Source organism: Cupressus sempervirens, chromosome 11 (assembly GCF_028749045.1).
Source record: "Cupressus sempervirens isolate cs-2001-9-10 chromosome 11, ASM2874904v1, whole genome shotgun sequence".
In the NCBI taxonomy this organism is placed as follows: domain Eukaryota; kingdom Viridiplantae; phylum Streptophyta; class Pinopsida; order Cupressales; family Cupressaceae; genus Cupressus; species Cupressus sempervirens.
In genome coordinates this window covers 763149960-763438317 of record NC_143128.1, presented here as the reverse complement: position 1 = coordinate 763438317, position 288358 = coordinate 763149960, and the positions used below count along the sequence as shown (strand labels likewise).

Sequence of the window (288358 nt, the reverse complement as noted above, 5' to 3'; positions counted from 1 at the left end):
ATAGAGAAACACATGTTGAGGATGAGTATGAGGTTCGAGCACCTCTACTACCTCAAAACCCTAACTATGATAGTATGATGCTCTCCAAAATTTGATTGGGATAGTGCAACAGAGGTTACCACTCATAGTCCAATAGCTAGAGCAAATGATATCTGAGGTTCATAGAACAACTTCTAGAACGAGGAGTATGAGTCCTCCACTAAGACATGTTGAGGGATAGGGTGATCATGAGGTTGAGTCAATTCATCAATTAGAGGCACTAGTGGAGCTTGAGATATCTATCAAAGGGATATGTCCTAGAGATGTTGGAGATGGGACAAGGGAGTTATTATGACTCTTTCCACCCTTATTTTTGGGAGCTAGAAATGGTTTAGTAGAAGAGGCCTAGTTACAGAGTTCAAATCAATGCTTTGGATTGCGCCCTTATAGGAGTGATCTAAAGGTGAGAATTGTAGTTCATCTTCTATAAGATAATGCCTCTAATTGGTGGCAATAGGAGGAGTCCATAGGTGGAGTGATTCTTGACACACTCACTTGAGAGTGATTTGTGACTAGATATTGAGAGATACATCTTAGAGCATTTTAGATAGATGTAGATAGAGGAGTTCCATGACCTTTAGTAGAGAGGTCTCACTGTGACCCACTACAAGAGGCAAATTCTTGAGCTCCTTCCATATGTTGATTACATGAAGAACAAGAAACTTGAGATCCATAATTTCATTAAGGGTTTCAATCTATCTCTTTAGGGTATAGTTCATTTATCATTTCCTCCTACCATTAGACAGGCAGTTAAGATGACACTAGTTGCCAAGGATATCCGTACTAGATATGAGTCTTAGGATTGGTCTCAACACCAAAACCCCTCTACTCAGAAGTTATGACAATAGAGAACCCCTTGGAAATGTAATTAGAGTCATTCAGTAGGGTCATTTAAGAGCTAAGAGCCCCAATAGTAGAGATCTCAACAAGATTCTAGAAAGAGGCCATCACAGGGTTATCGAGCCTCCAGTAGGGGTGGTTATAGTGGATCCAATATGTTTAAAGGTATACAATAGTTCAGATTATAGGGAGGGTAGATTCAAACCGTTGGGCCATGTTACACTTGCGGTGCCATGGGTTACATAGCGAGGGAGTGTCCACAGGAATAATTAGCTAGTGGTCAAAGAGGGGCTACTTAAAAGCCTATTGTTGGAGATATGGGTAGGTCCCATAGATTTTTTTGTAGCAGTTGATAACTACTAGGCTACAATCATTAAGGCCACATGTATCGTATGAAGTAGTATGGTTATCATTTTGTTTTATTCTTGAGCTAGTGACTCCTTTATATCTCCATTTTTAGTGGAGTGTTGTGGGCCAGTGGTAGTTAGATAGGATGTCAATTGGGAGGTACAGCTAGCCTTAGGAGCCATGTGTCAGTTCCATGGTCTAGAGTTTTCATATTAGTTTGGGGATATATCCATGATGTATGATATACGCATTATGCATCTAGATTGGCTTTATTCCCATAATGCCAAGATGAATTTTTGACAAAAGAAATTTGAGTGTGTGGATGAGTATGTTGATATCAGGGGTAGAGAGACTCGTATCTCTTTATATAATTTTTACTATGCAACTTAGGTGGTGCATGCGTAATGGATGTCATCTTTTTGATATCACCATTAGTGAGAGAGAGAAGGATATAGAGAGATAGCCATCCCTCAATGATTTTCCTATCTTGTAGGAGTTTGCATATGTATTTCCCTTAGAGCTTCTTGGTATGTTCCCACCTAGAGCAATAGACTTTCACATTGATCTTGTGCCAAGTGTTGAGCCAATAAAAAGAACACCATTTAGGATGACTACACATGAGTTCAATGATCTTAAGATTCAGTTGGAGGAGATGTTGGAGAAAGGGCATATTTGACCTAGTGTGTCATTAGCTTAGGGCCCACCAGTGATCTTCATAAAGAAGGATGGATCACGTAAGTTGTATATTGATTATCAGTAGTTAAATAAAATAACCTTTAAGAACTTATACCCACTTCCTAGGATCGATGATATCTTTGATTAGTTATAAGGTTCCCATGTATTCTCGAAGATAGATTTGAAGTTGAGTTATTATCAGTTGAGATTGTGGAAAGTGATATCCATAGCATTTCATATAAGGTATGGTCACTATGAGTTTACTATGGTACCATTCAGCCTCACTAATGCTCCACTTGTATTCATGAGTCATAATAGAGTAATCCTTACATTATTAGATAAGTTTTTGGTAGTGTTCCTTGATGATATTTTGATATATTCTCATGATGAAAAGGAGCATGAGGAGCACTTGAGACGAGTTTTTCATAGGTTGAGAGAGAATTAGCTATTTGGTAGCTTGTCAAAGTGTGTTTTTTTAGACTTGAGGTACATTATTTGGGTCATGTAATATCAAGTGTGGGATCTCAGTAAACCCATCAAAGATTAGAGCCATTGTGGATTGGTTGGAACCCACCAGTGTTACTGAGGTAAGGAGTTTTATGGGGTTAGTAGGATATTATAGATGCTTTATTTCATAATATTCTAGATTGGTACACCCTATCGTATCCCTCTAGAGAAAAGGAAAGAAGTATGAGTGGATGGAGAAGTGTGAGAGAGCTTTTCAGGAGCTCATGAGAGCCCCATGAGTACACCAATCCTTGCAGTGCTAGGTCCTTCAGTGGATTTTGTGGTGTGTAAAGATGCATCATTATATGGTATAGTAACAGTCCTTATGCAAGAGGGATGACCTATTTCCTACAATTCTAGGAAGTTAAAGACTCATGCGCTTGACTATCCTACCACTACAACACTTGGGGTCAAATTACAATGATAATTTGCGATGATAATGTAATTTGTGGTCATTTTCATGTTTTTATTGCAATTGTACTCGATGCCATCACAATACCAATGCCAGATTCATAATTGTGCCATCCTCATGAGCATAAAACAAAAAAGAAAATACAACAATCATTTTCCATTTTATTTTATTTTGGAGAGTTGCACGAGAGAGAGGTGGAGAGCTCCAAATGGGGGGGAGAGCTATGAACGTTTTCATGGCCCTTGTGATCGGTGTTTTTGGTTGATGTGCCCTTGTGAGCTTTGCATTTTGTTTTAGTGCCCTTGCTTTGCAATTTCATTGTCATGTAGTGTCCTTGCTCTTCCATTTCATTGTCGTGTTGTGCCCTTGCTCTACGATTTCATTGTTGTGCTATGCCCTTGTTATCTACGTGGCCTAGCTCTATGATTTTCTTCAATGGCGAGAAAAGGTACATATGTAAATTTTTTTTCTTTTTCTTATAAACATGTATGTCTTTATCTTTCCTTCTAAACATGTATCTATTTATATATTTAGAGAGATATTTTTCAAGGTTCCTATTACATATATGATCCAACTACATACATATTCTAGAATCTAAATAATAAAACAATAAAACTCACTCAACCCGTGCTAAGTGACTTACCTCAAGATCCTTTATAAAAGCAATGCAGACCACAAAAAATGAGCCGAGTTCGCAAGAAATTTTACAAAAACATATTGTAGTAGATATTTTTAGAAAGAAACAAGCCACAACTAGTTAAATCAACCTAGTTGTTGATTAGCTAGGTTGATATATATGTATATTTAACTGGGTTATGGCTTCTACAAGGGAACGAGCCTTGTGATTATGCATATGTGCATGGTGCATTTCGTTCTTGTGATATATCTCTACATTTTTTTGACATGCCCTTGCTCTATGATTTTGTTGCTACATTGTGCCCTTGCTCTATGATTTCATTTCCATGTGCTAGCTCTGTGATTTTCTTCAAGGGTATGTAAATGTTTTTCCTTTTCCTTCTAAACATGTATATCTTTATATCTCCTTTTGAACAAGTATATTTAGAGATATTTTTAAAAGGTGCTTATTACATCTTAGCTACGTAACAGAAAAATTGATCTAGCTCCATACATATTCTAGAATCCAAATAATAAAAATTAAAACTCAACCCGTGCTAAGTGACTTACCTCAAGATCCTCCACAAAAATAATGCAGACTAGGAAAAATGGCCATAGTTCAGAAGAAATTTTACAAAAACAGATCATAGCAAATATTTTTAGAAAGAAACTAACCATAACTAGTTAAATGGAACTAGTTGTTGATTAGCTAGGTTGAATACAAATTTCTTTAAAACTATCATCAAGTTAGGTACAATAAAATGAACAATTAGTTGTTCCTAGCTAGCAGGATCAAATTCAGTTTTCCAAGGTGATAAAATTGCATATGCAAAGAATTGAAGAATAACTTCAGTGAAGAGTTGAGTGTAAGGAGTTGAAGAAGCAAGTTTTGCTTCTATGTAAATGCCTTAATCACGAGGCTCATTCCCTTGCAGAAGCCTCTGTGACAATGAAATTACCTCTAAACCATGCAAAGGATGTTGAAGTGGTTTCCAACCTTGAAACACTCTTATAAGCATTTGATATTTGAGATCATCGCGAGAAGGCTTTTCCAATTCTTTAAACACTCTTATAAGCATTTGATATTTAGACTGTAAATTCTCAAAGATACTTGCAAGTGATTCCAATGTCATAGTACCTACAAAAACACTTACCTGGATTTTATCCCATGGCTCCCATAATATCCTCTATGTTGTCTGGTTGTTATTTTTGTCGTGCAGTCTCTTTCTAAAGCTGCTCCTTCTCATTCTCTTTCTAAAGCCACTCTTTTTCTCTTGTGCCTTAACTTTTGACTATCAAACTTCTAGATATCTGCCTCTACCTTATCTAAAATCAACTTCACAGTTTTTTGTAACTCTAGTATAGGCATTTGATCATCGATAGTTTTCATTTCAACACTCAAGTTTTCAAGATTGGTCAACACCCTCACTTATGGACCTCCTATGTCAAGAAATTTTTGTACTATTTCAACACCATGTTCTTGCTTCTAAGCTAATAGTTCTTCAGATGAATTTTTTTGCAAAACATTAATTTTGTTGAACAATTGTAAACTCATAGAAAGTGCATTGTTGTTTTTATATATGTATATATGTATATGAAGAGATCTTGTGGATTTTAGATTATGGATTATAAACAAAAAAGAAAATAAAATACGACATTAATCATTCTCCATTTGTTTCGATTGATTGTAGAGAGCTACATGCAAAAGAGGGTGGAAAGATCCAAAAAAGGGTGGAGAGCTCTAAAAGTTGGTGGAGATCAGTGGAGATCTAGGGTTTTTTTGTTATTCCCTTGTGATCTTCGTGCCCTTGCTTTGCGATTTTCTTCAAGGGGAGAAGAGGTACCTATGAAAATATTCTTTTCTTTTCTTTCTAAACATATATCTCTTGTTCATATATAATAACTTTGGTCAGATTCATGGATAATTGATTATGATGATTGTATGCATATGTGCATTTACACATGTAAATCAATTCACTATGTGAATTAATTTACATGCATGCATACACACTTACATAGTACTTGTGTTAAATTAAATTAATCTTTAATGTCTTAAATTCACACAAGAAATTATCCTTGCATTCAATCGAATTTATTGATACCAAGTATGCAGAAATGTATACTTACAAATTATATTTTCTCTTGGTGATTGAGTAAAGATCTCATGTATAATATTGTCTAGGTAATGATCAGATGCATTCACATTAATTAATAATAGGATTGAGAAGATGATCCATTTATGTTGCTTCATACTTGTTTTATTGAATATTTTGTTTAACATAATCAATAATACTATAATTATACAACTACAACTAGTACTCTTGTTTATTTTATTTAATCATATCCATTTAAGACTATTACTTTTCTTAAAATTAAGCTGTATATTTGTTATCATTAAAATACAAATATATTTCTTTGATAGTTATTTTTTAAAATTTCAAGATCTTCATATTTAACATGAAGAGTTTTTACTACTAGACAATGGAATAGCCACATAGCTCATGAATTTTTCCACCAAATTATATTTTTATTATATTTTTGTCCTTTAAAAATATTATAGGTGAACGCTCTTCTAATTTTCCATAAATTTAATAATTTGTCACTTGTCATTTGAGGCAATTTTATATTACGAGATAGAGACATCTATCATAAGGATGGACATGCCAATTTTGATCATCCCACTTTAAAAGTTGATTCCCTTATCTAATTAATGAAAGTACTTGCAACTGACACTCTGGTTTTTTGCAACTTGCCCGATCAACCATTCACACAAACAAATCACCCCAATCCATAAACAACATCTAATTTTCTATATGTCTCTCTCCTCTAATGAACCAATCATGGAGCCATTATCATCATGAGTAGAATCACTCTCCTTAGATGAAGTCAATCAAAACTATTCATAGATAAGTATGCAGAAATCTATACTTACAAACTATGTTATCTCTTGGTGATTGAGTGAAGATCAAATACAATTTTCCAAGGTGATAAAATTGCATATGCATATGCAAATAGATGTATGTATGTATATATGTATGTATGTATTTATATACATATACATATACATATATATACATATGTATATATATATGTGTATATATACATACATACATAAAGAGAATATTGTCCAGTCACCTGTTGGGAGAAATATTAAGAGACACATATTTAGAAGGAACATGAAAGAACATTTACATAGGTACCTTGTCCCCCCTTGAAGAAAATCGTAGAGCAAGCACTACTACATTTGTGTCCGAACACCACAAGTTACACTACCGTTGCAAATTTTTGTCGCAATTTGATCCAAAATTTTGTAGTGTTGCAAAGGGCACATAGATCACGAGGGCAGAAAATGACAAAAAAATCATAAAGAAAGGGTACAAAGATCACAAGGGAATGACAAAGAAATGAAGGGATCACAATGGAATAACAATGAAATCCTAGATCTCCACTGATCTCCACCAAGTGCATGGCAAAAAAATACAAAGATCATAAGGGCATGACAACAAAATGCAGCAATCGCAAGGACACAACAATGATGTCTCCACCAATGTTCAGAGCTTTCCAACCTCTTTTGCACACAACTCTCCACAATCAAAACAAATGGGGAATGATTTATGTCATTTTTTTTTTAAATATCTAAAATCACCTTCACATTGTGTTGTAACTCTGCCATAGGTGTTTGATCCTCGATAGCTTTCATTTCAACATTTCAACATTGAAGTTTTCAAATTTCCTCTTCATTATATAGTCATTTGCACCCTAAAAATGACTTTGCTACTTCATTAAAATTAGGACATGAATAGAGGTAATGATAAAAAAAAGCCCATATTCCAGAATTCAAATAATAAAACAATAAAACTCATTCAACTCATGCTAATTGGCTTAGCTCAATATCCTGCAAAAATAAATGCAAAGCAGGAAAAATAGGCAAGAAATTTTAGAAAAACATATCATAGCAGATATTTTTAAGAAGAAACAAGCCATAACCTAGTTAAATTGGTCTAGTTGCTGATTAGTTGGGTGGATTAAAAATTCCTATAGAACTTTCATTAGATTAGGTACAATAAAATGAAAAATCAGTTGTTCCCAACTAGCATGACCAAATACAATTTTTCAGGGTAATAAAATTGCATATATAAATGTATATATGTATGTATGTATATGTAGGTATGTATGTATGTATGTATATGTATATATGTATATATAGAGAGAGATCTTGTGGATTTTGGAGATCAATGGAGATCTAGGATTTTGTTGTTGTGCCCTTGTGGTCATTGTGTTTCATTTCCGTGCCCTTGTGATCTCTACATCTCTTTGTCACGACCCTGTGATCTTTCTATATGTATGTATGTACACACACACACACACACACACACATATACATGTGTATATGTATGTATGTAAAAAGAGAGATCTTGGCACAATATAAAACAATAAAACTCACTCAACAAGTAGCATGGCCATGGGTACTGTCAAAAGCTTTTAAACATAAATATATAAGGAGTGAATTAGGAGGTATATAGGTTAACCTTACATTAACTGTAAACTACAACACAAAGGTTGCACCAGGGTATTACAATATTTTAATTATACAAAACTGCCTAATTTCCCTAAGTGGGTGTATGATGACGAAGAGTTGTATTAGGTGAGGAAAGCTCACCGTTGGTTATAGGAATACAACTATATCAATACAATTACAAACCAAAATTATATATTTATTAGAGTGAGTAGTTTAAGGGTCTTGATCCCATGGATACGTGTATGTAGGAAGCCTGGTAGGCAGAGTATGTCTCCAGTGTGTAGATGCCTTGGACATAGTTAAGTAGCACTAAACCATGTATGTATGTCTCTACTTAACAGTGCCATCCACATTGCAGGGGGGGGGGGGGGGACCAGTTGAGCTTGCACGTTCTGCAATACTTCATTTCCATTATTTGTGCTCTTTGAATAAAATGTATATAACTTTATCACTTGTAACTATAATTTTACCCTCTTAATATGTATATTAAGAGACCCTCTAAACAGTTTACCCTCTTCAGTGAAGATATCCCAAGAGGGTCCGTTGTTTGGAATGGTTTTTCAAAAGCCAGGGATTTGGCTAATTCTAGAGTATCTTGGAAACTGGGAAATGGGGAGGACATCCAGTTCTGGTCTGATAGTTGGCTCATTCAAGGCTCCCTTATGAACAACCCCAGCTATGAGGTCTAGATGAATGACTGCATCAACCTTTTTGGGAAGAAAGTTAGTAATTATAGGAACGACCAGGGATGGATAGACCTTTCCGTCATCTCTGTAGATCTTATCCCTATTATGATTATGCTTAATTTTATGGCCCTAAATAACAACAAGGATGAGTTGGTCTGGGGAGATAATGCCAATGGGAAATATACTACTACCTCTGGGTACTTGGCCCTTTGGAGATTAAAAGAGATTCCTCCTTGGTCGAGGGCTTGGATTCCTGGCCTCATTCCAAAAATTAATATGTTTTACTGGCTGGCTCTTTAGGACAAAATCCTTACCCAAGATAACCTCATTAAAAGAGGTCATATTATGCCTAGCAGATGTGTGTTATGTAAAGATCAAACGGAGACTGGCAATCATTTGTTCATTCAATGTTCTTTCTCCAGGGACGTTTGGGTCTTCCTCACCCAGGACCTGGGCTTCAGCTGGTGTGTGCCTTCCAACCTCCTCGACCTCTTCTGTCAATGGAAATGTATGTTCAACAGGTGTCATCTTCAGGAATTAAGTAACTGGATTCTGCCTCATTTCTGTTGGAGCATTTGGAAGGAGAGAAATAACAGAATCTTCAAAGATAAAGAGGAGCTAGCTAAAGTGATAAGAAAGAAAACATTGGCTAACATTAAGGAAAACTATTCAGTAAGGAAAGATGGAGATATTGAATTAGGTGGCAGAAATAAGAAGGAAAAAGACAGAAAGATGAAAAGACAGGAAGCCGAATGGCTTCTCCCACCGGAAGGTTGGCATAAAGCCAACTTCGATGGAGCATCCAAAGGTAATCCTGGCTCCTCGGGAAGTGGACGCATAATAAGGAATGAAAGTGGAGATGGTATTGCGGCTTTTTCCCTCCCGCTGGGTTATCAAACCAACCACTTTGCGGAAGCGAATGCTGTGTGCAATGTTGTCAAACTGGCTTTTGAAACTGGAGTTACTAATCTTTGGCTGGAAGGGTATTCGAACAACATTATTAAATGTATTAATGGCAACTCTCAGCCATCATGGTCGATTGCGAATCTAATTGATGAGAATCATGAGACACTTGCCAAATTTAGTAGAGTCCATGTCACTCATATTTTTCGGGAAGCTAACCTGGTTGCTGACAGGTTTGCAAATATAGGGGTTGAGGCAAGCCAAATTATGACATGGCGTCCTAGAAATACTTTGTCGGTGGATGTTAAAAGCTTGATCAATCTGGACAAGATCCAAGGATGTATGGAGAGGATCAATACACAATTATGAGTATGAATGGATAAAGGGAAAGGGTACTTCCCAAAAAGTTAGCATGAGAAATTGTAATTGCAACAATTTATTACAGACTAGTCGACACACTTTATGGGTCATTTATTACATTTTCAGTAGCAGCGACAAAAGGGCTAATTCTTTCTGCATTCTGCTTACTCACAGAGATTCCAATCTGTTGCAGTGCAAGGTGCATATGAGAATTGAGGGTGTGCAGAGTGCAAACACGGTTGGCGAAAGGTGTAGAAAAGAACCAGTGGGTGAAACTGAGAAGTGGAAGAGTAGGGATAAAGTTTGGGAGTAGCTGGATCTAGGTGGGATTACTAGATACATAATGAAATTGCATGACTTTGATCAGGAGGTGACCAATAGTATGATTGGTTCATGGAAGGATGGCAGAGTGAAAGTGAATGGGGTTTCTTTCATGATCACTGAGGAGGTTATTTCGACTATTATTGAAATCTCGATTGAGGGTTTTAAGTTTTTTAGGGACAAGAAGCTCTCGGCTAAAACTGTGCAGGATTTTGTAAAGGACGAGAAGGAATTGAAAGCCCTGAAGAAGATTGACACGTATTATGTTCCTGATACCATGAAGAAACTGTGGAGGTATGTTCTAAGAGCTATTATAGAGTAAATTACTTCGAACCCTAGGTTTGATAGGGCTCGTACCCACCACTTTGTTCTTTTAAATCATTTTTGGCACAGCCGTAAAATTTCTTTTCCTTTTTACTTGTTAACTTCTTTGAGCAAGGCGATGGTTAGCTTCAAAAAGAAGCCTACTGATAACCCTGCATTGCAGAGGGGCTCCTGTTGCTTATTTATGAGCATTTTAAGGCCTAGTCTATTAGCAAGGCTCCCCCTTAGACTGAGAATGTGACCTTTGGAAGCTCCAACTTCTCTTCAAACTCGGATGACATTCAGAGCTTTAGCTCTAAGGATGACGTGATTTCTTCCATTGATAAGAAAGCCACCCAACAGGTCAAAAACTCGCCTTCCTCCATCACCCCTAGCAGAAAAAGTCCTAGGGATCATGGGCAAAAGCATCCTGTGAAGGATGTGAAGGACGACAGTGATGAGGAGGAGGATGTGGAGACTAAAGAGGAGGAAATGGAGATGCAGGAGGAAAATAAGGATGATCGTGAAGAGAAGAAATGCAAGAGGGAGGGTCTGGAGGATGAGATAAAGCAGCAAGAACGTGATATGTCTTTGATGCCTCTTTCACCTATCCATATTCATGCACAAACTAAGGAAAAAAATTTGGATTCTGAGACAGAGGGTCAGGAGGTGCAGGTAAATAACAGGAGGAAAGCTTGGAAAAACTTCAGAGTCAGGACCTCAAAAATGGGCATTTTTAGAGAGGCCATGATCCCGCAGGTCCTCATGGAGAACCAAGAAGAGATGAGGCTTGAAGAACTCAGACCCGACGATTGTGGCAATTTCAGAAAAAGCAAGGGAAACTGGGTTGAATCTCCTGAATAATGCCTGCAATAACATGATTGATAACTTCAGATCAATTAAGTGGCTTTTCCATGAGTTGGAGGAGGTGAAAGAGTAGGTGGGTCATATGTAGTATAACAGGAATGGAGCAGACTCTGATAAAAAAGAAGGCAACGACGAGAGGCCTAGTCTAGTCAAGAGAAGGATTAACAAACTCGAAATCTACAATCATAAGCTCTCGAATCAGATGATTTCGATGCTTAGCTCCATTAATAGCAACATCATATCCTTAACGGGCTGGATCAAGGACAGAGCTATGAAGGATGATGAGGATGGAAAAGACAAAGATGAAGCTAGAATGGGGTCAACACTACTATGGACAACATCAACAATGATTAGGACCATGACGATCAAAGGGAGCACCTGCATGAGGCTGAGGAGAACAAGATGGCCTATGAGGCTGCTCAGGTCATGTAAGACCTGGAGAGAAAGAACGAGGACTAATCCTTTGCCTGTTCTTTTGTTTCTTCCTATGTCTTTTTTTGGCTTTTTGTAAGGGCTTTTGCCCTAGTCATTTCTTGTGGTTTCTGTTCTTGGTCTTTTCTATGGTTTTAGTTTAATGGCTGGGCCTTGTGCTTATTATCAGCCTTGTTTATGTTTTAACTCTTGGGTTTCAGGGTCCCTGTAAAACCTGTTTATCTTATCAAAAACTATAATTTTCAAATAATACAAACCAAAATAGTTTCTTATACTTCTATGGTTCTCTTTGTAAGCTTATAAAATTGAAGTTTAAAGGTTAATTTCATTTATGTACATTTTTTTCAAGTTTGATATTTCTCTTTTTCCTGACTCATAGTCCAACAATAATTTTTCAAAACACACACTGACTAGTTGGAGATTGAGCCAAAAAAAGTGTAAGAGGGATTGTGCCAAAATAGCTAAAAAACATGATTGGTGCACGATAATCATCTTTTTAAGCTCTTTTTGACACAATTGTTCTTAAATTTTATGATTCTTGGTGAGAAAAAAATTCCAAACTAATTTGGTAGGTGATCCAAAATTAAATCATAATTGGTTGAGGCATGTTTAAATACCCTATTTCACATGTTATTGATTTTTATGTGTTTATGTGCTACTGTTAAAGAATTTTAAGGGATGAACTAATGTTAGATGTTAGCTTTGGACATTATGACATTATTTTATGGATGCTCATACTTGTTTCATACTTTATGTGATAATGAATGAATGTGAGATCCATCTCTTTTTAGGTGCTCTTTCTAAGCTGTTGTACTAGTTCTTAAGCCCAAAATAGATTAATCATGATTTGAAATGTAAACTTGGGTCCTTAACTTAATGAATTAGCACACCAAGTAAATGACATTGTGTGATGAAGGATTATATGATTTTCTACATATTTCACCAATTAACAGACAATTGCAAGTTTCTGTACATCCTTAAGTAGATATTTGTGAGCACTAGGTGTGTGAAAGCTCCATGCAAAAACATTTAGAAGAAAAAAAGGTCATGATGAACATTTTCGATGACATGTTTGCCAAGAGCATACAAAAGTTCTTGAAGGTGACTTCACGTTATTAAATTTTCATGTTTGCCAACACCACTACTCTTCCTCCATATCCTACACAAACAAAAAATATTGCCTCCAATGTTGTAACCATATAATAAATGGTATTAACTCATGCCCAAGCCATAACCTAGTTAAATTGGTCTAGTTATTCATTAGTTGGGTTGATTACAAATTCTTGTAGAACTATCATCAGAGTAGATACAATAAAATGAACAATCTAGTGTTCCTAGCTAGTAGGATTAACTATAGTTTTCCAAGCTGATAAAATTGAATATGTGGATATATCATTTGAATGCCAAGCATGAAGCATACTCCCCAATTTATAACAAATGTTTGGATATAAAAGTCTCCATGGCCCAACAATGGAAGCCAAGGATGTAACCATGCATGTATTGGCACACTTTCCATGTGAGGATTTCAAGTATCTATTGCTACTATTAATTTGGTCTAGGTGTTGATTAAATGGGTTGATTACAAATTCTCATAGAACTATCATCAGATTAGGCACAATGAAATGTACGATCAGTTGTTCCCAGCTAGCAGGATCAAATATAATTTTCCAAGGTGATAAAATTGCATATGCAGATGCATCACTTGAATGCTAAGCATGAAGCACATTCCCCAATTTATAAAGAATAATTGGATATAAAGGATCCATAGACTAGGCCAAAAATGGAAGCCAAGGATGTAACCATGCATGTATTGGCATGCTCTCCCTCCAAGGATCCCAAGTATCTAATGTTGCTATTGATTTGGTCTAGTTGTTGATTAGAATGGTTGATTACAAATTCCTGTAGAACTGTCATCAAATTAGGTACAATAAAAATAAATAATCAGCTATTACCAACAATGGAAGCCAAGGATGTAACCATGCATGTATTAGCACGCTCTGCCTACGAGGATCCCAAGTATATAATGCCATTGTTAATTTGGGCATCACTATATGATCTAGAATGTAATGAAGTATTAATTCGGTAGTAATTTTTCCCATGTCTCCAAAAAATGTAGCATAGGTTCAGGGTCCCTTGGCTCCTAGGAATTTATAGCAGCTATTTTCACTGCTAGAAGAATAACTTTAGTTAAGAGTTGAGTGTAGGGAGTTGAAGAAGCAAGTTTTGCTTCAGTGAAAATGCCATAATCACGAGGCTCATTCCTTGGTAGAAGCCATAACATATATATATATATATATATATATATATATATATATATATATATATATATATATATATATATATATATATATATATATATATATATATATATATATATATATATATCGACACACACACACATGCCATAACCCAATTAAACAGGTCTAGTAACTAGGATGATTACAAATTCTTATAGAATTTTCATTAGATTAGGTACAATAAAAGGAAGAATCAACATTAATTTTTTGCAAGATCTCGAACTAAGTTGCTTAGCACGGGTTGAGTGAGTTTTATTATTTAATTATTTGGTTATGGAATATGTATGTAGCTGGATCAATTTTTCTGTTGTGCTAAGATGTAATGAACACCTTAAAAAACATCTCTTTGTATACATACATACATACATACATACATACATACATGTATATGTATGCATGTATTTATATATGTATGCATGTATATATATATCATGTTGAGATCTAGAATTTCATTTTCATTCCCTTGTGATCGATGCATTTCGTTGTTGTGCCCTTGTGGTCTTTGCATCTCGTTGTCGTGCCCTTCGGATCTCTGCATCTCTTCATTTTGTTGTACCTAATATGATGATAGTGCTCTAGGAATTTGTTGTCATGCCCTTGTGATCTATGCATCCCAAGTATCTACTACTATTGTTAATTGGGACATCACTATATAATCCAGAATATTATGAAGTACTAAAGCCGGTAGTAAATTCTCCCATGTCTCCAAAAAATATAGCATAGGTTTAGGGTCCCTTGGGTCCTAGGAATTTGTAGCAGCTATTCTCACTACTAGAAGAATAGCTTTAGTAAAGAGTTGAGTGTAAGGAGTTGAAGAAGTAAGTTCTACTTCTACATAAATGCCATAATCATAAGGCTCATTCCATTGCAGAAGCCATAATCTATTTAAATATATGTATATATCAACCAAGCTAATCAACAACTAGACCGATTTAACTGGGTTATGGCTTGTTTCTTTCTTAAAATATTTGCTATGATATGTTTTTGTAAAATTTCTTGCAAACTATACCTATTTTTCCTGGTCTACATTATGTTTGTGGAGGATTTGAGGTAAGTCAGTTAGCACCTTAAAAAGATCTCTCTATACATATATACATATATAAATACATACATGTATGTATGTATGTATATATGTATGTTTGTGCCCTTGTGATCTCTGTATATGCATGCATGCATGTATATAACTAGAGAGATCTTGGGACAATAGAAAAACAATAAAACTCACTCAATAGGTAGCATGGCCACAAATGCGATGGCAACACCTATTGGTAGGTAGATTCCACTTTTTGTCTCTCATTTTTCATGTGTTTATTTCCCTTGAAGTATTATTTCTTATGGGGAATTTTCCAACATTGGATTCATTTTATGCAGGAGGTGATGAGGACATACCTAGATGTTCCCATGTAATGAATTTCTCACGAGCAATGAGGATGGGCTTCCCTTGAGAGGAGTAGGAGGCAATGAGGACATTCCAAGTACTTTAAAGATTGATCCTTCTTTAAAGATTTTATCTATGTTAACCGGGAATTTAGATGTGTGTGGGGGTGTTGAAATGAGCTTGCACCTTCACATGGCTGGCTGTATTTAGTGAAGAATATTAAAGTATTTTTGAAACCAAGTGAATCTCAACAATAATCTATGATTGTAAGAAAACTAATTGTGTGAATCTCTTGGTTCCAAAAATTGTAGAAGGATGCCAAAGTTCAATATGCAATGTCAATTCATATGTATATGACATCGAGCGGAGCTAAAAAATGCAACATGTTTGCATTTTTGTTAGAGGTCTTTAATTAGGTATTTAAAGTTATAATCCATCATGAATGTTGTTCATGATGATGGTCTATAATTTTAAAAACTTAATAGACCTATTAAATAAACATAATTGTGTTGTGTTTTATCATCTTTGCCTGTTGTCCATGCATTTAAATACAACTGCATGTGCATTCTTGATTTAGAGTGGCATAATCTTATTTTGGATGTGATGGAAAAATGACATGCACCAGAAGATGGTAAAATGATGTCACTTTTGCAATTCTAGAACCTTTTTTTGTACTTTAAACATTGATCATTTCCTAAAGATTTTAAATGTTCATGAGGAATTTAGATGTTGGGGGGGAGGGGTCGGCCCTGGGGGGGCAAATGAGCTTCCACCTTCATCTGGTTGGCCTTGATTTGTAGAGAATATTAAACTATTATTGAAACCAAATGAAGCTCAATATTAACCTATGATTGCATCATAGCTATTCAACATTTTCTGCTGATTTTTTAAATTAATGTAGCACGCTATCGCAATTACAATGGGTGGCTATTGATCCCACAAAATTCCTTCTACATGCCCATCCCAATTGTGATAGGGTTTTTTGACAGCTTGTCACAGGACCCATAGCATTTCTGTCACACAGATGCCACAATTATGATGTTTTCTTTGATAGATTTCTCTCACAATTCTTATGGTGAAAATGAACATTTTGCTAGACTGATAACCCAACTTACGACACCTGTAGTCATCTCAATTGTGACGGTAACCTTTGCTATCACAACTTGTGATAGAAAAAGTCTAATGCCAATATGATGGGAGCCAATTCTGACTGATGTCAGTTGGGCGATAGGTTAATGTCATAATTGTTAAGGACTTCCATTGCAATTTAGGCCCAAATGTAGTAGTGTACTCATGACATAGATCTTGTAGCAGTGGAATGTGCTTTAGTAAGGGGGTGACAATTCCTTCTATTAATATCTAAGCCTTGTTTCCTATTAGTGTCCAATACTTAGTCCTTTTTAAAAAAGCGTTGGTTGGTCATCACTATGACTGAGCCATCCAAAGAAGACCAAGTTACATCCACTTGTTTATATTTCACTATATGTTGAGCAAGTCAAAGCTTTCCGAGCACCCCAGTAGAGATTGAGCTACTATACATGCCAAGTGAAACTTATGGAGGCCGAACAATGTACAATTAACTTATGTCGAGTGAGTTAGTATGTGCCAAGTCTATAGAAGCTGAGAAACAAAATGAATGTTAGTTATGACTAAGTGTCAGAACATTCAATTGTTGAGTAATAGTTTTGACATATGTATTTGTAATGGTACAAACACTTATGTAAATTATTTTACCTACTTCTATATGACATTTATGGATTTTAGAGATAGATAAGGAGAAAATTACATGTTTTGTTAGAAGGCATTAATCTCAAGAAACATAGATTAACCAATAAAAAAACCTAAAGGGTTAAATGATAAAAGTATGCATTCTAGATCGTTGATTATGATCTACAACTTTCCATGATTATCTATTTTAGAATGTATCTAACCCTAAATTATTATGGGAGTGCAATAAGAGCATAAAGGAATGTGATGAATATGGAGAAGAGTGCGAATATGCAAATAAACTAAGGACATAGGAAGAAAGGCCAAGTTTGATAAAGAGACCAGACATAACAACCTAGAAGTGAAGGGTAGAGTAGAGAAAATTAGATAAGGAGATCATATTTAGATATTAAAGAGAGAAGATCCATAAGCAAATTTTTGAGAGAAAACCAAACAATCAAGTATTGAGACATTCTAACTAGTGAATCAGGGTAAATATCATAATAGAGTGGTTTTAACAGGCATTGTCAAATCTCCTAACAGAGTGCTTACTTCATTGTAAGTTTAAATCCTTTATTTAAGGTAGAATTAACTGTCTTGTAATACTTTTAACTGAGTAGACCCCTCACATCATAGATTATCAGAAGTGATAAAATTATAGCCCTAACAGGAAAAATTCATTTTTGTAGCAGTAAAGATTCGTGGCTGTCATCCCCAACCAAATTTTACCTTCACCTTGGAGGGTTTTTGGGTTACCAAAATCTTTGTGATATGAGTTTACATTTTCATGTTGATAGATGTTATGCTTAGATAGATTTCATTTCAATTTTACAGCTTATGAGTATATGATATCTAATATGAGATATGCGATGGATTAGAAGTGAATACAGTTACTTTTTTATATTATTCAAGAAGTAAACATTTTATAGATCTTGATTCAACCCCCTCTTTGTATCTTGTTTCCAAATAAGACATCCAATTTGAGCTTCATTCAGACCATCAGAGCTTACAACACATATTCACACAACTAGACCTTAATGCTAGGAAGAGAAGGTGGATGAAGTTATTTTGAGAGTATGATTTTGATGTTCATTACATCAAGGGGAAGAAGAAGATAGTTGCAGATGCCTTGAGTATGAGGCATCATGAATTTTAATCTATGACCACTTGTATTGGTTTGAGAGAGTGTATCCTATGCCATTTTATATATGATGTGCTATATGTAGAGGTTTACTAGTTAGTGAATTCTTAGAGACCCTTAGAGGGGAAGTACTCCAAGTATTTTTTGGAGTCCAATGGACTACTGTGTTATTAAAAATGTATGTATGTATCTTCCATAGGGGATTTGTGTGAGTTTATTGTACTTGAGGCTCATAGAACACCTTATGCAATACACCCTAATGTTAAGAAGTTTCATGTAGATTTAAGATATCTGTAACATTGGTCAAGCATGAGATTATAGATTGCTAGCATTGTTACAAGATGTCTAGAGTGCTAGAGGGTGAAGGCAGAGAACTGTTATCTTAGAGGGCTCCTACAACCACATGAGATTCCTAAGTGGATGTGGGATACTGTTTCTATGGATTTTATTGTTGGGATTCCCATCTCTTCTTTCCACCATGATGCCATCTTGGTAATGGTCAATACATTGACCAATGTTTCCCATTTCTCACCCATGTGTACTTATTTCACCACACTAGTTGTTACACAAGTGTTCTTATAGGATAAAGATTTCAAATATGACTATCCAATATCTCTTCAATCTCCTTTGTAGCCAAACTAGTTATTGGAATACTCCATTGTGCTTCTCCAACTTCATCTCCATCACCTCCTTCATAATACTCTGTCAAATCTGAAATATTAAATACTAGTGAAATATTTAATTCAACAAGCAACTCCATTTCATAAGCTTTTCCAGAATCGTGCCTTTTTACTATCTTGCATGGTCCAAACTTCATTATCTTCAACTTAGTATATGTCCCCACTAGAAATTGTTTTTTTCTCAAATGAACCATGACTTCATCTCTAATCTAAAATTCCTTATACCTCCTTTTCACATCTACCTTAGCTTTATACCGTGTATTCATCTTTATGATGTGTTTCCTCACCTCCTCATGGATGTCTTCAAATGTTCAACAAATTCTTCTGCTTCAGCACTACTTATCTCTCATTTATCCAACTACCATAATTTAGAAGCATTTTTGTGACTACTCCCATATACAATCTGAAATGGTGATTTTCCAGTACTCTTATTCAAAGAATTATTATATGCAAATTCTACTCATGGTAAAATTGAATTTCATCCTTTTGGCTTGTCTCCAACCAAAAATCTCAACATGTTTCCCAAACTATGATTCATAACTTATGTCTGTCCATTAGTCTGTGGATGATGTGATGAATTGAAATCCAAATCTGTCCTCAACTTCTTCCACAATGTCCGCCAAAAATATCGAACAAATTTGGTACCTCGATCTGAAACTATACTCTTTGGCAGACCATGCATTCACACCACTTATCTGAAAAAAATTCTGCCACATGAACATTGTCATTAGTCTTCTTTCAAGGAATAAAATTTGCCATCTTTGAAAAAATTTCAACCACCACAGAAATAGAATCATGTCCACACTGTGTCCTTAGTAATCCAAGAAAAAAATCCATGCTAAAATCCTCCCACAACTTCTTTGGTACAGGTAATGGTTTATACAACCCTATATTTTGCTTTACTCCTTTTGTCGTCTGACATACTTTGCAACTTTATGCAAAATTCTTCACATCTTTCTATAGCTGTGGCTATTAATAATTCTCAGCAACCAAAGCTATGTTCTTATCTCTGCCAAAATGTCCAACCAATCCTCCATTATGCTTGTCCTTGATGAGATTCTGTCTCATTGAACTTCTTGAAATGCACAACTGACTTCCATTGAACAACATACTATCTTAGATCATGAAATCCAACCACTTTTTCCTGTCAAGTGTAATAGGTTTTGTACAAGTCTTCCATGCTTCACCAAAATTATAATCATCTAGATACAAAGTATTGAGTTCTTTGAACCCAACCACCTCTATTTGTATTTCTGTGAGCAAAGGTTGTCTTCTACTAAGAGCATCTACCACTCTATTAGACTTCCCACTCTGTGTTTCAAAAAATATCTGCAAAAACTCAAGCCACTTCAAATGCCTTTGGTTTAATTTTCCTTGACTATTCAAATATTGCAAAGCTTGATGATCAATATACAAAACAAACTCCTTAGTAAGAAGATAGTTTCTCCACTTCTTCAATGCTTGAACTATAACATAAAATTCTTGATCATAAACATAATATTTCTTTTTCGAGTCATTCAACTTCTCACTAAAATAAACAACAGGTCTACCATCTTGGCTCATAACAACTCCTATTATAGTACTACTAGCATTACAGTATACCTGGGAATACCTTGTTAAAATCAGGAATTGCTTAAATAGGCTGCTCAGATTAAAACTCTTATCTTCTCCTATAGTCCTCTTAAATTCTTTCCTATCCCCTCTCATTGTTTCAGTCAAGGGTCCATAAATATAGCTAAAACCTCTTATGAACTTTTTGTAAAAACTCGCTAGTCCATGAAAAGATCTTATCTCTATCACACTTCTTGGAGTACGCCATTCAAGGATAACCTTCACTTTTTTTGGGTCCATTTTTAGACCTTCTTCTGAGACTACAAATCCTAGGTACACCAACTCCTTTACAAAAATACACATCCTCAAGTTTATCAACAATTTTTCTTCCCTCAACTTATCAAACACCTATTGAATAAGGATAAAATGCTCCTCCAATGTTTTACTAAAGATCAAAATATCATCTAGGTAAATAATGACAAACTTATCCAGAAACTCCTTCACTACCTCATTCATGAGCCTCATGAAAGTGCTCGGTGCATTGCTTAGCCCAAAATGCATGACTAACCATTCATACAGTCCTTTTGTCTTGAAAGAAGTTTTCCACTCATTACCTTCTCTGATGCAAATCTGATGGTATCCACTCTTCAGATCTATCTTTCTGAAATACTCAACTCCACTCAAATAGTCCATAATATCATCCATCCTTGGTAATAGAAATCTATACTTGATTGTGATCTTGTTGATAGCACGGGAATCTGTACACATCCTCCATTCATCATTCTTCTTTGATGTTAATATGACTGGTACATCACATGGACTCAGACTCCCTCGAATCAACCCCTTCTACAACAACTCATAAACTTGTCTGTTCAACTCTTTACTTTCTGTTGTTGTCATTTTGTTCACTACCTTGTTTGGAAAACTGGCTCCCAAAACCAAATCCATCTGGTGAGTGATCTTCCTCATTTGGGGCAATCCATCAGGTACATTATCTGATACAATATCAGAACTCTCCCAACATATCTGTAACTTCTATAGGTACCTCCTTTGCTTCTTCTTTACTATCTTTTGGAAACTCTTTACCATCAACAAAACATATTTTAGTAGTACTACATACCTTTTCTTCTTTCTCCTTCAACAACTTCAACTTATGTTTCACTCCACCTTGGTTAAAGTGTAGGCATTTTCTTTCCCATCATGTACAACATGCCTATCAAATTTCCATGGCCTACCCAATAACACATGACATATGTCCGTAGGTATGATATCACATAGTACCTCATCCTAGTAGCTTCCGATCTTGAACTTTACAGAGCACTGCTCATTGACTATAACTCTATGGTCATCTTGCACCCAAGTAATACGATATGGACATGGGTGTTTCTATCTCTTTAATTTCAACATGGTGACCATCATTCCTAACACCGGATTATCAGTACTTCCACCATCAATAATTACATCACAACACTATCTTTACATCTACACCTTGTACGAAACAAGCTCCTTATTTGATCAGGTTCATTCTCACCACTCAGCAGGATTCTTATGTTAACTAGGACTTCTCCTCTTTCAACATCTTCAGAATGTGTGGATCTAGCATCTTCATCAACATGTGTAACTCTGGCCTAGCCTTCTGTTATTTGATCTATCCTTCCTTGGCACTAAGTGCATTCAAATGCTCTATTCCCGTCTTCTCCACAATGAAAATATTTCCCATGGAAGCCTCGTCTTCCAGATCCTTGTCCTTTACCTCTTCCTCTCTAATCTCTATTATTCTAATCATGAGAATGATTGGAATTGTTTCCCCTCTGGTTCTAACTACTACTTCTAGCCTCATCCTTGTTGTTCTGATCATCATTATGGCCTCCATGAGATCGTCTACCAGATCTTCCACGATGACCTCTTCCGATATTCTTGTTGTTAAACTTCTTGCTCAGTTTCTCCTCAACTTTAAGGGAAAACTGGTATGCCTCCTCAATAGTATTAATTCAGACTAGACTCAGCTCATCCTGAATGCTTGGCCTTAACCCATAAAGATAATGAGCCACTTTCTCCTTATCAATTTCTACATGACCAATTCTAATAAGAACTCGATAGAACTCTTCGGTATACTATTGAACAAATTTTCTTGCTTGCTTCAACCCTTGCATTTTCTTCAATAGATTAACCAGGAATGAATTTTCACTTTAGTTTAGCTACTATCTATTCCCATCTAGTGATTTTGTCCTTTCCCTTCCTATTTCACTTCAACTGAACCTCCTACCACCAAATCTTTGCACGTCCCTTCAATTTTTCCTGTGCAAACTTGGCCCTATCAAGATCTTGAATATCTTCATACTCAAAGTACTCCTCTAGTTCATTGATCCAATTGATCAACTCCTTTGAGTGAAGATTTCTTGAAAATGTGAGAACCTCAAACTTAGGTCTTTTTCCAATCTTGGAGATGGCCCTAAAAAGCCTCTCTTCCTATGAGTTTAGAATTGCCCTACTTTGGCATTTTCTTCTACTTCATCCTCATCCTTGCTTTCATCTCTTACATGAAGATTTATTCCTCTGCACATTTTTTCTTCCAATGCTTTCATTTTTCTTTGGAGGGCTAGGAAACCCTCAGGTGTAACACCTATGACTCTTCTGCCTCACTCTCTTCGTGGAGGCATTTTCGTGCTTTCACTAAAACCCTAGTGCAAATTGCCTCACAATCGGTGATCTATCTATATGCTCAGCTCAAACCATAGTCTTGGTGCGAACTACCTCACAATCAACAATCTATCCACACACTCAAGAACTCTAGCTCTGATACCACTTGATGAAGGGTGTTCCCCTTAAAACCATAAACTCATAAAAAAATAAAGAAACAATAGGAAATGTGAGAATAAAATATGGACTTTTATTTGTGCCAAAAATGTGGAATTACAGAATTCATAAGGACAATATGCTAACCCACATGGGTGACTTTATTATATTAATCTACAAGACTAAGTTGTGAACTACCACCCAGAGTTGTTCTAGATAATGTTTGGCTCTTTCTTAAATAGGAAATTTTATGCTACCTAGGAAGGTTCTAGATGCTCAAACTTAATACCTAGGGTTGATAGATGCTAACAATACATATAGAGTCGACCAAATACATTTTTGACATTTATTTTAAGAATTTTGGGTAGCCCAACTTTGAAAGGCCATAACTCTCAATCTGTTACTTTGATTAGCTATTATAACCCCTTTCAAGAAATGCTAGCTCTTGATCTACATGCTGAGAATGGTGGTAGCATCCTTCCATCAAGTTTTTCGACTTCATCCAAGCACTCTAAGGCCTCCAACTACGAGCCTAAAGATTTTTCTACAATTTTTCCACTAAAAATCCATAATAACTTCTTTGATACTTGAGCTGGAGAAATCACAATTTTATGGGAGGCTTATAACTCTAGAATAATGAGAATATTCCTAGCTCATATGACAAACTTACTAAAAATACCAAGTTCCCATAAATAGTAATCACCATATCTATTGGTCCTTATTAAAATAGAAAAGACTAAAAATAATTTTTTTTTGAGAGATGCAAGATTGTCCTTATACCTAGGATGCTCCTACATCATGATGGTAGTCAAAAGGATACTATGATATCTGAAACAAAGAGAAGACAATGACTTGTATTATAAGAAGAATGACAATTTTGAACTTAAATTGTACACATATATTGATTGGCTAGGAAATATTGATGACAAAAAGAGTACAAGTGGATGAACTTTCTTTCTAGGCAAGAGAGCAGTTCCATAAACAAGCAAGAAGAAATTTTGTGTTTCTCAATCAAAAGCTAAAGCTGAATGTGTGGTAGTATTACTTAATTATTCAAACAAATTTTTGAAAAATATGAAGGAAGAGATCATTAATCCAGTTGTTATCTATTGTGATAAAACTATGTTGGAATTCTTTGGAATTATTGAGGGGGGAGTGAATCAGTTATCCAAGGTCTAGATGTATAGTTAAAAATTTTCACAACTTAGTGAATCCATATCCATTAAACATTTTTTATAATGCATGCATTTATTAGATTATGCAATCACTTAATCTTGTACGTTATTGTCAAATCAACTTTGCAGAAATGTAAACATGAAACATAATAGATTCAATAAAATATTTGACTCAATGAGAAACCCAATTTTAGAAAAACGACCAATAACATGCTACTCATTCTCACTCTTTTGAAGTGATGCTCTATAAAAGGCCAACCCTATTAAAGGTTTCAATGAACATTGCAAAATGTGACCTAGTTAAAGGATTTTAATCACCCTATTAGGAGTGAGTCTTGTAAAAGGACTTTAGATCATTCACTTGGAATATCACTCGGTTAAAATATTTACAAATGACTGTTAAGTCAACCTTAATCTAACAGATTTACCCTAGACTAGTACAATGATTAGAAAGTAATAGTAAGGCTTGATCTGATAACAACATATAACACACTTGCAGATTATAGATCTATGTTCTAGTCCTCCATTCTTCTTGGCTTTCACACACTTCAGTTCTAATAGCTTGTTCACCCTTCAAGCATCCATATCCTTAAGCCTTCTTGCTTTTCTTTCTAATATAGTCTCTTCTCTTAGCTCATTGAATGAAGCAATACCCTAGAATCTTTGTCTTCCTTAGGTTCTCGAACATGACAACCTTTGCTTCTGACCAACCATCTCTATAAATAGAAAATTAAGATCTTTTGTCTTTCATTCTCCTTCGTCCATTTTAAGGTTAGGTTAGATTAGGTAGGATTAAATGAATCTACCCCTTATTTCATTTTATTCCCTTCTAGAAACTTCTCCTTTGATCCTCTTTAAATTTTCCTCAAAATGGTTCATCTTGAATTCTGTAATACCAGATCATCAACCTTATCTTTCAAACAATTTACACAATCCAAGAAATCAAACTTGTTAGCTCAGATTCATTGAATTCTCAATCTTTCTCATAATTTTGTCACTTGACATTAACTGGCTTCTAGTGCTCAACACATAATACATTGCTTGGCATCAACTAACAAATCATTTAGCATGAACTAAAGTTTATCGATGCTCAACATCAATTAAAATTTACTTAGCTTATACTGTTTTACTCAGCTTACACTGAAAATTGACTTTTCTTGACTCTAGCGGATTTTTCGCTTGGCTTACACTAACTTTTATCGACACCTTCTGTGCAAATTATTAAGCTTGGTAGACATACTTTGTTTAACTTGTTCTTTGAAACTTAATCAATATAACCATTCTTTACAACCTTAAGTAGATTATCAATGCACTATAATATCACTATCTTAACTAATCCTTTTACTTCTTTTCCATATCATAACATAACCTTTCATCTAGGTGCTATTGTTACCTTATTTGATCAAATCCTCTTCATTAATCAAATAAATGATAGTACTTAAATCATATAAGCAATTGTCTTACTAGCAAGTAGAAGGTTTGACATAAATGACAAAATAATGATTGAAACACATTTACCACACTTGTATTGATCTATTTTAAAAAACTAGTTTTATAAACATATCAAAAAATCATGTGATGCACACAAAGGCAAAGCATATTTCTATCAAGTATCATTACTTGAGAGAGTTAGTTCAAGACAAAGAAGTGACATTGGAGTATGTGAACACTAAGGAGTAGATAGATGATATCTTCACTAAGTCATTACCTAAGGATGCTCATGAGTATCCAAGAGGAAAATTAGGGTGATTCCCCTAGACAAGGCTACTTAAGTTGAGATGGAGCTTTGCCTCAAATGCATTGATCATAACATCTTACAAGTTGAGGTAGAGAGTCCCACTTTAGGATTTTCCTTAAGTAGTGAAGGAAATTGACAATTGATGAATTCGGTTTAACATAAGCATATCTACATAATCAAGATGTATGAGATAGATAAAGTGTCTTTGGAATTATTGTCAAAGAGGGAGATATTGAGTTACCATATAAAGGGAGTGTATATTAAGTGAACAATGAAGAAAAGTCATACATGAAAGAGGGAGAAGATATATTCAACAAGAGATGTTGTAAAGAAGAACTTATGTGAAAAAAAGGAAGATGTATATCAAAGAGGGAGTTCACATTTCATGCTCTAATATGATCTTATGTGATTTGCATTGATGAGAATCAAAATGTAACTGAAAGAGAGATTGTTGGAAAAATTTATGCTTGAAAGAGTACATGTTTTGGATTACATGGTAACTAGAGGTGTTGCCATCAATGCTAAAGAGGGAGATTGTTGGAAACTACAATTGGAATAATTTTTAGGTTGACATTGATGTCAAACCTTATTGGTAAGATAATTTTCTAATTGATTTGAGTGTTATATCTAGATGATTGATTAAGATGATTTCAGAGAGGACATAAAAAAACACTTAGAGGAAAGGTTGAGTTATGAGGATATTACAATGGGCACTTGATTAGTTAGACATTGACAAGATAAAGTGATTGTTTAATCATGTTATAATTAAAGAAGATGGTTGTAGTGAAGCCTTGAAGAAGTGATCAAAGAATAACTAAAATACATAGGGTTAACCAATAAAAAGAGTATAAGATTAAGGAACTTGAAGTATATATCGAGAAATGCTAGTTTCAATTGAGTGCTAATATATGTTTAGCAGAAGTAGTGTCAACTGAACAACAGTGTTGACCAAGCATTAGTATATGTGCTGAACATAAATGTTAGTAGTGACTGAGTATCTAAATAATGACTAAGCATCAGAGAATAGTGTTGGCCAAGGGACAACATTTAATAGTTACAAGGAAATTGTGATTTCCACCTAACATAGTTGATTTCTTGGAATATGTAAAGTGTGTTGATGATAAGAAATGATGTGTTGGATCATTTAAATCAAGGGAAACTATATGTGTGCATTTCTATGTAAGGATTCAAGGAGAAGTTAATAGAGGAAAAAAGAGGAGACAATGATGGAAGGATTCAATTAATTTGACCTAACCCTAAGAATTATGGTGTTGTTTAAGTGACAAAATATCAGAATTTCTTATTAAAGGAGATACAAGGGCTAACCTAATGTGGTTGGAGAAGTTGTTGATGCTATTGATTGGAAACCTTAAGTAGGAGGCTGAGAAGTATTGTGAAGTAATTAAGAGTGATTAATTGAAGGGTTGTCAAGCAAATCAGAGATAGCAATGAGAATGGAGGCCAGTCAGTGGATTAACATGTGAGCCAAATTGTGATCTATATTTGCAAAGTGAGTTGCATTAGTTAGATCAAAACCTATTGTTACTTTCAAACCATTGTATCATTATTAAAATCCTTTAAGCAAGGTTGACCTAACACTAATATATTCTTTTAGTCAAGGTGGTATTCTAATGGAATGTTCTAAAGTCCTCTAACAAGGTCACTTTTAATAGGTTGATTAAATCTTTTAACAATGTGTTTTGTAACCTTTAATAGGGTTGACTCCTAATAAAGTGCACTTTAAAAGAGTGAAAAATTGGTGACATGTTACTAATGGTTTTTCCCAAATTGGGTTCTCACATTAACTCCTAGTGTCAACTTATGTGGATGTTATTTGTAATGATTTGTTGTTAATGTTTTACATTTTACAAGTTTTTTTATTATTAGGATAGTGGGCTGCTAGTTTATGTTGTTGATAATATTCTATATTGCTCAAGCTAATGGATGCTTATATTTGAAGTAGTCAAAGAGTTTGATTATTGAATAGGTACATCTAGACATTGGATAACTGGTTCACACCCATCCCTCCCCCCCTTCAATTATTCTAAACATTCTAACATCTACTACTAATTTACAAGGCTATGTTGACTTAGATTTGGTAGGGGATCTTGATACTAGGTGGAGTACTACAAGTTATGTATTTACTATTAGTAGGGGAGGAGTGAGCTAGGTTTCTCAATTACATAAGGCGAATGCTTTATCCATTACAAAGGAAGAGTATGATGCTACTATAGAGCTGACTAAGGAGATGATATAGCTTCAATTATTTTTGGAAGAATTGGGACACCCATAGAAGGATAATTATCTACATATAGAGTTAGAGTGTCATGCATCTCGCTAAGAATTATGCTATGCATTTTAAGGCAAAACACATATAGTTATGGACCATTTCATTCGGTCAAATTTGGATGATGAATAGTTAAAGTTAGACAAGATACATATAGATGATAATCAAGAACATATGTTTATAAAGGTAGTAATGTGGGAGAATATGAACTCTTCAACTTTAGTTAGTCTTCTAGACTGAACTAAATAAAGGAATGACTGAGTTCAGGGTGGTTTGATTTAGTGGGAGCTTCATGAAGTAGCGATATTGCTAGAGGACCAGTCTCCAAGTGGGAGATTATTGTCTAGGGTAGAGCTTGATCAGTCCTCAAGTGGGAGATTTCTAGTTTGTGGTGATTGATCAAGGAAGTATCATACACTCTCCACAAATCCCCAACAAGGTTCAGGGTTTGTGATAAAAAAAATTTGCGGGGCTATTTTATCGATACCTTTTGAGCTAACATGTTGTAACTAATCATAGCCCTAAAGTGGTAAAATTCTTGTATAAAATAACTTAAGATTAGGGATTTCATAAGGTATGATGCGATAATAACTTTTTATGGAAGTATTGAGCTATAAGGGATTATAGATTGTATTCATTGAAAAAAAAAATATTGGACTCACTATTTGGTGGACATAGACTAGGGATTGGGTGAACCACGTTCAAATATTTGTGTCTTGTGTTCTCTTCTATGTGCATTATTATTTTCAATTATTGAAAATATTTGCATGTAATTATTATTTCTATCTCTTTAAATACTAAAAGGATAGAATCCACTCATCCTTTGTCCATGTAATACAAATAAAGATTTTGTGTATAACATAATACTTCAACATTTAGTGCATGGTATAATTACTAAGGTATACCCAAATATATGCATTTTTATTCCATGTTTAACCTCATCTCTCAATTTTTCATTTAGTTTCCAATAACTATTCTTGGGGGCTTGGTCTCTTTTTGGATATCTCTCTAAAATATTTACAGATTGGGAGGCTTGACCCTCACTTTTGACCCTTATTTTGACTACTAACATTTGGGAAGCTCGGTCTTGTTCTAATACCTTAACGACACACATCCTTATGCCCGAGTCACTTTTTTATTCTTCTTTTTGGGATATAGAGTTTCCTTGAAGTTGAATCCTTTGATGGACTCACTAGCATGCTACATACACTTTCTAGACCATTTGGCTCATCTTCGATGGGTTGACTATCATGCCACGCATTATTTCTAGACTATTCAATGTCATCCTCTTTTCTTTTGGGAAAACTTTTCCCCCTTTTTCTTTTTCTTGTGTGGTTCACAATAAGGTACACAAACCTTATTGGAAAAGTAACTACACCCCTTTTCTATAGTGCTTATCTCTCTTATTAATAAAGACTCAATTCTTTTGGGGGTTTGATGATTTTGTTTCCTACTAAATCATGATAAAATTTCCTCTTTTTCTCTTGATCTACTTTACCATGAGTCTGAGGAAACTTATACTCCCGTTGAAGTGGGGATTGAATATATTATCTTAAGATGGATACACTTTATTTTTAAGATATTTTAACTCCATCTTCATAATACCCTCTTTGGACCATGGATATGCTTGTGCTTGATCTTCTTTTCCATCCTCTTCTTCGATCTTTCCTCCTTATCTCTATGTTATATGCCCCTTCTCTTTGTGGCTTCCCAAACCTAATCTCTAGGACCACATACACTTAGGTCAACTTGTTCTAGACTAGGTCAACCTAGGTCAACTTAGTCTAGGATTAGGTTGACCTAGTCCTTGGAGGTTTTAGATCTCAAGGCTCTAAGACCATGGGATTTTAATTAGATTTTACCATCATCCAATTGGCCTGTATTGTTTTCCCACCCAAAAAATCATATATAAGGAGACTTGGAGACTTCATTTTCATATCTCAGGCATCTCATTGATTTAAGCACTTAATCTCTTTCCCTCAAGTGAATATTTTTGTCTTTTTTAATTCAAGGAGTTCATATATTCAAGTATTTCAACCATTTAAGCAAGGAAATTTCTATCTAGCATTGAATGATCCTTTGTGAGCATTTCCTCTTCAAGATCTAGCTTAATGTTGGTCATTAAGGAAGGAGATCTACATTGAAGCATTCATCATCTTCTTTATTGATGCACTTTTATATCCATAACACCATGATGGAATTATGGTAGATCTATTGCAAAGAGTGGATATACTCTACATTCCTAATTCAAGATCTACAATACATTTACATACAAAATCCTTACAAACAATGGTTTCAAGGAAGGTGAATCTTAAAATTTATCTTAGTTTTTAGTCATTTGCATTTATATTTCTCAATTATGGTTAATTCCTTAACCTAGGGCTTGACCAAGGCAAGCCCTCATCAAACCCCAACCCCAATACCTTTGTTTTTTGTGTTGATTTATAGGTTATCAGCAAAAGGATTGTGGATCTAGAGCCTACTTTTCAAGGGATTTCTAGAGAATTCAGTTTTAGATCACTAGACTACATCAACCTAGTTGCAGCATGTCTTCTGAAGTTGACTTGGTCCTTCAGTATCCATTTTTGGGAGATTTAAATTTTTGTTCCTTTCATTATTTTGTTCCTAGATTTTCTAATGGATAATCATATATAGTTGAGATCTACAAGCTTTGAAAATAAAATACATCTTCCTCTATGAATTTCAAGGTGATTCTTTCATATTTTATTTTCTTTCATATCTTTACCATAGATCTATGTTTTAATTGGGTTAATTATGATCACATAGTATCTATATTCACTTTATTTAAACAATAAGTTTAATTTCATATTCATATTATCCAATCAAGGGCCAAAGAGAGTATATTTCCTTGCATTGCATTCCTCTTTAGAATTCAAATTTAGTATTGGCACCCTTCTTCATTTGCTTCCTAGCTAATCTAATTTTGATCATAAGTGGAATCATACTTGGTGTTAGAGTAAATGATTAATTTAATTTAATTTAATTTATTAAGTTACCTTTACTGCCAATTTAAGATTTCTATTTATGCACATGCATTCTCATTTAGTAATTAAATATTAATTATTAAACATTGTTTACCTCTTAAGGTTTCCCTTTTAGGCTTTATGATCTCCTTCTATAAGTATTTATTAATTAAATGATGCCATTCATTTTTTTTGTTTGATAATATAATATTGCATATTTTCAGAGCCAAACCATTGCTTTCTCTTGTCTTTGCTTATCTGTAATAGGTTATTACATGTAGGTGTTCTATTGGATCTATGGATTTGTATTGCTCAAGTCCTTCATGGTTTTAGAGAAGGATCTATTGCAACTTGTTTGGGTTTTTTGGAGTTGTTAGAACAATGAGGGCTTTGAGTGAATCAAATCTATGGTTTTAAGGTTTTTTTATTGAAATAGGGGGGTCACTAATTTTTGGTGCATTCTAAGAAAAAATGGACCTCATCGTTGAGCTCATTACACTTAGAAACCCCTATTTTCATATAAGGCACATCCAATTTGGACACAGTTGAAATCTGAGATTAAAAAATTACTCCCAGATTGGGTACACTTCCTAAGGCGGTGATTTTATTATTTAGTACAAAAAAAATTACAAAAGTATTTTTTAAAAAGGGTTTTTAAAAATTCTTTAAAAGAGAACAATTTTTTTTTAAAGGCATGGTTTAAAAAGTTTCAAAAAGAACTTTAAAAGAAAAGTGCATGCACTTTGAAAAGTGCCTACATCAACATACCATTGCTGACATTGGTGGTACATTATCATACATAAGTAGAACAAAGCATAGGTATGACATCAACACATTTGAGCTAAAACTTGATGGCCTTCAAACTGTCATCAATATAATTAGTTTTGTCATAAAAAGTAGTTGACAGTGTTATGGCCATATCTTGAGCATAAAAAGCATTTTTGGGAAAACATAATATTGTCAGAAAGCTGATTCCAAGACAGATGCATTGGTGTATGTTTTATTGGTAATTTTTTCTAGAAAGGTACCTTTTTTATTATTGAGGTCTGATTATTAGTTTTACATTCTGGGGGCATAACTTGTTCAATTTCACTCTATTTTTTGATCTAAAAGAAGTGCAAGAAATATCTTCTCAAGAACTTTCTATATTCTTTATCTTTTTTCATTAGAATTATTCAAAGTGATAAATGATGATCCCCTTAATACCTTAAATCCATAATAGAAACAAAGAAATAATAATAATTTGTGAGAAAAAATATGGGCTTCTTATTATCGTCACAAATGTGGAATTAGAGAATTCACAATTACAATATACAAACCCACATGGACACCTTCATTATAATAATTTGCAAGACAAAGCTATGAACTATCACCTAGAGTTGTTTTAGAAAATGTATGAGCATTTGTTAAATAAAAAATTCTATGCTGCTTAGGAAGGTTCTGTTGAAGTTGATGAAAGATCAACCTCATAGCTCCTAAGAATCACTTACATGCAAACACCTATCACAGAAGAGAGAAACAAAAAGCTATGGAGGTTGAAATTCTCAGATCCATAGATGAGACATTCTTGATGAGAGAAAAGAAAGATTGCTATTATCAAAAGTGAATGAATGTAAATTACAAATAGATAAATCCTTATAAAAGGAGATCAAAACCCTAATAGGTAAAACCTAGGTTGCATGATAATAATTAATAAAACAATTAATTATTATATGCCCAAATTTTAGCTTAAGTAAACTAGAGATAATAAGTGACTTAATGATTTAATCAATATGATTTAATTAATAAGAAAATACTTTACTCTAACAACCCCCTTAAGATTAACTTAGAGAGTAGCTAAAAACCTAGAAACTACTACTGAAAGTAAAATTGGGTCCCAACAACAAGGCTTGATGAGGTATCAAAGCAAAACCAAATCTCTGAAAAGATGAGAAATAGAAAAAACCACATCATAAAAACTCTACTCCAAAAAGAGATGGAAAGAATGTTCCAGAAGATAGGAGCAAAATGTTGATCGTGAAGAACACTCAAGCATGAAGTTGCAAACACTACCAAACTACTGATCTAAAGAACCTTCACTATATAGAACATGACCAGGTAGAGAAGACTAAGTCTAAAGATGTAATCAATTGAAGATGGAAGGTATCTTTATGACATCCAAAAATAGGAATGAAAGAATGTCTATATGGTAAATGATCCATCTTACCAAAATGCATAGGTATCTAGCCACTACAATTGCCTAGTACATAAGATCAAATACTAAATACATAGCTCACTCCATCAAACCAAGAAAGCAATAGAACCAAACATAATTCCCCCTATAATGCTAAGAGCTAACATGAACACTAAAACTGAATGCAATATCTCCTACAAAAATAAGAATCAAGAACATCAAGAGTGTAAAAGAAGTACAGACACCTATAATGTCACGTGTCATTAACTCATCATGAGGCTAATGTCATGGAAGGAACACTCACTTGACAAAGGAGGATGATGAATATAGCCAGCATGAAACCCCCAAAGAACTTTTTAATGTAGTGTGAGTATCGCAACACACAAAGATGTGCAAGATCCCAAAATGCAATAGTGTGACACTTTATCTCAGTGTATTTACAAAAATACTACAAAAGGATATAAAAAAAGATCAAATGAGACATAAGAATGATAAAAGAGATAGTACAACCTATGAAAAATCATCTAAAGAAACAAAATTGACCTCTAGACTTAGAACAACCATGATATCCACGAGAATGCAGAACAACAAAAAACTGAATGGGATGTTGCTGGAGCAAAATCTTAAAAATAGAATGTCTCAAAATATGTCTCATAGAATGAAAAATAGAACCTCTAAGTTTGACGACATAAACAAGAAACCAAATAGTGCCAAAAGTCAAAATATACTACATCATCATAATGGGCTTGAAACTAGCTTTTCGATGATATCTTATTTGTGAAAAATGGAGTGTTCGAATGAGAAAGTTATGGCCAAAAAACCACATGCAAGTCAAAAAAGCGCTAGAAGGGGAAAGTAAAAAATTTAGCACCTCAGGATCTGTGCCAAAATACCTCAGAAAGCGTGTACATGAGTAATAGAAATTGCCTTAGGAAGCATGCCAGGCTTGTACTAAAATAGTATCAATTTGTGTGCCAAAAATCTCAATTTGAATACAAAAAATCTCGATTTGCATGCCAAAAAATCTCAATTGCATGTCCAATAATCTTGATTTGCACACAAAAATTAGAAAAATTATTGCCTTTGAAAGTGCCAAAATTTTAATTTTTGGAAAAAAATTCTTGATTTATGTGCCCAAAAATTAGAAAACCACTACCTCAAAAGATGCACCAAAAATAAAAAAATCAATGCCTAGGGAAACATGTCAAAAATCAAAAAATTGTCGCCTCAAGAAACATGCCCAATCTAAAAGCAATATCAAATTTTCCTTGGATTTGAAATGTGTCTGAATTGGACAAACTTTATATGAAAATAGGTTTGGGCACTTTGAGCTCAATGGTGATGGTCTGTTTGGGTTCAACATGACCCAAAAATTAGTGACCCCCAGTTTCAATACAAAATAACTCTAAAAAAGGAAACCCTCTGAAAGAAAAAAACATAGATCTTAAAGCCAAGCCAAACTTCTTAGAAACACAGTAGGGGTATGAAGATCTAGAGCTTTGATACCTTGTTAAAGTTGGGAAAGGTCAATAGATCAACCCTACAATTTCTGAGAATCACCTGCATGCAAACACCTGTCACATAAGAGAGAAGCAAAAAGCTATGGAGGCTAGAATTCCCAGATCCATAGATGAGACATTCTTGATGAGCAAAAAAAGATATTGCTATTATAAAAAAATGAATGAATATAAATTACAAAGAGATAAATCCTTATAAAAGAAGATCAAACCCCTAACAGGTAAAACCTAGGTTGCATGATAATAATTAATAAAATAATTAATTATTATATGCCCAAAATTTAGCTTAAGTAAACTAGAGATAATAAGTGACTTAATAATTAAATCAATATGATTTAATTAATAAGCAAATACTTTATTACTCTAACAGGTTCTAGACACTCAAACTTAATAACTAGGGCCAACAAACCCTAACAATACATATAGAGTTGGCCAAATACATTTTTGACATTTATTTTGGATGTTTTGGTTGGCCCAACTTCAGAAGGTCATAACTTTCGAACCATTGTTTTGATTCACTATTATAACCACTTTTCATAATTTGCAGCTTCTGATCTACAGTCTTAAGTTCATGCAAGCACCTATTTGTCAAGTTTTTGAGCCTCATTCAGGCACGTTTAAGCCTTCAACAATGAGCGTGAAATTTTTACACCAAATTTTCATAATAAATCCATGAATACTCATGCTATGACACCGAGCCTCAACTAGTAGGCTAATATATCCAAGATGAACATCCACCTCTAAAATTTGGATATTCTAAGCTCGTATGAATCACTTACTAAGTAGAAAGTGTTAGGATTAACCACAAACAAAAATAACAATTGCATGCAAATATAACCAATATTAGAAAATAATAAAGTGCAAAAATGATAGCACAAGACACAAGGATTTTAATGTCGTTCACTCAATCCTTGGGCTACCTCCACCAACATCAAGTCCAATATTATTATTATCTAATGATTATAATCTACAATCCTTTAGAGCTCATTACCATCACAAGAAGCTAAAATATCATTATACATTATGAAAAACCCTAACTCTAAGCTAATTTATACAAGCTTTTGTCACTTATAAAAATAGGGCTATAATAAGTAGTCCACTAGAAAAATATAAGTCGATGCCTTTTACAATATAAGGTCATTTTTGGCTTTGAGGGCACTGCCCCCCCCCCGCACCCAAAACCTTGCAGGGGCATTGCCCCTTAACCCCACCCTATACTGCGATAGGGAGTGTACACCTGGAGCACTACCCCTTGATCCCATTTTGGGGGCACTATCCCCAAACACCCATAGAAATAATCTAGGGGGAAATCATGATGAATAAACTTCTAAGTCTAATTAGGCCACATCACAATTATCTCTCACTTGGAGACTGATCAGACTCCACAATAATTATCTCCCACTTCGAAATTGATTATAGCACTGCTAAACCTATATCTCCCACTAGAATATCAAACCACCCCTAACTTTGTTGTTCTTTTATGTTGTTCAGTCTAAAAGACCAACCAAAGATGAAGATGAGTTCAACTTCTCCCGTATTACTGCCTTGGTAAACATATCTGCTAGATTATCATCTGTATGTAACTTCTTCAGCTTTAACTATCCATCATCCAAAACTAACCGAATGAAATTGTACCATAATTGTATGTGTTTTGTCTTTAAATGTAGAGAAAAATTCTTTGCAAGATGAATGACACTCTAGCTATCTATAAACAAATAATTATCCATTTGTGGATGTCCCAATTCTTCCATGAAGAACTAGAGTCATATCATCTCTTTGGTTACCTCTGTAGAAGCAACTTACTCTGTCTCTGTAGTAAATGAAGCATTAAATTTCTACAACTGAGAAACTCATCTCACTGTTTTCCCACCAATAGTAAATACATAACCTGTAGCACTTCGCCTAGTATCAATATCCCTTATCAAATCTGAGTAAACATAGTCCTGTAAATCAGTAGTAGATCCCCCAAAACTTGAACACTTACTGGATGTTCCTCTCAACTATATGAGAATCTATTTAGCTGCATTCCAATGCTCAAGCCCTAGATGACTCATATACCTGCTAACAACTCCCATTATATGTGTAATATCTAGTCTAGTACATACCACAACATACATCAAGCTTCCTATAGCTGAAGCATAGGGTACCTTGGACATATTATCCTCCTCTTCTTATTTCTTTTGACACATCTCCTTAGTCAACTTCAAATGACCAGGTAAATTTATGTTGACAACATTACCATTCTCCATAGAGAAACATTGCAACAGTTTCTCAATATCATCAGCCTAAGATAATGTCAATTTCCTATTCTTCCTATTTCTGCAAATCTTCATACAAAGTATTTGTTTTGCTACCCCCAAATCCTTCATAGGAAATGAATGTGCTAACTACTCTTTTAACCCCTTAATGTGATCTATGTTAGACCTAGCTACAAGCATATCATAAACATATAAACATAAAATAATGTAGCTGTCATCATCCAACCTCTTAAAATAAACACAATGATCTGAATGACACCTACTATATTCATGCTGATACATAAAACTATCAAATTTCAAATACCATTTCTAAGGTGCTTGCTTCAGGCTATATAGACTTTTCTTCAATCTGCACACTAAGTTCTTCTTATCTTTGACCTCAAATCCCTATGGTTATACCATATATATCTTTTCATCCAAATCACCATGAAGGAAGACTATTTTAACATCAAGTTGCTCATCATTGAGTTTCCCTACTGAAATTAAATTCCTACTTAACCTTGGAATATGTCTAACCTCATGTAGTAGTCAATGATTCCTATTTTGCAACTTAATCTTAACTTTTCCTTTTCCAAAAATTTGACAGGGTTTATTATCCCTCAAACAAACAAGCCCAAAATCCCTTTGGACATAATCAATAAAATAACCTCTATGGGGTATAACATGAAATGAAGCACCAAAATCTAAAACCTATGAATCATCGATAGTTTCTAAAGAAAGAAGCAAAATATCCTCTTTATATTTGTTACTTACCACATTTGTCTTTGTGTTTCCCTTCTGGTTTATATCTTTTATTGTTCTTTTGAGAGCAACAATATTTCTTGTTATGCCCTATTTTTCCATAATACCAATAATCTCTTAGTCCTCTGGATTGAGACCTCTTTCCCTTTGACTTCCCTCTCTTGTTTTCTCGTGATTTCAAAAATTGTTTCCTTTATCAATCATTCTACCTCTTCTTTGTGCATTCAAATCACTTCCTAATGTAGATCCACTTGAAGTTTTCCTATGACATCCTTACTAAGAATAACACCAATCACATCGTCAAAGTTTTGGGTATTAGATTCAGAAACAAAATTACTCAGAGTCATTACCAAGCCATTCTAGCTTTCAGGAATAGAACACAAAATCAAGAGAGCCGTAATTTCTTCATCAAAATTGACTTTCATAAAAGATAACTAACTTGTAATAGTATTAAACTCATTTAAATAATCTGCAATAGATCCACCTTCTACCATCTTCATATTAAATAAATGTTTCATGAGAAATACCTTATTTGAAATGAAGGGTTTTCCATACAGTTTCGCTAGGGTTTGCATCAAATCTTTCGTCATCTTTGCTTTTGTAATGTAAAATATCACTAATGCTGCCAAGCATAATCAAATGCTTTCAAGTGCCTTTCAACATTTTCCATAAATCCTTTTGATAAAGATAGTCCTCCATTTGCATTTTCCATAACTGAAAGTCCTACCCATTAGACTTCTCAACCTTCAGCTTACCCTTGTCTTCCATCATTTTCACTCAACCGTGAGATCTTCCTGTACAGGATCGCTAAAAAAACAAAGGCAACAGTCTGGCTAAAAAAATGATGATCATCTAGCTCTAATACCTCTTGTTAGGATCAACCACGGATAGAAATAACAGTTACATGAAAATATAACCAATATTAGAAAATAATAAAGTGCACAAATGAGAATACAAGACACAAGGATTTAATGTGGTTCACCCAATCTTTGGGCTACGTCCACCAACATCGAGTCCAATATTATTATTATCTAGTGATTAAAATATACAATCCCTTATAACTCAATACCACTACAAGAAGCAATAATATCATCATATATTATGAAATCCCTAACCTTAAGCCATTTTATATAAGCTTTTTCCACTTATAAAATCAGGGATAGAATAAGTTGTGCAATATAAAATTAGTAACTAATGCCTTTTATAATATAAAGTCATTTTTGGCTTTGGAGGCCTTGCCTCGAAAAAACCTTGCAGGGGCATTCTCAAACCCATCCTGTACTATGATAGGGAACACACCTGGGGTGCTACCCCTTGACCCCATATTGGGGATACTACCCCCAAAACCTTAGTAGAAATAGTTAGGGGGAAATCATGTTGAATAAACCTCTGAGTCTGATTAGGCTCCACATCACAAGAGAAAGCCTCCAAAAACATAAACTCTGCACTGAGACAACCGGTATTCAAGAAACAAAAAGGAAATATTTTTGAGTGATGCAAGATTTCTCTTACACCTAGGATGCTCCTGCATTAGACACATAGTAATTTGAGAAATTTCCCCATGACGTCTTAGGTATTAAGAGAAAAACCAAAATGGTTAACCTCCTTTCCTTGCTAGCCATGATAAATCTTCTATTAGCCTCTGTTTCTATTTGACTAGGCATTCTTCATAAGTTTTGTTCCTTGTACTTCTGCCAACATGACTATCTAATATCTCCTCAATTTTCTTTGTAGCCAAACTAGCTACTAGAATACTCCATTGAGTTTCTACAAATTCATCTCCATTACCTCCTTCCTAATACTCTATCAAATTTGAAATGTTGAATACTAGTGAAATATTCAAGTCAACAAAAAACTCCACTTCATAGGCATTTCCAGAATCATGCCTTTTCACTATCTTTCATAGTTCAAACTTCTTCAATTTTAGCTTATTATATGTACCTACTGAGAAATGCTCATTTCTCAAATGAACCATGACTTCATCTCCATTCTAGAATTTCCTTATACCTCTTTCTCACATATTTCTTATCTTTATACTATATATTCATCTTAATAATGTTCTTCCTCCCCTCCTCATAGATATTCTTCAAATGTTAAGCTATTCTTCTACTCCAACACTACTTCTCCATTATCTAATTGCCTTAATTCTGAAGCATGTCTAGGACTACTCCCATACACAATCTGGAATGGTGATTTACTAGTACTCATGTTGATAAAATTATTATATGAAATTTTGTTGGTGGTAAAATCAAATCTCATTCTTTTGGTTTATCTCCAACCAAACATCTCAACAAGTTTCCCAAAGTACGATTCACAACTTCTATCTGTCCATCAGTCTGTGGATGATGTGATGAGATGAACTTCAAATCTGTCTTCAATTTCTTTCATAATTTACACCAGAAACACCCAACATATTTGGTATCTCGATTTAAAACTATACTCTTTGGCAGACCATGTAGTCTAACCACTTTTTTGAAAAACAACTTTGTCGTATGAATAACATCACTAGTCTTCTTATAGTGAATGAAATATGTCATCTACAAAAACCTTTCAACCACCACAAAAATAGATTCATGCCCTCACTAAGTCCTTGGTAATTCAAGAAAGAAATCCATGTCAACATCCTCACATAGCTTCTCTAATACATGTAATGGATGATAGAACCTTGTATTCTTCTTCACTCCTTTTTCCATCTGACATGCTCTACAGCTTTGTAAAAAATTCTTGACATCTTATTACAACTATGCCAATAATAGTTCTCAGCAACCAAACCAATATTTTTATCTCTACCAAAGTTTATAGCCAATCCTCCACTATGCTTCTCCTTCATGAGATTCTCTCTCATTGAACTTCTTGGAATGCACAACTAGATTCCTTTGAACAACATACTGGCTTGGATTATTAAATCCAACCACTTCATCCTATCAAGTGTAACAGGTTTTGTACAAGACTTCCACACTTCACCAAAATTAGGATCCTCTATATACAAATTACTGAGTTCCTTGAACCCAACCACCTCAATTTGCATTTTTGTTAGCAAAATTTGGCTTCTACTAAGAGCATTTGCAACTCTGCTACACTTTCCACTCCTGTGTTTCAAAGAAATGTATAACTCTACAAAAACTCAAACCACTTCAAATGATTTTGGTTTAATTTTCCTCGAATATTCAAGTATTGCAAAGCTTGATGATCAGTATACAAAACAAAATCCTTAGGAAGAAGATAGTGTCACCACTTTTTCAATATTTGAACTATAGCATATAATTCTTGATCATAAACATAATACTTTCTTCATTCATTCATTTAAAATTAATTTCAAACAAACGTAACTACTGAAAAGTGCATAAAATCTACAGACCCCCTCTCACTATAAGATCACAGTCTAATACAAATCAAAGAACTGATCCTTCCTAAAATAGTCTATGTTCCCCCAAATTGTAGCACTAAGTCTACTCAAAAGTGGAATCAAAGAACTGATCCTTCCTAAAATAGTCTATGTTCCCCCAAATTGTAGCACTAAGTCTACTCAAAAGTGGAATCTTCATGACTATCCCCTCCCCAAAAAAAAAAAAAAATACTCTTAACCCTCTTCGAAAAACAAGAACCCCTTTACATGCTTGCTGTGGCATATTTAATATCTCTCATTCTCGTAACATTTTAGTTATTAGCATAATCATTTCTTGAAATTAAATCATTCATATCCTTATATTATTTTGTGGCATTCCTTCCCGTTCTACCAATGATCATTGTGTTGTATTAAAAAAAAAACCTCAAAACTTATGGTATCCTATGATGGTTATCAACTTATAACCAGTGACCCACTTAGAAGATACAATTGTTTGGAGCAATGAGGCATACGTCTTTAATGATCCATATTTGTGTTAAGGTGAAGGCTCCACCTATCATTCTTTTTTATGTTGATTATTTTTGATACATGTGTCTATAGAGAACCTCAAATCCTTTAACATATGTAATCATTCATCTGAGCTTGATTGGCTCTTCTGATTTTCAATCCTTTGAAAATAGATCAGTCACCTTTTCATGATTCGGGCACTTTGTTAAGCAATGTTTCCTACACAAGGACCTTCATCAACACCTAGGGCATTTAGTCAAGTGGTCACACACATGTGGTATGAAATTTTACCATGGTAGTGTCTTCTCGATGGAAATACACGTGGCTTTCATACTGCAAAGACTAGCGCACCTTGATTTGTTTACGAAGTCTTTGATGTCTTTAAAGTAACGAACTTAATAAACTCGAGACTTTTTGTTTACTATTTATACACCGTCGAGAAACCATCATTATAATAGTATAGATGTCTCATCAAATGCTTCATGGAAAACTTCCTCACTACCTGAACAACCTCTGCCATTGTATTTCAACAACTTCTTCCATGTACATACTGGAACACGATTGTTTACCGTATGGATTAATTAAGCAACGCACACTGAAAACCGATACGAACACTGAACAACAAATAGCAGAACTTCTATTATTATTCGCATATGCCAACAGTACATTATGCTTTTCTCATATGATATGATAATGATAAGATGCTTACAATGCTTCCCGAAGGGGTTATAAATACTTTCCGACGAACCTTCCCGAAGGTACCCGAAGGTATCCGTCGACTAAGTACATTATACCCATTACAAACTATTCACCGTCGGCTACATAACAAGAACTTTCCCGAAGGAACCCGTCGGCCGATACAAAGAACTTTCCCGAAGGAACCCGTCGGCCGATACAAAGAACTTTCCCGAAGGAACCCGTCGGCCGATACACAATTTCTACCGACGACATCATCCCCCCCAAAAAGAAAAGTCGTCTCCTGACGACTAGCAAAATTACGAGACAATCCATACTAAAGAAGAGAAGAAATACTAGAGAGAAGGAGGAGTCCCAGAAGAGTGTAGTTGACGACGCAACTCATACACCTGGTCAGTCCGGAGGCGCAGATCTGTCTGAATCTGTGAATTAACTTCTACGGCCTCCTTCAGGAGAAGCGCAGCATCCATAGCTTGTCTCTTGGCCAACTGTAAGGCATGCTCTGCTGCCTCTTTATCCCGGATAGCTGCGTCCTTCTCCTGTACCACTGCAGCCATATCCTTCAAGAATTTTGCCCGCTCTGCTACCCAGGCTGCCTGCTGGTCGGCAAAATCAGTGGCTAACTTTTCTCTGGCCTCTTTTTCAACTGCGAGGGATCTCTGAGCTGCAACACTGTCTGCGGCCCTATCCGCCTCCGCACGCTGCCGTGCATAGTAAACTTCTTTGTACAGTCCCACGATCTCATGTGCCAGCTTCATCATTGGAGTGTCACTCGGTCCCAGCTCTGGTTCAGTGGCCCAGTCTGCCAACATCTCGGGTGTCTCAATGGTCGGCCACCCTCTATCTCCAAAACAAGTTTGAAATCGTTCAGGACAAATCCTACGAATATACGTTCGAATTAAATGCCACTCCCTTCGCCGAGTGAGAGCCTGAATGGCCACATCATGCCCCTTCTTCAATGCAGACTTCATGGTCCTGAGGTAGTCCCTGCACCTGTCCTCATCCGACCCATAATCCTCCTTGGCGAAGTCCTCGAATGACCACTCGGAGTCACTATTGTCTCCCTTATCGGCGGGAGTCACGCCCACATCTGGTGCCACCTCTGCTGCTGTTGGTGCAATCCCGGCATGTGGCGTTTCCTCCTCCTGAGACTGGGGCTGTGAAAGAGGTGTTACTTCAGAATAGCTGGGAGACTGAATGGATGGGCCACGCTTGTTAGGGACGAGTTGGAACTGCTGCCTCAGAAAAATACTGGCTCTATCCATAACCTCTGGCTGTGCTGGATCCGTACAGTTCTGTGCTCCTCCATCTGATACGTTCTCTACTGGGGGTATCTGGGTTTCTGCTGACGGTGCTACTGTAACAACTGCTGCTGGCTGACTTAGGGCAGACGCCCCGGGTGGTGCTACCGGGAGAGCTTCAGGAGCTGATGAAGTCTCACGGTCTACAGGTGCGGCCAGGTGGGCGAAGCCGACCGCAAATCCTGCCCCTGGTCGGACAGGAGAAGGCCGTACCCCATGTTGCCATGGTACGGCTAGTGTAGCTGCCTGGTGGGATCCTGCAGTCATCAATATCGGTTGCCGAGTTTGTCCAAATGCTGGAATGTGAGCGATGTGCAGACCCCGAGGTGTCAATGCGGGAGTCATAGGGACTGTAGTACGCGGAAAAAGCAAGGGAGTAGCCGTGACGATCTGAACCTCTTCATCATCCTCGCCCTCCCCCTCGTCTTCTTCCATACTGTCTTGCTCAGAAGATGTCTCCTGTCGGCCACTATCACTATCTCCTGCCCTGTCTACCCGTGGCCTCTTTTGACCTGCTGAACCCTTCTGCCCAGGGATTGTGTCCAAGTGCTTCCATTGCATGATAGGAGGTTCTCCTGGAACCAATGGTCCAGACTTCGCCTCTAACTCTTCTGATGGAATCACCCGTGCTATAGCATCCAAAAATAGACCAATGGCGTAATGAGGCATATAGAATGTCTTGTGCTGGAGAGTCATGAATTCATGCATTCGCTCAGCTAGTACAGACGCCCAATTATACACTTGTCCAGTCATTATGCCGTTCATCATAGATACTTGCGGAAATGTAATATCCGATGCCCTAGAGGATCCCGTAAGCCTGCTTTTAACCAAGTCCATTAAACATCGCCATGGCCCTTCTTGAATGTCAGTTTTCTTTAAACCCCTTCCCTTGGATGTCTCGGCTAATGCCGCCTGTTCTGCTTCAGTCAAATCCCCACAAACTAACCTGATTAAAAATAGCTTCCCATCCTTTGGAATTTTTTTCGGCTGAATCTTTCTGCCCTGCTGCCCTGGAATGCCAAAAACCCGTGTGAAATCTGTTGCTTTGAATGATACTACTAAGTGCCGTCCCAGATACTGAAATGTGCTTCTGCAAGAGGTTCTGTCATATGTTTCAATCATGGTACGCAGATACCCTTCATAATCTCGAATGCAAAAAACAGGCATCTGAATGGCCCATTCCACCTGCGCTTTTCTGATGCTTGCTTTAACCGGATGGTCCTCAGGGGTTTCTTGCCACCATTTCCGGCAATCTGTGCCATTTAATCCCTCAAATTGTATAGTCTGTGGTGTGACTTCTGCTGCTGGAGGTGCTACCGGCTTACGCTTCTCCTTGTTGCTACTCGAACCCATATTCAATTTGCCTGTACCTGCCATGCTCCTCCTGGCTTCCTCAAGTCTGGCCTGCGCTAATTGTTTTTTCCACTGCCGTTTACCTGCAGACTCCATTATCTCTTTGTAATGGTCTCCCCAAATCCGTACAGTGAGAAATGAGGCCGTACGGTGAAGAGGTCCTTCAAAAATATGTATGGCAAATCCCCATCCGTACACGCAGGAAAAAATCTGCTCAAGGTAGAAGTTGGAAGAAAAATAAATAAAATAAGAAGCCGTACCTCCCAAATCCGTACCAAAGTTTCCCTCCTCAAGTCCGTACGGTGGTTGGTTTCATTACCTGCCTGTGAAAAATGCAGAATCCCTTCAGTTCCTCTCTTCCTGAAAGCCGTACACCACAGACTGTATTTCTAATGAAATCCGCACTGCCTGAAAATTGTTCAAACTGTGGAAATGCCCGTGCATACAAAAGTTATAAACCGTACAGTGCAAGAGAAGTCCGTACGGTGAGAATTAAGGCGTTTTGTGAACCGTACTTCACTTTAGGAAATCCGTACGGTTTCTTAAAAACCGTACCATTCCCCAGCTTTTAGAAACCGTACGTCTTTCACACGTGTGTTCCTCTGGAAAATCCGCATGATGCCAAAAACCGTACGGTCTCTTTTAATCCACCAGAAATCCGTACGGTAAGAAATCCGTACGGTACCTTTTAAAATCCGTACTCCCTTCAAGCAATCCGTACGGTACCTTTTAAAACCCGTACTCCCTTCAAGAAATCCGTACGGTACCTTTTAAAACCCGTACTCCCTTCAAGAAATCCGTACGGTGTAAAAACCGTACGGTCCTCTCTCTTTCTTTTTTTTTTTTTTTTTTTTTTTTTTTTTTTCAAAAAACGGTGATCTCATAAGGTTTTTTCTTCTGGCAGTAAAAACCAGAAGCAATAATTATCATTAAAACTTTATTTTATCCAGCTGGTTTATGCCAGAAGCTGATATCAGTTCCGTAAGGTGTGGTCCTTTATTGAGTGTCCCATAATCTGGCAGATCTCGCAAAATTGCTCTTTTGGGCAAGATCCCTTCGTATGGCCTTCTTTCTTACATTCCGTACACCATAAGTCATTACCCTTAGGTTCCTTGTTCATGTTCTTGAATTCCTTCATCATCCGAAGCATGTCTTTCTGAAGGGCACGAACCTTCTTGTTGCTTCCTTCGTCATCGCTGCTATCATTTCCGGAGGATGCATCGTCATCTGAATCGGACGAGCTGGTCTTCTTCTGCTTCTTTGTCTTCTGATCACTTTCGAGGTTCAGTGCTCGGGTGTAAGCTTCATTGTATGTAGATGGCGGCACGATCTTCATCTTTTTCTGCAGCTTCGGGTGAAGGCCTTCAATGAACCATCGTTTCTGTAACCCGTCAGCTGGTTTATTCTCCATCTTACTGATTAAGTCCTTCAACCTCCTGGCAAAGACCCGTACAGTTTCATTCTTCTTTTGCTTGGTATTGAATATCTCTGCGACAATTTCATTGTCATCCCGCAAAAGTTGAAATTCTGCGATGAACTCCTTCTTAATGTTATCCCAACTAGTCAATTTCTGGGGATCGGCATCAGTAAACCAATCAATGGCAACACCTCGTAGGGTTGCGGGAAATTGTCGGATCCATTCGTTTGTATCTGTTATACCATTCGCCCTCCAGATCGTTTCACATGTTTTACAATGTCGAATGGGATCAGCTGCTTCATCACCATCAAATTTAGGCAATTTTTCCTTCGGACCTGCCATTATTACTGTATGTCCAGGGTTTTGTTGTGTACCTGCGTTGTTTTGCACTCCCGCGCTGTTTTGAGCACCCGCGCTGTTGTGAACACCCGCGCTGTTCTGGACACCCGCGCTGTTTTGCACACCCGCGCTGTTTTCTGCGTCCGCGCTGTTTTCTGCTTCCGCGCTGTTTTCAACACCCGCGCTGTTTTCTGCTTCCGCGCTATTTTCAACACCCGCGCTGTTTTCTGCTTCCGCGCTGTTTGGTGAAGAAGAGGGTTTGTCAACCGTAGCTGTCCGTTCCGGAAGTATATCTCGGACGAAGAGGTCACTCCACGCTCGTGCTCCTTCTGCACTCCGAGCCGTGCGAGTCGATCTGCTTCCGTCAGGATTCTCTTCCCGTGGCGTATGCAGGTTCAAAAACTCCTCCCTCGCTTCTTCCACCAAATCAAGCCGTTGTCGAGTCTCTTTCAACAATCCTTCCGCACTTTTGCTTCTGTCGGAAATCTTCTGAAACCTCCTTCGACGCTCTATCTGCTGAGCCAAAATTAAATTTTCTTGCGCAACGCGTATGTCATCTTTTTCCTTGAGCCTACTCTTGTCTTTGTTCAACTGATTCGGCATTTAATTCATCTCCGCCTGCCTGCGTGCCAGATCCATCGGGCAACGGCGCCAAATGTTTACCGTATGGATTAATTAAGCAACGCACACTGAAAACCGATACGAACACTGAACAACAAATAGCAGAACTTCTATTATTATTCGCATATGCCAACAGTACATTATGCTTTTCTCATATGATATGATAATGATAAGATGCTTACAATGCTTCCCGAAGGGGTTATAAATACTTTCCGACGAACCTTCCCGAAGGTACCCGAAGGTATCCGTCGACTAAGTACATTATACCCGTTACAAACTATTCACCGTCGGCTACATAACAAGAACTTTCCCGAAGGAACCCGTCGGCCGATACAAAGAACTTTCCCGAAGGAACCCGTCGGCCGATACACAATTTCTACCGACGACAACGATATTTGATCTATAGAATATATGTCCTCAACCATTAGAATGCAAGGTTTTTGATTTGATGCGCGACTGGTTCTGGTTGAGCCCACTTATCATATGGTCGGGTTGCTTGAAGTCTTCCCTCTTTATCACCCCATCTCATGTCTATGTTCTACTCATGCCTAATGGTGAGTGCAAATTCTTTCAATATTGACGGTATATCTTAGGCCTCAAATTAGAGTCTCATGGCTTCCAAAAAACCATGGCCTTCATTATTTCCCTTTGGACGTTCTTGTCAGGTTTGGCAACAGAGGTGTTTCTCAAGTTTTTTACCTCTTCAAAATGTTTGGAGTCTCACATTCAATCGTGTGTCCATGCCTTCATTGATCTTTACTACGCTTGAGCACTCAAAATTCACAGACCATGCTCTTTGCGAGCTTGAATCCTTGAGCATAGATACCGTCCATGAACATTTATCCAGAAGTATAAGTTTTCCCCTGCAAGTCTCTATGCTCAATCTGGGTGTGACCATTATATTTGGCAAATCTATCTGCGCATATGGGCGCCTCATTTCTCCTTTATAGTTGACCATAATAAATTTCCAAGAACTCTATAAACTTGGGAATCAAGATTCTATGCCCACTGTTACCTATGGAGATTTTGTTTATGGGATACGAGCCTCAGGTTCCTTCAATGGAATATGTGGGTATCTGCTATCTATTGCTATACATCTTTTGACTGGACATTATTCTTAGACATGCTGAATGCCTCCATATGAACCTCTCGATGATTGCTATGAGGATTCTAACTTGAGATTTTACTCTGAGCATATCTCCTTCGAAGAATATACATACTCGGGTTGTTGTATGGTGAAGATGAGGCGGCACCATTCATACCACCCGTATCTTAATAAACATCTGATATTTTTGGGCTATCTGTCAAATGGTTGACATGAGTCTTCCATTAACCGAATGCACTAGCTTGAGCATTTCATGGTACAATCTGCTACCATTTCTCCATTCCAAAGCCAACACAAAATGTGCTCGGGTTTAATGCACTGCATAAGAAAATTGATTCAAGTTGATGGTCTAGGTCACCCAATGGTCTTGCTTTAGGTAGTGCACATGCTAAAACTTTGTGTCTCTGCATATTGGCAATACCTTTAAGCCTTTCACATTCTTTTTGTTCGATGGTTTTGAAATGATCAAGGTTTGATTGCTCATTTTGGTCCCCTTCAAGCTAATACTAGGCACCCTCTTCCATGGATTTTTTGGTTTTTGTATGAAATTCATGGTGAATCCCACCCGTATGTGGGGCTCTTCCGTGATGATGGATAGATAGTGTTAGCACTCATCATCAACAATATCTTCTCTCACTCAATATAGAGCTATGTAGATAGGAATCCGATTGCAGATTGAATAGGTAATAAGCCATCATGCCAAATCATCTTTCCACGTTGATTCCATGTGTTAATCTACATAACTTCAATTTGTCTACACATCATCATCTATTGATTGATGCTCATCTAACTTTGCATTGAGTTCATAGTAGTTTATTTCAAAGTTCCAACTTAAACACGGTAGCTTGATCTATGGTGATGGGATTTCCCAGTTAACAAGTACCTTATCACAAACTGTCACATTGAACAATGCTTGACCATCTAAGGCAATACTCTATAATCATTTGTAACACCAATTTGATTTGTATCCCATTGTTTGTTAATAATGAATTGAGAAGGGAGAAATAGAAACTTCTCATATTTTGAAAGAGATTCGCAATGGAAGATCTCTAACTAGATTTGGCATGGTGAATCATGAACTTAAGAATTTGCACCTCAAAATCTGCATTTGGACCATGGTTATGAATTTGAAAGTTGAATCTGCACTTCAAAGTCTGATTCTGATCTGCATCTAAACTTCAAACTGATGAGCTATATCGAATCAAAGAATCCATTAGAAAAGCATATGGAACCTTCATACACTTCGCACCCTTTGTACTTTTTTTACCCTTTGTACCTTTCATACCCTTTGAACTATTTGAACCTTGTTCAATTAGTTCCAAATTTATAATGGAAAACCTTGAATGTATGTATTTTGAGCATTTTGATCTGCTATCATGAAACTTCATTTGGAACTTGCTTTACACAACATTCCTTCACACAACATTTTCAACATAAATCATAGGACAAAATTGAGATTCTGAGGGAGGATCATATTTGGAAGGTGGATTTCCAAGCTTAAAAATTGGGCGACTAACATTGGCTTTGACTGGGGAGCATGTGCTGAAAAGTGCATAAATAATTCAACATCTTCATTCAAAAGACCAGTGCCTAGTCTATTGGGTAATAGAGTCAAAGCACATGACAAAAAGAGAATTTTTAACAAGGATATCAGGGCAACAACAAAACAGGACAGAAAGCAAAACAACTTATTCTAAGCACCTAAACTAGCAATAGGGCTACAGTAACCAAATCAAGGAAAGCTTATATACAAATATGTACAAGTAAGGAGACCTCACCAAAAAGAATGCAAATGAAAGAATGACTTACACAAAGCCATTCACTGGCTGGCAGAAGTAGGGGCCTCTTTTGAATAGTGAAGAAGCATGAAAAAAATTGGCACCATTTCTTCCGAATAGACTCTTTGTTGTTGCAAGTAAAGCTGGTGTTGTGCAAAGATTTGGATGAGTATACAATTTTCTCAAAGAGCCATGATTCATCATAAAATTCAAACTTCCCCAAGTTTTCTAACATAAAATCTTCATTATTAGTTATTTCAAACTGAAAGGATTCATGCTTTAACATCAAGAAAGAGAATACCGCATCATCTTCGACCTATTTGTGAAGAACAACAACATTATTAAAACCATATGAACTAACATGCATGACTCCTAAGCTCAGATCAAATATGACAAAACATTCGTATAGTGGGCCCCAAAACATACACCTAAAATCATCCATCTTGCTGACCCAAATGCTCAACTTTCTTTCACTTGACCATCTATGGGCTTGATCTCTTCCCCATTCATATGTTTCATGATAGCAGTAGGGTAAATCTTGCTGAAGGCATAACCTTCCCATAGATACATTGGCAGTTTTCCTCACAAGAGAATGGTCATTATACCAAAGTGAATCACATGAAAATACCATATCTAAGGGATCATGCTGATTTACCAGCCCAAGGCAAACATTCTTAATGACATCAAAATCAGCAACAAAGTGAAATGAGTGTGGTATACAAATCTTACCTCCCCTATTTGAGACAACTATCATCATTTGTGCTAAATATTCTTCTTTTCCTTCCATTTTCCTATTTTTCAAATAGGGCACAACCATGTCACCTTGAGGTTGAAAAAAATTGGCATTCTTCTCATCAGGTACACACACCATTAGTTTATCATAAAACAGGGAAAGCGCTACACCTTGATCATTACATCTTTTTGAATAATGAGAATCTATGGCAAAAGGCATAAAGCTTTGAATTTCATTTTGAACACATGATTGAAAAGGGTATTGCACATCCTTTAAAATGATCACTTGTTTGTCCTTCTCAAACATATCACTTCTAGTACAGGCATTTTCAGATTCCTTATCCATTAGATCAACACTCTCAAGCACTTATCATTATTTTCTATGGAAATCATGTTTGAAAAAGCTTCATCTTTACTCACAACCAAAAGAGAGTTTATGTTGGAATCTTCTTGGTTGAGTGAGAGCAAAAACTTATTCATAATTTCCTCTTCCGTGCATGATGTGTTGTGAAGATTCTCTAACATCACCAAGGGCTACAACTTATCACCGTTGTCACCTTTAAAACTATCTTTCTTGGCTTCAATCAAATTAGAAGATTTTTGATCCATGACTAAAACTTTTTCAAAACACCTTTCAATATCTATTTCAATATCAGCAATATCAAGAAGATTTACTAATGCATTTACCTCAAAATGAATAGATTCTAGAATAGGGCCTTAACCATCATACACACATAAAGAGTCACCATTTTCATTATCTTTGATCACCTTAAAAGATTCATATTCTTTCATCACCTTAACAGATTTATCTTTCATCACCTTAAAAGATCTTTAAGGAAAGGATGCTTATCATAGGTATCAAATGTGACACTTTCTATATGGGGAGAAAAAGAAATTTCAGACATTATTTCATCACTCTTGATTACCAATTCTCTTGTGTTGGCAAAGATATTTTCATCCTTTAAAATTGGATCAGTAGGAGGCTGAAGTGAATCTGATTGGATTTCTTGTTCATTCATGACAAGGTGTTTGAAGTAAAAAGATGGAACTAAGATAATTGGAGCTTCTTCTCCATCATCTTTCAATTCTTCATTTAATTGTGAGACCCTTTTCTAGTATGCTTGCAACACTTCATTCTTTTCTTCTAGCTCTTTCAACTTGTGGACTTTGACACAAAGGCTTCTCCACAATAGCCAAGATGTGGAATCCTCTTCCAAGTTTATGTCGTTCTTGACAACATAGGAAATGCTTTCTTTAAAATTGTCCATGAACTCGCGCAACACTTTATCCTCCATCAAAAAAAGTTCCATGACAAAAGGATCTAGCCTTGGCCTTCTCATAACTCTCACATTTGACATGGTCTTTATATAGAGTCGCCAATCTCCTACACATGTGGATGATTAATTTTACCAAGGAAACAATTAAAGATACTAATCTTCGTTTCTGATTTCTCTAGTAGAGTCGCCAAAAATCTATTGGTGAACAAATTTGTCTTTGGACAAAAATGATTACAAAAATTACTCAAGAATGCCTAAAATGAAGATACAATAATCTACCATCAGTTGGGTCACTTTGCCATTGGATTGAGCAATCTCACTCTAAATTTTATAGGGTACAACTCCCCAATTAAATATGCAAAGAATGAGATTTACAATGCTTTTAACTTAAAAGTGAAAGCAACCCTCACTATTCTTGGATAGTGGGCAAATAACTAAATAAATGCAAAAGTGAGAATGTAATATTAATACTACATGTAATGAAAAGGAATAATCAAATACTATAATAATATAGGAATGAGCAAAGATCACATAAAGATTTTGGATAACTAGGAAACCCACGTGAAGTATGAATTTAATAACAGTAGTTAAACCCACAATCTGGTCTAGATTCAAATATGGATCATATACATGATTCATAAAATGCAATCTTTGAGCACAATATGAAGTCTTTCATTCATTTAAAAGTAATTTCAAACAAACATAACTACTAAAAAGCTCATAAAATCTGTAGATCCCCTCTTACTAAAAGATCACAGTCTGATATAAATCAAAGAACCGCTCCCTCCTAAAATAGTCTATGTTCCCCCAAAATGTAGCACTAAGTCTGCTCAAAAGTGGAATCTTCATGACTCTCCCCTCCCAAAAAAGAAAAAGAATACTCTTAGCCCCCTTCAGAAAAGAAGACCCCTTTACATGCTTGTTAAGGTATATTAAATATCTCTCATTCTCGTAACATTTCAGTTATCAGCATGACCCTTTTTTGACATTAAATCATTGATATCCTTCTATTATTTCATGCCATCGCTTCCTATTCTATGAATGATCATCATATTGTATCAAAAACACAACCTAAAAAGTTCTGGTATCCTATGATGGTTATCAACTTATAACCAATGACCCACTTAGAAGATATAATTGTTTGGAGCAATGAGGCATATGTATTTAATGATCCATATTTGTGTTAAGGTGAAGGCTCCACTTGTCATTCTAGTTTATGTTGATTATGTTTGATACGTGTCTATAAAGAAACTCAAATCCTTTAACATGTGCAATGATTCATCTGAGCTTGATTGGCTCTTCTGATTTTCATCCTTTGAAAATAGATCATTCACCTTTTCATGATTCAGGCACTTTGTCAAGCAATGTGACCTACATGAGGACCTTCATCAACACCCAGGGCATTCAGTCAAGTGGTCACACACATGTGGCACAATATTTTACCATGGTAGTGTCTTCTCAATGGAAATGCATATGGTTTTCATACTGCAGAGACTGGCGCACCTTGATTTGTTTAGAAAGTATTCGATGCCTTAAAAGGAACAAGCTTAATAAACTTGAGACTTTTTGTTTACTATTTATACAGCATCGGGAAACCATCATTATAATAGCATGGATGTCCCATAAAATGGTTTGTCTAAAACTTCCTCACTACCTAAACAACCTCTGTCATTGTATTTCAACAACTTCTTCCATACAGATATTGGAACACAACATTTGATTTGTAGAATATATGTTCTGAGCCATCAAAATACAAGGTTTTTTATTCGATGCACGACTAGTTCTGGTTGAGCCCACTTATCATATGGTTGGGTTGCTTGAAGTTTTCCTTCTTTATCACCCGATCTCGTGGCTATGTTCTACTCATGGTTGATGCTGAGCGTGAGTTCTTTCAATACTGACAGTATATCTTAGGCCTTAAATTAGAGTCTCATGGCTTCTAATAAACATGGCCTTCATTATTTCCCTTTGGATGTTCATGTCAGGTGTGGCAACAGAGGTGTTTCTCAGTATTTCTACTTCTTCGAAATGTTTGGAGTCTCACATTCAATCGGGCATCCATGCCTTCATTTATCTTTACTACGTTTGAGTGCTAAAAAATCATAGACCATGATCTTTGTGAGCTTGAATCCTTGAGCATAGATACCATCCATGAACATTTATCAGGAAGTATCAAGTTTCCTCTACAGGTCTTTGTGCTCAATCTGGGTGTGACCATTATATTTGGCAAAGCTATCAGCGCATATAGGCTCCTCGTGTCTCCTTTATAGTCAATCATAATAAATTGCCAAAGACTATAAACTTGGGAATCAAGCTTCTATGCCCATTGTTACCTATGGACATTTTGTTTATGGGACACGAACCTTGGGTTCCTTCAATGGAATATGCGGGTATCTTCTATCTACTGCTATACATCTTTTGACTAGACATTATTCTTAGATATGCTGAATGCCTCCATATGAACCTCTTGATGATTGCTATGAGGATTCTAACTTGAGATTTTACTGTGAGCATATCTCCTTCAAAGAAGATACATACTCGGGTTGCTATATGGTGAAGATGAGGTGACACCATTCATACTACCCGTGTTCTACTAAACATCTTAGACTTTTGGGCTTTTTGTCAAATGGTTGACATTAGTCTTCCATTAACTGAATACACTAGCTTGAGTATTTCATTGCACAACCTACTACCATTTCTCTGTTTCAAACCCAACACAAAACATGCTTGGGTTTGACACACTGCATAAGAATATTGATTCAAGTAGATAGTCTAGGTCACTCGATGGTCTTTCTTCAGGTAGTTTGTGTGCTAAAACTTTGCGTCTCAGCATATTGGCAATACCTTTAAGCATTCCATATTCTTTATGTTCAATGGTTTTGAAATGATCAAGGTTTGATTGCTCATTTTGGGTCCTTTTCAAGCTGATACTTGGCACCCTCTTCCATGGGTTTTGTACGAAATTCATGGTGAATCTTGCCCACATGTGAGGCTCTTGAATGATGATGGATACATGGTGTTAGCACTCATCACTAACAATATCTTCTCTCACTCAATATAGAGCTATGTAGATAGGAGCCTGATTGCAGATTGAATAGGTAACAAGCCATCATGCTAACTCATCTTTCCAAGTTGATTCCTTGTGTTAATCTGCACACATCAATCTATCTACATAGCATCATCTATTGATTGATGTTCATCTAACTCTACAATGAGTTCAAAATAGTTTATTTCAAAGTTCCAACTTAAACATGACAACTTGATCTATGGTGACAGGATTTCCTAGTTAACAAGTACCTTATCACAAATTGCCACATTGAACAATGCTTGACCATCTAAGGTAATACTTTATAATCATTTATAACACCAATTTCATTTATATCCCATTCTTTGTTAATAATGAATAGAGAAGGGAGAAAGAGAAACTTCTCATATTTTGAAAGAGATTCGCAATGGAAGATCTCTAACCAGATTTGGCATGGTGAATAATGAACTTAAGAATTTTCACCTCAAAATCTGCATTTGGACCATGGGTGTGAATTTGAAAGCTGAATATGCACTTCAAAGTCTGATTTGGAGCTACATCTGAACTTCGAACTAATGAGCCATATCGAATCAAAGAATCCATTAGAAAATCATATTGAACCTTCGCACCCTTTGTACCTTTCATACCTCTTGAACTATTTGAATCTTGTTCAATTAGTTCCAAATTTATAACGGAAAACCTTGAACGTGAGTATTTTGAGCTTTTCAATCCACTATCATGAAACTTCATATGGAACCTACTTAACACAACATTCCTTCACACAACATTTTAAACATAAATCATAGGACAAAACCGAGATTCTGAGGGAGGATCATATTTGGAAAGAGTATTTCCAAGTTTAAAAATTGGGAAACTAACACGAGCCTGATTTTGAAGGAGACTAGAAACAAAATAATCCAAAATATTTCTTACAAACACGACATTTAGAGTCCTGGGAAAGGGATGAACATGTTAAACCTTTGTTCATTTAATCAATTCAGTAAATTTTGGTTTTCAATGTACTACTATAAATTTAGAGTCAAAATTGTTCAAAGATGTTTCTTCTCTTTGAAGTGTTTGATGATTTGCAAGTCCCATAAGTTGAAAGTTCAGTTTAGATTTGTCATGTTGTAAATCATGTTTTAAATTCTTTCTCACAATTGTGAGTGGTGACTCTCTAAAAGATCTCTATACCAATGTAGATTGGTTCTATATAAATATTTTCAGGAGCTTTCAACTGAATTGTGTAGATCTGAAAGTTATGATAAGATTTAGGCAAGAAGATAAAATATATAAGTTCTTGACTGATAAAGTTTTGAAGTGTTGTATGTGATATGTTTTCATAAGAAATTTGAATGTTAAAAATGAATCACAACAGTGATTTTATTTTTTTCTCCTCAAGGAGATGGCGACTCTACAATGATTTGATCAATTGTGTGAAGAATTAAAGTTTGCAACTGTGCCAAATCAATAGATTAAGATTTCATGCATCAATACTCAAGGTATTTTCCCACTTTTATGAGATTTCTTTTCCATGAAAGTAAGTTTTACAAAGGATTCTCCATCAAGTGGTATTTTCAGCACTAAGTAGGAGAATGGTTTGATACATGACAACATACTTTGTTAAAGATTGACTTAGCAAGTGTTTTTATATTTCAAAGTAGCTTCAGAGTTTGAATTGGTAGAAAATTTTCAGATCTACCGCAAGTAGTAAATTCTGAAAGTAATTATGGTGAATAAGTTTGAAGTTTGTAAGAAATGGCAAATTTCTTTTCACCTAGTATGGAGTCCATGGATAAGTATTGTAGATCTATTTCTGCCAAAAGGTACATGCCATTAAATTTTGATAGCATTCATGGTTTCCCAAACCTTATGCCATATAATCTTAAAAATTATTTGCCTAAGTTCAGTGGGTACCATGAAAATTCGGCCAGTCATCATGTTCAGATGTTCTGTGATTTGATTAGTGATTTTGAAATTTCTCATGAAGACGTGCATACAAAGTTGTTTGTTCAAACTTTGGAAGGTGATGTTAGAGATTGATTTTTCCTTTCAGCTGATATGTTCTATTTCATCTTGGGATGAATTATGTTTAGCCTTCGTGAAGTAGTTTGGGGAAAGAGTAAGCATCTCTGATTATTTTGATAAGTTCTTGAAGATCCAAATTAGGAGTGATTAATTAGTTCCTAAGTTCAATATCAGATTTGCAAAGGTTGTAAATGAGATTCCTGAAAATGGTAAGCTGGATGATCTAATGTGTTTAGTGGTTTATCTTGACGCATTTGATAAGAAGATGAGTTTTCTTTTAAGAGATAAAGAACCTAAGACTTTGCATCAGGAGTTCATAACAGTAATAGAGATTGAAAATAACATAAAGTATGGATTAACTAAGAGTCATTTCTCTAGAAGTGTTTTCTAGCAAGATGAGGTTCAAAGGAGAAATCAATGTCATGTTTAGTGTTCAAATTTAGATCAACAAGTAGGTGCCCCTGCTTTGGTAAATAATTTTGTTGAAAATTGAGAATTAAAGACATGTGCAGATGAAGTTTCTTGGTTTCAAAGAAGAGATGATTCTATTCTTGATGAACATAGTGAACATGTTTGTAGTATTTCAGCAGTGGATGATAAGGTGGATTCACTTGATTAGTTAGATATGCAAGAAATGATTTCTCTAATTGATAGATTGCATTGTGTTGAGAATTTTATAAACTTTGAAGTTAAAAGATGTTCATCTCAGTATGAGGATGAAGAAGCTGAAAATCATGCTTCAAGTGATGAAGATAAAGTTGCTGATCCAATATATTATGAAGAAGCATCATGTGAAGAAAATGATTAGAGTTGTTGCTCAAGTCAAGAGGAGGAGATTGATAATACATGTTCGTCTTCGTATGAGTCTAATGTGAATTAGGAAGAAGAAAAAAATGGTGGGAGTGAGTACTCTTATGTTAGTGAAGGTAGGAGTTCTTTTGCTAATTTGAAGGTGAAGTTCCATTTCAGAACTATGCAAATCAGCTTGAGGTTGAAAGTTGTGAAGAGAAGTTGTATACACAATATGAAGACAAAGAGATTATTTATAAGGACAGATTACCTAATTTTGTAGATGAATATCTTAAAGTTACATGCAGTAGTAATCAACAATTTGCAAATGATCCTAAGATTAATGATTCATCACCTATTGGTAAGATGAAAGATGATTGGTTTGCAAGATATTTGAATTATCTTGATGAAGATAATAAAAATAATGTTGGTCTATATTCTACATGCTTCGTTGCTAGAGTGGATGGTATGTCTTCTTGTGATGATTTTGATTCTTCTTCATATGTTGAAAGTGTTCATGATAGTGGTGTTAGAAATGGTTTCAACATTTTCATGAATCCATTGTATGGTGAAGAGTTTGAAAATGATTAGCAAATCACTTATAATGTATACAAAGGAGCTCGCCATGGAGTTATCGACCCACTTTTTGAAGAGTACACAAAATGTTCAGATTTAGTTGAGGATGAGTTTAATGATGATACATTATCCTACCATTGTAAGAGGTCACATTGTTCTTCTTCAAGGTGTAGCAGAGATTATGATGATGATGTTGCATCTTATGAGATTGATGACAAGGTGCTTGATGAAGTTGTTATTGAAAATCAGCATGCCCCTTGTAATGAGTTTTATGATGAATACTCTAATATGATGGTTAGTCAATTTGTTGATTACAAAGAATTATTTGAAGACTCTAGATTAGTTTCAGATTCTAACATTGATGACATTTGTGAGTATAAGTCTGATTGCTCATGCGAATACTCTTCGGTTATACACAAGGATACACAATTTCAAGGTATGCGTGACCTTTTTCCCAAAGTTGAGTATGAAGCTTTCATATTCAAGAATGATATCATGCATGATTCATTAAATGAGAGAGAGTTTCAGTTTAAGTTAGATATTATTGAGCATGTTGATCAATACTTTCATAGTGAGCAAGTGGTTGAGAATGAATATAGCTTTTATATGTGTTATGAAAGTGAAAGTGTAGATTCAATTTTGCCAAGTAAGTTGATTCATAATGTTAATCTGATTGGTGAAATTGATAGAAGAAATATTTCCAGCTTACCTCATGAAATTTCAGATGAAAATCTATTTATGATAGAGGTAAAAGATTTTGTTGAAGTTTGGTGGCTCGGGGCCATTGTTTGTAAATAGGAGTAGATTTCTTGCTTTCAATAAGTTGTGCGAGAGAAGTTTTTGATGTCAGGTGTGTGATCTGCTTCTTCCAAAGAACTGAATCCTTGCCATTCCTACAAGGGACATGTATCCCCAAATAGAGCCATTGTTGAGACTCAAAAATGAAGCCCTGATTTTGAGTACCATTGAAAAAATAAAGTCCTATAAGCACTTTTTGATGCATGCATACCCGGTTGTCCGTTTGAGGCCTAAGAGGTGTTTAATGTTTCTACCACCTTGCATTCAGTATGTCTATGTGTTTCATGATGATAAATTGGCATTCTGAGTCATTCTATGAAGTTCTATTCTGAGCAATGTCCAAATCTGCATTTTTGCCTGTGTTAAACATCGACAGAAGGCCATGTTTGCATTTGAATATCTTGTACCTAGTAATGTTTCATGACTTTCTGTTTTGGTAGTGTTTAGTGTCCATACTAGACAACCTATATTTCATATTTTGAGTCGTTCTGATATGTTTTGACTAGGTTTTGAATCCCTCAAAGTTGGTCATTTATTGTTGTCATGCTAATGCAATTTGTTCTGAATTCTGGGAGGCCCTATTTGACTTGTTATAACTTTGACTTAGTTGACCAAAATGAGAAAGTTCCTTTTGTATTGCATTTTAGAGGTTAGAGAATTGCTATGTTTCAATTTTGAGCCTATGATGAATTCGTTTGATAAGTTTGCAAATGTGATTCTGAATCCAATTTATAACTTTTACTGGTGTCAAGAAAGGTAGATTTGTGGGTACCCTTATTTGTGATGTCGTATCTTTGAAACTATAACAGATGAGATCGAATGGATTGCACCACTGTGTTCTACTTTAAAAAATACTTTAAGTGTGCCCATTTTCAAATCCTGACAAATCCATCTGCACACTTTCCTAAGTCCATTCCATTTGCAAAAACTGCTTTTCTACCAGTGTTTCCAGCTTTGTAATTCTGAGTAGCCCACTTTGACCGCTTGCCAAATGTACCTAGTTATTCTTCATGGGCCCTAATAACAGATCCATATTCTCCTCGTGACAGTGAACTAATGTCCTGGTTCCCACTCCCCAAAGCATTAGTCTGACCTATTTTCAAAGCCAAATTTGAACGTGTTTTATGATTTTCTGACATGTTTTCTTGCAGGCAATTCAAAGAGGGAAACTTTGACAGTCAATATATTTTGACTGAGAATTCATCATGAGATAAGATTTGACAGGGTAAGAGTATGTGGAATAGAGAATCAGCTTTGTTGATTTCAGAGCCTAATTATCTATTTGGGTCAATTTTTAAAGCTAGCTAGCTAACAGGCCATGTTAGCAGAGAATCATTGTTTGCAGATAGGATGTGAAATGAGTTCTAATGATCAATTAGTGCTTGAAATTAATTCTAGTCAGTATTAGATGATAGATAGATCAATTTGAGATCTTAGTTGTTTGAAAACAATTTTTTTTTAGCCAAACCCACTTTGGGGCCTGACTGTTTTTGCCAAACTGATAAAATGTTTTTGTCAAAATTTATTTTTGTCAAACAACATAAGTTGAAAAAATTGTTCAGAATGCTCATCAAGTCTTTACAATACCATTCAAGTCAATGATGCAAGTATATCGATTGATAGGCCTATCATATAGAGTGGAGTTGACTGAGTAGGAATTATTGACCATTGGCTCCTGAGCAAAGATAAGATGGAGTTTTACTTTTAGGAGATTTCGTTATGAGGGAGTGAAAGGAGAAACATTTCTAAAGGAAATAAAAGATTATATGCAAATCAATGACATCTCCAAAACCTTAGATTGACTTATTCTTTGAGAAGTTGTCTGCTATGTTCCTTAACGTAAATAGAAGATGAACCTTTGTTTTTAGAAGTAGAGTTGGTTCACAAGTAAAAGAAATAAAATGTCCATTTGAATAGGGACACTGGGAAAATGTATCCTATATATTGAGAGAAGCAACTTTTCTTTTAAGAGCTCCAAGCGAAAGCAATGTTGTCATCCTGAAAGCAATGCTACAAACATATTTCCTCCTCAAAGAAAAATCGGCAGTAGGTCTCTGCTCATGAATTGTGCATGAACAGAAATAGATTAAGATAGAGATTGGGTCCAAAAAGAAAATCCAAGTGCAAGGTGTGAAAGTAAAGAAAACATAAATAGTTGTGAGCATAGAAGCAAAAAGTGGGACCAAGGCATGGAGCCTACAGAACCTCATCCAACAAAATAACATGGAAGGAGGATATTATGACGCGGTAGATGATGTGAAATTTGGGTTTCCAATGGCGTTTAGCACCACCCTGTTATCATGGAGCATTTTGAAGTTTGGACAAAAGTGGGAGGTGAGCTTGAGAATGTGAAGGAAGCCATTTGTTGGACTACTGATGTCTTGCTTGAAAGTCGTCATTTATCTAGGCGAATTATACGTCCAGACTTCACTCTATGCTCTGCTTGTTCTATGGAGAGTGAAAATCGAGCACCCTAGATCAAGGTCATGCATCTCCACTTTGATCTTGAAGAGTTTTGTGGATGTAAGGGTGTGGTATTGAAAAGAACATGCACATACCTGAAGGTTGCAATGATGCAAATGAAAAAGAGGATTCTGAAAAGGACGATCCTAATTTTGAAGGAGACCAGAAATAGGATAATCCAGAATATTTCTTGCAAACACAACATTTAGAGTCCTGGGAAAGGGATAAACATGTTAAACCTTGGTATTGGAAAAATGAAGATCTACATAATCTCAGAGAAGAAAGGATGAAGAAGACTCACATGAGAGAGAGAGAGAGAAAGAGAGAGAGAGAGAGAGAGAGAGAGAGAGAGAGAGAGAGAGAGAGAGAGAGAGAGTTTATAAGGTTGGGGGCGTCTAAATTTTTGAATAGTAAAGAGGAATGCTTTTAAACTTTTAATCCCACATTGGGTGGCTAAAGAAACTTTTGGATCTTTATATACTAAGGAATGCAACATGTTAGTTGTCTTTAAGATAGCATCTTTTGAAAGGCAACAACTGCATGGTGGGCCCAAGACTAGCTGGATTTGACCAGGAGTTAATTTTGACCTACGAAGCTACAAACAAGGCTCATCAAAAAAGATGTCAGATTCTAGTGGTCACTATGTCGCCACTGAAAATGGCCAGTAGTGGCATGATGACCAGTGACCTAGTGGACATGTGGCAGCTGCGTGGCAGATGTCAGATAATTGTGCAAGATCCAACAAATTAGAGCATGACACATGTCACAAGTCAATCAACCAAGTTTAACCTGAATGGACATTGGAGGGAAATTCAAAATTACATGAAAAATTAATTTTTAAATATTTCTCTAGAAAATCATGTGTACTTGAGCTTTTAAATAAATTTTGATATAATTCAATAGTTCAGACTATAGGAAAAATCAATTTTTTGCAAATAATGCAGTTCGTAAAGCCTAGAAGGAGCTTGTTTTTCATTTTTAGATCCTAGGAGTTTCTGATAAGTCTATATAGGTGTATTATTTATTGTCAGAACTGGGAGAAGATGAACTTTCCGATTCTAGAGTTTATTTTTATACAGGAGCTCACTAGTTCAAGTTATTTGAGGTTTTGTCCCAGGTATCTGATTTCCAATTTCATTCAATTAAGGCAATTCAGATCTAATTCCCAATGAAATGATGAACTGAATGAACATAAAAGGCAACATGAAGGCAGTTGTATGCGAGTTTTGCCATCTCTAAATTAGTTGAATCAAGGCATTATCAGTTTCATGATGAATTTTAGATATTTTGGCAAATGGAATTGGTTTTCATCATTGAACAAGAGACATTTCAAGTTTGTTACAAAATAATGATGAAAACCAAATTAGATCTCATGGGTAGAAAGATGAGGGAGGTTTTACAATAGCAAGGAATGGAGATTCAAGTGGACACATGTCACCTTTAGATCAGGATCCAGGATTCCATTCTTCTTCTATATCTTTCTTTCTCTCATCTAGTGAGGTTGTTGGTAGTTTTCTCTGTGAAACTAGGTTGTTGTTGGTTTTACTTCGTATCTAATTGAGCAGAGCTCTAGTTGTGAAGGCTACACATCCTTTCTTGTGCAAGTTTCTTTTCATTTCATGTATTGTTTCTCTGAGATAATGAAAATTGATGATAGATCATGTGACATATATGGAGTTTCATTTAGTGTTACCAGCTAATGTATTTAGTCTTTCCAAGCATAAATACAGAAGAGGATTTACAATGAATTATCTATATTCTCCTATTCTATCTCCTAGTTCTTCATTTGTTATTAACTTTGTGATTGAATTAATAAGTTTCATTCAATTTAAGAGAACTTGGATGAGTTGTGTGTCAGATTTGTTGTTTCTTTTAATTCAAGGAGTTAAGGAAATGCTTCAATGAATTGATAGGGTTTCTAGGTGTATGGAGGAGATGCTAGTAAGAAATGAATTTGGGGATTTCAATTGATAAACTTAATTTTAAGGAAATCAAGTTAGGTCATCCTGCTTGTAGTGACTCTACGTTGCAATGGATAAGGCACTGATCACTAAATCAAATGCAAGATGATATGAAGGTCATTTGCACAAATCATTTTAATCAAATTAATTCAATTTTTCATGTTTTGTAGTGGGTTGAAAGGAATTAACCCTCACTAAGCTTATGGGTTCATAGGTTATTATTTGTAGCTATTGCATTCATATGTTATTGCATGAGTATCAGAAGATAAAAGGGTTTCATCTCCTGTTAATAGGTTCATATTTTATGTTTTAGCATTGGTACCATATATCAAAACCTCAAGATTAACTTGCCTAGGTTCGCAAAGCCTGAAGTGAAGGAGGAGTTATGCCTTATAGTTGGCCCAATATTGGCAATCAAGTGGATCCATCATAGGAATTTGCTAGCCTTAGATGTATTGGTTTGATTTCTTGGTTATTTTTAAATCTGTTAAATCACGAGCCAACAGGTCCAACTTTGGAAGACCATAAATTTCAAATTGTTGCTCTAATTGGCTATTAAAACCACTTTCAGGAATCTTCAACTTTTGATCTATAGGCTTGGACCAATGCGAGCGCCCACTCGTTGAGTTTTCAGGGCTCATCTGGGAATGTTTAGGCCTTTGACAGTGAGCCTTAAGTTTTTATACCAAAATTACAGGTCAAAATTCTGCAATAAATCCATGAATTCTCATGATATGGCACTAAGCCGTAACCAATAAGCTGATATATCCAAGATGAATATCCACCTCTGAAATTAGGACATTCTGAACTTGTATGACCGACTTACTAAGTAGCAAGCCTCCTAAAACAATAGATCTACACTGAGACAACCCTTATTCAAGAAATAAAAAGAAAATGTTTTTGGCTGATGAAAGACTTCTCTTACACCCAGGATGCTCCTACATCACAAAGTTACATTTGATTTTCATTTTAAGATTTGTTTCCTCTTTTATTGTAAGCAATCTTTTCAAGCTTGTGGGGTTCAGTTTATTGAATTGTGGGTTGTGTTTTATTTTTTTTTTTCTCTAATTTACTTTAATAAACTCAAAATTATATCAAAATAAAACTCCTAAAAATATTTACGAGACCTCTTCTTGTCTAGAACTTCTAACCCTCATAACTATCACACATGGAACTCCTTAATGACATGAATTCTTTTGTCAAAAGGGTTGTAGTCTTGTTTAGACATAGTGAAACTAGTTTACAGAGGTCTTTTGAGGTCATGCAACATAGGAACAAGATGGATGAAGCAATGGGGTTGATTTCTTTAAAGGTCTCAGATAATCTACAATTTCATCTTGATGGGTGCAATACCCCTCTAGCTATGTCGACCAAGCTTAACAAATTGTTTGGTACAATGAATGAGTTCAGGGCACTTTAGATTGAGGCATAGCTTACCTCTCTTATACCATATTATTTTCCCTCCACTGAGGACTTCTTGATGAATTTTGAACAATAGAGATCATTATTGCAGAGTTGTGGGAAGATCAATATGACACTAAGTGCATTGCCCTAATTCTTTCTAAACTGGGAAATTTTAGATTTTTCTTCTACCTTCCATTCCACCGTGGATGCTTTGGGTTCTAGATTTACCGTGCCATCCTTTGAGGTTTTTTGTGAGCATTTGACTCGAGAGAAAGCTAAGCTCTCTAAGTTGGATTATCTCATAGGTACATAGACTCATGCATTGGTAGCTCAGACATCCTTTGGAAAAAAGAAGAAGTAGAAGTCACATTCTATAGAGTCTCAAATTGATTCTAGTCCTCACCTCTCATCAAGCCCACCTCCTCATAAGGGAGATAACTCAAAGCTAGATAGACTAAATAATTCTTACTATAATAAGCACAATCATGATGAGTCACATTTCTATGATAAGAAGTTAGATGGCTATGCCAAACAAGTTTTAGATTTGACAACTCTCCTTTAGAAGACCAACATTGATATTCCTTCTACGTCTCATAGATCTACTTCTTCATCATTTCATTCAAATGGCAACACATAGGAAAGGGTCATGCATTATGTGCAACTACTACTCCACATTCTTCTAGATGGTTACTGGATTCAGGTGTTTCACACCATATGGCATCTAATGCAAGAAAGGATAGAATAACTAGGGCCAAAGGCTCACCCAGCTATCCAAACCACCCTGCAATAGTTAACACAACGGAAGCAATCACAACACCAAGGAGAGAGAACAAGATCTCTTATATTAACTCATCAAATATTCACCATACATGCCCAGCTATAAGGCCTTCTGGGTTATGACCAATTACAAAATACATTCACATTCAAAGATCCAACTGCAAATTCATGCTTTTAGTTCTTCTCTGTCTAGTCTTCTTCCTAATCTACTTAACTCTAAGCCTAAACACTCTATTTATACTTGTCAAAACAACTTACAGAACATTCTAGAACATTACATAATAGAAAGGCCGACACAAGATCCTATCATTAAATTAACGATCAAAATTAAATATGCAGGTCGGCTCCCGCTAAGAACCAAAAACAGACAACTCAGCACCCACTGGATAACTCAGCACCCCCTAGGAAACTAGCACTCGGCATCACTCGACATCCACTAGAAACTGGCAACTCAGCACATGAAGGAATGCTCGGCACATGAAGAAACACTCGGCACATGAAGGAAGTAACTTGGCACCAACTAAGTAACTCGGCACCAACTGTAGGATGAACAAAATGAGCAAGATAACAAGGCAACCTAGGATGCTCCTGCATTAGACAACTGGGGTTGAAAGAAATGATTTTCCTGAATCATTGAGATGTTCCAACTTGAGCTGAATCCAACTCAAACTGAGAAATCCATAAAGCATCTTCAATAGGTCTGTTCTTCCACTTCACCAAATATTCATAGAAATCTTTTCCTCTTGTACTCTTGCCAACTCTCTGATCCAATATCTATTCAACTTCCTCAATCTGTTTCTTAGGATAATCATCTGGTATAACAATTTCATCCTCTGACTCATGATACTCATACAAATTAGCAATATTAAATACAGGAGATATATCCATGTCATCAGGTAACTCAACTTCATAAGCATTACCACTGTCAAACTTCTTGAGGATCTTACAAGGTCCAAATTTCTTCATCTTTAGCTTGCTATATGTTCCAACTGGGAATTTTCCTTTCTTCAGATGAACCATCACCTCATCACCAACTTGAAAATCATGGTGTCTTCTAGACTGATCAACATTCTCCTTATACTTCTGATTGCTTTGTTCCAACCTCAATTTCACTTCTTTATGCAAAGACTCCATAAAATCTGCAAATTCTTCTCTTGTAGTGCTTTTCTTTTCTTCACCAACAACATCTCTCAAATCTGATATACCTCTAGGATGCATTCTGGTAACAATCTCAAAAGGTGTCTTCCCTGTACTCCTATTCATAGAATTGTTATATGCAAATTCAACTTGTGCCAATATCATCTCCCAATTACTTGGCTTATTCTCAACTAAACATCTCAGCAAATTACCCAAGCTTCTATTCACAACCTCTGTCTATCCATCTGTTTGTGGATGGAATGTAGAACTAAACTTTAATTCAGTATCCATCTTCTTCCACAAAGTCTTCCAAAAATAACCAACAAACTTACTGTCTCTATCTGAAATAATGCTTCTTCATAATCCATGCAATCTCACAATCTTTTTAAAGAAAAGTTTAGCAACATGCTCAACATCTGATGTCTTCTTACATGATATAAAATGAGCCATCTTAGAAAATCTATCCACTATAACAAATATAGAATCATACCCCTTCACTGTTTTAGGCAATCCAAGAACAAAATCCATACTAATGTCAGTCCAAGGTTTCTCAGGAACAGTAATAGGTGTATACAAACCAATATTTTGACTCACTCCTTTTGCAACTTGACAAACTCCACAACTCTTTACAAATTTCTGAATATTCTTATACATCTGTGGCCAATAATACTTCTCTTTCAGCAAACTCAATGTCTTATCAATTCCAAAATGTCTAGCTAATCCATCACTATGCTTTTTCTTAATCAAATTCAACCTCTTAGGACTTCTAGGAATACACAACTGAATACCTTTGAACAACATACCTTCTTGAATGAAATACTCATCATACTTATGTGATCTATCAGATTTGGTGCTCTGCACTCTCTCCATGCCTCAGAAAAATTAGGATTAGAATCATATAACTCTTTCATCTCATCAAAATTAAGAACTTCAATCTTCATTTCAGTCAACAAAGAACGTCTTCTACTCAATGCATCAACAAATTTGTTAGTAACTCCACTCTTGTGCTTGATCACAAATGTAAAACTCTGCAAATACTCAACCCACTTCATATGTCTTTGATTCAATTTATGTTGACTTCCCAAGTATCATAAAGCTTTATGATCAGTATACAACACAAACTCCTTAGGCATCAAATAATGTCTCCACTTCTTCAATGCTTGAACAATGGCATAAAACTCTTGATCATACACAAAATATTTCCTTTTAGCATCATTCAACTTTTCACTACAGAAAGCAATAGGCTTACCTTCTTGACTTAATACAGCTCCTATTGCATTACCACTTGCATCACATTCAACTTGAAATACTTTGTTGAAATTAGGTAAAGCCAATATAGGTAATTCAACAACCTTTTGTTTCAAAGTCTCAAAACTCTTATCAACTCCATGTGTCCACTTGAATTCCTTTTTATCTCCTCTCATTGTTTCAGTCATAGCATTACAAACAACACTAAAATTCTTTATAAACTTTCTATAAAAACTAGCCAAACCATGAAATGATCTTACCTCACTCACATTCTTAGGTGTAGGCCATTCCAAAATTGCTTTAACCTTCTTAGGATCCATCTTCAAACCATCAATTGAAATCACAAATCCCAAATACACAATCTCCTCTTGCATAAAAGAACACTTATTTAGATTAATCAACAACTTTTCCTCTTTCAACCTCTGCAATACTTGTCTAATATGCTTAAGATGTTCTTCCTTAGTCTTGCTGAATATTAGAATATCATCCAAATAAACAATCACAAATTTACCCAAGAATTTTTTTAGAACTTCATTCATCAACCTCATGAAAGTACTAGGTGCATTAGTCAAACCAAGAGGCATAACCAACCATTCATACAAACCATCTTTTGTTTTGAAAGCAATCTTCCATTCATCACCTTCTCTGATTCTGATATGATGATAGCCACTCTTCAAATCAATCTTGGTAAAATACTTTGCACCACTCAAATAATCCATTATGTCATCCATCCTTGGCATAGGAAACTTATATTTCACTGTTATCTTGTTAATGGCTCTGAAATCAATACACATTCTCTATTCTCCATTCTTTTTAGGTGCTAATACAATAGGTACATCACATGGACTCAAGCTTTATCTGATCGAACCTTTCTGCAACAATTCATGCACTTGTTTGTTAAGTTCTTCATTCTCTACAGGTGTCAATCTATATGGTGCTTTGTTTGGAAAACTAGCTCTAGGAATCAGATCCATACAATGACTTTATACTTCTTACTGGAGGTAAACCATCAGGAATATCATCAGCAATAATTTCTTTATACTCATTCAACAACTCTGCAATTTCTCCTAGCACTTGGTCAATACTACCATCTGTCACTCGGTCACCATTGACTGGCACTCGGTTAACATTGTTTTCTGGCACTCGGTCTCCATTGACAAAACTCGATTTTCTTGGAATTATAGCAAAACAAACATGATTCTTCTTCACTTCCTTTTCAAATTGTTTCCCATTAACCATGCAAATTTTTATAGTAGTACAATTAACCTCATCTGGAACTTCAATCAAAGGCAACAATATTTGTTTCTTCCCATTTATCCAAAGAGTATATTGATTCAATCTTCCATCATGTACAACATATCTATCATATTGCCAAGGTCTACCCAACAAAATATGACAACAATCCATGGGCATTGTCAAAGTAATGTCCAATTTTGAACTTCACAAGGCATTGCTCACTTACCAATATGTTATGCTCATCTTTGATCCATGAAACATGATAAGGTTTGGGATGTTTCAGCCTCTACAACTGCAACTTTGTAACTAGCTTTTCTGATGCTAGATTTGCAGAACTTCCGCTATCAATGATTACTTTACAACATTTTCCAGCCATCTTACATCTTGTCTTGAAAAGACTTCTCCTTTAAACAGGTTCCTCATCACCTCCCTTATTACATAAGATTCTTCTCACCATCAAATTTTCTCCAGCCTCAAGTCCACTTGGTGAACTCTCAATGTCTTCTTGAATCATAGCATTTCTATTATTCTGTCAACCTTCAGAAGATCTACATTCAAAGGATCTTTGCCACATCTAAAACAATTACCATGAAATCCACCTCTAGAATAAGAATTACCTCTTCCTCGGTAAAAGAATTAGTGCCTCCTCGGTAAGAATTACCACTTTTCCATTTTGTCTTGTCTTTGTCATCATTCTTCCATTCAGATTTTCCTTTATCATGCATAGAACTGTCAGATCTGCCACTTTCTCCATAAGATTTACCTCTGCCTCTCTGGAATCTACCACCTCTACCTCTCTATCTTTGTTCATGCTTCTTTGTCAAGATCTCCTCAGCTCTCAAGGCATATTGATATGCTTCTTCTACACTCTCGCTTCACAAAACTTATTTCATCTTGTATTCCAGATCTCAATCCATTAATGTACCTTGCAATTTTCTCAAAATCATCATCCACATGTCCAGATCTGATGTCTAATCTATAGAATTCCTCGGTATATTCTTTTAAAGTCATGTCCTTTTGTTTCAAATTTTGCATCTTTCTCAATAAGATAACTTGGTAATCAGCAGGAAGGAATTTGTTCTTTACCTTGTTCACCATTTTTGGTCAAGTTCTGATCTTCTCCTTTCCTCTCCTTTGTCTATCAATTTGCAAGTGTTCCCACTATAGTGATGCATGACCTTTCAGCCTAGTGACTGCAATCTTCACCTTTCTATTATCAGGAGTGTTTTCATACTTGAAGAACTTCTCCATATCAAAGATCCAATCCAACACAGCATTGGTGTCCAATTTTCCCTCATAAGGAACAACTTCTACAACAGGTTTTGAATTTGCCCTAGACAATACTCACAACAATCTTTCCTCATCTTGATCTTCTTCAAGTTCTAGATTATGGTTTGGTGTTGCTGCTTCATCATCAAGATGTGCTCCTCTCCTCCGAGTTGTCTCCACAGCATCTAATCTAGCTGCAATTTGTCTCAACTAATCCAATATAGTATTATCAACATTATTTCTTCTACCACGAACCATCTTTACAAATGAGGTTCTTACAAGATCATAACCCTCTACAAGTTATAGGTCAAATCCACAGATCTGCCACCCTATAACCAAATCCAAATCAAGGTTCTACACGATCTAATCTCCACAAGGACGAACCTATCTCTGATACCAACTGACGTAAGAAAGGATAGAATAACTAGGGCCAAAGGCTCACTCATCTATCCAAACCACCCTGCAATAGTTAACACAACGGAAGCAAACACAACACCAAGGAGAGAGAACAAGATATCTTGTATTAACTCATCAAATATTCACCATACATGCCCAGCTGTAAGGCCTTCTGGGTTACGACCAATTACAAAATACATTCACATTCAAAGATCCAACTATAAATTTGCACTTTCAGTTATGCTCTCTCTAATCTTCTTCCTAATCTACTTAACTCTAAGCCTAAACACTCTATTTATACTTGCCAAAACAGCTTACAGAACATTCTAGAACATTACATAATAGAAAGGCCAACACAAGATCCTATCATTAAATTCACAATCAAAATTAAATATGCAAGTCGGCTCCCACTAAGAACCAAAAATAGACAACTCGACACCCACTAGATAACTCGGCACCCACTAGGAAACTGGCACTCGACATCAATTGGAAACTAGCACTCGACATCACTCAACATCCACTAGAAACTGGCAACTCGGTACATGAAGGAATGCTTGGCACATGAAAAAACACTCGGCACATGAAGAAACACTCAGCACATGAAGGAATGCTTGGCACATGAAGAAACACTCAACACATGAAGAAACACTTGGCACATGAAGGAAGTAACTCGACACCAACTGTAGGATGAAAAAAATGAGTAGGATAACAAGGCAACCCAGGATGCTCTTGCATCAGCATCTTCTTAGGATTTTTTCTCTTCCTTTGAGGCTTCTCCTACTCCAAACATTTTGATGGGGAATAATATTGTGATGAATGTATGTAGGAAAGGTTCTATTGACATTGATGATGGTACATTTCATCTTGTAGTATGTGTTCCATCTTTTTCATCTAACCTTCTCTCTATTTATCATATTACACATAGTAGGACAGTGAAGACATTGAGTTTGCATGAGATTCAATGCACCTCAAAGATAGTGAGATAGGGAAAATTGTTTCTACAGGCATTATTGATCATTATTCCCGCTTGTACTCTTTCTCTCATTTTGGTCCATCATCTCTACTATCAGAGAATCACTCTCCTTCTTCATGAGAGACTACTGAGGTGAAGTCAGGTCACTTGAACTTATGTGTTGTTCTTGAGACTAGTGTTGACTTCTACACTTCCACCTATTCAGATTCCATTTGTTGCACATGATTACTCTTCATCATTTCCTAACATTACATCTCCATTCATCGAGTTGCCTAGTGCAATTGCTGAGGATAGATTAGAGGACATCCATCTTCTCTCAGATGATAAATTCAACACACCTATTATCCCACCTCCATTGGAGATTCCATTTCAAGATTCTCATGCACTCTCCTTTGAGCATCATCTAGGACTTACAACTTCACCTTACTTTTAGGGGTTTCATTTTCCTTGTCAATTTCCTTTGTTTCTTCCAGATTGGAGCCACATTGGCCTGTTCATCAACAAGAGTTATACCATTCTAGGGGCTATGGAGTCTCAAGCCTTTATCATGGGATTTTTCATTGTACTTACAGTTTTTAGAGAGTCTCTTGAGATATATCATTTGTACTTTATTTTCATCTCTTTTTGGAGTAGAGTTATTCCCATGTGATTTTTTTTAATTTCTTTATTTTATAAAGATATCATTGTGATTGGGTGCCTCATCAAGCCATGTTGTCGAGACCCAAGTTTGCATTCAACATTTTAGTTCCCTTTCTTTTTATTGGATTGTTGCTTATCTTAAGGGGGGAGGGGGGGGCGTGGGGGGTTAGAGTAAAGGATTAACTTAATTTCATTTATTTACATTTACTCCCTACTTAAGATTTCACTTTCTACACATGCATTCTTATTTAAGAATTAAAATATTAATTATTAAATGTTATTTACCTCTTAGAGTTTGCCTTTTAGGTTTTATGATTTCCTTCTATAAGGATTAATAAATTGTATATTTAATTTATTCCTTTTTGTCTGATAATATAATCTTGCATATTTTCAAAGCCAAAGCCAAAGCCAAACCCTTGCCTTCTCATGTGTTTGCTTCTCTATGATAGGTTATTGCATGCACGTGTTCTATTAGATCTATGGATTCATATTTCTCAAATCCTTCACTTGGAAATTCCCCTCTTTTGCTCACACATATTTGAATGGCTTTGCGGACCTTAGAATTGGAAGATCTATAATTCTATTAAAGTGTCTCCCATTTCCCCCTAAACACTTCATACTCGTAGTATTCTACTAGATCATTGATCCATTTGATTAGTTTCTTGAAAATATGGGGACTTTAATCATGGGTCTCTTTTCAATCTTGGAAATGGCCCTCATTATCCTATATTCATCTCAATTTACTTTTGGCACTTCTTATTATATATTGCCTTCTTCTTGAAATTTCTCATCACTCTCATCTCTTGTTACAATATTCATTCCTCTATGAATTTCATCTTGCAATGCCTCAACTTTGTTGAGAGGGATCTAAAAATCTCTTATGTCACACCTCTAGCTCTTTCATCACAGTTCCTTCATGGAGACATTTTTGTGTTTATCACACAAACACATTGTCATGGTCTTGGTGCAAAATATCTCACATTCAATGATCTATTTGCACACTCAAGAACTCCTTCTCTAATACCACTTGATGAAGGGTACTCTCCTTATTAACACAAACTTGCACAATAGAATAGAGGAATAAAAACAATTTGCATGATCATAATTTGAGCTTCTTATTATCTCTAGTATAGCCCTATGAGAATTTTCCTTATAATTTTCTATAGGCCAAAGCCATCTTATATATGTCCAAAATTGTTCAATACAACCCTATAGACCTTCATTATAAAGGCAATTTTGACTGCCCAAGAAGGTTCTAGAAGTTTTAACCCTAAACTTTGAGGTCAACCAACCTTAAGATATTATTATTTATATCTTATTACTTAGAGTATGCCCCAAAAACTTTCAAAACTCAAAAGAAATTATAAACAAATTCAATTTCTTTGATTTCATGTAGCACAACTTCTAGAGACCATAACTCATCACTAGTTTCTCTAATTGGCTATTATGACCCTATTTTAGAGATGTTACAAATTCTTATACATCACTGGACTTGCTTAAGATACAGTCAATTGAGGTTTGATCTCCTTTATCGATCCTTTAGAGCCTTCAAACCTGAGTTAAATATTTTAATACTATGTTGCCAATACCAAAAAAAATCAATAACTCCACAAATAGATTTGTTCTTACAATGAAAAATTACTATTAGGATGATATATCTAAAATAAACCTCTAGGGAATAAATATGAATAATCTGAGCTTGAATGACCAACTTATAACATTGTAAGCTTTGAGAAATAACAACTTTGCACTAAGATATATTTAAAAGACAAAACAAAATAACTTTGGGTGATGCAAGATTGGCCTTATACTTGCCATTCTCCTGCATCATTTACTCGCCCTCGTCATACTTGTATATATTCATTACTTAAACTTATACAAAAAGCTTACAAGATATGACAATAAAGAGAGATGGATGGAGCTAATGCAAGAGCATCCTGGGTGTAAGGGAAATCTTGTATCACCCAAAAAATTATCTAAGTTGACTTTTTAATAAGGGTTATCTTAGTGTAGAGTCGCTATTTTTAGTGGGTTGGTCACTGGATCTCAAAATGTCCCATTTTCTTCCATGAAGGTTCACTTTGGATATATCAATACACTAGTACATTTTAAATGCAAGATCAAATCATTCTTCAAAGATATTGAAAACAATGGTATTTGTAGTAGGGTATGAAAATATTGAACTCCATTTTGAAGCTTTTAGAGGCTCCAAAATGGGCCAAACCTCAATTGAATAGAGCTTGTGTGATACAGAATAGTATATCACTTTATGTAAGTTTTGAAATGGAGTCATAATATCCAATTGGAGTAATTGGCAATGAGTTATGGTGTCCAGAAGTTTCGCTACTTGAAATTGAAGAAAATAAAATTCCTTCAAAATTTCTTTTGAGTTATGAAGTTTTTTGGGGCCTACTCCAATGTAAATATAATATAAATAATATAATCTTAGGGTTGGTTGGCCTCAAATTCTAGAAAAATTTCTACAACCTTCTTAGGTGGTTGAAAATTTGCCTATATAAAAAAGGCTCATAGGGTTGTCTAAGAGAGCTTTGGGGTGTATATGGTGGCTCTAACTTGCACAATAGTGTAAGGAAAATTCCCATAAAGCTTTGCATGTCTTTTTTTTAAATATTGTAATTCTATTTTATTGGAGATAATAAGAAACCAATTCTCAAATCTAGAAAATTATTGTTATTTCTCTATTCTATTGTATATGTTTGTGTTAATAAGGGGAGTTCCCTTCATCATTTCATATCAAAGAAGTTAACGAGTGTGTAGATAGATCATCGAATATGAGGCAATTGCATGAGGAGTTTATTTTTTAGTTTGAGTGATAAGTGTGAAAATATCTCCACCAAGGAACTATGCAAAAGAGTCAAATGTGTAATAGAAGAGGGTTTTAAAGCTCTCTAGACACAAGTACACACACTGCAAAAAGAGTTGCATACAGGAATAAATATTATGGAAAGAAATGAAAGTGAGGAGGAATTTGAAGAAGTTCATATAGATTAAGAAGAAACAAAAGAAAATCCTAACTAGGACAAGATTTTGAGGACCATTTCCAAGATTGGAAGGAGACCCAAGATTGAAGTCCCCAGAGATTTCAGAAATCTTAACCCAAAGGAACTAATTGATTGGGTCAATTATATGGAGAAATATTTGAGTATGAAAATATTGAAGATCCTTAGAGGGTCAAATTTGTGAAAGACAAACTGAAGCGTCATGTAAACATTTGGTGGTAGGAGATTTAGTTAGAGGGAAATGCAAGAGAGAAGGAGAAAATCACAAGATGGGAGTGGATGGTGAAGACATTGAAGAAATAATTCTTTCTTGTTGATTATAAGCTTTATTTGCTAAAACATGTACGGGTTAAGTAAGCAGGAAGATATGTTCAAGAGTAAACAAAATATTTTTATCAAGTCCATATTATAACAAGCAATACAAAATCTAACAAGGAAAAAGTTGTATGTTACCTTAATGGGTTAAGGCCAAGTATTTAGGAGTTAAGTCTAGCTAGAATGACCAGTATTGAATATGCATACCAATTTTCCTTAAGGGTGGAAGAAAAATTGAATGAGAAGTTTGAAAAAAAGAAAAGTGAAAGAGGTTATGGTGAAAGATCCAACAGATGGTTTTATGGGGGTTGCAATGAACATCAAAAAAATAATGATGAGGCAAGAATAGTTAGAATAGGAGAGAAATAAATTTCAATCTTTGTTGTGATCAAAATAATAGGGATTAGAGAGGAAGAGGAAGAGGGAAACGGAAAGGACTAGGAAGAGAAGGTTTTAGTGGGATATTTTTCCATTGTCGAAAAGAAGGACATAGATCTTATGAGTGTCATCAACAAAAATGGAGAACCAATAGAAGACTCGAGGAAAATATACAAATTACACATGTAGATGAAGATGCCAAATCCTCACACTCTATAGATACTAAAAGAGGAGAAGTCCTAGTTACCAAAAGCGTCTTTCTGAATAGTGAGAATGAACTTGAACTAAGAAAGAGATTGTTCTACACTAAGCTTAAGTGTAATGGTCAAGAATGCAATGTCATTATTGATAATGATAACATAGATAATCTTGTTTTTAGAAAATGGTTAATAAGTTGAAGTTAGAGAGAGAGAGAAGCATCAAAATCACTACCAAGCAAAATGGTGACACTAAAATGGTTTCAGATTGAGACACCAAGTTTGTTGGATACATTTGGTGAACATTGTGGAAGAAGGTACAAGAATATTTGAAATATGGCTCAAAACATCATTCATAGACTAATGGACAAACAAAAGTGGTGAATACAAGTTTGGGGAATTTGTTACAATTCTTGGCTGGAGATGAACCAAATGGATGGGATTTGATTTTACCATATGTAGAATTTGAATACAATAATTTTGTCAATAGGTACTAGTAAATCACCATTCCAGATAGTGTATGGAAGTAATCAATGAAATGCTTCTGTATTAAGAAAATTGGACAAATGGCAGACAAATAATCTTGGAGCTAAAGACTTTGTAGAACACTTGAAGAACTTGTATAAGGAGGTGATGAAGAACATTCATAAAATGAATACACAATACAAGGCTAGGGCAGATGAGAAAATAAGACATAAGGAATTTTAGATATGAGATGAAGTCATAGTTCATTTAAGAAAGGAGAGATTTCCAGTGAGAACATATAATAAGTTGAAGATGAAAAAGTTTGCACCTTACAATATACTGAAGAAGCATGATATAATAAATTGTTATGAAATAGAATTACCTGCTGATTTGAATATTTCACTAGAGTTCAACATTTTATGCCTAACAAAATATCATGAAGGAGCTATTAAAGATGAGGTCACAACAACGCAATGGAGATTTCTAATAACTACTTCAACTATATAGAAGATTGAAGATATTTTGGATAGTCATGTTGGAAGAAGCACACAAAATATGATATATGAAGAATATCTAGTCGAATGGAAAGAAATACCTAATGAAGATTCATCATGATTGACAAGGGAGAAGGTTAATCGTCTTCGTTTTCCCTTTGTATTGTTTCTAGTCCCTTAGACCCTCGTTGGTCTCCTATTGGACATTAATAAATTTATCATATCTTATCTTATCTTATCTAAATATAGAGGATGGGACAAGGTCACTTGTCAAATTACCTTGGTGTCTAATGCAGGAGCATCCTTGGTGGAAAGACAATATTGCATCATCGAAAAATATTATTTGGTGTATCTTTTCAATAAGGGATATCTTAGTGCGAAGTTGTTATTTTTGGAAACTTACTATTTTTAGTAAGTTGGTTGTTGGAGCTCAAAATGTTCTAATTTCTTCAATGGAGGTTTACTTTGGATATATTAGCTTACTAACAGAATTTTAGTGCAAGATCAAGTATATTCTTGAAGATATTGAAAATTTCCAATATTCACAGCAAGTTATATAAACTTTGAACATAAATTTGAAGGCTTTAGAGGATCTAAAAAGGGGTCAAACTGATAGAAGTTTGCACAAATTAAACATTGTAGTTGTTGCTGACATTTTTGAAAAAGGGTCATAATGGCCAATTGGAGCAATTGCTAATGTGTTGTGATCTCCAGAAGTTGTGCTAAATGGAATTGAAGAAAATGAGTTCCAGATTGCTGGGGGTCTATTGTAATGTAATAAAATATAAATAATAATATTCTATTGTTGGTCGACTTCAAAGTTTAGGTTTAAAATTATAAAACATTCTTGGGTAGTTAAAAAATTGTTTGTATAAAGAAGGTTTGTATGATTGTCTAAAATAGTTATCGGGATGTATATGGCGACATGGACTTGTAGAATAATACAAGGAAAATGCCCATTTGGCTTTGCATATCTTATTTTTGAATATTGTTATTCTTTTTTATTGGAGATAATAAGAAGCCAATATCTCATTTCTTGTAAATTATTGTTATTTATATATTTTGTTGCATGCGTTAATAAGGGGGGTACCCTTCATCAAGAGCTTAACTGAGGACTGGGAGAGAAAGATGATAAAGAAATTGGGGGACGGATGAGATAGGGGATGCTGTTTATATCTGATTTTTCCCTTTAATTTGTATCTTTTTGCCATATTTTCTACGATGATGGATCTTCAGGTTTATTCTTAATGGCAATTTCTGATAATGTGTATTCTGAACCTACAGGTTAAATTGATTTTAGGACTACAGTTTATGTTTGTACTTGATATGTTCAAAGTGGTATTTATTGCTGACTATAATTTGTATTGCTGCTTATGACCTGCTAATGTGCAATGACTGGTATTGCTTTGGATCAAAAATTGCCTGCAATTTTTGTCTCCTTCGTCCTTTATGCCGTGTCCTCTCGTTCTTCCTTTTACCCATAATATATGTCATGAGAGGATTTCTTAATCGAGTTTAGGGTTTGATGTGAACAATATCAAATATTATAAGCTTCTAATTGATGATCTTTCCCATCACTGTAATCTCCTGATTCAATGCTTCTTTGTATTATAAAATGATTTATGTCCTATCCTGTACCACAGTCTATGAGAATCCTCAACAATATCTTCATGTGATCATCATTTTATGATTTTCTATTGTTTATCGATATTCTAGTTTGTGTGCTGATTGTATGACTGCTTCTTCCCCCCCCAACCCCAACCCCCGCCCCCCACAAACTTGAATGAGGTGGAGTGTCTTCTTATATCTCATTGTTGGATTGAGAAGTCACATTGCCAAAAGCCATGTCTCATGTTCATATATTTTCCTTCTATTACTAATCGCACCACTACATTACCTGAGTTTGTGTGCTAATGGACATTGGTAATCATATATATTAATCCCTAATAAATATAATACTTATCAATTGTTCATTATAATTGCTGACCCTCATATATTAACCTTTATCTTTATCAATTCAATATATATTAGTTCAATGGTATTGTGTGATGCACTTAGCATGGAAGATTAAGCTATTGATATCAAAATATTTAATTGTTATTTAATTTATTTTACTCATTAATATTATAATTATAATATAATATTTTACATTACAATTATGTTATAATCTTATATATTATTTTATTTTTATATAATAGATTATGATATGACCATTCTTAATTATTATGATTGTATAATATGTATTTGAATATTCATATATCCTTTTAATTTGGGCTCATGACAAGTCCGCCCTTCCTCAAATTGCTTGCCCTCAAGCAATTCCTAATTTCCACTGAACTTATAATCTTTAAATCAATGGCCTATTCCTTGATCATTTTACTTTGGATTATTAAAATAATGATTATGCTAACAAAATTATGAAATATAAATATATACAATGTATAAACATTAATGCATGAAGACACAAAGTAGACATGAAGTATACACATTAATGCAAGAAGACACGAAGCAAGCATGAAGCAGACACATGAATGTATGAAAAACACAAAGCATACATGATGAAGACAGATGATGGACAAAGGCACAAAGGCACAAAGCATACACGATGCAGACACATCATAAATTCTTTTTTGATTCTCTATAATTTAATTTTCACAATGAAGTAAAGGGAATGATTTATAAAATATACTTCCCCAATATGCCTTTTGATCATGGATCCTATAAACACAAATAATTATTAGCATATAATAGCCCAAAGAAAGATGAGTCTTGTGATGATCCCTTTTCTCATTTACATAATCATTTGGAAGGAATCTTTCTCTTTCCTCATTAGGTTCATCATAAGATGGTAGATTTATGGTGCAAAGGGTGCGTGAAACAGGCTACAAGTGGTTCCCTGGAGGATATCTTATCATGTGCCCGAAATTACTCTGCCTCTCCCTCCACCAACTCCCTACCTTAGGATATCATACTGTAGATGAGAAGATTAATCCAATGAATGTAATTATTTGGAAGATTTCTTTATATAGTACACCGACAACTTTCTCTCTCCTTATTACGATCATCTTGAGATGGTAGATTTACGGTGCAGAGGGCACTTGAAACAAGCTACAAGCGATTCCCTTGAGGATATTCGTTATGTGCCCAAAATTACTCCGCCTCTCCTTCCACCAACTCCCTACCTTAGGATATCATAATGTGGATGAGAAGATTAATCCAATGAATGTAATTCTTTGAAAGATTTCTTTATATAGTACACAGACAACTTTCTCTCTCCTTATTATGATCATCTTGAGATGGTAGATTTACGATGCAGAGGGCGCGTGAAACAAGCTACAAGCAATTCCCTGGAGGATATCCGTCATGTGCCCAAAATTACTCCGCCTCTCCCTCCACCAACTCCCTACCTTAGGATATCATAATGTGGATGAGAAGATTAATCCAATGAATGTAATTTTTTGAAAGATTTCTTTATATAGTACACAGACAACTTTCTCTCTCCTTATTACGATCATCTAGAGATGGTAGATTTACGGTGTAGAGGGCGCGTGAAATAGGCTACAAGCGATTCCCTGGAGGATATCCGTCACGTGCTTCAAATTACTCCGCCTCTCCCTCGACCAACTCCCTATCTTAAGATTTTGTAATGTGGATGAGAAATAGACCCCTACGTATTATAACATGTTCCTAATGTCATCATGATTTCTTAGGAATGTATCTTAACATATATGTCAATTTATGGGATAAAACCCATTTGTTATATATATTTTTCCCTAAAAATTCTAATCTTATAATCCTTAAAATTTGGAAGTTGTGATAAATAATAGAGATCTTTATGTCTTATAAATTATCAACAAATAATAATGATACTCAATTACTAATAATTAAGTACCAATTAATAAATAAGAAAAATACCAATACTTACCTTGATTATGTCACAAAATGCACTTTGTATGTACGGCACAAACGATTTCCTTTGGGTGGGATCCATGTGACAAGCCAATGTGAAAGATTTAAACTTCTTATTTATTGGATGATTGTTGACCTAATTATGATTGAGAATCGGGGCCAAACTTGGTAGAAGACCACTATTCCTAAGTGCATACATTATATTGTCTATTTATTTCATTTCCTTTTTATACTATGCATTGTCCATTTTCGGTTATATCCTTTCTTGTTTTATTTACTTATATCTCCCTCACAATTTAGCAATTGTTCACGTTAGTGGCACCATTCAGTTCTAGGGCAGTTTTGACAAAAAGGACTCTTCTGCTATATTTAGGTAAATCCTCGATCACTTTCTATGCCATCGTTTATTTGGCCATTAGGTTTTTTTATTAGTTAGCTTTCATCCTTACTAAAGCTTAAGTTGGGCATGTATTATTGGCATCTATTTTATTTGAAGCTCAAACCAACCCCTTTCACACTCGAATGAATTGTAGACCTTCATAAACATATGTTTGAACTTTTAGACCCCAACATTGTTTCCAATATTTTAATTCGAAAAGACAGATCTCATTGCCCCAAGCTATTCGCTCTGAGAGCAATTTTCTAATATTTTCCATAGATATATTTCAGAGAATTTTTTTTTTTGCCTTTTCAACATCTGTTTCTACTCATACTGTTAGAGCCTCCCGAGAGACTAAAATGATGCATTACTTGAGACAATGTAACTCACCAAAATCAGTTCAGAAATCTGCTGATCTCGTTGATAACTTTTCTTACACTGAGGCAAATCCATATATATTTGAGTTGGTAATCGTCCTCATTATTGGGAGTGTCATTAGATTCTCCTTCACATCATCGTAAATATATGATGTATACAACTAGGATACTGACAGGACTTCCTATTACTGATTCCTCAATTCCTTGAGCACTTCTATGTTCAATTGACTTATCCCAACATGGTCTTGGACTTATTGCTTAGAATCAAATATCGCCTGTACTCGACGGAAATCACCCTTAAATCTTGCTCAGTACTATGGAGCTCATTTATTTAGTCCCAGATCAGCTGATGAATTGTTAGGTCAATTGGTGAAAACTTCGCAAAATGGAAGGTGTTATCTATAAATGTATTCGCTATTTTCCAATCACTTTGATAATGCACTTCCAGAGTTGTGCAGATGATATTGAAGAATAAAATATTTCCAGTTTTTGTCTCAATTGTTTTTGTTAGACTTGTCTAGATTTCTTGGGCCCAACCTTCGAACATAGATTCACTCTCATCTTGATCTTCAGTGTCACTACTACTGCTTTCAAATTCTAAATAACCTGAAAATCCCATCACCATGCCTACCGGGTCCTAGTGTTCAGAATTTTGAATGTTTTCTCAAACAAGTCTACAGCAAGTAATATCCTTTTAGCACTAAGAGTCAAATTGTTTTTGTCTTCATTTTCCTAGATGATACTACACAACTGGAGTCTTATGTGCACTGATAGAGTGTGGTGATATTATTCACAACAAAGTTAATAACTCTTGTCTCTCTTAAACAACTTTGGTCTAGATCTGCTTCGTCGCAAAGATATACTTCTGTTCAAATCTTTAAACTTCACAGTATGTTGGTCATAGTATAGTGAATTTGATGCATTTCCATTCTTGGCGACTGCAGAGAACAAAATTTCAATTTCCTTCTGAAACTTCTTGATGATCACAATTATTTGTTTTGTGGGAAATGCAACAAATAAATCCCAAACTATGGGCTTGTGCAAACAAGTTCTCCAACTTTGTCAGAACATAATTCCCGTGAGATAAAATATTAGCTCTGCAATAAATATTCTCCCTCGGCAACTTTATATCGTCCCTTTCCTTAGGCTATTTTACCAATGGCTAGTTTAAAATTCAAAGAGACGAGTCTGCAAATAACCCTTAGACCACTATGAAAGGGTCAATAATATTTCTATATTTACTAGTTGAGAATATCATTCATGATAACCATACTTTCCATGCTATTTTTCAATGTTCAAATGAACTTGCAGAGTAATACCTTGCCCATATTCTCCAAAGTTTTTCCAATATTTTGATTTAAAAAATTCAGAACTGTATATACTTATTATTCATCTATATGTCTGCTAATATGTTGTCATAAACTTTTGATTATTTCCAATAGGATGGCAAGTTCGAAGCTCTGATACCACTTGTAATGAACCCATTTTGGGGGTCATTGTTTATATCCGATTTTTCCCTTTAATTTGTATCCTTTTGCCATATTTTCTATGATGATGGATCTTTAGGTTTATTCTTAATGGCAATTGCTGATAATGTGTATTCCGAACCTGCAGGTTAAATTGATTTCGAGACTACAATATATGTTTGTACTTGATATGTTCAAAGTGGTATTTATTGCTAACTATAATCTGTATTGCTGCTTATGACCTGGTAATGTGTAATGACTAGTATTGCTTTGGATCAAAAATTGCCTGCGATTTTTGTGTCTCCTTCGTCCTTTATGCCGTGTCCTCTCGTTCTTCCTTTTACCCATAATATATGCCGTGAGAGGATTTCTTAATTGAGTTTAGGGTTTGAGTGAACAATATCAAATATTATAAGCTTCTAATTGGTGATCTTTCCCATCACTGTAATCTCCTGATTCAATGCTTCTTTGTATTATAAAATGATTTATGTCCTATCCTGTACCACAGTCTATGAGAATCCTCAACAATATCTTCATGTGATCATCATTTTCTGATTTTCTATTGTTTATCAATATTTTGGTTTGTGTGCTGACTGTATGACTGCTTCTTCTTCCCCTCCCCCCCCACCCCCCAAACTTGAATGAGGTGGAGTGTCTTCTTATATCTTATTGCTGGATTGAGAAGTCACATTGCCAAAAGGCATGTCTTATGTTCATATATTTTCCTTCTATTACTAATCGCACCACTACATTACCTGAGTTTGTGTGCTAATGGACATTGGTAATCATATATATTAATCTCTAATACAAATAATACTTATCAATTGTTCATTATAATTGCTGACCCTAATATATTAACCTTTATCTTTATCAATTCAATATATATTAGTTCGATGGTATTGTGTGATGCACTTAGCATGGAAGATTAAGCTATCGATATCAAAATATTTATTTGTTATTTAATTTATTTAACTCATTAACATTAACATTATAATATAATATTTTACATTACAATTATGTTTTAGATTAAGGTTAAAACAGGTTTTGAAGGGGCCCCGAAACCCTTTACATCAAAAAGAAAGATATACCATGAAGCACTACCAGGTTTTAAAAGGACCTAAAACTAGCTAAACATCTAAACCAGGTTTTACAGGGACCTGAAACCAATAGATGTATCCAGAAAAAGCAACCAAGAAATACACTGGAACCTGGAAAGTAAATAGACTGGAAGGCAAGGCAACCAGTAAAACCTCCCAGACCAGTAACTAGCAAGCCAGAGCCACAACCCGCTTACCATCACAAAAAAATTAGTCAAAACAGGGGAGCTTAAGATTTTCCTTTTGATTTGAAGTTTCCCTTACGCGACCGAAGGTTCATATCTAAAGGGGGAGCTACATTACAATTATGTTATAATCTTATATATTATTTTATTTTTATATAATAGATTATGATGACCATTCTTGATTATTATGATTGTATAATATTTTATTTGAATATTCATATATCCTTTTAATTTGGGCTCATGACAGGGTACCCTTCATCAGGAGCTTAACTAAGGACTGGGAGAGAAAGATGATAAAGAAATTAGGGGAGGAATGAGATAGGGGATGTTGTTTGTTGTGGTGGAGGAAGCACGAGTAGAGGCTATGGGGTGTCGATGGTAAAAATAGTGGAAGAAATGAATCCTCAGGATCCTTGAGCATAAGGAGATAGAGATAGATGTGCTTGTGATGAGATCACTAAGATATGTATATGTGTAATCCTTATGAATACCTCCAAAAAAAGGCCAAGGATGAGAGAGATGGTGGGGATGACATGTCAAGGAGAGTTGCATATATATTGACCAAGCTTGATGTCATTTAGGTGTAGATTGACACATTGATTATGGAAAGGAATACCATTTGAATTGACTAAGACTAGGTCACATAAAAGAGAGATCAAATAACATTAGGTTAGGATAGTCTATGTCTTTCTTGTTGGAGAGGGGTGTCCTAACAATATATGGTAGTGAGTTGAGGCGGGATAGGGGCAGCACCCTAAGTAGTGGTGGAAGGAGAACAATGATGGTTGATCTAGCATATGATTGAGCCAAGACAAAAAGAGGGGCCACCTAATGTTGGGGATCATGAGTGGGAAATTCAATCAAAGAAGAGAACAATGGCATACACCACTAGGAGTGAAGCAATTAGATCAAGGCCTGAAATTAGTAAGGTTGAGAGAATGAAAACAAGTCTGGTTCATGCATGTACCAATCGTTATCACTAAGCTAGATGTAGCACCACCTAAAGGATAAAAATTGCTAGGAGTAAGGGCAAGAGAAGCATGAGGCTTAGGAATTGTAGCTCCCATGCATTTGGAAGGAACTAGCAAGAACTAGTGTGGATAAGGTTGGCTCTTAGTTTTAACAATTTTGAACAATAATTAGTATCCATGATGTACACATTGTGAAAATGCATTAATGCAACATAATTTATTATAATGGAGGTGTTGGTAGTGTGTCAACATCCGCTGCATTGATTTCTAACATAGTTTAACAACCTCTTGTGTCTTTGTAGGTATGTGTAATGTTCCAAAGGTGATCCATAGTCAGAGGTGATATCTATCCGGAGGTGTTTCTGGCTGGAGGTGATTATGTCCTGAGGTGTTTTCTATTCGGAGGTGATCTCTGTTTGGAGGTGATTCATCTCTAGATGTAATTTATGTCCGGAGGTGACTTTTGTTTGAAGATGTTTTGTGTTCGGAGGTGACTTCTATCTGAAGGTGTCTTTTGTTTGGAGGTGATCTCTGTCTAGAGGTGATTATGTCATGCGATGTGTGGTGTGGTGTTCATGTTGTATCGTTGCCAAGTGTACATTATGTGGTCTTCATGCAACATGAGGTGTGTAGTGTGCGGTGAGGGTGGAGTATGAAGGGAGGTAGTATGACAGATGGAGGGAGGTGTTGCCCAAAGATTGGAAAGAGAATACAAACTTAAATGCAAATAATATTAGAACATCAAATTCATCAAATAAATGCCAAACATGAATAGATATTGAATATAGGTAACCTCCAATTAATACTCGTATACAAAGATGGTGCTACGATTTGCCAATTCTAAGAAAATTATTATACGCATAGGGTGAGGGTTGAATCCCACTGAAATTGGAAAGCTAGATAGGGAAGATCTTCGACTTTTGAAATGGAAAATGAATCAAGAGCTCCAACATGAATTTGTAAATACAAAGAAATAATCCAGATCACATACCAACAACTACCTACATGCCCACATGAATAGCCCTTTAGAGAAAAGTCTTGAGGGTTTACAAAAGAGTGGCAACAAGACAAACGCCTATGGATAATTAATAAATTTTGGGTCCCTTTATTAATTAAATCAACTAATTAACGAAGTCATTGTAATATTATTTAATTTTTAGTACCTTTTAATTGATTAATTTAATTAAAATATTTTATTAAAAATTGGGGACATTACAAATCCTCACTGCCCAAAGATTGCTTGTCCTCAAGCAATCCACAAACTCCAAGATCCCAAACCATGCACTGACACAGACTGCTATATCGGCTAAAAACTTCATGTTTATTTAGGATCACATGTACACAATTGAATTCAATTGAGATGAGTAGACCGCCACCTGGCTTCCGTTGTGCCACTCTTATATAAACATTGCTATATCCAAAACCACTAGGATCCCATGGAAGCCAATCATAAAACACATTGGAGCTCTGATCCAAAACCTTTATGGGATAATGTGCACCAATCTTAGGAACCTCACAACTCATGTAGATCCTATTGTTTGTATGAGGAAGTCCTTCACATGGAAAAATTGTGGTCATGCACACCTTATGCACAACTAAAAGAAAAAATCCATATTCAACCAACTGTGGTTGTTCCATCAAGGAATCATTGGTAGCACCTCCATGAAGTTGAACAACAATTGGTAGAGCTTGCTTTTTCAGAGCGCCACTAATAGAACCCACATTTTCATCAAGGTGATCATCGGGTGTTGGTTTGACGATAATTGAGCATGTATCTTCCTCTAGAATCCATTCCTTCATCTTTGACTCGGGTACCAAATAGATTATGTCTTTGTAGTAGATGATTCATTGACTACCTTGTATTGGTCGTCGTGAATGTCACCATCCATCAGTTTGCATGCAAAAGTGTTCTTGGACTATTTGACCAACATATGTGCCTTCATATCAGCTGGAAATTGAGATAGAGACCATATGGCACCACTGGGTGTCATAGTGTATCCAAGTCCAAACTTTCAATTCTCCCAACAGGTTGGCATAATCACTAGCTCTGATACCACTGTAATGTTCCAAAGGTGATCTCTATCCAGAGGTGATCTCTTTGTCCAAAGGTATTTCTTTCCGGAGGTGTTTTCTATCCAGAGGTGATTTTTGTCTGGAGGTGATTCTGTCCGGAGGTGTTTTCTATCCAAAGGTGATTTATGTCTGGAGGTGATCTCTATTGGAGGTAATTTATATTCAGAGGTGTCTTTTGTCATGCAATGTGGTATAATTAGTGCTCCAATTTGCCAAATCTGAGCAAAGTATTACAGACGAGAAAATAGAGTGAGGGTTGAATCCCACTGAAATCGAAAAGCCAAGTAGGGATGATAATGGTGAACAAATTCAGAACTCCAATAGGAATTCGCAAATACAAAGGAATAATCCAAATCACATAACAACAACTACCTACATGCCCACATAAATATCCCTTCAAAGAAAAATTCCAAGCATTTACACAAGAGTGTCGACACGAAAAACACCTATGGATAATTAATAAATTTAGGGTCTCTTTATTAATTAAATTAGTCCTTGTGATATTATTTATTTTTTAGGACATTTTAATTAATTCATCTAATTAAAATATTTTATTAAAAGTTGGGGACATTACATTATAGTGGTTGTTGAGCATTGAAAGGTTTGTTCTTTTGGTGCCACAACCACCACTACTTCTAACAAGTGATTTCAAAGCTTGGTCGTAGGTTCAAATCTACGCATGCCACAACAGTAACATTGGGAGGTGGGTTATTAATAGTGTGCCAACATTGCTTGCAAAAATTTGTGACATGGACTCACAACCTTTCATGTTATCTATAAGTATAGTGGTTGTATCAAGCATTGAAAAGTCAATCTTTTAGTACAATGACAACCACTACTTCAACAATAGGATTATGGAAATCAAACAATATTATTCTTAGAAGACATACATATGGATGATATAGCATTTGTTTATTGTATAGGTACAATACATGACCAATGGATATTATGTTTATGATATATGTATGTTGTAGGATGATGTTTATGTATGCTTATGACATGATTATCATTTTTATATTGACCTAATAGAAATAACATAATTCGTTAAATTAAATACATTATTAATTTTTATAGTTTGCTAGGTTTATTTTTCAAGGCTTGTTAGATTCATGCTCATATTCCATAGATTAGAAATTCAACATTATTCTTTAACGACGATTTGATCAATTTAATGTCTTATATTTTATACGTTTTAAGAAAAATACCAATTGTCAATATTCTTTAATTTATAAATAATTTATATTATAAAATTAAGTATTAAAACATTCATATTTTACCATTTTAAATATTCAAAATATTCATATTTTATAATAAATATTATATTTCAACATATATTTATATTATAAAGTGTCATTTTGTCTTTATTACACTTTTATGGTTTATTAATAATTTAAAATGTCATAATACACATTTATTAAAAAAAAATACGGCATGCCAATCCATACTGTTCAATAAATTTTCAAACGAGGTCATAAGAGAAAAAACGACTATTACAGCCATCATATTTCAGGCCTAGTTGAAACTAAACAGACTAATTGAAGAGCTCTATAATCAACTCCATGTTGTTGAAAAACTAAAATTTAATATTAAGTTACAGAAAAATCTAATGAGTAATTCGAAAACTAGCAAACTGCATTAGCCAAAAATCCCAGATTTGGTTGCCGTGCCAAGTGACAATGCTCATTATAAGGGGTTCAGTTTGCAATTAGTAAGGCTTTTAGTAATTTATCATACTATATAAACATCAACAATCTTGTGATGCAAACACTTGCAATGAAATATGGTAAATTTGTAGATCAATGGTCACCTCTATTTACTTACTGCATAATCAACTTCTTTCTATTTGTATGAAGATTCTGTTACAATCACACACTTTTATATGTAAGAATTACCTTATAAAATAATAATAATTTCCAGCCCCTTGAATATTATTTAAAAAGGTTAACTTAATCAAAACTAATAGCTAATCAAACCCCTCTTGTATAGAACAAACTTTTTGAGTTAGTTGAAGACAAGATTTATCATTTGATAACATAAGAGTTCCTTTAATACGCCACAATCCAACAGATGAAGCATCTCACACACGTTCATAGTTGAGCTTGTCTGACTATTAACATAAACATCAGAGATCATGTCAAAATAACAATATCAACATTAGGAATTGAACAGTTACTGTCTAAGTAATAAATTATTCCATAGCATCAAGCTATAATGCCATCGTGTAATACCTTTATTAGCATGTATGTTGGAAGCCATGCAGGTGCAGTTGGAATTCCCACCCAAGCTAACTGCTCAAACCAGGTCACATGAAATTAAAACAATCCCAAACACAACAAATAAGAGTAGCTGAATCAAACAATTCTTTGATTTAAACAAATATCTAGGCAAATCCAATATAACTTGTAACTTATTCACAATTTGAAATGCATCTTCCAAGTCTTATGAATGGATAAAGCTTTGTAAAAATGTTTTCTTTTTTCAACTTCTGAAATAGTGATTGCTTGCTTAGATATTTTTTTAGGATTTTCACTAAGAGGGTATGTTTTTAATACTTAAATCATCTATGATTGTAACTCTTAAATTAGAAAAATATCATAAGGTGAGAGGATCTGCAAAGCACGCAAGCCCTCTAACCTCTATCTTAGTTGGCAAGTTCTTGTGTATGCCTCATAAGCCTTCTTTTTCTCACAATCATCAACATTGTAGAATAAATACATGCCCAAAACTGTGTAAGAAAATATCCTCATTGCTATGACAAATATTACTTTTAGTTATTAGATTTTACGTAGCAAGAATGGCTGAGACTGAATGTTTCAGGTGTGACATGCATGCCAGATTCTGTCTAATTTAGCTACTGAAGAAGGAACTTTGCACCATTTTTAGACTCGAACAATTACATAGGCGTGACCTACATATAAAAACCATCATTCTGATAATTTTTGCACATGCCTAGATTACAAAAAAAAAATTTAAAAAGCATCCAATTATTATTGGAACCAAAAATCATATATCCATCTTCAAAACAAAATCCACCTATATGTAGAAACTACAAACTCTGAAGGGATAAAATATAAAGTAGAAATACAGCTTAAAAATGCCAGGACAAAAACAAATGCCCTGTATTCGTTTCTACATCGTAAATACAAACTCTATATCTCATACAATCTTAAGACGTCATAAAATGTGAACTAGCACAGCAGTGAATGGAATATATATTTTGAAACAATTATCTCAATATACATATGATTCAAAATGTATACAAGTTAGATGAGTGACTCATGGTGAATAAGAACTTAAGTCATTGTATGTTGAAGACAATTTATCCATTTAAAAACTCAACAGTGAAGCCGTACTACTAACAAATCAATGCTTATTATTATGAAATCGAAGAAGCCAACAAAATTCCAAGTTAACCGAGTTGATAAGCTTGAGGAGTAATGTACATGGAATTTTCACAGTCCATTAAAATTAATGAAAAAGCTTCTTGGAAAAAATACCATTTTCCAAGAGCTTATACATAGTTTTTAAAAAAAGTTATTTAATTTTGATAAAACCAAAACTCACTAAGACACAAAAACTGATGGATAAAGGATATGACGAACCATCATTGCATCAGGAGAAACAGAAAAACGCTATGTTTTCCAAAAGCCTAAGCACAACTGTTTGGCAAGTAAAAGAATAACACTATAATATATAATTTAACTATGTTTAAATTTGATGGCAGTATTGGGGGTTCAGAGGAGAAATGTAACCATTCCCAAAATTTTAAAAAAACAAAAAAGTAAATAGCAAAAACTTGAAGGCTAAAAAAGATGATAATGTAAAGTGTGTGATTTTTTCAATTCACTATATACAGATCAAGTAATGTTGTAAATGTAAGTCTACACTAGAACATCAACCAGAAAGAATTTGACCTTGCATTGCATAAAACACAGCCCTATGGGATTTGAAAATGGGTAAATTCTCTTGTGAATGTAAACCCACACAGAAACACCAAACTCGGGTGTCAAGTAAGATAAAATTTATTATAGCCTCTCAAGCAATGAAGTCAACTTGGCACAAAATATGTGAAAGTGAGATTTGAACAATTGAATTAAATGTTCTAAATATAAAATTTAATACTCAACGGGCTATTAATAATCCATAGACAATAGATTTAAGCATGAATCATTGAAATATAAATAACAAGTAGCCACCAGTAAAAATTTATTGCTTACAGCATAGTTCACAGACTTGGACTTGGAGAGTGCACAAATTCGGTGAATTAGAGAGTACCAAAAACTAAATTTTCTTAAAAGACATATTTTTTGCCAAATTCAATTACAAAATGTGTTAAATTTAAAATTGACATCTCAAATGAGAAAATGCATGATTTTATGACCAAAAGAATGTGTCTTAACAAGTGTTTTACTTGCATTGGCAATTTTATCCAAAGGAGCCAACACAGATTGACGAGGATGCCGTGACTTTTGGCCTGGGGCTGGTTGTTGATAGTTTGGTGTAGCTTGACCATGAGGAGGCTAGTAGTTACAGTGATGAGGAGTTTGCCTTTGGGGAGGACTAGAGGCCTCCCTTCACTACATTTTGACATTTTGTACTTATTCTTATATCATGTTAATCACTATAATCATATTTAATGATATTTTTGATGTAATAGAAATCTCCAATTCAAATTTTTCTTTTGTCAAATTTAATTTAATGTTCAAGTATTTATAATTCTAGTGTTTGGTATTTGCAATTTTTCTATTTTACTAATTTGTGAATGTTGAAATGCAATTCTTATACATCTTTTTTCAACTAGTTTTGATATCATGTTTTGTCACCCCAACCCTCCCCTTGTCATCCCAAAACTTATGCCCTTGATCCCCCCCCTCCCCGAAACCCATCTCAAAGTTCTATGGAACACTGATAAATGGTAATCTGGATCAAAACACTTCTCTCAACCACAGAGAGTTGAATGTAACATTCTTAGTCTTAAATGTTTGTCATATGGGGAAATTCTTCTTAAAATTATCCACATCCCAAAATTAAATCAGAAATATTCCAACAAATAGGCATAAATAAAGTTACTCAAATTTTCATTTTGTGGACAATACTTTCCTACTTTCCTCATCAACCATTTGAGAAATAAAAAATTTCAAGGAATTTCTACAAACATATTTGTTCAGATTTGTCTACTTTGAAGTTCACAACAAATCATCCCATCACCTAACACCTATTAACTAATAAAAAACCAAGAAAAAGAATTAAAATATTATATTCAATATGATGAGCCAATTTACAAAGACTAATATACAAATATTTAGACCCCCTGAATCCATGAATCAAGGAGATGCTATGGCCGAGAGGCAAGAGTTTTAACTCCCACTCACTCTTAATCAGATGAGAAGTAAACTAACTCTAACTAGCATAATAGGGAGTTTAATTCATCATAGACTAGGTAAATGTCAAATTGTCAATCAAATTTAAAAATCAAAGCACACGACTGATTGAGACAACTACCTAAGAGTGTTTAGATAGTAATTATTCTAGTCCAGTGAGCTAACATGAACCTAGCTTAGTGACAGTATTTTACGACTGTTAACATGAAAAGATTCTAGACAATAGGACAACAAGAAAAAATAATGCATCGTAGTTTGTCATATTTCAACCAAGGAAAAGAAAGATATTCTAAAGGCTCGTGACTTTCTAAAAGAAAAACTCCTGGCTAGATATCTAGGCTTTCCTCTGCATAACAAATACAATTCTACACTTTGGGAAGAAGTCATCTATCATCTCAAGGAAAAAGCCATCTGCATTGACTAAAATATGGCTCACAATTTGTGAGAAAATTTAATTACTTAGAATCAATCTAACAAGCAATCCTTATCTTTTTGCTGACCTCCCTCTTCCCTTGGCCAAATCAAAGCAGCAGTAACAAAAACCAGTGTACTTTGCTTTTCATGGAATGAAATGCAAATTCAAATATCCACAGGCTTCCTAGAACCAATCTGGAACTCCAAGAGATGAAGTGGATTAAAAATTCAGATATATGACACTCATCAATCAAGCATTGGCCATGTGCTGCATGGAGATAGCAGAAAAATACAAGCTCTAACATATGTTAACATTCTGAATCTTTCGCTTTCCAGAAGTCCATTACTTTCTTGAAATCAGTGCACTTGGAAAACAAGAAATGGTCCATTGTCAAACAATTCTCTTCTGGGAACAATTCAAAATTTTAGATATTCACCCCCTTCATCAATGATTAAAGTATATAAATCCATGCATGCTTTCAATCATGGGGACTTTGGTCTATTGTGAATTACTTCCATTTCAGTTTACCAAATCACTTGCCTCGGCATAAGGAAAAACCAAACAGTTACGAAAAACACTTTTGGGTACAAGGAATCATGATGTAATAGTAATTATCAACACATGTTTAATCATCCTTTGCCACAATAAGATTGCCCCTTAAGTCTAGTGTACATATAATGAAGTAGTGTCAAGTCAGACGTGGATATTTTAAAGAATAAGGTCCAGTCTTAAGCCACACCATATTTGCAATTACCTAGAAATTCACCCAACATTCATCAATCAAAAGAAAAACAATATTTACAATGGAGCACTTTTTTGTAAATAAATTTCTATGAAAACCTTCCCAAATCAATTTGAAAATGAAGACAAAGCACTTTAGGAGTGGTAAGACATTTTTTGTTAAAAAAAACTTCCTTTTGATATAATTAACATGCAAAATAAGAAGAATGACTTACCAATGCATACTCGCCAGTCTCAAAATGGCGCAAATCCAAAACCTGCATATGAAGCACGTGGTTAATAGTAATGGTGACCAAATATTTCAAAATAAACCATAACAATGGACATTAGGGTCAAGGCTAAAAATACTTGCAAAGAATAAACTAAAGAAGCTCAGACAATGCAACCTATGAGAACATTCAAAAATATGATGTCAGATGCAATGGGAACATGAAATCAACAAGAAGTTCCATAAAAGAAAGAAATTATGTCAAAATTCACGAACAATCAAAGTCATTGAACGGGACTCAAGGACTTTAGTTAAATTAGAAAAGTGCTCAGATGAAAAAATCTGAATTACTGAAAGTAATTGAACATAAAAAATGACTAGAAGAGTTAAATGTAAAGTGGTTAAGCCTCAAGCCATGTGGTCTATAAAGCATTTGAGGAAAGGATCATTTAATGGAATGGGAGGAAGTGCTAAAGAAGACCAAACCTGGAGAGAAAGAAAGGAAAGGGGTACTCTCACATGCTTATAGCAAGTACTGGAACAAAAGAACAATGAAATCATCATTGACTACTATGAGGGTTAATCTTTGTCCTGGAGAGTATTGATGGTTCAAGGGACCTTGATTGGACAATCCAAGAAAGAATCAAACTACTTCCATTAGAACTGCTAGAACCCAGGGTTGATGAAAGCATTGCAAGAGAGGTAAACCTAGCGAAGTGTACTTTTCTTATGACCCATATTGTGGACCAGTGGGACTAGTAGGTCCTGAATGTTGAATGATTAGATCCACAATGCCCAAAAATGATTGAGGATTGGGTCGAACTAGTGACAGCTCATAAAGAAGAATGTTGTCATTATCACAGCCTCATTTGTGCATAAATTGGCATTGTCAAGAAGTAAATTAATGACTTTAATGTTTGTGAAAAAATGAAAGAAAATATTAAAATAATGATCCCACCAGTTCCGTGGTTCTCCTACATGAACATACATCTAAAAGAGACAACATCTGAAAGAAAAATGGTGGTAGATTACTAATCCTCAAATTATAACCATATACATGAATAATAGAAGACACAAATGATTGAGCAGTCTATGACTTTCAGATATACAGCCATCCATAGAGGATAAAACTAAATGCCAAAAAAATTCTATATAATCTTAAGCAACATCTTGGATCTAAAGATGGTCATTCAAATTAGTCAGAATTTTAAGCGTTAGATTTTGTATTAATTTTTGTTTGAACTTGTATCCATGAGAAACCTCATTATAAAAATAAGTTTTCACATAAAAGAAGACATGGCAAGAAACAGTGACAATGAATCCAAAAAGCAGATTTCAAGGTTTTGTTTTCTTTCTTTACCATTCAACATTTTTTTATGGGAAAAATTAAACCCCATACCCACCGTAGGCCTGTTCCATACATCATGTAAGAATTAGCTGGTCAAGGCAGATTCCAGCTACAAACACTCGCTGGACTTTAACTCTTACATTTACCAAGTCATACTTCCAAGATAAAGAAGGAAAACAGGGGATACAAAGGACAATTTAGAGTGCAAATTGTGGCTATTACTTGCAGTTTTTTGTAATCATAAAGTCCATGTGATTGTAATCTATAATTTTTTATATAATATTTCATTTCATTGAGATAAGAAAAAGAAAATGTTTCTTACTTGCATTTTCTATTTATTTCTCTATTGTGTGTTTTGAGTTTATAATGGGACTACACTTCATTGAGTGGGAATATGCTCAGTACATGCTTGAGAAGTGAGAACACTTGGCCACGACAAAAAGGAAAGAAGAAACATGCACTTTGGAATCTTAATCTAATGATAAAAGGAATAAACATGCTACAATAAAAAGGAAAGAAGAAACATGCACTTTGGTGTCTTAATCTAATGATAGAAGGAATAAACACGCTCCTTAAAAGGTTTAACCACTTGTTTCTGCTAATAATATGAAGTGTACACTTTAGAACCCTATGTCACCTATTATTACTCTTAGTCAAATTTTGTCAAAAGCACTAATCCAAAGGTGGCATACTAGTAAAAAAGTATGTACTTGAGAGACTTTTACCACTTAAAAGTTTGGTTCTAATTGGAATGGTATGTGCTTTTAAAGTCCTTGAAATTTGATGCAGGAGCATCCTAGGGTAGTTAGCAATCCTACATGTTGGAGGGATTTTGGCTTTGGAGTTGAGGACTCAGTCACCAAAGGAGTGGTGCTCGGTTGTTATTAGGTGTAGTGTTGACCGAAGTACTCGGTCATTGTGGTGCTTGATCACTGAAGGAACTTGGCATACATTCTGGTGCTTGGTAGAACCAATTCTCGGTGATGCTTGGCTTGCTTCGCGATGCTTGTGGGAGCTCGGTTGTTTTGTTGGCACTCAGTAGGGTGATGGTGCTGGCTGGAATTCTTGAGGTTTTGGTTGGCCGACTTGGTGCATTTAATGCACGAGGAGTATGATCGTGACATGGAGTGATTGTGTGAGCTTGTGTGGACCTATTTGGGTCTTGGTTATTTGTCCTCAGTGTATTTAATGGGTGCTATAAGACTTCAAAGGCATTTGGTATTTAATATTTGTTGCATGCCAACTTGTAGCTTAATTATGCATTTAATATAATATTTATTTAATTTGTAACTTGCTAGGCCGACTTCTGACTTAGTTGGGTATAAGTAGAGGGTCTTGTGGGGTCTTAAATCATTGTCATTTAGCATGGAGGAGTAACTAAGACAAGCAAAGTGTAGAAAAGCTAGTAGTTGTGGCTTGGGAAACAAGGAGATTGCTTGGTGGCTTGTGGGTACAAGTTTAGATCTTGCTAGAGGTTTCTATCAGGGTGTTGTTTAGATCTAGCTAGCTAGGGTTTGGGTTGGATTTTGAGGCATCTTGTAGAACTATTACTTGCTTTGAACTTGGCCGTATCCAGGAAGGCCTTATAGCTTGGCACATTGCATGTAATCAAGTTGTTTTATGAATAAATGATTGAGTTTGGTCTTAGGTTTGGTATCTTGTGTTGTGTTTTTGCTGTGTGGTTATTTTCTAGGGGCTAGGACATCTCCTTTGAGGATTCTCCTGCCTTGTACAACATCAAAATTTCCATGATTTAATTTCTTTTCCTTGATTTCACTTTAGCAAACATGCCAAAAGTACACTCCTAGTGACACTTAACCATGGAAAATTGACCAAAAGCATGCATTTTGGGGGTATTAACTATAGTAGTAGATTGGTGAAGAAGGCCACAGAGCTTTTGAGTGTTCACAGAAGGCTAGTGATAGGAGAGTTGTTGTGAATGAAGCTGAAGGCTCTGTCATTGAACCTAAGCAAGGAGAGAGCTTGTTGGCTCAGCGAGTACTGTTTGGTAAGAGGACACCGAACCTTGTCAAAGGAGTAATTTTCTCAGGACTCATTGTAAATCTGGTGGTAAAATCTGCAATGTGATTGTGGATGGTGGTTGTACAGATAACCTTGTTGTTGAGAAGATGTTTCAAAAACTTGGTTTGAAGAGAGTGAGACATCCTTGTCCTTATAGGATTGGTTGGTTACAAGATGAACGTGCTTTGGAAGTGAAGGAGCGTTGTCTTGTTGATTTCTAGATTGGCCAGTATAAGGATCAAGTGTTGTGTGATATTATGAACATGAGTAGTTGTCATATATTGCTTGGTAGACCTTGGCAATAAATTATTGTAGGGCTATGCATGATTGTGTCAAGAATGTGATTACTATTGAGAAAGGTGGCAGGAAGCATTCCTTGATTCCTTTGTAGAAGGAAGAACTTGGTAGGAGGAACCTAAGTATTGGTAGCCAAGTTGAGTTGATGGATTCTTAAAGGGTTAGAGATCAATGTGGAAAGTAAACCAGTGGCACACCAAGGATGGATGTGAAGAAGAAGAGATGGAACAAGGGAAAGAGTATACAAGTTGAAGACTTGGAGGATATGTATGTGAAGAACCAATTTGAGATTTATGTGTTGAATCCCAAAAGATGTTCTTCAAGCTGCTAAGAACATCTTTTCACCCCTGGGGTGTCTGATGCAGGAGTATCCTAGGGTAGTTAACAATCCTATATGGTGGAGGGATTTTGGCTTTGGAGTTGATGACTCGGTCATCAAAGGAGTGGTGCTTGGTTGTTGAAGAAACTCGACATAGATTCTAGTGCTCAGTAGAACCTTTTCTCGACGATACTTGGCTTGCTCCGTGATACTTGTGGAAGCTCAGTTGGCATGCTCGGTATTTTTGCTGACACTCAGTAGGGTGATGGTCCTGGCTAGAGTTCTTGAGCCTTTGGTTGGCTGACTTGGTGCATTTAATGCACGAGGAGTATGATCGTGACATGGAGCGATAGTGGGAGTTTGTGTGGACTTATTTAGGTCTTGGTTATTTTTCCTAAGTGTATTTAATGGGCATTGTAAGCCTTCTAAGGAATTTGGTATTTACTATCTATTGCATGCTGACTTGTGGCTTAATTATGTATTTAACATAACGGTTTATTTAATTTGTAACTTGCTAGGCCAACTTGTGGCTTAGTTGGGTACAATTAGAGGGTCTTGTGGGGTCTTGAATCATTGTTATTCAGCATGAAGGAGTACTTGAGAGGAGAAAAGTGTAGAAGAGCTAGTAGTTGCAGCTTGGGGAACAAGGAGATTCCTCGGTGGCTTGTGAGCACAAGTTTAAATCTTGCTAGGGGTTTCTACCAGAGTGTTGTTGTAGATCTGGCTAGCTAGGGTTTGGGTTGGATCTTGGGGGATCTTGCAGAACTATTACTTGCTTTGTATTTGGTCGTAACTAGGAAGGCCTTACAACTTGACTCATTGCATGTAATCAAGTTGTTTTATGCATAAAGGATTGAGTTTGGTCTCAGATTTGGTATCTTGTGTTGTGTTTCTACTGTGTGGTTATTTTCTAGGGGCTAGGACATCTCCTTTGGGGATTCTCCTGCCTTCAACTGCATCAAAATGTCCATGATTTAATTTCTTTTTTTCGATTTCACTTTGGTAAACATGCCAAATGTACACTCCTCTTGACACTTAACCATAGAAAATTGACCAAAAGCATGCACTTTGGGGGTATTAACTATAGTAGTAGATTGGTAACTTCTAAACACCTTTCGGAACCCTACAAGACCAAAACTATTTTCCACAAGAAAAAATGGAATATTAGCTTGCTTCAAGCCTTCAACAATGCAAGACTGATTAATGGTTGAATATTAAATATACAATGAGATGGCCTTTCTCATAAAGGCAAGGTGTGAGATAGGATTACATAGGATTTTGACATGTCTTAATCTAATACAATGAGACAACTACCTCAGTCACTAGAGCTAAATAAAGGTCATAAAGATAAGATATGATGTATCTTATCTTGACAAGTAACTTTTAGAAACAACTAGAACCTAAGTAAACTTAAGTCATGTGAATAAGTTCCCCACTTGGAACTGGTGAATACACTAGGCAAAAGACCTTTACCAAGTCCAAAACCTCATCCACGACAACACCCCTTAAGTGCATCTTTGGGAGTAGATTATCATGCAAAGATGCAAGATTATTATGATGAGTCGCAGATACAAAACCATTTTAGGTACTTGCACAATACCAATGTAATATCTCACATAAGGAGAAAGAAAAATAATCCATTCAAACAAAACTCCCTTCCAAAAAAGAGAAAAAAAACAAACAAGAAAGGAAGATGTATGGAGGCCTCAATAATGCTCAAGCCAACGACTACATCCATCATTAAATTAAAAGAAATGATAGCCCCATAAGAAGGAAAGACAAAAGACTACACAGCCCCACTACAATGACCTACAAAAAAGGGTGAGAGTCTAAAGAAAAAAAAATTGCCCAATGCCTACAAACAAAATTTCCCCTCTTGGGAAGGAAAAAAACAAGTACAAATGCAAGAAAGCTTCCCATTCCAAATGGAAATTGGAGATAGTAGATTCAAAATGTATGACGATATCTCTGAAATCTGCTTACATGTTGTAAAGTTCTTCAATGATGAAGATGTCGCAAACTAATAAGGTACATGCCCACTCACAACACAAGGTGACAAATAAGGAACAAATGGAAACTGATTTAGACCGAGCTCGAAAACCAAATATATGATGACAATAATTGTGCCATAATTATTATAAAATAGAAGAAATAAAACCCCAAATGTGTCCTCCAGATCTGAAATGTGAGAGTCCACAAATAACGAAGCAATATCTGCTAGATAGGAACTTGACTAAGGAAGACAATCAGATACCTGTTTCAATGAATGGTTAGAAGTACTCAATGAGTCACTAACAAAAGATGAATGTGCGATCTCAATTGAAGGAGCTGCAAGAGAAATCTCTTGATCAAGATGCTCAAGTTTTGAATCATATCCAAAGTTCTCTAAGGTATCATCATCAAAGGGAATATTGTCAACATTATCAAGTAGAATGAGGCGATTTGAAGCAAGATCATGAAGGAATAGAGGAATGTGTGTGTTAAGTATGTAACCCGATAATCTACAGGTCTGAAAGTGCAGACCACACTTGACCTTCTTACCTTAAATATCATAAGTGTTGCATTGGATTATATACTCTACTTGAGAGCTGGCGACTTCTTAGGAGTTGTTTGATAATAGTTAACTAATCTAACACATTGTGTGTGTTAGTAAATTTTATGACTTTCCTTGCAGCTCACCGACTTCTAGATAGGTTATAAATGCTAACTTAGGAAGGGACATGTCCCTTTGAGGGACATACCCTTTAGTGTTGATATTTAAGGAGGTTATTGGTGTAGTTTTGAGGACACACAATTACAATTCAGTCTGCTCCTTCAAGCATCAATATCCAGCGATTATATTGCAGAGATACTCCCATTTCAGATCAGATCAAAGGTTGATCATTCCTCCTTGCATCAGAATTTGAGAAGTTCAGTATTCACCACATAAAGATTGTTGATAAGTCTGATCAAAGATCACAGAATTAGCAGAAACTTTACAGTATGGATCTCTAAATATCTCCAAAATCTTGGGAAACTATGCATAGGTATTTGATTCCTAAAATCAGATGATAGATCTCTTTGAAGATACATGTAAAGAAATTACAACCGATTAATCCTGTAATATGATCACTCTTACTACCCCAAACTTATTTCTTCCAATGTGACTTTTGCAAATGGATGAGTCCAAAAGATGACAAAAATAATGTGTTACAATACCTTTTTCCCAAGACTCATAATCCATAGTCAAAGGGGTTATAGAAAGATGAGTTGAGTAGCCCTTGATCACAACAATAATACACTTCTCAAATGATAAATCAGAGATCAACTACATATTTTTTAAAGAGGAGTCGTTAGATCAAAAGAACACCTCCCCAATTGTAATGAACCCTTCTGGCTCACTCTGAATCTATCCTGAAGAAGTCTTTTTTTGTTTTTTTTTGTTTTATAATTTTTTTGAGTTTTTGAGAATATATGTTTTTTTAGTAGTTTTTTCAGAATATGGGATAACAATACACATAAATTGGGAAGCTAACACAACTTGCACTTTAGATTTATTTAATACTTACAAATATTAACAATAATAATTAATTACTGATGCATATTTTTTTATTACAGAATAATTAGAGGAACCTGGTATTGTTGTAATGCAACTTGGGGTTCGAAAATGGGCTGATGACTGTCATATAACTACCAGCAGTGATGAAGACCTTGCTGCAAATGAAACACAGCCTGCTTAAAAGTCTCTAGACTCCATTGCACCCACAATACCTTGTGCAGTTCTGATTGTAGCCTGTAACCCTGAACATTGCTACTCCAAAATTGATCGCAGCTCCTCTTAGACTTGACGTTAGACAATAGAGATGCCCAACAAAACACCAATCTGCCCCAGATTTGTCAAAAGGCTAGTGTAATGTCCCCATTTTTAGCAGATTCCTGTAGTTGGCTTGGTAAATTCACCATCACAACTCTCGTGAGCTGACAATGGCATTTGAGGGTCTCAGTCGTGGGGTTATAGGCATTCTAGTAGCCTATGGTGTGTTTTGGCTTTGTTTGAATGACTTACTATTTTTATTAAGTCAGATTGTTGGTTTTGATGAGCTCAGTTGTGTTAGAAGAATTGAGTGATGCTCTTAGTTTTTATTTCAGGCTTCTAGTTTGGGTTCCAAGAATCTTGGAGGGAGCCTCTATTTATTGTAAGTCACCCTATCAAGTTCATTCATCGTCTTTCTTCATCACAACCACTTTGGTGTTGTCAGATTTCGATTATGATGCTTTTTCAGTTGTTTTCGCAAGACAGGTGAATTATTGTTATTATTATTCATCTATATATGTTGAGGTTGCTATTTTTGTTGGTGTTTTATGTTGGTCACCTCAGTATCATAGCTCGTTGGAATCAAGATGAAATGTTTTAAGTCATGGGCACAAGAAATAGCGGCTTTGTGTGTCAGAACATTATGTTATGGTGGAAAAGGTCTTCTTTGGGAGCCAAATGTAATTAATAATTATACTATGACACTTATATTATATTTTAATGTTGTGTTGAGGAAGTTTCTTTAATGAATTTGCATTTGGGAAACTTTGTGCGATTTGGAGATTATAAATATGAGCCTATTTGATGGGAAAAGCATCCAATTAATTATTTTGCTTTGATGTCTTTGTGACGTTTCCTGAGGTTAGTACATATGCCCTTGCTGAAGTATAAGGGTTTGAAGGCTAAGTTTCATCCCAATCCATTGCTGAGGGATAGTATGATTGGTTTATTGAGTAATTTGAACTTTGAAGCTATTCCCTTCTGTTTTTACTATACCTTGAAAGTTTATCACTGCTGAAAGAATTGATGTTGAATATCCGATTTGAGTACCATTACTGTTTACTATATGGGGTGTGGTTTTGTGAGGTGAATTGGTGAACACAGCTCTTGCAATTGAACAGCTAAGTCCCTCCAATATTTGATGTGAGGGAGCTTGCATTTTGGGCATCGTTTAATCAGAAAATAAGGTGCTTGAATTGCATGTCCTTGGCATGATTTGCTGCAGATTCTTGGCAGTGTCTTATCTGCTATAGATTCCTGAGTTTGACATGTAAAGTAGCTGAAGATGACACCTTCCAACATGGCTGTTTGGGTCTGTTATTACTAAACCTTGCTGCTGGCATTTATTGGACTCTCTCCAGCCAGCCTATATTGCACACAGCTGTCTATTCTGGGCGGCAGTTTGGTGGTGAATTTTGGGCAGCAAAGCACACTCAGGCCAGCATTTTATCTCAAAGATTTGATGCAAAGTTGTGGCTGATACCAGAGCTGCTATAGAATCCAGCCCTGAAAATGGTGAACATCTGCTGCAAATTGAATTGAAACTAGAAAAATCAGGTTCCAATCAATTGTAAAATCATTTGATATATTGCAGCCTAGTTGGTTAATGAATAAATTTAGAGTTTGTGTGACGTATCCATCATTTTAATAACTATATATCAGTATTTTTTTTTCATCTATTGGAATTCATATGGCCGGAATTATTTGAGAAATTGTGCTTGATGTCATAATTAGCTATGAGCAGTTTACAGTGGTATCCGAATTTGCTTGCAAAGTGTTTGACAAAATGTCATATAACTGAAAAGTAGAGGAAATTAGTGTTTGTCAAAGCTATAACCAGCTGGGGTTATTACAATGGTATTAGAGCGGTTTCCTTCCATCCTATGGGGTAGGAAATTTTTTATTATTTCAGATCTGTTGTTGCATTTGGAGTGACCAACACTCTAGCATTTTCTAGCCATGGACAGACATTGGAGGACTAGTAGTTTTGGAAATCGATGGAGCAATGAGGAAGCTAGCAAGAAAATGAATGCTTTGCAGAAGAGTATAGAGAAACTTAAGCTTCATCAATGGAGGCTGGTGGAGAGCTTGTTAGATCTAGATATGGTTGATAGAGCAGCGAGGTATATGGTTTCTGCTTTTAGGAGACCGACACCGAGTATGTAGTGAAGAAGGCTTGAGTTCTCTCTGGGTGACAAATCAGGAGACAGAGGTACTTGTGTTCAGTATGGCACCCACTAGTCCTATTCGTAGTTTTGATGATGGACTTGCCACACAGAGACATGTGGATGTGACAGTGCCACTAGTGGATAGCGGCACTAAGCTTCAGCAGGTTCAGGATTCCAGAGTTGTCACTGTAGATGGAGCAGGGGCTATTGGGGCAATTGTTACCATTAATGGTTCAAACTCTCTCAAGGATGGGATTGTTATTGGAGGTTTGTATTTCAGTTGTCTCAGTGTTGCTCCTTTGCAGGAGGCAGTTGTTGGGACTGATGCATGTATGAAGTCACCCGGTTGTGTTATTGGTGATCTGGGTGTTACAATGAAGTTAGCAAATGTTGGTTTATGCTCTAGCATTGTTGATTTACATCATGACATAGAGTCAGGTATTTGGGGTTGAGGCCTTATTAGGAGATGTGGATGTAGATAATATGGACACATCTGATGATGCTATGTGTTCACTGAGTATGATACCCCTTGCAAATTATTGGGTGATGACATCAAGGAGGTTTTGGAAGGGTCCTAGGATCAAGATTTATAGGGACTTTCTATTGAGGGGGAAATAGAGTCATACGAGGAGTACGATACAATGAGGACTTCTGCTTTTTCAGAGGAAGTGTTGGTTGATGTTTACCGTACTGGTAAAGAAATCAACGCATGCAGACAATGGAACAGAATAGCAGAATTATATTCGCATATGCCAGAACATACATTAGGCTTCATAATATTCGCAATAGTAGATGATTGATTTACAATGATCCTAGACGGGATATAAATACTATCTGCCGAACCTTCCTGAAGGAGTCCATCGGCCAAAAACATAATGTCCGCTACAAACTATTTACCCATCGGCTACAAAATACAAAACACTGATGATAGTCAATCCGTCGGCTACAGAAACACTGTCAGAACCATCCAGTCGGCTGACACCATCCCCCCCAAAAAACAGTCGTCTCCTAACGACTAACAAAATATCTAAGACAAATTAACAAACAAAATACATTAACGAACTAACTGCAACAAGAAAAATCTGCTTCTGTCCCATCACTTCCACATTCATCCCGTTACATCTATAGCCTCTGCTAACACAATACTGTCTCCTCAAGCTGACCTTGATAGCCACCCGTGCTGCTTTCTCTGTCCAACTCCTCGATACCCCAAGCCAAGTGTCACTGCACTACCTCCAACTGGATGATCAGCTCCTCCCGAGCTCTCTACGCATCCACCAAGACAGCCTCACAGCCAACACCTGCTCCCACTACATCTGGTACACAGAAAGTCCATGCCTATAGCAACTTCAACTCTTCTCAACTGGTCAGACTCCCACGACTGATATCCACAACGACTGGGGGTCCAGGGGGCAACACCCCCGGCGAGGTCGAGGGGCAGTGTCCTCGTGGGGTCCTGGGGCAGCGCCCTAAGTGCGCTCCCTGTCGTAGTACAGGGTGGGGTCGAGGGGCAGCGCTTCTCGCCACCAAGGCCAAATTAGCACTTCGCAACCCACACAGAAATGCACGGAGCACACCATCTTTGTCATTTTTTTTCAATTCTACACCTTTCTAGCAACCACGGATGCATCCCCTTTCCTTTGGCATCATTTGTAACTCATTCTGAACTACTTGAATCTGTCGTTGTTTTTTTTTAAAAAAAAATTTTAGCAACCCCTCTCTTCTGTTTGTTTGTTACTATTTCGCCAGCTTGTCACAGCACACAGAATCGATTCTCCCCAGGCCTCCGTTCGAACGACTCAAGGAGGTAATAGAAAAAACTTCATCTGATATCAGCTACTGGCTTGATCTGCATGGAATAATGTCCGCCAATCCCTAACAGCAAACACTTGACACTACCTTTGCAGTCTTCAAAAATTAAGTTTTAAGCTCGACTCTGTCACTTTATTTCTCCACCATCTGATTGGTCACCTAGAAGTATTATAGCAGGCTTTGCTGTAACATGTCTTCAGAAACTTTTCCAACCGGTCAGACCAGATGCAAGCTTTATTTCTCACCCGTGACTCTGAAGTGCACGGGATTGTTCTGTTTTCTGCCCGCGGAACTCTCTTCGTAATGCGCGGGAACGTTGTCCTCCAATTGCAACCCGCGGCAGAGTCTTAAGATGGCGGAGTTCTTTTTGTTATAGCCCGCGGATCTTTCATTTTTACCTGCGGAGACTACTCGTGGGGCTTTTTATTTACCCGCGGACAGTCTGTCTGCGGGGCCTTTGGCTTCCTCGCCCACGAACCGTCAGTTGCCCGCGGGGCTTTTTCTTAAATGCCCGCGGATAGACTGTTGCCCGCAGGCCTTTCTGTTCGCGGGGCCCCTCAATTTTTCTTTTTCTTTTTTTAAAATTTATTTATTTCATTTTTTTTTTTATTTTTTTTTTTTATTTTTTTTTTCAAAAAATATACAAAGCGCCTCAAATTTGCCTCTGACCGTCGCCATTCGGCAACGACGAGGGAGTCAACTAGCCATTTTGTGACAGCGACGGAGTCTTCCTAGCACCATATATTTGCAATTTAAATCCGTTGACTACCGGAGGCACCTCTTGCTCGTCCAATGTCTCCAATTTTATCACTCGATTGTCGCCGACCTTCCGAATCTGCTATGGTCCAACCCATCTGGCCTTAAACTTTTCCACTTTGATTTCATTCCGACCGTCGTACGCCTTACGTCTTTTCTGTGCCACCTCCGTCGCCCACTGTGCCTGCGGTCGTCGCGCAACTGGATTATTTCCTTGCTGTCGATGCCCTTCCACTAATTTTATGCTGCGGTGTAACCTTTTCTTTCCACGCGGTCCATTCACCATGTACCAGACAGTGGGATCTTTCGTTTTTCTGTGTTCAGATTGTATGTTCTTCCCCTCAGTTTCAGCCATAGCAGCTTTTCCTTCTTCCACATCCCTGCATTCCTCCGGACATTCATTTTCCTGTGTTTTGTCACGTTCGTCGACCATTAACATATTGCAACTCGAAAACAGTTCGTAGTCTTCTATCTGCCAGTGGAACAGGCCATTCACCGAGTCTAGGTCGTCGTCATTCGATCCTCCGTCAAGTCTCAATACTCCTTCGTCTGGTTCCATTCTCCTTTTTCCTTCGTCGTCACTTTCGCCATCACTTTCTGAATCTGACGATGTTGCCTCCTCATCGACCATTTGCGTATGCAGGTCAATTGTGAATCTTTTGCCTCCACGCTCCATTGATAGGGTATTTCGTTTCCAATCATGTTTTACTTTTGCTTGCACCAACCAATCCCGTCCCAAAATAGCATCATATCCTTTTCTTTTTAATGGAATGACTACGAAATCCAATAAAAATATTTGCATTCTAATAGTTACCGATTGCACCTTCAAGATTCCTAATGGTTTGATTCCGTGTTGGTCTGCCGTGAGCAACTGAAATGCAGGTGGCCACAATGTCGGCTTTCCCAACTTCTTTCAAGTATCCTCTGGTAACACATTCACGCCGGATCCTCCGTCGACAATTGTGTCTGTCAGAACATTTCCCAAAATCCCCATCTCGACGACCGCCGGATGTCGTCCGGAGGTGAGTACCAGCAACATTGGGTCTTTTGTCGTTACTTCCCTACTGTCCCTTCCTGTGTCCTCCGTTGCTTTCGAAAACGGTGTATGATTCAAAATGGCCGTCCGTAACTGGGGCATTGTGAGAAGGAGGTCACTTATCTTGATCGATATCTCCGTTTGTAAGATCTGTCGTACAATGTTTTGTTCTGCGAAGTTCCTTGCCAAGGTGTCGGTGATGTCCTTCAACTGAGATGTCCCCACCGACGATGCCTTTGCAATTTCTGCCTGCGCTTCCCCCATTTTTCTCTTTTCCTCCGCTTGCCTCCGTGTAATTGCCAAAACCTCCTCTACATCCATGCCGACAGTGATTAAGTTTACTCCAGACTTTGGACACTTGGAATCTTCGTGATCGCCGGGTCTGCACCATCTGCATAATAATTTTGGTGTGTTTGCCGTTGTACAATCCCGCGCAAAATGACCCCACAAATTACATGCTCGGCATTGAATGATCAGCCGTCCATTTGCATCATACTAAGTTTGACTGTGGCTCCCATTAATATTGTTATTGTTCGCATTGTTGTTATTTTGCCCTCTGTTATTATTCCTGTACCCTCCGGATGTGGCACCATCAATGTTTGCATTTCCGTTACGGCCTGATAGGGAAGCCTGCTACGTAAGAAGCACCTGAGGAGATCCTCTTGTCTTCATGTTAAAGGGACAGTCCTTTGTCGAATTGCCCATGATCTGACAGATGTCACAAAATTGGTTCTTTGGACACGATCCTTTAGTATGACCGCTGGTCTTACACTCCATGCACCACAGTTCACTGCCTTTTGGCTCCTTCTGCATGTTTTTAAACTCCATCATGCGAACCATATCCTTCTGTAGGGCACAAACCTTCTTGCTGCTACCTTCGTCATCGCTGATATCATCTCCGACAGGCTCGTCGTCATCAAAATCAGAGGAGCTAGTTTTCTTCTTTTTTGTCTTCTGTTCACTTTCAAGACCTAGTGCTCTGTTATATGCGTCCACATATGACGACAGTGGCACAATTTTCATTTTCCTCTGCAACTTCGAGCATAGGCCGTCCATGAACCATCTTTTCTGCAATCCGTCCACCGGCTTGCTTTCCATTTTGTTTATTAAGTCTTTTAATCTACTGGCGTAGACGCGAACAGTTTCGTGCTTCCCCTGTTTGGTATTGAAAATCTTTGCTACGATTTCATTATCATCCCGCAAGAGTTTAAATTCCGCCAGGAACTCCTTTTTAATGTTATCCCAGGTATTCAGCTTTTGTGGATCCGTATCCGAAAACCAATCAATCGCCACACCCCGTAGGGTTGTCGGAAATTGCCTGACCCATTCATTGGCATATGTGATCCCATTTGCCCGCCAGATCGTCTCACATGTCTTACAATGTCGGATGGGGTCGGTTGTACCATCGCCCTCAAACTTTGGCAGCTTTTCTTTGGGTCCCGCCATCACAACACTGGAGGTCTGCACTCCCACACCGACGGTCTGCACTCCCACACCGGCGGACTGCTCTCCCACACCGGAGGTCTGCACTCCCACACCGGAGGTCTCGACAACTGCAAAACCTTGGTGAAGAAGAAGGATCTTCTGAAGTTGTTTCCCGTGGAAGTCTATCCCGGACGAAGAGGTCACTCCACGCTCGTGCTCCCTCGGCACTGCGAGCCATGCGAGTTGATGCTCTTCCGTCTGAATTTTCTTCCCTCGGCGAACACAAATTCAAGAACTCCTCCCGTGCTTCTTCCACCAATTCCACCCGCTGCCGAGTCTCCTCCAACAATTCCTCCGCACTCCTGTTTCCGTCGGCAATTTTCTGGAATCTCCTTCCGCAGTTTGCCTGCTGTGCCAGAATTAAATGTTCTTGTGCAGTACGGATTCCATCTTTTCCCTTCACCTTATTTCGATCCTTCTTAAGCTGATTTGGCATTAATCTTCATTCCTCCCACCTTCCAAATTCATCCGGCAACGGCGCCAAATGTTTACCGTACTGGTAAAGAAATCAACGCATGCAGACAATGGAACAGAATAGCAGAATTATATTCACATATGCCAGAACATACATTAGGCTTCATAATATTCACAATAGTAGATGATTGATTTACAATGATCCCAGACGAGATATAAATACTATCTGTCGAACCTTCCCAAAGGAGTCCGTCGGCCAAAAACATTATGTCCGCTACAAACTATCTACCTGTCGGTTATAAAATACAAAACACTGACGACAGTCAATCCGTCGGCTACAGAAACACTGTCGGAACCATCCAGTCGGCTGACAATTGAGGTACCGAGTAGTTGGACCTTGATTGTAGATGGGCGCCAGGATGGTAGCACACATGTAGTGAGTGATCTTGTGGTAAGAAGTTTTGATTCAATTTTTGATCATAGTGCAGTTAGTGAGATTGAGAGCTTGCATAGGAGGTAGGGGTTATAGAGGCATCATGTGACTAGTTAGCTGAAGGTGAGTGATAGTGACATTTCTTCATCTCTTGAGCATTATGATGCTATCCGTCAGATGCTAGCTACATCCGGTTGGGAAGCTCCTATGTCAGATGAGCACGTTGATAGTAGTCTTTCCCTAGCAGAGATTGATGCACTTTGAGAGGCTATCAAGGTCTTGAAGCATAATTTCTCATATTTAGTTGTTGGTAGGGGTTACCTTATGGGCCCTGTTTGAGGGACTTACTATTTATGGTAAGTCGAATTGTTGGTTCTGATGAACTCAATTGAGTTAGAAGAGTTCAGTGACAATCTCAGTTTTTATTTTGGGCTCCAAGAATCTTGGAGGGGGTGCCTATTTATGGTAAGTCACCCCATCAAGTTCATTCATCGTCTTTCTTCATCAGGATCACTCTAATGATGTCAGATTTGGATTTTGATATTCTTTAGTTGTTTTTGCAAGAGAGATGAATTATTATTATCATTCATCTACATATGTTGAGGTTGCTATTTTTGTTTTATGTTGGTCAGCTTAGTATCATAGTTCGTTAGAATCAGGATGAAAAGTTTTAAATCATGGGCACTAGAAACAGTGGCCTTGTGTGTCAGAATATCATGTTATGGTGGAATAGGTTATTTTTGGGAGCCAAAAGTAATTAATAATTATATTATGGCACTTTGTTATATTTTAATGTTGTGTTGAGGAAGCTTCTTAAGTGAAGTTGCATTTGGGAAACTTTGTGCCATTTGGAAATTATAAATATGAGCCCACTTGATGGGAAAAGCATTTGATTAATTGTTTTTTGCTTTGATTGTCTTTGTGACGTTTCTTGAGGTTGGTACCTGTGTCCTTGCTCAAGCATAAGGGTTTGAAGGCTAAGTTTTGTCCCAATCCACTGCTGATGTATAGTGTGATTGAGTTATTGAGTAATTTGAATTTTGAAGCTATTCACTTCTGCTTTTACTGTACCTGGGAAGCTTATCAATGCTGAATATCTAATTTGAGTACCATTACTATTTACCATATGAGCGTGGTTTTGCCAGGTGAATTGGTGAATGTGGCTCTTGCAATTGAACAGCTAAGTCCCTCCAATATTTGATGTGAGGGAGCTTGCTTTTGGGCATTGTTTAATCAGAAAATAAGGCACATGAATTGCATGTCTCTGGCATGATTTTCTGTAGATCCTGGGCAGCATCTCACCTGCTATAGATTGCTGAGTTTGGTGTGTGAAGTAGCTGAAGATTATACCTTCCAAAATAGGTGTTTGGGTCTTTTATTACTAGTTCTTGTCATCAATAGAAATTGTGTATCAGCCGACGGGTCCTTTCAGAAAGGTTCTTGTTATGTAGCCGATGGGTAAATAGTTTGTAGCGACATGTTGTATGTGGCCGACGGAATCCTTCGGGAAAGTTCTTCGGAAAGTATTTATAACCCCTTCGGAAAGCATTGTATTCATCTTATCTTATGAAGCACAATGTACTATCTGGCATATGCGAATAATAATAAGAAGAGTTCTACTGTTCGTGTTCGTGTTCATTATCTATGTGCAATTCTTAATTAACCTATGCAGTAAACAGTTCTTGCTGCTGGCATTTATTGGACTCTCTGCAGTCAGCCTACATTGCACATAGATGTCTATTCAAGGCAGCAGTTTGGTGGTGGATTTTGGGTAGTAAAGCACACTTAGGCCAGTATTTTATCTCAGAGATCTGATGAAAAGTTGTGGCTGATACCAGACCTTCTATAGAATACAGTCCTGCAAATGGTGAACATCTACTGCAAAATGAATTGAAACTAGGACAATCAGGTTCCAATCAATTGTAAAATCATTTGATATATTGCATCCTAGTTGGCTAATGAACAAATTTAGAGTTGGTGTGAAGTGTCTGTTATTTTAAGAACTATATATCAGTATTTGTTTATCTATTAGAATTCATATGGCTGGAATTATTCGAGGAATTGTGCTTGATGTCATAATTAGCTATGAACAATTAATTGCATTAAAATATCATATTTACTGTGGTATCCAAGTTTTCTTGCAAAGTGTTTGACAAAATGTCAAACAACTAAAAAGTAGAGGAAATTAGTGTTTGTCAAAGCTATAACCAGCTTGGGTTATTATAGCTAGCCGTATCTCACTTCCAAGTGTTAGATTAATCTCCAGCAGCTTCTGTCGATTCAACAGAAGAAAATGATAATGATTGTTTGCTCAAACCTCCAAATGCAAATACTAGATAACTTCAATAATGAAGTTATCAGATCGTTGCACAATTCATTGGCAAAATTCTCCAAATCAAAGTGCAGAAAATAATGAGGAGAATTCACAATTATCTCATAGCTTCAAAACTTCAACACAAACATCATCAAAAATGAAAAATGCATAGAGATAATAGAAAGAATCAATTCATCTCAAGATCCTTGCTTTTATAACATTTCAATCCTAAAAGCTTTTCCTTCACACCTTTCACTTAAAAGGCTTCATGCTCACACTTTTCACTTAAATTATGATCTTCTATTCGGAAGCATATTCAACTTAAAAATATAATAACTCCTTTATAATTCAATGCCTAGAGTCTTCTTGTGCACATTTTTCACTAAAGAGCCTTCTTCAACACACCATTCAATTAGAACAATAAACTTATAAAGTTATTTAATTAAGTCAAACTTTATTAATAACCTTTATTATGCTCTTATTGTCAAAGTTATATGAAAGAACTGAGATAATATGATCCAAGGCATCACCATAGTGCACTGCTATAAAAAGTAACTAACTCTTATGACATACTATAAATAGCAAGCTGTACCAATAGAGACCCTCAAATCCAAGTGATGAACTGGCATACCCATGCTCTTGGGACTTGTTAAACTAGGGACATTACAGTCTGCCCTCCCTAAGATTCCCTATCCCCAAGCAATACCAAAACCAAACCATCACAGTCCATCTAGATCCCACAAATAAGACTGAGTGATGTCCCTATGATCACTAACTAGCTCCTAAAGTATCATTGCCAATACAACTAACTGAACTTTCCAAACTGAATCAAATCTGATTGTAGATGTCACAGGAGTGAACACCTCAAAGGGAAGAAACTAGGTAAGTTGATAAAGCTGGCTTCCCAAATTGTGCAAAGTGAGCTTCCATACACACAAACACATGTGTAATTGCATTGTTCCTGAGAAAGATCATGCATATCAGAGTCAAAAGCAAACCAACATGTACTCAGCTTCATGTATACATTTTTAAACTCCTCTGCAACCCATTACAGAAACCCTAATGCACTAGAAGGATCCTAAACACTCAATAGAAGCCTGCCAAGAACATCCTCCAACATTTTTTGCTCAACTCTGAACTCAACTTCACCAAGCCCAAAGTAGTGAAGCCAATCAACGAGACCTGACCAAACTTTAGTAATAACTATGTTAGCACTAGGGACCCAAAGCACACCGGATGCACATCTATCTATACTATGGAGATCAAAACATCTGAAAGTGGTAATATCATCAGCACTATCTCCATCCTCTACAAGGCTTCCATGGATGTGCTAACTTTGCAAGTAATCCAACTTGAAACCATTGATCCCATCTACCGCAAATGGAAAATATTCATCCCCCAAAGGATAGTATAATTTCAAAACCAATCCACACTAATGTATCATCAAATCCTCTATCTGTAGATTAGCGAAGTAGTGATGAATACTCCTCCCCATACAGTCACAATAAAAAGCTCCCACCTCAGTCAAGCAATGGCTGTCACAATACTAAATATGACCTCTGTCATTTGACCCATCACCAGCAATCCATGTAGAAGACGTAGCTGCAAGAGAATCTAGTGCAACATGTTGTTCTTTGTTGCTCTCAATAGATGCACTCATCTCAACTTTATCAACAAAACTTGTAGCTCCAACAAATGTAGCCACATCCTCATCATAATCCGTGGATATAGGAACATCACCAACTGCTACTATGGAAAACTGAACTCATACTGTAGATGGTGTAAACTATGCCCCACACCACTTTGGTGAGTGATCAACATCAACCTCAAAAAGCGGATTGTCATAAGACAATGTTGCATCCATCTTGAACGGAGGTTTTTCCACAAAGTGAACCTCAACATTGTGTTGACCTACACTACAACATGATGTTGTCTCTACATCACTCACCTCATAATCAACATCATGTGTGTTATCATCAGGGCACACATCAACAAGCACATGCATACTGCTACACACTTCAACAAATGGCTTGACTGGCACAGAAGTAGCAGTTGATCTGATAGTATCATCGCATGCTCACTCCCACTATTAGTGCATCGCCATCACACTCCACATCCAATCTGTCCAACACCTAAGCACAGACATGTGGTAACCCAAAAGGAAGGTCTTGCACATCTACAACTACCACTGTATCATCATGATGCCAAAAATCCTCACTATTGTCATGCAAATCAGAACTAATGTGACTATCAATATCCATGTTATCTTCCTCAGTATCAGTAATAGCATGCACAACATCATCCATTACTCTATCCACAACATTTCCGGACTTTGCCATGATATCAGGTGCAATTGTAATCTCACATGGGTCACTGACAATATGAAAATCAGACTTAGAGTTTTAACTAAAAACATTTTCTTTCTCTCTAATAGTGTCCCATGTAGTATCAAGTTTCTTCCTTTGGAAACAACAATATCATGTTCTCCTCAAGTTTTGAATTTGAAATCACTTTTGTCATCCATTTGTGTTTTTGATTCAACTTGTTCACCAGCACATTCAAATATTTCATAATATTGTCCCATTGTTTCTGTTTAGTGGCCATAATTTTGATATATTCACAATAAGTTTTATTTCTCCACCCCACGGGATGGCACGAAACTGCTTTGATATCACTGTAATAAACCTTGTTGTCTTACTCTGAATTTATGCTAAAGAAGTAATTTTTTTGCTTTTAAAGTTTTATAAATTTTTTGAGTTTTTGAGAGTATATGCCTTTTTTTGTGCTTTTTCAGAATATTAAATAACAATGCACATAAATTGGAAGGCTAACACAACTTGCACTTCAACTTTATTTGCTATCAGAATACTTGCAAATATTTACAATGACAATTAATTACTGATGCATATTTTTTATTACAAAATAATTAGAGACACCTGGTAATGTTGTAATGCAACACGGGGTTCTATAGTTGGCTGATGATTGTCATATAACTGCCAACAACAATGAAGACCCTGCTGCAGATGAAACCCAAGCATTCTTAAAGGTCTCTAGACTACCTTGCACCCCAGACTTGTCAGAAAGGCTATCTGTCTCCCACTTCCAAGTGTTAGATTAATCTCTAGCAGCTTCTATCCATTCAACAACAGCAAAGGATTATGATTCTCTGCTCAAACCTCAAAATGCAAATACCAGATAACTTCAACAGTGTAGTGATCAGACTATTGCACAATTCATTGCCAAAATTCTCCAACTCAAAGGGCAGAAAATAATGAGGAGAATTCACAATTCTCTCACAGCTTCAAACTCTCAACACAAAATTCATCAAAAATAACAAATGCATAGAGATAATAGAATGAATCAATTCATCTCAAGAGCCTCACTTTTATAACATTTCAATCCTAAAAGCTTCTCCATCACACCTTTCACTTAGAACTTAGAAGGCTTCATACTCACACTTTTCACTAAAAAGGCTTCATGCTCACACTTTTCACTTAAATTATGATTTTGCATTTGGAAGCATATTCAACTTTTAAACATAATAACTCCTTTATAACTTAATGGCTAGAGTCTTCTTGTGCACATTTTTCACTAAATTCAATTAGAAAAATAAACTTATAAAGTTATTTAATTAAGTCAAACTTAATTAATAACCCTCATTGTGCTCTTATTGTCAAAGCACTATGAACAAACTGAGATAAGGCATCACCACTACGCACAGCTATAAAGAGTAACCAACTCTCATGGCTTACTATAAATAGTAAGTCACACCAACAGAGACCCTCAAATCCAAGTGTAATCTCGTGAGGGTTAGGATGACGAACTGATATACCCATACTCATGGGACCTACTAAATTGGAGACATTATACCAATTGTCAAATGTCCAAGTAATCCACTAGGATACAAATATAGCAAAAAAAAGAATAGCAAATCCCTGGGGCAAAATCTAGAAATGGGTCACTAACATGATCATAGGCTCCTACACAACCTAACCATGCAATAAACCACAAAAATGATGATTTTTTTATTAAAGAATGTTATAGATACTATGTACTAAAAAATGTGACGAGCAACCAACCTGCTGATTTAAACCAAGCACCAAACAACTAACTCAATGCAAACTAAGGCATGCTAAACATACATGTGTACAACAGTACAATGTGGCCTACATATTTGATGCCATGATGTCAAATATTATCTAGTATATGCCAATCAAATAGCTGGGATGTTTTTTATTTTGTCAATAAATCTTGCAAACGCCAACAATAAGACCATAAAAGCTTCAATAGATAAGGGAAAGAAAACTTTGATGCCCCTGGGTCACGGTCTCTAATTTCGACAATTTGTCAGTGGATATGTAGGGTCTCAAGCATCCTAGATGCAATGAAAAGATTGATTAAGGTTTCAATATTAAACACACAATGAGATGACCTTATTTATAGGGCAAGGTGGGAGGTAGGATTAGATAGAATTTGAAATGTGCCTTAATCACATACAATGATACAATGAGAAAACTACCTCAATCAAATATTAACTGACCTAGGTAACTAGAATTAAATAAAAGTCCATAAAGATAATATATGATGTTTCTTATTTTGGCAACTAAAACCTTCTAGAAACAAAACCTAGGACTGAAGTAAAATTAAGTTGTGTGAATAAGTCCCCAACTAGGAATAGTTAAAATATTAGGTACAAGACCTTTAGTAGTTCTAAAACCTTATTCACACTAGAATAACTACCTCTTTGGCTCTAAGTTAATGTTAGGATATGAAAGTATGTCCCAAAAATCATTTTTCCATTTTATTTAGTCAATTTTACTGCCTCAACAACCTCTTTTATTTTGGATCTTGACTTCACACCTGTCTATCAACTTTACAAAAAGAATCAATACATTACTAAGATGATGGGCTTCACCTTCTACAGACAAAAGCAACAAAGGGCTTAACAACTTTCCAAGTCAGACTAACAAGAAGATATCATTTTTTCAAAACGGACTCCAATACTAAAATTTATCAGTGGTCCAATTAGGTACTTATATCCTTTGTCTCATCTTCGGAGATTGAAAATTAGATTTATCATTCCTCCACATTTTTGCCTCTAGATAGATTAGTGTTTTTTTTTGTAAATATCCCTCATTAGGATATTGTCTCAAATCTGATTTGGGTTTTCAATTTTGGATGTTTGAAATTTTGTCAAAAAACTTGCATGCAAGCTCTAATACCACTGTAATAACCCCAACGGGCTAAAACTCTGACAAAGATTATTCGGTCAAACACTTTGCATGCAAGCTCTGATAGCATTGTAAGAACCCCAATGGTTCTTCCACTGACTCAACTGCCTCTAGATATTTTTTTGCAATCCTATAGTTTTGGGTGATTTGATCAAGAATATATGCCATGGGTTTTCGAACAATATATTAAATTGAAATTCAAAACATTGGAAAACAGGTTTATTGCAATACAATTCCACTATCCAAACTATTCCTTTATTCATCCATTAAAATATCTACAAGCAAATGTAAGTGCATCAATGCTAATTTTAAATAATTTAAAGAACCCGATAATTCTGGAATATGGTACTTGAAGAGGATTTCCTCTCAAGAAGAGAGCAGCTCTCAGTGGAAGACCATACTATTTACTGATGGAGTTCACACTTGCACTGAATCTGTATGATTTGAATTCTATTTCTGAAAGGAAAGGTATTTACCGTCAATAAGAGATTATTCCAGATAGTTAGATATTATCAGATTGTAGTATTTGCTACTCATCTTTAAGTTGTGAAGTTCATTATTTTCCTCAAAAATTTATTTCCCCTCAGAATATATTTTGGATGCAAAGAAATCCATTTGTGTTAAATTTTGTGATGCTTATAGTTGCCAAAAGTAAATTACTTGGAAGCTGAGTGTATTTCCACGCATTGAAGTCGTATTTCAAATATTGACATTAATAATATATTGAATCTAGATTTATATTTGGAGCAAAAGCAGTTGCATTCTGAATGAGAGAAAATGTGCAGCAGAGAAGAAGAATGCTGGAGGTAGAAATCAAGGGAAATGTGGCTTAGAGAGGGATAAAAACACGCCATATCATGCATCTGTTAAGAAGAATCGGGTTGCAAGCACAGTGTTTTCAATCGAAGAGATGGAATCAGGTGCCCTCATATCCAAGACTAAAAGTATTGAAGAAGAAGGGGCCAAGTTTTATAGAAGATTACCACACCCAGTATGCCCTTAAAATGCATCACGAGAACAAGTCAATGAAATTTTACAGTCGATTCCTAATCTGATTTCAGAACATGACAATAAGTTGTTGACAATCCCTTTACTATTAGTTACACAATGTTGTCTTTTCCCTCTCCCTGGATAAGGCACCAAGCCTAGAAGGTTTTACGTCCTTATTTTATCAAAAGTGTTGGGATGTGATATGTGTTGATCTTCTTGCAGCAATGCAGGAGTCCATAAGAATTAAAAAAATGTTGAAAACTTTTAATATGATGAATATTGCTATCATTCCAAAGTTCAAAATCCTACCTCATTCGCTGTGTTGGTGTTTTTCAACTATTGAGCAACAAAATACTCAATACCAAGACAATAAATTCACAAATAATCTAAGGATCAGCTATTTCCTTTAAGCAATTATCTGTGTTTTATATCAGGACCCAACTTCAACAAAATCAAGATAGATTTTCTACATTTAGACTCTGCAAAACCAAGGTGGATATACCTTAGGAATGGGAGAGATTTCAACTTGATACTACATACATATTTAGCTTATTTCATGACATTTTACTACAAACACACACCCCTTACAGCAGATTTGGTCACAATTCTTCTTAAGTTTACAAGAACTTCTGGCAATAGTAGCTAGCTAAGACTCAAAGATCAAATGCAAACAAATGCTGACCAACATTGATATTCTGCACACAGTGAAGTAAAATTGATTTTGAAATTAAGCTGGATGCTTATTTATGATCTTTCCATCTGCAAACTGAATCAATTAGATTAGTGCCTTATCCATTGGGACTTAGAGTCCATTCAATTCTTAGATCTAATTGATTGCATTACAATCAATACTATCAGCAATTCTCATTGAAACTCATTCTTACAAACATCCTTCCCATTACCATGGAAATCCTATCAATCTCACTGAAGCATTTACTTAATTCATTGAATTAAAAGCAATAGTGAATTGGCATACAATTAGATTTAATTGCATTCAGTTGAATAAGCCTTGCTCATACAACATCAACATAACCAAGTAATAAAATGGACACAAGATTCAACCAAAACAGATATGGAGATAGTTCAATTTTGTATTAATTTCCTTTGAAAATTGTATACAATTGAACAAGACTCATAATGACTCAAGATAAAACATCTAAATCCTACCAAATTAATGTATTCTCATAAACTTGCAGAGAAAATATGTCACAAAGTGTACACCAAGAAAACTGGACCGAACAAGTCTTTGTAAAGATTAAAATATGTAATAATTCGGACATCTACTCTAGCCCTAGAATCTCACTTATATAATGTGAGATGCAAAAAGCTTCAGGCATAGAGAACTGATAGCTGTCCTTTTGACAAAAGATATTTACATTTGTTGCTATCACAAAAAAAACAAAAATCTATGTAACAAAAAAACTTTACATCAAAGTATTATTCTTGGTGGGCCCATTTTCTGTTACATCTTCAAATGTTTTGAGTTCCATGATTGACTCTTGCGCTATTCTGATTCCTCAGAATATGTAGCTATCAAACTTGCTAATGATGTGTCCAATTCTAATGTTTGCAAGTTTACCTCAAGTCGAGGATATCTACTAGCCTCATCATGAACTATTAGGGTAACAGTTACTTCTGAACCCTCAGCTACTACATCATGTTCTTCTATTGCCACTTATTTTGAAGACAAAAGTTCTTCCTTCCATTTGTTGAAAACAGTATCATTGGGCCAATCAAAATTTAGGATTTCTCGCTACTTTTTTATTACAAAATTCCCAATCTTTTCAATTTCAACAAAATCTTGTCTAATAGTATTATAGAACAATTTTACTTTGACAAGTTCTTCATTGGTCATTGCCCATAGTACATGCCCCTTTTCATTTATAACACTGTTCATTCTGTGGCATAACAATTCATCTAATTCCTTTCCCCACTCTTCTTTTTCTTTTATTTTGTCAACTTTTCTAACTGCACTGGGAAAAAGATCAAACTTCTCTGCTATATATTTAGAAAAACAAATTGTTATCCTTTTCTGAATAGAAAACCTTTTTTCTCTAAATTCTTTCAGATTATTAATTATATCAAAAGTTTTTTCTATCTGATCACAAGATAACTCGATGATGGAGATATAGATAGAAGTGACATCATTATCTCTTTCACTCCATTTCTGAACAATAGGCTTTAATGTGTCTTCGTCTCTCGTTATTTCATCCCACATCTCTAGAATTCCTACCAGCTGGTTATAAAATGCTGGCCAATCAATTTTGTCTACTAAATACAAAATTGTTTTCCTGAGCTTTTCTTCATATTGATTATTCAACTCAACATGCATTTCCCACAATTTATTCTTTTCCTCTTCAAATTCCTCTGCAGTGTAGAATTTAGGTCTCTGTGGGGTATCCGGTAACTCAACAATGGGGGTGGATTTAAATGGCTCAACTGGGGGGCGAGGATATGCAATTCTTGGCCTATTGGATTCCCCCACTTTCCTTTTTCCAAGTTGTTTGTCCATCTGGGATACTTGATTTTCCAACAATTGTATCCTCTTTCCTCATATGCCTTAAGTATTTCTTCAAACTTGGCATTGAGCTCTAAGAATTTGCTCTTTTCTTTCCCAGCTACCACACCTCCAAAAGCTAGCATTTTTTGAGCCATTTTGGTGACTTCTCCACTATCAACCTCATCTGCTTTGTATATTGTGAGTGTACCAGTATGCTTAGCACTTGAAATCTCTTGCATCCTAGTCTTATTTCTTTTTTCAATAGACCATATGACCAGGGCTTGGTGACCATCACTAAATTTCACCCCTCTATGTGTTTGTAAAAAAATTTCTTCAATTTTGTATTGCACATCTTTCTCTTTTCTAATGGAGTCAAAAATCATAGCATTAGCTATGTCCCATTTAGGCAAAACCAAAACTCATGATTCTCTAACCAATTGTCTCCCGGCCTCAGGTGTTAGCTAGGCAAAATCCTCCATAAATTTGGCTTTTACCTCTTCCTCAACTTCAAAGTCCAATTTGTTTGGTTGCTCTATCTTTATTATTTTACACTTTTCCTCCAAATTGCCTATATTTTTCCTTCACAAAAATTGTGCAAAGGCCCTAGATTTAACAAAATTATCATCATCTATGAATTTTTGAGAGGCTTGAGTAATGATGGGGTCTATCTCCTTACCTTTGTAATCAGCAATAGTGAGGTCCAAGGATGGCATAGGAGGCTCCTTAGGCACTCCTCTTTCTATATCAGCAATGGTAACAATGATGTCTCCCTCCCCTCCCATTTGCTTTAGTTGTTCTCTTAGAGATGCTTCATCTTCTATTCTAAGTGGGGTTTGAGATGGTGAATACTCTCTTGCATGAGAAGAGGATCCCTGTTCTAATCTCTATCTCTTGGGTGCACTGGTGTTAGGTGGACTCTCTGATCTCAGTCTTTTGTAGGCGGGAATGTGCTGTATATTTTGAGCCACAATATATCAAGCCCTCCTCTGTAGTGTATACTAGTTTGGAGTAACCACCATTCTGCTATTTATCCTTCTCTCCACCTCTGCAGACTTATCAAGATATGCTTTGACCAAGATGCTCTTCTTCTCATTCAAAGTTTGCATTATCGCAGCAAAATTATTCATCAGTGTGTTCATTTTGGCTCCCCAGTACTTCTTATCTACCAAGGGGTTATAATTGGGCTCAAAAGCATTGATAAATTCTAAAACTTTACTGAAAACTACCCACTTTTCTTTTCTGACTTCTTGTTCCTGTAATGAAAAAATATTTCTAATAACATCCTTTGGGAAATATACTTGTTCAATAACCTTAGCTTTGGTTCTCTCTCAGGAGGTCATAAAATCCTTCTGGATCAATGTACCTAGCATGAGATTGGGCCATATGATATCTATAAAAAAAAGCTTAAATTTCTCCATCATTTCTTGACAAAAACAAAGTAATATATGATAGTCACAACAGGGAAGAAAGTGCCTTTACCTTTGCCCAATATATCCCTTTCCTCAACTAACCCAATTTGCCATATCAACTCTGTAATTCCTTTCTTCAAAGGCACATGGAAAGGTAATACATGGGGTTTTCACAAGAAACCATAAACTCTGATTACAATAGAAACAGGGTATGAGATTATATCCCCCCAATTATGATTGACCAATAGCCCCTTGGCATGGTCCTTGGGTCTAATTAGCTCTAATAAAGGTTGTGGGATTCTTGGACTATCCTCTTTCAAGAGCAATCTAAGCCTTGAAGCAAAATACCTATCAAATCTGACATAACTGGTATTTGTGACCTCCCAAGTCATGTTAGCACTCCATAATTGAACTGGGAGCTTCTCTCCATCTCTTTCTAGTTCTAACTTCATTTCCTTGGAGAAAAAGGTAGCTCCTTTGTAAAGAGATATGTACATCAACGAAGAATACTAGCAAAAAGGCCTATTCACCTTACCTTGAGCTATTCCCACTAAACCATTGTGAATTTCCTCAGCTAGGAAAGTAGCAAAATCAAGAATTGTGCTCATTCCAAATTGCAAAGTCTGAGCCATAATGAGAACAATAGAGCCTGGGATATATTCCTCCTCATCCATCCCAAATATTTTGCAGAGAGTAAAATATAGGGCCTGTGCCCTAGGATTAAACTCTTTCTTCATCAGAGCTTCTGGGGTATTAGGTGTAACCAAAGGTAATGACCCAATTTTTACATGTTGTTGTACTGGCCCTATCCTCAAGTATACCCTCTGTGCATCATATCTTGCCTGAAATTTGTCCATATCAATTTTTTCGTGGATTGCCTGGTTGGGGTTAAGCTTGAATACCTCTCTGATCAAGGCAGGTGAAACCCTAAACAGGTTATATCCAGCATGATTCTTTACAATTCTAGTGATGTGGTCATATTTCTTGGCCATATTGGATAATAGGTCACTGTCAAAAAATACCCCAGGAACAACCAATTTTCCAATGTCAAACTCCCAAACGTTACTCAATGGGGTATCTAAGTTGTGTTCTGCAAATAATTTCTTAAACAATTCTAAACCGCCAACTGAAACTTGTGAATCTTGTACCCATTTAGCTCTGTCATAGAAACCCTCTCCTACAACCAACATAGGGTTTTTGGGGATGAGATCTCTCCCTTTTGTCAATTCATTCACAGACAAAGGCAATCGTTCTAGGAAATCATCATGAACAGACCTTTTAAGATAATCAGTCAAACTAGAGAATTTCTTTTGTGGAGGCATTTTAAAAATTCAACTTAACACAATTATAATTCCTTTGGTTTTCATAAGTCACAGACCACTTACCTACTGAGTTCTGCTTCTTTTTCTCTGTAAATTGCTCTGTAGATTGTTGAAAACCTTGTAGAATTTTGCGCCCTAGCTCTGGAAACCCTTGCACTCTGAGAAATTTGCGATTGTGTGGTTCAGTAATGGTGAATTTGCAATTTATACTGTAGCATTAAGGTCGCACGAAGGAGCCCTGAATAGCATTTATGTTTGTAACTCTTAATTTTCGTGTTGCGCCTTAGATTTGAAATTCATCTATTGATCTCATAGCATTGGACGGCTTTACTTGAAAGAGAAAAGCTTTTTTTTTAAGTTTTGAGATCCTCGCCACATGTCAAGTAGGTACTTCCCCACTTTACTTAAAGTTCATGCATCTTTATATTGTGGTGATGCGCCAATCGTTGATCTTACCAAGACCGACGATCACAAGAAATAGCAATATCTTATTAATAAAACCTTTTGAAAAATGGCCCCATTGGCACACTCATCTCCAACCTGGCCAGCAGTAATTTATCCGGCCAATTAATTCACTCCATCTCAATGCCTTTTCCAGCCTAGCATGAGTCAGTAGCTTTTCGTTACAAGAGGTCCCACCTTGCCAAATGGCGGAATGGCACTTTCCCGCTTTGCTTAAAGTTCATGCAACTTTACATTGCGAGTAAGTGCCAATCGTTGATCTAATAAAGATCAATGGTGCTATGAAATCGTGCCTTTATAACATCCAATCAGCCAGACTAACCTATAAAATGATTTTTTTTTCACCAATGTGTTTGACAACTACCACAGTACAAACTTCCTTGCTGCATTTGAAAGAAGTGGGTTCATGGCATCACCATGTGCCACGCGTCTTGTTGGTGCTTCCTCACAATGTGCAACTGTCGTGCACTTTCTTATAGCAATAAAGTGCCAGCAATTAATCGTGAAAAGATCAATGATCTACAACCTACATCTTTTAAACTACATGAAGCACTAGTCATGGCATCATCAGGGACAGGTATCATCAAGGCGCTTGCCCGCTTTGCTTAAAAAAATGCAACTTCTTATAGCAAGTAAGCGCCATCCGTTGATCTTACCAAGATCAACGATGGAATGGATTTACATTGTTTAGTGCTGAGTCAATCACAGTAGCAAATGAGTGCATTACACCTGTCACAATCGTATATGAACCCTGTCAGTAGCGAAAACACCTTTTAGAGACTGCGTTGATGAGATCATAATGTGCCAAATGTCATCAAGATGCTTGCCCACTTTGTTTAAATACTGCTCACTTTGATCTTGCAGTAAAGTGCCAAAAAAATGCACTTTTCTGAGTTGTGTAACATTTCTCATGACATCAGCTTGGACAAGTGTCGCCATGGCACTTCCTCGCTTTGATTAATGCTCAAGCAACTCTGTCAAGCGGTAAAGCACCAACCGTTGATCATGAAAAGATCAACGGTGCATCAATTTTGAAAGTGGAACAACCCCACTGAAATGGGCCAACCAATAAGATCGTAGGAAATTGGGACATGCATTGATAGGTACTGACAACTCTGAAAAGGGTCTAACGAAGTACTAAGAAATTCAGACGAACTTCAAATTCTTAACGTCAGCAAGTGCTACGTGGTGAAATGGTGTTTCCCTGCTTTGCTTAAAGTTCATGTATCTTTATATTGTGGGCAAGCGCTCACCATCGACTTTGGCGAGATCGACAGTCAACCAGAATAAACCATTAGAGTTAAGTGCTTCGTAAAATGCTTAAGAGATATAACCATGGTCAGGGCAAGAATTAAAAGGTTTAATTCGCAGGAAATATAAAAGTAATCTTTGCAAAAACGAAAACTTTGGATAACCATGTCCCATGGTTTTTGAAAAAGGAAATTATATTCAATTGCCTTTTTTTGAAAACTAGGGCACACAATGAGGGTTTAAAAGGCCTTTAGGAAATTTGCACTAGGGTTTTCAACTGAAAAACACTAGTTTTGGATTATAATCCTAGGGTTTTTACTGCAAGGTACAACACATGGTAAAGGGTGAAAAACTAGGCCAACACGCTGATTTTTGTCCCATTTCGTTATGCAATACAGTTTATAAGATTCTTACTATGGCTATTTATCTTAGATTGCAGCAAATTATCCCACGTATTATTTCACAAAATCAAGGCAGATTTGTGTGAGGAAGAGAAACTATGGAAGGAGCATTAATTGCTTATGAAACACTCTATTCCATCAATACTAATCAACTCTCTAGGTTCATTATCAAATTAGATATGATGAAGACTATCAAATTAGATATGATGAAGGCCTATGATAGGGGGTCTGCAGGCAAATGTTGATGCAATTACATAAACTTGAGGCAGCCACATTGATCTTTTTCTTTTTACTAGAATGGCAATGTTCCTCCCAAAGCTGGTTGTTTCGCATGGTTAGCCATAAAATACAGAATTCTAACCAGCAATAGGTTATCAAAACTTTCTATTGCTAGGCCTTTCAATTGTGTCTTATCTAATGAAGAAGTTGAAACTTGTAATGTTCCCATTTCTACGTTGAATTTCATAATTAGTATTTAAAAATAATAATAAATAAATAAATTGATTTAATGAAGTATAATATAAATTATTATTATTAAATTATCTATAATATTATAATATATAATAAACAAAGAATAATTCAATAAAAGTTTATAAGAGGCTATACTGCAAATTATTCAAATCAAAGAAACATCACATTTGATATCTATCAACTTGACACTGATACTGTCTATCACATAGTATATAATATTTATCAATATTATAGTATATATTATGATACTCTCAATACATTAAGATTATATAGAAACGTAATTAAACCCATTTTGAGAATGCCCAATGGATTATTAAGGGAGCAATAATATTAACACTTATCACTCAACAAATTAATAACTTGCATCCCCAATCGAGTATTGTAGATGGCCTTTGATCAATAGTTGACTGCCTCCCTTAACCAGTGTGTCTTCCTTCCATGTTGACAGAACAAAGAGATTCGATGACTATAACTTCATCACTAGTTACCAAATTATTAAAATTACTTACAAATCAATCACCATTAATATTGGAGACAAGAGTGCAATACCTAAGTAATGCCAGTAATGGTGGTATGAAGAGACGTATCTTTTACACAATGAATCATTGTTCCCGATAGATCATATAAGAAGGCAGAATGGAACAGGAAGAGAGGGATTACAGCAAAACACGAGGAGGTTAGAACGGGTGGCAGAACAATGGAGGAAAAACAGGAGTCCATCCCCATCAATCGAAGGCAAAGATAATAGCGAAGGAACCACTATCACCTACACCCCAGTGACCCACATGAGGACAAACAATCGACTACCACCTGAAGCTCATCCAATCTATCAGGCTAAGCTAATTAGAGGAGACAAACGAAGATTTAGAACAGTTCGAATATAGCAGAAACAAACAAATAGACTATCCTAGATACTTTGACTCCTCATAATTCACAATAGAAGTACATATATTATTAGGCAGAGAAGCCAATATCCTACATGAAGGAATAGGAAATAAGAATTCGATAGCATACCAAGCTGGAGAGAGTTGAATGTAATGGAAATAGAGGAATCAATGGGAGGGATTCAACAGGAAGAACTAAAGAATTCTATTGATTCCAAAGAAGTTACCATCAATATCAAAACCAGTCATCAATGTCTTAGCAGTGGCATCTTCATAGACAAACCTACATGCCATAATATCATGTACAGGCACCATGGATGGGATATAGGAAACCTAGGACGATTTTCCTCTCATGTGCGATAAATCCGATTCAGTCACCATAAGCTCTACTGTTAAACATATCAAAAAGGACACATCTCAAATTGTGTCCCAATCTAGGAGTAGCATATCGCACTAGCATGCACTAGCATAAGCATTCCACACAGATATACTTTGAAACAAAATAAATAACAAGAGAGTGAATCACATTAATACACTCAAGACAGGAGCGAAAGAGGATAGAGATGGTCCTATAAAAAAGGGGCTTAGTATCTAACCACTAGTATAGTAAGGGGAACTCAAAAATCTTGCAAATAACACCTCCATTATGAACTACAGAGATTATCAAATGAAGGATATCAACTTCAAGTCACCACTAATGGAGTATTTGAACTCTTGCCACAATGATTATTATTTATTCAGAACAAAGAGTCCCTTACTATTATAATCAAGGAATATAGAGTCCATCTCAATAATGTTTGAATTGGAAGAGGCTATTAGCCAAAACACATCGAGGAGACTATGAAGAAGATAGAATATAATTATATGGAAGGATTAGATAAATGGTATATGTTCAATATCCACCGTCAGGAGGAGATAAGAAAGATATATTAGTCTATTATGAGTGGACCAACCATTATATGGTTATTTCTAGTAAGAAACATTAAAATCTGAAGAGTGATCACTAAAGAAAATGACTATATATAAGGAATATGAAATGTTATGTACTTGAGAATTATGGAAAAGTATAATTCAAACTACTATTTGGGAATGGTTGAGTAAATTAATGATGTCTTCTAGATGGGGAAATTACAAAACTACACATCATCTATTATTGAGCTGCACTTTGCACAAGAGTGTTGGTTTTTTGTTCTTGGGAAATTGAATTAGTACATGCCATTACTTGTAAAGATTTGGGATCCTTTTCAATCCTGGCCCACATCCTTTTCCATATCATTATTCTTATGTCTTTGGAGATGTATATCTGCTCTAGTCATCTGGGCTATTTGGTGGGAAAGGAATAAGCCCTATGCAAGGTTATATCAAAATTAACTTTGATGGCTTGTCTAGAGGGAACCTGGGGAACCCTGGCATTGGTGTTTGTATTCGAGATCACCAAGGACATTGCATTGCAATCAAAGCATGCCCTGTTGCACCAGGAACTAATAATGCAGCAGAAGCAACTAATCTACTGCATGGCTTGGTGATAGTGAAATGTGGTGATTTCACAAACATTCACATTGAAGGGACTCGTTGGTAATAATTAATTCATGCATTGAAAGGTCTTCTACTAATTGGAAACTTGCATATAGTTTGCATCAGATTTGGCAAATGATAGATATATTTCAAGATGTGCAGATATCACATATCTTCAGAGAAGGAATAGAGTGGTATACACACTAGCTAATTGAGGATGTGATGGACAGCATATAGCATTACTGTGTCCAGATGAGATTAAGCACTGAAATAAACAAATCCGAGATTTAATTGACTTTGAAGTTTATTCCAAATGACAGATAAGTTTTGGTTTTACTCTAAGTTACCAGATTCTCTTCAGCAACCCTCAAAGTCTGGTCCTTGTCAAATTCTTCCCAAATTCTCTTATAGAGCTACGAATTTGCTGCAAATTCTGTCAGAGGAACCCGGGCAGAATTTGCAGCCCAACAGTTGAACCTGGGCTTCATTTGGTGTGACAACATTTTTTTAGACTTTTTTAATGCATTTTTTGTTTGTTGCCTAAATTGGTCTATTTGAATTTTGACCCTCCCAACTCTTGTGACCACTAAAAAGACCAAAAAAAAGTCTATATGTCATTTATGCTTTTGTGAATGAAATGAACACTTGCTTATAGAGGAAATCCAAATTGACAATAGGTGACATCCAAATTGATGATTATAGAGGAATTTCTTTGAAAAAGATATGATATCTTTGAATCAAGGGCTTAGAATTTGAAACTCAACTTTTGATCTAGCGTAGTTAGAAATCCTCAAACCAATACAAAATAAAAAATCAGATAACTGCACTTATCTTTTGACAATTCCTTTCAGTCTCAAACTGTCCCCTTGATATGGAAATATGTTACATGCATTTGACCAAGCAAGTGTATCATGTTGTATGTATGGCTAAATGATGCAATTAATATCCTATTGAACTGAAACATAGATATGGTGGTGTATTTTGCTATGTTGTTTTACTATTAGCATAGTGATGTATGGACTTATTTGTTGTTGCATATATATACACACACATACATATTTTTAAAAAACATATGTTTATGGAAGGATGAACCCAAAACGAATCCGAATCCAACCCCCAAAAATTTTGGACCAATTTCGAACCTGAATCTCAAACACACATCCGTACCAGAATCCAAACAAGCAACTCAGGTTTTACTTAAAGATTGTGGCAATGTAATGTGTTGGTTGGGCATGGACGTGGAAGTATGATTGATTTTTAGGAATGTGGAAGTACTAATGGAGGTTTTTACTTGCTTCTGTCCCTTCGAAGTTCCTTCTTTTTTTCTGGACTGTGGCTGCATTTTTCAAAGTTTGACAGCTCTTTATGAGTTGGCACTAGTTTTAAAATATACAAGTTAAATCATTGTATTATGCTGATCATTTTGGATGTATTTCAGGATTGTTTCATTGGATACAAGTATTAGATACTCTCACATATGGTATGCTTTAATGCGTACCACAAATGTAGCAAACTCTTTTGCTCACCTATCTCTATCCGGCTAAATTAGTAGCCTTTTCTTTTTTGTAATGCAATGAGGAAACAGAGTTTTCTTACTAGTTCTTTCCCTGCAGAGTTATCGACCTAGTTATTATAAATAAAATATTTAATGGCTCCAACCATTTTTTATTGAAAAAAAAAAAAATATATATATATATATATACGCACACATATTGAAACACACATCTATCTATCTAAGCCTCGAAATGTTTAGCGGTAATACTCACGGAGAATTGTTTAAGTTTAAGAAAATAACTTGGCATCTAAATAAATATCAATGTGTGTCGCAAGTTATGATATGTGTGCCAAGATATGTAGTGAAATATTAAAGTTGCGTTAATATTGGTAAAGACTATAGTTGGTTTGCAATATTAAATAGTGAATAACATTTGGAACTGGACCAATGTTTTATTATCCTATGAACCATTACAAAGATGGAAGACAAGGAGATGCCACCTTCTCCTAGGTGTAATATCTTTGAACTAGAGATGGGAGTGAGTCAGACCTGCGATTTATATGCCATGTATGTGTGATTGTTTTTTTTCTGGGCAACCTACGAAACGGAGTACTTGAGAAAGTAATGGAGGTATTCCATTGAAACATTTGCTCAATAATGGGTGTTGATCTTGTACTGTAGGTGAAAGTGAGGACGCAAGGTCTATAACTATTTCTTGTTGAAGCTTACACCATTGTCAAGTCTATGAATATTCCTATTCATATCAGATATCTCATAAATTAGAAGAAACTTTTAGAGAGGCACAACTCGGTCAAAATTATGACTAAAGTTTCTTTCCTCCTTGTGGCTATCGCTGAGTCAAGTTATCTCATTGGAGCGGTCAATATTGGTGCTTGATATACTTTGTCCCTCTTCTTTTATTGGCATTTAGTAGCTATCGTGGATGCTTGTTGTCGAAAATTACAATACAATGTGGGATTGAACCGGTAGTCATTAGTTGGACAATTCAAAGAGATCTTAGACAATACTGTCATGTAAGATAGAATTGGGACTGCATAATCAAGACATATAATTGTAGTTAATAGATTGTTGCTACCAAATTTGTGACAAAGACACAATGCAATCTTTCAATATCACAGAGTTATTAGTACAGTTTGTTTTTGCAAAATATTATAGATTGATGAATTGCTAGGAACAAACCTTGCCAGTGCATTGGTTAGAGTGGTAATTACTATTAGCATGAATGCTGATGATATTGCTATGAGGGAGTATATTATATTGTTGGAGACATGATTAAGAGCTAATGTGCTGCATTCATGATAGTTTTGTCATTGATGTCAACATACCGGTTATTCTATGAAGACTGGTAGAGTTATAGAGATAGATGCATTTGGTGCAGTTCAAGGATTGAAGATCAGCTTATGTGCACATGAAATTATGTGCCACCATATGTCCAGAGGCTTCAATTAAGAGTGTGTTTACCACATAGATTAATTGATTAATGCAACTGATGGGTTCATGTTGTTGGTAAAGATTTTGTAGCCGACGCGTAGATTAGGATTGTTATGTAGCCGATGGACCCCTTCGAGAAGGTTCGGCAGGAAGTATTTATACCCCATCTAGGATCATTGTAAATCATCTTATGCTCGGTATGTAATCCCTTGGCATATGCGAATAGTAAACGGAGTACTGCTGTTGTTGTTCTTGTTCATTATCAGTATGCATTAATCAATTAATCTATGTGGTAAACATTTGGTGCCGGACCCTCTGTCAACAATTGTGTCCATCAACACACTTCTGAGAATCCCCATCTCAACAACCGCCGGATGCGAGGGCTAGCAACATTGGGTCTTCTCCACTAGTGGCAATTTCCTTCCCTCTTCCTGGTTCTCTTGGTAACTTAGCAACTGGCGCGATATTTGTGATTGCCAATTGAAGCTGAGGCATTGTGATCAACAGATCATTGATTTTGACGAGTACCTCCATTTGTAGTATCTACCGTACAATGTTCTGTTCCGCATAGTTCCTTGGTGAGGTGCCTGTGGTGTCCTCCAACTAAGATGTCTCCGCCTGTGTTGCTTTCTAAATTTTCTTCTGCACTTCCTCCAACCTCTTCTTTTCTTCTGCTGGGTCGGGGTATAGTTTTGCTTGTTTCCACATGATTGCCAACACCTCCTCTTCGTCCGTCCCAATGGTGATCAGATTCACTCAAGACTTCGGGCACTTGGCATCTTCATGATCGTGGGGTCCGCACCACCTGCATAATAATTTTGGTGTGTTTGCCGTTGTACAGTCTCGGCAAAGTGGCCCCACAAATTATATGCTCGGCATTGAACGATCGGCCGTCCATTAGCATCATACTGAATTCGACTTCAGCTGCCATTGTTATTGTTATTGTTTGCATTGTTGTTGTTCTGCCTGCGCCTATTATTTATGTACCATCTAGACGTGGCACCCTCCGTACTTGTGTTCCCACTCCCTCTGGACGTGGAAGCCTCTTGTGTCAGGAATACTTGTTGAGGTCCTCTGGTTTTCATGTTGAAGGGGCATTCGTTTGTGGAATGTCCCATGATCTGGCATATGTCGCAAAATTGTTTCTTTGGACAGGACCCTTTGGTGTGACCTTCTGTCTTACACTCCGTGCACCATAGGTTGCTTCCCTTTGTTTCCTTCTGCATGTTCTTAAATTCCTTCATCATACGAATCATGTCCTTTTGGAGGGCTCAAACCTTCTTGCTGTTGTTTTCATCATTGCTGGTATCTTCTCCCAGGGATGCATCATCATCTGAATTGGATGAACTACTCTTCTTTTTCTTTTTTGTCTTCTACTCACTTTCTAAGTTCATTGCTCGATTGTATGCTTCAGTGTATGATGACAGCGGCACAATCTTCATCTTCTTTTGCAACTTCGGGTGTAGGCCTTCAATGAACCATCTTTTCTGCAGCCCATCAGCTGGCTTATTTTTCATTTTATTTATCAAGTCTTTTAATTTCCTAGCGTAGACTCGAACTGTTTCATTTTTCCCTTGTTTTGTGTTGTATATCTTGGCTACGATCTCATTGTCGTCACAAAGTAGTTGAAATTCAGTGGTAAACTCCTTCTTAAGGTTGTCCCAAGTGGTTAATTTTTGGGGATCTGCATTAGCGAACCAATCAATTCCGACATCCCTTAGGGTTGCCGAAAATTGTCAGACCCATTCGTTTGTATCTGTTATGCCATTCGCTCTCCAAATCGTTTCACATGTTTTACAGTGTCGAATTGGATCATTCGTACGATCCCCATCAAACTTCAACAACATTTCCTTTGGTTTCGCCATCACTACTGGATTTTGTGCACAAGCATTGTTCGGTCCTGCAACAATGGCGATGTTCACTCCCACATCGGCGCTTTGTACTCCCACACTGGCTTTGCACTCCCACACCGGTGATCTGACTCCCACATCGACAATCTGCACTCCCACACCAACGCTCTCTCCAACAGTTGTCTTATCTCCAACAGTTGTGTTCTCTGGTAAAAAGGGTCTTCTCATTCCGGAAGTGTATCATGGATGAAGAGTTCACTCCACGCTCGTTCTCCCTTGGCACTCAGAGCCATGCGAGTTAATTCCCTTCTGTCTGGATTCTCTTCCCTCGGTGAATACAGGTTCAAAAATTCCTCCTTTGCTTCTTCCACCAATTCCACCCGTTGTCGAGTCTCCTCCAACAATTCATCAACGCTTTGGTGTCCGTCGGCAATCTTCTGAAACCTCCGTCTGCGTTTGTCCTACTGTGCCAAAATTAAATTTCCTTGAATTGTGCGGATTTTGTCTTTGTCCTTTAACTTATTCTTATTTTTGTTTAACTAATTCGGCATCAATCTTCATTCCAGCCTTTGTTCCAGGTCCATTGAGCAACGGTGCCAAATGTTTACCACATAAATTAATTGATTAACGCACATAGATAATGAACAAGAATAGCAACAGTAGTACTCCGTTTACTACTTGCATATGCCAAGGATTACATACTCAGCATAAGATGATTTACAATGATCCCAGACGGGGTATACATAGTGGCTACCGAACCTTCCCGAAGGGGTCCGTTGGCTACATAACAATCCTAATCTACCCGTCGGCTACAAAATCTTTACCGACAACATGAACTTGTCGGCTACACAGTTTCTACCGATGACAAAGCGCATACGAAAATATGAAGACTGGACAGAGTTATGCGAATTTTACTAAAGGCAACTTTCAAATATCATTTCTAGAAAGCGAGTACTATTGTTTTGATTCTATCTTCTCACAAAGGTGAATTGGCTTGAACAGACTGAGACAAAGGTTTAAGACATGTTAGAGATGCCTTGGTTCAGAGGGCATAATCTAGAGATCATTGAGTGGAAAGTTAAGATGACAGTGAGCTAACAGTTTGTGTATAATCTTGGATAAAGTATAAAATTGCAATGTAACGTGTATTGTAATAACTTAAGATGGTCCCATATTATTATTCTAAATTGGGAAAGCCTCAAGGCCAACTCAACAACTTGTTTTAGGATTTGGTATAAAGGAAGGAGGTTTTCCTTTGTTGTAATCATTAGTGAGATCATATTTGTAATGATATGCAATGTGCGAGTTTGATATGCAAATTTGTGAAGATCACAGTAGAGTTTGGTGCGGTTGAGGCACGACGAGCTTAAAAGGAACTATGTTTGGCAAGACAAGTTTCTGGTTGGACAGTTGTTTCACATTGTATTATTTGAAAGGAATAGTACAAAGGCTATTTGGATAGTGGGTTTAGTGGTCTTCCTTTCAACTCTTAACAGGGTTGGCACAACTCCTAGCAGGGTTGGAATCTACTAACATGGATTCAAAGTCTCCTAACAAAGACTCATGTGTATTGATTGTATTTCATTGACTCCTAATAGGCTCTATCCACTAACAAGAAACTTTAATATTAGTACATCATTTTGTGGGTACCATCCCCACCCAAGTTTTCCCTCTGATCAAGAATTTCCCTAGTTAACATATCTGGGGTTATTGTGCATGGTTATCTTTCTATGGTTGTTGCATCTATTATTTACATGTTTCAGAATTAATATAGATATTGAGAGTTGGTTTAATTGCATAACTGATTACCCCGCCCCCAGTTATCTTGGTGGACTTTACTTCCTAACAATTACTTCCCAAGCATCTATTGTTCCGTCTATTTTTCTTCATTTATGTGTGTGGTTGTTAATGAATGAGAAGACAATCATATATAATTTGGAGAAATCAATCTTCCGTGTGCGATATCTTTCTATTGAATCTATGCAACAAGTTTGAGTTGTGTCTATACATGAGCATATGTTACAAGGAGTTCTGTACTTTGACAGGTCTTCATAACAACAATTTGTTCTTATTTAATATTTCATGAATGAAAGATCAATTTGCCTGTGTAATGAATTGTCAATTGAATTCCTAAGAAACTTATGATTGGTTACTACTTCTGCCTTGTAGTCTAATTTCAAGCAAATTGTTCGACATGATTCCTAAGCATTTTAATACAAAGAATAGAGTAGGAATTTGTAGTGAATAAGAGTTTAGGAAAATATCCTATTGAGGATATTACAGTGGTATGAAAGCATCGAATCTGCCATCCTGTTGGGTAAATCAGTAAATTGAATTTGTGAACAAGTTAAACTATTATGGAAAAATGCCAAGTCTAGAAAGGATAATGAAGGATCTTGTTCAAGCACAAAAAGGTTAAGCTCAAAATTCACAGCATTGTGAAGAACCTCTTTCAGGACAATCCACATCTACACATCAAGAAAAAAAAAATACATAGCATGTTTAAGGAACGTGATATCCTTCCTATGCATGCTAAGAAAGATCTAACCTTCATTGATTACATGAACTTTCACTCTAGGCTACACCACAAGATTGTTTTGGCAAAGAAACAATACTGTAAGGTAGCTCATGATCTATTCACACATGGGGTGAATTTCTCTCCAGCTATCAAGCCTTCAAAGCCTTGAACTCGCAAATTCACCAAATATCAAATGCAATTGGAATGAATCGATCCATGTATAAAGGCTTTCTTCTATAACAAATTGAGCCAAGAGGGTTCTTCTTTACATCAATGACTAGTAGCTTATTCCATATGCTTTTCACTTAAATGCAAACTTTGCTTTTGGTTGCATATTTGAGATTGAAATATTATAAAATAATAATCATTTTCTCCAATAATTCCTTGGCATAGGATTCCATGAATAAATTGAATAAATGGCCCCTTCCAATTATGACTCAAGCCTCAACTTAAATTATAAAGTTAAATTGTAACTTTATAATAGGCCATTTAATAATTTAATAATGATTTGGTCACTAAAATAATAATAACTTCCAAAATACTTATCCTTTTAATATACCCTCTAAAACATGAATCACACCTATTATTTCCCATGTGACCAAATGCACTTCCAAAAATGGAAAGGGTCCCTCTCAATCATCACTAAACTTACCATAAATATTAAGTACATGAGACTAAGCCCAAACAAAGTCCAATCTGACTGAAACAAAGACCAAACTTGTGCATACTAAATTGTAGAGAAGACAAAACCCTCTAATGACTGAGCCTGTGCCTCAGAAGTCCCTCTATCCACAATAATTAGCCTACAAAAGCCAACTACTAGCTAATCCCTCAAACTCCAATGCTCATGAGAAGGGGACATTACAGTGTGAAGGAACTAGAAGTCCATATGAGGAGTTTTCAGCGGCCTGTAGTCAGCCTACAGGTGAACAAAGTTTCAAACCAAGTGTTGAGAAAACTGAAAAGGAGACAAAAAATGAAGAAAAGCTTAAAGGTATCATAGTAAGAGTAAGAATCAGATGAGAAGAGAGTACATATGTTTCACTTGTTAAGAACATTGGTCACTTAATCACATATGTGGAATTAATAAGGCAAAGGAAGTATTGCAGCCAAGTAGCGTTGTGAACATAAAAAAAAAATGTGGTTTTAAAATTTGATGATGGCATAACTCAACAAAGCAGTATGCTTGAGTCTCGAGATGCCTCCAACGTAATGCCTCAATCTTCATATGACTAAGAGTTGCATGATAATGAAGACATTGTGGCAGGCTTAATCATGCAGTCAGACCAACCCAATAAAGAAAAATCATACAAGGCATCTAGACAATAGGTATTCATAGAACAAGCTGATGTAAGGCTTGACAATGTGAATCACAAGAGGGAATGGACTCCACCAGTACTTCCTTGATTTCCATTAGTGTTGTCCAACCATTCATACTCAAGGAATGCAAGGCCTCACCTAGTAAGTTCGATGTCTTTGATGGTGGTTTTGATCTTACAAGTGAAGACAAATCAGAAATTTTAATATATTGAAATCCAGTTCAATTTGTTGAGTTTGATCAAATATTATTAGCATGGTATCTTCTTGAGGACAAATCAGAAAATAAATTACATGAGGTTGATTTTGGTGTGCGGCCATTTGAATCACATAAATTGAAGAGCCAATTGAAGGTTGCTAAGGATATGTTTATTACAGCTTTGGCACATTTTGAAGACATTCATAGGAACATAGAATTGGAAGATTCAATTTAAGGGGGAAACACAAAAGGGAATGTGTTGGTTCCTCAAATTGTTGGTTGAAAACCTATGAGTCTTGCCTACTCAATGAAGGGTAATTCAACACAATTTGGCTAACGACTAGGATCAACACTTGATGATCAAATCTCTACTCTTTAGGCTCTGCCAACCTCAGAAAGTATGCCTTATATATCAATTCTTCAAACTGGTTCTAATGCTTTCTATGGAATATTTTTTAGATGATGCTCTTGAAAGAGAAAATAACTTTCAAGGAGAAATCAAAACTTTTAAAAATTGAATATTGGAATGCCTTAACAAGGTATTTTTAAGATTTGAAGAAACAATGCACATGAGCATGATAGCAAACTCCACCAACTTCAATTAATGACAAACCTTATTGAATTAATCAAGACTAGTTCCTTATTCCAAATGGGCAAAATAGAGTCAGATTAGTACCAACTTCTAGATATCAAAACCCTTCAAAGACATTTTGAAAGTAGATTATTTGGGTTGGAATTCCTAAATTAAGACATTGGAATTGATTGTGGATCATAGGGGAAAACAAATCCAAGTTTGGGCTGTTGAAGCCTTGTAGTTACAATGTGGAACCTTTGGAAATAACCAACATTTGGTGCCATCTTCACAAGTTTTATACAACCATCCTTGGAACTCTCAACAACCACCCTATCCTTTGCATCAAGTGGTATTAGAGCACAAGGGAGAAGGTCTTTCGAGGGAGTTGAAGAAACATGGCACCAAGGAACCATTTGGAAAGAGAAGTCGAAAAATTGAGGGAAGCATTGGAAAAGGAGAAAAGAGAGAAGAGAGCACTAGAAGCTGCTAGAAATAGAGATGATAGACAAAATAGGAAAGAGAGGTTAGAACCAGTGTTCCGGGACTCTGCAAGTCCGAGGTAGAGGCAGACTTTCCGAGGCAAATGGCCTCTAGACTCGGACTCGGCCAAGTCCTAGTAGAGTCCATGTGGACTCACCGAGTCCCGAGCCCAAGACTCTCCCGAATTTATTTATTTTTGAATTTTTTTTTAAAAGATAGAGATTTCTGGAAGTTTTTTTTTCAGTGTATATTAATTCTGAAAATGATGTTGTGGGGATCACTACCAATATTGATTACTATTCGGGTTTCATTATGAAGAAGTCACTTTCAGCATTGTAGAGTTCAGTAATGTTGTACAGAGATTTTCAGATTTATATATATTTGTGTTAGAATTCTATAATGATGTATATGAGTTTTTCTTTTTTTTTTTAAGACTTACGTGTTCATAAATGTTAGAACCATAGTTTGCAGACTCAGACTCGGAGAGTACTCGGCAAGCCCAAGATTTTCAACTCGGAAAAAACTCGAGAAAAACTCAGCAACTTAGAAAGTACTAAAATTTAAAATCTCTTAAAGAAACTTTTTTTTTTTTGTAGAATACAATTATAAAATGTATTAAATTAGTAATTGACATTTCAATAGAGAAAATGTATAGTTTTATAGCACTAAAATAATGTGAAAAATGCATCTAATCCAATGTTTTCCCTGCATCAACATTTTTACCTATGTTTTTTAACATCTATAAATACGTGAGAGTTAAACTTGAGAGTACTCACCCAGCAAAAAAACTTGAGAATACTTGGCGACTCTGAGAGTACTCGAAGAGTTTGCAAACTATGGTTAGAACTCTCTAGTGTTGTACATAAAGTTAGAAACTTTTAGACTTACATGTATATGTGTTGTTGGCTATGTCCTTGATCATTTTCTTGGCAAAAAATTTGTAAGCCAACTATAATTGTTATTAAAAGACTTTTACCATTAAAGGTTGTGTTTCACCAAGCAAATTGATCGACATACTTGAGAGCCTTGTTGTCTACAATGCACACATAAGCTGTAACAAACATATTTCTCAATATTTCAGTCTTCCATGACTTATCTTAGGTGTATTCATAGGAGGGCATAGGCTACCATTAACCTTAGTCTTCTACACTCTAGCTGATATTTTGATATATGTTTTCAACTTTTGATTCCACGAATTTCATATATTCTAGACATTTGACAGTGACACCATGTTTAACTTTATATTATGTTATTCAGTTTTTTTTCCTTGAGAAATTTGTTGTTATACTTATGTGATCTATGTAAAGTTGTGTACGAGTGTTAAGTAGCTTCTATTTATCTCAATTATTGTGTATTTGATGTTAATTGACTAAATGATGCATGAAAAAATCTTTGAATTTCATGGGTTTTTCGATTTGCCGAGTCTTGGCCAAATTCGGTTGCTAAGTCAGATTTTGACTTTCTAAGTCAGAGACGAGTCCGAGTCCCATAACTATGGTTAGAACTTTTGGCAAGAATTGAAGCCTTGGAGAAGGAGAGTCAAGAACCAAGGAGTGTAGATGAACATATGGAAGATATACACAATGAGAATGATAGATGTGAAGAGCATGAGGAAGAGAATGATCCTGAGGAGAGAAGACTGATTAGAGTTTTGAAAGCAATACAAGGAGGGACTATGAGAGGTCCTATTGATTTTCCAATATACTATGGTGAGATGGAAAGTGAAGAGGTATTGGGTTAGTTAGAGGCCCCTAAAAACTTCTTTGAACTTAAAGACATGGGGGAAGAGAAGAAAGTCAAGTTTGCAAAATCAAGATTAAGGGGAACAACATTGACATGGTGGACAAGCATTCAAACAAAAAGAGTGGCTAGAGGATTAAAGAAAGTTACTAGTTGGGAGAGAATGAAGCACATGGTGAAAAATCTGTTTTTTCCCAATGACTTTGTGATTCGAACAAAGAGGATGAGGCAGAATTTGAAACAAATGGAAATCGATGTAATGACCTACACAAAACAATTTTACAAACAAACCATAAGAAGAGGAATAGAGGATGAAGATGAGAAGTTGGTCAGGTACTTGAAGGCTGTGTCACAAGGTTCGCCGAATTTTCGGCTCCAGGTTCGAAATTCGGCAAACCTAAAAAATACATGAAAAATTCGTAAAAATTCATCTCAAATTCGTGTGTGTAGACTATAACCATGAGTGCAGGTCATCGTGTATGTAGATTATAACCATGAGTGTAGGTCATGGGTTACAAGTCGTCCAACCTCTCTGCTTTCCCGTCTAGTTTGAAGGCATTAACTTCTCTGCTTCTCGTTTGCCTTCAGCGTCTCTTGAATGCCCTGCAACGAACAGTATTTTAAACGAACTTGGCTTTCATTCATCTCCATCCTCGTTCCTCTCCGTCTGAAGGCGCCTGAAGTAAACTTGTTCCTCTCCGTCGGCGGTTCGAGAATGATTATATTGTTTTTAACCTTTTAACAATGTTTAGAGATTATTTAGTTTTAGGTTTTGGTTAATAGTTTTAAATTTTAATTATAGTATGTTTAATATTTTATTATTTTGAGATTATTTAATTTTAGATTTAGTTAATAGTTATAATTTTATATTATTGTATGTTTTGTTATTGTTATTAATTTTATATTATTTGTTAAATATTAAAATTTAAAACATGTTAATATTATTTTATATTATATAATCATAAGTAGCATATATTTATAATTAAACATGTAAATACTTATATTATTTTATCAATTATTAAAATATATAATAATAAAAATAGTACATATATTTTTTTTTAAATTACATTAAGGCGAATTTAATGTTGATTTTTTTTTTGATATTTTTGACTTGTCGAACTTCATCCGAATTTCAAGGTCGTCGAACTCGAACTCGAACTCGAACCTTGTGACTTAGCTTGAAGGGCTTGAGGTACAATATTCAAGATAAAATTGGGTTGAGCATGCCAAGAACACTTGGAGAATATTTCCAACTTGTTGTTAGGAAAGAAGAGAAGTTGAAAAGGCAGAATGAGAGACAAAGAACCAGTAGTGGAGGAGGTGGAGCCATGAGAGGAAGAGGTGGAAGAGGTAGTTCTGATTTTCAGAATAACAATGACAAGCAAAAGAGCAAGGAATCCCATTCAGATCAAAGGGGAGGCTATGGCTATAGAGGAGGAAGGAATGGTGGTAGAGATTCATACATTTTCACTGGAAGATGTTTCCGTTGAAATGAAGTTAGAAACCAATCATTTAGATGTCCAAAGTGGGATAATGAAAATAGAGATAAAGGAAAGAGGATAGCTTTGGCACAAGGTGAGAAAGAGGAAGAGCCTGAAGTAATAGCAGAAGATCCAATACTTGAAGGATATTTCCTTATGTTTGGAAAGGGAGAACCATTACAATCAATGTCAATTTTCAAGACAAACTGTTTAAGCCATGGGAAGATGTGCAAACTGATCATTGATTCAAGGGCACATGATAACTTAGTGCCTTGGGACATGGTTACCAAGTTGGGTTTGAAAACAATAAAGCATCCTAATCCCTACAAGACCACTTTGGTGAGTCAAGTGCAGCATGTGGAGCTTATTTAGAGAGCTCTTGTGGATTTCCCTGTAATATCCCCATTATAAAATAAATGTATTTAATTAAATCTTGTTAATGGGCTGATTGATTTAATATATCTCAGACCCATTTTTATTTTGTTTCCGTAGTGTGTGTCGCCATTGACTATCTTTGTACACCCTCGGAAAGTTTCCCGACGGGTATTTAAGCACGACTTGTAGGTAGTTTTTAGTTATGCATTTTATCTTGGATTATTTTTGTATACTGTGAATTCTAGTTGGGATTCTCTGTTGTTCGCCATTTCAGAAGTGAAAGATCTTCTCTACTTGGCTCTCCGATTTCGGTGGAATTTAACCCTCACCCTATTTCATTTGTGTTCTATCGGCTCGGATCTAATGAATCAAAGCATTTCTTGTATGTGGAAACATCATTACTATTTGGTAACAAGTGTGTATCTTTTCGAACTCTAGCTTCTGCAAACTATTTGTGTTTAAAGTATATTGCATTTTGCATTCTAAAGTAGTATCATCGAATTATCTTGTATTACCCCAACCCTCCATACACTCACCGTACGAACACCTTGGCCTTCACATAGTGTCCTACCATCCTTCTGCGTTTAGAAGCCTATAATGTATGGCATCATCATACCCATACGGCCATTCTGTACGGCCCTCCCAATCACCCTTCTTACTTCACTCATAATCACCGTATGGCCCACTATACGACCCACTTCTACCCACCATACAAACCATCTCTTCTCACCGTATGGCCACTTCATCCGTCGTACCTCACATACTCCCCTTGGCACACTGTACGGCCATCTAGACCCTCGCATACGACCATTAGTGCCCACCGTTCGGCCTCTATATTTGCCCCCCATTGCAGTTCGTACGACCTTCCAATCTGTGCATACTTGGTCACATCCGTACGGCCAATCTAGGTCCTATAACTCATTTCAGTTTGGAGTTGTTCGGAACATTACAGTGGTATCAGAGCTTCTGATCCTGCCTGCTTGTGGAAATGAATGCAAGTTTATACTAGAAGAAGGAAAAATAACCCTAATGATAGAATGGTAGATCATCAAGATTCTATGACAAAACTCATGAATCTTTTAAGAGAGCTGAACAGAAATCAATGAAACCTAAAGGCTTATGCAGGAAACTCTATAAAAATTGGCCGAGGGAAAGACAATAGGAGAACAAAATAGGCATAGCGACAATTTTATTTCGCGAAGGACAAACTTTCAACCCTCTCACTCTCGACCCTCAGTACCCATCTTCCTTCCAAGGACGGAAGCACCACGCAAAGGAAGAGAGCCCACTTTTTAGGACATGCAAGAAAAAGTTTAGGAAGATTGGCGGAATGCAAATATGGAAGGTGATATATCTTACAGAGACTATGTTGATCGAAGAATGAGATATTCTGGCAGGGGAAATTGTGGTTATTTTAATGATGATCTCAGGAGAAAGATCGGAAAGGTAAACTTATCGCCATTTGATGCATCTGGAATCATTACCACATAGTCATGGGTCCTAAAAGAAGATACCTATTTCCAACTCAATCTAATGCCTGAAGAGGAAGCAATCAAGTTCACAGCACTTCATCTGGAAGGAGTGGCGCATGAGTGGTGGCATCATGGATTGGTCACTCTCGGTCACGACCAAGTGACCTCTTATATCAAGTTCATTGAGAGACTCATTGACCATTTTGATAGGAAGGGTCTTGAGCTAAACTTCAAAGATCTAGCTCAGCTAAAGCAAATGGGCACAATAGACAACTACATCACTAAGTTCCAAAGGCTGTCAGTACTAGTCACAGACATCTCTGAAAGACGCCAAATTGTGTTATTCATGGATGGTTGAGGGAGCCTTTGAGAGGTTGGATCAAAGGGTTCAACCGTGTGCACTCAATGAAGCTATTAAGAAGGTGTGTGACATGACCGCATCTTCCTCCAAAACTCACGCAGCTACACCAACACCACAAGAAGACAAGGGTAAGGAGACAGTTTAGAAGAAACCTCAGATTGATGAAGATCCTTGGCAAGAACTTCGAAGGAAAAAGCTCTGTTTCACATGCAAAGAACCATAGGGACCTGGTCACTATTGCCTTGGGAAGGGAAGGATTCATTACATTGAGGTGATGCCTAATAATGACGAAGGACAAATACCTGCAGCAATTGATGAAGAAATTACCCAGCAGGAGAGAATAAATGCCCTGATACAAAAAGGGGGTTTCATTGCTACCCTCACTACATCGATTGGAAGTGGTATCTTCAGGGTTCGCAGCACACTTCATGGAAAACGAGTCCCAATCATGATTGATAGTAGCGCCACACTCAATTTCATCAATTCATCTTTGGTCACTAGTAAAGGCTTGTGCACAGTTGAGCATGGAGGACTTGAGGTTAAGGTTGTAGGAGGAACCTTGTTACCTTGCACTCATGTGATCCATGGCTACAAATTTCCATGAGAAACTACACTATGGCAGATGATTTCTTTGTCATAGATTTGGTTGATACTGATATCATTTTGGGCATTTAGTGGTTGGAAATTTTTGACCAGTACACCCAAAGTTTCAAAAGGATGGACTTTTCATTTGAGATGGATGACAAGAAGGTGATGCTAAGAGGAATGTCAAATAAAGGATCGAGGGAAGTCACAATCAAGAAGATGGAGGCAATTTTCAAATAGGATTTGGTCCCAGACACTGCAAGTAAAAACAAGATAGTCAACACCTCACCACATTCCTTGGATAATTGGCGGGCCCATCTATTGGTTGAGTATTCCAAGAACACTTTTGCATATGAGTTGATGGATGGCGATGTACGCGATGAAAGACACAAAGTTATTGATGACATCATTTACTTCAGTGGGATGATCTATTTAGTGCCTGACTCAAAACTGAAGGAGCTGATTACGGAAGGTTTCCTAGAACCAAATGTGCATTTTCTTGAGGACAAACAAATTTTGGGATGGGAAGACTATAATGTCCCCGTCATAAAATAAATGTATTTAATTAAAGCTTGTTAATGGGCCAATTGATTTAATATATCTCAGACCCATTTTTATTTTGTTTTCATAGTTTGTGTCGCCGTCGGCTATCTTTGTACACCCTCGAAAAGTTTTCCAACGGGTATTTAAGCACGGCTTGTTGGTAGTTTTTAGGTATGCATTTTATCTTGGATTATTTTTGCATACCGCGAATTCGAGTTGGGATTCTCTGTTGTTCGCCATTTTGGAAGTGAAAGATCTTCCCTACTTGGCTCTCCAGTTTCGGTGGGATTTAACCCTCACCCTATTCCATCTGTGTTCTGTCTACTCGGATCTGACGAATCGAAGCATTTCTTGTATGTGAAAACATCATTACTATTTGGTAACAAGTGTGTATCTTTTCGGACTTTGGCTTCTGCAAACTATTTGTGTTTAAAGTATATTGCATTTTGCATTCTAAAGTAGTATCATCAAATTACCTTGTATTACCCCAACCCTCCATATACTCACCATACGAACACCTTGGCCTTCACATAGTGTCCCACCATCCTGCATTTAGAAGTCTATACCGTACGGCATCATCATACCCGTACGGCTATTCTGTACAGCCCTCCCAATTGCCCTTCTTACTTCACTCATAATCATCGTATGGCCCACCGTACGACCCATTTCTGTTTACTGTACGAGGTAAACAGTTTATTAATGCATGTAGGCAATAGACAAGAACATGTAACACAGCAGTACTCATTTTATTATTCACATATATGCCAAAGAGATTATATAGTGCTTCCAATGATGATTACAACAATGATCCAAAGTCCATTCCGAGTGGTGTACATATACCATTCCGAAGGGGTGACTCAATTGTCATGCGTCCTTTCGGATGCTAATCTACCCATCGGCTATTTTATAACTTTACCAACAACATCATCCCCCCCAAAAAGAAAAGTTATCTCCGGATGAAAATTACAAAATATCCACCCATGCCGCTTTCTTTGCTACCAACTCCTAGGTACACTGAGCCAAGTGTCACTGTACTGCCTTCAACTGGATGATCAGCTCCTCCCAAGCTCTCTATGCATCCACCAAGATAGCTTCACGTCCAACACCTACTCCAAGTGTCTCAAAGCGTATCACCCCTCTCGAAAGGCTTGCTCTGTTGTTCTCTCCACCTCTGGTACACAGACACTCCATGCCTGCAACAGCTCCAGGTCTCATCAATTGGTCATACTTCCCATGACTGATAACTGAAGCGATTGGGGGTCAAGGGGCAGCGCCTCCACCGCCAAGACCAAATTAGCACTCTCAAAGCCACACAAAACTCCATGGAATACACCTTTCTTCCGATCCCACACTTTCTGGCAACTACTTATGTTTTAATACCTGTTTATGTCTTTCCCTTCCCTTGGGCATCATACGTTATTCATTCAGAACATTTTTGATTTGTCGTCATTTTTTTTTGGCTCCTCTTTTAATTGCTTCCTTCTGCTGATCTGTGATGGTATTATTTGGAGGCAACACAAATAATACTTGTGGGTGCCCACTCCCTCCTCTTCAATCACTCGGAAGATGTCTGTAAAACCCGAACCAAAATAACTCTCTCAAGACGACCTCTGCCTGTGCATGCCCATACGGTGGTAATGCCTTTCATCTCCTATTTTGCGTGACCGTACGGTGAATGTCTGTGAAGAGATTTGACCACTGTACGGTTGAAGATCTCCTGGTATCAGTCATCCGTACGGTATGGATGCTAGAGACTTTGATTGCCAAACAGTCAAAGCCTGCATGATTAATCTGCTGTCCATACGATTATGTGAATGTACATATGGTTTTCCTAATTCTTCGTACGGTTTTGCAAATGCTCCCTGTACGGTTTTTTTTAAAACACCCATACTTGGTCTTATAAACACTCCGCATGGTTTTTTTCATTTCCCGTACGGTCTGCTAGCGTACGGTTTTGTAAGTGAAATGTTTGTATGGTGTCCGTACGATTTCTTTACCTTCTCTTTCTTTTTCTTTTTTCTTTATATATATATATATATATATATATATATATATATATTTTACTACTGCTCCTCATTGTTTGTCGACGGGGGAACCGTTCTGGCATGGTATATTTTTAACTTAAAACCATTCACCATTTCTGGAATTTCCTGCCTGTCCAATGTCCATAGCTTTATTGCTCCATTATCACCTACTGCCTGGATTTGGTATGGTCCAACCCATTTGACTTTAAACTTCCCCAGTTTGATCTCATTTCGTCCGCTATACTTCAACACCAGTTGGCCTAGTTGGGACTTGTTTAGTTTTAGGTGTATATCATGCCATGCTTTGCGTCTGTTCTATGTCACCTCCGTGGGCCATTGTGCCTGCAATCGTCGCTCATCAAGTTTATTTAAGTTACATGATCTTTCCCTCAGGTTTTCCATATCGCCCAGTTTGTTCTCAAAACTCAGTACCATGAATTTCATTAACTACCGCTCGTTGCTATCAATGACTGTATTCTTGATTTTAGAACCTTCATTCCGTACTACTGAAGCTTTTACTAAACCCTTCTTCTTTGTTTCTTGTGCAGACCATGTGATGTGTTTTCCTTGTTGCTGACACCTTTCTACTAATTTCATTTTGTGGTGTAACATTTTCTTTCCGTGCGGTCTGTTCACCGTGTACCATACGGTGGAATCTTTCCTTTTGTTGTCTTTAGCTTCAGTCGTAATTGCCTTTCCTCCTACTTCTCTGTATTCCTTTGCACATTCATTTTCCTCTCCCTTTTTGTTGACCCTTAACATATTATAGCTCGTAAAGAGCTCATAATCCTCCATCTGCCAATGAAACAATCCATTCACCGAATCCAAATCATTGTCCGTCGATCCACCTTCCAACTATAAGACTCCTTCCTCATCCGGTTCCATTCATTGCTTTCCTTCATCCTCTTCTTCGGAATCAGATGATAGAGCTTCTTCACCCATCACTTGTGTGTGTAAATCAATAATGAATTTTCGTCCTTTACTTTCCATTGATAGTGTATTCTTCGTCTAGTCATGTTTAACCTTTTCTTATACGAGCCATCCTCGGCCCAGAATGGCATCATATCCTTTCCTCTTCAACAGGATGATGACAAAATTGAGTAAGAACAATTGTGTTCCAATAGTCACTGGTTGTGCCATCAGGACCCCAAGAGGTTTAATGTCGTGTTGGTCCGCCATTAGCAATTGGAACGTAGGTGACCACAATGTCGGTTGTCCCAACTTCTTCTAGGTATCTTCTAGTAAGATGTTTACCCCTAAACCTCCATCTACAATTGTGTTGGAAAGGACAGTTCCTAATATACCCATCTCTACAACTGTCGGATGTCATCCAGATGTGAGGGCTAGTGTCATGTCCCCTTTTTAGTGACATGCTATTTTCAGTGAATTTGCCTACCATGGACTCTCGTAGGCAGATATTTTGGTGAGAGAGTCATTCTGATGATTATTTGGGGATTCGATGGTCTATTTTGCTCTTGGAAAGATGGGGTTTATCATATGTTTATTTTTATGTGTTATGCGGGGCCAAAATATTATAATTTTGAGTTGAGTTGCACTTTTTATTTTATAAAGTTACCTTTTATATAAAAGTGCATTACAAAGGGATTTCATGAGAATATTTTATGGATACTTCTAGAAGTTCTTAGTGGCTTCTTAGGAAAGTGCATAAATAGAGTGCTTGGCCTCTCATTTGGACATCTCAAGATTTGAGTTTACACTACTTTTCTCTTTGAGCATTTGTGGCCCATCTTGCTCTGTAGATTGTCATTTGATCATTAGGAACGAAGTCTCCTAAGGATTTGCATAATTGAGAAGGTGAAATATCCTTTGAAGGGTTGCACTTTGGAAGTGGTATTCAGCTACTTCAAGTTGGGCTTATTTGGTATTTAGACATTTCCAGCAAGGTTGGATTTTTAGCCTGGACATACATTTTTCTCATATCTCACTGTTGGCTAGGAGTTTGATTTTTATTTTGTTAGAAAATTTTCCTTGGAGCCTGACGATTATTTCTATGCCATTTTCGGCACCTTTCAACCCAATATTTATTTTTGCTAGGTGTCGTACTAGTTCGTACATGTACGGCTGTACCTGCAGGCCATACGGTCAACAAATTTGAAGGCAGGTTGGAGTTGCATTTTCATCATTTCGTCTTTAGCATTTCATCTCCAGCATCTGCTCAATCCAGGTTCTTTCATTTTAGTTTGTAGTTGCAAAAAATTCTTAGTTGCATTCAACTAGTAAGGGTTTGTTTGTAATGTGCCATGTTGTAATGCTTAGAGTCAAGAATCGCATATCATATGTAAAGAACATTTTGTTATCATTGGATGAATATATTGGCACTATTTTACATCAGTTATTTGAGTAGATTTGTTGCACAATAGTTTCCTTTATTCAGCATTTTACTTTCAATAGTGTAATAGTTTGCATGTAAAGTGTTTGACGAAATTTCACAGTTCAGTATTAGTGGTTCTTAGTGGCCTATTGGCAAGGGCCATTATAGTGGTATCAAAGCCAAGTTCTTGCCAACTTGTTGGGTAAAGAATCTTTATGCATTCTTTAGCTTTTAGGTATCACAAGTATTATACACGCAGGAGAGCAACACCTGAGGGTGAGCAGGAATTTAGAGATATACTTACTATGGGTGAAAGACAGTCACAAAGTCTACCTAGAGTCCCTAGGACTGATGATGATGACGCTAGAAACTTCTTCCAAGCTATGACTACTGGATAGCAGGAGATAGTTTAGTCTATACGTGCATTGACTACTATGATGGAGAGAGTTGCTCAGCCAAGGAATTAGGAGTAGGATAATAGGAGCATAGCAGGTTCGTAGGGTGCTCCTAGGCACAGGTCATGGACTACAAACAGGCCTACACATCCTACATTCCTTAGAGAGGCGACCCAAGAGGCAGTAGAGGATGATATGCTAGAGGACTTTCAGGATGATCTTCGAACTGCAGATGTAGAATGGCAGGCACTACCTCCACATGTTCGTGAGTTGCTAAATTTTGATCGCTACCTGAGTCAAGGAAGAGAGCACATGAGTAGTAGGCAGAACTGGAGGCCTAGAGGAGGTCAGGACAGTGAGTTGTAGCGAGCTGCTAGCAAAGCTCACCTTACCATCTTTCGACAGTAATGGATAGATGACAGCACAAGCCTGGATCCATAAGTTAGATACATTCCTAGCATTGAGGCCTATGTCAGAGATGGATGCTATCAGGTATGCCACTTTGCATTTAGAGGGCGCAGCACATGATTGGTGGTCACATGGTATGGTTACATTGCACCATAATCAAGTGACATCCTATCAGGATTTTGTGGATAGATTGGTAGAGCGCTTTGATAAGAAAGACTCGGAGGTCTTCTTCTGTGACCTTGCACAGCTGAGACAGACAGACAGTTTGGAGGTCTACATCAGTGAGTTTCAGAGATTATCAGTGATGGTGCAGGATGTGTCCGAGAGGAGGTTGGTTATACTATTCACAGAGGGGTTGTCTGAACCTCTAAAGGGGTGGATCAAGGCATTCGATCCCGCTTCATTGCAGGAGGCTATGAGGAAGATATGGAGCATGGAGCTCATAGCACCCTCCAACAGGTTTGCCTCCAGGAGCACTTCTTCATTCAAGGACAATAAGAAGTTTGATAAAAAACAAGGGCAAAAAAGGTGACACCAAGGGTAAGTCTACTGCACCTTTGGATATGGAGACACTGAATGACTTGCGCAAGAAGAAGCTATGTTTTTTTTGCAAGGGTCCCTACGATAGAGATCATGATTGTCCTATGAGGCCTAAGGGGAAGGCAACCAGGGTTATGTGGGCTTACTATGAGGGTTCAAATTCTGATAATTCTGAACATGAGGTTGACCATAGTGATGCAGAAGCAGAAGCTCCAGAGACTAAAGAGGAGCCTGAGTCGCACTTACATGAGGCACGCTTCTCTAGCATTCAACAGGAAGGATCTTTTAGACTATGTGGTGTTCTAGTAGGGCAGCGAGTTATTACTTTGGTTGATACAAGTGCTCCACACAATTTCATTGATGCCCATTTTGTTGAACGTCGTGGAATTATGATTGAGGAGTTTGAGGGACTACGAGTACAGGTTGCTGATGGTTACAATCTTTAAGTGTAACAGGATGGTTAGAAATTTGCCTTTACACCTAAACAACTATGAGTTCAAGGCGGACTACCATATTGTCCATATGGGTGATTTGGATATTGTTCTTGGGATGGAGTGGTTGCGCTCATTGGAAGAGGTCACCTTCAGATTGAAGAACATGGAGATTAAGTTTGAAGTGGATGGGAAGCAACACATTTTGAGAGCCATCAAGAATGGAGACATTAGGACTATTTCCTTCAGACGGCTAGAGAGGTTAACCAGACATAATGACATTGAGTGGGTAGTCGTATGTACTGTCATGCCTACATAGGAGGGATAACATAAGACAAAGTATCATCCAAACATACAGAGGTTGAGAGTGAAGTATGACAAAGTCTTCAGTGACATTCCACCTAGCAGACCACCAAACAGAGGTATTGAGCACATCATTGAGTTGGAGGAGGGTGCTAAATCCATGATGATTACACCATACATGCATCCTAATAGGCTCAAGGACGAGATTGAGAAAACCATCAAGGAGCTTCTTGCGATGGGTCACATCAGGCCTAGCAAGTCTCCTTTTGCTTCTTTGGTTGTGTTGGTGAAGAAAAAGGATGGTACATTAAGGACGTGCATTGATTACTCTAGAGAACCTAACATAGTTGAGAGGGTTTCTTGGGTTGTGTGGTTTCTACTACAGATTTGTCAGTGGGTATTCACATCATGCAGCTCCTATGATAGATTTGCTAAAGAAGGAAGCCTTTGTTTGGACACCTAAGGCACAAGCTTGCTTTGAGAGATTCAAGGATATCATGATTACGTGCCCTGTGTTAGCATTGCCCGACTTTTCGAAGCCATTTGAGCTTCAGTGTGATGCTTCTGGAGAGGGTATTAGTGTTTTTTTGATGTAGGACAAGCACCCATTGCATTTGCGAGCAGGAAGCTTCGTGGGCCAGAGAGATCATTTAGTATATATGACAAGGAGATGTTGGCTATTATGCATGCATTGGCTAAATTCAGGCAGTATCTGGTGGGTGGTAAGTTTTGCATTAAAACTGACCACAATAGTTTGAGACATTTCCTTGGACAGACAGATCTCAATGATAGGCAACAAAAGTGGGTTAGTAAACTGCACACTTATGATTTTGACATCTCCTATGTGAAAGGGACTCAGAATGTGGTAGCAGATGCATTGTCACGTAGACCACATCTCAGTGCTATGATTCAGATATCAAAGGATTGGAGGCACTTGATTTTGCTGAGTATGCTAGAGATTCATGGGCATTCGCGATTGTTGATGGGACAGTTGTCGATGCCAAGTATACACTTGTGGATGATTTGATTATCTACAAGAACAAGATATTCTTAGTCCCAGGACCAAAGGTGAAGCATATTGTTATGAGAGCACTTCATGATTCACCTATAGCTGGACATCCTGGATACTTCAAAACGTACAGGCAGGTACGGGAGCGGTTCACATGGAGGGGGCTCAAGGCAGATGTGTTGCAGTATGTTAGAGAGTGCCCTGTTTGTCAGCGGAACAAACAAGAGCACACCTTTCCAGCAGGGCTCCTACAGCCACTTCCCATTCCTGACAAGAAGTGGGAGTGTATATCCATGGATTTCATTACGGGCTTGCCTAAGGCCCAAGGGTGAGATTGCATCTATGTGCTGGTAGACAGGTTGATGAAGTATGAATACTTCTTTCCCATCACTTACACGGCAATGCAAGTGGCTGAAGTCTTTTTCAGGGAGATTTTCAGACTACATGGGATGCCCTAGAGCATAGTGAGTGACAGGGACAGCAGGTTCTTGAGTCATTTTTGGTAGGAGGTGTTCCATTTATGTGGCATTGAGCTCACACCTAGCACCAGTTACCATCCGCAAACTGATGGGCAGACAGAGATAGTAAATAAGTGGGTGGAGGGATATTTAAGGAACTACGTGGCTAGTCAGCAGAAAGCATGGGTTAGATGGATTTATTTATGTGAGTATTGCTATAATACTATCTATGTCATGTTTATTCAGATGACTCCTTTCAGAGCACTATATGGCTATAATGCACCAAGCTTTGTTGATTTGCTTATGAGTGATGTTAGAGTTCCTCGTGCTGGGGATTTGCTTCAAGAGAGCAAGGATATTGTTGATGCTCTCAGAGATAATATTGCCAAGGCACAGAATTAGCATAAGTAGTATGCAGATCAGAAGAGGACAAAGAGGAGTTTTGAGGTTGGTGACATGGTTTACCTCATGCTGCAACCTTACCGATAGTCTACTCTCAGGAAGAGGGGGTCAGAGAAGCTTAAGCCTAGATACTATGGTCCTTTCAGGATTATTAGGCGGATAGGTGAGATGGCTTATGAGCTTGAGCTTCCAACAGACAGTAGAGTGCACAATGTTTTCCATGTGTCACAACTCAAGAAGGCATTGGGTCAGCATGTTGTTCCTTCAACAGTTCTCTCTCCATTGGATGATGAAAGGAAATTGGTTCCTGTTCCCGAGTACATCATTGATAGCAAAGAGAGACAGCTCTGTAGGAGGACTATCAGAGAGTACTTAGTGAAGTGGAGAGATTTACCCAAGGAGGATGCCACATGGGAGGGAGAAGATATTTTGCAACATCCAGCTTTGAGACTACTTGAGGGCAAGCAATTTCAGGAGGGGCGGATTGTCATGTCCCCTTTTTAGTGACATGCTATTTTCCAATGAATTTGCCTATCATGGACTCTCGTAGGCAGATGATTTTGGTGAGAGAGTCATTCTAATGATTATTTGGGGATTGGATGGTCTATTTTGCTCTTGGAAAGATGGGGTTTATCATATTTTTATTTTTATGTGTTATGCGAGGCCAAAATATTATAATTTTGAGTTGAGTTGCACTTTTTATTTTATAAAGTTACTTTTTATATCAAAGTGCATTACAAAGGGATTTCATAAGAATATTTTATGGATACTTCTAGAAGTTCTTAGTGGCTTCTTAGGAAAGTGCATAAATAGAGTACTTGGCCTCTCATTTGGACATCCAAAGATTTGAGTTTACACTACTTTTCTCTTTGAGCGTTTGTGGCGCCATCTTGGTCTCCAGATTGTCATTTGATCACTAGGAACGGAGTCTCCTAAGGATTTGCATAACTGAGAAGGTGAAATATCCTTTGAAGGGTTGCACTTTGGAAGAGGTATTCAGCTACTTCAAGTTGGGCTTATTTGGTATTTAGACATTTCCAGCAAGGTTCGATTTTCAGTCTGGACATACATTTTGCTCATATCTCACTATTGGCTGGGAATTTGATTTTTATTTTGTGGGAGAATTTTCCTTGGAGCTTGGCAATTATTTCTATGCCGTTTTCGGCACCTTTCAGCCCAGTATTTATTTTTGCTAGGTGTCATACCAGTCCGTACATGTACGGCTGTACCTACAGGCTGTATGGTCAGCAAATCTAAGGGCGGGTTGGAGTTGCATTTTTATCATTTCGTCTCCAGCATCTGCTCAATCCAAGTTCTTTCATTTTAGTTTGTAGTTGCAAGAAATTCTCAGTTGCATTCAGCCAATAAAGGTTTGTTTGTAATGTGCCATATTGTAATGCTTAGAGTCGAGAATCGCATATCATATGTAAAGAACATTTGGTTATCATTGAATGAATATATTGGCACTATTTTACATCAGTTATTTGAGTAGATTTGTTGCACAACAATTTCCTTTATTCAGCATTTTACTTTCAGCAGTGTATTAGTTTGCATGTAAAGTGTTTGACGAAATTTCACAGTTCAGTATTAGTGGTTCTTAGTGGCCTATTGGCAAGGGCCATTACAGCTAGCAGCATTGGGTCCATTGCACTTGCTCCACTTTCCTTTTCCCTTCCATGTTGCCCTGGTAGTTTAGCAGTCGGGGCTATGTTCACGAGTGTTGTTCGTAGTTGAGGCATTGTAAAGATCAAATCATTTAACTTCACTAGTATTTCAGTTTGTAATATCTGCCTTATAATTTTTTGTTCTGCGCAGTTCCTCATTGAGATACCAGTAGTGTCCTTCAATTGTGATTTCTCTACTTGCGTTGCTTTTTTAATTTCTACTCCTGCTTCTTCCAATCTCTTCTTTTCTTCTGTCGGGTTGGGGTACAATTTTGCTTCTTTACAGGTGATTGCCAAGACTTCTTCATCCATGCCAATGCTGATCAAATTCACTCTTGATTTCGGGCACTTGGCATCTTCATGATCCCTAGGACCGCACCACCTGCATAACAACTTTGGTGCGTTTGTTGATGTACAGTTCCGTGCAAGGTGGCCCCACAAATTGCATGCTCGGCATTGAACCATCGGATGGCCGTTTGCATCGTATTGAATTCGGCTATGGCCCCCATTGTTATTGTTGGTATTGTTGTTTTGCCCTCTTCTATTACTTTTGTACCCACTTGAAATGGCACCATCATTGCTTGTGTTTTCGCTCCCTCCTGACGCACAAGCCTCCTAGGTTAGGAGCACTTGTTGATGACCTCTTGTTTTCATATTAAGGGACATTCTTTTGTGGAATGTCCCATAATTTGACAGATATCACAGAATTGGTTTTTCAGGCAGGATCCCTTCGTGTGACCTTCTGTCTTGCATTTTGTGCACGTAGCTCGTTTCCCTTCGTCTCTTTCTGCATATTTTTAAATTCCTTCATCATTTTGATCATATCTTTCTGGAGAGCTCGAACCTTCTTATTGTCCTTTTCATCACCACTGCTATCTTCTTCCGAAGATAAGTCATCTAAGTTGGATGAGCTACTTTTCTTCTTCTTTTTTGTTTTCTGTTCACACTCTAAGTCCATCGCCCAATTGTATGCTTTGGTGTATGATGATGGCGACACAATCTTCATTTTCTTCCTTAACTCCAAGCGTAGTCCTTCAATAAACCATCTCTTTTTCAGCCCATCTTCCGGCTTACTTTCCATTTTATTTATTAATTCTTTTACTTTTCTGGCATATACACGGACTGTTTCATTTTTCCCTTGCTTTGTGGTGTAGATTTCTACTATGATCTCATTGTCGTCTCGCAGCAATTGAAACTCGGTGATAAACTCCTTTTCAACCGTTGCCCAAGAAGTTAATTTTTGGGGATCTGCATCGGCAAACCAATCAATTGCTACACCCCTTAGGGTTGCTGGAAATTGTCAGACCCATTCATCTGCGTTGGTTACGCCATTTGTCGTCCAAATTGTTTCGCATGTTTTACAGTGTCTGATTGGATCAGTCATTCCATCACCATCAAACTTTGGCAATTTTTCCTTTGGTTCAGCCATTACTATTCGAGTTTGAGGTACTTGTGTACCCGCGCTGTTTTGCACTCCCGTGTTGTTCTGCACACCCGCGCTATTTTGCGCTCCCGTGCTATTATTTGGTGAAGAAGGGTTTTCATTAAGCAAAGTTGTCCGTTCTGGAAGTGTATCACGGACAAAGAGTTCACTCTATGCTCATGCTCCCTCGACACTCCAAGCCGTGCGAGTTAATTCCCTTCCATCTGGATTCTCTTCCCTCGGTGTATACAAGTTAAGAAATTCCTCCCTTGCTTCTTCCACCAAATCCAACCATTGTCGAGTCTTTTTCAACAATTCCTTAGTGCTTCGATGTCTATCAGTAATCTGCTAAAACCTTTGTCTGTGTTCGGCCTATTGTGCCAAAATTAAATTCTCTTGTGCGGTGCGTATTTCATCTTTTTCTTTTAGCTTATTCTTATTTTTGCTCAGCTGATTTGGCATTAGTCTTCATTCCTCTGCCTTCATTCCAGGTCCATGGGGCAACGGTGCCAAATGTTTACCGTACGAGGTAAATAGTTTATTAATGCATGCAGACAATAGACAAGAACATGTAACACAACAGTACTCCTTTTATTATTCGCATATATGCCGAAGAGATTACATAGTGCTTCCAATGATGATTACAACAATGATCCAAAGTCCATTCCGGATGGTGTACATATACCATTCCGAAGGGGTGACTCAACCGTCATGCGTCCTTTTGAATGCTAATCTACCTGTTGACTATTTTATAACTTTACCGACAACTTCTACCCACCGTACGAACCATCTCTTCTCACTGTACGGCCACTTCATCCACCGTACCTCACACACTCCCCTTGGCACACCGTACGACCATCTAGACCCCAGCATACGACCATCAGTACCCACTGAATGGCCTCTATATTTACCCTCCATTGCAGTCCGTACAACCTTCCAGTTTGTGCATACTTGGTCACATCCGTATGGCCAATCTAGGTCCTGTAACTCATTTCAGTTTGGAGTTGTTTGGAACATTACATTCTCAACTGGTCCATACCAATGACATGTGGACATATCATTCTTAGAAGACCTTGGCAACATTTAAGAAGAACCTTACATGATGGATATACAAATAGGTATGTAGTGCATAAAGATGGTAGTAAATTTGGATTGAAACCATTTCCTTGTGGCAGTAAGAAAGATGGCATTGTGATTTGCTTTGTGAAAAAGATGATAAAGGAAGATATAGGCTGGAAGAAAGTACTACAGCAGGACTCTTTTGACAGCCCCAAAGGAGGGATTGAAGACTTGTAGTATATATGGGTAGAAGACATAAAGTGTCCTATTGGGAAGAAGAGGAATGTGAATCAGCATAAGGAGTTGCAGCAAGAGGCAAAACAGATTGGGTTGAAGGAAGATGTCAAAAAGATGAAAAACAACACTACGACAATATGTCCTAAGAGGGCATAGTTTTTTTCATTCTGACTTTTTGGCATCTGCAGGTATGAAAGATGTTGTAGCACAGGGGTATAAACCCTATAGGAAACTTCATGGCTAGGACAATAGTTCTTTCATCCTTGGGGAGTATGGTGCAAGAACACCCAAAAAAGCAATAAGGACCATGAAGACATCAAAGACCTATGGAAGGAACTGGGAGTTATTTAAACCAATCATGGCATCTGAAGGCAAAAATAATGATATAATAGTTAATTGTCCTCGAGATCTTGATAAGGACCCTAGGAACAAATCTTTGTAAAAAGGGTCAATAGAACCCCAGTGAATTCCATTAGGTCATAGAGAGTTAATAAAAGTGTAATAATAATAAATGGATCCAAATGATAAGGTTTAAAGGGTTAAGGGGTAAGAGAAATGAATAAATTTTAACTTATAAATTCAAATTTGAATTATAACAGCTAGTTGGGATTAAGAGGGAAATGGTGTTTTAGATATATTTTTGAGTATTAATGAATTCCAATTGATTGGAATCAGTTTGGGACATTTCATTACACCTATTTCAGCCTGTTCAAGGCATTGGAAGGCAGAGAGGGTTTTTTGGCAAAGCATTGCACATTTCAGCATTTTGGGCAATAAAGGAGTGATCTAATCTTGCAAATTGAATGTTTTGAAGAGTTCTGTGGCTGGTCTGATAAAGTAGATGATTTAGACATTTCATTTATCATTATATTCATGTTATTCATGGTTATTTGATCATTTTTCAATCAGATTCGATATTTTGTATTGAAAGGTTGATGAGGGCACAACCCAAGACAAAACGAACACAACAGGAAAGGAGAATTTATTATAAGAAATGATATACTATATAGTCAGTACAGCAAAAATAGACTCAACTGCATGCCCTATGGGCTTATAATGTTATCAGATTCTGGAGAAAAACCCTTCTCACAATACCTTCTTCCAAACTCCACAAAAATTGCCTTTACAATGCAAGAAATGACCTTACGTAACCCAAATTAGGTTTAAGGTTAGGAATACATTTTAGAATATGTCATTTGGCATCCACCGCCAAAGCAGAAGGTTCTAGAAGACATGTCAAAAGTCGGTGCAAAATTAGAAGAATCCAAAAATGGTAGTCCAACTTCCGAGAGGCATAACTTTTGATCTGGGACTCTGATTGACGAACCGTTTACATTTTTGGAAAGCTCTCCAAGCGCTCTTTAGCCTTATGGACTAGCTATGCTCATCCCCCATTTTTTGGGCCTGTACGAGGTCATTTAGTGCCTCAAATATGATTTTGAAGCATTCTTAGGGGGTCTCCAAACAACATAAAACTGCAATAACTTTCAAGCCATAAAGTCTTTTGACCTGATTCTTTTTTTGGAATGCTTTAAATTACAAGTACAATCATCCCTCCAACTTACACCCTCTAACTCATCATAACTATGGCTCAATTACAAAACAACTTATTTTCTGCACTGGCACATCCCGAGCTACTAAACACACTAACCTAGAAAACCCGTAGTGGAACTATGAGAGTTGGAGTCCCTATTTGGCTCAAATGGGTATCCAGAAATACGAACACATTAAATAGAAACTAACAGTAAGCATATTTTTGGGTGATACAGGATTGCCCTTACACCACTGGATGCTCCTACATCAAAGGTGCAAGGGTTTTGAATTTTCTTAACATTGTTTTGATTGGAATCATAATTACTTGGTTCATTTCTGGAATGGTTGACTGATTTGCAGGAAATGGACTCATTCTAACATGTATTATTATGTTCTAATATAATATATGCAAGAAATCTAAAAGTTGTAGGGATATCCCATAGGTTTGGTGGAGGAAAGGGCATGATTTTGGTGGCTAGCCTATAGCAGCAGAGGATTTCGTTGAAAAAGAGCATATTTTGATGATTGGAGAAGTTTCATACGATGAAGGACAAGGTGTAGGAACCTTCAATCAAATTTAGAAATGTTGGTAAGTTGGTTAATTGAAAACCCCTTGATTTTGGTGCAATTTGGTGAGGGTTTGGGGTTTTTGTGTCTAAAAAACTCAAGGGCTAAAATTGATTGTAGATTCCCTCAATTAGGATAAAAAAAATTACTTTCCAAGATTTGGGAGTTTGGAGTTAAGTTTATCACATACTTCCTTTGTAAAAGTGGCCAATTTTAAGCCTAAAAAGAGGGCCATTGTGTGAAAGTGGGGACACGGTCCTAAACAACCATATCTAAATATTTGATATGTTGTAGTAGGATGATATGGAGGTTTGAATATGCAATTTGTTTCCAAGGTTGTTTCAAAACGGTTAGAGAGAATGGGTATAAGCAGCTACAACAGGGCTAAATGGGGAATAGGGCCTAGTAGGACAGCAGATTGAGTTTATTCATGAAATAAGCACTTGAAATTTTAAAAGTAAATTATTTGGGTTGGATTTACTAAGTTAAGACATTGGAATTCATCATGGGTCATAGGGGGGAAAATGCAAGTTTGGGCTATTGGAGCCTTATAGTTACATTGTGGAACCTTTGGGAATAATCAACATTTGGTGCTATTTTCACAAGTTTTACACAACCATCCTTGGAACTCTCAACCACCACCCTATCCTCTGCATTATTTTCAGAGAATTTTCAAATTTTATATTTTGATTTGATAATTTGTCTGTTGCATTCACATTGGCTGGATATTTTTGGGGACAAAATCTTCAGGAATTTGTCAAAGCTGGACAATAACCTGGCTCTTCTACCTGAGAGTGGATTCCTGATGGAGTCCATACTTGCAATAAATCTGTATGAATTGAATTATATTTCCGAAAGGAAAGGTATTAACCATTAATAAGATATTATTCTAGAGATATAGATATTATCAAATTGAGGTATTTGGTACTCATCTTTAATTTGTGAAGTTCACGATTTTCTTGAACTTTTTATTTCCCCACAGAATATATTTTGGATGCAAAGAGATTTGTTTGTGTTAATTTTTGTGATGATTATAGTTACCAAAGAAAATTACCTGTAAGTTGAGCGTATTTTCATTTCAAATATTGACACTAATAAAATATTGAAACACACATCTATTGATGTGGGCCTCGATGTGTTTATAGGTATTATCCACAGAGGATTATTAAAGTTCAAACAAAGTACTTAGCATTGGATAAATATTTGTGTGCCACAAGTTATAATATTTGTGCCTAGAAATAGAGAGAAATAATGAAGTTGTGTTAATATTTTGGCAAAGACTGTCATTGATTGTCAATATTAAATAGTAAATATCATGTGAACGATTATGAAGCTAGAAGACAAGGAGGCGCTACCTTCTACTAGGCGTGATATCTTTGAACTAAAGATGGGGGTCAGTCAGACCTGCAATTTATATACCATATTTGTGTGGTTGCTTTGTCTGGACAACATACCGAACAGAGTTCTTGAGGAAGTAATGGAGGTATTCCATTGGAACGTCCACACAGTATTGGGTATTAATCACAAACTGTAGGTGAAAGTATGGATGCAATGTCTGTAACTATATTCCTTGAAGTTGACACCATCATCGAGTCCATCCATATTCCTGGTCATATCATACATCTCATTAATTTGAAGAAACTTTCACTCGAGTAGAATTATAAACGAAGATTCTTTTCTCCTTGTGATTATAGCTGAGTCAAGCCATCTCATTGGAGAGGTCAATATTAGTGCTTGATATACTTTATTGTCCTTTTACTGGCATTTAGAAGTTATTGTTGATGCTTGTTGTTGGTAATTGCAATACAATATGGGATCGAACTAGTATTCATTAGTTGGGCAATTCAAAGAGATCTCAGACAATACTTCATCTTGGAAGATAGAATTGGAACTGCAGAATCAAGTCATTGAATAGAAACTAATAGACTGATGCTACTGTTATCACTTGAAATTACACCCTTGCCAAATTCAACAATAACTTAAAATTTCAAGACAACAATAAAAACACTCCTAAGTTGTGGGTGACCTATAGAGGGAATGAATCTTCGGATAAGGTCAGCTCCTAATGTGCTCACACTTTACACTACTTATCTTTCCAAGAAAAGGGAAGAGAGACAACTTATCTGAGATGCTAAAACTAAGAAATACATAAAACATAAAGCCTAAGCTTATATTAACCTTAACAAAGACGAACAACTTATGAATGATACTTAGTCTCAAATGCGAAGAAAAAGAAAATCACCACCTATTATGGACCCCAATGCATAAATATTTCATTAACTGGCCTGAATGATACAAATACTAATAAGGAAAGATGATTTTCACAAACTAGCACTTAAAACACCTTTATGACATAGCTAACAACCTGCACAAAAGGTCACTTGCAGAAAGATGAGGACATGTGAGATAGAAGCTATGAAACAAAATGTCCTTTAAAAAAAATGTTGTATTTCTTGCTTTATCAATCACGTGACACATTGAATTGCAATAACAAGTAGGACGAAGAACTCTGCAAATGAGATAAGACCTGCAAAATATATTCATTCTTCCACTGAAAAAGTGAGTTATAGACCAATAATGCCAAAAAAACCAAGGATAAAAAAACAATCACTTAGTCTCTCCAAGTCACTAGTCAGAAATGAATACAATATGAGTTCAAAAACTCACTAAGTACACCTCAAACAACCCTTAGGTCGGATGCCAGAAAATAGTCCGCAAAAAAGGACTTGGAAACCTCCAAAATAATGTTGAATCAATCCCTCAAGCCCACTAAGTCATAATAAGACCTATGACTCATCGTTAACTGTCCCTAAAAGGCTCAAACTGATTACAAAGACCTCTTAACTGACAAGCAAAAGTCAAATTCAACCTGCAGACTCCTGTATTCCCTCCACATGTTCTCAAACTGAAACATAACTCATAAGTCAAACATAACATCCTAACAAAAACTAGACTCCACATGTCATGTTTGATCTTTTAATGCATTTGAAAATAACAAATGTATTTAAATGGTTTATAAATACCATTCAATAATTTGTTTCACAAGATTGTAAATGCATTATACGTTGGCATCTTGCCTTGGAAAAACTTCATTCTTGTAATAAGAGCTGTTGCTGGGGTTTAGATAGCCGCCATGAGCCAACCTTGGACATTTCTCTTTTCCAGTGTGGGGTTCTGAAACTCGACATCATGGATGGATATATTTGCCTCTGCTAATGCATCTTCTTCTGCCATCTCCCGCCGCTATGAAGGTGTTATACGCATGACTATCTGGGTTTATCATACTGCCATTAATGGGTTTTCTGTGATTTTCTGCCTTTGGAGTCTCTAGAGTTTCCATTGCTTTTGCTGTAGCTAATTGTTAAACAGCGACTGGATGAGATTTCTCTCTCAAAAAATTGCAAAAACGTTTATGTTTTTATCTCTTGCTGTTGGAGGTATTGAAGTTGCCAATAATAATTGTCTCTGTTTTCCTTGCTATTGGAAACTCTGGAGTTTGATGCAATCTTTTCTGGCTTCATGGCTGGGAACTGCGATTTTCTCCACATATTCAAACCTTTAATGTTCGAATCTTCCTCCCAACACACAGTAAGCACTTTGCAAAACATTTTAAAGGCAACATTTGAAGTCTAAAGGTATATATTAGATATCTGCTATTTAAAATATGAAGCTACCCTTTCATCTTTTATTTCCTTCTTAGTATGAGATAAACACCACAGAATGTGTTAAATTCTTTTCTGGTTATAGGAAAAACATCATCTATCACTTGTTGCTGCAGTATTTACCCAGATTATTTCTAAACCCTTATCATTTGGTAGCCATGGCTGTAGGGTCTATGAACTCTTTGATATTTCGTTTGACTTCACAGCTGGAGCTCTGTGACTTCTCACTTCTTGAAAAACCCGAAATGGGTTCTATGCACTTTTCTAAAAAATGAGATTTCCTCCATCTGTGCAAATCTGAAGTTTTGTTTATAATGTTTCCTTTTCTAGTTGTTTTAATCACTCTCAAGGCATTTGTTCACACTTTTATCATTTATGCATAGATTTGGAACTTATTCCATATTTAAGCCACCGTGGAAAGCTTAAATGCTCTGTCATGTCTTTTCTGGAAATGCTGGAGTTTTAAAAGATTTTTACTGATTTTCTATTTGATGCAGCCTCTGTACCATTTCTGGGCATATTCTCCAGATCTGTCTCAAAAATATTTTTGAAGGCTTTACTCAATTCAGCTTTGCTTGAGGATTTCAAAAGTTTAAAAAAACTTTTGTTGTTTCTCTCTTGAATGGGATGCTCTTTTTGGAATATGATCATGGTTGGATGCTTTCTTTTTCTTCAGATTATTGATTGCTGCTAGTACATCCTATACTCTCTGTGTTCCTCTCTTCAAACTTCTATTCCAGCTGGGCATTTACTTTGGCTCTCCTTTTGTTGATTGAAATTCCTTTATGACCAGCAAGATTGAAGATATATGTCATTTCTCGTGATAAATTATTTATGTTATTGAATTCATCTCATATGCCAAGAGTTCTCTTGAAATTCAGCACTAACTAATGATTTTAGAGCATATAACAACATTTTCTTTCAGTTGTAAATTTAATTCCATTGCTGTAGTATGTTTAAAATCATGAATATACTTCTCTGCTTCAAAAATGATTATGGGGATCATTTGTAACATTCAGATTTAGGCACCTTTGATGCTGAAGCTTTTCTTGTCATTTATTTTTCTTGGTAAATACTGCTCTTCTGACATAACCTGCTTAAAGGTTTCTTTGTCTTGTCTCATGAAAGTTTTCCTTAGCTTCTGCATTCTAATTTTTCAGTGATGAGCATGGTTGTCATTCTAAAACTGTCTACTATTCCTTGCTTAGTCACTTGGCTGCCGTTTATAATGCATTTGAAGCAAAACAAACATGTGGTTCTTCCTTGGGCACAATGCATAGCTGAAATGCTAGATGAATCTTATCAAATCCGAACTTTTTGTTTTCTTGAGATGCTTGCATACCTATGACTTTGAAAGATGCCCTGCTCTTCATTATTTTCTTTGTTTGTTACTATGGATGCACTTCATTTCCAAGCTGATTTTGAACAAGAATGGACTTGCAACTGTTTCGCAAAAAGATATTGCAGCTAACTATAAGGTTTCAAAATGATGTAAATCTGTCCCTTCAACAATTAGCAAATACTATGCCCTTTTCCTTTGCTGAATAACTTGTAGCATTCTTTGTTTTAAGAATAAAAGGTTACATAAATAAGTACATGCCTTTGATATCCTTATTGCACTTTTGATCAACTTCGATGATCTAACCTCTTATAAGCACGCCAGGCTCAATAACCCTTGTGGGAGCCTACGGTCATATCCACGCACTTATTAAAAGATTGGATGTTGCATAGGAAACAAACATGTTAGAAAAAATAAATCAGGATCTTAGGATTTTTTGGATGTAAATGCATATGTAGGGCAAGAGGGTGAGTGCATTGACCATTGCTTAGATCATTTTGATCTAACTCATCTTTGCATTTGCAGGATCTGGAGTGGGAGCATGGAAAAGTAGGACAGTAGAAGTGAGCGCGTGGACAACCAGACACAAGCTAGTCATTCCAGGCAATGTCTGGCACCTATGAACCCTTTTGCTTTTCTGTTCTTTCTTTCTGCATTTGTATTTATATGTAAAAATCAGGTTTTGATTTACTTTACTGGTCAGTTTTATGGCCTGTGTGGAACACTATGGACATTTAATAAATAAAGTTACATCCTCAGAAAAGCTTGTAATACTTGTTTTACATTTGCTCTTTGGTAATGCTTTTCGTCATAAAATGTAATTTATAGGCATAAAGTACCAAGTGTCTGACAATAAATCATTTCAGTAGTTTGACCTTTTTGTTTGAGCCAGTAAGTCAAATAGATAATAGCTACCAAATTTGTTACAAAGACACAGTACAATTTTTCCATATCGCAGAGTTATTAATATAGTTTGGTATTGCAAAATGTAATAGACTGATGAATTATGAGGATCAAGCCTTGTCAATGCACATATCATAGCGGTAATTATCTTCCCAGCATCCATTGTTATTCATTTTTATGTGTGGTTGATGAAATGAGAAAACAATTATATATAATTCTGGAAAATGATAAGAAAAGATAGGTTCAAATGCACAATGAAAGCCTTTTACTCAATCCTTAGCCATCGAATCTTGGTTTCAAGCTTACACTACTCATGAATAATGTACTTGGCATTAGAAGCACAGGACTTCAAATGTTTGAAATATATTAAAACAATATACCCTCATTCATAGTTGACGCCAAGTAATTTGTCATCAATGAGGTATAATATGAATTAACAGTAAAATTAAGTTGGCTTGACTTATAATATAAGTTGTTGAGTTTATAATTAATTAAGTTAAGACTTAACTAATTATAATCAACCCATCAGACATATCACTATCAAATTAACAAGCCTATACCAGAAGTGTTTTCAGGCCTATCACTAAATTATCCGTCTTAAAAGAGCATTCACCCAAAAATTGACTTACTAAAAATAGTAAATACCTTAGTATCAAGCGAATATGTAAGAACCCCAAATAGGCTCTATGCTGATCACTGTTTGTTTCCCTGAGTGTAATGATTGTTTTTTGTTGGTTCTTGAATGTTTCAAGCTGCTTCTGGTTTTTTTTTTTTTGAGTTTATAAAAGAGAATACAAATATTGAAACTAATTTACCCAAAATTATAACTCAAATCTAATTATAATGCTGATCGAACTCATTTATTCAGATGGCTCATACAATTTATACAATGTTTATTGTTGGAAGAATACATAAAAAAAACATCAGCATTAATAGTTGAAAAAAACCTGATTTTTGACTCCAAAAATGCAAACACGCTGCTGATTGCTCCCTCTCTAGGCAGCGCCTATCAAAATCTGCAATATTAAATCTCTGATTCTGAATTTACTGTAGCGCGGTACTGTTCACGGCACTGTTCACGTCACTGTTCACGGGCACTGTTCACGGTACTGTTCACGGCACTGTTCACGTCACTGTTCACGGGCACTGTTCACGGTACTGTAGCTGCTGTTATAAATCTGCAAACAGATCCATCCAATTTTCTCCTACTGAAACACAATATTGACTTCTGGATGAAGCCAACTCACAGGCAAAATTCGGGTGATATTTCACACCTTCAAATTGCATCAACTCTGAAGAAACTACGTCCTCCACAGTCTGAATTCTTCTCGAATTTGTAGAAACCCTGGTTTTAAATAATTCTCATAACATGCTCTTGAAGGAAGACAAGGTTTGTTTATAAAGACTCCTCAACTCCAGAATGAGGCTCTACGCTCAATGTGGGATAAAAGAATATAATAATAACATAAAAAATGTTATTACATTAGAACTTAGAAAACCCCTTTTAATTTTTCCATAAGCTTGGACCCACAATTAATTGAAATATGGCCCCCTTTTATGATATCATGACCCTCACTTAAGTTATAATATAAAAACATATTATAACTTAATAATATAAGCTCAAAACCAATAATGTTTATTCTAACTAAATAAACATTAATATCTCCATTATTACTCAACATTTTTGAATGTCGTCTGAACCGGGAGCTAACATGATAGAGCTGCATATGACCATACCCCTTTTCTAAAAATAGCAGGGGTCCACCTTTATAACTCCAAAATTGCTAAAAATAGCCTGACCAAGCCAAACTCATAATAAACAAACTCTGGCAACCCAGAAGTGTACTCTTCTCAGGTCCTTGGAAGATCTCCACACCAAGGTGACCCTCTAACCAATCCTACTAGCCTACGAGGGTCTCTGATAGGCTAATCACAAGCTAAAGTGATGTCTCTAGCTAGAAGGGGACATCACAGTCCACCCTCCCTGAAATTGCTTGTCCTCAAGCAATATCAACTCTGGATGCTGTAAAATCTCCTCGCTCTCCCAAGTAGCATCCTCTATCGGCAAATCCTTCCACTTCACCAAATATTCCCGGATGGTACGTCTCCTCAAGTTCCTTTCTCTGAAATCAATGATAGCCTCCGGAATCAAAACAAGTTTTCCCTCATCATCCAGGGGCGGTAATACTGTAGAAGGCACAATATGATGCCCCAACGCCTTCTTGAGACGTGACACATGAAAAACATTGTGCACCTTGCTCTCTGCCGGTAAGTCTAACTCATAAGCCACCTCTCCCACTTTCCTGATAATCCTAAATGGACCATAGTATCGTGGCTTAAGTTTCTCGGCACCATTCTTCTTGAGAGTGGATTGACGGTATGGCTGCAACATAAGATACACCATATCTCCAACCTCAAAAGTCCGCTCAGTCCTCTTTTGATCTGCGTATTGCTTCTGCTGATTTTGTGCCTTAGTTATATTATCCTTGAGAGTCTTAACAATGTCTTGACTCTCCTGTAACAAATCACCTGCACTGGGCACTCTACTGTCACTCAAAAGCAGATCCATAAAATTGGGTGCCTCATACCCATACAGGGCCATAAAGGGTGACATCTGAATAGACATGTGATAAGTGGTGTTGTAACAATACTCACAGAGATAAATCCACTTTACCCATGCCTTCTGTTGCCCTGTTATATAATTTCTGAGATATCCCTCCACCCATTTGTTCACTATCTCCGTCTGACCATCTGTCTGAGGGTGGTAGCTAGTACTCGGAGTGAGCTCTGTCGCACACAACCTGAATAACTCCTGCCAAAAGTGACTCATAAACCTGCTATCTCTGTCACTCACAATGCTCCGAGGTAAGCCATGTAATCTGAATATCTCTTTGAAGAACAACTCTGCCACTTGTGTAGCAGTGTATGTAGCAGTGATCGGAAAGAAGTGTGCAAACTTCGTAAGGCGATCCACAACCACATATATACAGTCCCTGCCTTGGGCTCTAGGTAGTCCTGTGATAAAGTCCATAGACAAACACTCCCACTTCCTATCAGGAATCGGAAGTGGCTGCAGTAAACCGGCTGGATAGGAGTGTTCCTGCTTATTCTGCTGGCAAGTGAGACACTCCCTAACATACTGAAGTACTTCTGTTTTGAGCCCCTTCCATGTGAAGCGCTCTCTAATCTGCCGGTAAGTCTTGTAGAAACCAGGATGTCCTGCCATAGGTGAATCATGAAAAGATTTCAGAACCATCCTTCTCACCGCTGATCCTGGGACCAAAAATATTCGCCCTTTGTAAATGATGAGCTCATTCACAAGGGTGTATCTGTTGTCCTGAATAGTCCCATCTATGAATCCAGTTGCCCAAGTATCCTTCGCATACTCTGCAAGGATCAAGTGTCTCCAATCCTCCGATATGTCTGTCAATAAGCTCAAATGGGGCCTACGTGATAAGGCATCAGCAACTACATTCTGCGTCCCCTTAAAATATGTAATATCAAAGTCATAGGACTGTAACTTGCTCACCCACTTTTGTTGCCTATCATTGAGATCTCGCTGCCCTAGAAAATGCTTTAGGCTATTATGGTCGGTTTTGATACAAAATTTGCTACCTACCAAATATTGCCTGAATTTAGCCAAAGCATGCATAATGGCTAACATCTCCTTATCATATATACTGAAGCTCCGCTCTGGCCCTCTCAATTTCCTGCTCTCATAAGCAATAGGGTGCTTCTCCTGCATAAGCACCGCTCCAATGCCCTCTCCGGAAGCATCACAGTGTAGCTCAAAAGGTTTGTTGAAATCTGGTAATGCTAACACTGGACAAGAAGTCATCAACTCCTTAAATTTCTCGAAACACTCCTGTGCCTCAGGAGTCCACAAAAAAGCTCCCTTTCTCATCAAATCTGTTAAGGGTGCTGCATGCCTGGAATATCCATCCACAAACCTCCTGTAGAAACCACATAGTCCCAAAAAGCCCCTCAACTGTGTAAGGTTCACCGGTGAAGGCCACTCCACAATGGCACGAATCTTTTCAGGATCCATGCGTACGCCCTCTGCACTGATGATGTGACCCAAGTACAACAACTCTGTCATGCCCAAATCACACTTCGACTCCTTTGCATACAAGGATTCTCTGCCCAATATATCCAACACCGTGTCAAGGTGAACTAAGTGCTCCTCCCAAGATCTACTATATACCAAGATATCATCGAAGAAGACAAGTACAAATCTCCTCAACTGAAGATGGAAAACCCTATTCATTGTTGCCTGAAAAGTAGCGGGTGCGTTAGTTAGCCCAAATGGCATAACTACAAACTCAAAATGGCCACAATGACATCTGAAGGCTGTCTTCTCAATATCCTGCTCTCTAACTCTGATCTGGTGATAACCTGATCTCAAATCTATCTTTGAGAAGAAGCAAGCTCCATGAAGCTCATCTATCAACTCATCGATCCTGGGAATGGGGTACCTGTTTTTAATTGTCTTCCTATTAAGCACCCTGTAATCAATGCACATCCTCAATGTCCCGTCCTTCTTCTTTACTAACACCACTGAAGAAGCAAAAGGAGACTTACTTGGTCTAATGTGGCCCATAGCAAGTAACTCCTTTATGGTTTTCTCAATTTCATCCTTCAACCTCTTCGGATGCCTATAAGGTGTAATCATGATGGGCTTAGCCCCCTCCTCTAACTCAATGATGTGCTCAATACCCCTGTCTGGTGGTCTACCCGGTGGAATGTCACTAAACACCTTAGAGTGTTTAACTCTAAGCTCCTGAATATCAGGAGGATATTCAATCTTCTGCTGTCCCTCCTGTGATGGCATTAACATGCACTCTGCTGCCCATTCTACCTGATTATGTCGAATCAATCTAGCCATCCTCCGAAAAGAGACCATCCTAAGATCACTATCCCTAATTGCCTTAAGGATATGTGTCTTCCCATTCACTTTAAACCTCATCTCCATCTCCTTGAGGTTAAGAGTGAACTCACCAATATCGTGCAACCAACTCATCCCAAGAACTATATCTGTATCTCCCATAGGCACAACATAGAAATCTGCCTTAAAGTCATAATTATTAACTTTCAATGGGAGTCTAGTGATCTTACGATCACAATTGAGAACATAGCCATCCGCTACCCTCACTCTAATTCCCCCAAACTCCTCTGTTTGTATGCCACGCTTCTCCACCATCCTAGCATCGATGAAATTATGAGTGGCACCTGTATCAACCAAAGTTATAACTCGCTGTCCAGCAAGTACTCCTCTCATCCGGAATGATCCTTCTTGCTTAATACTAGTGAGACGAGCTTCCCTAAGTTGCCCATCTCCTTCCCCATCCTTGGACTCCATTTCAAACAAGTTTTCAGCCTTGTCTTCCTCTTTTCCACCATCCATTTCCTCTATATCAGACTGCTGATCTGAATTATCTGATTCTGATTCCTCATAGTATGCCCACATAACTCTGTTAGCTTTTCCCTTTGGCCTAAGAGGACAATCATGGTTTGCATCATAGGGTCCCTTACAGTAGAAACATAATTTTTTCTTCCTCAAATCATTTAATGTTTCCCTGTCAAAAGGTGCTGGAGTTTTATCTTTAGAATCATTTTTAAAATCAGTCCTCTCTGGTTTTTTATAAAATGGTTTGTTATCCTTACTAGAAGATGCTCCTTTGGACTGAAATTTGTTTGTTGGGACTGCATGTTCCATACTTCTTGCCTTTTTCATCGCTTCCTGTAAAGAAATAGGATCAAATGCCTTTATCCACCCTCTCAGTGGTTCGGATAGGCCCTCAATGAAAAGAACTATCAATCTACGCTCTGAAATGTTTGGCACCATCACTGCCAACCGCTGAAATTCACCAATGAAATACTCCAAGTTGCCTGTCTGTTTCAACTGTGCTAAGTCCCGGAAGTAAATCTCTGGATCCTTCTTATCAAATCTTTCAACCAACTTATCCACGAAGTCCTGGTACTCTGTCACCTGGTTATGCTGAAGTGTTACCATACCATGGTACCACCAATCATGTGCTACTCCCTCCAAATGCAAGGTGGCATATTTGATAGCTTCAATCTCTGTCATTGGCCTCAGTGCCAAAAATGTGTCAAGCTTATGAACCCAAGCTTGAGCTGTCATCTTACCACTCCCATCAAATGTAGGCATAGTAAGCTTGCCTGTAGCCCTCTTCAGCTCACTATTTTGACCTCTAGGCCTCCTATCCTGTCTGAGTGACCTGTAATGCTCTCTCCTCTGATTAACAAAGCGTTCAAAGGTCATCCTCTCCCGAACCTGTGGAGCTAATAATTCCCATTCATCATTTGCAGCCATGAGTGCATCTGCAAATATGGGGTCTCCTGCCGCCTCCTCTGTCGGATCTTCTTCTGGCTCCTCCGGAACAAATGTAGGGCGTGTAGGCCTATCAGCTGTTCTAGAATGGGTCTGTTGTGGTCTCTGATTACCTGTAGCACTCCTGTTATCTCCCTGTACTCCCTGTTCCCCATTCTGTCTAACAGGTGGGTTCATCCTTTCTACCATAGTAGTGAGTGCCTGTAATGCCTGTGTCATCTGCTGCTGCCCTGTAACCATTGCACGAAAGAATTCTCTGGTATCCTGATCATCATTATTCCTCCTGTTTCTAGGTGGACTACCATCATACCTCTCTTCCATATTTCCTGTTTCCTGTAGCTGTTCTCTGTCAATCAAAGCTCTCCTGCGGGTATAGTACCTGTGTGGTCCAATTTCCAGTGGCTGCATATGACTCCCAAACCCTCAGGATGGCAGGAACTAAGCTCTGATACCACTGTAAGAACCCCAAATAGGCTCTATGCTGATCACTGTTTGTTTCCCTGAGTGTAATGATTGTTTTTTGTTGGTTCTTGAATGTTTCAAGCTGCTTCTGGTTTTTTTTTTTTTGAGTTTATAAAAGAGAATACAAATATTGAAACTAATTTACCCAAAATTATAACTCAAATCTAATTATAATGCTGATCGAACTCATTTATTCAGATGGCTCATACAATTTATACAATGTTTATTGTTGGAAGAATACATAAAAAAAACATCAGCATTAATAGTTGAAAAAAACCTGATTTTTGACTCCAAAAATGCAAACACGCTGCTGATTGCTCCCTCTCTAGGCAGCGCCTATCAAAATCTGCAATATTAAATCTCTGATTCTGAATTTACTGTAGCGCGGTACTGTTCACGGCACTGTTCACGTCACTGTTCACGGGCACTGTTCACGGTACTGTTCACGGCACTGTTCACGTCACTGTTCACGGGCACTGTTCACGGTACTGTAGCTGCTGTTATAAATCTGCAAACAGATCCATCCAATTTTCTCCTACTGAAACACAATATTGACTTCTGGATGAAGCCAACTCACAGGCAAAATTCGGGTGATATTTCACACCTTCAAATTGCATCAACTCTGAAGAAACTACGTCCTCCACAGTCTGAATTCTTCTCGAATTTGTAGAAACCCTGGTTTTAAATAATTCTCATAACATGCTCTTGAAGGAAGACAAGGTTTGTTTATAAAGACTCCTCAACTCCAGAATGAGGCTCTACGCTCAATGTGGGATAAAAGAATATAATAATAACATAAAAAATGTTATTACATTAGAACTTAGAAAACCCCTTTTAATTTTTCCATAAGCTTGGACCCACAATTAATTGAAATATGGCCCCCTTTTATGATATCATGACCCTCACTTAAGTTATAATATAAAAACATATTATAACTTAATAATATAAGCTCAAAACCAATAATGTTTATTCTAACTAAATAAACATTAATATCTCCATTATTACTCAACATTTTTGAATGTCGTCTGAACCGGGAGCTAACATGATAGAGCTGCATATGACCATACCCCTTTTCTAAAAATAGCAGGGGTCCACCTTTATAACTCCAAAATTGCTAAAAATAGCCTGACCAAGCCAAACTCATAATAAACAAACTCTGGCAACCCAGAAGTGTACTCTTCTCAGGTCCTTGGAAGATCTCCACACCAAGGTGACCCTCTAACCAATCCTACTAGCCTACGAGGGTCTCTGATAGGCTAATCACAAGCTAAAGTGATGTCTCTAGCTAGAAGGGGACATCACAGAATAATAGTAAGGGAGGCTAGGTCCCAAGGCGCTGGCACACAAAATGCAAGGAGTCACCTAAACCAACACAACAAAACAACCAAAGACCCCAAAAACACTCATCAATGCATGAGGGTCACGAAGATGGACTAAAATCATCAATCATCTACCTCCTCAAAAGGGGACATTACAATCCACCATCCCCAAGATTGTGTGTCCCCAAGCAATTATGACTACAACAAAACTCCCTCTTGCACTAGAAGATCAAAAGAAGACAAAGAACTATCCTAGACTAAAACTCAACTACAACACCAACAAAATACAACTTCACAGAAGTGAACTATGATCCATTTGTCCAAACTCTACACATTGCAGTTGAGCATCTGAAACAAATCATGTAATGAGGATCAAAAGTAACATTTTTGTTTAACCCATACTATGTACATACTAGAATACTCTCCAATGAACCCACACTAGAATCCCGATGCACGCATAGGACCCCGAGACACATGTTGAAGAGTGCCCCATCTAATATCCCAGGATCTTAAATCCTAAATTGATGCCTGCCAAGAAGAATAACACACGACTTTTCTCGCATTGATCTGATCTCAATGTCACCATAGTGCAATGCTAACCCTATCACCACCCAAATCCCAGTCTAGTCGAGATACATCCATCCATTACAAGGTAGGAATATTTGGAATCACCTGCGATACCAAATTTCACTTGACATTCTACCACTCCCCCATGGGAATGAAATTCAACTTTACTACAAAGATAAGAACTCCCCAAGATGTCTGTATCACAACCACAATACCCATCCTCTGCTAAAATGTCATTGATTTACTGACTCTACAAGTAGTATCCACCAACTTGCAACTACTAACTCCATCAACTGAAGATGGCACATACCCATCCCATAAAGGATGCTCCTAGAGGTAATCCACACCAACACATAACCAAATCCATAGTTGGCATAATCATTGAATAATCGATGTTTTGCCACTGATTTCCGAGTCTTTTACTCAAGCGAGTTTTTGGCAGATTTAATTGTAGAGTAAAAACTTGTTGTTTCTTTGCATTAAATCACCAAGCAATTGAAAATGACTCGACCATGTTAGAAGAAAACAGGATAAAGGAAAAAAACAATATTGTTTTGTTTGCCAGTTAATTTTCTACATTGGGAGGCACTTATATATATGTAAACTCTACTTGTCTCTTTTGTGGTCTCTTTAATTAACTCATTAAATGCATCTTCTCATTGAACTTTGCTAAAAAAATGTATTTTTAATTAATTTTAGCGGGGTTTTTAGGTTCCTAAGTTCTTTTATAAAAAATTGACTGATTTTTTCCCAATTAAACTTTTAGGGGCTTGGTGAGTTGTTGCCGAGTGAGATTTTTCCAACTATGAACAAATCCTCTATATGTGGATCAAAAGAGAAATCATGGGCACTCCTCACTATGTAGTTACAGTAAAAGGCTTGGATCTCTGTCAATTGCTTATCACTAGCAACACGAGAATCAAAAGATGGCTCCAGTCTCTAATCTTGAACAATTGATTAAGTAGATGACATGAGAAGCCTCTCCACATACCCAATAGCATAATTTCTATCATGAAAGAAGTGAAGGTATTCTAATTTAAATCCCTCCAAATGTCCTTGGATGAACCTCAAATCGCAAATATGAGTACTGACCTTGACCCCTTACTATCTCTCCTCAAAGTTCTCTCCAAAGAAGGTGCTCAACATACTTACGTGTACAATCAAAGCAAGATAAGGTTGAATTGACCTTCTCTCTAGTAACCTTCATCTAATCTCTCCATCCCTATGGCTTAACCAACTGTCAATCAAAATCACTTGCATACGATGAAATAACAAAATTGTTTCTAGTGTAATGTTCCAATGTCCCTATGTGTTACTCCTAGAGATTGCTTGAACAATGCTAGATGTATGGTGGACTAGAAGAAGACGTAGAGTGACTGGCGTACAAAAGCAGTCAATGGCCGTACGGAAGCTAGGCTGAATGTCATACAGTGGTCTGTAGGATGTAGCCGTACGGTGTCTAGATTGATAGTATGGCACGATGGGGAGGATGCCCGTACAAGATGTAGGCCGTATGTGAGATGCTGATGTTTGTACAGTGGAAGCCGTATGGCAAGAAGGGAAGGCACCAGGCCGTACAAAGACTGGCTGACCGTACGGTGGGCTGGGTGTCAGTGCAGCAAGGCATAGAGTGGACAAATAGCAGCCGTATAGTATTTTTGTGACCCATACTGTAGCAAGAAAGCCGTACGGAGATATCAGCAAGCTATATGGAGGTTGCAATTGGCAATACGGTTAGGAGGTGGGGCAAAAATAACTGAGTTTTGTACGGATAAGTTATGTAATAGTGTGATTTGCAGGTGCGGGAGGGGATGAGAGCCGTACACCATAAAAAATCAATTGATCTTATTAATTAATAGCAAACAAAAATGTAATCACCAAACAATGCCCGTACCAGTTTGAAAGAACATTCACAAATTGATAAGTATTTTGCAAATGATGAAAGCACTCCAATTTTTCCATATACAAACCGAGTCAAACACCGACAAAATAGGGTGAGGGTTGAATCCCACCAAAGCCGCACAAGCCAAATAGGGAAGATCTTTCACTTCCGAAATGGTGAACAATTCTGAACTCCAACAAGAATCCACGGTACAGAGAAAATATAATCCAAGCATACCTACAGACTACCTACAAGCCGTGCTTAAATACCCATTGGAAAACTTTCCGAGGGTGTACAAAGATAGCCGACGATGACACAAACCACGAAGACAAAATAAATATGGATCCAAGATAAATTAAAACAATCAGCCGATTACACAGATTTAATTAAATACATTTATTTTATAATGGGGACATTACAATCCTCTTGTCCCAAAATTTGCTTGTCCTCAAGCAAATGCAAACCCGGTTCTAAACCTTCTGTAATCAGCTCCTTCAATTTCAAGTCAAGTACTAAGTAGATCTTTTTGTCAAAGTAAATGATGTCATTAATAACTTTGTATCTTTCATCACGTACATAACCATCCATTAACTCACATGCAAAAGTGTTCTTGGAATACTCGGCCAATAGATGGGCCTGCCAATTATCCACAGAATGCGGTGAGGTGTTGACTATCTTGCTTTTACTTGTAGCCATGGGATCACATGAGTGCAAGGTAACAAGGTTCCTCCTGCAACCTTAACCTCAAGTCCTTTATGCTTAACTACGCGCAGGCCTTTACTAGTGACCAAAGATGAATTGATGAAATTGAGTGTGGCGCCACTATTAATCATGTTTGGGACTCGTTTTCCATGAAGTGTGCCGTGAACTCTAAAGATACCACCTCCAGTCAGTGTAGTGAGGGTAGCAATGGAACCCCTTTTTTGTATCAGGGCATTTATTCTCTCCTGCTGGGTAATTTCTTCGTTAGTCGCTGCAAGTATTTGTTCTTTGTTGTCATCAAGAATCACCTCAATGTAGTGAATCTTTCCCTTCCCGAGGCAGTAATGACTAGGAACCCATGGTTCTTTGCACGTGAAACAAAGCTTTTTCCTCTCGAGTTTTTGCCGAGAACCTTCATCAAACTGAGGTTTTTTCTAAATTGGCTCCTTGTCTTTGTCTTCTTAAGGGGATGGTGTCGGTGTAACTGCGTGAGTTTTGGAGGAAGATGTGGCCATGTCACGTACCTTCTTAATAGCTTCATAGAGTGTATACGGGTTGAACCCTTTGATCCGGCCTCTTAAAGGCTCTCTCAACCCATCCATGAATAACACAATCTGACATCTTTCAAAGATGTCTGTGACTAATACTAATAGCCTTTGGAACTCAGTGATGTAGTTGTCTACCATGCCCGTCTACTTCAGCTGAGCTAGATTTTTGAAGTTTAGCTCAAGATCCCTTCCATCGAAACGATCAATGAGTCTCTCAGTGAATTCGATATAAGAGGTTACTTGGTTGTATCCGAGAGTGACCAGTCCATGATGCCACCACTCGTGCGCCACTCCTTCCAGATGAAGTGCTACGAACTTGATTGCTTCCTCTTTGAGCATTGGATTGAGTTAGAAATAGGTATCTGCCTTTAGGACCCATGATTGTGCGGTAATGACTCCAGATCCATCAAATGGCGATAAGTTTACCTTTTAGATCTTTCTCTTGAGATCATCATTAAAATAACCGCGATTTCCTCCACCATAATATCTCATTCTTAGATCAACATAGTCTCTGTAAGATATATCACCTTCCATATTTGCGTTCGGCCAATCCTCCCAAAGTTTCTTGCATTTCCTCAAAAGTGGGCTATCTTCCTTTGAGTGGTGCCTCCGTCCTTGGAAGGAAGATGGGTATCGAGGGTCGAGAGCGAGAGGGTTGAAAGTTTGTCCTTCCCGAAACAGAATCGTCGCTATGCTCATTCTATTCTCCTGATGTCTTTCCCTCGACCAATTTTTGTAGAGTTTCCTGCATAAGCCTTTGGGTTTCATTGATTTGCCTTTGATTTCTGTTCAGCTCTCTTAAAAGATCCATGAGTTCTGTCATAGGATCCTGATGATCTTTCATTATATCAACAGGGTTATTTCATCTTCTCCTCCGAGCATAAACTTGCATTCACTTCCACAGACAGGCAAGATCAAAGGCTCTGATACCACTATAATGTTCCAATGTCCTTGTGCGTTACTCCTAGAGATTGCTTGAACAATGCTGGACGTATGGTGGACTGGAAGACAATGTACGGTGACTAGCATATGGAAGCAATCAATGGCCATACAGAAGCTAGGCTAAATGCCATACGGTGGTCTGTAGGATGTAGCCATACGGTGTCTGGATTGACAATACAGCGTGATGGGGAGGATGCCCATACGAGATGTAGGTCGTACGTGAGATGATGTTTGTATGGTGGAAGCCACACGGCAAGAAGGGAAGGCACCAAGTCGTACGGTGACTAGCTGACCGTATGGTGGGCTAGGTGTCAGTGCAACAAGGCGTACGGTGGACAAATAGCAGCCATACGGTATTTTTGTGACCCGTACTATAGTAGGAAAGTCGTATAGAGATATCAGCAAGCTATACGGAGGTTGCAATTGGCAGTACGGTTAGGAGGTGGGGCAAAAATAACTGAGTTCTGTACGGATAGGTTATGTAACAATGTGATTTGCAAGTGGGGGAGGGGAAGAGAGTCGTACACCATAAAACATCAACTAATCTTATTAATTAATAGCATACATTAATGTAATCACCAAACAATGCCCATACCAATTTGAAAGAACATTGACAGATTGATAACTATTTTGCAAATGATGAGAGCACTCTAATTTTGCCAGATACAAACCAAGTTGAACACTAACGGAATAGGGTGAGGGTTGAATCCCACCAAAACTGCACAAGCCAAATAGGAAAGATCTTTCACTTCCGAAATGGCAACAATTCCGAACTCAAATAGGAATCTGCAGTACAGAGAAAATATAATCCAAGCATACCTACAGACTAACTACAAGCCATGCTTAAATACCCGTCGGGGAACTTTCCGAGGGTGTACAAAGATAGCCAACGGGACACAAACTATGAAGACAAAATAAATATGGGTCCAAGATAAATTAAAACAATCGGCCCATTACACAGATTAATTAAATACATTTATTTTATGACTGGGACGTTACATCTAGGAGAGGAAAACAACCCAACATGAGAGCCAATCTCCCCACTAGATGATACTTTGCATATATCTCATGAAGAAGATGGAGTAGTGTCTTGAACTGTCATATAACTCATAAACGAATTCCAATCTACATCACAAGAGCCATCAATAACTTATCCCACATCATTCGAAAATGTATTGACTACTGGAGACCCTTATACAAAAAGAGGCTCTCTCTAACTCTCAACCAAAGTACTTATCCCTATTGAATCTCTTGCACCTAAACCTATGATGGATGTAGCCATATCCTCACTACAACTCATGGATATCAAGTCATCACCAAGTGCCACTGTAGGAAGTTGGACTAAATTTATAGCCGATGAAGACTATACTCAGCTCAACTCCACGGTTACCTCATCTAACTCTAACTGTGACTCTAGAAGAGCTAGGGGGCACTCACCAACATCTTCGTAGTCACCTCAAGCTCATGAGTGAGCTCAACTACCTCATCTTCCTTCCCCATCAATGCATCATAAAAAGTGTGACCCCACTCAATAAGGCAGTCCCTATCAGCTAATAATTGCCAGTAGTTATGTTTCATTACTCCGGCCACTATCACTATGCTTATTCAACATAGGAGTGCCCCAACCACATATGGATAAAATCTGATAAGCAACATCATAATGCTCAATGGTGTGGCAATCTGACTATCACTCACCTTTAATTACCTAATTAAATGATGTCTTTGAACTCCTTGAGTCTCATGTAAGCTCTTTGATCCACAATCTACACTATGAAATGAAACTGTATCAGAATAGTTCACTCATGATGAAAAAACATGATGTGTGCTATCATCTTTGCACACATCAACAACAAAGCCACTGTTGCTAAGAACCTCAACAATTGACTCATTTGATGAAGTGGTAGTTTCTGCTATGGTAGTTTCCCCACACGTTCCCACTTTCCATGTAACTATAGGTCCCTGAAAGTTATGATCTTGGGGCCTTGATGCAGAGATATCAAAAACAACAAATTTCTGTGTAAAACCTTTGGTTTTCAAGCAAATTCAGAACTTCTGTCAAAGATTTTATCATATCTCACACATACTGGCATCTCAAGACTTCAAGCCAGATTCATTTGAAAGATATTTCAACCCCCTAAACATTTATGAAGGATTCAAACCCTTATCCTTCCACACAAACATGTGACAAAGCTGGAAACAAGGAAAAAAAAAAGTGAAGAACAATACCCAAAATTTTAACCATTGTTCAGTAAATTTCAGTTTTCTCTCTCATACGAAAGAGTTAGAACCTCCAACCAGATTTTTTGGAAAGCTAATTTGAATATCTATCCAACCATATAAGTTCCAGACCTTAATCAGGTCGCATATACAAATGGGAACCAAACAGCGGCAAACATTTTTTCAAAAATCAGAAAATCTCTCTTGTTCCTATATCCAAACTTGTCAAAAAAACCCAAAGAGTTAGAACCTCCTTGATGAAGTGGTAGTTTCTGCTATGGTAGTTTCCCCACATGTTCCCACTTTCCATGTAACTATAGGTCCCTGAAAGTTATGATCTTGGGACCTTGATGCAAAGATATCAAAAACAACAAATTTCTGTGTAAAACCTTTGGTTTTCAAGCAAATTCAGACCTTCTGTCAAAGATTTTATCATATCTCACACATACTGGCATCTCAAGACTTCAAGCCTGATTCATTTGAAAGATATTTCAACCCCCTAAACATTTATGAAGGATTCAAATCCTTATCCTTCCACACAAACATGTGACAAAGCTGGAAACAAGGAAAAAAAAAACGTGAAGAACAATACCCAGAATTTTAGCCATTGTTCAGTAAATTTCAGTTTTCGCTCTCATACGAAAGAGTTAGAACCTCCAACCAGATTTTGTAATGATCCCATCTTTTGGCCTTCACGTTCTCCAAAGTCTAAGTGGAGGATAAGAAGAAATTAAATTAATTTCTTATAAAGTCATTCAATTTAAAGGTGACTTTATATTTAATTAATTTAATTATTAATTACAAGGGAGTAGCTTCTAGGGTATGTATTAATTATTGGAAGGACGGAAGCCTCTTGATTTAATTAATTATTGCCAGGGAGGAGTTTCTAGAGAATGCATTAATTATTGGAAGGAGGAAGCTTCTAGCCTTTGCAATTAATTAATGTTTTAGTTCCTTCCAGAAGGATGAAGAAAAGGATAAATAGGGCTGAAAGTCTCATTGCTGATCATCGGACGATTATAACTTGCATTTGATAAGAGAGCTTGGATGTGTGAATCACACTCTTTTTTGGCGATAGGGGACGTTCATTCTCTGTTGTAACATTCTAGATGTCATTCCCTTAGAGTTTGGCCTTTGGAATAAATCTCTTTGTACTTGATTGCAGCATTTTTAGAATTAATATAATTTCAGTAGTTGGTTCAGCTTTTGGGCATTCCTGGGTGTCCATTACAGTGGTATTAGAGCTATAAGTCCTGCCATCCTGTGGAGATCATATTGATAGCTGGATAAAGATGTATATTAGTCCAGATCAAGATGTGATGTTCAGACAGTTATTGGGTACATTAGAGAAGGGGCAATGTATGCAACAGGAGCATAATAGGATGCAACAGGAGTAGAATAGGCGAATGGATATGATGTTGCAGCTTATGGCTAGACAGATGGGCATCAACATTGATGATTTGTATGTTGCTCCAGAGCAAAAGGTAGTCGATTTCTCAGGTGGGATCGAGACACGTATAGAGCCAGCTAGCTATGATGTTGGTGATGTGGGCATTTCGGCAGAGTTAGTAGAGACATGCGTGCAAAGTCAGGAGACCACATATGAAGCCTTGTCAGGGGATGATGACGTAGCAATAGTGGAATTAGAAGAATGCAAGGGAACTGTCATATCAACAACCACTTCTATGTCAGTTGAACCATCCAACAAGGAGTTTGGCAATAAGCATGCGGTTGTAGATGTGTGCTCTGATGATAGTACACTTGTTATTGCTAATGAGGTGAGTAATATAGTGTGTTAGTAAACAGTTTTGTCCTTCCAAAATTAAATACAAAGAATGACTCAAGACACCCAAATAGAAGAACAATTGCTACTAACAATTGGAAATACTATCATGAGATTGATAGCTTTCTTCTAAATTGAGAGGTATAGCTCCCTCTTAGAAAGATATTCAAAGAATTTAAATAACTGGTTAACATAGAGGTTTTCTAGCATTTACCCATCACTACGGGATAAATACGATTATAAGATTTAAAAGTTGTACAATGAAGAAAGAAAATGAACAAATAGTCACAGGACTGCCTATCCAGTTTCTCATATCACAGGGAAAGTACAAAGAAGCATTATCTTATTTTGCTGAATATGAATGATAATGCAAAACTGCACCTAAAACATGAAAGAAATGACTGTAGAATCATTTTCAATCCAAGAAAACCATATTCAGACTTTAGAATCTGATGTATGAGACTCTTTTATTTCAGATGCATAACAAAACAATAACAATATTATTTTATCTCTGTCATTACAATCAAGTTGCAGAAAAATAGAAATAACACTGCTATTCCCCTCCCTGTTACAATCACTGCACATAAAATATATTCTCCCTTTCCTGTAGTTATAGAACTCCTGGTGAAGAGAAGAACCCCTCTCTTATTATTCTCTGTACTATTTATCTTCTCTTTCTGTCCATTCTTTTTCAGTTTGAATAACTGTTTCTTGAGACTGCTCCCAACCTTTCATATTCCACTGTTCATTATTCAGTAAGAGTGATGTATCAAAAAAAAATAAACATAATGTTTAATAAACATTATGATATTGCTTACATTCGTCCAAACTCCTCTTATGGACACCTGTCACTACAAAAATGAATTGCATGTGCATGTTGGATAGGTGGCATGTGCTGGTTACAGATTGCAATTATAATCTTGTAACTGTCATTAATATACTTCTGCACTTAAACAGTCATAACTTTTGATCCGTCAGGAATCTTGCAAAACGGCTTGGAGGGAATTTAGATAACTAGGTTTCCTCAAACATATCCGAAATTCAGCTCAATCCAACGGTTGGATTAAAATCTGTGGGCCCCGCAACATGACTGTTTTTCTGATTGCAGAACATTTTGCATTTGCTGGTATGTTGACAGACCCGCATACAGTCCATCACAACTTTTGACTTTGACCAAATTTTGAAAATCGCTTCAGTGAAGATTTAGAAATTTTCTACAACATATCAAAAATTGAGCAAAATCCAACAGTGGGATAAAAAGTTATGCTCTCCGGATTGTGACTATTATTTTAATGCAGACAAAAATCTGTAGTTACAGGCTGTATTAAAACTGACAACAATATATACACCAATACCTGCGCTTGAATCTCATGTTAGAATTTACTTGTAAGTTGCATAAGAGCCTGCCTATTGTGTCTCCACCGTAAATGCCCATATTCATTTACAAATTTATCAAGCGCCTGGAAAGCCAAAACATATTACTTATAATGAAATAAGGCCCGATTTTGAATTCATATCCTCCATTATCATCAATGCATCTTTCATGGCAGATAACAATGATTTCCTTTGACTTCCATCTCATCTCATTATCCACCATCCTCTTCTGGCCTCGGGTCTTAGACTTGGAACCTTGAAACGAGGTCTGAGCTTGATTTTGAATTTGAGCCACACATTCCAACTGCTGAATCTGGGTCATTGATCTGTGAACTGCATACTTGAAACTGTCCATGAGCTTTGAACTTAAGAACGGTGGATTCTTTTCAGGCTTCACCATTTCAAATACAATTTTGAAACTCCCAATCTTGATTGAATCATAATGATTCACGAACTTCTGACTGCTAGGGCTGAAACTGAAACTTTGAACTAACACTGCACTTTGCACCGACTCCAACATGAACTTGAAGTTGAAGTTGAACTGACCTAAAACTTCAACTTCAACTTCAACCTCATCATATGTGAATAGGAATGCTGACAAATAGGAGAATGACTGGCCTGTTTTTAACATTTTGTGCTAATGACAGACCTTGAAATTGAACTTGAACTGGCTAGAAGATTCAACTTCGACTTCAACACTTGAAAGTATATTATGAACTCACCGAACTTGAAGTTGAACTGACCCGAAGGTTCAGCTTCAACTTCAACTTGGGCACTCCCACGACTTGAATGTTTGACGTTAAGGCTGAAGAAAAATATAAGTGTAACATAGTGACAAAGTCATATTATACTATCGATCAACAAAGTGTTAATGTTCACTCTTGGGATAGTACTATGTTCAACATGGATACAACATTGTCTTATGACAATTTGATGTTTGAGGCTGATCATTCGCCTGAGTGGAGTTGGGCTCAGTTTTCACCATCTACAAAGATTCAGTTTTGTGTTGCAGCAGTTGAGAGGAAGAGGTTTCATAGATCTTCTATGGAGCCGCCTTCTGGTGACATCAAGACTTATACTTCATTAGCACAAGTTTTGGGAGCTAACTTGCAAGACATGTGGTTGGTCTTAATGATGTTCATTTGTAGTTTGTTTAATATGGATATCACATATTACTTCAATTGGGATCCAGGTGGAGGTTGGAGTTCATTATGTTACTTAATTGCTTGAGGACAAGCAATTTCAAGGAGGGCGGATTTGTAATAATCCCATCTTTTGGCCTTCACATTCTCCAAAGTCTAAGTGGAGGATAAGAAGAAATTAAATTAATTTCTTATAAAGTCATTCAATTTAAAGGTGACTTTGTATTTAATTAATTTAATTATTAATTACAAGGGAGTAGCTTCTAGGGTATGTATTAATTATTGGAAGGACGGAAGCCTCTCGATTTAATTAATTATTGCCAAGGAGGAGTTTCTAGAGAATGCATTAATTATTGGAAGGAGGAAGCTTCTAGCCCTTGCAATTAATTGATGTTTTAGTTCCTTTCAGAAGGATGAAGAAAAGGATAAATAAGGCTGAAAGTCTCATTGCTGATCATCGGAGGATTATAACTTGCATTTGATAAGAGCTTGGATGTGTGAATCACACTCTTTTTTGGCAATAGGGGACATTCATTCTCTGTTGTAACATTCTAGATGTCATTCCCTTAGGGTTTGGCCTTTGGAATACATCTCTTTGTACTTGATTGCAGCATTTTTAGAATTAATATAATTTCAGTAGTTGGTTCAGCTTTTGGGCATTCTTGGGTGTCCGTTAAAGATTTTTTGGAAAGCTAATTCGAATATCTATCCAACCATATAAGTTCCAGACCTTAATCAGGTCGCATATACAAATGGGAACCAAACAGCGGCAAACATTTTTTCAAAAATCAGAAAATCTTTCTTGTTTCTGTATCCAAACTTGTCAAAAAAACCCTTTTTGTTGTTCATACATTTTCCCTATGATATAATTTGACCAACAAAGCATATATAAATGTGACTCTTGGCCTTTTGAGCTCGTGTATTTAAAAGACTCTTAGAATTCTAAAATTTCTAGAATTTTCTAGTTTTAAAAGTGCAACTTTGTATTATGCAAGCAATATTAAGCTACCATGCATTTCTATTTGTGCGACCCCTATGAAGCACTTAGATGATAATAATATTGAATTAAATAAACTAATTACATGCTTATAGGCTAGTTGACAACTTGAACATGATAGCTTATAGGTGTGCCAAATCATGCAAGTGTCTTACAAAATAAGCCTTTATTATAACTAAATGCAATTAAAAGACTAGATGACATGAACACAACCTATCAAACATGAATAACATGATCTATCCGAATGCATGATGGACATATGTACATGTGGAAATGAAATTAAAAATTAAAAAGAAACTCTTTATGTAGATGAGCTCTTGTAGAGTGGTACCCTCCTTTATATCTTCCTCCATCATCCACATAGCATCTACATTAGAATAGCCTCTGATTTTTACCAAGTACTGCTTGTACTTCTTTCCTCTTGTCTTCTTCACTACTTTGGTGTCAAGTATCTTCTCTAGCTTTGGTGCCTCCTTCAATGGTAGATCTTTAATGCAATCTGCCCTGTATCAACTCTTTCATTGGCTACTTTGAATGGTGTGAGGTCTGCTATGTTGAAGATGGGAGAGATTTCAATCTCAGGTGGCAATTGAATCTCATAAGCATCGGTTCCAAACTTCTTCACTATTTGGCAAGGACCTAGCTTTCTCAACATGAGCTTGGTATGTTTACCTTTTGGTAGCCTCTCCTTCTTGAGATTAACCCACACTAAATCTCCAACTTCAAATTCTAAGTGTCTCCCTTTTTGATCTGCATGCTTCTTATACTTTTCAGAGGTTTGTTGGATTTGTGCTTTGACTTCATCATGGACCTCTTTTATGGCTGTAGCAAACTTCTCTCCTTGTGCCCTAACTTGTTCTTGTGAACTCATATCTCTTAACTCCGAGATCCCTCTAGGATGAATTCCATACACCACTTGAAATGGTGACTTTCTTGTACTCCTATTGATGGAGTCACTATATGCAAATTCAACTTGGGGTATGATTGCATCCCATTTCATATGCCTATGACTTAGCTTGTCTTGGCTATTCAGAAAACTAAGTGCTTGGTTATCCGTATACACAACAAACTCTTTTGGTAACAAGTAATGTCTCCACCTTTTGATGGCTTGAACTAAAGCATACATTTTTAAGTCATATGAAGAGTATTTCTTCTTGGCTTCATTTAGCTTTTCACTTGAGAAAGCCACTGGTTTTCCTTCTTGACTAAGAACAGCCCCTATAACAAACTTGCTAGCATCACATTCTACCTGGAAAACTTTGTTAAAATTAGGTAACCAAAGAATTGGCTGCTCACTAACCTTTTTCTTAAGCAATTCAAAAGCTTCATTGGCTGATTGACTCCACGCAAACTTACACTTCCTTCCACCTTTAATAGTTGCTAAAATAGGAGCGCATATATGACTGAAATTTCTTATGAATTTCCTATAAAATGTAGCAAGACCATGAAAGTTTCTAATATCTCCAACTATTTTAGGAGGTGGCCAAGATAGTATAGCACTTACCTTATCTTTATCCATCTTCAAGCTACCTTGGGAGATCACAAAACAAAGATATGTCAACTCCTCTTGCATGAACAAGCACCAACTCCTCTTGCATGAACAAGCACTTTTCCAAATTTATCACCAATTTCTCCTCGTGAAGTCTTCTCAAAACCATGTCAATGTGTTTTAGGTGTTCTTCCTTTGTCTCGCTGAAAATTAAAATGTCATCCAAATATACTATGATGAACTTACCATTGACGTCTTTGAGCACTTCATTCATAAGTCTCATAAAGGCACTAGGAGCATTAGAGAGTCCAAATGGCATTACCTTCCACTCATACAATCCATCATTGGTTTTGAACGTTGTCTTCCACTCATCTCCAGCCCTTATCCTTATTTGATGGTACCCACTCTTTAAGTCAATCTTGGAGAAATACTTTGCACCTCCCAAGCAATCAAGCAAATCTTCAATTCTTGGCATTGGAAACATATATCTGATTGTAATCTTATTAACGGTTCTTGAATCAGTACACAACCTCCATGTTCCCTCCTTCTTGGGTGCCAAAACAGCAGGTACAGCGCATAGACTTAAACTTTTTGCACTTAAACCAAAATCTAGCAACTCCTTTACTTGTCTAGTAATCTTCTCATTTTGTTGAGGTGTCATCTTGTATGCAGCCTTATTTGGTAAAGTAGCTACAGGAATGAAATGAACACAATGACTAATATCTCTTATAGGTGGTAAAGACTTTGGCATACCTTCTGAAATCAAACCTTCATACTTATCCCAAAGTGCTTTCACTTCACTAGGAATTGCCTTCTTCGTTTCAGCCTTCTTCTTGTCATTTTCAATTGGTCCTTGTGTTTGTGGTTTAGGTATCAAAAGAAAATAAGGCTTAGGTTCATCCTTCATGTCCTGTAAGAACTCCTTATCAACCATCATAATTTTGGCTCCCCTCTCTTTGTTCTCTTCCACTTCTTTATGATCAGCAAATGGAATCAATCTAATCACCTTTCCATCCTTCTTGATGGTGTATACATTAAGTTTTCCATCATGTTGTGCTGGTAAATCATATTGCCAAGGCCTACCAAACAATAGGTGGAATGCATCCATGTCAACTATATCAAACAAAATTCTATCCTTATGCTTTCCAATCTGAAAATCACCCCATGCTTGTTCATTTACAAGAGTTTGTTGACCCTTTGTTAGCCATGAAACCTTATGGGGAAAAGGATGAGGTACTCTCCTCAGTTTTAACTTCTGAACCATCTCAAGAGAAACTAAATTTTCAGTAGATCTCCAGTCAATAATGACTTTACATAGCTTACCTCCTGATTTGCAAGCAGTCCTAAAGATGGTCTTCCTTTGTGGTGGCTCCATGGTAATAGGCACCTTCAAAAGTGTTCTTCTCATCATCAATTTTTCTCCTCTTTCAGGTACATTATCTAAACCAGCCATCTCCATCTCTTGGTATTCATCATCTTGTACCAAATGTGTTCTTTCACCTTGTGAACTTGTACTAGCTCTACTCGGGCACCTAGATGCATAAATGTCCCTCCTTATTGCAATTGAAGCAAGTTATTGGACTTTCCCTTCTACCACCAAACCTACCTCTTGAATTGCCTCTTCTATCTCTGAAATTTCCTTCACTTTGACTGGTTTCTTTTTTTATCTCCTTATGATCTTCATGGATTTGTCCTCTTCCTTGGAAGTTTCCTCTTCTCCTTTGGTTTCTTCCTCTTCCTCTGCTATTTTGCTCTTGTCTTCTCTTCAATTTGGCTTCCACCTTCAACGCTAATTGATAACATTTCCGAACTATATCAGGACACAACAAATTAAGTTCTTGAATGTTCAACTCAATCCATTGAGGTATCTAACAACTTTTACACTTTCACATTCACTCTGTTTTGCCCTTAGGCTCAATTATTGGAATTCTTTGGTATAGGCTATGACATCTAGCTCCTTTTTTCTTAAACATTGTCTCTTTCTATGTAGTTGGATTTCATAATTCTCAAGTAGGTAAGTTTCTCTTACCTTGGCACTCATCCTGCCCCATGAATTTATCATGTTCTTACCTTCCTTGACCCTTTCTCCTTGGGTGAAATTCCACCAAGTGAGGGTTGCTCCCTTCAACTTTGACTTGGCAATCTTTACCTTATCTTTTTTTGCTACATTTTCACATTCAAAGTGGTTGTTCAAGGATTCTATCCAATCCACAACAGCATCAACATCCATCTTGCCTGAAAAGATGGGTAGGTCACCTTTGGCATCCTTCTTGCCAACTCTTTCAAGGGCTTCTATGAAGTATCTATGGTCTGCATGCAAGTTAACCACCTCTTTCTCAGGGGCATTTTCTTCTTCCCCTTCTTCCTCTTGCTCTGAGGAAACCTTTACTCTTTTCTCCATCTGGCCCTTCACCTTCTCAAGTTCATCCAATAACCACTTATTGGTTTTCTCGTGCCCTTGCATCTTCTTTGCCAATTCAGTATTGGTGACCATGTTTGATGTCTTGGCTTTAGACTTTGATTCTGACATAAAACCTAATTGCTTTAGGAGCTTTTGCCAAGCTGTGATACCAATAATGGTGCAAAGATATCAAAAAAACCAAATTTCTTTGTAAAACCCTTGGTTTTCAAGCAAATTCAGACCTTCTGTCAAAGATTTTATCATATCTCACACATACTAGCATATCAAGACTTCAAACCCGATTCATTTGAAAGATATTTCAACCCCCTAAACATTTATGAAGGATTCAAATCCTTATCCTTCCACACAAACACATGACAAAGCTGGTAATAAGAAAAAAAAATGTGAAGAACAATACCCAAAAGTTTAACCACTGTTCAGTAAATTTCAGTTTTCTCCCTCATACGAAAGAGTTAAACCTCCAACCAGATTCGTTGAAAAGCTAATTTGAATATCTATCCAACCATATATGTTTCAGACCTTAACCAGGTCACATATACAAATGGGAACCAGACAAGGGCAAATGTTTTTTCAAAAATCAGAAAATCTCTCTTGTTTCTATATCCAAACTTGTCGAAAAAATCCTTTTCGTTGTTCATACATTTTCCCTATGATATAATTCAACCAAAAAAGCATATATAAATGTGACTCTTGGCATTTTGAGCTCTTTGTATTTAAAAGACTCTTAGACTTCTAAAAAATTTAGAATTTCCTAGTTTTAAAAGTGCAACTTTGTATTATGCAAGCAATATTAAACTACCATGCATTTCTATTTGTGTGACCCCTAAGGAACACTTAATGATCCTGATATTGAATTAAATGAACTAATTACATGCTTATAGGCTAGTTGACAACTTGAACATGATGGCTTATAGGTGTGCCAAATCATGTAAGTGCCTTACAAAATAAGCCTTGATTATAACTAAATGCGATTAAAATACTAGATGACATGAACACAACCTATCAAACATGAATAACATGATCTATCCTAATGCATGATGGATATATGTACATGTGGAAATGAAATTAAAAATTAAAAAAAAAACTCCTTATGTAGGTGCTCTTGCACCAGACCTGTTATCAACCAATGAACTCTTTGAATCAGTTCCGGAAGTCTGATATGAAAAATTAGACTCGCTAAAGCATGATTCTTCCGCATAAATAACACAGGTAGTACCTAAATCACAAGTACCAACATCATTCACCTGTAAAATCTCTGCTGTCTTGTGCAGGTGCAAATATAAGTAACCACTGTCATAGAAATCAGAATTATTAGAGCTCATATTTTCCATGCAATCCTCAAAAGAGACACCCCATCTTGCGAGTCGTGACTCACAGGAACACCCACAATGTCTTTTGTACTGACCCTAACGTTAACATCATCATTGCCCTCAAACAAGGGACTGCTGTCATAAAATTCAGAAGCCTTTTTGTTATTATCTTCATTGATATCAATTGATGTAGCACTTCCATTGATGGTGGATATCATGGCATTAACTTTCTCATGATCACAAGCTCCTATCTCATGAGAATGATGAGACTTAATGCAGTTGTCCTCAAACAAATCAGAAATAACATCATGCCTTTGTGGAGAGTTTCCTTCATGATGCATATAAGAAATACTTGTGGAAGAAATATAAGAGTTTCCATTAAAATATCTACAAGCAAATGTAAGTGCAACACTAATTTGAAATAATTTGAAGAACCTGATAGTTCTAAAATATGGTATTTACAGGGGATTTCCTCTAAAGAATATCGCAGCTCTTAGTGGAAGACCAGACTGGTTAATGATGACAAAAACAACACCTTCACACCAATTGTGCCTTCACTATTGGAAAGTCTAGCCCCCATTTGCTATTGCCAACAAAAAACATACAAGACGCCCCACTCCGAAATAACACAGGCCTCTGTGAAACATGCGGCTCCTTGGAAAATGAGAAATTCCAGATGTTAATGTTGGACCTGTCACTGTGGCATCCTCATGCAAAAATAGACCTTCACCATTCTTACATGGGCACTTGAAACTCTATCGCAGCATCCTTAGATGATATCGTTGCATCCATACAATAATATATTGCCCTCTATAATGGACGTGGCAGTCAAATACAATAAAGGTTGCTTCAAAGGATTGATCGCAACATGTAATATGATCATCTCCAACCGTCTATCAAAATTAAACAAATCCACTACCACCGCTCTTAATGATGGCATCTGTGTGATGCCATTCTTCATGCAGAAATCACTGGAATGGTTCCACTAGTTCTAAGTGCTGAAAGAAAACAAAAAATTCACAATTCCTTAAGAACCAATTAGAGAAATGCTCACTCCAAATTCACTAGTTGGAAAGTGATATGTCAAAAGATAGGTTCAAATGCACAATGAAAGCCTTTTATTCAATCCTCAGCCATCAAATTCTAGCTTCAAGCTTACACTACTCATGAATAGCATACTTGGCATTAGAAACAGAGACTTTCAAAGGCTTTAAATATATTAGAATAATATCCCCTTATTCATAGTTGAGGCCAAGTAATATATCAATAATGAGGTATAAAATGATTTAACATTAATATTAAGTTGGCTTAACTTATAATATTAAGTTTTTGACTCTATAATTAATTAAGCTAGACTTAATTAATTATAATCAACTCATTAAACATATCACTATCAAATTAACAAGCCAATACTAGAAGTACTGCCAGGCCTATCACTAAATCGTCTGGCCATTAATTACAACCGCCCAAAAGTGACTTACTAAAAACAGTAAATACCTTAGTATCAAACAAATGACAGTAGCAGAGCCTGGGTCCCTAGGCATACTGGCACTGGGAATGCAAGAAGTCACCAAAGATAACACAGCAAAACAACCAGAGACCAAAATGACTCATCAGTCCATGAGGCTTGCAAAGATAGACTGACATCATCAATCATTTGCCTCCTGCTCAAAAGGGGACATTACATTTTATTTGTACTTTTGTCCAGATCCAGATTTAAGTCACTTTTGTTTATATACACAACAACATGATACTAAATCTCAATTGAAAATGAAAATGTTAGTGAACTTAAAAATATGTTCACTCCCTCCTTCTAAGCTAAAACTTAAATCCTAGACCTCAAACATAGTTTCCCTGAAGTTTGTTGAAGCAGTTTTTACATATGGGCTTTAACTAATGATAAAGGATTGTCAGAAGGGAAAATCAAAGTTTTCAACAAAAAAAACAGAAAAAGCATAGTGATATTGTTGTAACTCATTATATACAATTTGTCAACTAATATTTGGTTCCTCCGTTATAAAAATATGTGAATAAAATGCTGTTGACGTTGTAAGAAAAATCAGGTATGACATATTCAAAAAAAAATCTAAAGGTGTTAAGGTAGTGGAATACATATGCACAAAAGGAATTTATATTTAATAAAATGGCAACTATTGTCCTTGGAAAACAAAGGGGAAAAGCAGAGAGATGTATCAGTAAAACCAGATTTTCTACTTCCCAAATAATAATTCAAAAAAAGTAAACAAATGAGATGATGATACATCATCTTACCTCACCACGGTCCTCATAAATATAATCCAAACCTTTGAAATATGGAGGATGCCCAACTGACAAATACTGAAACAAAGAAGTTGTAAGTTCTCATAATGATTCATGAAGCAAGTCAATAGAAAAAAATAAGTTCTAATAAATTTTCTACAGATAGCTTTCATCATATTTATTTTACTGTTTCATTTTCTTTTGAACATAACATCCACTAAAAGCAAGGCAAAAACACGAGCTTAATCTGGCAACACAGGAAAAAAATGTTTATGAAACTGCGTAAATTTACTTTCATTGGCATCATAAACCCCAGCATAAGTTTAACATATTTTACAGCAAGAACTAAAACAAATAAATTACTTTGAAACATTTCAAATTGCCAGAAGAAATTGTTTATACAATTTCTATGAAAAATCGACCAATTTTACATCAATAATTTTCAATTGACAATTCTCCAATCGAACCTTACTCCTAACAAGTTTATATTCAAATATATTAGTGCAAACTTCTATTTCAATGCTCACTGCAAAAGAACAATTTTAAGTAACCTATTAGAAAATAAAATTTGTAGTTACAAAAAGATTAAGCATGCCTATAATGATGAATGAATCTGATGCGGACTTCAACAAAAAGGTTTTATAATAGGTCATGAGCAAGATATACTCTTCTCAAGTCATGATTAGATTCATAGTTATATAAGGAAAAGTTCAGGTTGATGGTTTGTAAAAACTTAGGTTCTACATATAGATAGTCCTTAATATTTCAATAATTTCAGACACATTCTCAGCTTTCAAGCAATTTGTCCATAGAAATTCCATAATACCAAAAAAACAAAGATTAACTTTACCAATGCTGCCAATTAGTTTACTAGAAAACTTCACAAAATTCCACTTTTTTGGTGAATTAACTTATTTAGAATGAAGCATTTGATGCTGGTGTACTACAACTTTTATATGTAAGTTTATCAAACCACAGACTTCGTTCCTCTCAATAATTCCTTCAGACGTACATCTCAATGAACCAAAATCTGGTGATCAAACTCACCATGAGTAGAAACCATTTCATGTCAAATGTATCTTCAAGGGATGACATAGGTTCACAAGAAAATTAAGTTTTCCATGTGATATTGAAATATGAAATTTGATACAAAGGAGTCTAAGCTTTACCATATTGGTATCATTATGTAACACTTTCAAGCTTTGTCACTAATTCATTACCTGCCATTTTCAGATCTAGGTCCAGTCTTATCCAATATACATTCTCAGTGATCACACAAATGGCAAGGAGCTTGTGTGAGCAAAAGTGAAATGATTTACCGCCCATTTCCTCACTTTCTAAAGCAATGTTATCACAATTACTTCTACCAAGCACAAGTTTGTATCCAATGTCTAAATGGGGTCTCCATAAGAGAGAAAGGGGGAGAAGGCTACAACAATATTTTTGAGGACTTATTCATCAAAATTGCAAAGGAGTTACTCAAGGTAAGCCACAAATACAAACATAAACTTTATATGTATTTATCTACCATTGTTTTTATAGTTAATTTTGTAATAATTTCATATTTTCTTTTAAAACAAATTGGGTGACAAAACCTTTGTTCAAGGTCCGTTTTGTATATGGAAATGGCATATCAATGGGTTTTTCATGTCCCCTATTCCTTGAGGCCAACTTTAACCACACACACCGAGAATTCTTTTCAACACAAACTTTAATACCAATATGTGTGTGTGTGTGTGTGTGTGTGTGTGTGTGTGTCTGTCTGTCTGTTTGTATATGTATGTATGTATATTATCACTTAAGAAATAAAATTTAAATTAAAAATATTAATATTAAATGAAAAATTTTAACTTAAAAAGTGTTTACCGCATAGGTTAATTAAGAATTGCACACAGATAATGAACATGAACTCGAACAGCAGAACTCTTCTTATTATTCGCATATGACAAGATATTACATTAGGTTCTGATATGATGATCATTACAATGATCCCGAAGGGAGATATAAATATTGTCCGAGGAACCTTCTTGAAGGTATCCGTCGGCCACATACAACATGTCAACTACAATAATAGAACCTTCTAGATACATCTCGATACATGTCGGCCTGACGGCACACATCCCGATACACTGACAGAAACCTCTCGATACACCGTCGGGAACCTCTCGATACTCCATCGAGAACATCTTGATACACCGTCGAGAACCTCCCGATACCTCGTCGGGAACATCCTGATACACTGTCGGGAACATCCCGATACACTGTTTCCTGACGACAAAAAGTTGGCACTAGTTTTTGAGTCATTGCACCCTATTTTGACAAGTATATATTATGCTACAGCTGGCTGGGCATGCCCATGTGGAAATTTTCATACGATTTGGAAGAAATTCCAAGGTTGGCTAGCTAGGATGCAAACTATAGGTATCCTCAAAGAACAGGAAAAACAATTGACCTTATCTATCACATTTTCCTTGCAAATGTGCAATTTCCTAATTTAGTGATTTTTCTAACTTATCCAATAAAAATCTAATTTCGAGTACTAGTCATCATGGTTGAAGGTTTTCAGGAATCCACCTATCAACCAAGCCATAGGTCATCCTTTTGCCAATCTAGCGGTATTTTTTAAGGTCTTGAGCAGAGTTCTAGGCATATTAACTGAGCATTGGTGAACAACAAGCTAGACACCCAAGGGACCCAAATCAGTAAACAAGGATATAAAAACTTAGTTAACAAAGATCAATATTCTTCAAATTGCTATTATGTGAATCACTCCTCCAGAAAACTCTTAGTGACATCCGTATTCTAGTTTGCATAGGCTTAGGACAATTGTATTTTCAAATGAATATAAGCCTACATCAAGAAAAAAACACCTCTAGAGTCTATTCACCACCACTTATTGATATATTCAGAGAGGAAAAGTTTCTGTTCTCCAACACAAATATGAACTGGCAGCGAAAGGTTTTATAAAGTTATTAGAACATCATTATTGCAACCTAAGATCTCATACATACAAGGAAGTGCAGTCCAGATCTGCAACAAAAGGGAGTCCTAGGAAAGTAACAAACTATTTACACTGAAATGACTTTGTATAACTGTAATTTGTTTTTAATTTTGAATAAAACTTTCTAGTTCATTTTGTGGTGATTTGCAATATCAGTAGAGTTTAAGCTACATCACCGGGTACTATTGGTATATCTTGGGTCCTAGTACAAGTGCAACCAGGGAACTTCTTAGGCATACATTAAAACCTCAGTTTCACACTTCACCATTTTGAGTGTGCAATTTTGTTTATCCATCAAGTCTTAACTATATCATAACTTTTACGCACCCATTTTGTATCAGAATATGCCAGCAAACAAGCAATTAAATATCCTTTCAGATGCATTTGTGAATTGTAGCTACGAATGCGGGGTTACTGTTGTGACCTTTGCATACCATCACCCCATTGCAAATGGGGACACCCTCTTTTTCTTGGTAGATTAGTAGTTCATTTTATTTAGTCTTAGTTTGGGAGTAATTTTGAAGTCTCAAGTGTTGATAAGGTATGAAATTTGGGAAATGTAGAGATGCAAGCTAAGCCAACTCCCAATTTGCAAGTCAGGATCTTTGAAAAAGTTGGAAATTTTTATGATTAGGCCAAACTCCAAGCACTGAGTGAATTTTTTATTCACTTGAGTTAGTTATCCAATAAATCATTGTTTACAACTATACTTGATAAATTACATACATGAAATAATGATACAAATGGCAATGCGTAACAAATATAAGAGTAAAATATGTCTTTATTAGCTCATGATTTCATTATAGATAAAAAGACTAAAGATGGTCGGCCAAGGATTACAACTCATCCCACAATACCATAACTCTTTTCTTGGTAGTACACAACATATTTGAAGGACCCAATGGTTGCCAAGAGGAGCACAATTGTCAACCAACCGACATGACAACCACCCAAGAGTGACAATGAACTTAATACAAAGAATTAGTACATTGATAGGTAACCAATATTATCTAACATAAATAATAGGCATTTTATGCCAAATAAATCATCCACCACAAAAGAAAAAAGACATCTTCCAAATGACAAGCATACATCAAGTAATATCCAAGAAAACTAATGACAAGAGAGTAGATAATGACTTGTATTGCACAAACTAAGTTTAGTGTACTTCAAAAATAAAATAGGGGTCTGGAGGCAATGCTCCTACTGGGATCAAGAAGTAGCACCCCTTATGGAGTTCAAGAAGCGGTGCTCCTTACAAGGTCTAGGGACAACGCCCCAAGCGCACTTCCACCGCTAAGACCAAATTAGCACCTCAGAACCACCAGAACTCCATGGCACATCATTTTCTTGATTTTTAAAGATGCTAAGAATAATACACTTAATGCCCAAAAATAGAGGTTTTAAAGGGTTTAGCCAATCCTTCAACACTACGAGTCCGATAATTCAAAACAAATCCTCTTTGCATACTTCGATTTTTTGACTATGCCATGCAAAGATCAAATGGTGATTCTATACCAATACAAGTTCTTTTACATGGCTGACTAGCTATGCCCCAAGAGATACCACCACCACATGGTCAAGGAACAATGACCGTATGTTACCTCGAGACTCCAAGTGAAGACTAGTCCATGCGTTGTGCAAGAGTTTGTACGTACGAGCTATCATACCCATACGGAGAAGCTATTGCACCCATATGATGTTAAGTAACCTACCAAAGAGAGTTGTCATATGGTGGGATGCCAAAGCCCTACAACTTAAAATTGTTAAAGTGTTGCTTCTCTATAGTACCACGTTTCTTGGAACTTTTGGCACCTAGAATTAGAGACTATATGGCATATGGTGCAGGCCCAAACAAGAAGTATACAATACATACAATGTAGCTATTGACGAGTTTGTACGGTATTGAGAAGTTGCACTGTCTGTGTAATATGTGCATGTGCAGCTTGGAAGACAAACCCATACAACTTTGAAGAGATCATGCACGGCCTAGAACATGGTTCGTACAACTTTAGAGAGGACATTTGTGGCTTGTAGGGTGCTATGTACAGCTTGCGTAATGGACCATATGATGCACAACAATGACATAAACACACCTTTGCATGGACAAACCGTACAACGTCAAGCATGACCAACCAAAGCGGCATACGATGTGTTGATGACATGGGGAGTGCAAAATCTGCCTTCTTAAAGAAAAACCAAAGTTTCATACAAAAAAATTGGAGCCGCTTATGGTTTTGTACAAAATGTAAAGATTGCCCTAACAATTGTACAAGAGGATATAAGAACTGTATTCTAGGATACAAAACTAGGTCAAGTTGTCATACAAAGATGTGTTTGTATTGTACAAAATCATCATGTGGTTGTCGTACGAAAAAACACTTCACAAAATATCATGTCTAAATCTATCATATAGGCTAGTCAATGTTTTGTGTGGGAGATTTTCATATGACAGTGTTGTACAAGGTGAGTAGATGCTACTCCAAAAAATAAATCACAAAGTGTTCAAGTAGTGTCAATTTTCAAATAGTACATAAAACCACAAGGTCGTACATCACACAAACATGGTAAATACCATATACGAAACTTGGGTATGGGATAGTAGCTCCAATCTTTTGTACGGGCTAGTGCAGTGTTATCGCTTCTTCGCACTGCCAAGTTCTTGCCAAGGCTTCCTTCTACTATTAGCAACAAAAAATAACTGCAATAACTACACCCAGTTATAGCTTCGACAAACACCAAATTCCTTAATAATTAAGCTATTTGAGATTTCCTCAAACACTTTGCAAGCAAGCTCTGAACTGAATGATGATAATGTTTCTTTGGAAGTTTTGGTATTCTCTTTCTTTGTAATCTTTCAATATATGATTTCTGAGTTTTGATAGAGCTAAATGTGCATAGAATAACTCCAATAGTGAGGCCAAAAATACTGAAATGATATTTGCAATCAAACTTCATAAACGACGACTTGCACTTAATTAATTAAAACTCTTGAAATCACAAATTACTCTATAAAATTACAAATTGATAGAGCTTGAGAATATTGTTCCTTTCAAGATCTTCCTTTGATATAGGAATCGTGGGCCATTCAAGATACTCACATCCCTATGAATATGCATTAATATTGGCATTCAATGTGCAGTCAAATTTAGCTGCCCAATCTGCAGTACTAATACTCCAGGGAAGATGCCCCAAAACAAGAAGAAATAGCATCAATGTTGCAGGTGTCCACACTGAAACAAGGCTTATCCCAAGTCCAAAGAAAATGCCAATCTATACGATTTTCAGTCACCAACACACTAGTAGATATTACGCCCGATAGCTTTGTTAATTGCCAGATACCAGTGCTTGACAGTTTGGTATGTAAGGATTTTAGACGCTGCCTACACCCTCAAGATATGGCGCCAAATTGCAAGGACATGGATGCCTGAACGCAGGGTAATGTGCACCCAAATGATGATGCCCCTGCCTTCTGAGAATCGCCAGTAAGGTAACAACAAATGCAATATTAAAACGTCCATCTATAGAGTGAATTGACACAGGAAAATCCAAAAGCCAATAAGAGGATTGTGAAGTTGCTAGCTGATCATGTAAACACCAAATATCCAAGGGGAATTGCGCCCAATACAGGGGTAAATGAGTGCACATATGCAAGCCCTCTAATCATCATTTCTCCACCAACCTATTATTTTCCTAGCCACAAAACAAACAATAATGGAAGATGATAAATAATTCTTTAGGAATGCAAATGCCAATACCACTATACCTCAGTAATGGATTGGTGCACAACTTCAATCTTTAGAAGCCTCATATCAAACCCTTATATGTCAACAAAGTAATTGAAATCACCAAATTCAGAAACCTTCATAAAAGATAATAAATGCAAATAGAAAATTGGGTGCTTTTCTCTCACAAAAGGCTCATATTTATAACACCAAATGGCACTTACCTTCTTCTTCACTCTTTTCACTTAAGAAGCTTCATCTTCACAATTCCAATTTATAACATCAAATAATTATAGAGTGCCTTATCAATTATAAAGCATCATTAATTAACTAATAATTATGAACCCCATCAATAAATAACTCCATCTAATGCAGGCAATGACCAACTACCAACACCACCAACTGCACTACCAAATATGGCAATTTCTCAAAATAGATTTACTAAAAATAGCAAGTCCACAATTGAGACCCTCGAATGCCACTATCAGCTCAGTAGGGTCGTGATAATGAACCGAACCAACCAACTACAAGAACCTACTAAAAATGGGGACATTACAATAACCTTATTGAGAGTGAAATTGATAAAATGGTGAAGAGTGTGAATTGAATAATAGCTTCCGCATCAAAAAATTAAACCATGGCCTCTCCACAATCTTCATTATTCTTTGCTTTCCTTTTTCCATCCCTCTCGATTCCTTCTTTCTTTTCCTTTGAATTTTCCATGAAGTGAATTTCCCTTGATAATCATTTATATGCTCCAAATTACATAGTCTCCCCCTCATACTGTGAAATTTATCATCCATACCTTTGCACACTTTCATCCATTTTTCTTCACTGAGAGTTGTAGCTACAAGAAAATTACATGTTTCTGAAAAATACCTCATAGTCCTCCATCTGCCAGTGGAATAGTCCATTAAAGGAACTTGTCTTGTCCTCTTAGCAACTTCCAAGTTCTAACACCCCTTTGTCAAGGGGTTCCATTGCTTTTTCTTCCTCTATCCCAAAGCCTTCACCCTCATACTCTAAGATTGATGCCAACTCCTAGCTCTCCCTATGCAAGTCGATGGCATACTTCTTCTTGTCACTCTCAATGGAGAGTGTATTCTTTCAACTATGGTTATCTTTTTCTATGACCAGCCAGCCCTTTCTGAGGAGGGCGTCATATGCCTCTTTTTCCAGCCAAATGACTACAAAGTCCAGAAAGAAATGTTGAGTTCGAATGGTGACCTTCTCTGCAATGAACATCCCAAGTGGTTTAATGTCATGTTGGTCAACACCTACTAGATAGAAGGTTGGTGTCTAGAGTGTTGGCTTACGGAGACCCTTCCACATCTCCTCCAATAGTACATTCACACCCGATCCTCTATCAACAATGGTGTTTGCCAAATTTTGTCCCAGTATGTACATCCAAACAGTGGTTGGCTTATTTTCAATACCCACCGTCAAAAACACCGGATCGGTGGCTATGTTACCTATTGACTTCGCTTTGATCTTGCCATGCTCTTGGCCAACTGTGTCATCACCCACTATGTTGGTAATGGTTAGCTTCAGTTGTAGCATGGCTTGTAGGAGGTTGGATACTTGTACGGGTAGAACAAAACAACATCTATCTCATGATGTCTTTTTCAAACTCCAATTACAGTGGGGTACTAGCAACATCATTCGTAGCCCTTCTCTCCTTTTCCATTGATCATCTAAAGTAACCTCTCAATTTCCTGTAATATCCCTCTCATAAAATAAATAAAATATTAAAACTTTATATGTGGGAGCAATCAATTTAGTATATCTCAAGGCCAATTTTTAATTTAATTTATTCACAGGTCTTTGGTGTGTCATGCGTTGGCACTTAGTTTCTCCCAAGATTGCCTTCTATAGGGTATATATGTTCATCGGGTAGGTGTGTAGGTACGTGACTTTATTTATTTGTATATGCAAATTCCATGGAATTTTGCTCTATTTGCCATTTTGGAAGTGAAAGACCTTGCCTACTTGGCCTGTATAGTTTCAGTGGGATTCACCGTCACCCTATTATGCTTGTATTACTATGTTTTGGACTTGGGAAGTCTGGAACCCCATTTATATTTGAAATCTTTAGGAATCTCTATATCTATATATATTGTGCTTGGGTGATTGCAAATTCCATTACATACTATGTCTCAGCAGATCCACACTTACTCAACATCAAAGTTGGATTATATTAAGCCCAAACTTCATTCCTCCATGTTGTCCATATGCCCCAACAACACCCTCCAGATCATTCTCCTTCTATTAGGCCACTCGCAACCATCCAATCATACGACCCTTACAACCCGTATGGACTACCCAAACCACTGTACTCCCTCCTCCATCCATACGACATCCTTTATCATATGCCAACATTTAAATGGTGTACGAAACCCATAGACCGTAAGGTCATTTCAGTATACATCATGTAGGCAGACCTTCCATTCTCATACACTCATCTCTTGTAACCATACAACCATTTTCCTTGCGTCTTACATTAGACATTAAATTTTGTACACTCGAGGAGATTACCCTCAGCTGATAACAAGACATATCTTCTTCTTGTGGTTTTTAATAGTGAAGAGGAACATTACAGTGATATCAAAGCTAGTGATCTTGCTAGACTATGGATAGTGAATGCAAGTTTATACCCAAAAATGAAGGCAGTACCACTCAGTCGATAGAATGGGAGATTCACAAGATCCCACTGTTGAAGTCATGTTGTTGCTAAGAGAGCTCACTAGAAATTAGGGACAGATTAACGACACTCAGATGCTCATGGAGGAAACATTAGAAAATCTAGCTGAAGATAAAATATCTAGAGAACACAATGGACAAGTGACGACTCAATTATAGTAAAGGTAAACCCTCATTTTGCATGTTCTTGACCCTCCATGCCGACTTTCCCTTCACAAACTGAGGCACCTCACAAAGGATGGGAACCAACTTTTGAGGAAATGTAGGAATAGTTACAGGAAGATTGGAGGAATACAAATATGGAAGAGGATATATCTTACAAAGATATATTTCTCAGTGAAGGTGCAGGGTTCTTCTCATAATGCAATCAACTTGGTTGACTTCAACCATTTTGCCAATTGGACCATCAAAGAACACCATAATGTCATGCTTGTTGATGAATTTTTGTCCGAATTAGAAAGAGGAGCAGCAAAAGTAACAAAGTTGAATGCACTAGACTTCCATTAAAGATATTTTTGAGGAAGCAATCAGTTATCATATTGACACCGAATTCCCTTCTGATTTGAGGCTCAAAAAATCAAATTACACCAGGAGGGGATAGCGGAAGATGTAGATTGTATTTTACTGTTTTTTGACATATCCTTTGTAAATTTCAATAGCGTTGTTAGATAACTATTATTATCAATTATTTTGTTGTATTACAATGTATTGTTTGACATTGAGCCTCTAAATGTTTGATATATTGATCTATAATGTTTGAAATATGACAAAATGATAATCGAGTAAGACTCATGTTCCCTAAATGCATTAATTCTGTAATTTTTTTGTAACTACGTCTGTTTTTGGTTTTGCATTGCTGAGTCCTAAATCCTGAGTCATAATACAATTTTCAGGCTGCTGACTATGTTTTCAAGCTTAACACTAGTAGTAGAAAACTTGAGAATTTGAACCAAGGTCGAAATCATTTACATAATTTTCCGTATCTTTTAAATTATATTTTGGTAGACTTGTGGTTGGAAAATTGTAGTGTGAGCACACCATATCTTTAGAGGCCAATCATCTATGTTTTGCCCCAGCCTTATAGTGCTTCTAAGTGTGAATGCAATTGAAGCCTATTTGAGAACATTCATAGGAACAAGAAAAAAGGGTTGACCCATAAGCACTTCAATGACCTTGTCTTCATTCATTACAACCTTAAAACCAAAAAGATGCAGGGTTCTTCTCATGATGCAATCAACTTGGTTGACTTCAACCATTTTGCCAATTGGACTGAATGTCATGCTTGCTGATGAATTTTTTTCCAAATTAGAAAGAGGAGCAGAAAAAGTAACAAAGTTAAATGCACTTGACTTCCATTAAAGATGTTTTTGAGGAAGCAATCAGTTATCATATTGACACCGACTTCCCTTCTAGTTTGAGGCTCAAATAATCAAATTACACCAAGGGGGGAATAGAGGAAGATGTAGATTGTATTTGACTTTTTTTTGACATATCATCCTTTGTAAATTGCAATAGCGTTGTTATATAAATATTATTATCGATAATTTTGTTGTATTATAATGTACTGTTTGACTGTGAGCCTCTAAATGTTTGAGCAATATATGGATATATAATGTTTGAAATTATGATAATTGAGTAAGATTCATGTTCAACATACAACATGCTACAAATTATATAAGAAATGGTTTTTCTTAGAAACAAAAGTGGGTGGCATGATAACCATCATCCCTTGGAAAATGACTTTCGAAGGAGGAACTACAGACCTCAAGAACAAGGCTAGGAAGAAAAGTAATGCAAAGAATTCAAATTACTATAAGATAAGAATATAGTCCGCCTCTACCGTCAAGAATATTTATATTGAATTGCACTTAATTTTTAGGTTGAATGATGTTTCCAAGTTCCAACTACAACCCATAAGATACACATAGTATAGAAATTCAACTTAATCTGAATTGAGTTAGAGATGTTCAAGAGAAGAGAACAAGTCTTGGCCTTGGACTCCGCTATCAATAAAATCAACTGCACAAATTTTCCTTATTCTTTCCAAGGTCTAGAATCAAAAGGGAGAGGAGAAATGTCCAATTTTCCAAGGAAACAAGTCTTAACATTGATAAACTTTTTTTAATTTAGGGAAAAAGAGGATCAACTATTAAGAAAAGAGGATTGTCTATCAAGAAGAGAGGTTCATGTATCAAGGAAATTGTAATGCCTCCAATCAAAAAACTTTAGGAAATAGACAATTTTCGAGATGTGTGCAAGCTACAAATGATGAAACATACCAACACAAATGCCAAACCCTATTAGTGTTAATGCTAATCAGAAAAATAGACTTGTAAAACCCCTATCAACTATGTTGCATGATGTTTTGGGGACAAGGACGAGAATGAGAGGACACATTTCTCATGTCCCCAAGAGAACCATTTTTTAGGGGATGACAAGGGATAGTACAAATTGTTTAAACTATATATTTATGTATATGTATATATATATATATATATATGTATGTATGTATGTATGTATGTATGTATGTGTGTGTGTGTATGTGACTTTTTCAAAATATATTAGTATATTATAGAGAGAAAGGTGTCAATAACTACTAGCAGTAGTATAAATATGTAATTAAGTAATGAGAGAAATAGTATAACAGCATAATAATTTCAATAAAGCATTATAATAGTAGTCTCAAACATCAAAATACAAAATTTTCAATATCAAAAGATTCAGAACCATATGAGTCACTATCACTTTCTGCTTGATTTGGATCATCCAATGGTAACTCAACCACTCTTGGTTGCACCTCCTCCTCGTCAATCAACCTAACATCTTCAAGATCAACATCCCATCGAGTTGTTCAAGTTTGTCAATACTCAATAATCCATGGGCCTAAAACCTCAAGGAACTATGAACTGCAACTAGTTTTCTAGCTCGTTTTAAAGTAAACATGTTTCTCTTAATGGAGTGGAAGAAGCCATAGGTGGACCAATTCCTCTTTGTAGCAAAGGAACTAGCAATATGTGAGAGAAAACAAATGGAAAGTTGTTTCAATCCTATGTGTCCTTCCCATGAGAGTTTCCACCATCCTATGGGGTACTTTGTGCAATAATGATCCTATTTGTCCTAGCCTTTGGTTTTTTGAATGTAAGACCCTAAAGATCAACAAACTAAATCCACTTCTCTTGAAGAACTCATTGCTTTACATTTTACAAAGGGCTGTTGTAAGCCCCTAACACGTATTCATCCTTGAAAGGAAGCATTTGACCTGGTTTACATGCATACCACTTTGGATTAAGAGCATAGGAAAGCATATGAAGAGGGGTGTTCCTTGTATACCACCTCTTTGTGAGAACAAGCCTAATATGCTCCTCATCAAATTGCAATTTATGATCCTTTTGATGAATTGATTGCTTCATTTAATCAAGCATGCAATCAAAACTCTCATAGATCTCTTCCAAGCTAGTAGAGTGTGTATTTTCCTACTAGATTACCCTCATAGTTGATGATAAATAGAGCAAATATACCTGCAAGCAACATCTAAAAACTAAAAATTTTAGAACACAAAGATATAAATATATATTTATATATTTCTTACTTGATAAAGTGTCATTAAGAATTCTTTTTCCAACTACCTTCCCTTACTCTATCTTTGATTGGGCCAAATTTTTCCAATCTCCACAAATCACCATGGATTTCAGAGTATCATGCACCTCTAGAATCCTCTTGAACAAAATAGAATAGCTAGCATGTCAAGTCTCAACCTTTCTTTAAATAAGACTAGAATAGTGCAATTGAAATGTGATGGTTACTTACAGACATTTGTATGTCTCTAACTGTCATCAGGAAATAGTGTATCAGGATGTATTCGTTAGTGTATCAGGTGCATCTTGTTAGTGTATCAGGTGTATTCCATTGGTATATCGGGATGTATGTCGTCGGGCTGACAAGGTGTGTATCGAAATGTGTGTATTGGGAAGGTTCTACTATTATAGCCGACATGTTGTATATGGATGACGGATACCTTCGGGAAGGTTCCTCGGATAGTATTTATATCCCCCTTCAGGATCATTATAATCATCTTATCTGATATCATGATGATGTCATTAGGAAATAGTGTATCAGGATGTATCCGTTAGTGTATCAAGTGCATCCCGTTAGTGTATCAGGTGTATTCCGTTGGTATATCGGGACATATGCCGTCGGGCCGACAGGGTGTGTAGCGGAATGTGTGTATTAAGAAGGTTCTACTATTGTAGCCAACGTGTTGTATGTGGCCGACGGATACCTTCGGGAAGGTTCCTCGGATAGTATTTATATCCCCCTTCGGGATCATTGTAATCATCTTATCTGATATCATAGCATCAAAAGCACAATGTAATATCTTGGCGTATGCAAATAATCGAAGGAGTTCTGCTGTTCTATTTTTTTATCTGTATGCATTGTTTTCTTTACCCAGTACGGTAAACATTTGCCCAATATGGATAGTGGAGGCATCAAACCTAGCTTGAGGCAGTGACACAATACAGCTTCCACTTGGAAACATTAAAAGGCTAGTATGGCATCAAGCATTCGTCTTGGATCTGGCAAGATAAGGAATGTGGACGGCCATTATTTTGGGGACTACAACCATTAGTTGATAACGTCTAAGGAAGAAAGGGGATCTGTGCATTGAGATCGCCCTCTCCAGTCATCATACGGCAATTCAGAAAGTGTTGGCAACTGTGCAAGTGAACTGTTGTGCAAAAATTAGCAATGTGAGTAATAAGGTGGGAGGAGTTAGGCATTCCAGATTCTTCTTCATTCTGCAGGAGCAACCATACGACCATACGGCATACAAGAGTAAAAGGGCCAATGCTGTTTACCGTACAGGTAAAGTAAATGAACGCATACTGACAATGGAACAGAATAGCAAAATTATATTCGCATATGCCAGACATACATTATACTTCATAATATCAGTAATAGTAGATGATTGATTGATTTACAATGATCCCAAACGGGATATAAATACTATCCGCCGAACCTTCCTGAAGGAGTCCGTCGGCCACAAACATTATATCCGCTACAAACTATTTACCCATCGGCTACAAAATACAAAATACCGACGACAATCATTCTGTCGGCTACAGAAACACCGTCGAGACCATCCAGTTGGCTGACACCATCCCCCCCAAAAAGAAAAGTCATCTCCGGACGACAATTACAAAATATCTGAGACAAATCAACAAACAAAATACATTATCAGAGTGACTACAACAAGAAAAATCTGCTTCTGACACATCACTGTCACTTCATCCCGTGCCTGTAGCCTCTGCTAACACAACACTCTGCCTCCTCAATGAAGCTGATCTTGATAGCCACCTGTGCTGCTTTCTCTGTTTTCAATTCCTCGGTAGCCTGAGCCAAGTGTCGCTGCACTGCCTCCAACTGGATGATTAGCTCCTCCCGAGCTCTCTACACATCCACCAAGACAGCCTCTCGGCCAACACCTACTCCCAGTGCCTTTGGTACACAGAAAGTCCATCCTTGCAGCAACTTCAACTCTTCTCAACTGGTTAGACTCCCACGACTGATATCCACAATGACTGGGGGTCCAGGGGGCAATGCCCCCAGCGGGGTCAAGGGGCAGCGCCCCTCGCCGCCAAGACCAAATTAGCACTTCGCAACCCACACAAAAATGCACGTAGCACACCATCTTTGTCATTTTTTGCCGATTCTACACTCTTTCTGGCAACCACTGATGCTTCCCCTTCCCTTTGGCATCATCTGCTACTCATTCTGAACAGTTTGATGCTGTCGTCGCTTTTTTTTTTTTTTTTTTTTTTTTGCAAACCCTCCTACTTTTGTTTGTCTGTTGCTCTCTACAAGTTCCTCCTTCCATCGCTTTTTTTTTCCGCGGCCATGTTTTGTTCGAAACCCCGACAATACCTCTGGCTTAATATTTCGTTTTCTCCCACGGAAGCTTACAGCAACCAAAACCATGAACATTCACCCCTCCGTAGACTGGAAAGAGATCTTCACAAGTTGTGTGAATACCCAGCGGGAAGAGGACCTCCGGACAGGTGCCCGCGGACCTCCAGACAGGCTCTCGCAAGGCACCTCCCACGAACCTCCGAACAGGTGCCCGTGGACCTCCAGACAGGTTGCTGTAGACAGGTTCCTGCGAAGCACCTCCCGCAGACCTCCGAACAAGCTCCTGCGGACAGGTGCCCGTGAAGCACCTCCCGCGGACAGGTGCCCACGGAGCACCTCCCGTGGACCTCCGGACAGGTTCCCACGGAGCACCTCCCGCGGACCTCCAGATAGGCTCCCACGAACAGGTGCCCCGCGGAGCACCTCCCACGGACCTTCGGATAGGCTCCCACAGAGCACCTCCGGCGCTTTTTCACCTTTTTTTTTTGTTCAATTTTTTTTTTTTTTTTCTTTTTTTGACAAAAATAAAATAAAATAGAAATACGACACCTCAATTTTGCCTCCAAGCGTCGCCATTCTGCAATGACGATGGAGTTAGCTGGCCATTTTGTGACAGCAACGGAGTCTTCCTAGCACCATATATTTGCAATTTAAATCCGTTGACTACCGGAGGCACCTCTTGCTCGTCCAATGTCTCCAATTTTATCACCCGATTGTCGCCGACCTCCTGGGTCTGATATGGTCCAACCCATCTTGCCTTAAACCTTTTCTGTTTCATTTCATCCCATCTGTCGTACTTGAGTACCAACTGCCCCGGCTGAAACCTATTGAGTTTGTCATGCCATGCCTTATGTCTGTTTTGTGTTACCTCCGTCGCTCACTGTGCCTGTGGTCGTTGCGCATCTAACTTATTTCCTTGCTGTCGGCACCCTTCAACCAATTTTATGGTGCGATGCGTTCTTTTCCTCCTATGCAGTCCGTTCATCATGTACCGAATGGTGGGATCTTTCTTTTTTCTAGGTTTGGACTGTATGTCCTTCCCCTCAGCTTCAGGCGTAACCGCCTTTCCTTCTTTCATTGCTCTGTATTCCTTCAGACACTCATTTTCCTCTTTTTTCTCACCTTCGTCGACCCTTAGCATATTACAACTTGGAAACAATTCGTAGTCTTCTATTTGCCAGTGGTAAAGGCCATTCACCGAGTCCAAGTCGTCATCGTTCGATCCTCCGTCAAGTCTCAATACTCCTTCGTTTGGTTCCATTCTCTTCTTTCCTTCATTGTCACTTTTGTTGTCACTTTTTGAATCTGACGATGCTACCTCCTCGCCGACGATTTGTGTGTGCAGGTCAATTGTGAATCTTTTGCCTCCACCCTCCATTGATAAGGTATTCCGCATCCAATCATGTTTTACTTTTGCTTGCACCAAGTCCGTCCGAGAATAGCATCATATCCTTTTCTTTTCAATGGAATGACTACGAAATCCAATAAAAATGGTTGCGTACCAATGGTTACCGGTTGCGCTTTCAAGATTCCCAACGGTTTGATTCCATGCTGGTCTGCCATCAGCAAATGGAATGTAGGTGGCCACAGTGTCGGCTTTCCCAACTTCCAAGTATCCTCCAGCAACACATTCACGCTAGGCCCTCCGTCGACAATTGTCTCTGTCAAAACATTTTCCAAAATCCCCATCTCGACGACCGCCAGATGTCGTCCGGAGGTGAGTGCCAGCAACATTGGGTCTGTTGTCATCACTTCCCTACTGTCCCTTCCTGTGTCCTCCATTGCTTTCGGAAACAGTGTATGATTCAAAATGGCCGTCCGTAACTGGGGCATTGTGAGGAGGTCACTTATCTTGACCGGTATCTTCGTTTGTAAGATCTGTTGTACAATGTTTTGTTCTACAAAGTTCCTTGCCAAGGTGCCAGTGATGTCCTTCAACTGAGATGTCCTCACCGACGATGCCTTTGCAATTTTCGCCTGCGCTTTCCCCAATTTTCTCTTTTCCTCCGCTTGCCTCTGTGTAATTGCCAGAACCTCCTCTACATCTGTGCCGACAGTGATCAAGTTTACTCCAAACTTTGGACACTTGAAATCTTCGTGATCACTAGGTCCACACCATCTGCATCATAATTTCGGTGTGTTTTCTATTGTACAATCCCACGCAAAATGACCCCACAAATTACATGCTCTGCATTGAACAATCGGCTGTCTGTTTGCATCATACTGAGTTTGACTTCGGCTCCCATTATTATTGTTATTATTTGTATTGTTATTTTTCCCTCTGCTATTATTCCTGTATCCTCCGAATGTGGCACCTGCACTATTCATATTTCTGCTACTGCCCGACGAGGAAGCCTCCTGTGTAAGAAACACCTGCAGAGATCCTCTTGTCTTCATGTTAAAGGGGCACTCTTTTGTGGAATGGCCTATTATCTGACAAATGTCACAAAATTGGTTCTTTGGACATGATCCTTTAGTATGACCATCGGTCTTACACTCCGTGCACCACAGTTCACTGCCTTTTGGCTCCTTCTGCATGTTTTTAAACTCCTTCATCATGCGAACCATATCCTTTTGTAAGGCACGAACCTTCTTGCTACTATCTTCGTCATCGCTGCTATCGTCTCCAGCAGGCTCGTCGTCATCAGAATCAGAGGAGCTAGTTTTCTTCTTCTTTGTCTTCTGCTCACTTTCAAGGTCCAATGCTCTGTTATACGCGTCTGCATATGACGACGGTGGCACAATTTTCATTTTCCTCCGCAACTTCGAGCGTAGGCCGTCCACAAACCATCTTTTCTGCAGTCCATCCGCCGGCTTGCTTTCCATTTTGTTTATTAAGTCTTTTAATCTCCTGGCATAGATGCGGACAGTTTCGTGCATCCCCTGTTTGGTATTGAAAATCTCTGCTACGATTTCATTATCATCCCGCAAGAGTTTAAATTCTGCCAGGAACTCCTTTTTAATGTTATCCCAGCTATTTAGCTTTTGTGGATCCGTATCCGAAAATCAATCAATCGCCACACCCCGTAGGGTTGCCAGAAATTGCTTGACCCATTCCTTGGCATCTGTGATTCCATTTTCCCGCCAGATCATCTCACATGTCTTACAATGTTGGATGGGGTCGACTGTACCATCACCCTCAAACTTCGGCAGCTTTTCTTTGGGTCCTGCCATCACTCCTAGATTCTATGCACGAGTGTTGTTTGTTCCTGCAACACTGGCACTATTCACTCCCGCACCGTCGGTCTGCACTCCCACACCGGTGGTCTGAACTCCCACATCAACGGTCTGAACTCCCACACCGGAGGTCTGCACTCCCAAATCGGCGGTCTGAACTCCCACACCGGAGGTCTACACTGCCACACCGGCGGTCTGAACTCTCACACCGGAGGTTTGAACTCCCACACCGGAGGTCTTAACAGCTGCGAACCTTGGTGAAGAAGAAGGATCTTCTGAAGTTGTCTCCCGCAGAAGTGTATCCCGGACAAAGAGGTCACTCCACACTCATGCTCCCTTGGCACTCCGAGCCGTGCGAGTCGATGCTCTTTCGTCTGAATTCTCTTCCCTCGGCGAACACAAATTCAAGAACGCCTCCTGTGCTTCTTCCACCAACTCCACCCGCTGTCGAGTCTCCTCCAACAATTCCTCCGCGCTTCGGTTTCTGTTGGCAATCTTCTGGAATCTCCTCCGGCGCTCTGCCTGTTGTGCCAGAATTAAATTAGCTTGAGCTATGCGAATGTCATCTTTATCCTTCACCGTGTTCTTATTTTTATTCAACAGATTTGGCATTTAATTTCCATCCGCCTGCCTACGTACCAGGTCCATTAGGCAACGGCGCCAAATGTTTACCGTACAGGTAAAGTAAATGAACGCATACAGACAATGGAACAGAATAGCAGAATTATATTCGCATATGCTAGACATACATTATGCTTCATAATATCAGTAATAGTAGATAATTCATTGATTTACAATGATCCCAAACGGGATATAAATACTATCTACCAAACCTTCCCCAAGTTAAGGAGGGAATTTTTGCAAGTCGTACAGACAAGTAACTTAACGGCTTCTTTTTAGCAAAAGGCATAGTATGCAATCAGCCAGTAAGAGGGCTTGGAGGAAGCAACTGGAGCAGGATTCAACCATGAACCAAGATGTGCAGGCAAGACCTTCTCAAGCATGGCCGCGAGGAAAGGACAAAGGCAAGCATAGGGCAAAAGTGCAGAATCAGCCAGATGTGCAGACAACCCCACAGACTATCGTCTTCGAAGGGTTGAATGGATGGGACTGTCGGAAATGGTGGGATGAAAATCCGGATACTCACTTGGTTAAAGCAAGCATCAGGAAGGCGCAAGTGGAGTGGGCTATCCGGATGCCCTTTTTCTGTATTAGAGATTTTGAGGGCGTCTTGCGTCCTATGATTGAGGCATATGACAAGCATTCTTGAAAGTGCTCCATTCAGTATCTGGGGTATGACATAGTGGTATCATTTCAGCAACTGATTTTACAAGAGTATTTGGTATACCAGGAGCGGCGCAAGGTGGAGCTAAGATTGATGGTAAGCCCAAAAAGATGAGCAAGGAAATGAAGTTGTAGCTGATACGGATGGTGTGTAATGAACAAGTACAGTAGCAGATGGATACCCTCATGGACACTTCGAAGGGAAGAGGGCTACAAAATCTAATATTCGAGAGGGCCATTGGAAGTGCCTGATGGATGTGATAAAAAGCAGGCTTACAAGATCCAACAAGGCGTCCGACATTTCCTCTCCGTTGGTCAGTATGATGAACGGGATCATGAATGGGAAGGTGTATGACTGGGCTTCTCAGTTAGCTACACGCATGGATGAATTCATGACCCTGCAACACAAAACATTCTATATGCCGCACTACGCCATTGGACTCTTTTTGGAAGCTATGACCAGGACGATACCCCATGAGCAGCTGGAAGTTAAGCCAAGTCCGGCGGTACCTAGTGAGCCTCCGGTAATGCGATGGAAGCATTTGGATTCACCTACAGGACCGAAGAGTGTCAGCCAAAAGAGGGCACAGCAGGAGATGGAGGAATTGGGCAACACAGATAGTGGCCGTCAGGACACATCTTGCGAGGAGGATGACGACTCTGAGGGTTTGGAGGTGGAATAGGATGAGGAGGAAGATGATGAGGAAGGCAGAGTAATTTCAGCAGTTCCACTTCGCTTTCTGCGATAGTTAACCATTGCTCCAGTGACTACTACTTCAGTTTCGGCATGTCCAGCACCGCACATACACACCATGGCAGATGTTCACATTCCAGGGTTCGGACAGTTTCAGTGTCCAGTGGTGATGACCCCAGTCACTCTACATCCTACATCACGGACAGCAGTAGTGCCTAGACAACATTCAGGGAGCCAGTGGAAAGCCTCACCAGCGGCCACGGCTATGGGTACGTAGCCAGCGGGATCACAGCCTTAGCCAACAGTTCAAAAACAGAACCCCGTACCTATAGCAGAGAGTTTTCCTTAGCCACTTCCTGTAGCGGAGCCAGTAGCAGAGGGAGGAGTCTGTCAGGAAGGCACGCAGGAGCAAGTTCGTTTGGAAGTGATTGGGTCAGATGCAGTAGTCACCATAGCGGACACTCTGTTGGATGAGGATCAGGGTTCTCATTCCAGTATTCCTGAAGCGGCACCCCAAGCGCCAGTAGTAGTACTGACAAGCTTAGCAAGTCAGGCGAGTGAGTAATTAAGGCGACAGCTACTTGCTTCTATCACCAGAAGTCCCTCCATTCAGTCCCCCATGAGAGAGAACACGCACTTGGAGGCCAATTGGTCAAACAATGAGGTAGTTGAGATACCGGCTTCACCAGGGGTGGAGGATCAGAGTGCACCGGCAACAGCAAAAGTGGATGGAGGAACGCAGGCATCAAACCCTCTACCAGTAGCAGAACAAGAGGACACAGATATTCATTCTCACCTGGTTGTCATCGCAGAGCAGAGCAAGTCCATAGCGGAGTTGGTGTTGACAGAGCGAAGAAGGGCAGTGGTTGGGTAGAAAGCTTAGGAGACAACGGAGAAGGCTCGGGAGGAGATGGCTGACCGACTTACCACCCAACAGATTGCGTGGGAAGCAGAGGACAACCCTGTTAGCACAGCTCGAGGAGAGTGCAAGAGGGAAGCAGCAGGCAGAACAACAGTTAGCCACAGTGGAGCAGCAACTTGCAGCAACCGAGCAACATTTGGTAACAACACTTCAGGAGAAGGATTCAGCGCAGCAGGCTCATGATTAGAAGGAAGCTAAGTGCCAGGAGGTTGCTTTGATGCTGAAGGAAATGGTGGAGGAGAACTCTCAGATTAGAGCTGATTTGCAGGTCCGGACAGATCAGGTGTATCAACTTCGCTGCAGCCGGTCTTCACAGTCGGAGACACAGCCTTCGGGTTCATGATGTATAAACCCATGTTGTTTTTGTTTTATGAATAATAGTTGTTGGGTTTTTGTTGTGTAGTTGTCGGGAGACGACTTTTCTTTTTGGGGGGGATGATGTCATCAGGAAATAGTGTATCAGGATGTATCTGTTAGTGTATCAAGTGCATCTCGTTAGTGTATCAGGTGTATTCCGTTGGTATATCGAGATGTATGCCATTGGGCCGACAGTATGTGTATCAGGAAGGTTCTACTATTGTAGCCGACATGTTGTATATGGCCAACAGATACCTTCGGGAAGGTTCCTCGGATAGTATTTATATCCCCCTTCAGGATCATTGTAATCATCTTATCTGATATCATAGCATCAGAAGCACAATGTAATATCTTGGCGTATGTGAATAATCGAAGAAGTTCTGCTATTCTTATCTATTGTTCTGTTCTATTATCTGTATGCATTGTTTTCTTTACCCAGTATGGTAAACACTAACTTTTGTTGCTACTACCATCACTCAATCTAAATTCCCAATTCTTTCAAAGCATGTACACAAAATGGAGTCCAAACAATATGTTTGTAAGTGCTCTTAAATATTAAACCAGCAAACTTACAAACATGATCTCAATGTTTTACAACCTACACAATATTAGACAACTCAACCATCTCTATGGCCTCCTTCGAAATGGTAAACTGGAGACCAGCACCTTAGGTTTCCCAAAACAATCAATAGCTCTAAGAAAGTATGAGCCAGAAGGGCATGTAACAATAATATGAATGAGTGGCCTATGTCGAATATCAGTCTACCCATCCATGACAAAGGAAGATCCATTCCTAATCCATGTCTGCCTCATCTCCTTCATCATCATGATCGCTTTTGAATATTATTTGTCAAGAAGGTAGTTACAAAATCAATATTCTTTTTTTTTTTTTTGGGGGGGGTGGGGGGGGAGCACTTACGAGGTTGCAACCATCAATATTGCTCTCAACATAGTTTTGAAATAAGGTGACCTTGCCAAATGAAATGGAACATGTGCATAAAAGAATTTGGCCATTGCATCATCAGATTTCTCATGTTTTTACAAATTTGTTGACCCCATCATCAAGTTTTCCTCGTCTGCTTTCGTCTTCCCTCTATCACAATTCTCTCCCAATTATACATTGGAAGAGACATGCATTTCAATAGATGATTGTTTCTTGAGGTGAGTTGTAGAGATTTTGTCCTCGCTCACTCCAACTAACTTTTCCATTTCAACTTGTTATGATGTTATTGACTCACAAACTCTAATACCTTTTCCACTCCCACCCACTAGATGGCTTGTAAACCTAGTATAGCTCCCATGAAACTGAGTGTTGCAAACATGAAAAAGTCACTTCTTGCTATCCCCTGCATTTTTCCTTGGTTGTCACATTCATGGAAAACTGAAGCAATGGTTTCTAGGGGTTGAAAGGGCCTTTTACAAATTTTTGAAGAAAGGGTGTAGGACATGCATAACAGTCTTGTGGAATAAAAGCTGACGTTTGATTTCCAAAAGTAGAAGGGTCTACTGACATTGTGTTCACTTCATTTTCACTTCCACTACCCTCATGCTTGTCACTATTGTTGTTGCTCACTTTGTGGTGTTTTTGTTTATGGATGAGAAACTGAAAACCAAATCAATGAAAATATTTGAATTTGCAAACTTACCAATAAGCAAAAAACTTATAAAACTAAAAACCAGAATGACATGTATGTTGGATGTAATTTCAAGCTTGCAGCTGAGTACTTGTTTCAGAATTGAAGCAAAACAAAATCAGTCCAATATATTCTCTAAGCAGACCAAATTCTTCTCTAGATCATTCCAATCTCTTCTCAAACAAGCAAACTTTCACCGAAAGGAACAAAAAATGAGCAAATGAAAAGGGAAATATGCTTGGTAGGTTAGTGTTTTCTATTTGTTTAAACTCAGTGGGTGATTTTAGGGTTCCTTTGTGGTGTGGGAGTGCTTGTGAGCCCTTGGCATCCCAGTACAAGGCAAAAAGAACTAATAACACTTTATTTTGTTTTTATTTTTGGTCCAGAAGCATCCCCAGCCATAGGTGACCCTAAATGGCTCGAGGATGTTTCAGTTGTTTCCTGACAATTTCGAGGCAGCTAGGATGGAAAGGGACACCCGCTTGATGTCCCACCATCACTAAAATGGTTAGGAGATGAGGATGTTGCCTCCAAGGCAAGGGTTGCACCCCTGTGTAACCCTTTCTATCAACAAGAGCTCTAGCAGAGCTAGAGTCCCTGCCTATTGTTTAAGGAAAACAAACACCAGAGTTCAGTCCAGCCACACATAAACTCTGGAAGACTGTGTGTTGCACTGCCTGTGGGAAGGAGCGTCACTTCAACCCTGCAACAGTGAAGAATGCAAGATGAAGCTTTTAGTGTAGATGGGAGAAAATGGAGGGTTTTTGTGCTGGGAAGTCGGTGACTAAATTAATAAATATGAACTATATTTATCCATTTTTTTTCTCTTACTGTATATGGAGGGTGAATATTTACAAATAATTTTGTTTGAAAAAGAAAATAATGAGTAATGGAGTTTATTTGATTGTGCATGTCAAAATATTTTTGATAAATAAAAAATATCTTCCATACAAAAATGTATGCTAGAGCAAACAACTCAAGCAAGTTGTCAAATTAGTAATTCAGAACTTAGGTAAACTAAACTTTAGTACGATGTATAAAGCTATGTGCTCAATTGTTTGCTAATGTGATCCATTTGTATTATTTTATTGCTTGACATATTATTCATATGATTGTTGAGGTTACTAGCTTCATTGTCATGTCTTCCTATGTCATCAAGGTAAGTAGCTTTGTTGTGATCTTTTCAATATTTTTTTTGGTCACATTGCTTAGAAGGGTACTAGCAAAGCAAAAAGAAAAATCATTTAAAGAGTTGTCTACATTTATCAATAATAGTCACTATAAGAGGTCAATAATATATAATAATATAGATTAAGTTTACGCAATATTATATTAAGATCATGTAATTAATCATAGTTTGATTAATTTTTTTCTAGTTATTAATTAATTCTCTTAGATTAGTAGTATTATAATATTATCATTTAATAAACATATTAGATTATGTTAAATAATATATTATATAATAATCATAAATATATCAATAATTAATTAATTTTTAGAAAATGAATAAATAAGTTTGCCTCCATGAGTGAGGCAAATTCTATCATCTTTAAAAATATAATCTCATCAACGGATGGAGATAATTGATGATAATTATCTGATAGATAATAAAGAAAAGAATACAGCTGCAATCAGTAATAGAAATGCTTTGAAATCCCTATCCCTGGTTCTGATACTTCCTCTTGACCAGCAATCAGATCAGATAAAACTGCAGAGGATACTTGCTAAGGAACCTCTCCTCTAGCTCATTGACTGCCAGTTACACTACCAATTGATTGGTTTGTTTGTTTGACACGAGCCCACCCATATAACTTAGGCAGACTATTCAAACACATAGGAGGGGTAAGAAGAGGGTGATATTATTCATTGGTGCTTTCGCCAAGTTCAGCTCATATCCAACCATTGCAAAAGAATAAGGCGACCAAAATGGGATTAGTAAGATGTACATAGATCTGTGACCCCCCTACTATTTGAAGTAAGGCAAGCCCTGAGAAGTGAAAGCATTGACATTCATCTGATTCTCATCAGTATCCTGCCTTTCTGCTGGCAAAACTTTCTCTCTTTGTTGCTTTCGTTTATTGGGTCAGATCGGAACCAGAAAACACTTATTTGGTAGGTAAATACAAGGATTTGATAATCGTCTGTGCCATTTTTTTTGCACTTCCCGCCATAGAAGGTGGATTGGACTTCACCCCCTCTTTGCTCTTTTGGAAGGATGCTTTCACCATGGAAAATATGCCTAGGAAAGTCGTTGAGTCCCAGTTACAAATGAGTGGCAGAGCCAAAGACCTCTGATTGTTGAGTTCATTCTATGCATCACAGTAGCCACAAGAGGACTTCTACAGGGTGGGGCAGTATTGTGCTTTTGGGACTTTGTGAAGAGTTCTAGAGCTTGGCGAACATTCCCACAATTTATTTTCCTAATTTTTGTACCAAAATTTCAATTTTACCCTTGGCAAATTGTTATTAGCCAATCACAAAATAGGATTATTAGTTAAAAATCAATTTAAAAAATAAACTAAAATTTGAACTTTAGAAGTTCTCTAGTTTGAATCATAAAAGTTAATTGTGACCTACCACTAGAAACATTTGTTCCCTGCATAGGCAGGGACTAATAAAATACACAAATATGATTAGTGGATCCAACATCCCACAAGCTGATATGAATTGTGGAATCCTCAATTGAGGAAAATAAGGCTAAATACTAACAAATCTAATGGAGGGTGGGTAATGAAATGCATGAAACTCTTAATTATACTTCCAATTGATTATAGACTATGTATGAGGGCAGATCTGAGCTTTACATCAGTAAAATAAGATGCTATAAGAAGAAATCAGATCTGGAATAATTACAATAATCTCAACCTTATTTTAGGTAAAATTCAACAAATATATTATTATTAACGACAATAATGTAATGTTTCGTTTCCCTTCCAACACTTCCAACTGTGAAATGGCTATCAAGTATTCGTCAAATGCGCAAGGGGAAAGCCCGTATGGTAGTATACTGGTAGACAATGCACACAAGGGAGGTCGTAAGATAGTGTTGGAGTGCAATTGGGAGCCGTAGCAATCAATAGGCCGTACAGTAGTGTTTGAGTGCACTTGGGAGCCGTACGGTAGCAAGCAATAGGTCGTAGGGTGGGATTAGAAGTGGTCGTACAGTAGCAAAAGAAGAGGTCATACGGTACTAGTGGGATGTTGTGTCCGTATGGTAGTATGAGGGATGAGATAGTGGGTCCATATGACAACAAGAGGATACCATATGGTGATGGAGTTGAGCGTTCTATGGGGAGATAAGTGGCCATGCTTGATGAGGGGGAAATGCAGTGCTTTGTAGTTCTTTAGATTCGCTCAATAAGCCCTCCAGAATGGATTGAAAACTTCACAAAAATAATACCAAAGTCACCCAAGTATATCAAAACAGTCACAAATATATCTAGATATATTCTAGATTAAAATGGTGTTCCAGATTTGCCAAATCTAAAGCAAAGAAGTACAATGGACGAATAGGGTGAGGGTTGATTCCCACTGAAACCGCGAGAGCCAAGTAGGGAAGATCTTTCACTTCTGAAATGGCAAACAACAGAGAATCCCAATAGGAATTAGCGGTACAAAGAAGAATAATCCAAATCACATACCTCCTACTACATGCATGTCGTGCTTAAATACCCTTCGAGGAAACTTCTTAAATACCCTTCAAAGAAACTTCCTAACAGTTTACAAAGAGAGCCAATGGCCATTCCTACAGAAACAATTAAATAAAAATGGGTCCGTGATATACTAAATCAATCGGCCCATTAACAAAGGTTTGATTAAATATTTATTTTATGACATGAACATTACAGTCCTTCTATCCCAAAATTTGCTTGTCCTCATGCAAATGCAAATCCGATTCTCGGAAACCTTCTATAATCAGCTTCTTTACTTTCAAGTCAAGTACCAAGTAGAACTTATCACTGTAGTAAATGATATCATCAATAACTTGGTATCTTTCATCATATATATAGCCATCCATCAAATGACATGCAAAAGTTTTCTTGGAGTACTCGACCAATAGATGGGCCCGCTAATTATCCAAGGAATGGGGTAAAGTGTTGACTATCATGTTTTTACTTGCAGCGTCTAGGATCATATCATGTTTAAAAATAGCCTCCATCATTTTTTATTGTGACTTCCCTTGATCCTTTATTTGACACTCCTCATAGTAGCACCTTCTTGTCATCCATCTCGAATGAAAAGTCCATCCTCTTGAAACTTTGGGTGTACTGGTCAAGGGTCTCCATCCACTAGATGCCCAATATGATATCAGTATCAACCAAATCTATGACAAAGAAATCATCGATCAAGGTATAGTTTCCCATGGAAATTTTTAGCTGTGGGATTACATGAGTGCAAGGTAACAAGGTTCCTCCTGCAACCTTAACCTCAAATCCTCCATGCTCCACTACATGCATGCCCTTACTAGTGACCAAAGATGAATTGATGAAATCGAGTGTGCCGCCACTATCAATCATGACTATGACTTGTTTCCTGATAAGTGTGCCAAGAATCCTAAAGATACTACTTCCAACCATTGTAGTGAAGGTAGCAATGGAACCCCCCTTTTGTATCAGAGCATTTATTATATCCCGCTGGTTAATTTATCCACCAATCACTGTAGGTACTTGTCCTTCATTGTCATCAGGAAATACCTCAATGTAATTAATCTTTCCCTCCCCAAGGCAACAATGACCTCATCCCCAAGGTTCCTTGCACGTGAAATAGAGCTTTTTCCTCCAGGGCTCTTGCCGAGAGTCTTCATCCAATGGAGGTTTTTCTGAATTGGCTCCTTGTCTTTGACTTCTTGTGGGGATGCTGTTGGCATAGCTACGTGGGTTTTGGAGGAAAATGCGGCCATGTCACTATAAAATCCTTGATTGGCTATAACCTTGACCAACTCTATTTTTCTTTACTAAATAGTTGTTTGAAATTCAATCAAACATTTTGCAAGCAATCCCAATGAACTCAATTGCTTACCACTAACTATTTGAGGTACTTATTAATTGCAGCCTCTTCATGTAATATGAACCCTCAAGTATACAGATGTGCATAAGCAAATATCTTAAGAAACAAAAATCTTAAAGATTTGACAAGACTGATATAAACAATCTAATTGAAAATTAAAATATGCAAATCTAATTACTAAATATTACAAGAGGTCTATAGAAAACCTAGAATTATGCCACTTGTAGAATTTGCATTGGTTCATACATCATGATGGCAAATCATAGGAGCTTGGAAATCAATTCGATCTTTGTAATCAAAACGTTGTCCACATTTGATGTAATTTCTGAACTTTTTTGGTATTGCAGGGCTACTATTCACCATCCACGACCTCAAATAATTCAAACACAAGCCAAACAAGCTAGCTGTAGGCTCAGAAATTAATCACAAATCTAAAGGAAATAAATGTTGACCTTACACAAGTGTTGTTGGTGCTTAAAAGCAGATCGTAGGTCTGATGAAAATGGACGTAGGCTATGTATGAGTTGTTTGCAGACCACAAGCTAGCCAATTTGTTCATTTGCTATAGCAATATCTGCAGGACCTAGACTCCACGCCCAATGCTGAAGTCCCTTATTGCGTTACCAAATGTTATTAGCAGGCAAAAGACTTGACGCCAAGTGTATAGTTTGAACCTGTGGGTTGCACACGTGATGACAAAATGGGAGAATAATGCCTTGCAGGCCGCAGCTAATGCCCAATACACTTTGCTCTTGTTGTATAGTTCACAGCTGATCCCCAATACCCACATGTATCCAAGTTACAATTTTAGCCAGCAATCTTCACAAACAGATTCACTTCAAACGCTAAGTGTTGTACTCCAACCTCAGCTAATACCCTTTCAGCAATTGTCCCCTTAACCATAGTTACCACAGTTGGAGATTATCTAGCAAATATCAGATCCACTATACTTCAGCAGTGGAATTAAAACACTTCTCAGATACAGTGATGGACAATAGAGAAGTTAGGCAATCTTAGCTATACCTCAGCAGCTAAATTGCAAGTGCAATTCACAAAATTTCCAACCCTTATACATCAGCAAGGGCATACAGTTAAGAACCCAGAGAAAAGCCACAAAGGCACAAAATCAAATATATAATCAAGCGTGTCTTTCCCAATGAAATGAGCTTTCATTTATAAGCTTTCATTGGCAAAAGTTTCCATTAAACTTCACTTCAAAAAATGTGGAAGTTTCCCAAAAGAACTCAACATTAGAAACTTTCTAACTTGCTTTTTAGAAATATCTCTTAAAGTTATTATTATAATAATATAAACATTATTATAATAATGCAACTCAATGAATAATAAATAAATAAGAGCTCATGCAATTATTAACTTGATCAACTGCAGGTGACAACCAATTGCCAAGCCACCCACTGCACTGCCAAGAATAGCAACTACTAAAAATAGACTTCCTAAAAGTAGTAAATTCATAACTGAGACCCTGAAAATGCCTTGTCAGTTCACAAGGGTCGCTATGGTGAACTAACTTGGCCAACTGCAGGAACCTACTAAAAATGGGGACATTACAGTCCTCCCTCCCTAAGATTGCTTGTCCCCAAACAATCCCGGAGCAAAATGAACACACAATCCACCTAGATCCCAAAGGTAGAACTATGTACCATCCCTGCTATGTACAAACAACTCCTATAGCACCAACACCTAAATAACGAACATTAACATCAGAATCATCTAAAAACTGACCTGATGTGTTGATGAAGGCAACAACCCATCGGAACTCAACACAACTGAAATACCAACTCTGTCCATATCTGAGTTCCCATCAAATTGGTAATCACACCCAACTGCACTGTGGAGATGGTAACAACCACAAGTACATAAATCACTAACACCAACTCCAACCTCTACCAAAATTTCCTGGGTGTGTAGATACTGCAAGGGGTCTAACTTGCAGCTATCAATCTCATCTATAAAAGATGGTGCTAACCCATCCCATAATGGATGGTATGAAACTAGAGTAAACCCACACTGACATGAAACCAAGTCCTCTACCTGTGGGTTAAAAGCAAAATGATGAGCACTCCTCACAGTGTAATGCTGATAAAAACTCCCAATCTCTGTCAAGGGCTCATCATCATCAAACTGGAAATCAGAAGATGGCTCCAATCTCTAACTTCGAACTATTGGTTGGGTAGGATCTTGAGCAACCCTCTCAGCAAACCCAACCTCAAAATCCATGTGGGGAAGCATATTAGACAAAGTCTCTACAATCTTTCCCACCAACCTCTGAATAGCATGAGAGCCTCGGATGAGAGTACCCTCAGACACTATATGAATCCTCCCTCACATCTGATCTCTCCAATAGATACTCCATGAAGGACTCTGTGCAGTAGAAATCATATGTGGAAACATTCACTTGCTCCCCTGCAACCCACAGCTGATCCCTCTGAAAATGTGGCACTGCCAACTGTCTAATGTTATCAGCTATATAAGATGAAAAATAGATGCGCTTCCAATAGAAGGAAGCAAATCAGCATGAGAGCCCAACTCCTTTGATATTCTCATCTTATCTGTACTTATTGCACCCATATCCTGGACAAATGTGTTGGACCCATCATCACGTCCATCATCCCCAACCGTGGAAGCAAACTCACCTCTAACCACAATATGCAACTGAACTGGATCTAGGGTTGGGGTGGTTTGAACATGCTCCAACTCCATGGTCATCTCATCCAGTCATGACTGTGACTCCTGAAGAGCCAACTGAGTACACTGAAGAGAGTGCACAGTCACCTCAAGCTCTTGGGTGAGCTCCACCACCTCCTCCTCTTTCTTTAACAATGTCTCATGACAGGTGCTACCCCACTCCATAAGGTAATCCTGATCAACAACTAGCTACGAGTAATTATGCTTCAAGATCCTGACAACCTCTCAAAATGCATGAACCTCTGCTAAAGAAAGAGTACTATCACCGCACTCATTAGACATAGGAGCACCCCAACAAGATGTAGCTAGCATCTGACAGACAACATCATGATGCACAAGAGCTAAAGAATTGTCACTATCACTCACCTTCAGCTGACTGATCACATGATGTCTCTATAACCCCTAACTCCTAGGCAATCTCTTTGTCTCATTAACTGCATTGTGGTAGGAAACCGAATCAGAACTGCCCACCACAAGACCACTCATACGTGTGCCATCATCCTCGCATAACTCATTCAAAGAAATAGAAGCCATCGCAATATCATTCTCCTCACATTTCTCAGCTTCCACCTCAATCATAAGATCATGTAAACATTGATCATGGAACTCATCCAAAACCTCCTCAGAGTCATCACCCAATATCTGATAATGGATATCATGCCCAGTTCAACTCATAGCATCATCAAATGTGTCCATATCATTTGCATCCACATCTCTCGACTTTGTTGTAACACTAATATCTCCAACATCATAGTTGGGTGACTCCATACGTGCCTCGGTCACACCTAAGGAAGCAACTGCCTTCTCTACAAGAGCAACACTATAGTAGCTGACATATAAGTTGCCAATAACAACTCCCCTCCTCTGGTGAGTGTGAAAAGTTAATGACAACTACATCACCAACTGCCTCTGAACTAACCATAACGACTACTTTGGGAGCCTCAACCTGCTGAAGCTCAGTGCTGCTATCCATCACAAGCACATCCATGTGTCCCTGCAAAACTAGTCCATCATCAATACTGTGGATAGGACTAGTAGGTGTCGTACTAAATGAAGGAACATCAACATCATGGACACTTGTCAGGGAAAACTCAAGCTTCCTTCCCTACAACCTCGACGTCGACCTCCTAAAGGCGAAAACTACACACCTCACTACCCTCTCAACTGTCGTTGGATTTGACAAGCTCTCCGCCAGCCTCTATTGATGAAGCTTAAGTTTCTCCATACTCTCCTGCAAAGCATTCATTTTTACACTAACTTCCTCATTACTCCATCGATTTCCAAAACTGCCAGTCTTATGTTTGTCCATAGTTGCAGAAATTAAAGTGTTGGTCACTCTAGTAATAGGATTTGAAAATCTTCTCTAAGTCAGCACCGAACAAAATAAAAACTCAGTCCAACTCCAAGAGGCTGGCAGGAAACCACTCTAATACAACTGTAAAATCGCTGACTGGCTATAACCTTGACCGACACTATTTTTCTTTAGTAAATAGTTGTTTGGCATTCAGTCAAACACTTTGCAAGCAATCCTAGTGAACTCAATTGCTCACGAGTAACTATTTAAGGTACTTATTAACTGCAGCCTCTTTATGTAATATGAACCCTCAAGTATATACATGTGCATAAGAAAATATCTTAAGAAACAAAAATCTTAAAGATTTGATAGGACTGATATAAACAATCCAGTTGAAAAGTAAAAATATGCAAATCTAATTACTGAATATTACAAGAGGTCTATAGAAAACCTAGAATTATGCCACTTGCCGAATTTGCATTGGTTCATAAATCATGATGGCAAATCATAGAAGCCTGGAAATCAATTTGATCTCTGTAATCAAAATGTTGGCCACATCTAATGTAATTTCTAAACTCTCTTGGTATTGCAAGGTCACCATCCATGACCCTCAAATAATTCAAACACAACCTAAACAAGCTGGCTATAGGCTTAGAGAGTAATCACAAATCTAAAGGAAATAAATGTTGGCCTTAGACAAGTGTTGTTGGTGCCTAAAAGTAGATCGCAAGTCTGATGAAAATGGACGCAGCCTATGTATGACTTGTTTGTCGACCACAAGCTAGCCAATTCATTGATTTTTTGTAGCAATATCTACAAGACCTGGACTCCACGTCCAATTCTGAAGTCCCTTATTGCATTACCAACTATTATTAGCAGGCAGAAGACTTGATGCCAAGTCTATAGTTTGAAACTATGGGTTGCACACATGATGACAGAATGGGAGAATAATGCCTTGCAGTCTGCAACTAATGCCCAATACACTTTGTTGTTGTTATACGGTTCCCAGCTGATCCCCAATACCCATGTGTATCTAAGTTACAATTTCTGCCAACAATCTTCACAGACAGATTCACTTCCAATGCTAAGTGTCGTACTCCAACCTCAACTAATACCCTTTCAACAATTGTCCCCTCAACCACAATTACCACAACTGGAAATTATCTAGCAAATATCAGATCCACTATACTTTAGTAGTGGAATTAAAACACTTCTCAGATACAATGATGGATAGTAGAGAAGTTAGGCAATCTTAGCTATACCTTTGCAGCTAAATTGCAAGTGTGATTCACAGAATTTCCAACCCTTATACATTAGCAAGGGCATATAGTTAAGAACCCTGAAAAAAAGCCACAAAGGCACAAAATCAAATATATAATCAAGTGTATCTTTCCGAATGAAATGAGCTCTCATTTATAAGCTTTTGTTAGCAAAAGTTTCCATAAAAATCCACTTCAAAAAACGTGGAAGTTTCCCAAAAGAACTCAACATTAGAAACTTTCCAACTTGCCTTTTAGAAATCTCTTAAAGTCATTACTATAATAATATAAACATTATTATAAGAATGCAACTCAATGAATAATAAATAAATAAGAGCTCATGCAATTATTAATCTGATCAACCACAAGTGACGACCAACTGCCAAGCCACCCTCTACACTATCAAGAATAGCAACTACTAAAATAGACTTACTAAAAATAGTAAATCTAGAACTGAGACCCCCAAAACACCATGTCAGCTCACGAGGGTCACTATGGTGAACTAACTTGGCCAACTACAGGAACTTGCTAAAAATGGGGACATTATAGTCACGCACCTTCTTAATAGCTTCATTGAGTGTGCATGGGTTGAACCCTTTGATCCAGCCTCTCAAAGGCTCTCTCAAACCATCGATGAATAACACGATTTGACGTCTTTCAGAGATGTTTGTGATTAGTACTAACAACCTTTGGAACTCAGTGATGTAATTGTCTACCGTACCGGTTTGCTTTAGCTGAGCTAGATCTTTGAAGTTTAGTTTAGGGTACTTCCCATCGAAATGGTCAATGAGCCTCTTAGTGAACTCGACATAAGAGGTTACTTGGTCGTGGCCGAGAGTGACCAATCCATGGTGCCACCATTCTTGTGCCACTCCTTCTAGATGGGGTGTTTCAAACTTGATTGTTTCCTCTTTGGGCAATGGATTGAGTTAGAAATAGGTGTCTGCCTTTAGAACCCATGCCTGTGCAGTGATGGCTCAAGATACATCAAATGGTGTTAAGTTTACTTTTCTAATATTTCTCTTGAAATCATTATTAAAATAACCACAATTTCCCTTACTTGAATATCTCACTATTAGATCAACATAATCTCTGTAAGATATATCACCTTCCATATTTGCATTCCTCCAATCTTCCCGAAGTTTTTCTTCCATTTCCTGAAAAGTGGGCTCTCTTTCTTTGCGCGGTGCTTCCGTCCTTGGATGGAAGATAGGTTTCAAGGGTCGAGAGCAAGAGATTTGAGAGTTTGTCCTTCCAGTAACAGAGTCGTCGCTATGCCCATTTTGTTCTCCAGTTGTCTTTCCCTCGGCTAATTTTTGTAGTGTTTCTTGCATAAGCTTTTGGGTTTCGTTGATTTGTATTTCGTTTCTGCTAAGCTCTCTTAAAAGTTTCATGAGTTCTGTCATAGGATCCTGAGGATCTACCATTCTACCAACAAGGTTATTTCACCTTCTCCTTCGGGTATAAACTTGCATTCACTTCTACAGGCTAGTAGAATCACTAGCTCTGATACCACTGTAATGTTTCACTTTCTTGCCAACACTTCCAACTGTGAAATGGCTATCAAGTATTCATCAGATGCACAAGGGGAAAGGCTGTACGGTAGTATTTTGGTAGACAATGCACAGAAGGGAGGCCGTACGGTAGTTTTGGAGTGCAATTGGGAGTCGTACAGTAGCAATCAATAGGTCGCATGGCATTATTTAAGTGCACTTGGGATCCATACAATAGCAAGCAATAAGCCATACGATGGGATTACAAGTGGACGTACGGTAGCAAGAGAAGAGGTTGTACGGTAACTTTAGAAGGGCCATATAGTACTAGTGGGGTGTTCTGTCCGTACAGTAGTATAAGGGATGAGATAGCGGGTCTGTACGACAATAGGAGGATACCATACAGTGATGGAGTTGAGCATTTGGTGAGGAGATAAGTGGTCATGCTTGACAGGGGGAGGGGAATGCAATGCTTTGTAGTTCTTCAACTTTGCTCAACTAAGCCCTCTAGAATGGATTGAAACATTCATAGAAATAATACAAAATAATACAAAAGACACCCAAGTATATCGTAATAGTCACAAATAGATATAGATATATTCCAAACTATAATGGTTTTCCGGATTTGCTAGATCTGAAGCAAAGAAGTACAATGGACTGTAAAAACCCTAACTGGCTTCTAACTTGAATGCTAATGCACAACTTATGTTTTTTGACATTTTATGAATTTTAAATATTCTTTGTAGGAAATCTATCAATACCTTCAAGAAATTAAAATGCCAATATGAAAAATTAGACTGTAAGTGGGAATTAAAAGCACATTGCACTTTATTTGGTATTATCATCAATCAGAATTACATATTATTAAATGGCACCTAGTTTGCAATATATATTTGACATACCATCTCACCAAATTGCCCTCAAGTCAAACAGCGATGGTTCTCCTTTGACAATCTATAGCCGCAAGTGTTGGCTGCCCTCCAACAATGATTTGCACTCCTTTCAGTCACTATTTTGATGCCCGAGAATGGTCATGCAGGTTGGCTGCAAGTATGGGAGCCAATACTAATGTGTGACCTCCTAAAATATGCAGCCGTGAGTTTTAATACAACTTCCCGTAGTCAGCAAAAATGGACGCATATCCAATTGACAGACGCCTACAGTCCCATGTTATAGCGCTGCTCACAATTGGCACAATCCAATTCATTAAACGTTGTTACCAATATGTAATCTCCAAACACAAATCATCCTCCACAATCAGAAGTTTATTAATGCCAATTGAACTCTGATCACCACAGTTGGAGACATCCACAACCAATCTCTCCCCAGCCATAGGAATAGAATAGGGAGACTTAGCAAATTGTTTCCAATAGCACAACTTGCAATGAAATTACCAGAACAATCTCCAAGACATAGAAAAACACAGATAGAAGATTTAACTAATGAAACCACTATACATCAACAGTGACTTCAAACAACCTTCAGAAACTCAAAAACCCTTATACATCAGCAAGGACTCACAATTCAGAACTCAGGAAAAAGCCACAAAGGTGATAAAAGAAAATATATCTTCAAGCATCCTTTTCCAAAGAAATGAGCTCTCATTTATAATCCTTTGTTGGCCGAAGTTTCCTAAAAACTCCACTTCAGAAATTGTGGAAGTTTCCCAAAAGAATTCAATATTAGAAACTTTCCACAAACTTTTTAGAAATATCACTTAATGTCATTATTATAATAATATAAACATTATTGTAATAATGCAACTTAATAATTACTAAATATATAAGAGCTCATGCAGTTATTAACTTAATTTACTACAAGTGACATCCAACTGTCGAAGCCACCCGTTGCAATGCCAAAAATAGCAACTATCAAAAATAGACCTACTAAAAATAGTAAATCTACAACTGGGACCCCCAAAACACCCTGTTAACTCACAAGGGTCACTATGATGAGTTAACTCCATCAACTACATAGACCTACCAAATACGGGGACATTACAGTCCTCTCTCCCCGAGATTTCTTTCCTTCAAGCAATCCGGCACATACAAAAACTTCCACAGAGATCCCATAAGAAGCAAGTGATGTCCCTGTCCTTAATTAACCAACTGAATGCTAATACCAACATCAGAACCAATAACATGACCTGCAATATAGCACCGAACACTTGTGTTGGTGATATTGATGCCAAAGTGTCACCTGTGGTCAGATCCATAGAAGGTTCCAATATGTCCTTTGCACTAACCCAATCATTTCGCCAATCATCGGAATTAGGTACAAACAATCTCTGCACAACATACGAATCCTACACAAATCTGAAGTAGTATGGACTCCCCGTAAAATATAGCTCACTAGAATCTTGATCATCTCTAGTAACCCCTGTAAAAGATGAAACCACAGGAGAACTAGGTGCAGTATGTGGTTTTCTATTGCTCTCAACAAATGCACTCACCTCCATTGTATCCACAATGCCCACATCTTCATCAAAATCGGCAAATATAGAAACACCACCAACTACCACTATAGGAAACTGAATTGTATTTGCAGATAGTGAAAATTGAGCCCATCTCCACTTAGGTGAGTGATCATTGTCAACCTCAAAATCAATAACATGCATACTATCAACAACACACACCTGAACATCTAAGGTACTATTGCTAAGTGCCTCACTAGATGGCTCATTTATCACAAAAGTAGTTGTAGATATATCATCGCACACACCTACCCCCATTACCACTGCATCTCTAGGCGAAGAAGTACACCTTCTGCGAGTATAATATCTACCGGGAATGAATCTTCTATCACCATCCATAATGTTGGTAACCAAATCACAAAATCAATCTAAGATTTTTCAAAATTAGCACCGATAATAATTGAGCCCAATTCTTGCACGCTGGTAAGAAACTGCTCTGATACCACTATAAAAACCCGAATTGTCTTCCAATTTGAATATTGATATGTAGATTATTGTTTTTGCAATTTTTAAAGTTTTTATAATTTCTTGATATTTTTTGAATCAACAACTCCAAAGTTTGAAATGAGAATATAAAAATCAACCTATAACTGAATAGAAATACTTTGAAATTTATTTGAACAATCATAAGTCAAAAGTATTTATTATTAAAAAGGCACCTAGATTGCAAATAGATTTGACAGCTGGACCACCAAATTACTCTCTTATGGTTCACGATGACTTCTTAATATTAACACCCAACCGCAAGACAATGATAACTAATGAACCAAGGAAAAATAGTAATTAATGAACTTGGCTTAAAAGATAGACGATAATGATCAATGCAGAAGTTACGTCCAAGGTCCAAATGCTCAATCAAATTGCTTCAGGAAGGCCGCAGACAGTCAACAACATCACCACCTTATGTGCTCAAGACTCTCCAGGACCAACCGCAGCTAGTTGGGAATGCAGAACCAACTAAAAAAATGCCAATGCACTCCTCCAAACACCTATCGACACCAATATGCAGACCCAGTATTTACCTACGACTATGGTTAGAACATCCACACAGCTATTAACATTCTGTAGGCCCAGTTTAATGTTGTCCAACTCCACCACTAAGGCTACGGGTTAGGACTTATACCAGAACTTAGAATACTGCCCCCAAATGATACTTGACACTCCTTCAAATTAGAATTTGATTTCCAGTGGCAGCCACCAAATGAGAAGTAATTTGGATCTCTTCCAAATTTCAATCTATCATCATCAACCAATCTCCAGATACAATATAGACAGTAGGAGTTTTGACAATTGCTATACCTCAGCAATGATTGCTTCAATTCACAAAACTCAAAATTCTTAGAATTATAATTACAATCTCCCAGGCACAAATAATCATAGATAGGAGATTTAACTAATGAAACCACTATACATCAACAGTGACTTCAAACAACCTTCAAAAACTCAGAAACCCTTATACATCAGCAAGGGCTCACAATTCAAAACTCAGGAAAAAGCCACAAAGGCGACAAAAGCACAAGCGTCCTTTACCCAAAGAAATGAGCTCTCATTTATAATCCTTCGTTGGCCAAAGTTTCTTAAAAACTCCACTTTAGAAATTGTGAAAGTTTCCCAAAAGAACTCAACACTAGAAACTTTCCACACACTTTTTACGAATATCACTTAATGTCATTATTATAATAATATAAACATTATTATAATAATGCAACTTAATAATTAATGACTAAATAAGAGCTCATGAAATTATTAGCTTAATTTACTACAGGTGACATCCAACATCCGAAGCCACCCACTGTACTACCAAAAATAGTAAATCTACAGCTGGGACGCCCAAAACACCCTGTCAGCTCATGATGGTTGCTATGATGAGCTAACTCCATCAACTGCGTAGACCTGCCAAAAACAGGGCATTACATGGACGGAATAGGGTGAGGGTTGATTCCCACCTAAACTGCAAGAACCTAGGGAAGATCTTTCACTTCCAAAATGGTGAACAACAGAGAATCCCAATGGGAATTCATAGTAAAAAGAAGAAGAATCCAAATTGCATACCTACTATTACCTACATGCCATGCTTAAATACCCTTCAGAGAAACTTCCCGATGGTTTACAAAGATAGCCGATGGCCATAAGATAGCCGATGGCCATTCGTATGAAAACAATTAAATAAAAATGGGTCCGAAGTATATCTAGGACCCATTAACAAAGGTTTGATTAAATATTTATTTTATGACAGGACATTACAAATAATTAGTGTTATGTCACATGTACCATAAATAAACCTTGTAGCAGTATGTAATATCAACTTACTACACAATTATGGCAATGTTCACTAATTCCAACTCTCATTAATCAGCAATTTCCACTTACAATGATCCATACCATTTGCACAAACGCCCCACTTGGAAATCTTCATATATATCAAACCCAATGGTAATTTGAAATTTATACTCAATTTATAAACCAAAAAAATCATATTTATTAAATGTGGATGAAATTTATGCAGAAATTTTAGGTAATATATTTGACTCTTAATTATATATTATATTTAAAATGCTGCTCAAAAAATTGAATCTTATTCTCAATAGCAGCTAATAAAATTTTAGATCTACAGCAAATTATAATTAACCGGAATTTCTTCGAAAGGTCTCCACAACAGTACACTAATTATAGATAGTAATTCTAACTGTCTAACACATAAATTGTCCATGCAATTGGTGTTTTTGTACACTAATTCAATAATGGAATTCAGAGGGTTTCCATCCTCTAATTGCAGATCTTAAGGGTTCATCCTTATATCAGATTGAACTGCAGTTCCAAGTTCTATATTTCAATAATAAAGATGTATCCCATTTGTTTGTTCTTCATTCTCCTTCTTGATCTTTCTTATGTATACCTTTTTCCTTTAATGCACATTGTTTATTGTACTGCTTGAAGAGATCAACGTATATAGACAATGGATCATAATAGCAGAACTCCTTCTATTATTCGCATAAGCCAACACATTACATTATGCTTCTGATGCTATGATTACAATGATCCCGAAGGGAGGTATTTATACATCCCGAGGAACCTTCCCGAAGGTATCCGTCGGCCACATACAACATGTCAGCTACACAGTAAGAACCTTCCCAAAACACACATCTCGATACACACAAGAACCTTCCCGATACCGATGACATACATCCTGATACACTATTTACTGTCGACATCATCCCCCCCAAAAAGAAAAGTCATCTCCGGACGACCACATAACAAAAACCCAACAATTACCTACATTATTCATAAAACAACATGGACTTATACATCATGAACTAGAAGGCTGCATCGAAGCTGATACACTTGATCTGTCCTAACCTTCAAATCAGCTTTGATCTGAGAGTTCTCCTCGACAACTTCTTTTAGCATCAATGCAACCTCCTGACACTCGGCTTCTTTCTAATCATGAGCCTTTTTTGTTAAGTCCTCTTGAAGAGCTTCTACCAACTGCTGCTCCACTACTGCTAGCTGTTGTTCCACTTGCTGCTTCCCTCGTGTACTTTCCTCGAGCTGTGCTAACAGTGTTGTCCGCTCTGTTTCCCATGCACTCAGCTGGGTGGCAAGTTGATCGGCCATCTCCTCCCGAACCTTCTCCGCCGTCTCTCGAGTTTCAAACCTAGCCTTTACCCGTCTTCTCTCTATAATCACCAACTCTGCTAGGGGCTTGCTTCGCTCTGTGATCTCTCCACCTCTAGCACACTATGCCTACAGAAGCTCTCGGTCTCATCAACTAGTCATACTTTCCATGATTGATAATCCACAACGACTGGGGATCCCAACGGGGTCAACGAGCAGCACCCCTTGCTGCCAAGACCAAATCAGCACTCCGAAACCCACAAAAAACTGCATGGAACACACTATTTTTGCAATTTCTTCTGATCCCACACTCTTTCTGGCAACTATTTATGTCTACCCTTCCCTTTCGCATCATGCATTACTAATTCCAAACTGTTTCAATCTATCGTCTTTTTTTTTTTTTTTAGAAAACCTCCTGCCACCCTTCTTCTATGCTGCCAATGTACAACTACACAATGGATTGCATTTGCCATAGTCTTCCTGCTATTGGACGGCCTCTCGAGTCATTCCTTATGTTGCTTCACCCCAAAAGATAAATTGTAATTGCCTGTACAATTCCAGTATTCTTTATTTCCATAAGATAACTGGAAATGAGAACTTCGAACTCTGTACACCAAACTGGATTACCATACGGTAGCTTAGTAATGCATGAAATGTCCCTCCATTTACTCACTATACGGATGCCTTAGATGTCCTTACCATATTGTCGTACGGACACATACAATGTGCATTAAATGTTTTCAATTGCTTAATAAATGTTTTCAATTGCTTAATAAAGTCCATACGGGAATGAGCAAAACAAACCCGTACGGTGGTTCACCTTACTCGTCCATACGCATACTAAAAAGCCATATGGTGATTCATCTTAAAAGATCGTACATAGACTTTATGTCTTCGTGATGTCTCCAATCCGTACGGGGGACTTCAAGCATTGAATCTGTACATTAGCAATAGAAAGCAAACATAATATAAAATCCATATGTATTAAAGTTTACACTCCATATGGTAAGCATTACTGTCAAAATTCGTACAGTACAATGCATTGTAGAGATCCGTATGGTAAATTGAAAAGCTCGTATGGTGGCCAACTCAAAACATTCGTACGGTGGTAATAGCAATAATCCCCAGTGTTCATACCGAAATCCTTATGCCAAATCCATATGTAGTACCATACCAAAACATGCAAAATGGAAAGTCCGTACATGAACAGGGATTCCATCAGCAAGCTGTCAAATCCGCATGGGTTCTGCACTGTATGTTCCTTTGTACTTGTCGTACGGTGTCTAAACTTATAATATTTTCCTTATTTTTGCTCTTATAAGGCCGTACGATTATTGTGTAAACACTATGTTTATATTGTGTCTGCTTAAGCTGTACGCTAGGTTGTGCTACCCATTACTTTGTAATGCCGAAAATTCTAGTCATTTCCAAATTTGCTTGTCGTTCCTTCCTGTTTCACTACTTGACACTATCAACTTCTATATTCTATTGACATATATACATTATTTACATATATACATTACTTACAGCTATTTTTTTCCTTCCTCAATTGTTTGTTGGCGGGGGACCATTTCTCTCATAGTATATTTTTAACTTCAACCCATTCACTGTATCTGGTATGTCTTTGTCGTCCAGTGTCCATAACTTAATTGCGTCATTATCACCCACTTCTCAGATCTGGTATGGCCCAACCCACTTCACCTTAAACTTCCCTAGTTTGATTTCATTTCGTCCATCATACTTCAACACCCACTGTCCAGGCTAAAACCTGTTCAACTTCAAGTGCTTATCGTGCCATGCTTTTCGCCTATTCTGTGTCACCTCTGTAGCCCTGTGTGCCTGCAATCGTCGAAGTCTATTTAAGTTACACGACCTCTCTGTATCGCCCAGCTTGTTTTCGACACTCGGTACCATGAATTCCATCGGTTGCCACTCTTTGTTAATAAGTGCATTCTTGATTTCAGAACCTAAACTCCGTACTGCTGAACCCTTCCTCTTTGTTTCCTATGCAGACCGTATGATGTGTCTTTCGTGCTGCCAGCACCTTTCTGTTATATTCGTGGTTCGATGTAACATTTTCTTTCTACGCAGTCGTACAGTGGGATCTTTCCTTTTTCTGGATTCGTACTATATGTTTTTCCCCTCAGCTTCAACCGTAACTGCCTTTCCTTCTTTAGCTTCTCTGTATTCCTCTGGACATTCATTTTCCTCTTTTTTCTCACCTTTGTCCACCCTTAACATATTACAGCTCGGAAAGAGTTCGTAGTCCTCTATCTGTCAGTGGTAAAGATCGTTGACAAAATCCAAATTGTTGTCTATTGATCCTCTTTCCAACCACAGGACTCCCTCCTAATCTAGTTTCATACACTGCCTCCCTTCATCCTCCTCTTTGGAATTTGATGACAGAGCTTGTTCTCCTACCATTTGAGTGTGTAAATCAATGATGTATTTCCGCCCCTTGCTTTCAAGCGATAAAGTATTCTTCTTCCAATCGTGTTTCGCCTTGGCTTGTATCAGCCACCCCCAGCCCAGAATAGCATCATATCCTTTTCGCTTCAGTAGAATCATGACAAAGTCGAGCAGGAACAGCTATGTTCCGATAGTAACTGGTTGTGCGGTCAGGACTCCCAATGGTTTGATTCCGTGTTGGTCGGCCGTTAGCAGCTAGAATGTAGGAGGCCACAATGTCAGCTGCCCCAACCTCTTCCAGGTATCCTCCGATAACACATTAACACTAGACCGTCCATCCATAATTGTGTTTGTCAGAACAGTCCCCAAAATTCCCATTTCAACAACTGTCAGATGGCGTCCGGATGAAAGGGCTAACAGCATCGGATCTTCCGCACTTGCGCCACCTTCCTTCTCCCTTCCTTGCTCTGCTGGTTGCTTAGCAATTGGAATTATATTCGTGAGTGCCATACGGAGTTGAGGCATAGTGAGCAACAGATCATTTATCTTGACGGGTACCTCGATTTGTAATATTTTTCGTACGATGTTATGTTCTGTGCAGTTCCATGAGGAGATACCAGTCATGTCCTTCAAGTGTGTCGTTTCTACCTGTGTTGCTTTTTGGATCTCTACCCGCACTTCCTCCAGTCTCTTCTTTTCCTCCGTTGGGTCGGGGTATTGTTTCGCCTACTTCCGAGTGATGGCCAGAACCTCTTCTTCGTCCGTCCCGATGGTGATCAAGTTTACTCCTGACTTTGGGCACTTAGTATCTTCATGATCGCCGGGTCCACACCATCTGCATAACAATTTTGGTGTGTTCGCCGTTGTGCACTCTCGGGTGAAGTGGCCCCACAAATTGCATGCGCAGTATTGAACTATCGGTCGGCCATTCGCATCATACTGAATTGGACTCCTCCCGCCATTATTATTGTTGCCGTTGTTGTTGTTGTTGTTGTTGTTTTGACCGCGCCGGTTATTTCTGTATCCTCCCGACGTGGCACCCTCCATACTGGTGTTCCCACTCCCTTCTGATGCGGATGCCTCCTCCGTGAGGAACACTTGCTATGATACTCTTGACTTCAGGTTGAAAGGACATTCCTTTATCGAATGTCCCATAATCTGGCAAATCTCACAAAACTGATCTTTTGGGCAAGATCCCTTCGTATGGCCTTCTTTCTTGCACTCTGTGCACCATAGCTCATTGCCCTTGATCTCCTTGTGCATGTTCTTGAACTCTTTCATCATCTGAATCATGTCCTTGTGAAGAGCGTGGACCTTCTTGCTGCTGCCTTCATCATCGCTACTATCTTCTCTTGAAGGTTCCTCGTCATCTAAATCAGACAAGCTACTCTTCTTCTTCTTTGTCTTCTACTCACTCGAGGTTCATTGCCCGATTGTACGCTTCAGTGTATGTTGATGGTGGCACGATTTTCATCTTCTTTTGCAGCTTCGATTGAAGGCCTTCAATGAACCATCTTTTCTATAACCCATCAGTCAGCTTATTCTCCATTTTATTGATCAAGTCCTTTAACTTCCGGGTGAAGACTTGGACTGTTTCATTCTTCCCCTGCTCAGTATTGAATATCTCCACTACAATTTCATTATCGTCACGCAAGAGTAGAAATTCTGCGATAAACTCCTTTTTAATGTTATCCCAACTGTTTAAATTTTGTGGATCGGTATCAGTAAACCAATCAATTGCCACCCCCCGTAGGGTTGCCGAAAATTGCCTCATCCATTCGTTTGTATCCGTTATGCCATTGGCCCTCCAAATTGTTTTGCAGGTTTTACAATGTCGGATGGGATCAACTACTCTATCACCATTAAATTTGGATAACTTCTCCTTTGGTCCCACCATCCTGACACCGACGCTTGGCATCCCAACACTGACGCTTGGTATCTTGGTAGCTATATTGTTTGATGAAGAAAGGTCTCCGTTCAGCAAATCTGTCCCTTCTAGAAGTGTATCCCGGACGAAGAGTTCACTCCACACTCTTGCCCCCTTGACATTCGGAGCTGTGCGAGTCGATTCTCTTTCGTCAAGATTCTCTTCCCTCAGTGAATACAAATTCAAAAATTCCTTCCTTGCTTCTTCCACCAACTCCACCCGTTGTCAAATCTCCTCCAACAATTCTTCCGTGCTTCTGTGTCCGTCAGCAATCTTCTAAAACCTCCTTCTGTGTTTGGCTTGTTGTGCCAAAATTAGATTTTCTTGTGTAGTACGTATTCCACCTTTTCCCTTCACCTTATTTCAATCTTTGTTAAGCTGATTTGGCATTAGTTTGCATTCCTCCCTCCTTTTAGGTTCATAGGGCAACGGCGCCAAATGTTTACCGTATTAGGTAAAGAAATCAATGAGAACAACAGATAAGAATAGCAGAACTCCTATTATTCACATAAGCCAACACATTACATTATGCTTCTGATGCTATGATTACAATGATCCCGAAGGGGGGTATTTATACATCCCAAGGAACCTTCCCGAAGGTATCCGTCGGCTACATACAACATGTCGACTACATAGTAAGAACTTTCCCGAAACACACATCCCGATACACACAAGAAACTTCCCGATACCGACGACATATATCTTGATACACTATTTACTGTCAACACATATGGCTTTTCACATGCTCCATGACTTCTATTAAAATTTAACCTTTTTAATTTTTATTTTAGCTTATTATTAAGGTAACCTTCTTTGCAACAATTTTAGGAGGGGGCATTACAATAATAGATGTTAATGGATCGGTGAAGGACTACTAGAGGTGGTGCAGCCAATAAAATCATCCCACAATGATCAATAATTAATGCTAACACAATCAACATTGGCGGTTTGGTCTAGTACAGCATCAACAAAAATATGCAATCAGGTTTGCAACCTTCCTCCAACAACTATAGATGATCCTAAAACCTTGAAAAATCAGCAATGTTTGTTGTATGGCAGCAACAATGTTATGTTTTAGCAGAAGCAATGACTGCAATGCTTCACAAATAGAAAAAATTGAAAGTCTCCTGAAATCAAAAACCATCAAGCTGTACAGTGACACTAGGGTTGAAATGAAGGATAGGAACAACAATTGCAGCAGACCGAAGAGGGGCACAGCCATAATGATGTGTTACAGTAGCAAGGATATGAAATCAGCAATAGTATTATGAATATTGGGAGTTGTAGATGCCCTATCAATCCAATCCTCAATGATGAAATCTCCGAGAAAGCTTCAAGAAATGAACATAATTGCTATCTGCCGATACAATCACCTCTATGGATAAGAGGATTTTGGTCCTGAAAATCCAAAAACTGAAACCAAGAGGGTTTTTCTCCTCTTGGATTTTCACATCAATAGTTTGTGTCCTTGAATGCACGCCAAATTGGAAGACATCATAAAATGACAAATATGGATATTTTCTTTGAGAAATGCCTTTCTTTTATAGTTGCCTCTTGGACTTCCTCTTTGAATATAATTTTCCCTCCAAGTATTCAAAAAATAGATTTATTAATTCTATCAAGTGTTTAAAAGCATTTTTTATATGGCATGTTGAATTAAGTGTTAAGGACACTTTTTAATTATTACATAGGTCCTATAACAATATTTGACTTGCCCTAGTGGGAACTAATAGCTGATTCAAATGACAAAGCATCTGCACATTTTGAACTGACAATGTGACAGTAAACCAAGAAACCTAGAAGATCAACTACACAGGGTCTTCAAAATCCTGTCAAAAGTGGTCAAATAAGCGATTCAAGTGATTGTTAGCCATATTTGCCCTCCCGCCAAATTTTGAGTTTTGCCTGTCAAACATGCCCAATGGCCATATTTTCAAATATTCAATTGTCCTAATGTTATAAAGGATACATTTAAAACCTTGGACTATATTTTATTTCCTAAGTCTTCAAGTGGTCACATGTTATAAAGATACTGACGGGTCCACATCTTCTCATCCATCAGATTTTCCAGGATCTGTGGCTATTGTTTTGTCACTATAAAAAGTTGCAAGGTCTTTTGTCATAGTGACATAATGACAGTGTGCCACGTATCCAAAGTGGGCCTTCCTTCTTTGCGGCTGGTGGGGTGTTAAATGGGGTACAACTGGCGAGGTTTTATTCGTGCTTTGCAGAGTTGGGTCAGTTTTCCCAACATAATCTTGTTCACTGTTGATTCGGAGATGATCGAGGGTTGTCGCTTTGTCGCTATCAAAAGTTGCACAATGAATATGCATAGCAAGAAAGCGACGGTATGACACGTGGACATGTGGGACCTATTTCAAATTTGGGCTGCAAGCAAAAGAGATGTCAGAATGAGTTGGCGTACGACAGTGTTTTGATTGGCCAAGGTACTGACAGGCATCAATGCATCTTCAGAACTATCATATTAAAAAAAGATCGAGCATCATTGTTATGTCGCTAACCAAAGATGCAAGGTCATTATTCATTACGACATAGCAATAGGTTGACATGTGTCCTCGCGGAGGTGGAGAGTAAGTGGTTGGTGGTGGCGGTTAAGTTCATTTTTGCAAAGTCGCGGACATTTCATGTTAGTCAACGGTCAAGCCGCGACGATACAAATGGTATGTTGGCGGTTAGGTCCCCATGATTCGTAAGGTCACTAACATTTGATGTTAGCCAAGAAAATCACGGTGACGATGTCAATGCTTAAGATCATGCAGTCGTCGAGTCATGGAAGTTAGTAAAAAATGTTGGAAACGAGTTGTGAAGCAGCGATAAACAGTTAGTTTGACTCAATTCGTGGTTTCGCAAGGTAGGACGGTCAGTTAAGATAAAAGGTGGTGAAGCTACAACTAGGGTACAATCAACAAGTCAACATAAAGCTAGAAGCCAGATAGGGTGGTAGAATATTCAAATGGTATTGGGCCACATGGCAGGATTAGGTGGTCAAATCTAGTTGACTCGTTGTTTTATATGATTTGGCACATCAATAACATGGAGTGAGCAGTTATTTTAATGTCGGATTGATATTTTGATCACCTGCAACCACTCTTCAATGTTCCCCATGCATAGCTAATTTAAAGAACACTCTTCACCACCTTCATCTCCCCTGTAGAACATATTCAAAGAATTTCAAATGTCTGCAATATACATGGTATTAGAGAAGATGATGTTGTTGTTAGGCTTCTAGCCTCATCCTTAAAGGGAAAAGCATTACAATAGTATAGAGGTTTGCCTCATAACTCTATTATTGGTTGGGATGGGTTAGGAGTAGGGTTTTGTAAGCATTTTGAAGATAAAAGTGATCATCTATCACTTCTAGAGCAGTTGACAACCATCAAGAGAGCACCCCACAAATGTATGACTGATTTTAATTATAGATTTCAAAAAACGTGGGATAGAATACCTATTGCAGTAAAGCCTTCCCCTGGTAATGCATTCTTGTATTACCTCAAAGCCTTTAACAGTGATATTGCCACCATTCTGCAATCTATGGGAGGGGATACGTTACCTATTGCTTATGAAATTGCTATAAGGGCAGAAAATATCTTGATACAAGGAGGGAAGTTAGCTCCAAAGCCTCCAATGCCTTTCTTTCCTGACATGCCCAATCATCAGCCTATTGTAGCCCCTATCCCTACCACATCTACAAGTCAACCCCTTGCTATTGTCCCAATAGCTTCCACATCTTCTAATAGAGTTGATAAGATTGAGGCCATGATGCAAACATTGATGCAAAATATAGACAAGAAGTTGTAGGATCAAGAAAAGAAGATGAACAACAACAGTGCAGTGATGCAAAAAATGAGTAATGAGTTGGTGACTATGAAAAGGCAACAAGCTCAAAATAATAAGCCTCCCCAATTTCAGTATCAAGCTCCCATACATAATAGACTCCCAAACCAGAGTCATGTCCCCTACAATCAAAATAGACCTGTTGACAATGCCCCTACCATGAATACAAACCTAAATAGGGCTTTAGTCCGTCAAAATAATCTTGCTCAAGATCGAGACTTCTGCCCTTCTTGTAACTATTCCTATGGATATTGCATGTGCTAGAGGGAAGAGTCTTACTTAGCACTAGCTACACAAGAGCAAGTAACAGGGAAGCAACACAATGCTAATCAGCCTACTGATACTTCGCATCTACAACAGCAAGGTAATTGCTCTTTCATGAACCATCATTCAAAGGAACACTGCCATGCTAACCATGATGCCATAGCTCACAACACCAGAAGTAAGAGGAGAGTTGTTGAGGATGTTACATCTCCCTCACCTAATCAAGCTTCAACTTCAGGTGCTGCTCCTGATTTGCCAATGATAAACACTCAATCCAATGTTGCTCCTCAACAGAAGCAAAACACAAGCAACAAGGGTTTTGCTGAATCTCAGAGTGCTCAATTTCAATCAACAGTCCCTATAGCTCCCAAAGCCCCAAGCAAAACACTTGGTGCTCCTCTTAATATTGTAGACCAGATGAAGAGGACTAATGTCAATGTCCCTATGTGGGATGTTGTTGCTGCTATACCATCACAGAAGAAGCTACTGCAGCAGGAGTTAGAGAGCATAAAGGTGACAGATCAACCACCTAGAGAAGATGATGCAACCAGCTTGATGCAGCCAATAAAAAGGGGAGAAACAAGTAAGAAAAATCAGGCCTCCTCCCTTTTATGTTTCCTTGATCATAGGAGATAAACTAGTCCATAATTGCATGATTAATTCAAGGGCTAGTAGTTCTGTAATGCCTAGAAGTGTAGCTGATCTCCTTGGCATCAAATATGAGCCTATAGTTAGTGATGTGCTCCAATTAGATGGTAGTTCTATCAAGACTACAGAAGTCTTGAAGAATGTAAAGATTGCATTGCATGCTTGCCCCGGTTGTACTATTACACAAGATATATCAGTAGCTAAGATCAAACCCCATTTTGCCATATGTCTTTCCAGGGAGTTCACTTCACAAATAGGTGGCTATATTTCATCTGATTGGTCTTACATGTTTTTTAGAACAAGGTATGGAACTAAAGCTTCCATAAGAGTTGAGCCTCTAGCCCTCAACCATATAGAAACCTATACTCCAAGTCCCATAAACATGAATTACACTATTTTTGGAAAGGAGGATGGAGACATAATGCAGGAGCCTACTACTTCTTTGGCAAAGGTGCCTAATGATCTTTTGGATGAGTGATGATCTTTTGGATGAGTGGGCCACTGCTTATCAGTTAGATCCAATACAAGAAGCCCTAGAGACAGGCCTTGGCACATATTGTATATCAGAAAAGGATGCTCCTATTCCTAGTCTCATGAAGACACGAGGATATTGATGGATTGTGGAGAATGTTCTTTGATGGCTCAAGGAATAAGAATGGCTCAGAGGTTGGTGTCATGCTCATTTCCCCTAAATTGGAGTACTATTTTTCTTATAGGCTCCAATTCAGCTAAGTATGAAGCTCTAATCCAAGGTCTCCAACTTGCACAAAAGAGAGGAATTAAGACTTTAAGGGTATTTGGGGACAGTGAACTGATTTTTAATTAAGAAGCTAAAATGCCACAAAGAACAACCTCCTCAAAGCATACAAGCATAGAGTATGGGATTTGTTTGAAGGTTTTCAAGCATTCAATATTCAAAGAATCCCTAGAAGAAAGAATAAACATGCTGACAGACTTGCAGAAATTGGTGCTTCTTATGATGTACCACAGCATGTTAAAAATAACTAGGAGCAACATATCAGAGTGGTTGTAAGACCTGCAATCCCAGACAACAATACCAATTGGCAGGTGTTTGATTCTGATGTACAAATTGTCAACTTCCTGCAAAGTGAAGCAAAATTCTCAGTGAAGCAAAATTCTCTGAGATGAATCAATCCAAATTGCAAGACCAGTATGATGATCAAATCATGAACCTCAATTCAAACAAGTTACCCAAGGGCCTAATCACTTTGGAGAGTATCTTTAACCCTGATGATCAAGCAAGGAGTAGAAGTATGAATTTAGCTGCAAACAAAGATGATCACATACCATTTACTGTTGCTAATGGAAAGACTCTCAATTTGGGAAAGCTATGCTCTGAAGTTGAACAAGAATATTTTGTTCATTTATGTCAAGAATTCAATGATGTATTTGCATGGACATATGATGATTTAAAGGGTTTTGACCCAAGTTTGTTTCAGCATACCATATATTTGAGTAATAATGCCAAACCTGTTAGACAGAAACAGAGGCCAGTTAATCCTAGAATTGAGCCTATGATGAGAAAGGAGCCATCCAAACTGATAGAGGCTAATATTATTTTTCCTATCAAGCATTCCTCTTGGGTAGCCAATCTTGTCCTGGTTAGGAAGAAGAATAGGGAAATTAGGCTGTGTGTAGATTTTAGAGATTTTTTCTCTTAAGGATCACCATCCTCTCCCTTCCATGGAACAAATCTTGTCTGAGGTTAGTGGTTCAGGGAGATTTTCCTTCCTAGATGGGCTTTCTAGTTATAATCAAGTGTTAGTCCAAGCGGCTGACAGATACAAGACTTCCTTCACTACCAAATGGGGTACCTATGCTTATTGTAAGATGGCTTTTGGACTAACTAATGTAGGTGCTACTTTTCAAAAGACAATGGAGATGGCCTTCAAGAATATGATTGAGAGGTTTGTGTTGGTATACCTTGATGATATAACAGTTTAGTCCAAGAATGTAGCAGATCATTTTGGTGATATGAGGCGGGTGTTCATCAAATGTAGGGAATATGGTGTATCCCTAAATCCAAGAAAGTGTGTGTTTGCCACTAATCAAGGGAAATTGCTTGGACATATTGTGTCTAAAGAAGGTTTGACTATTGACCCAGAGAGAACACAAGCAATCCTTGCTCTTCCACTTCCTACTCATAAGAAAGGGCTGAAATGCTTCCTTGGTAGAATCAACTTTGTAAAGAGATTTATTCCTAATCTTGCTACCATGGTTAAGCCTCTTACAGCTATGTTAAGAAAGAATATGGTCTTCATCTGGACAAAGGAAGGGAGAGCTAGTTTTGAAGAGATTAAGGCAGCAATAGCATCAGCTCCTACCCTTATCAATCCCAATTTTGATAAGGATTTCATTCTCTACACTCTTGGAGGTGAGTCAAGCATCTCAACTGTCTTGACACAACTGAATGATACAAATGAAGAACAACCTATAGCCTTTTTCAGTAAAGGGCTAAAGGACTATGAAGATAAGTACAGTTATGTGGAAAAACAAGTCCTCTCTACCATAAGGGCTTTAAAGAAATTTAGGCACTTTTTGTCTCACAACAAGATCCAACTCTTAGTCCCTCATACAAGTGTGAAGGACTTTCTTTTGAATAAAGATGTCAATGATAAAAGGGTTGGATGGATCACTAAGGTCATTGAGTATGACATTGATATCAAGATCACCAAGCTTGTCAAAGGTAAAGGGTTATGTGAACAGATGATTTCATCCCAAGAGTCAACTGATGAGGTTGGTCTAGTTATAGAGAATGCAGAATCAACAGGGAATGAAAACTTAAACAATTGGATGCATGACATGACAACCTTCTTGTTGGAGGAGGATATCCACAAGGATTAGACAAGGCTAAAAGAAGGCAATTTAGATTACAGTCTATTCCTTTTGTCCTAGTGGATGGGATTCTTTTCAGGAAAGACCTAAATGGAGCCTTATTGAGATGTATCAACCCTGACTAGACTAATAGGATGATTAAAGAATTTCATGATGGAAATGATGGTGACCATTTCTCAACTAGAACAATAGTTATGAAGATCATGAGAGCTGGTTATTATTTGCCAGCTCTGTTCCATGATTGTTATAGGTATATAAGGAAATGTGAGAAGTGTGCCTTCCTTTCAGGGAAACAGAGATTAGTAGCTCTTCCTCTCCATCCTATTCAGGTTGATCAACGATTTGTTCAATGTGGACTGGATTTTGTTGGTCCAATAAATCCACCTTCCAGCTCTGGTCACAAGTGGATCTTAGGTGCTACAGATTACTTTACAAGGTGGACAGAGGCAGTAGCCTTGAAGGATGCCACAGAAACTATAGTGTTAGAATTCGTTGATGGAATTGTTACCAGGTCTGGTACTCCTTCAACCATAATATCAGATAATGCTAAGTCCTTTGTTAGGGCTCACATTTGTTCTTGGCAATTGACCATGGTATCTATTTGAGCACCTCCTCAAATTACTACCCCTAAGGCAATTGCTTAGCTAAATCCTCTAATAAGAACCTAATCAGAATCCTGAGGACTATTGAGGACAATCAGAGGTGTTGGCATTCAAAGTTAAAGATAGCCCTTTGGGCTGACAAAATTACACCTAAGAGAGCAGTAGGGAATTCACCTTTCATGCTGGTATATGGAAGGGAAGCCAAGCTTCCTATTTCACTGGAGTTCCCCTCTCTTGAATTAGCTCATCAATTGGAGCTGATGGAGGATGTTGCCATGATGGTCAAGATGGCAGAATTGATGAAGTTAGAAGAAAAGAGGCAACAGGCTATGCAGACACTTGAGGCACATCAACAATAGGTCAAAAAGAGCTTTGACAGAAGGGCCAAAGCTAGGGTTTACAGAGGAGACCTTGTTCTCAAGTGGGATGCCGACAAAACCAAACCAGGCAAGCAATCCAAATTTGATGCTATCTGGAGTGGACCTTATGTTATCATCAATTGCAAGCAGGCCAATGCTTTCCAGCTATCCAGGCCCAATAGTGACGTCTTACCAATTCTAGTCAATGGAATTTACCTCAAACATTGTTTCTAGTGAGGGTTAGGGTTTCCTGTACATATTAGGTTAGTTTCTAGTTTTCCAAAAAGTATCGAACATAGGTTATCTCTCTGCTAGATAGCCACGTTTTGAGGTTGCAGTTCTCTAATATTTCCATTTTTTCCATAGAAAAGTTCTCAAGTTTTTACGACTCCGTAGCCCAACGGATGCTTTAGGTCACTGGTCATATGCTTAGCAGGCAAGCATCCCCTCCGAGTCGCCAGAATTGTTAGCCATATTTACCCTCCCGCCAAATTTTGAGTTTTGCCTGTCAAACATGCCTGACAGTCATATTTTCAAATATTCAAATGTCCTACTGTTATAAAGGATACATTTAAAACCTTGGATTATGTTTTATTTCCTAAGTCTTCAAGTGGTCGCATGTTATAAAGATCTAGGTTGGTCTGCATCTTCTCATCCATTCGATCTTCCAGGATCTACAACTATCGTTTTTTCGCTATAAAAAGTTGCGAAGTCTTTTTTCATAGCGACATAACGACAACATGCCATGTAGCCAAGGTGGGCATTCCTTCTTTATGGCTGGTGGGGTGTCAAATGGGGTACAACTGGCAAGGTTTTATTCGTGCTTTCCAGAGTTGGGCCAATTTCTCAATGTAATCTTGTTCACTGTCGATTCAGAGATGATCAAGGGTTGTCGCTTTGTCGCTATCAAAAGTTGCATGATAAATATGCATAGCAAGATAGCAACGGTACGACACATGGACATGTGGGACCTATTTCAGCTTTAGACTGCAAGCAAAAGGGATGTCACAATGAGTTGGCATATGGAAGTGTTATGATTGGCCAAGGTATTAACAGGCATCAATGCATCTTTGGGACCATCAGGTTAAAAGCAGATCGAGCGTTGTCGTTTTTTCGCTAACCAAAGATACAAGGTCATTATTCATAATGACATAGCGACAAGTTGACATGTGTCCTCATTGGCCCAAGTGGAGAGTATGCAATTGGCAGTGGCGGTTAAGTTCATTTTTGCAAAGTCACGGACATTTCATGTTAGTCAAGGTTTAGGCAGCGACGGTGCGAATGGTATGTTGGTGGTTAGGTCCCCGTGATTCGCAAGGTCGCTGACATTTGATGTTAGCCAAGAAAACCATGGCGACAATGTGAAGGCTTAAGATCATGCAGTTGCCGGGTCATGGTAATTAGTAAAAAATGTTGGAAACAAGCTACGAAGCAGGGATAAACGGTTAGTTTGACTCAGTTCGCGGTAGCGCAAGGTAGGACAGTTAGTTAAGATAAAAGGTGGCGAAGCTGCAACTAGGGTACAATCAACAGGTCAACATAAAGCTAGAAGCCAGACAGGGTGGCAAAATATTCAAATGGTATTGGGTCACATGGCAGGATTGAGCGGTCAAATCCAGTTGACTTGTTGTTTTATCTAATTTGGCATGTGGATAACATGGAGTCAGCAACTCTTTTAATGGTGGATCGATATTTTGATCACCTACAACCACTCTTCGACGTTCCCCATGCATAATTAATGCAAAGAACACTCCCCTCACCACCTAGTTATCCATCTACCCAGTTAGAATGATAATGGCCATCGTTTCTTTCTTTTCAAAGTTCTATTGGCATGAAATCTATGATTTTCCTGCATCTAGATGTGTACCATGATTAGATCTTTCCCAAATTCACAGTGATTGTTCTCTGCAACCTTAAATGCAGTTGTTGTGCTTTGCCTTAGGGTAGAAGCTATCTGAGTTATGCTTGAACTATAAAAGTAGATTTTGTAACCCTTCTTAAGGTCGGTCATTTTCTACTCTAATTCTATAGCAGCAGTATTCTATACTCTGTTACTGTAATTTCCTTTTGTCTATAAGTGAATGTAATCCTTTGTATTACCTTATTCTCTCATCAATATTAGTGCAAAATCTTCTTGCCTCTGTTGGTGTTTTGTTTTCATTCTTCAATTTGCATAACAATTTCTACTTTGCCTTTGAATGTTATAGAGTGAAGTTCCTTCCTTGTGGCATTTCATTAGGCTTCTGATCTATGTGTAACTGTTGGATTAAGATAAAGGTTGAATCAGTGTATTTTGAGGTTATATTGATAAATAGTGCATTGTTAGGCAAAGATATGACTAAACAAACTATTTTGGTGTATCACCCCTTTTAGATTAGATTAGGTAGTTTTCTTTCGTGCATTCCTTCCCCCTTTTCCTTCCAAAGAGTAGCTAGATGCACCCTGATAGTAAGGAAGCCGGCCTACTCCGGAGACTCAATCTCATAGTTCAAGTCCCACAACTTGGAAATTGTTTCTATGTTTCACAAGGTTGCCTTTAGGTAAAACCTTTAGGCAAGGGTGTAAGCTTTTGTGACAACAATGATCATCGTAGAAGAACATTTGGCTCATGCACACATACACAATGATTTGCTCATGGAGACTTTCATCTATAACATCATTTGAACCTCTGGTGACCTCAAATGAGGAAAAAATACCTGCGAACAGTCATAACAAGCAATGCTTTTAAGCAGATGCTTTAAGAGCATTAACAGCCTTATGAGGGATCCAAAAGGACTAGTAAGGGATACAGTACATCTATGTACTTGATCTTCAAAAAATGTTCAGTTGGTCCTGACTTACAAATGTGTTCATGTTTGATGTCAGCCATATGTTCCTCAAACCCTGTACTACTAGAACAACCAGTTTCCCAATCAATAGAATTCCATAACAACATTCAACCTTGTATACCTCAAAACTATAATCAGGTTCCCTTCAATCCTTCATTAATTTGATCAATTTCCTTAACTTCTGACAAACTATGAAGTTTTATTTAATGTACTTATTTTTCAGGATCTTGAATTCTCTACTGGCAACTTGATATTGAAGCACATTCATTACTCAAGGAAGTATTACAGTAAGTGATAGGATCTGTCTGATTCTTTTCTTTTAATTTTTTGTAGATCCAATTACATTCATTAAGGAATACGAATTTAGAGTTCATCAGGCCGTTCTTTAAAAGCATGGCATGCTAATCACACCAGTTGAAGCCCAATTAGGAAAGTTCCCAATTACAATTTACTATGAGAATAAAAAAGAACGTGCAAAATTCAGAAAAAATTAACCAGGAAATGTGATTGCTAAACAAATACAAAAGAAAAACCAATAATTGAGTGGGGTTACATACGTTAACGCTGTTAAGGTATTTTTCTTTGTCCACTCTCACAATTTGCCCTTTCTTCACTGCACCAACAAATAAACTACCCATTAGTTGAAGTCATAACTATTTTCTTGATCTGCCATCTATTGGTTGAGATGGGACGTTGTCATGTAATCAGCCCCAGCAGTCTTAGATCCCTAAATAGTATGCAAAAGCAAGGCAGGAAACAAAAGGCTTTACAGCCTATACGGTAAAGTGCATTGACTAAAGTTGATAATATTATTATTTGGAAAAAGGAGGAAGAACTTGGATATAGTGCTAGCCAGTAATGAGAGCAGCTCTTGGAAGTGAAAAATAGTGGGTTACGTCTTCCTCTGGTAAGCACCGAAAAAGGCCAGCAGGTGGTAAACAGAAGCAATTGTTTGCAACATTGAAGAAATATTTTAGGAAGAGAAAAGTTGTAAATTTAAGTTGAATGGAATAGTTTTCCATCAAATGAAAGAGTAAAGACTAAATTTGAACTTAAAACTTACGTGAGTAAACAGGTTTTTCTTTCCTTTTCAGAACTTTCTGAGGAGGTTTTTCAGGCTCTGGTGCTGCTGATGTCGCCAAAATCACCACTCTTCTTCTCGCAGATGTAACAGGTTTTTCACGAAGGAAATTATAATGAGAATTTGAATTGATTGAGTGAATGAAAGGCGGCTGAGAATAAAAGCAACTTGAGCTTTTGTGGAATTGCAGTAGCTTGGCCATGGCCATACTGAGCTTGGAACACTACACTAATAAGTACGTCAATTGTAGGTGCTCCAAATTATTTAACATTTGGACCACCTTATCTAGCGGGTTTCACAGTCACCATTAATTCAAGGTAAGGAAAATGTGACATACGCTTGTTATTTTTTAGGTAGAAGGGGATAGATAGATAGATAAAATTTTAACGTCCACGAGGCCAAAAATAGCCTATGGGACAGCAAGACAATTCAAGCAGACTTAAGTAGCGCTGTTCGCCTCTTGTGTAGACTAATGATGAGCCCCCCCAATTGCTCAATGTACTCTTCGTTGAACAGGTTATGCCAAGAACTGTCACATATAGTATCCGCAAACTTATCCCTGCTATCCTTGTCTAGCTTCCCCAGTTCCAAGCTTTTGTCGAATAGGTTTTTGCTAATATTTGTTAAAACAATAATTTAATGTGCATAAATTAAATTAAAATTAATTTTAATTTAATTAAATAAAATTTAATTTTCTTAATAAACTAAATAAACATTATTTATTTATTTATTTTATTATATACATATAAATTATCATCTAAAATAACACTTATAAAGTGAATAGTAAAAAATTAACTAAAAATAATTATAAAAACTAAAAACTAAACTATCTTTAGCTTAAATATAATTTAAATAGTAATTTAAAAAAATCTCCATCAAATTATTTATTATGAAAAATTAATATGAGAGATAAAAAAAATATACTGGCATACCTAAAAGTTTAATTCAATTTTTTTTTAAAAAATAAGCGAGAGGTATCAGAACTAGTATAAGTTTATTTAAGTTTATTTGTTTTATATATACTATCCATTAATACATAGAAATCTTAAATCTATCAAAAAAAATACATAGAAAACTTAAATTTTAAAACTCTTTCTTAGTTTTATGAGACTGAAAAGTTCCAACAAATCAAATGATTTACTTCATCACATTCAAACATGAAAGCAATAAAAAAAATCATAGCAATAAAATAAGCAATGGTAATAAATGTTTTGAATTTATTTTTATTTTATGTTCTAATTAGTAGCATAATCATAAAAAGATTGTAAACCATAGTTTGGAAAGTGGAACAAATGCACCCTACATTGAGGAGGAACTAGTTGTAAATAAAAAAACCACTAATTCATATTGAGTTAAACCATCCATTACATGCAACTTTCAATATTTTAATTATATTTAGTCTCTATAACTTAACTGTTAAGATTCTATTTTATTTCTATGACAAGTAAATGAACATCAAATTTTTTTTAAATTGAAAAATGTTTACATTGAAGATTGCTACCATTGTAAAAAGTCTTTCGGCTTAATTAAAAAAATAGCAACTCCTCCCACAAATATTCTATTAGCTAAACTAATTTAAAATATAAATTAAATTAATTTAAAAACTAAAGCTCTAATCAATTTTTAAAAAATCAAAAGGTAAACAAAAGTCACAAAAATGCATGTTAAAAGTGAAGATAACAACTAATTAAGTTTCTAAATAAATAGGGAAAAAAGAGTTAAAATTGGAGATAAATTAAATAAAATCTCATCTCAATGAATTAAATTATAAATAATTTCTAACTAAAATAAAATAATATTTTTTTAAAAAAAATAAACAACTAATAATAACTAATTAAGTTAAATAAATAAATTTTAAAATAGGAGTTATAGAGATAATAGCTAATTAAGTTAAATAAATAGAAATATTTAAATAAAGTAAGACATATCTTATCATTTTATAGTTATAATTTTTAAGTTAAATAAATAAGAAAAAAAAATAGTTAACACTATAGATGATAGTTAATTATATTAATAAATAGAAAAAACAAGAGCTAAAAGTGGAATGAAATGAAAAGCGGTTAGAAAATTATTAACGGCGAAGGCTGACAATTTACCGGACAAAGGTTGACAATTTTCAAGCCAAAAAAAACAATTTTATATGAACAAAGTTCCCACATCCTATGGCTAAATTATATTGACAAGTGTCTCGTAGTGAGTATTTGCTCTAAATTATAGTTATAATTATAATATTAAATATAATTTAATTAGCTACTATATATGATATGATTTTATTAGAAGATATTATTTAATTAATATAGTCTAATAAATTTTTTAATTAATAAGAATATTTATTATACAATAATAAATTCTATTTCATATTAAATTTTATTATTATAATTATGGCATATATTTAATATGTTAAAAAGATCAAAAATTTAAAATTAACATTTTGTTAATCTTAAAATGTAACATTTTAATTATTTCAATCTATTTATTTTGGTTTTTGGTTTTGCAACTTGAGGAAAAGCTAGCGTGAATTCTAAGGATAAATTATGAGGTCTTCTGTGTGGCAGAGGGTCATCCTCCATGTATTTGGCCCACATTAAGCACTTAATGCAAATAAAACTAATACCTTATAACTATGGGCGACAAATCCTAAATAAGCATTTTAAAGGAAAAACAAGAGAAAAAATAGTAAAAACTTTTGGAGAATCTAGCAGTCACCAAAACCTTTAAGTAGGCGCTCAGAAGTTACCCGACCTTACTAGATGGAGCCAAATTTGAAGTAAAAATGAGAAAGAATGATGGAGGAGAATTCAAAGAATGAGATTCAGGTAAGTACCCTCATGCATCTACTTGTATTCTTAAACCTAATACCCAAATGACCAAGGCCACTCAGGGTGAGATATGTAAGCTTAGAGAGTCTATCATCTTTCGTACTACTCAAGATGCTAATAAAATTCCATCTAGGGCTTCTTTAAATGAATGGCTCCACAGTAATTAGAGCAAGAAGTTATGGTATCATTTTATGTACCTTAGAATGTTATAAAGGGCCTTTATTATCTTCTTTGTAGACCCTAACTCTCAGAAGAAAATTATTGATAAACATTTATCTTCCAACTTCTGGGTCATTTCTTGGTCTACTAAAGTTGTGAATGCCAAAATAATGACTCTCTCATCCCCAAGATGGATCACTATTAGAAATCCCCGCCCCCCTGCCACCCTTCATTTGGAATCTAATTCCTCAAGCTATGGAACCCCTTGGTAAGGTGATCTGAGTCGACTGCATAGACACTCTTCTCCCACACATAGGTTTTGGGATGATTTTAGTTATTGACTCTAGAAAAGATATCTTGAAAGAAATCACATTCAAAATGCAAGGTCAAAACTACTTCTCTCATGTCTCTTTCCTTTGAGGGATCAATGTGTGTTTCCTCTACAAAAAAGAGGACCATATGAGTAAAGATTATCCTCTAGTTAAATAGGGAGTCCCAACTCTTCCTAAATCAAACCCTTCCCTCTCTAAAGTTGCAATTTAGCCTTCTCGATGAGATGTATCTATCAATAGTAACTCAAAACTCTCTTCTCCTTCTCTTAATATTACCCTACATATCTAATGCAAGGTAATTAGGGAAAATGAACCAATTTCAATCTCCTAACACCTCACCAAGAGTAGGGATAAAATATACATGTCAAGCTATAATGCCTTCCTAGTTGCTTCAAGTACAAAGAATTGCAAATCTAGAGCTCAACACTCGTTATCTGATACTTCCTTCATTTCTCTACTACCATCTGACTTCTACACTTTGAAAACTTACTTTCTTAGACCTAGTCCAAGTCCTTATAAAGCTGACAAGACCACAAGTTGGTCTGTCGAGAAATTAATTACAAAAATAGGTCTTACCTTGAAGGAGAAAACAAAGAACCAACAAATGACCAAAAGAGAATCCGCTTTCTTAGGGCTCATTTGGCAATGGGAATACAAGTGGAATAGGCATATGTAATTTCTTAAAATTTTGAATTCTCAATTTGGGTGCACCGAATTGGAATTAGGAATAGTAGTATAATAGGAATACGTATTCCAATTTTGGCCCCAAAATGAGCATTTGCGATTCCACCTAAATAGGTGGAATTGGAATATTTATTTCTATTCCAATTTATTTATTTTAGAAAACATAAATTGTTGGGTTCATGAATTCCCCATCAACCTGGCTGAACCAAACAGAGAATAGGAATATGTATCCCTATTTTCTATTCCAAAATAACAATTCCTATTCCTATATTTGTATCGTCACAACCAAAGGGACCCTTAGGGCCTGTTTGGCTGCTAGAATAAGAATAGGTGAATTGGAATTTTTTATTCTAGATTTACTATTCTTGATTTTTTTATTCTGGATTTGTTATTCTAGACTCATTTGGTTTGACAAAACTAAAACTAGAATTTGAGGTGAGAAAAAAAAAATTAGTACTGGCTCTAAAACCTATTGATCCATTAGTTTTCTTAGTAAGAAGTCATGGGTTTATCTTTCAAGAAATACAGAAAATCTTTGAATATAATGAACTAGTCTTGATTCTAGAGAAAATGACAATATGTTGATATTTATAGATAATTTTCTCTGAATCAATGTGAAATCATGCAAAAGCTCGGAGCTAAACAAAATAGAATTATGACTCATGCTTTGCAATGAAGAAATGAGGAAAATTTTGCATTAAAAAAATGATCTATAGGTTTTTCTTTTCAATACAAAATTAATGTTAAATGCTCTTTCATAGCTTGTATTGATCATTTTTGGATGCCACATCCTTTCAATTTACATAAACATGGCCCTCTTTGACTATGTCAACCTTGGCCTTTCCTTCTTTAGCCAGGCTTTGGATCACATCATCTAGAGAGTTGGATGAACGTGTTATCTCCACTTCAAGAGAAGAAGGAATATTCCATGTATAGTAGAACTCAATGTCATCTTGCAAGTTGCAATAGACTTTGTCTACAACTTTTGAAAGAATGTAATCCCCTAGATCATATTTTTCCATCAAATCCATCAATTCCTAGGCATGTGAATAATCTTTCGTGACCTCTCTCATGAGCTTCAAGTGTAGCTCTAGAATTGTGTAAATACTTATCCGAATCCCATAGGTGAACTGGAAGCAAATCGTACTTGATAAATAATGATCATCTATAAAAACCTAGGCACCAATATCCTTTGCATGGACTCAAAAATAATATCAACTATGAAAAAGTAAAATTAGAATAGGAATCGGTATTCTAATTCCATCTCTTTAGGTGGAATAACAAACACTTGTTTTTGGCCCAAAATTGGAATATGTATTCCTATTCTCAACTCTAATCTAGCACACCCAAACAGAGGATTTGAGATTTAATGAATTTATAGATGCCTATTCTAATCTAATTCATGCTACCAAATAGACCCTAAAGGATAGGTCCACACATGATCTGAGAGATGTTCCCCAACTGCATGAGATACCACATCATCTTAGGAAATTGCATTGAAAGAAACTCCACACTATGCTAGATGAACCAAGCAGTGAAAAGCGAGTGTAGAAAGAGGCACAAAACTCCAAGCACAAAGAACATTAGATTCTGTGCACTTAGGATAAGGATTAACAATGGGTCCACATTAAGATGCCAACCGTGCACAACTTAAAACCACAAGCAGCAATGGCTACTCTATGAACAACAAAGTGGTATAGAAAACAAAGCAATGTGTTTTGTTGATGCAAAAATGACCATTGACACAAGATGCTCATGCATCAAACACCTGGGGTAAATAAATAACCAATGTCCACATTAGGAAGCCTTGATGCTCTAACCTAAATCATAAAGATCCAACTCATCTTGTGTTATCCATGAGTTGTATTCAATTGGTTTATCCTTCCATTGAATAAAGTACTCCATGTAGTCTTTCCCTATGGTGCTCTTACTCTGGTATTCAAAACCTTTTCAATACTTTACATCTTCATCTTGGGATAATGTAGGTTAACTTTTAATTCCTCATTTGATTCAAAATACTCAAAGATGTATACAATATTGAATATTGGAAAAATATCCATGTCCTCTGGTAATTCAACTTCAAAAGAATTTCCATTGTCAAATTTCTTCAAGATCTTACAAGGACCAAACTTCTTCATCTTCATCTTACTATAGGAACTAATTGGAAATTTGTTCATCTTCAAGTGAACCATAACTTCATCTCCAACCTCAAAAGATTTATATCTTATTTCTTTATCTTCCCTATGTTTACACTCTTGATTACTAACTTCAAGATTCTTCTTCACTTCTTCATGCATAGTGTTAATGAAATCCACAAATTCTTCTACTTCAACACTCCTCTTCATTTTAGCACCCAAATCTCTCAATTCAGTAGTTCCTTTAGGATGCATTATGTTCACTATCTTAAAAGGTGTCTTCTTAATACTCCTATTTACATAATTATTATATTCAAATTCTATTTGTTCTAGAATCAAGTCCCAATTAGCAAGCTTATTTCCAATCAAACATCTTAGCAAGTTGCCCAAATTCCTATTTACAACTTCAGTTTGTCCATCTGTCTACAAATGAAATGTAGAATTGAATTAAAGCTCAATCTCTAACTACTTCCAAAGTGTCCTCCAAAAATAACTAGTAAGTTTAGTATCCCTATCCGAAACAATAATCTTTGGTAAAGAAAATGAACGCATACAGACAATGAACATGAATAGCAGAGTTATATTCGCAATAGTAGATGAATGATTCTTTACAATGATCCCAAACGAGATATAAATACTACTGCCGAACCTTTCCGAAGGAGTCCGTCGACCACAATTATTCTATCTGCTACAAATTATTTACCGCCGGACTGTCAGTTATAGAATATGGAAACACCGCCAGACCGTCAGCTATAAAATGCAAAAACACCGCCAGACCGCCAGCTACAGAATACATAAACACCGCTGGACCGTCGGCTACAAAATAAAGAAACACCGCCGGACCGTCAGCTACAAGATACAAAATACCGTCGGACCGTCCAGTCGGCTAACACCATCCCCCCCAAAAAAGAAAAGTCGTTTCCTGACGACTGACAAAATATCTGAGACAAATTAACAAACAAAATACATTAACAGAGTGACTACAACAAGAGAAATTTGCTTCTGTCACATCACTTCCACATTCATCCCGTTACATTTGTAGCCTCTGCTAACACAATACTGTCTCCTCAAGTTGACCTTGATAGCCACCTGTGCTGCTTTCTCTGTTTTCAATTCCTCGGTACCCTAAGCCAAGTGTCGCTGCACTACCTCCAACTGGATGATCAGCTCCTCCCGAGCTCTCTACGCATCCACCAAGACAGCCTCACAGCCAACACCTGCTCCCACTGCCTCTAGTACACAGAAAGTCTATGCCTGCAACAACTTCAACTCTTTTGAACTGGTTAGACTCCCACGACTAATATCCGCAATGACTGGTGGTCTAGGGGGCAACGCCCTCGGCGGGGTCGAGGGGCAGCGCCCCCGTGGGGTCTTGGGGTAGCGCCCCCTATGCGCTCTCTATCGCAGTACAGGGCGGGGTCGAGGGGCAGCGCCCCTCACCGCCAAGACCAAATTAGCACTTCGCAACCCACACAAAAATGCACGAAACCCACCATTTCTGTCATTTTTTGTCAATTCTGCACTCTTTCTGGCAACCACAGATGCGTCCCCTTCCCTTTGGCATCATCTGTCACTCATTCTGAACAACTTGATTCTGTCGTCTTTTTTTTTTTTTTTTACTGCTTCCTCTACAATCCACCACAAATCCCTTTGCACATAGAAATTCTTCTCCTTCTGGCAGAACAAGCACTCTTCTTTATGTCTCTGTTTCCCCGCGGAAGTCTTTTCCCTTGCAGCGCGGAGGAGAAACTCTGAGGCGGAGCTAAATCTTTTAATTACACCCGCGGCCTATCTTTCCTTTCTTGCGGTCTATGTTCTCCTCCCCACGACCTTTTTTCTCCTACTTGCGACCTTCCTGTCCTCCCCGCGGCCTTTCTTTTTCTACTTGCAGCCCATTCTTTCGTCGGTGGCTAACTGGGCGAGGATTTATAAAATGTTAAGCTTGCAGACATCTTTTCGCGCGGCTTTTAATAACCTATAGACAAACTATCTACGGGGACCTCCGGTTCCCTGCCCGCGGGGCTTTCTCTACCTGCGGGGCTTTCTCTACCCGCGGACAACAGTTGCCCGCGGGACTTTCACTGCCCGTGGACAGCAGTTGCCCGCGGGACTTTCTGTCCGCGGTGCGGACAGCAGTTGCCCGCGGGCCTTTCTATCCACGACCCTTTTTTTTTTTTTTTTTAAAATTATTTTTCTTCAATTTTTTTATTTTTTTTCCAATTTTTAAAATTTTTTTTTCAAAAATTTTTTTTTTCAAAAGAAATCAACTAATAGAGGTACCTCCATTTTGCCTCCAAGCGTTGCCATTCTGCAATGACGACGGAGTCAGCTGGCCATCCTGTGACAGCGACGAAGTCTTCCTGGCCCCATATATTTTGAATTTGGATTTGTTGATTGTCGGAGGTACCTTCTGTCCGTCCAAAGTTCCCAACTTTACCACTTGATTGTCGCCGACCTCCCGGATCTAATATGGTTTAAGCCATCTAGCCTTAACTTTTCCACTTTGATTTTATTCCGACCATCATATGTTTTACATCTGTTCTGTGCCACCTCCGTCACCCACCATGCCTGCGGTCGTTGCACAACTAGATTATTTTCTTGCTTTCGGTGCCCTTCCACTAATTTTATGCTGCGGTGTAACCTTTTCTTTCCGCGCGGTCCATTCACCATGTCCCGAATAGGGGATCTTTCATTTTTTTGTATTCAGATTGTATGTTCTTCCCCTTAGCTTCAGCCATGGCAACTTTTCCTTCTTCCGCTTCTTTGCATTCCTCCAGACATTAATTTTCCTCCTTTTTCTCATCTTCGTCGACCCTTAGCATATTGCAACTCGGAAAGAGTTCGTAGTCTTCTATCTGCCAGTGGTAAAGGCCATTCATCGAGTCTAGGTCATCGTCATTCGATCCTCCGTCAAATCTCAATACTCCTTCATCCGGTTCCATTCTCCTCTTTCCTTCGTCATCACTCTCACCTTCACTTTTTGAATCTAACAATGCTGTCTCCTCACCGACCATTTGTGTGTGTAGGTCAATTGTGAATCTTTTGCCTCCGCGCTCCATTGATAGGGTATTGTGTTTCCAATCATGTTTTACTTTTGCTTGCACCAACCAATCCTGTCCTAGAATAGCATCATAGCCTTTTCTTTTTAATGGAATGACCACAAAATCCAATAAAAATGGTTGCGTACCAATTGTTACCAATTGTGCTTTCAGAATTTCCAATGGTTTGATTCCATGTTGGTCTGTCGTGAGCAACTGAAATGCAGGTTCCCATAGCATCGGCTTTCCCAACTTCTTCCAAGTATCCTTTGGCAACACATTCATGCTGGACCCTCCATCGACAATTGTGTCTGTCAAAAAATTTCTCAAAATCTCCATCTCGACGATCGTCGGATGCCGTCCGGATCTGAGTGCCAGTAGCATTGGTTCTGTTGTCATCACTTCCCTACTATCCCTTCCTGTGTCCTCCGGTGCTTTCGGAAACGGTGTATGATTCAGAATGGCCATCCGTAACTGGGGCATTGTGAGAAGGAGGTCACTTATCTTGACTGGTATCTCCGTTTGTAAGATATGTCATACAATGTTTTGTTCTGCAAAGTTCCTTGCCAAGGTGCTGGTGATGTCTTTCAACTGAGATGTCCCCACTGACGATGCCTTTGCAATGTCCTCTTGTGCTTCCCCCACATTTCTCTTTTCCTCTTCTTGCCTCCGTGTAATTGCTAGAACCTCCTCTACATCCGTGCCAACAGTGATCAAGTTTACTCCAGCCTTTGGACACTTGGAATCTTTGTGATCGCCGGGTCCGCACCATCTGCATAATAATTTCAGTGTGTTTGCCACTGTACAATCTCGCGCAAAATGACTCCACAAATTACATGCTCGGCATTGAACGATCGACCGTCTGTTTGCATCATACTGGGTTCGACTTCGGCTTCCATTATTATTGTTATTGTTTGCATTGTTGTTATTTTGCCCTCTGCTATTATTCCTATACCCTCTGGATGTGGCACCATCAATGTTTGCATTTCCATTATTGCCCGATGGGGAAGCCTGCTGTGTAAGAAGCACCTGCGGAGATCCTCTTGTCTTCATGTTAAAGGGACAGTCCTTTGTCGAATGGCCCATGATCTGATAGATGTCACAGAATTGGTTCTTCGGACATGATCCCTTAGTATGACCGTCGGTCTTACATTCCATGCACCACAGTTCACTACCTTTTGGCTCCTTCTACATGTTTTTAAACTCCTTCATCATTCGAACCATATCCTTCTGTAAGGCACGAACCTTTTTGCTACTACCTTCGTCGTTACTGCTATCATCTCCAGCAGGCTTGTCGTCATCAGAATCAGAGGAGCTAGTTTTCTTCTTCTTTGTCTTCTGTTCACTTTCAAGGTCTAGTGCTCTGTTATATGCATCCACATATGACGACAGTGGTACAATTTTTATTTTCCTTCACAACTATGAGCGTAGGCCATCCACAAACCACCTTTTCTGCAATCCATCTGTCGGCTTGCTTTCCATTTTGTTTATTAAGTCTTTTAATCTCCTAGCATAGACACAGATAGTTTCGTGCTTCCCTTGCTTGGTATTGAAAATTTCCGCTACGATTTCATTATCATCCCGCAAGAGTTTAAATTCTGCCAAGAACTCCTTTTTAATCTTATCCCAGGTATCCAGCTTTTGCGGATCCATATTTGAAAACCAATCAATCGCGACACCCCGTAGGGTTACTGAAAATTGCCTGGCCCATTCGTCGGCATCTGTGATTCTGTTTGCCCGCCAGATCGTCTCACATGTCTTACAATGTCGGATGGGGTCAGCTGTACCATCACCTTCAAATTTTGGCAGCTTTTCTTTATGTCCCGCCATCGCAACACTGGAGGTCTGCACTGTCACACTGGAGGTCTGCACTCCTACACCGACGATCGACACTCCCATAGTCGGTGCTCCCACACTGGCAATCTGAACTCCCACATCGACAGTCGGCACTCCCACACTAGTGGTCTGCACTCCCACACCAGTAGTCGAAACTCTCACACCGACAGTTTGAACTTTCGCACCGGCGGTCTGCACTTCCACACCAGTGGTTGTAAGGAAACTTGGCAACAAAAAATATAATCGTTTCCACATAACCCATAATAGATCTAAAATAAATACGGAATTAAAATCCACATGCAAGAGAATAGACAACATACCCACAAAATTGTGACACAAGATATACCCTGAGAAACCCTCATTGAGGGAAAAACCCAGCCTCCAAAAGCATCCATCACCATGTATTATTCAGCAAAAATACCATTGCCATACAACCATGGAAACCTTCATGGCCATAGCCACAACAGAGCAAACTATGTGAACAAGCATGAATCCACACATCCCATGCCATGCTTTCAACCTTCACAAATGCTCCCTTGGCTAACCTATCAAGCCTTGTCCCGCTCGACTCTTGCCTTTTGTCTTCTCCTTGTCACTCTTTTTCTCTCTACAACAACTACCCTTGTGGCTGCTTATATAGTAGCAAGTCCCACAAAACCACTAAGTGGTATTACATAAACCATGTGCTAAAACCATGTGCTACCTAACCCACTGACCCCACATTTAATATTGGGCATTTAATTCTTTTCCCCAATATTAAATAATTACATAAAATATTTTCACAATGTTACAATACAAATCATCAAGAATATTCCATGGGAATCTTTACATGTTGCACGTCCATCTAGGTACAACATTACATAATAAAAATAAAAGAATAAAATAACAATATTATGCAATGTGTGCAACACCCATTATCTCAACAATCTCCCACTTGTTGTATACATTGCATAGGGTCAATCCGTAGCCACATAAATGAACAAGGGAACAATCCCTCCAAGCACATCCACCATCATGGATCAAAATACACCAAGTGCTCCATCCTGGTACCTTCAACAAAATCAAAGTATCTAGCATCTCGAATATGAATGATCTCACCTCCTATTATGCCACTACCACTGGACATACATAGAAGCCATCCAAAGAGAAAGCCACCCAACCTGTCACATTAGAAGATCATAAAATCATGTACCAACTAAAATTTCAAGCACAAAAACCTGATCCAAAGGTAATCACATGTATCCGTAGTTGTCAAAATATCCATAGCTGAAATAGCACCCATACCAAGTGCCAAACCCATCTAACTATCCATACCTCAAAAGGTATAACAAGTGAATCTTATATCACCGACATATCCAATCTGCAACCTGCAATCACAAGCCTCAAGAGCAATACCTGCCACATATATACCAAGAAGCTCCCACTGCAAAAGATAATGTCAAATCTATAACCAATCCGCTCAACACATCTTAAAGAAGTGAATCCATGTAGTATCAAGGACATCCACAATACATCAACTGATATCCTGCAAGAACAACTCTCATAACAAGTCTCCAATGCTCTCCCAAGTTCTCCACAACCAACAGAGGAAAGAGAAAGAAATAACCATGTCATCTCTCACATGACATACATGAGCACAAACCAGTGATCACAATCTCCAACCAATCTCAAATCCAGTGTAAGAAAAATTGAACATCCAGGAAGATAACCAAGACCAGAGAAACCATGCAAATCATAACTTGTATCATGTCCTTCTACACACACCTCTAGATGTAAACTGTGCAAGTATGATCTTCTCCATTAAACCCCAACAAGAAGCTTCAACAACACCCAAACTCTACCATATAACTAATCATGGATGTAAGCCTCTCACAAGAAGATCAAACTCAATAAAACCATTCCTAAACCAAGGAATAACCATTCCTAATCCAAGGAATATGCCCAATATAAAACCATCTCCTAAACTCAACCAGCATAACAAAATATGCACATGGAGATAACCAATGCTTAACCATCTCTCAAATGAAGCCTCTAGAACTAACTCATGTACCATAGCCCAAGATCCATATCCATGAAAGACAAGCATAAATATAATGCAACTCAAAGAAAATAATGGGCTATACCTCTCAAGTAGCAAACTGCCGAGTAGACCAAGAGTGGGGAATGAGAATGCTCATCAAGATACCCAAGTCTCCAACCAAAACTCATCTAAGAACAATCTCCTCTCAAGTCCATATCAGGTGACTGCCCCTCGGACTTCCTGATGAAACCATCAACTGTCCCAACAAATACTTCTCTAATCCAAGAGAAATCAGCGTCACCACTGTCTCTAAGTATTAATGAGCACCTGTAACCAATCAATTCATGCCAACTCCAAATGCAACATAGCAATATCATGAAGTATCCAGCTTATGATCAGTGTACTCAATACCAAGAAACTAAACCAAGATCAATGTCAAAGTTCCAACCATGGCCTCAAGAACATAAACATGAAAACATGATCTTACCATCTCAACTAAAGAGATAACATGCTCCATATGAACACACCATAACATGTCACAACTCTAAACACGTATCAAGAGTATACCATGACATAATAATGAAACCATCCTCATACCAAGGATAACATGCCAAATAAAAGCATAAACCACACCTTTGCCAAGAACCCTATGAGTCCTCAAGATGCAACCATCTCCACACACCATGAAGAAAAACATCTCCACATACCAGGAAGAACCATCTCCATACACCATGAAGATAACCAAGAACTCCATGAGTCCTCTAACCATCTTCACACACCATGAAGATAACAAGTGCACCATGCAAATGTCAAAGACGCTTCTGCAGCAACAGGATCTAAGACAAACCTCCAACATCTGCAAACACTCAATAAATATATCAATGCCAACAACTCCCACTCAACCATGGTACCAAGTCACCTATGGCATCATAAAATCCATCCTCTCCAAACCAAGAAGATATAAACCAAACCAGGAACTAATACTGCACTGTCACCCCATCACTGTCACAAGCTCCCACTGAACCGTGTATCCAAGCTATCCATGACATCATGATGAAAAACCCATCCTCTAACCATGAGAATCAACCAAGGCATCAAACCATCAAAGAACTCAAAGTGCACATCATGAGCTCCTCAAAAGAAACTAAATAACCATGATCCTCAACCAAGAAGGTATACCACCATAACTGAATCAGAAATCCAAGCTAATGAACATCAAGGATGTACCTGTATAACTAATCATGTCATGCCAAAAAATCTATGGCACCATGATCACATCCATGAACCAAGCATCTGGCTCTCAAAGTGTCCAACCTGTCAGCATAGTCAACCACAATCCTCCACCATGACTGTACCTGGTAACAACATCTCATCCCTTCTACATGAAGAAATCAACAAATCATCTGACTTAGGTCATAGACAACCCAAATCCAAGCCACCAATCTGAATATGCATCAATAATGAAAGATCAATGGGCAAAGACAACCCATAACCAAGCCATAAATGCAACCTGTAAGTATAGACCGCTTACAACACTCCACAACTTGTAGACCCAACAAGTCATCATGCATATCCAAACCAAACACTGATAACCATATCATCATGAGACCAATCTGAAATATGAACTGAGTATACAATGACATCAAATCTTAAATCTCTAATGTCATAAACTCACAATGTTACCATAGTAAAAAATATACTTATAAACTATTCAGATCAATATATCAACAAATAAATCATGCTAAACTTGCACCAAATCTGAACCAATTTGTAGAGCTCTCCAAGAGCTTTCCGTTGACTACTCGAAGTCCAAAATTTGACTCCGTATGCCCAAGTTATGCCCCAATTCGTGCTCAAAATAAATAACATCTGACTTTAGAGCTCTTAAAAACTAACAAAATCTCAAAATCATAGAACCAAACCTATACCATCTTGTAGTGCTCTAAATTAGCTTTCCAACACCTATAAGAACTCTGAAATCCGATATTCTGAGAGAAAGTTATGGCTGTTTTACTAAGACAGTCTTTTTACCATTTTCAGTACGATTTTTCATTTTTAATTTTTTTTCAATGACGAAAATTCCGACGGGATTAAATTTGACGGCCATCATGGGTTGAAACTAAAAAACTCTTTCATTTCCTCTGAACATGGCCAAACTAGGGCATATTATATATCAAATTTTATGGAAATGTCGACCCGGATCCAATGGTGAGGTCTATTTTTACCTAGGAGGTCATTTCTGCATGCTACCCCCTAAAACCCTCATTTAAATGAAACATCCAAAAAAATCTTTTTGTCCAAAAATTTCACATGCCCAAATCTTTTAACATCCCATCATAACAGCAAACCCAAAACCCTCAGATCTGCAATAAATCATTCATATATCTTGCCCTTTTCTTTTATCCTCTCATGCATTCCCATGGATTCAATCTAGGGTTACAATAATAAAACCATAGCTCTGATACCACTTGTAAGGAAACTTGGCAACAAAGAATATAATCGTTTCCACATAACCCATAATAGATCTAAAATAAATACGAAATTAAAATCCACATGCAAGAGAATAGACAACATAACCACAAAATTGTGACACAAGATATACCCTGGGAAACCCTCATTGAGGGAAAAACCCAGCCTCCAAAAGCATCCATCACCATGTATTATTCAGCAAAAATACCATTGCCATACAACCATGGAAGCCTTCATGGCCATAGCCACAACCGAGCAAACTATGTGAACAAGCATGAATCCACACATCCCATGCCATGCTTTCAACCTTCATAAATGCTCCCTTGGCTAACCTGTCAAGCCTTGTCCCGCTCGACTCTTGCCTTTTGTCTTCTCCTTGTCACTCTTTTTCTCTCTACAACAACTACCCTTGTGGCTGCTTATATAGTAGCAAGTCCCACAAAACCACTAAGTGGTATTACATAAACCATGTGCTACCTAACCCACTGACCCCACATTTAATATTGGGCATTTAATTCTTTTCCCCAATATTAAATAATTACATAAAATATTTTCACAATGTTACAATACAAATCATCAAAAATATTCCATGGGAATCTTTACATGTTGCACGTCCATCTAGGTACAACATTACATAATAAAAATAAAAGAATAAAATAACAATATTATGCAATGTGTGCAACACCCATTATCTCAACCGCCGAACCGTCAGCTACAGAATATAGAAACACCGCCCAACCATCGGCTACAGAATATAGAAACACCGCCAGACCGTCGGCTACAAGATACAAAATACCGCCGGACCATCCAGTCGGCTAACAACCCATGCAATCTAACCACTTCCTTAAAGAATAGTTCAACCACATGTACTGCTTCGGATGTCTTCTTATAAGGTATGAAATGAGTCATTTTAGAAAATATGTCAACCACTACTAGAACATAATCATTACCTATCTGAGTTCTAGATAAGCCAAGCACATCATCCATACTGATATATTCCCAAGGTTTATTCAGAATAGGCAATGGTGAACACAAACCCAAATTCTGACTAGTTCCTTTTGTTGTTTGACAAATTTTGTAACGCTTAACCATCTTTTGAACATCTTAGTATATCTTAGGCTAGTAATATCTGTCAGAGATCATCTTCACAATTCCAAAGTTTCCAACAAGTCCTCCAATATATTTGTCCTTCACAATGTTATCCCTCATAGATTCTCTAGGTATGCATAGTTGAATTCCTTTAAACAACATGTCTTTGTGAATGAAATAATTAGTCCACTTATCTTGTTCACTTATCATGTGATTCTTACAAGCCTTCCAAGGTTAAGAAAAATCAAGATCAATTTCATACAAGTGTTTCAAATCATCAAAGCCAAGTACCTCAACTCACTTTTATGTCAACAAAATCCTTCTTCTAGTCAAAGCATCAACTACTTTGTTTGACTGTCCACTTTTATCTTTTAACACAAAAGAAAAGTTATAAAAATACTCTACCCACTTCATGTGTCTCTTATTCAACTTATTTTTACTTCCCAAATACTTTAAAGCTTTATGATTAGTGTACACCACAAAATCCTTAGGTATCAAATAATGTCTCTATTCCTTCAAAACTTGAAAAATAGCATAGAATTCTTGATCATACATTGAATACCTTTTCTTAGCATCATTCAAATTCTCACTAAAGAAAGCTACATGTCTCCCATCTTGACTCAAACTAGCTCGAATGACACTTCCACTAGCATCGCAAACAACTTGAAAAACCTTAGTGAAATTAGGCAAAGCAAGTGTAGGTAATCCTACCACCTTTTGTTTCAATGTTTCAAAACTCCTATGTGTTCTATGCATCCATTTGAAATCATTTGTATCCCCTCTCATGGTTTATGTCATGGCATAGCATGTTGAACTTAAATTTCTGATGAACTTCCTATAGAAACTTGCCAATCCATGAAATGATCTAATTTTGTTAGAGTGAGGTTGTTATTGCACCAAAAAACTAATTTGTCAATGCCTAATACAACCAATCAACTTATATTACACAAGAGGTGGTCAAGCCCTTGTCACGAATCTCGAGGGGAGCACTGAAAAAATTTCTAACAATCTCCCCCTTAGCATTACTTGAGGGTTTGAGGATTCAAACTTGTGACCAAGCTCTGATACCACCTGTTAGAGTGGGGTTATCATTGCACCAAAAGACTGATTTGTCAATGCCTAATACAACCACTCAACTTATAGTACATAGGAGGTGGTTAAGCCCTTGTCACTAATCTTGAGGCAAGTACTAAACAAATTTCTAACAAATTTTCCGAATATTCTCAAGTGTAGGCCAATCAAGGATAACTCTTACCTTTTTAGGATCCATCATCAAACCATCAACATAAATCACAAAACCAAGGTACACAATTTCTTCCTTCGTATATGAACATTTCTTCAAATTAATCAAACAACTTCTCTTCTTTCAATCTATGTAACACTTATCTAATATGCTCAAGGTTTTCTTCCTTAGTCTTACTGAATATCAAAATGTCATCAAGATATACAATCACAAAATTACCAACAAATTTCTTTAAAATCTTATCCATTAGCCTCATGAAAGTACTTGGTGTTGACCCTAAAGGAAAACATTATATTGTCAGTTAGTGAAAAATACTTAGTGATTTCCAAGGCAAAGTTGGTCAATCATCACAATGATCGAGCTATTCTATATAGGATGACCTATGTAAAGAGAAGTGTATATATTCAGGGGTTGCCAAGCAATTGTGATTATTGAGCAAATTTATAGTTGCTAAGTATACAGTGGTTAGCAAGCATATAAGAAGAAACACTTGAGCCGAGTGTTATAGAGGCCAAGCAATACAATGGAAGCCAAGGATAGTATATATCCAGGGAAAACACAAAGGTCAAGCATGATCAAGCATCATAAAGGTATATATTCTGAGTTAGACAATTTTTGTATATACATTTGGGATGACACAAATTCATATGTAAACCATTTTTATCAAGCTGGAGACATGTTTTGATGATCAAGGAGTTAATCATGGAGATAATTATGCCTATAATTATGCATCAATGATCCCTATGCAATGAGATCAACAAATTAGAAAATTGGAAGGACTAAGTGACAAAAATAATGAATCTAGATCATTGATTGATATCTACAAACTTTTATGATGGCTATTTAAGCACAATTCCAAGCCATAATTTTGTTTTTGGGAGTTGAAGAATTGCATGTGTGCAAAGCTAAGGTGAATTAGCAAGTTGTAAAGTAAGGTGACCAAGCAGTGCAGAAAAGCAGTTATTGTAGATAAATCATAGAGAGGCAATTACATATTGGAAAGAGAAGATATGCCATCGATTTTTAAGTGCAAACAGAAGGATCAAGGTACTGTTACATTCTAACAGGTGTATCAAGTTGAATCTCTTAACAAAGTGGTCCTAATAGGCCTATGTAAATCTCTTAATAGAGTGCTCACTTAATTGTGCAGTTTAAATCCTTTAATCAAGGTAGACTTAACAGCCTTGTAAGCTCTTAATAGGGCAGATCCCTCACATGGTAGATTATCAAAAGTGATTAAACTTTGTAGTTCTAATAGGCACACTTTTATATCTATAGTAGTGAAGATTTTATGTCATCATCCCCATCATAGTTTTCCCTTCACCTTGGAGGGTTTTTGCATTACCAAATATTGTGTCATGTTGATCAGTTTCTTATATGTGTTTTTTCATGTTATTAGATGTTAGATCTAATATTGCATGTCTAAATATGATGATGCATGAATAAGGTTAATGAGTTAGTTTGAATGTGGTTTATGTTTGAAGAAGTAAAATTTTTATAGATCCTGATTCATTTCCCCCTCTTGTAAGTATATTAATTTCCCAATACATTTCCAATAATTGGTATTAGAGAAAAGTTCTCTAAGCAAGAATTCTAACCACTTGAGAGTCAAAGATCTTGGAGATTGAAGCCTACATGTTGGGAAAGGTGATTGAGAATCAAAATCTTGATTTACAACTTATATTTGAGAAAGTCAAGGCTTAAAAGGAGGAACTGAAGAAATCCTTAAAAAGAAGGAAGGAGATGACAATCTAGCAAAATGTCACACAATACAAAGAAGAAGAATTGAAGACTTATGTGATGAAGGAAAATATAATGAAACTAATATAGAAATAGCATATCTCTTGGAGAAGGAAAATATCCTAAATGAAGAAATAAGAGCACTAGAAAGATAACATGAAATACAATCAGTGAGGCTATGTGAAATAATTGAACAAAAGAAAAAGGTTGAAGAAGACAAGGTAATGGCTAATGAAGACAAGAGGCAAATGGCTATAAGTCTTGATGAGACATGCACCCCAAAACATAGAATAATAGGGGCCTCCCCCGCTGCATAGCCCCTATGGCTTTAGGTAGTGGTGGGTGGATATAGTGCTCACTGTTCCTAGGGCCCATCTCGGTATCCCGTTGCTTCTCTTTATGGTGGTGGCTAGAGATCCTCATCCTGTGACTATTTTTTGAGATGTTGTAGCTTAGCACATTGATCGATTGAGCAGGCTTCTAGGGCCATGTCTTGGGAGTTCCACTCAGCGCACTTAGATGAAGTACACAAGATAGCTTAGAATCTATTTGACATGGTCAATCAATTATTAAGTGTCAATCATGAGATTACTAGGAAGGTGGAAGAGATTGCAAATCTAAGATCTTAGAATAATAAATTGAAAAATGAGTTAAGAGTTGAAAAGGAAATAATTGAAAGGATGAATAGATCAGGAGATGCTATGAGACAACTTTATGGATAATTGAAAGTATAGAGAAGACCTCATGACACTACTAGATTAAGCTATACTAAGTTCATATCATCTATTGACCAAGGAGAGTTATCAAACCATAGAGAAAAAAGGAAAGAAAGACCAAAAAACAAGAAGCCTACATGTTATCATTGTGGAGAAACTAGGCCATACAACAAATATTTGTAGGAGCAAAACTAGTAAGTCAAATCCTAAGTCCAAATTCAATGGTAATTGTTTCAATTGCAACAAACATGAACATCAAGCACATGAATATAGATCTAAGACCAGTTTAAGAAACAAGCTACATCTAGATTTGAATGTTATTATTACACATGTCATAAGGATGGTTACAAGGAAAAATATTATAAATCTCATGAAAAACATAGTTGGACACTTAAAGGTCAAGGCAATGCAACTAGGAAAGGCAATGCTATAAATTGGGATTACAATATTTGGGTCAATTGATAGTTATGTGGAAAGTATGGACATATTGTAAAAAAAATTTCAAGGATACATCTTAGAGGAAGATCAGGAAACTAGAGAAATTTTGGTCCAGTATATTTTAACTATCACAAGGTTGATCACCTAAGCAAAGAATGTATTAGCTGAGCACCAACACCTAATGTTGAAGAGAATAATGAAAAATAAAATGTGAATGTTGAAGAAGTAAGAACCTAGATGAATCAAACCTAGAAGAAGAAATATAATGGATGCATCAATTCAAATGGTGAGGTTGTGATCACCCAATCCAAAGGATTAGGCAATTTCCCCACCTCAAACTAAATAAAGAGGTATGTATGGAACTACATTTTAATTTTCTAAATCATATATTAGTTCCTAATATTGAATGCATGAAAGTCTAAATTAGCATATTGTTAGATGCATAAGGATAGATTTGAAGTTTGAACTCAGTAATGCATTTAGGTGTCAAGTTGAAAAGTTAACAGTGGTCAAGTATCAACATTGGAAGTTGAAAGTGTTAAATAATCAATCATAATTATTAAGAGTCATGGTACTGGCCAAGTGAAATGGAAGGAAATGGGATTGTTGATTTTTTTAGTGAAGGTTGAGATAGCTATTATACACCCACTAAAGGTATGAAGTATTAATGATGCCCTAAAGTTAAATTTTCAAGCTATATAATGAATTTTGTGAATCATTTTATGCACTTTGTATTTGACTTTTTGTGAGAGTGAATTGAGTTGGAGTATTTTATGAGCTATTTGAGTGAGTTTGTGAAAGATTTGATGTGTGCCTTTGGAAAAATAAGCTAATTGTGTGCAATTATGTTGAGGATGAGTTACGTGGAAGATTGTGATCAAACCCTAAGTCAAAAGAATGACATCAAGTTCATGTGCAACTAAGAAGAAAATGGAACTAAAGGTTAGTAATGCTCAATTGGTAAAAAATGAAGCATGTCCCCCACCTAAGTTTAGAGAAAATTCAAAGATTGTGATGAAGAGTGATTCTTTAGGTGCCCTATCATCAATCTCACCTAGGGTTATTATGATCCATAATGTAAGATCATGTTATATGTGCAAGATTGGAGAAATGGGTGATTTTGAAATATAGAATGCATATGAAAAGTTTTACAAGAATGGAAGGTTGATAGGCAAGAATAGACATTTTGTCAAGAAAGGGTTAACACATGCCCTAAACTTTCCAAGGGTTTTCAAGGTGGAATGGTTCAAGATCATTTTGAGTTGAATCCATGACATGAAACTTTGGTTGGAAGATGGACCAGTGAGGATTACTAAGAAAATCATTCATCATGTCATGGGTCACCCTATTATGGAAAGGTTAAAGACCATTTATTTCCAAGGCAAAGATGTGATTGAGAAAACACATTGGCCAAATGGAACAAGAGATAAATGACAATCTCAATTATCAAGGATGCATAGATTGCATTTTTTGTTAGAGTTAATACACACAAATTCTATCAGTCTAGCTGATCTGATAGTGTGTCTTGTCTTTTGGTTGATTTGGCATGGAAGATTGTCAAGAAAGATCACAATTATGACCTTGAAAATCTCCAGCTAACACATTTAGTTGAGAACTTGGGCAATATAAGGAAAGTAAAGAACAATTTATGTAATTCTGGATCTCTAATTGTTTGTATTTTATTCTATGTTCAAAATTCATTTCCTACTATTAGTAATGTCATTTAGGATAGGAAGAACCCACTAACGCAAAAAATACGTGAGTTTATTAGTCAAATGGGTGATAATTTTGAGACAATCATGGATGGATATTTTGAAGAGTTTAAGAGAAAGATGATGAATATAACAAGGATTTCTTACTCCCTTGTTGATCAATACTACAATGATATATGTTTCTTAGTTGATATAGAATATACATATGCATAAGTAATTATACCTAGGGTTGCATGGTTAAGATCTCTACCATATGAGGCTAACATTGATGAAGTAATAACGTCAATTATTGCTTTATTGATCGAGCAAGTTGATAAGGATGTCAAGCCATTGGGTAGGTATGAAACAACAAAAATGAAGATTATTGTGCAAATCAATGCTCCAAAGATAAACACAAAGAGGAGTATGATAGAAAAATTAGAGAAGGCATTAAGAAGGAGATGTCTCTATAGATAACTAAAGGCAAAGGTAAAGATATGAGTGGTGAGGATGAAGAAGGAGAAACAGAAGGAAAGGGAAAAGAGGTAATGGCTTCTGAGTGATAGAAGACATAAAGAAAATAAATTGTAATTGTTGAGCCCCTAATTAGAGGAAGATTTGACAAGAAGGAAGAGTAATGATGATGATGTAGAGCTAAGAAATCCTGTTAAGAAGCCAAGAAGAAGGAAAGTAATTGCAAATGATGAAGAGGAGACTGAATCAGAAGATATAAGTCAATTTAGAGTTTCAGTGCACAAGACAAAATTTGATGTGATTTGTCACAACATCAGGGAAAGTGCATGATTTTTATGTTTTCATTTCATTAAGTATAAAAATTTGGATATTGATTATTAGAAAAAAGTTGATGAAGATACATTGGAAATGATGGCTAAGTTTAAATGTACCCCATTGGAGTTAGGAAATATGATTCCTAATGAATTATATGCAAACGTTGATGAGATGTCACACGAAGAAATGAAAGGAAAATTAGAGAAGGTGTAATTTCTATTGTTATGCCTAGATTGAGTAGGAAACAAATTGTAAAGGAAATGAAAGATTATACCGAGATTTTTTTCATAAGACTAGAGATTTCATGATTTTAAAAGGCAAAATTGAACATTTAGTTAAAGAAGGTAAAACCATATGGAAGAAGATATATGGATTGATGCCTATAGATGAGAAGAAGGATGAGGACAAAGAAGATGAGCTTGAGGAGAATCCAATGAAGGCTATGACCAATGAATAATATGAACCAATAAAACTTATGTTGACCGAGCAAGAACAGAAGTAGGGAGCTCCACGACTCAAGTTAGCACAAGAGGTATTATTGAATTCAAATCTTGTGTTAGTATAAGTAAAAGGCTATCCTAAGATAGAAACATAGGTATGTACACAAATTTTAGACTCTACATTATATATTCCTACTATTCCCATCTTTATAGTAAGTCAAACGTTAGCCAAGGTGAAGAAAAATATGGTGATGCTAAGCAATCAGATAGGTCGGCTAATGAAGAAAATAATGCACTTGAGCATGTAAAAGAAAATGATGCCTATGAGAGAAATACTAATGTCAATGTGGAAGGTAATAAGGAAGTAAAGAGCATAAATGATCAAGTAGATCATTATTCCATAGATAATAGACCAAGTGCCTCAAGACTTCAGCAGGAGGGAACAAAGGAGGTAGGAAAGACGAGTTCAGCCAGTGAATTCCATACAAGTGATGATAAGGATAAGCAATATGAGTTTGTACACTAGTTGGGTGTAGACAAGAGCCAAGGAGAGGAGAAAAAATTAGGTGAAATATCTTAGAATGGTGAGGAGACTAAGATGGAGAAATAATAGTCGAGTCTAGCTATACAAACACAATGTCTACATCAGAGAATGTCAAGTAGCATCACACTAGACTCCAAAGGTAAAAGATTGAAGAAGAAAATGAAGTCTTCATCAAATATTAAAGGTAATCCTATTACTTTGGATGACGAGATAATAATACCTAACTAGAATACATCCAATCTGATTGAAGAGAAAATGAGGATTTTAAGTGATTTATTCACAAGAAAGGCTAAGAAAGCATAAATGAGGAGAGAGCATCAACAAAAATAAGTTTTATATGACATCAAGAATATATTTCTTGATATAGATTTTGTTTATGATTTAGATGAAAAAGTCCCTATAATTGAACAATTGGTTAAGATAGTGGAAAAATTGAAGGACTCTAACATTGACACACAAGAAAAACTTATGTAGTGCTCAAAAAGAACAATTGAGAACAGAGTGTTAGAGAAGGTATCAAAAAAGATAGCAATACAACTAGTTGAAATATCTACTCTCACTAATTTATTTAGAAAATTATTTACAAATACAAATGCATTTTTTTCCATATTGCGTAAGGATATCAGATTTTTGCAGGGTAATTAGTTAGAATTGTTACATGAAAATTTCCATATTAGAGATGAGGTAACTTCTATTTATGCGCAATTACTATCTCATATGGAAGTAATGCAAAGGCATCTATAGACTACGAAAGATATTATTCAAAACGAGCACTTATCCATTGCTGATAACATGGTGAATCAATAGCCAAGTTAGAGATTGACAAGTAGGTCCTTGAAACTTTGAAGAATAATTGGGACAACACAATGACTATAGTTATTGAATTGCACCATCCATTTTTCGAAAGAGTTTGGTATCCTCCTTGAGCCCCAATTGAATATTATTTCTAGGCCTAAGTGACAAAAATGAGGGAAATAGTATGATCAAGTAAGAAGTAAGTTTGAGCTAAGTATGTATGAAATTTTGTTATGTATATTTGTATTCATAAGGAATAGAGTAATAAGGAGATTTATGTTCTGATGCTTCCAAAAAAGGGATTTTGAAAATGCAAGCCATAGAAGACTAGACTGAGCTATAGGTATGGTGTACATCCTAAGGGGTAGTACAAATTTTTGAAGTTTTTGGTATGCTATGTTTTGATCATAAATTTTTTACTTTGCTACTAATTCCAAAGGGTGAGGTTGTTGACCCTAAAGGGAATGATAGTATTATCAATTAGTACAAAACACTTAGTGATTTCCAAGGCAAAGTTGGCCAGTCATCACTATGATCGAGATACTCTATATAGGTCAAGCTATGTAAAGGGGAAGTGTATATATTCAATGGTTGTGAAGTAGTAGTAACTGTCAAGAAAATCAACAATCACCGAGTATACAATGGTTTCTGAGTATACGCAAAACAACACTTGAACCAAGTGCTATAGAGGTAGGGAAATATAGTAGAAGTCAAGGACAATATGTATTGAGGGACATCATGAAGATCAAGCATGACCGAGTATTAGAAAGGTATATGTACCGAGTTAGATAGTTTTGTATGTATGTTTGGAATGAGACAAATTCTTATGTAAACCACTTTTTCTGAGATGGAGAGACATTTTTATGATTGATGAGTTAACCATGGAGGTACTTACACTTGTAAATATGCATCATTGATCCCTATGCAATCAGATCAACCAATCAAAATTGGAAGGACTAAGCAACAAAAAGGATGAATCTGGATCATTGTGGCTATTTAAGCACAATTCCAAGCCATAATTTTGTTGTTGATAGTTGAAGAATTTCATGTGTGCAAAGCTAAAGTGAATTAGCAAGTTGTGAAGTAAGGTGACTAAGTAGTGTAGAGAGTAGTTATTGAAAATTAATCATAGAGAGGTGATTACATGTTGGAAAGAGAAGATTTTTCATCGACATTTAAGTGCAAACCAAAGGATCAAGGTGCTACTATATTCTAACAGGTGTATCAAGGTGAATCGCTTAATAGAGTGGTCCTAGCAAGCCTATGCAAATCTCTTAATAAAGTGCTCACTTAATTGTGGATTTTAAATCCTTTATGTTAATCTCATATTGGTTTTGACATATGAGTGACAATATACTTAAGTCATTTACTTAGTTCATGCCAAACAAGTAATACATGTTGAGCATAAGTTGTCAGATAGTATATGTCAAGTGATAGATATTTAGTATGAGCCAAGTAACTAGTAAGTGCTAAGTCACTCAAGTGACAAGAAAATGGTATGTGTTGAGCAATTCAGATGCTAAGTGATCAGTGGATGCTAAGTCATTCAGAGGCTAAGTTACAAGTGATGTTGAGCGTTAGGGACTTCAAGTGCCGAGTTACATAGTTTTGACATACTTTTTTGTAATGGCACAAATTTTTATGTAAACCATTTTTGGGTTGACTTAAGGATTTTTTTACGATTTTTGATGATAAGGATGAATCTAAATTGTGAATTCCTATGCATTACATGCATCCAATCAAAAAAAGGGAAGGATTAAGCGACTAGATGGGTGAATCACTATTGTTGATTCATACCTAACCCTAAGTCACCTAGGTCTTCTTAAGGAGGATAAACCTTACACTTTCCATGAATGCTTAAGGAGAATTGAAGAGAGTTTGCATGCATAAATAGAGCATTCATGGTGATTAAGGTTTATGATTTGAGGTACATTACAAAATCAATTAAAGGAGAATAGAGGAAAGGAATCAAAAGACAACATAGATACATCTGATCAGGAAGGATCAAGTACACATTAGTATAGAGGTGATCTGACATCAAACAACAGAGTGCTAACCAAAGGATCATTGCTAAGACATTCTAACATGTGAATTAGTTAAATTTCTTAACCGAGTAGTCCTAACAAGCTATTGTAAATCCTTTAACAGGGTGTTTACTTTATTGTAAGTTAAAGTCCTTTTACCAGGCACACTTTTATTAGGGTGTTCTAAATCCTTTAACAAGGTAAGATCTAAGAATATTTGATGCAGGGGACTCCCCTTAATACCATAAACTCATAATAGAAACAAAGGAACAATAGCAAACACAAGAACAAAATATAGACTTCTTATTTGCACCGCAAATGCAGAATTACAGAACTCATAAATACAATATGCTTAACCCACATGGGCACCTTTAGTACAATAATTTGCAAAACAAGCTATGAACTATCACCCTGAGCTGTCCTAGACAATGTTTAGGCCTTTCTTAAATAGGTAGTTTTATGCTGCCTAGGAAGGTTCTAGATGCTCAAACTTAATACCTAGGGCTGACAGACCCTAACACTACACATAAAGTTGGCCAAATACATCTTTGACAAATTATTTTAGAAATTTTGGTAGCCCAAATTTCAAAGGCCATAACTCATGAACCGTTGCTCCAATTGGCTATTATAAGCACTTTTCAAAAATGCCAGCTCCTAATTTATAGGCTTGAAGCAATGCTAGCACCCTTCTATTGAGTTTTTGGACCTCATCCGGGCACTCTAAGGCCTCCAACAGTGAGCCTGAAGAATTTTCTACAAATTTTTCCACTGAAAATCTGCAATAACTTATTTGATACTTAAGTTGGAGCAATGAGATTTTTATGGTATACTTATATCTCTAAAATTAATCTTCCTATAGAAAATAAGAACATTCCAAGCTTATATGACGAACTTACTAAAAATAGTAAGTTTCCATAAATAGTAACCACCCTGTCTACTAGTCCTTATTAAAATAGAAAAGATTGAAAATAAAATATTTTTGGGTGATGCAAGATTGCCCTTGCACCCAGGATGCTCCTACATCTGACACCCGAGGTAATTTGAGAAGTGACCTCATCATATCTCGGGTGTTCAAAGGAAAACCAAGATAGTTAACTTCCTCCTTTGTTAGCCATGATGAATCCTCAACTAGTCTCCCCTTCCATTTGACCAAATATTAACTTCCTCCTTTGTTTTCGGTACTTTTTCCAACACAAGTGTCTAATATCTCCTCAATCTCCTTTGTAACTAAGCTAACTCCTGGAATGCTCCACTACGCTTTTGCAACTTCATCTCCATCACCTCCTTCATAATACTCTATCAAATCTAAAATCTAAAATATTGGTGAAATATTCAATTTAGTAGGCAACTCCACTTCATACGCATTTCTAGAATCATGCCTCTTCACTATCTTGCATGGTCCAAACTTCTTCATCTTTAGCTTATTCTATGTACCTACTGGAAAATGCTTCTTTATCAAATGATCCATGACTTCATCTCCAACCTGAAATTCTTTATATCTCCTTTTCACATCTGCCTTAGTCTTATACTGTGTATTCATCATTATGATGTGCTTCCTCACCTCCTCATGGATGTTCTTCAAATGTTTAGCAAAATCTTCTACTTCAACACTACTTATCTCTCCTTTATCCAACTTCCTCAATTCAGAAACATTTCTAGGACTATTCCCATATACAATTTGGAATGGTGATTTACTAGTACTCCTATTGACTGAATTATTATATGAAAATTCCTCTTTTGGCAAAATCATATCCCATCTTTTTGGTTTATCTCCAATCAAGCATCTCAACAAGTTTCCCAAACTATGATTCATGGCCTCTGTCTTCTCATCAGTTTGTAGATGATGTGATGAATTGAACTTCAAATCTATCTTCAACTTCTTCCACAATGTATGCCAAAAATACCCAACAAATTTGGTGTCTCGATCTGAAACTATACTCTTTGGCAGACCATTTAATCTCACCACTTCTCTGAAAAACAACTCTACTACATGAACAACATCACTAGTCTTCTTGCAAGGAATAAAATGTGCCATCTTTGAAAATTTGTCAACCACTACAAAAATAGAATCATGCTCGCACTGTGTCCTCGATAATCCAAGAAGAAAATCCATGTTGATATCCTCCCATAGCTTCTCTGGTATAAGTAATGGCTAATACAACCTCGTATTCTGCTTAACCCCTGCTGCCATCTGACATACTTGAAAACTTTGTACAAAATTCATCACATTTTTTTGTAACTATGCCCAGTAATAATTTTCAGCAACCAAGGCTATAATTTTATCTCTACCAAATTGTCTAGCCAATCATCCACTATGCTTCTCCTTGATGAGGTTCTCTCTCATTGAACTTTTGGGAATGCACAACTAGCTTCCTTTGAACAACATATTATCCTGGATCATGAAATCCAACCTCTTTGTCCTATCAAATATAATAGGTTCTATACAAGCCTTCCACGCTTCACCAAAATCATGATCATCTAGATACAATGTATTGAGTTCCTTGAACCTGTTGGTGTAAATATGTATTTACTATTTACATTTACTTAAGTTTACTTAAGTTAATGCATTATTTTATTATTTTATTTTGTGAGACACTTAGGAGTTTGCACACCTTTTTGAGTTGTCATGTTAACAACACAAAAGTATGCAACTCTATTTTAGCACATGGTGTCTACAACACTGATTTGCGTGTTACACCCTTGTAGGCTTATCCTCTCATTATCACACTTACCTCCATGCTTAATGGAGGATAACCCATATCTAGTGGACAGTGGACATATGCCTAATTGTATGACTTATCATGTAGTTGATTCTGAGGCATTCTAGATGTATCTCAGAGGCCTTTATATATAGGCACTCCTAGTGTACTCTTATGGCATATTGAATGAATATATCATCATTTTGATGATACTCTCTCTTTTTGGTCTACAGTTGTGCTTGTGTTTGAGTTCTTAGTTCTTGGGTGAATTTTTCCCTAAGGCAAATTCTTACATCGTATCAGATTTTGGAGATTTTCTCATCACATAATTGTTTGAGACCATTGTTGCTTCAACACCTTAGCCCGAATCTAGAGTACTACAAAAATTGAGAGCGTCTAGAGCTAGATCTGACCTTGTCATTGCATTTAGAATGTTGATTTGGTGAAGATCAACTATAAATTCAGCTACCTTAGCCCAAAGTCAACCGTCAGGCAAATTTTTTTTGTAAATCGACACCTGGAGGCCTCGATTTGTAGTTTAGGTATGGTCATTTGTAGATCTCATTAATTATTTTTTGGGTTTGTAATTTAATTCTCTACCATTTTCGTCTATATTATTTCAAAATTCTTTTTGCCCTTACCAGGTTGATAGATCCTAGCCCTGTGCAGAGGAATATTTATTTAATAGATGGGCATCTTTAATATTAATTTCTTATGAGTATAGAGTAAACCGCAACCATGCTAAATTCAACTTCAATATTCATCCACCAGCCTCGGCCATAAAATTTGGCCGACCAACCGCTGGGTGCACATATTCAAGAGTGACATTGCTCATTTTCTTTAAACCTATGGGCCTCTGATTTTAAAGAACTTAAAGTTCTCATATGCTAGGCATGTGGGACTAATTACATAGTCCCACAGACGACATATATTGTCCCGTTGACACCCAGATCTCCTGCCAAATAGACTCCCAATCGGTGGTCTGGCAACTTCATGAATCTAGCATCACATTTTAGTTTTTGACTGCACATTTAAAACTCTAGCCTGCAGCTTTGATAGTTCGACAACCCTCCCAACACAAGGATAGTCCTGAGCACAAGCTCACTGCCACATTTGCACTGCTCTGAGCCATGTGGCAAGTTTACTCTTGGAAACGCCTCCTAATTTCCTTCACAGTGGACTTTCAAGTTAGCGAATAGTGAAAGATCTATGCTCTAACTCAATACCAACGTCATCAGCCACATGGAGTTCTAGTCAATGCCACATCATCTACCCAACTGTCCTCGTACGTGTTGAGTCATACAACATGTTAGCACTATTTTCCATGTCAACCACCAACTGTACCTAACATGTCAAAAAATTTGTACCATATCCATACGACCATACAGGTGCCATCTCACTTCTATATGGTCTAGTCATCTAATATGTTAGCCCAGGCGGACTTTTTTCCACTAACGTTAGTAAAGCACTATGTTAAATTTAATGGTCATCTAATCATCAAAAATAGGGCTTTTTGAACTATTGTGATGGCCATTTGAAATTCAAATTTAAGCACATAGTTTTCCTTCTAGACCCCTCTTTAGATTGCTTTTTGATTTGGCAGCATGACTTTGCGAAGCCATAACTTAGTCATTTAGACTCCAATTTAGGTGCAATTATTTTTGAAATTCGGTAGAATTTTCTGAACATTTCAATGGTGTTGTTGTTTTCTAGTTTTGGTGCAAAGATTTTTCAGAAATTGCATTTTTTGGCAATTGTACCTGCTTAATCCTGAATTTTGCAACTTCAAATGCTTCATACGGGCACATTTGGTCACTTTGTCAGGTTCTATTTTTTTTTAAAGTGCATTATTTTTTTTCTACTTTCTAGATCTACAATTAGATTCTAGGGTTGTGTGGACAAAATTCTCACTTTTAGAACTAGGGCTTTTTCTACATTATAGAGCTTTGATCACTTTTTAGAATTGTTGTACATCTAAGCTACAGTGCTTAGTGACAGATTTGGACCTCAAAAGGTAGTTGTAAAAGAAAAATTAGAAAGTCCACTTTTTTGATTTTGACAAGTGACCCATTGTACATGCACTACTTATAAAGTGCCAAAAACATCTTTTTTGGGGGCATTTTTTGATTGAGTGAAAAGGGGGGTGTGTACTGTGTTTTTGTGTCTCTCTTTTGTGCTCTTTTCATTTCTACATCATGGGTTCATTTAAATGTCCACCTCTAACTTCATGCAATTATTCTACATGGAAAGATATTGCTTGGAGTGGATAAATGGAAAAAGGTTACAATCTTTATGTTGATGGTACAATTACCAAACCTACTAATGCTAAAGAACTCATTGAATGGAAAAAAAAATGCCAACATGCTTTAAGAATTATCAGTAGTTGTGTACATAGAGATCTCTTCTTTCATATTGCTAGTTGTATAGAATCCAAACCTACTTGGGACAAACTTGAATCATTGTATGGTAAGGTGGATGAAGAAAAGGGATTTCAGATTGAGGATGATCTACTTCTCTTGGATCCAAAGAACTTTGACACAATTTAGGATTACATCAAGAAAGCCAATGAGTATAGGGCACTACTTAAAGATTGTAGAAATCCCATGAAGGATGACAAGTTGATTCATCACATCCTGAAGAGGCTACCTTTAGAGTATGCTTCCTTTGTTTCGAGTTTTAATACTTATAGGTTGACCATGGGAACTGCTTACCAAGAAGCCTACATTTGATGCATTTGCAGAGATGTTGATTGTTGAACAATCTCACTTGATGGATTTAGGACTTCTCATGACATCAAGGACCAAAGCCTTGGTGGTTAATGATGAGCACCAATCAAGTCAAGGAGGGAAAAGTTCTAGCAACAACAAGAAGAAGCAGTGGAAGCAGAAATCACAATCTGAGACACATCAATCCTCCTCACAGCAAGACAATTCTTCTTCCAACAAGAAGGGAAGTAATGAAAAGAAGGAAAAAAAAATTTGTGCATACTACAAAAAGCCAAATCATGAAAAGCATCATTGTAAGACTAAAAGAATTGATGAGTTAGAAAATCTACTCAGGAAGAACAAAATTCAAGTGCCAGGTACTTCCAAGGATTCAACTCCGACCTCTTCAAAGGGTAAAGGGCAAGCACTTATGGAAAATTAAAGTTCTTCTTTGGAATGGATACTTGACTCAAGTGCCTCCTATCATATGGGCTCTTCAAAAGGAGACTTTTCTTCATTGAAGCAGTCAAAGGTACCACACATCTTCATGGGAGATGATACTAAAATGGAAGTTGAAGGAAAAGGACATGTGGAAATGGGAAATGGGGAATTCAAAGATGCTCTCTATGTTCCAAACCTTAGCTCCAATCTCCTCTCAATTTACCAAATCACTCACCTTGGAGATGGTCACAAAGTAGAGTTCCTTCCAGATTTAATTATGGTGCCCAGTCTTAGAGATGATTCATTGGTTGCAATGGGGAAAGTCAATCATGACAAGAGGATTTATTACTTTTCCCACTTTGTGCATAGGTCTCCTTCTCAAGCCTTGTTAACTCACTCACATTCACAAACCAAACTATGGCATGACCAGTTTGGTCATCTTACCTTCTGCTCTCTTTAGCAACTTTGCTCAAAACACATGGTCAAAGGTCTACCTAACATCAAGGGTGACCATTCCTCATGTTTAGTGGATATGCATCTTGAGGAGAAGTATGATAAAGGGAAGTCTTCTAGAGCACCAGTTGTTCTCCAGTTGGTTCACATGGTTTTAGTAGGTCCTTTTGTAGTGACTTCAATCAGTGAAGGCCACTACATCCTTACTTTTGTTGATGACTTTTCAAGATTCACATGGGTCTACTTCCTTTATCATAAGAGTGAAGTGGTTCATAAGCTTTGATCCTTTAAGAGTCATGTTGAACACAAATCAAGGAAAGCCATCAAGGTCCTATGCATGGACAATGAGAATGGATATGTGGACATAAGACTTAGGGACTTTTTCAAGCTTGAGGCAATTGATCTTCAGAATCCACCAGCATTCAATCCACACAAGATAGATGTTGTAGCTATGAGGATTAGGACTCTCAAAACCATGGCAAGTTTCATAATAAAAGCCAAGTCTCTTGATCCAACACTTGAAGTTGAAGCCATTAGTAGTGCCACTCACATACTTAATAGCTCTCATCATAATGCCTTAGATGGAAAGACTCCTTTTGATCCATGGTGTGGCAGAAAACTAGTTGTGAGTCATTTTAGAGTCTTCGGTTGTCCAACATAGGCAAACCTATCTTCCAAGAAATGCAAGGCACCAACACCTAGGCCTTTTCATCAGATATGAAGATAATGTGAAGGCTTAGATACTCATGAGATCTTTGTGGAGAAGGATTTTCACTTTGAGGAAAGTTCACCCAACTTATCCTCTAATCCTCTCTGCACTTCATACATTGTGGAAGCTGATAGTGACAACAACAATAGTGCTTCAACAGATTCAAACACGTGGGGTTCTATCAATAGTTGCAGTGAGAGGTCACATCATTAGTCCAGTCCACATGCTTACATTGCCATAGTGAAAGGTCTAGCACAATAGGGTACATGTTGTCTTCCAGTTCCAGCTTTAGTTGATGACTACATGGTAGACATTGCAGGTTTGTTCGTGGAGTCACACACCACAGACTTGGGAGATAGTCTTGATGATTTGCATCTTCTCTTTGATGAAGGTGATCCTTCTATAGTTGTTGAGAGGGCTCACTTTGACCCTCATGTCCTTTTTCTACATGATCAATCTTCACAGGTTGGCATGATTTTTCTTTATCAGTAGAGGAGACAGATGGTTCATTGGAACAAGTTTAATAGACATCCTTTCCAGATCTGCATTCATTCTTTTCAACATAGTTGGAAGGGGAAAACATTAGAATCAACACAAGGATACTTGGATAGGTTTTAGGTCCACCATACATCTTCAGGATTGTACCTCTGCCTTTGTTTCTTCCAAAGAGGAGGAATATCATTCAACACTCTTGGACCAACTTCTTCCTTGGAGCACTTTTCACTGACAGACATTCTTCATTTGGGAGGGGCGGGGGGAACTACCTTGTCTCTCTTCCTCTTCTTTCTTATAGGGGGACTCTTTCCTCTTATGAGATTTTGTGTTTCTCCTTCTTCACTATTGTATATACTAGATGTATGTCATAATGGGGGGGTCTTGATTACTCCATCCATCATGCATCCCTTTACATCTCTCTTTTTGGGGGAGGGTTTTTCCCATGAGGTTTTCCCTCTTTCTCCTCTTTATGAGAGATTGCATTTCATTATGTACATGAGTACCTAACATGGCTTAGTAGCTGGGACCCATCTTGCATTTCATCCTAGTTTTTGTAAGCTTAACGGAATTCCCCTAAGTTGCAGTTAAGGGGGGGTGTTGGTGTAAATACATATTTATTATTTACACTTACTTAATTTTACTTAGGTTAATGCATTATTTTATTATTTTATTTTGTGAGACACTTAAAAGTTTGCACACTTTTTGAGTTGTCATGTTGACAATAGAAGTACACAA

At 37.2% G+C, this 288358-nt stretch overlaps 2 protein-coding genes across 3 annotated transcripts; both read right to left on the bottom strand.

The window, feature by feature from the left end:
• Positions 1-42910: 42910 nt before the first annotated feature.
• On the bottom strand, positions 42911-46341 carry LOC149531845 (uncharacterized). Of its 2 annotated transcripts, none has more exons than XM_089811068.1 (2): positions 45773-46341; positions 42911-45663 (listed from the first exon to the last, which is right to left on the bottom strand). In XM_089811068.1, the coding sequence occupies exon 2, from the start codon at positions 45547-45549 to the stop codon at positions 43135-43137; it is 2415 nt and encodes an 804-aa protein (XP_089667194.1). In that variant the 5' UTR covers positions 45550-45663; positions 45773-46341; the 3' UTR covers positions 42911-43134. The 2 variants fall into 2 exon arrangements, with proteins under 2 accessions (XP_089667194.1, XP_089667193.1); XM_089811067.1 differs by having other exon boundaries at positions 42911-46179; positions 46221-46341.
• A 44214-nt stretch (positions 46342-90555) lies between these two features.
• On the bottom strand, positions 90556-253630 carry NDHO (NAD(P)H:plastoquinone dehydrogenase complex subunit O). The gene is made up of 6 exons (XM_089810823.1): positions 253103-253630; positions 252597-252652; positions 195056-195121; positions 95520-95561; positions 90996-91055; positions 90556-90874 (listed from the first exon to the last, which is right to left on the bottom strand). Exons 1-6 carry the CDS (start codon positions 253326-253328, stop codon positions 90845-90847), a joined length of 480 nt encoding a protein of 159 aa, XP_089666949.1. The 5' UTR covers positions 253329-253630; the 3' UTR covers positions 90556-90844.
• Positions 253631-288358: the final 34728 nt, after the last annotated feature.

What these genes read in the sequence shown, in the direction of transcription:
- LOC149531845 (XM_089811068.1), bottom strand. Translation starts at nt 45,549, where the DNA reads ATGGAGTCTGCAGGTAAACGGCAGTGGAAAAAACAATTAGCGCAGGCC.
- NDHO (XM_089810823.1), bottom strand. Translation starts at nt 253,328, where the DNA reads ATGGCCATGGCCAAGCTACTGCAATTCCACAAAAGCTCAAGTTGCTTT. An exon ending in AGAAAAACCTGTTTACTCAC is followed by an intron (nt 252,653 to 253,102) that starts GTAAGTTTTAAG and finishes TTGTTGGTGCAG; the next exon opens with TGAAGAAAGGGCAAATTGTG. An exon ending in AATACCTTAACAGCGTTAAC is followed by an intron (nt 195,122 to 252,596) that starts GTATGTAACCCC and finishes TCTTTGTTTCAG; the next exon opens with TATTTGTCAGTTGGGCATCC.